Source organism: Argopecten irradians, chromosome 7 (genome assembly GCF_041381155.1).
Source record: "Argopecten irradians isolate NY chromosome 7, Ai_NY, whole genome shotgun sequence".
In the NCBI taxonomy this organism is placed as follows: Eukaryota; Metazoa; Mollusca; class Bivalvia; order Pectinida; family Pectinidae; genus Argopecten; species Argopecten irradians.
The window spans coordinates 17,647,129-17,935,486 of record NC_091140.1 but is presented as its reverse complement, the minus strand read 5'-3'; the positions used below and the strand labels follow the sequence as shown (position 1 = coordinate 17,935,486).

The 288,358-nt window shown below is 34.6% G+C and overlaps 7 protein-coding genes and 2 pseudogenes across 9 annotated transcripts in view; 1 reads left to right on the top strand and 8 right to left on the bottom strand.

Annotated features, from left to right (window-relative positions):
- The window catches only part of LOC138327744 (cytochrome P450 2B1-like), a 6,370-nt gene extending 4,953 nt beyond the window's left edge, over window positions 1–1,417 (bottom strand). Inside the window, exons 1-2 of the mRNA XM_069274083.1 lie at window positions 1,001–1,417; window positions 1–245 (exon numbers count right to left, since the gene is read on the bottom strand). The exon at window positions 1–245 is cut by the window's left edge and continues 268 nt beyond it. Of these exons, the coding sequence (XP_069130184.1) occupies window positions 1–245; window positions 1,001–1,349 (594 nt within the window). The 5' untranslated portion in view covers window positions 1,350–1,417. The remainder of the gene's footprint in view (window positions 246–1,000) is intronic.
- Window positions 1,418–2,614: 1,197 nt separating this feature from the next.
- LOC138327743 (cytochrome P450 2B19-like) lies at window positions 2,615–10,128 on the top strand. Its single transcript, XM_069274082.1, has 4 exons — window positions 2,615–3,373; window positions 3,616–4,137; window positions 7,341–7,784; window positions 9,108–10,128. The coding sequence occupies exons 1-4, from the start codon at window positions 3,016–3,018 to the stop codon at window positions 9,287–9,289; spliced, it is 1,506 nt and encodes a 501-aa protein (XP_069130183.1). The 5' UTR covers window positions 2,615–3,015; the 3' UTR covers window positions 9,290–10,128.
- Window positions 10,129–13,715: 3,587 nt separating this feature from the next.
- On the bottom strand, window positions 13,716–23,692 carry LOC138327056 (cytochrome P450 2B1-like; annotated as a pseudogene).
- A 3,841-nt stretch (window positions 23,693–27,533) lies between these two features.
- Window positions 27,534–30,939, bottom strand: LOC138327742 (cytochrome P450 2E1-like). Its single transcript, XM_069274081.1, has 4 exons — window positions 30,458–30,939; window positions 29,412–29,927; window positions 28,553–28,996; window positions 27,534–27,918 (listed from the first exon to the last, which is right to left on the bottom strand). Exons 1-4 carry the CDS (start codon window positions 30,807–30,809, stop codon window positions 27,740–27,742), a joined length of 1,491 nt encoding a protein of 496 aa, XP_069130182.1. The 5' UTR covers window positions 30,810–30,939; the 3' UTR covers window positions 27,534–27,739.
- A 5,434-nt stretch (window positions 30,940–36,373) lies between these two features.
- LOC138327741 (cytochrome P450 2J6-like) lies at window positions 36,374–43,961 on the bottom strand (annotated as a pseudogene).
- Window positions 43,962–46,021: 2,060 nt separating this feature from the next.
- LOC138327740 (cytochrome P450 2J6-like) lies at window positions 46,022–52,269 on the bottom strand. Its single transcript, XM_069274080.1, has 4 exons — window positions 51,276–52,269; window positions 49,480–49,995; window positions 48,798–49,241; window positions 46,022–47,285 (listed from the first exon to the last, which is right to left on the bottom strand). Exons 1-4 carry the CDS (start codon window positions 51,631–51,633, stop codon window positions 47,107–47,109), a joined length of 1,497 nt encoding a protein of 498 aa, XP_069130181.1. The 5' UTR covers window positions 51,634–52,269; the 3' UTR covers window positions 46,022–47,106.
- Window positions 52,270–96,258: 43,989 nt separating this feature from the next.
- Window positions 96,259–101,240, bottom strand: LOC138327739 (cytochrome P450 2J6-like). Of its 2 annotated transcripts, XM_069274079.1 has the most exons (5): window positions 100,500–100,706; window positions 99,759–99,807; window positions 98,711–99,226; window positions 98,031–98,474; window positions 96,259–96,521 (listed from the first exon to the last, which is right to left on the bottom strand). In XM_069274079.1, the coding sequence occupies exons 1-5, from the start codon at window positions 100,560–100,562 to the stop codon at window positions 96,343–96,345; spliced, it is 1,251 nt and encodes a 416-aa protein (XP_069130180.1). In that variant the 5' UTR covers window positions 100,563–100,706; the 3' UTR covers window positions 96,259–96,342. The 2 variants fall into 2 exon arrangements, with proteins under 2 accessions (XP_069130180.1, XP_069130179.1); XM_069274078.1 differs by lacking the exon at window positions 99,759–99,807 and having other exon boundaries at window positions 100,500–101,240.
- A 17,565-nt stretch (window positions 101,241–118,805) lies between these two features.
- LOC138327737 (serine/arginine repetitive matrix protein 2-like) lies at window positions 118,806–260,028 on the bottom strand. 2 transcript variants are annotated; one of them, XM_069274074.1, is made up of 11 exons: window positions 257,544–260,028; window positions 209,894–210,076; window positions 171,683–175,742; window positions 171,142–171,185; window positions 167,338–167,379; window positions 141,757–142,569; window positions 127,141–128,496; window positions 123,308–123,446; window positions 122,803–122,904; window positions 121,912–122,085; window positions 118,806–121,564 (listed from the first exon to the last, which is right to left on the bottom strand). In XM_069274074.1, the coding sequence occupies exons 1-11, from the start codon at window positions 259,979–259,981 to the stop codon at window positions 121,301–121,303; spliced, it is 9,615 nt and encodes a 3,204-aa protein (XP_069130175.1). In that variant the 5' UTR covers window positions 259,982–260,028; the 3' UTR covers window positions 118,806–121,300. The 2 variants fall into 2 exon arrangements, with proteins under 2 accessions (XP_069130175.1, XP_069130176.1); XM_069274075.1 differs by lacking the exon at window positions 167,338–167,379 and having other exon boundaries at window positions 257,544–260,027.
- Window positions 260,029–275,024: 14,996 nt separating this feature from the next.
- Window positions 275,025–288,358, bottom strand: part of LOC138327738 (PDZ and LIM domain protein 3-like) — a 23,545-nt gene continuing 10,211 nt past the window's right edge. The window contains exon 2 of the mRNA XM_069274076.1: window positions 275,025–275,177. Coding sequence (XP_069130177.1) covers window positions 275,025–275,177 — 153 coding nt within the window. The remainder of the gene's footprint in view (window positions 275,178–288,358) is intronic.

Below are 288,358 nucleotides of genomic sequence, written 5' to 3'. Positions count from 1 at the left end.
TTTTTCGTCGGTGTATTCGAATCTGTTGCCAAACATAATGTTACAAATGATATTTGATACCGCTACCACTGTCAACTCCTTCATGTTATAAGGCTCTCCATTTTGTTTCTCAAGGATTTCCAGATACGCCGTTATTTCCTCTTGAATCCTTGACTCCAAAGATCTTTTTCCGAATCCAAAACTCCGCAATGTTGACAATGCAAAACTCCTTGTGTGTTTCCAGTGTTCCTCGGAAGTACTTACACCTGAAATGTGTTCAATTCACAGATATGAGTCAATACGACTATCCAAGTCATTATAGAACAGGTGACAATATTTACATGACTATTTTTGTAATGTATTCAAAGATGCTCCACCGCCGACATAGCATAAACGATACCTATCATTTGAACAATAACGGATGTCTAATAGTGTTGATATGTGTCTATAACTAACACAAAAATGCATATTAAATAATCAATTTGCTGTTTGTGCATGCACAATCATTACTTAATTCCATTAATGATTTTAAATCTTGAATTAAAATAAGAAGCTCAGACTTTTCAATGGCGGTAATTTGGTAATTTAGTAAATAACTTTTGTAACTGACGATAAAACCCAAATTATCTGCTCCTGTTTTTTATATAGAACAAATACCATTCGTAGGTGAGGGAGCACCTTTAATCCTCATAAATATAGTTTTGTTAAATAAACAATTTTCCGAATACAGTGTGACCAAATCAAGCACCAATGACAAGCTATTTGGTTAGTTATACACTGCTATAAGCCCAAAAAATATCGATTTCCCATACTGTGAAACACAATTAAGTATCATTATTTATAATGTACGTAACATTTAAACATCTCTCTCTCTCTATCAAAACTCTATATGTGGTAAATTATCATATATATATTGCCCCCAACGCAACACTTATAAGACTAGACTATTTCTAAAACGATATTTTTGTGCATAATTTGTTTACGGTATCTACTTTTACGAAATACGGGTGCATGACCCTACCTTTCTTTTGAAATAAGACATCTTGTATATAGCCATCTGTTCGATCCGAAAAATCATCTGCCTGTTTGATAAAGGCTTCTTTTAATGCTTCCACTCCAGATATAACAACAGTGAGATTCGGTCCTATCCTAAAACTATATACGTCGCCATACCGTTGTCGAAGTTCTCTACACAACTCCAGGATGTTTTTGTTTCGTAATTGATGTAGACATCCAATGATCGGGTATCCAGTAGGACCAGGTGGGACATTGACTGGCCATTGTAGTGACCGACTGACCAACAGGATCAACAGTACCACAACAATGACCACTGTTACAAGCGTAAAGTTGAAAAGCGAGCAAACATCCATGGTGTTTACACCGAAATTCCCTTCCTGATACTATGTTACTATATATAGACACAGTTTTGTCCACACTGTTAGAATTACTTCTTTGCCCTAACGTTATATATAAAGACACAGTGATACACACAAAAATACACTGTATACACACATACAATTGATGTGTTGCACAAACACATCTTTTAAGGTCAGCTTACCATGCTATATCAAGACCTTTCGCTTCAGTTAGGCGTTAGATCTCGGTTTCGGTCGATAAACATAGATAGCACGCGAACCACGGTTTTCCTCTACCACACGCAACAACAGGCATCCATGTTCTTTTGTTTCCTTACCACGGGCAAGATCTCTGAATATCAGGCGGGTAATGTCATTAAAAGACATATCTACCGCATTTAAAGTAAATTCCACTGCATATAAGGATATATCTACAACATATTAATAACAATATAGCAACCGCAAGACTTAAGACCGAATTTAACAATGTAAGTACTTACTACCTATGAAGAAATATGCACCGAATATAATGGCAAAACCACCTAATATTAACGTTCATAATCCCCAAAGACAGTTCTGGCGTTCCATAACCTTTCATTCATTCATGTCTTTATTTTTTCAATATTTGAAGAGTTACAATAAATAAACGACAGAAACTTAAAGTTTTTTAGAAAATTGATACAGTGCAAGACGAACCAAGTAACCAAATAGGAAAAGTGAAATATAGCTATAAACTTTGACAAACATACAGTGTAGCAGGCATTTAAGCATACTGTTTCTAATTAAATATTTGACGTGAAGCTATTACTGAAAAATACACTTTTAGAAATGACACAAGGCCACTGTCCTCAGCAACAAAAATATCTTTCAAGGTGGTAGGTGGACTGCCGATGAACGTTGAAATCTAAACTTCCCTTGGGGAGTTGGTAAAAAGGGTGTAGACGTGTACTGGGTAGTCATTGAATATCTTCGTGAAAAAATGTTCACGAATAGATAGCAATGCATGACTACAACAGTCTAGCAAAGAATGCGCCACGAACTGCATCATACATATAATCATTATACTGGATAAAAGAGAGTTCGCTGTTAGGTGGAATACACAATAGCATAACAACATTTCTAAACGTTCTTTCAGGATGTTATTTGCTTAAGGTTATAATATCCAAATATATAAATTGCTAAATTCAATATAATATGATATAACAATTTTTTCAGGTATATCATGACACCAGATGAACTTTATTCTTGCAAATTGTCATTTTACAAAAAATGACACTAAGTTATATTTTCCAGTACGTTTTATTTTCAACATACGATTGCATTCTAATTCATGAAAACAGCAAAACTGGACAAAACAGAAAATTGGCTTCCCTGTGTCACTCCACATAACTGACAAGGGACTCCGACCTGGCCTTATTATAATTAGTCATACCAGATGTCCTAACCCCCGGGTATCTGTAAACAACAAAATAATGCTTATCGGTCATGGCCACCAGAGGACCCAATTGACAATCCTCCTTTGACCTCGAATAACTGTATCTGTGTAATAAATGGGTGACCTAGCTACATGTAAATTATAATATGTGAAACAGATAGCTGTCGTGATGGTGGCTTGGTGTGACGTATTCTTTGATAACAATATGTGTAAAGTATTTAAAACATAGTTACACCCGGAGATAAGATGAATATATTTGAGTTCACCTCGCTCGTCAACTTTAATACTGTGACAGTGACCATCGTTGTGGTACTGTTGATCCTGTTGGTCAGTCGGTCATTACAATGGCCGGCCAATATCCCGCCTGGTCCTACTGGGTACCCGATCATTGGATGTATAACACTGTTGAGGAATAGAAACATACTGGAAGTGTTTAGAGAACTCCGAGGGCAATATGGCGACGTGTTTAGTTTGAAGATCGGGCCTAATCTAAACGTGATCATCAATGGCAGGGAAGCGCTGAGGGAGGCCTTTATCAAACAAGGAGATGAGTTCGCCGACCGACCTGGTGGGTTTTTAGAAGAAAAAATGTTTCAAGAAAAAGGTAAGTGTATTTGCCACCAAATTAAGACTTGTTTTAATGCAATAGTATTTTTTTTAATTTTTGCATTATTTACCATCTTATAATCCTTTCAAATACAGGGATCATGATATCAAATCAAATGTATACCAATTTGATTACGTAACAACCGTTTAGAGTAATTAATCTCAAAAACTTGTAAGTCATCATTGCATCTATAGTTAGAAAGACATATATTAATGTGTAACATTATGTATTTCATTTAGGCATTGTTTTCTCCTCCGGCAATTATGTAAAGCAAATCCGGACTTTTACTTCGGCAACATTTCGAAATTTAGGATTCGAAAAAAGATCTTTGGAGTTAAGGATACAAGAGGAAGTCACAGCGTATCTAGAAATCATAGAGAAACAAAATGGAGAGCCTTACGACATGAAGGGAGTCGCTGTATTAGCAGTATCGAATGTCATATGTAGCATGACTTTCGGTAATAGATTCGATTACAATGACACAAAGTTTAAAAGGCTGACCACGCTTATCTCTGAGACACTTCGGTTACTTGTTGTGGGAGGTGTCATCAATACTTTCCCCTGGTTAAGATTTCTACCTGGAGATCGGTTCAGTATAAAGAAAATAGTAGATAACATCAAGGAAATAAAGGATTTTATTGGTGAACAAATACAAGAGCACAGACACAAAATGGACCGTGATAATCCCCGTGACTTCATTGAAGCGTTTCTCATTCAACAACAAAAGAAAAATAGCAGCGATGAAGATTTGAAATTTGATGGTAAGATGACGCTCACTTTGGAGAGTTGATTTTTGTATGTATCACTGACCAATCAACAGATGGTATGTAGCCATGCATTGTGCCTGCACACTCACGTTTACCTATTCATTATCGGAGCAGATATGTCGGAGCAGATTCAGTTACCGGGTGGTTTTATTGGTAGCTGGCGAAACAGTGATTGTTGTAAAAGTTTTAAACAACATATCCATAATGTAATATTTCTGGTTATCAGTTTTGTCTGATTTCATTTCATCATTGTATCTATTGTCACAACCATTGTAACGAAATGATTATTTTAAAGTTTGTCTAAATTTGTAAACAGATTAATCAATCAATTCCTTCATTTGAAAGCAAGCTAAATTACTATCAATAGAAAGATATTATCCTTAGTTATTTTGCAAGATACACAAACAACTTACATTTATCAATACGTGTTTATTATCAATGGGTTTGATTAAATGGAAATTGAATTAAAGAGGAAAAGGTCATTGGGAAATCATCATGGTGACTTTGTGTTACAGATATGACTTACATAAATCACTATGCTGACTCTGATTGACAGATATAGACTTACATAAATCATTATGTTGACTCAGATTGACAGATATGGACTTACATAAATCATAATGTTGACTCTGATTGACAGATATGGACTTACATAAATCACTATGGTGACTTTGTTTTACAGAAATAGACTTACATAAATCATTATGTTGACTCTGAATGACAGATATGGACTTACATAAATCATTATGCTGACTCTGATTGACAGATATGGACTTACATAAATCATTATGTTGACTCTGATTGACAGATATGGACTTACATAAATCATTATGTTGACTCAGATTGACAGATATGGACTTACATAAATCATTATGTTGACTCTGAATGACAGATATGGACTTACATAAATCATTATGTTGACTCTGAATGACAGATATGGACTTACATAAATCATTATGTTGACTCTGATTGACAGATATGGACTTACATAAATCATTATGTTGACTCTGAATGACAGATATGGACTTACATAAATCATTATGTTGACTCTGATTGACAGATATGGACTTACATAAATCATTATGTTGACTCTGATTGACAGATATGGACTTACATAAATCATTATGTTGACTCTGATTGACAGAAATGGACTTACATATATCACTATGGTGACTTTGTTTTACAGAAATGGACTTACATAAATCACTATGGTGACTTTGTTTTACAGAAATGGACTTACATAAATCACTATGTTGACTCTGATTGACAGAAATGGACTTACATAAATCACTATGGTGACTTTGTTTTACAGAAATGGACTTACATAAATCACTATGGTGACTCTGATTGACAGATATGGACTTACATAAATCACTATGGTGACTTTGTTTTACAGAAATGGACTTACATAAATCACTATGGTGATTTGTTTTACAGAAATGGACTTACATAAATCACTATGTGACTTTGTTTTACAGAAATGGACTTACATAAATCACTATGGTGACTTTGTTTTACAGAAATGGACTTACATAAATCACTATGGTGACTTTGTTTTACAGAAATGGACTTACATAAATCACTATGGTGACTTGTTTACAGAAATGGACTTACATAAATCACTATGGTGACTTTGTTTTACAGAAATGGACTTACATAAATCACTATGGTGACTTTGTTTTACAGAAATGGACTTACATAAATCACTATGGTGACTTTGTTTTACAGAAATGGACTTACATAAATCACTATGGTGACTTTGTTTTACAGAAATAGACTTACATAAATCACTATGGTGACTTTGTTTTACAGAAATGGACTTACATAAATCACTATGGTGACTTTGTTTTACAGAAATGGACTTACATAAATCACTATGGTGACTTTGTTTTACAGAAATGGACTTACATAAATCACTATGGTGACTTTGTTTTACAGAAATGGACTTACATAAATCACTATGGTGACTTTGTTTTAGAGAAATGGACTTACATAAATCACTATGGTGACTCTGATTGACAGAAATGGACTTACATAAATCACTATGGTGACTTTGTTTTACAGAAATGGACTTACATAAATCACTATGTTGACTCTGATTGACAGAAATGGACTTACATAAATCACTATGGTGACTTTGTTTTACAGAAATGGACTTACATAAATCACTATGGTGACTTTGTTTTACAGAAATGGACTTACATAAATCACTATGGTGACTTTGTTTTACAGAAATGGACTTACATAAATCACTATGGTGACTCTGATTGACAGAAATGGACTTACATAAATCACTATGGTGACTTTGTTTTACAGAAATGGACTTACATAAATCACTATGGTGACTTTGTTTTACAGAAATGGACTTACATAAATCACTATGGTGACTTTGTTTTACAGAAATGGACTTACATAAATCACTATATTGACTCTGATTGACAGAAATGGACTTACATAAATCACTATGGTGACTTTGTTTTACAGAAATGGACTTACATAAATCACTATGGTGACTTTGTTTTACAGAAATGGACTTACATAAATCACTATGGTGACTTTGTTTTACAGAAATGGACTTACATAAATCACTATGGTGACTTTGTTTTACAGAAATGGACTTACATAAATCACTATGGTGACTTTGTTTTACAGAAATGGACTTACATAAATCACTATGGTGACTTTGTTTTACAGAAATGGACTTACATAAATCACTATGGTGACTTTGTTTTACAGAAATGGACTTACATAAATCACTATGGTGACTTTGTTTTACAGAAATGGACTTACATAAATCAATATGGTGACTCTGATTGACAGAAATGGACTTACATAAATCACTATGGTGACTCTGATTGACAGAAATGGACTTACATAAATCACTATGGTGACTCTGATTAACAGATATGGACTTACATAAATCACTAAAGTGACTTTGTTTAACAGAAATGGACTTACATAAATCACCATGGTGACTTTGTTTTACAGAAATAGACTTACATAAATCACTATGGTGACTTTGTTTTACAGAAATAGACTTACATAAATCACTTTAGTGACTTTGTTTTACTGATATGACCTACTTTTTTAATAAATCACTGTGGTCACTTTTTCTTACAGACCTTATTAAATCACTATGGTGTCTCTGTTTTGCAGATATGACCTACTTAAATCACTATGGTGACTTTGTTTTACAGATATGGATTTAATGATCTCTGTCATGAATCTGTTTTTTGCTGGAACTGACACGACAGCTACCATAATCCACTGGGCTATGCTGTTTCTCATTCATAACAAACCCATCCAGGACAAACTTCGACAAGAAATAATGACAGTGGTCGGTTCGTCAAGACTTCCATCACTCGCCGACAAAACCGATATGCCGTACTACGAGGCATTCATGACAGAAGTTTTCCGAAAAGGCAACATTGTTCCACTTTCTTTGCCTCATGGGGCTAAGAAGGACATCTCCTTTCGGGGCATGGTCATTCCTAAAGGGTCAACCATCATGCCTAACTTTGACTCTGTGATGTCAAATCCTGACTTGTTCGAGGATCCCGATGAATTCCGACCCGAGAGATTTCTAGGACAGGATGGGAAAATGAATGGCAAAGAAAGGGATGTTATGGCATTCTCCTTAGGTAAGTAAAGAGTTTTTGAGCGTAAAATATAAGCTTTTGGTTTTATCAAGACATGGATTGATATTATTTTGATGACATAAAATATTTCATTTTGTTTAGTTTTACTATATTAAATAAAATCGCCACTTGATTTTATCTTCATAACGGTAGTCTTGCCTACAGTAGATATACTTCTTGAAATGTTTTAAACGTTAATATTTCTATATTATTCGTGACGATTGACAAACCCTGTTCAATATGGAGGTCTCGAGATACCAAAACCATGTGGCTTAACGACGATTCAATGTCGATTAGTCCCATCTTTCAGTGATAGCGACGTCAAAAAACTATGATGTCATATTAATCAACGAAAATTGTGACTAATCAATGATTCGAAATATGTTATCATCCCCGAAGTTTTTAAACATTTGTTCAGATAATATATAAGATGCTCCATCGCTGACGAATGACATTTTTTCTCTATCAAAAACAGCTGCAGACGAAATTTTGTTCATGTACAAAAATTACTTACTTTACACTATTACCATAATTAAAAAATGTGAGCTTCTTATTTCAATTCAAGATACAAATATTAGAAATAACTAATTGCATCCCGAAAAATGACATGACACTTTAACCTATATATAATGATGTACTGATTGAGCATGCAACAAAAGCAGAATCATTTTATATGAATTTTTGTGTTAGTTAGAAACATATGAATACGATTATACATCAGTTATTGATGGGTATCGTTTATGCTCTGTCGGCGATTGAGTATCATTAAATGAAATATTCGGATAACTCGAAGTGTTATTGTCTTGCTAACTTCGAGGTTGCAATGTTTGTCTCTATTTTGCTCGTTCTTGAAATATGACTGATGGTAGTAAACTTGGCAACATAAGCTGTTCAAAATGAAATCCTTCGTTATCCAAACGCAAACTAATAGAAAATCACAACTCCACAAATGTATACACCTACAGTTGTTTTAACACCTAAAGTGTAATTTTATTTTGCTTTTCCTTAGTCTTGATATATGTTTACCTGATATGAAAACATTTGGTGTAATAAAAAAACCGAAATACCATGAAAAAAATCGGCAACCAAAGGCTCAAATATTACAAATTGCCTTTCGATCTTTCACTCCATATGTTATAGAAAAGTTATAGAATGACAAACACTTTCACCGCTTCGCCATTGTGATGTATCAACTGTCAACCATTTCATTTGCATTTTCCAAAGATTTCACGTCTATATGTAGAATATAAACATTTCAACTAAAAAGTCAATTTAAAAAAAATTGAAATCCTAATATTTGTATATTTATACGTATTAATTTTACAGGTAGGCGAGTTTGTCTCGGAGAATCCCTGGCGAGGATGGAACTGTTTCTTTTTATGACGTCACTGCTCCAGAGGTTTGAGTTTTTGCCCGAGAGTCCAGACAAACTTCCAACATTTGACGCGACTTTGGGAATTACAAGAGCAGCAAAGGACTACAGCTGTCGTGCTATAAAAATTCAATGACACATCAATAAATCACTCATTGACAATATGTTTATGAAAGTAAATTTATCATTGAACTGCATTCAGTTGGCATTTATGGCAGTATGAATGCTAAGAGAACAGCAGCAATTTCATTGAAAGCGTCATGTTAAAATACCTGTATCCGCACAAAAATGTAATTTACACATTATTAAACAACGAAAAAAAATATTCTATATATATTTATTCGAACGGACCATTTCTTTTAAATTTAATGTTCCGATGAAATAAACATTTGTTATACGAGTGATGTAACAGCCAGGTTGTTGATTAACTCCCGGAACAGCTGACTTCAATTTGGCGGGAAATGTTGTCAAGTTCGGAGAGTAAACAAAATATAATTCCATAACAATTGTTTTCATTTATTTAATATTACACGGTCGTAGTTGACCTAGCCTTGACTCACTTTGGCGTGATCTTCTTACATTTGTTGTAAAAAGCGTGAAATCCTTTCCATGTCCCCAAAACCTGACTTTTTTTCCTTTGGCTAATTTGAAATCTAAGCTTGTCCAAGTATTGCCTCTATCCAATTTGAAGTATCACTCTTTTCGAGAGTGGAGAGAACCATCTATTACACTGAGTCATTTAGCCGTCGCTATTCGCTGCATAGCCTACATAAACCACTATATCCGTCGGGTTCTCATCACGTTACGGTGACCGTCCATTTTGAATGGAAGCTTGAGACAATCGTATCACACAGTCTAGACATTATCCATCCACAGCTTCGGTGGACGATTTTTGCAATATTTTGTTAATATATTGTAAATGTTTTATGTTTCATCTGGATGACATTGATAATATGATTGTTTCGAAATAAATGTATGACAAATTGTAATATTTACGCTATTTATTTTAATAAGTTGTCTTCTAATGACGCACTATTGTCTTACGTCTCTCGTTGTAGACTTGTAGAATCTCAGATATTCACAAAACTTTTTAATGAAAATTAACAAAAATTGTATACGATTGAATTGAAATATAAGGAATGGATCTTGCTTTGGTCGATTTCATGGGTTGAGGAATTGAGTTGCTCTTGAAACAAATTCAACATGAACTGCTTCGCAGTTCATTCAATTTGTTTTTAGACCAACTCAATTCATCACCCCATAAAATCGACCAAAGCAAGATTCAATTCTTATTTGTTTATTGAATGGATCGTAACTGTATTTGTTATTTAGATTTTGATTCGGCTAATTAATTACTTACAAACAATGCATATTTAATACTGCAAACATGGTTATGTTCGCGAGTACTTAAAGCCACACTATACGTAACTATCAACAAAAAGTCAAATTAGATTCGATCCCGATAGTGTTAGTAATTGTAGATGTAGTTGAAATTAAGTTATATCGAAGAATATTCATCAGGATTTCTTAATTAGTTTCGTACCGCAGTTTTGAAAGTCATTACTTGCCTTCATTTTAAACAGGTCGCCATAAAGGTTACGATTATTGTCGAAAGGAAGTCGGAAAGTTCATGACCCGTTCGGTTCTCGGAAGAGTTCGGACAGACGTTACCTAGTTACGGTAGTCACATTTCGCTCTTGGCAATGATGTTACAATGTCGGCTAACTTCGGTTTGATTGACTAAATGAGACCCACCTAGCGATATTCAACCTTTATTTCATTTTTATAAAAAAAATCCGAATTATTTCCGTTCATCTTGAGTTCAATTTAGCCCTGTCTCTGCATGATTTACATCAGGATTTGTTTTCAACATTCTTCTAAATCATGATAAAATAATACAAATACGGATATTGGTACTTTAATTTGCACGCATACAACTTTTATGGTGTTGTTATTTTGTTATTTGGTTGTTTGTTTGTTTGTTTTTTTTTTTTTTTGTTATTTTCGCGAAAGATACACTTTCAGACTTTTAACGTCAAAGTTCAAACATGTACAAAATATTCCGTGCGGGGGAAATTTTTGCGATCAAGCGACATTTACGAAGTAAGCGTTTCCCCCTCTCACGTACAGTACATTTCCACGTTAACAGCATGTAAGGTTTATGGGCTATTTCTTAACAGTGTGTGATAAATTGTAATTATGTCTTTCCCACTTACGAACAGTTAAAAAATGTGATCTTACCTTTTTTTGTAATAAAACATTTTGAATATATCCATCCGTTTGATCAGGGGGAAAATGCATAAACTATTCTGTGTGTTTGAAATATTCCTTCTACCTAACTGTTAAAGCATACAAAACCTCGTATTTCAATTAGAATAAGTATTTATTTCTGTACTGCATTTAATACGAAAAATGAGCCATGATTCTTAAAGGTAAAAATAAATGTTCTATCCGTCCAAAAAGTTACCAAACCATGTTATAATTTATATAAATTAACCAAACACCTATAAAATTTATCTTATAATAAGGTAACCAAGCTGCATTTATGCCAAATGAATAGTAAAGACCAGAACAAAATTGTCAAAGTAATTTTAAAAAATAAGTAAGCCACTGGTTATTAAATATGTATATTGGATTATGATAAAAAAGGAAATAACATTCCATTGTTTTTGACCTATAAGCAGTCAACAAAACATGTAGACATGTAGTTTATTTAGCAGTACCAATATCATTTTTAATGATCTGGTCAAGTTTAAGATTCAGGCATCGACAAGAAAACAACATTTTTTATAAAAAATATACATTATCCACGTTTATTCTCTATATTCTCTTTAAATATAATTTACCAGCAATGTATGTTAAACAAGCAAACAGTGAGTACATTCCAACTACCTATCTGAGACGTAGAGAGTTGGGAATTAATTCTCTGTGGGAGTATATTCCCCCTCTCGTGTATATATTGGTCAGAAAGACAAGATACAGCCGGTGGACTTAAAGGAAATATCGTCACCGTCATCTGCTTTACGCCATATTATCCTGAGACCGTATAAATTCTCAGCCTATGTAACACAATAACTACTCAAGGGTAAGTGTGGTATGTGGTAAATGTTTCATACTTTTGTAAGGAGTCACTGAATATGTTTTCTTTTGTTCTATCACTAGAATAAATGCATTTTAATGTATATAGCATTTTTACATATAGATCTATGTATATACATATATCTCATGTGTGTAGGTACATTCATGACAATATTGACTGATTTATTGGTGTGTCACTGAATTTTAACAGCACGACAGCTGTAGTCCTTTGCTGCTCTTGCCAGTCCCAAAGTCGCGTCAAATGATGGCAGTTTGTCTGGATTCTCGGGCAAAAACTCAAACCTTTGAATCAGTGACGTCATGAACAGAAATAATTCCATCTTCGCTAGGGATTCTCCGAGACAAATTCGCCGACCTGTAAAAATAATACTTGTTCATTTAGTCATTAAATTTTATAAGTAATTTTAATCCAACTACGTAGATAATTAAGTTTTCTGTTTCTTAAAGATGCTCCACCGCTGACAAATGGTATTTTTTCACTATCAAAAACAGGAGCAGATGATTTAGTTTTTTTCTTCAGTTACAAAAACTACTTACTTTACACCATAACCACTATTGAAAAGTTTGACCTTTAAAATTTACAAGTTAAGAATATAAAAAAAAATAATTAATTGCATCCCGAAAAAAATCCGTGGCACTACATCATATATGGAATGAAGTACTGATTGCGCATGCACCAAAGGCAAAACAAATTATTTTATATTATTTTTTTGCGCTAATTAGACATATATATACACACGATTAAACACCAATTATTGTTCAAATGATGAATATCATTTATGCTCTGTCGGCGGTGGAGCATCGTTAAATACTATAACGCAAAATTAGTTTCGTAACATACAGTTAAAGATGCTGAAAATTTGTTTCTTTGTCAAAACCTGAAACACGCTGATTAGTATTTTCTTTAATAGTTACAAAAGTTACTTACTTTACACTATTACCATCATTGCAAAGTGTGAGTTTTGTTTTTTTACTTCAATATAAAATATTAAAAATAATCAATTGCGGCCCGAACAAAAGTATATGGCAGAATGCCTTATACGTAATGAGGTACTGATTGATCATGCATCAAATGCAAAAAAAAATATTTTGGGTTTTCAAGACTCATAAATACACGATTAATCATCAGTTATTGATCATATGAAAATTACTGTGTATGCTCTGTCGTCGGAGGAGCATCTTGAAAAGGCTTTAATTGTTAATTGTTATTGTGGAAACTTATTTTCTAAGTGTGACCGCCAAATCTGAGAGATTTAATCGCACGGGAAACGAAATAGTTTACACTTAATGTCTATATATGGTGGAGAGCTTTAAAGTGTTTAAAATTCTATCGATTGCCCATAGCAACTGGAGTGCGAGTTTACAATGCAACGAATCTTCAAATTGTCTTGAAATCGGTCTTTATACAGAAGTTGTCGCAAGACAGGTTTGACTGAATTTTCTATTCGATAATCTGAATTTGTTTACTTCTTACCTTCATATAGCGGATAACCTTCTTCGTGTTTCTTTTGCTCTACCAGAAAGGCATCTATAAAATCACGTAAACTTTCGTCATCCATTGTTTTCCGATGTTCTTCTATTTGTTCTGCGACATATCCCGTAATATCTAAGAAGTTTTTTGATAACTTTTTCAAGTTGAACATATCTCCGGGCAGGTATCTCAAGGCCTGATGGGATCGAACAGCACTTGCTACTGTATTTAACCGGAAGTTGTCAGCAAAAAGGGAGGTTAGTCTCTGAAACTTTGCATCAGTGTGATCAAACCTATTGCCAAATGCAATCCTACAAATGACATTCGATACGGCTAACACTGTCATCTCCTTCATGTCGTACGGCTCTCCATTTTGTTTCTCAATTATTTCCAGATAAGCAGTTATTTCCTCTTCGATCCTCGACTCCAAAGATCTTTTTCCGAACCCGAAATTCCGTAGAGATGATAAAGTAAATGTCCTTGTATGCTTCTAATGCGCTCCAGAGGTACTAGCGATACCTATTAATATATGAATTTAACACTGTCATTGGTAAAGTTGAAAAACCTAGTTCTTGACATTTATATTTCTGTTTTTCTCGTTACTGCTACAGCAATACAGTGTAACTAATAGGTTTAAAGTTTATTGATAAGATGATATATATCCATGTATCATTGTTCAAACACGATACGCATAGATTTGCCATGTAAAACCAAATACTGATTTTGTTTCTACTTTTGTCCGGCATGCATTAAAAGGTTGATTACATGCTGCGCATAAATATCAAAATTACCAGAACAAGATATCTCAGAAGAGATATTTTTGTCCACCATCGAATGGCCTAGGTTTCGCTTCCTTTTGTTAGGTTCTATTATATACATGTAGCTGTATGACATAGCTGTCAAAATCAGATAGCCAACCGTTCTTAAATGCAATTTGCACACCTTGGAACTTACAGGTGGTTAATGAGAAAGACATTTTCAATTCTTTTTTTGACAAAAAGCTGTAAAAAAATCAAGCGTTGTAAAAGTTTCCACATTCGCCTGTCTGTAATATTGATTTCTGATCACTCCAAAAACTGCAATATATACAACTATTGTCAGCAGGTGCCACAAAATGGTATAGAGGAAAGACCCATTGAGCGATTTCTGTGAAATAGGGATCATATGAATTGTTCAATGGCAGACTAATAGATTTACTGCAGACGGACGACAGAATGACTGGCGGACGAACGATAGATAATGGCCAAACGACTATTTGGATAGACTACCACTTGATGTCGGGCTTATAGAGAATCTTTTAAATTTCATTTTCGATTCAAGAATGAAACCATATAACAAGTGTAAAAGTATCACTCTTTTTTTTCAATAATATCATTTTAAAAATCACTTTCGTCGTGATAACGCAAATTTATGATGATGATGATTAATCTATATTTACCTTATATTACAAATGCAATGTACTAGTGCCGCTTACATATAAGTGCACCCACCTAGACACAATTGGACAACTATAACAAAATCACATATAAAGGAATATATCATTTGACAATCAGGATTAGCCTAATACAGGTAAATAATAAAACATAAACTTATCCCTACATTATACTATCACGTCTGATATATAACTATAAGGTCTGTCAGAAAAGTCGTCTGCTTGTTTGATACATGCCTCTTTCAATGCTTCTATTCCACTTATAACCACTGTGAGATTCGGTCCGATCTTCAAGCTGTATACGTCACCATACCCCTGTCTGAGATTCCTAAACACGTCGAGAACATTTCCCTGACTTAACAGAGGTATACATCCAACGATAGGATACCCAGTAGGACCAGGAGGGACATTGGCCGGCCATTGTAGTGACAGACTGACCAACAGGATCAACAGTACCACAACAATGGTCACTGTCACAGTGTTAAAGTTCAATATACAGCAAAAATATATGGTGTATGCACGGAAAACCGTTGTTACTATAATTACATGTACATATATATAATAACTACGATTAGCAATCACGCAGCTCGATCCAACGCTAGCTAACGTTTTAGTAATAGTCTGACTATACATGAGGCGCCACCACCATAGCTGACAATGAAGAAGAGTTCAGCGACAGGTGAGCTGTTTCTTCACCGATATTGTGTATTGTTATGACGAAAAATGATATTGACTACGATCGATCGATTTTTTTTTTTTTTTTTTTTTAAGAAGGCTTTATGACACATTATGTGTAGGGAAATACCTGTATGTCAAAACAAGCACAAATGACTATGCAATTTACTTACAGTACTCTTATTCTATATATATTTACATTTATGGCTAGGTATTGACACCTCGCTTTCACTTATCATTTTGTCGAAATAATGCCACCAGATAAATGATTAACTTTGAAAAAATAATGTGTTGCGCCTATAAATTACGCATCATTTTACATAAAGTCATGTTTTTTCCTGATCTATCCACCAATTAAGTTTGGATAAAAAAGTTCAATTAAATCATTCATCTCGTTTGAAATAGTTTTTAAATGGTTTTGTTGTAATATCAATTATTTCATTTTATTTTTCATTATCCCGTGTTGAGAAGGATGGGATCGGAAACATAAAAAAAAAACATATTTGCATAAAAACCTCATGGTAATTGCCCAACGATAATTACGTCAATAACTCCAAAACAATATCGACAAACTTAATATTAACGTACTTCATCACGGTAGCTAGGGTGTTGGCATTGTATTCTTATTAACAATTAAACTATATTCGTATGGAATCTTTGGTCTATATAAATAGATGTCATAGTTTTGCTGACAAACTTCATATTACGCGCAAACAAAGCTACTTTTCCATTTAAATTACGCATTACTATAAAACTAAAAATTGTGTTAAATGTTAAATGTTGACCTATCTACCTATATTCACAGCAATTAATTGGACACGATCTAACATCAAAACACTAGGTATTCACCCTGGGCATGGAATAGGTAACGACGCAATATGGAGGGACGAAATAAATAGGATTAATAGTTGTATGCACGTTTGGAAAGCGAGAAACCTGTCTATCTTCGGTAAAATGTTATTATTAAATCACTTATTATATCTAAGATTGGCCACGAATTAGACGCTCGTGGAATACCTGATAAATACTTAAAGGAATTTGGAATTTTTGTGGAATGGGCAGGATATGTTCCTAGAAAGGTAATGCGTTCTCCAAAGTGTATTGGAGGCATGGATGTTATGGATGTTAGTTTTTTCAAATTGAGTAAACAAACAAAATTGTTACATAAAATCATTAAAACTTCCATTACTTCATGGAATGCAAATGGTCAGTACTGGCTGCAATCATTAGACAGTAAGTTTGGAAGCAATTTCTTTCTGTGTAAATGCTCGGACACTAATTCGCTAAACTATAGTCGTATTTTCTTAATTTTATAAAAACTTGTTATCAGCATGGTCCACACTTTTAAGATCTAATGATGCAAGAAGCATACAGGAACTTTTGAATCAAGAATTATTTGGCATCATATGGTTGTCTTTAACAGAAAATCACTTTTCTTTAACTCCTTTTCAAGCAGTGGGATACATACGATAGGTGATGTATGGGATTCCACAAAGAAACAGTTCAAAAGTGATCAAGGTGTTTATGGGAAACTAAGAGATAAAAGAAACTGCATTTCAGAGTTATCAAGATTGAAGTGTGCAATACCAATGAAATATAAACGAATATTACGCGCAAACAAAGCTACTTTTCCATTTAAATTACGCATTACTATAAAATTAAAAATTGTGCACCATACGTCATATTAATAATATATAAATTATAATACATTTCAGAGAAGTTTAACAGCACGGCACCAATAGTCTTTGGCGGCCCTAGATAGCCTTAAAGTCGCGTCAAATGATGGAAGTTTGGCTGAACTCTCGGGGACAATCTCAAACCTCTGGAGCAGTGACGTCATAAACAGAAACAGTTCCATCCTAGCCAGGGATTCTCCGAGACAAACTCGCCGACCTGAAAAATAATTTCCAGTAAATTGTGATTAATCGATATTTAGAACCATTATTCATTTCTCTTCTTTGACTTTCCATTAACAATATCATAGAAATGATTGCTTGTTTACGGAAAGTGTTTGAGGTCATTTGTATGCATCTTATCAAACAAAAAACTCTGTATCTCTCATAAGAAAGACAATGTGAACAAGACTATTTTATATGGAAAGTTGATATTAATTGATGCAACCTAATAATCAAAAACAATAATATACTTTAATGAACGTTAATACAATAAAAAACGATATGTTCAAAAATACATTACAAGACTTTGGGACTCAGAAAAGAACGAATATTATAATTTGAAAGACTAGTGGGACATATCAAAAATAAAGATGAAAGAAATAACAATTTCTGTTGCAAAGTGCCTGAATAAGACCGACAGGTATATTGATGAAATCGAAAAAGAATTGGATGTATAAACAAAGACTAGCCCAGACAATGAAAAAATCAACATGCTAACTAACATTCTGAGAGAGCATTATAGTAATATAGCAATAGGGCTAAGAGTAAGAGTTTGGTTTGGTTTGTTTATTTTACGTCCTATTAACAGCCAGGGTCATGTAAGGACGTGCCAGGTTTGTTGGTGGAGGAAAGCCGGAGTACCCGGAGAAAAACCACCGGCCAACGGTCAGTACCTGGCAACTGCCCCACGTGGGATTCGAACCCGCTTCCCAGAGGTGGAAGGTTTGTGGTAATATGTCGAGACATCTTAACCACTCGGCCACCGCGGCTCCAAGAGTAAGAGCGAGAGTGCAGGAGTTCGAAGAGCATGATAGATCAACAAAACATTTTTTTTTACCCAGAAAAACAGCGTGCTAAAGAAAAGCTTTGCCATAAAATTAAAACCGCAGAAGGAGATTATAAAAATGACATAAATCTTAACCAAAAAAGAAGAGAACAAATTTTATAAGCAACTCTTTATATCGGAAGGATGGGACAGAAATGTTGCGGATATTCATTTAGTTAATGTAGAGAAAAAAATTCAGATGATCAAAAAACATTAAAAAAAAGCGTATGGATAAAGAGATGAGAGAAGATGAAATATTTAAGAGTATCAGTGAAATGAAACAGAATAAATCCCTGGGTGAAGATGGGATTGTTTCAGAATTTTATCAGAGTTACTGGCACATAATTAAAAAAGAATTTATTGAACTAGTTTATGAAATATGTAATACTAATGAATTATCAATATTACAAACTAAAGGAATAATAACGTTATTGTACAAAAGGGCGAGCGCGAAGATATTTAAAATTGGCGACCACTAACGATGTTAAATGTTGACTATAAGATAATTGCAAAAACATTTGCCAATAGAATAAAGAAAGTTCTTCCAGATATCATACATCAGGATCAAAAGGTTTCATTCCTGGAAGAAACATTGCTGACGCGAATAGATTGATATGGGATGTATTTGAATATACTGATTTAAAGAATGAAGAGGGGTCTGTTATCTTTCTAGATCAACAAAAAGCTTTCGATAGGGTTGAATGGGGATGGATAGACAAATGTCTCGAGCGATTTAGTTTTGGAATAAATTTACGGGGTTGGGTACAAATGTTTTTAGTGAATGCGAAGACATGTATTAAGACAAATGATTTTATCTCGGAATATTTTGGCATTTCAAGATCTGTAAGACAGGGCTGTCCAATCGCACCAATTTTGTACAATATTCAAGCAGAACCTTTGGCATGTTCAATTCGCAAAAGCAATAGTATAATTGGCTTAAAACTTCCAGGTCTAATTGAAACAAAAATTAACATGTTTGCTGATGATACGCAATTGTTTCTTAGAGATGAAAAATCATTTACGGAATCGTTTAAAATTATAGGACAATGTTAAAATTCATCAGGCTCAAAAGTAAATCTACAAAAAACTACTGGAATATATCTTGGAAGATGGAAAAAATAATCTACCTATATTCACAGCAATTAATTGAACACGATCTAACATCAAAACACTAGGTATTCACCCTGGGCATGGAATAGGTAACGACGCAATATGAAGGGACGAAATAAATAGGATTAATAGTTGTATGCACGTTTGGAAAGCGAGAAACCTGTCTATTTTCGGTAAAAATGTTATTATCAAATCACTTATTATATCTAAGATTGGCCACGAATTAGACGCTCGTGGAATACCTGATAAATACTTAAAGGAATTTGGAATTTTTGTGGAATGGGAAGGATATGTTCCTAGAAAGGTAATGCGTTCTCCAAAGTGTATTGGAGGCATGGATGTTATGGATGTTAGTTTTTTCAAATTGAGTAAACAAATAAAATTGTTACATAAAATCATTAAAACTTCCATTACTTCATGGAATGCAAATGGTCAGTACTGGCTGCAATCATTAGACAGTAAGTTTGGAAGCAATTTATTTCTGTGTAAATGCTCAGACACTAATTCGCTAAACTTTAGTAGTATTTCTAAATTTTACAAAAACTCGTTATCAGCATGGTCCACACTTTTAAGATCTAATGATGCAAGAAGCATACAGGAACTTTTGAATCAAGAATTATTTGGCATCATATGGTTGTCTTTAACAGAAAATCACTTTTCTTTAACTCCTTTTCAAGCAGTGGAATACATACGATAGGTGATGTATGGGATTCCACACAGAAACAGTTCAAAAGTGATCAAGATGTTTAAGGGAAACTAAGAGATAAAAGAAACTGCATTTCAGAGGTATCAAGATTGAAGTGTGCAATACCAATGAAATATAAACGAATATTACGCGAGGAAGATATCTTAAATGAGGAAAAATCTAATATTTTTGTGGATTCTGAATTGAATATTATTGATAGAAATAATTAAGTAATCTAATACAAAAAACTAAAACTTAATCAGTAAGCATGAAACTTAACGGGAATACTAGACCCAATGTTGAAATAAAATGGGAGAATTTCTCAAATACAATTTCAATGGAAAGATATCAGGTTAAATTGTTTTAATATATTAACATGTCTTAAGATTAAAGAATTTCAATAGAAATGTATACACCAACTTTTATATACTGAAAAGAAGATAATGAAATTCGGTAACTCAGATGGAAAATGTCATTTCTGCAAAGTCGAAAACGAATATATATAACATTTATTCTTCAGGTGTGCTTATACAAAACTTATTTTGGATACCATAATGAAAAATACCTGAATATATTTCAGGAACACTAGATAAAGAAGAAATTGTTATTCTTGGTTATCCTGGTAAAAGTAGACTTGCTTTATTAATAAACACTTTTATTTGTATCATGAAGTGGACAATATGGAAATGCAGAAATGACATTAAACATAACAACAGACTTCCAAACACAGAGTTAACAAAAATACAATTGAGGAAGCAACTTAAAAATAAGCTCTTGCTTTTTTGCAATTCCAAACAGAAAACAGTAGAAACTATTGATATTGTTTCCCAAATATGTGACAATATACCCTAGTAATGAATATTTGAATAAGTATGTCACAAGTGTAGCCTGCTACATGCACTAAGTGCAGTGGACTTTTGTTAGCAGGCATGCGTGCTAAAGGAAATTGTGAAATAAACTTTGTATAATATGTCATATGTGTAGCCTGCTACATGCACTCTATGCAGTGGACTTTTGTTTTTAGCAGGCATGCATGCTAAAGGAAATTGTGAAATAAATTAACATATTTCAGTTTGACGTAACTCGTAAACACCTTATATTAAATATTTTACCATATAAGGTGAACTTTTGAATCATTTTGTCAGATGTTTGGCCTGTAACTATATATTTACATTCGATACGTACTTTATATAAACAGGCATGCTTCAAGCAGGATAATTTTAGAAAATGTGTAATACAACATTGTCATTGATATGTGATATATAGTATTAAAAATCAAAAGAAAAGTAATCACCGTGATGAGAAAATGAGAATGAAACACAGTATCAGCTATGCAAATTATATTGAAAAGTAATGTCTGTCTGTCTGTCTGTCTGTCTGTGCGTGCGTGCGTGCGTGCGTACGTTGCGTGCGTGCGTGCGTACGTATGTATGTATGTATGTATGTATGTATGTATGTATGTATGTATGTATGTATGTATGTATGTCGAACAGGACAGTGCTCGAACACCTATTTCATTTTTCGCTCCTCATTTTTAAAGAAAAATAACACTTGAAACAAGTTTTTGGCATGTATAACGAAAAATGTGATTTTATCAATTTTGGTTCCCTTCCCGCGCCGTAAAAACGCGTGTTAACCCATGATTTCCGGTGTATTACCCACGAAATAGATGACCTAGTTATTTGTCGAATATGAACAGGTTGTGGATTTAGAAAATATTTTTGTTGCTGTATTTAGAAATAGAGAACTATTGTTTACTATTTCAATTTTAACAGCCAAAAACTGTGTTTTTTGTTTGAGCACTGGTCAGGGGAGTCTATGTATGTACGTATGTTTGTATTAATGTATGTATGTAACATACGGAAACTTCCGTACGTTTTGTCACGATGTAAAGATAACGAAAGAAAATGTTGAAGTTGAACTTTGGAATTTAATGATGATAACTTTGACTTGACGGATGGCTATTCTGGAGTGTCCAGAATATAGCCGATGTGTTCCGTACAAAGTCGGAGACCTAACTGCTTTACAAATAAAATATTTCATGCTTAGATAATGTACATACAATAAAATTACAGAATTATGATTGACAGATATCGCTCATTGGCAGATTAATCAGCCGTGGTCAGTGTCCTTTAGGCAATTAGGATGGCCGTGACATTAATCCGGTTACGTTATAAAATGGAACTAAGTAAATTGCCAGAGGATATACACAGTTATCACACATATGGGGTTTTATCTTAAATGTCACAAACGTAAATATGATCAAGAATATAACCTTAGGAATGTCAAATTACACACAATAGTATTAACTGATAATTGATGTTAAAATTTAGCAACTATTAACGCAAGTTCAAAGCACTTTAAAATTTATCACAAAATTCTTTGTGATAACTTCCTTCCGCTCCGGGAAAGACGCGTCCCCGCGTCTTAATTAAACTGTCCTCTGTTTTGATGGAGTCTATTCGCTCGGTTTTCATAGGAAATGTGTGGTCGCTGGCGTCGTGAATTATTTTGTGGTTGGTTTGGTGGTCCGGGAAAAGTATTCGGTCTGGTAGTATTTGGAGCGCTGTAGTAACTAAGTTGTTTTTGGAGGCTTGTGATTTTGTTTTGTTTCTGTTTTAATTCCTCGTCCTTCTCCGAAATTTTGAACTTTAAATTCGCAATCTGTCGTTGTGTCTGTTCTTTTTGTTTTCGCGGTTGTTTGTAATGTACTGATTGTTTCGTCTTTGCTTTTCATAATTTTCTTTCTGTTGTCCAATGCTTTTTCTAGTTCCTTAATTTGAGACACATAATTGGTTATATTCACATTTTTGACGCGCGCACATTCCTCTTCTAGAATTTCGTTTGATCTTTGTAATTTTGCACACTTTTCTGATATTTTGGAGATGGTAATTTTGGTACGAACAAGTTTTGACTGTAATGAAATTATCTGGTTGCTGTAGTTAGAGTCTTTCTGGAAATCGTTTTGAAGTTCACTATTTTCAATGTTACTGAATGGAAAAATACACAATACCTTTTTGGTTTCTCGGAATTTCCTGAGACGTTCAGAATCTCGCCGCCGTTTAGATGTTGACTTGGCCTTTTTCTTTGGTGCAGTGCGAATAACGGACTTACTGTCCGAAGAGTTTTTCGGGACAGGAACAGGATGGATAGGCAGTTGTCGCTGACTAGTCCAGGGATAATATCCTGTTGTACCAACACTTGTAGTACAATGTCCGGTTCGATTAAAACACATTCTCGAAAAGTGGCCAATGTTTCCACATCGGAAACAGTAACATCCGTTTGCTGGACAACACATCGGATGGTTTGGGGCGAAGTGGCCTCCACATCTATAGCATAATGCCATCCTGAATGGTTACAGTCAAAACGTTACCCTGGTTAACTCCAAAGTATGGCGAACACAGTCTTGGTTAAAATCCAGTCCGTGTGATTCCGAATAGAGTTGGTCCTTCTTTGAGTCACTCGCGGGAAATACTTGCTTGGCAGTTGAGGTTTCGGGAAAGCGTACCCAGCGTAGAAGTGGGTACTACCAGGATTATCTCCACCAATTAACATACGGAAACTTCCGTACGTTTTGTCACGATGTAAAGATAACGAAAGAAAATGTTGAAGTTGAACTTTGGAATTTAATGATGATAACTTTGACTTGACGGATGGCTATTCTGGAGTGTCCAGAATATAACCGATGTGTTCCGTACAAAGTCGGAGACCTAACTGCTTTACAAATAAAATATTTCATGCTTAGATAATGTACATACAATAAAATTACAGAATTATGAGTGACAGATATCGCTCATTGGCAGATTAATCAGCCGTGGTCAGTGTCCTTTAGGCAATTAGGATGGCCGTGACATTAATCCGGTTACGTTATAGAATGGAACTAAGTAAATTGCCAGAGGATATACACAGTTATCACACATATGGGGTTTTATCTTAAATGTCACAAACGTAAATATGATCAAGAATATAACCTTAGGAATGTCAAATTACACACAATAGTATTAACTGATAATTGATGTTAAAATTTAGCAACTATTAACGCAAGTTCAAAGCACTTTAAAATTTATCACAAAATTCTTTGTGATATATGTATGAACTACATGTATGTATGTCTGTCTGTCTGTATGTATGTATGTATATATGTATATACAGTGTTTATTGCATGTTTGCTTGCATGTAAACGTATAATTGATAAGTGTGGACTGTATGCATTTGTTAAAAGTGTATATTGTATATTGTGTATGTGTATGTGTATAAGTAGAATAGATAAAATTTAGTTAAAGAATAATAATAAAAAAAAAGTTTGATACAAGAAAATATTGACTTCATTGAGTTCAACAATTAGGTAAAAGGAAAATTTCAAACACACAGAATAGTGTATGCACCCCCCCCCCCTCCTCCCGATCGAACGGATGGATGTATACAAAATGTTTCATTACAAAAGAAAAGGTAAGATCACATTTTTTAACTGTTCGTAAGTGGGAAAGACCTAATGACAATCTATCACACACTGTTAAGAAATAGCACATAAACCTTACATACTGTTAACATGGAAATGTACGCGAGCTTGGAAATTACGCTTGAAAGTGTCTGAAAGTGTATCTTTCGCGAAAATAACACCAAGGAAGTTGTATTCATGCAAATTAAAGTCCCATTATCCGTTTTTGTCTTATTTTTTTTTCTATAATTTAGAAGAATGTTGAAAACAAACCCTGTTGTAAATCATGCAGAGACAGGACCAAATCGAAGTCAAGATGAGTGATAATGATCTGGAATGTTTTGATAAAAATCAAATAAATATTGAATATCGCTAGATGGGTCCCATTTAGTCAAACAAACCGAAATTAGACGACATTGTAGCTTCATTGCCAAGAACGTCATGTGACTACCTTAACTACGTATCGTCTGTTTGAACCCTCAAAACGGGTCTTGAACTTTCCGACTTCCGTTCGTCAATACTCATAAATTTTATGGCGACCAGTTTAAAATGAAAGTATGTTTACAAGTATTGACTTTTAAAACTGCTGTGCCAAAGTTATTCAGAAATCCTGATGAATATTCTTCAATATAGCTTAATTTCAACTACATCTACTATTACTAACAATATCGGGGTCGAATCTAATTTGACTTTTTGTTGATAGTTACTTATAGTGTGACTTGAAGTAGCTTTATCCCTTTGGGTAGGTATCGATTGTTACGTCATTATTTTGTGAGCGCAATTCACGTCGTTTTCTCCGAAACATATGACCTTACGCTTGCAAACATATGACGTCAAAATCAATACCTACCAAAAATATAAAATACCAAATTCGGAATAGTTCAAGTGACAAACATGGCGTGTTCGCTCTAGCGCCGACATATTAACACACGATGATACAAACAGTTGATTGTAATTTATAAATTATCAAATACGCCGAGTCCGGGATACAAAGAACTCTTCTGGGAAGGAGATAGAAAATGTTGATTTGGTCATGCGACCGTGAAAATTTTAGGCCACATTTTTCCGTCATGGCGGTGATACTTATAGGCAGAGAATACCAATGTGCGAGTAACGGTCATTGTCGGTAATACTTGCTCGATAACGAAACTAAGATCAATTATTATGTTTTGTGTTTCTTATTTGTTACTGATTTTTGTAAGAAACTACCCAGGTAAGTTATGAAATTTTTGAGTTAGACGCCAGATACCGTTGATTTCCAACTGTTGGACGACAGCTCCATTTGATGCCGTAACTTACATGTCATTCATTTTTCATGCATATTTAGATTATATTTGATACAATATATTTTCAATCAATGTTAAGTGTTTTGTCGTAATGTGTAATTTTCCACTCGTGATAAATCATTCTATATGCCGCCATTTTGTTTCAAATGTGCCCTAAATAAAGTCACGTGGTGATGAAAGTCACATGACTAAAGTGACTGAATATTGTATTCCGGAAACGGCGTATTGCAAGTCATGGATGTCTTTTGTCGCATAATTCAGAAAGACAGCACTAAAATGGCTAGAGTTCCATTATAAAAGGAGACACAGCACGAATATACCGCAGCCTCCCAAAACATACAGACATTCACAGCACGTTTCTTTGAATTTGTTTTGGGGGATGAAAACTAACGGTACTATTGTGGGTAGGGACACATCACGCAATCCCGCGTCAAGTCACGCAGCTAATACGCAGACGATAAGGTCATTACAGGCCATGTACGATTTGATTGGATAAATTTGCATACATTCCGTGTCCTATTTGTTGACCATATCAGGATATCATTACAAAGAGTTTGAGAAAGTTTTTTCAAAAGACGAGACAATTACTAAATTCAAATGAATGTGATCAAAAGTAAACATAGACTAATACTAATATACTAATGTGAGTATATTTTGTGATAAACCGAGGATGTTGTAGTGATCATTGTAAAAGATATAAGACAAACTAATACAAATATGTGTTATCAATAAATTTGTTTAATTTATATTGAATTTATATTGTGTGTTTGCTATATATGGCACAGATACATTAACACTTGATGATCTCAAAACAACACTTGATTACAGTTTATAAATTGTTCATTTGCATGATAAATCATCGAATTTTAAACGCATGTAAACAATTTGTTTTTTATACATATTTGTACTTTTTCTATTTGTTGCATATAACATATTTACAAATACATGAAACATAAAAACAAATATGACAAGACATATATATATTACATTTTTATCACGCACACAAAAAACAACATCAAAACACATACCGTATTTTTGTGCGTATAGTGCGCGTGGTACATTTTTCAGTTTTGTTTTGAAAAAAAATAATTACAACAAAAAAACTCTGTTATCTTCATCTTCATTCAAAACGTTTTGCATAGCCTCCAAACACTCTCACAGAAAAAAATCAAATGATTCCTGTTTTTTTTTTTTTGGTGTTTTTTTTTAATTGGCGCCTAAAATAACCTTCTGGTCATTAAAATTAACCGGCGAGAGTACATATAAGTTTGACACGACGATTGATACAGCGCTAGCGGCAGGCCTAGTTACATATATGTAGCATGTAAATTGCCGATTACACTATAATGACGGAATTTTATGTTTATACAATCTAATAATTAACCATACCTTGTGTAACTCTAAGATGTATCATTCAAACATGTCCTCATGTTTCTGTTAAATGACAACTTTTCATTTTCATATATAAAAATCATTTTTATTAGTCAGCTTTAATAAAAATAATGTTTAATTTTAAAAACATCAATGATAAATTAAATGTATACATAAACATATGTATTTTTTTTCATTTGACATTAAAATTTGTTTTTTGGTGTTTTCATTTGTTAAATAATGAAACAACAATGGTTTATATACTCATAAAAATCACGATTAACTGATGGTTGTTTCATTAAAGTTTAACAGCTCGACAGATGTAGTCTTTTGGCGACCGGACAATTCCCAAAGTGGCGTCGAATGACGGAAGTTTGTCTGGACTCTCGGGGAGAAACTCGAACCTCTGGAGTAGTGCGGTCATAAACAGAAATAGTTCCATCCTCGCCAGGGATTCTCCGAGACAAGCTCGCCTACCTGCAAGTGAATCATGAAGTTTATATTTTTATAAAGAGAGTATAAAGACAGAAAGTATCTCACAGGATTTATTACATTATACCATTTTGGTACATGCAATACAATTAATTGTGAGTTACCAGAACTTTTCATATACAGGAACGTTAACGAAATACGTTTGTATAACTGAACGATCTGGATTGTTCTGCAATTTGTATTCATAAATTGACTGCAGTGTGCCTCCAATTGCCTTCCCATCTCCTTCAGTCCAACAGTAGATACTATTTTCTTAAATGGTTTCTGAAAATAATATCCATATTGCCTTATACGAGTAACTGATATCTGTGCTCCCAAATACATATGCCATTGAAATAGAATTGCCTTAAATATAGGATGTTTCAAACACTTGACTTGCTGCACATCTGTTTATTTCAGTGACACGTAAGATGGACAGTCTGAGAAATTGTTTTGTCTTCGTCATTGTGTGTGGTTCTTTTGGTTTTGTAATAATCCAAAATGTAAGTAACGTTTTAATCATTGAAATTAGTCTGTATATCAAAGCTGATATGGTATATTAACAACTAATGAGCGCATGAAAAAATTATATTACTAAAACATTTAAATAGGATTAAGAAACAAAATAAAAAGGCTTTACCCGAGGAAAACGCAATGACAGCCTTTTCTTTGCCATTAAGCTTTCCATTCTCTCCTAAAAACCGTTTAGGCTGAAACTCATAAGGATTTTCAAATAACTCGGGGTCTGACAATACAGAGTCGAGGTTAGGTATGATGATTGATCCTTTTGGAATGACCATGTTCCGGAAGTGAATGTCCTTCCTGGCCGCGTGAGGCACCGCAAGGGGAGCTATGTCACCCAGCCGGAGAACTTCTGTGATGAACGCTTCATAGTAGGGCATGTCGGGTTTGTCGGCGAGTGATGGAAGTCTGGATGTTCCGACCACTGTCATTATCTCATGTCGAAGTCTATCCTGGATGGGTTTATAACGAATGAGGTAAAGCAATGCCCATCGGATCGAGGTAGATGTGGTGTCAGTTCCAGCCACAAATAGGTTCATGACGGTAATAGCTATATTCTCATCTAAAAACAGGAAAACACAAATAGAAATTGCAATGTGTCTTCAGGAAGGATATCTGTAGCGATAATTGTTTTGGATTAAAATTAAAAATAAATTAAAAACATAATGAAAACAGAAGTTAAAAGAAAATGAATATGTCATAGATTCTCTTGCAGCCATAAATATGGAGAAAACCATGAAGTATATCGTGTCTATACTTGTGCCTAGTACATATACTTATCTTGTCTACGAAAGCTGATATTCGTTATTTCTTCGGATGGTCATTTAGTTATCTTTATTTCGATTGCAATAGAACAAAATATTACAAATACACCTTCTTGTATTTTCAGATGTTTACTAAAACATTATTTCTAATCTCTTACATGCAGGTTAGTCAGTGACCAATTAGTAAGATCATGAAAAGTAGTAAGAGCTTACCATCAAATATTGGATCCTCCTCACCATGTTTCATTTGCTCTACCAAAAAGGAATCCATGAAATCACGTACGTTAATTTCTTCTAGTGTGCTGCGATGTTCTTTTATTTGTTCCGCCACAAAACCTTTAATATCCTTGAAGTTTGCCATTACCTTTTTCAAACTGAAGAAGTCTCCGGGAAGGAACCTCAAAAACGGAAAAGATCGGATAGCTCCTCCGACCGAGTTTAACCGAAGGTTCTCAGCAAAGAGAGACGTGAGTCTCTTAAACTTTGCGTCATTGTACTCGAACCTATTACCAAACGTAATGCTACATATGATGTTCGATATAGCTAACGTTGTAATCGTTTTCATATCATACGGCTGTCCATTTTGTTTCTCAATGATTTCCAGATAAACAGTTATTTCTTCTTGTATCCTCGACTCCAAAGATCTTTTTCCGAATCCGAAATTCCGTAAAGATGACAATGAAAATGTTCTGGTATCTTTCCAAGAACTGCCAGAGGAAAAGACAATGCCTAAGAATGAAATTGATAAATGGATCATTGATAAAGACGAAAGAAGTTGATACAATATATCTCAAAGTCAACACGTATGCTATAATGCGTATATGGTCCCAGTGACTTATTTTCGCAACAATTGCAATCTTATAATAAGTCTTATTTATGTCAGAAGTATTCAGAAATACCTACAGAGTAACTCCCTAGTCTTTCTCTAAAGACACCCCCAATTGTGTAGGAAAGGTCCTAGCTGACATAACATAACGAGACATTCAAAGCAAATGTGTTAAGGAGTAACAAATTTTCATATTGCATACATCACATATTGATGAAATATAGTAGGGGCAATGTTACCAGTACCCATCAACCAGTGGCCTGCCTGTTCGAAGCCCACGTATGGACTGTTTTAAGTCATTAACGACCGGTGTTTTGCGGTTACTCTGGCTATTCTCAACTTACGGGGACCTTGATTGCCCTTGACTTTAGCTGTTAGTTTAATGATAAGCAAAAATGAACCCAAGCAAAATAATAATAAATTAGGCTCTTACCTTTATTTTGAAAGACATTATTTTGTATAAAGCTTTTGGGTCGGTCAGAGAAAACATCTGCATGTTTGACAAAGGCTTCTTTCAATGCTTCGCTTCCATTGATGACCACGTTGAGATTTGATCCCAACTTCAAACTAAATACGTCGCCATATTGCCCTCTGAGTTCTCTAAATACTTCCAGTATGTTTCTGTTTTTCAAAAAAGGTATACATCCGACGATAGGATACCCAGTAGGACCAGGAGGGACATTGGCCGGCCATTGTAGTGACAGACTGACCAACAGGACCAACAGTATCACAACAATGGCCACTGTCACAGGGTTAGCGCTGAGGAGCAAACTGAAATCCAACATATTCGTGCTACCTCTATCTGCGCAATACTTCTTCGTAAGTCTGTCAGTGGTTACGTCGTGTCAGGCAGACCCACTACATAATGAACCTATAACACGAGTCTACACAGGGCAGTTCCCGTGTTTGTACAATGTGTGTGTATTGGTCGTTCTAATTTTTACCCTTTGAGGGTGTTATCACATAAAGAGGGATGGAAAGTATCAAACCTGACGAATATGGCTAAATGTGATAGAATGTCTACAGATATGAGCTTATATGAATCTAATTATAATTTATTTTTTTATTTTTGTATAATGATTGTAATAATCGTTTACTATTTTTTTTATTTGCATGATCTGTATTATTTTTTAATAAGTAAACGTATCTCTGCCTTGCATGTGTGTAGATCTTGTAGGAAATATACACTGCAGGTTGTTTGCTCAAAGGTTGACTTACAAAACAATTTTGTAAATATGGTGTTATGACTATTACGCAAGCGCTTAAATAAACGTCAGAACTAGCTGTTAATTATACCTTCGATATACTACTAAAATGAACCAGTGGTGTCTGACATAAGATTAATAGCTGAAATCACAGTGAAAAGTGCAACTATGCACTGGATCTCTCTTCAACTCTCCTAAAAACATGATAACTGTTGTTTAAGTATACCATACGTACGACATCACACACATCTTATCAAGAGTGAACTAGCCAGTATAGCCATTGGTAATCTCATAATTGTCGTTAAAAGAATATGATTGACATATACAAAGTTGCCAATCGATAATCCAAACACTTGTGTCTCCAATCCAAACCGGCCGGATTGCAAATATTTAAGTCAACAACCAAATGGGTGTCCTGGTATTTATGTCCGGATTAGATATCCTGTTTCATATAGCAATTATTATAACTTTTCAAAACAAGGAAATATCATTAAAATACGTTTTATTTCTTTGAGATTCCTATTTTTTTTATAATGAAAGCAATTTCTAATTTTTGATATTAAAACAAAATAATACAATATTGGAAAACCTATTTAAATACTATTTTCACACTAGTTGACAACATCGGAAAAATTATCTGAAAATATTTCAGACCAAAAGTAAAGAGAAAAGAGTTGTGAATTCGCTATATCATTAATGAATTTAGCTCTCTAATACTATAAATGAATTCTTACAATTGAAGAATAGTTTTGTTATATATATCGTCATCTTATTTTGTAACATGAATGTATTTTAACTGTAATAATAAATTAACATGACTATTTTGTGACAAATGATGAGTTATTACGGTTTGTTTTACATAAGTTGTACTACACGACAGATGTAGGCTTTTGGCGCCCGGGTTATTCCGAAAGTTGCGGCAAATGACGAAAGTTTGTTTGGACTCTGTAACGCCGGATTTAATCGGCAGCTTCCGTTAATGGAAAAGGTTCGCGATTGCATTGGGATCAGTTAGACGAGAACGACTACGTGCCGAAGGATAACGAATGATAATATTCAGAGATTAAACAAATTATCAATATGTAACTCTTACGTTTTCTGTAAAACATCCATCCACTAAGAGGAATCATATATATGTTCTAAATCTTATATTGCAAAATATTATCTCAAAGATCATTAAACCCTTCATTTAGCAAATAGCTATATGGAAATTATTAGCCTTCTAAGCTTTATCTGAACCTAGAGCACTGAGCACTTTGACATAACTAAAATGTTTATTTATTCTATATGGTATATCCCTGCTCTCAAAAGCATTTAAGATTTTCAAAAAAGTATTGCAAAAGTTATTATCTGTCAATGACGGGATATGTGTTTTGGGACACCCTGTATGTTAATTTGTTCTATGAGGTACATGCCTGATATGGATACTTTAATAGTACGTGTAAAACTCATTTTTAATTTGTTAACATTAAACGCTTCCTAATCCTACGAGGCAGAACTGATTAAACGTGCACAAATAATACCGAACAAAGATGGCCGAATTCATCACCGAAAGTGGCGAGGACAAAGTGATGAATGAATTATAGGCAATGTTTGAAGGGATCCAGTACACTTGCTTTTTTTTAATCTTCAGCAATACGTTACATAAGGAAAAAGCTAATAAAGTCTTTTTCTTGCCGATAAGCTTTCCGTTCTCTCCTAAAAATCGTTCAGGCATGAATTTTTCAGGATCCATAAATAAGTCTGGATAGGTCGAAATGGAATCAAGATTAGGAATCAAAACAGAGCCTTTTGGGATGACCATGCCCCGGAAGTGAATGTCCTTTCTAGTTCCATGTGGAAGCGCAAGTGGAGCTATATTGGCCATCCGGAAGACCTATGTCGTGAACGTCTGTTAGTACGGCATGTCGGATTGGTCGGTAAGTGACGGAAGTTTAATAAAGGAATGAGGTAAAGTATGGCCCAGTGGATCATAGTAGCTGTTGTTTGGGTTCCAGCAACTTAAAGGTCGTCTACTATAACAACTGGATAAAGATAAAGAAAATAAAAAACAATAATTACACAAAAATATGTTTTAATCAATAATGACTACTATCATTTGTCCCATTTTACTGCTTTATTTCACGATTTTCATTTTCATTTCAGAATATCTTATTGTCAGAAAAACGGAATTGGGCAACAGGCAACATACCTATACACGCTCTGGTCTTAGATATCAACAGTACATACAAATCTATAAACTAATGTCGATTATTATTTTATCAATTGATGATATACTTTTCTCCTAGTTATCTATTATTACAAACAGAAAAATAACCCAGATTTTTCAAGAAATTCAATGGAATCTATTGGTATCCCTGCCAAAACACTGAACTTTATCAAATATAACTTTATTAATATCAATATCGTGTCTTTCAGAACCATATAAAACTGTTTGTGTTGTCAGTGGTATATCATTATCAAGTTCCAAAATATAATTAAAAGGAGCCATATCGGGTTGACGTATAAAGGACAGCATAAAAAGAAGTGTTTACAATCTCCGTTTTGAAATCCACAAACGCAGGATGAGACGAGAAATAAAGAGATCTGTATTAAGTTTACTAGCGAAATTTCTCAATTGTCTTAATAAACTATTTTACGATCACCATTATATTTGAAAATATTGGAGCAATGATTGATATTGTCAATTATACTATTCTATTTTATCTTTCCAGAGGGAACTGTTCTCCTATAGTGTTGTCTGACGAGATATAGTCCCCGAGCCGAAGATGAATGAGACAATATAGGTAAGAAGCCCAAATTAATGTTGATGGCTCGAGACTGAACTTCATGTTAGAGGGTGGACTATTGGCTTAAAATAAACCATTTTTGTCAACTAATGCCATAAATATTAAATGCATGTTTACTACTCTTTGAAAATAATATTTGAGCATTAATTTTTGCATTTTGGGGATATTTAGGGTAATTTTGAAAATTTGACAATTTCCTGTGTTTTTACTTGGTATTCTGTACGGAACTGCTGTATGTCAGACGAGCATGGATTTTGGAAGAAGTTTTATTGGTGAACACCCTTTTTCACTGACCTATTCGTGACTGAATTACCTTTCCAACAAGTATAAGTAAGTTATATTTGTGTGAACAGAATTTAAGATACACTTTTTAATGCTGGCATTGTCGTCTATGGGAAATCTATACGCTAGTCTTACCAATAGGAGAACTGTTCCCGAGGGAAAGGGCCATAATAAATTTAGTTACGTCACATGACATTCATTATGACGTCATATATTTGGTCGCGTGCTCATTCCCGGGGGACTATACTTTGGAATAGTTCCCGTAGTCAGGTATAGTCTCCCGTAGTCAAGAAGGACAGGGAACTGTCGCAAAATCGATCATGGCTGTTATCCAATCGCATTCCTAGTAATTATCATGTGATGTACTAAATGCATTTAGTGTAAAACTTAATATGGATCTAACAGGTGATATTGCAGGAAATGGACAGGACGGTTCATTACGGGCAGAAGCTGTAATTATATAATGAGTTCTAGCAGCGGGATATCATCTCCTTCATGTCATATGACTGTCCATTTTCAATCATTTCCAGATGAGCAGTTATCTCCTCCTGGATCCTCGACTCCAGGGACCTTTTACTAAATCCAAAACTCTTGAGAGCGGACATTGCAATCGTCCTTGTTTGCTTCCAATGATTTCCAGAAGAGAAGCAGAGGTCTCACATCAAATAAATTCCATAATTGGATTGATTACTACATTTTCTTTGCTTGTATGATAGTAAGTTCAGGAATCAGTGTATTCCATTTTATTTAGAGTTTGCTTAGATAAAAAATATTTAGCATATCAAATGCAAATCTTTCAAAAAGCATAAAAGAAATTTCATCAGCACAGAGATCCTGAATTATCACCTTGATGTATCTCACAATGTGTTATCTTAAAATAACACGGTCTAAAGGGAACTTTGTTGTTGGATTAAGAATTAGAATGACAGACCCTTAAATCGACTAACAGTAAAACCAACAACACTTGTGATAATCTCGATATCAAGATATTTAATTTTCCTATTTTTGGATAGCAAATAATCTGTACATTTACTAACTTGTCCTTGCTGATATGATAATCTAAGGCTTAGACTGTCGAAAAGATTTCAAATCGATGTTTATTCACATCAGGATATCGTATTTGTTCCATTATTGAAAACAATATGGGTTCATTTACGATGCCAAATGCTAGTTTGAAATGGTAACTTATTTTGATTTAACCAAATATAAATTGCGCTTAGTCGCACAAGTACATAACGTTTAGTTTCCCGGGACACATAGTTCTTATATTCTTGTCAAATGATAAAGTTCCACAGTAAATGCAAATCTTTTAATCTTGCCTATAGTTTACGTATGTGTTATAGAGTTAGAGTTTTGAATCTTGCCTATAACATCCAACGATTTACCAGTTCCTACATGTAACTATTTCAACAGCTCCAAAGGTTACACAATATTTAATTTTAGCTCTATTTCATCGTCTTTATGATCATTATAATTCATATCAATAACTTCACTTGTAATCATGACAATATTCTTTACTCATAGAAACATATCTAAAGGAACAACACAATAATCTACGTCTCAACAGTAATACCTTAGATGTACCTTAGGCTAGAAGTATAAACATTTTTTATCAGTTTAGTTTTGTACCTAAGAAACGATATTTAGCCATCAAAAGTATCACTATTTTAAACATGGTCTAAAGACCTAAAAGAATTAAACGATGTGATAATGCATAATATCAATGCGAACGCTGAGATGCACATATTTTACATATGCCCCTATATAGTTAATGGGAGGGGAGCTGCGTTCAAATTAGCGAAATATCAATGACGTACATGTATGAATACAAACCCAGAGCAGGAGCGGACTACTTCTAGTTCACGATTCGGTAAGATTTTACGTCATATGATAATCTAGATAAGTGTTGTTATTAGATCCAATTAAATATGTATTTGACATCAAAACAGAATATGTGTTCAAGCATTGTATCGGTAATAAACAACAAAATGAATCGCTGGTCGGGCTACAATCATGGAAAGGGGGGGGGCTTTCCTCAGATATGGTTGTCGAAGAACAATTCTGAGAGCGTCTAAGCGAACAAAAGGTTAACAGATCATGTACAGGTTTCCAGAAGAAAACAACATTATAGGTAGCTTATCCGAAACAGTCCATATTTGCATAATCAAAACAGGCCTATACACACACGTACATGCAAACATAAAAGTCATGACTATGAAAATTTTAGTCTGAATCGCGTTCGTAGACCGATACATACATGACAAACATTCAGCACCTTAACGGTCATACCATCAACACTTTCCTCGGTTGAAAATCAAATATGGCGGCTCGTTCCACTTCGGACCGCATCACTACCCTTACAGCCATACATACCGGTAGTCGTTCCGCCTCGGTTATCTCAATTTTTATTCGAAATAAACATTATTGATATATGATCGAATTGGGGAAAAAAACCGAAAAAAAATGTTTTGAAAATAGTGAAAGTTGTCATTGTTATATTTCAACTCAAATTGCAGCTTTAATGTTCAACAATCTGAACTATATCTTCGGCCATCCTGACTATCGTAGTGACTACCCAGTTTAGCAACCACCGTAGTTTTAAATTTGATCACGAGCATATAAAAAAGACTTATCTATCTAAATAAATAGCCTAGATTGAACGATGTTTTGATTGCGTTGAAGGTGGTATAAACTAGATAATATATTACAATTAACTCCATTGGTAAGGCAGAAATAGGTGTATGTTTAATGTTATATCAGAATCATAGATCTATATACATATATATGTTTCTGGTTATATATATACAGGATCTTACATGAGTGATCATTGCATATGAGATTTTAGGAAACGAGTCTAAGAAGTTTATATTTTTGCGCGCCTTGGCGAGCAAAAATTAACACTTCGAGACGAGTTTCATGAAATCTCATATGAAATGAACACAAATTAAAGATACTTTTTATCACATAACTACGAATACCTACATAACAAAGAATTTCACGTCAAAATGTATTCCGAAAATCCAGCACAGTTCGCTTTTTTGTCCCGCCGTCATCGTAACTCTGTCGTCATTTTATTGTTTCTGTCTGATGTCACAATGAATTTCCAGCCAATGAAAATCGCCTGAAATCATATAACACTAGTGACATACGCAAAAATGTTACACGGGCGAAATCACTGGATATCAGGTGGATAATGTGAAACATTTGGACACAAAAACCTATATTGGAAATGTACAGGAAGTTTGCAGTAACAGTGAAAAGTGATATAATTTAATAGTCTAGTATTGATAATACCTTAAGAATCGCTTTCTATTGTTCTATATTATCACTTTAATCTAACTCTAACGAGCAAGTAATGTCATTGATTAACAGCAATATTAAAGTATTTATGTAATCAATTCGAGAAAGTCATAATTGGTTTGTGTTTATTTTATTTTAACAGCCCGACACCTGTAATTCTTTGACGCTCGAGCTATTCCCAAAGTTGCGTCAAATGACGGAAGTTTGTCAGGGCTCTCGGGGAGGATCTCAAACCTCTGGAGCAGTGACGTCAGAAAGAGAAATAATTCCATCCTCGCAAGGGATTCTCCCAGGCAAATTCGTCGACCTATAAAGCAAAATATATTATCAGATTGCATTCAAAAGAAAGATAGATACAAAGCCAGAATCATCAATAAATGAAATAATACCGCAATTTAGAGTCATCGTCACTTTTTTAAGAGAACAAACTTAAACTGAAGTCATCAAAAGATCCCGGTTGGTGCCAGTGATAGATGTAAGAAAATCATTCATTAGCCTTTCTTTTTCTATAAAACAAGCAACTCGTAAAAAGCAACAAAAGACACTAACATTAACAAGCGTCATTCTTATTTAAGAAAACAAAATGCAATCTTTCAAGTGAGAATTAAACTCCATTTTAATCGATTAGGACGAATTTGTTTCTACTTTTTACACCACAATAACAGCATTTTTGGAAGATCAAACTAACTTCATCATTTTCCCATTTGTTTTTTTCAGTTGATGCGCAAAAAATAACATGGAGTAATGTATAGTAAAGGGACAAACATGAAATTTATAATAAATAGTGAATATGATATGATAATTATATATGTTTCTAAACACTTAAGTCTCAAATTGTATATCTTATTAGTACGCATAATGACATGTGCAGAAAGACATTCAGTATTATGTATTTTCAACATATCGTAATATATTATTTATTATTGTGTAAGACACTTGCCTACATTATAGCAGATGGGAAACAATAATATAACTAAATGTTTATGATAATTGTTTATTAGTTTTCATACTAAATCCAACTTGAAAAAAAAGTCCGAGAATAGAGAAGTCGATTTTGCGTATTTATTTAGATTTTTTTTTATTGAAAATCATTGGAATCTTACGTTTAAACGTATTTCATGTTATCAAGTTATATGAAAAAAAATTATAAGCATTGATCCGGACTATATCAAAAGTTTGCCAATAAATTTATTTCATAACCCGATGAAGTTACAAAAAATAGTGATCCAAATGCTTAAATGATTTGTAATTATATCGATCTATCATTGATGAAATTGATCATGGATTGTAACAAACAAAATAGGATCAAAGTACTTTTCGATGTCAAATAAAAAGGTAGTTAAATAAACAAAATGTATAGTAGTTAAGACGAAAAGATTCCTTCGTCGCAATGGCTGATTAGGGCAATAGGATTCAGCGCGTATATATAGTAACTAAATTAACAAACAAATAAAAAGCTTAACTGAAAATCCTTACCTAAGGAAAAAGCAGTTACATCCCTTTCTTTGCCATTGAGCTTTCCGTTTTTTTGAAGAAATCTTTTAGGTCGAAATTCATCAGGATTTTCAAACAAGTCCGGATCTGTCATAACTGAATCAAGATTAGGTATTATGAGAGACCCTTTTGGAATAACCATGCCTCGGAAATGAATATCCTTCCTGGCCCCGTGAGGCACCGAGAGGGGAGCTATATTGCCCATCCGGAATACCTCTGTTATAAACGCCTGGTAGTACGGCATGTCGGTTTTGTCGGCGAGTGACGGAAGTCTTGATGTTCCGACCACTGTCATTATCTCCTGTCGAAGTTTGTCCTGGATGGGTTTGTTATGAATGAGGTAAAGTAAGGCCCATCGGATTATGGTAGCTGTTGTATAAGTTCCAGCAAGAAATAAATTCATGACTGAAGTGATTAAATTCATATCTGTCAAAGAAAATTAATTTCAATGTCGGTTTCAATAAATTGTAACGACAAGACAATTTATGATATATATTATGATATATAAAGAGTCTATGCAATAGACGATTTTTTACACGATTCAAATTTACCGCCTCCTTGTAGTCGTTTCAAATTTACCGCCTCTGCGTATATATTTGATTACTTCTGATTGGCTTATCAGCTCACGTGACCACGCTTTGTTTATGAGTTTGCGCACTACTCATTTCAGCGGACAGAAAAAATTTTCACAGGCGCCATTAATCGATTCTATCAACATTTCATTATTTGCACTTTCAAGTACTCTTTTGACTTCATATCTGTCAACGACATGTAACCATTTGGCAGTGATCATCAATTTTCGTTTCCGGGTAAGTTTGTTTACTTTTCTTCGCTTGATTAAGCTCAAAACCAGGTCACAAGGCCAAGGCCACATCTGTCATGTCTGACCCAGCTCATGTTTTGGTACTCGGCCACAGTTTTATCGCTCGTTTGGAAAAGTTTATACAGGCATCCCCATCGCGTGATAATTTTGGCTTCTCAAACGATGTGGTTCATCTGGTTGGGATTCCGGGTGCTAATATCGCTCGTTTAGTTTCCCGTTTTCACCGTTACGCTTCCAGTTCTTATAAGCTTGTTTGTTTACAATGCGGCGGTAATGATCTCAGTAGGCCGAACTTTCAGCCCAACCAAGTCGTCGCTGCGATTATTGATTTCGTGCATAGTCTTCTTCGTTGTGGTGTTCAAAAAATTGCTGTGTGTCAGTTATTTCGCCGTGAACGGACGCGTCGGCATAAAGGGGATGTTCCTATTTCTGTTTACAATGCGCGGGTGGCCGAGACTAATGACTTGCTGGCTCGTAGTTTGGAGATACCTGGAGTAGTATTTTGGAAACATACACGTGAGATTTGGAATGAAAACAAACTAGGGATGTTAGTGCCTACTATTTGAAGAAGTGGAAAAATAAAGAGTCTATGCAATAGACGATTTTTTACACGATTCAAATTTACCGCCTCCTTGTAGTCGTTTCAAATTTACCGCCTCTGCGTATATATTTGATTACTTCTGATTGGCTTATCAGCTCACGTGACCACGCTTTGTTTATGAGTTTGCGCACTACTCATTTCAGCGGACAGAAAAAATTTTCACAGGCGCCATTAATCGATTCTATCAACATTTCATTACCCACCCAGACCACATCCCTGTTTGTTCTTATTATCCACATTTATTTTATACTCATTGCTTTCTTTGTAGTTCTATGTGTAACATTTATATGTATAATGTAGATTTACTATTGTTATTTTATCATTTATTGCATATTGTTCTCTCTCGTAATATTTTGTCACCGCTTTCTTTGTACTTGTATGTGTACCATTTATATGTATAATGTATGTTTGCTATTGTTAGCATATTGTTCTCTCTTGTAAAATTTCTGGATATTGTACTGTGTGGCGATTTTAAAGCCGCACCTTCACTCATAGTTTTTTGTAAAACCTTATTTTATTGAAAACTTTAATTGAAAGATCATATAATAAAACTTATCGGCCATCTTTTTTCATTAAGATGTGCCAAGTATTCGCCATATCCTTGTTGCGTTAATTCCTTGAGTGAACAGAGCTTGCTGCTTGTTAGTTTGTGGTAGGAAGCACAAACTAGGGATGTTAGTGCCTACTATTTGAAGAAGTGGAAAAAAGATGTTACATAATAAAGATTTCTGAAAGAAAAGATATCAGGAAAACAGCTCTAAATATTAATTTCCTAACTGAGTAAGAGACAGCTCTCAACACCCTTTCACATATCAATATAAACTCTTAAACTAAACATGTTTTCGCAAACATTCAGTCTATTAATTTGATAAAATTCAAATATTGAATCTTTATCTTCATGTTCCCTTTGCTGTTTCAGAAATGCGTCTATGAAGTCACGTGGTTCACCGTTTTCATTTGTGTTCCTGTGTTCGTTTATTCGGTCAATGACAAAACTTTTGATATTGTTTACATTTTTCACTACTTTCTTTAAGCTGAAAAGATCCCCTGGAAGATATCTCACCCACGGAAATGTTCGTATAGCCCCACCGACTGAAATTAACCGCAGGTTCTCGGAGAAAAGTGATTTTGAACTTTTCATCGGCGTAGTCATATCTATTACCAAACGTAATGCTGCATATGATATTCGATACGGCAAACGCAGTGATTTCCTTCATATCGTACGGCTGTCCGTTCTGTTTCTCAATTACTTCTAAATAGGCAGTTACTTCCTCAAGGGTTCTCGACTCTAAAGATCTTTTTCCGAATGCGAAATTCCGTAAAGCTGACAAAGAAAATGATCTGGTTTGTTTCCAGTAGTTGCCGGAGGCGAAACCAACACCTAAGAGTAAGATAAATGCATCGATTGAATGGCTTAATTAGTCATATTTCCACTCGTAGTAAAAACAAATAAACATCAATGTGACACTACCCAAATTGGTACACTTATTGAAGATAATTGTTAAAATTTTCTAACGTGTACTTCAATCCAGATTTTTCTTTTAAAATTCAACAATTAGATGCCTTTAGCTTTAATTTCATGATTTGCTTACTTGTCAGCTGTGCATATATTTATAGATATAGCTTTAAAGCATACCCGGTCCAGCCCTGTTTTTCTGCAAGTTCGAGTAGCCAATATCGTACACCTCCTAAATCTAATTTAATTGATAAATGTCTAGACATGATAAAAAATATTTGAGTTCACTAAAGGAAAGTTCAATCATTTGTTACTCTTTTTAAAACACATATCTTCAAATAACATCCCAATCAGCAATTGTTTTCCTTGTTGGAAAATAAATGGTGTTTTTAGGGTTGTCGCACGACGTCTTTTCTTGGATTTTTCCCAATTTCATAATTTTCATGTTAAGATAGGTACATGTATATGTGTAATATGCAACAGGAAAGAATATCATATATGAAAAAATGTCACATTTACTGTTAAACATTTTAATTTTTGTTAATGACAGTTATTGCCTGTTTAGATTGATTGCAAAATGAAAATTTTGCTTCATATATATCAAAAGCGTACCATTTTGGGTAGTGTATAAATTTCGATAGCGTCACTTAAGCAAAATTTTAAAAAAATTACAAGTTAATACATATCAAAGAAAAACAGCGAAATTTTATCTGTAGAGTTGATTTTTCGCCTGGTTAAAGCTTTAATTCTATCATTCTTTCTTTTGATTTTTAACTTTCCCTGAATCATATCAGTATAACTTTTAAGAGTTATTTCCCTTTGTAATAGCGAATTGAAAGCGCGAAATCTGCAAACTTTCAAAATGACATGGGATTAAACTTATTGTGATGGGGTTGCAGTTGTGAACAGGTTAGTGTTGATATATGTGAAGAATAACATCTTATTGTATCATCGGCGCGGTGACACATGCAGACAGAACAAATATTACAGAACTTTTACCGAAGGTGGTGTAAATTAAGCGATACATTTCATTCCTGGTGTTTTTATATATTATATATAGGGTTATTTTTTTACATATCTATACTGTATATTAATGACAGAACGTCAAGCTCCTGTGCTCTGATACCTTCGAGGTTCTTGGTAAATTTTCATATTTGCTTTTGTTTATTATATTTTGAATCTAAATTACGATTTGTTGCAAATGGTGGAAATACATGTATTTGTTATTTTCAATGAGGTCAAAGGGCAAAATTTATCAATTACCTTTGTTTTCATAAATGACATCTGTCAAAAAGCCACCAGGTTTATCAGAAAAATCATCTGCATGTTTAACAAGCGCCTCTCAGTGTTTCGGCTCCATTGATGACAACGGTGAAGTTTGGTCCTATCTTCATTCCAAATACGTCACCATATTTCCCACGGAGCTCACTAAACACTTCCAATGTATTTCCCTTCCTTAACAGAGGTATACATCCAATGATAGGATACCCAGTAGGACCAGGAGGGACATTGGCCGGCCATTGTAGTGACCGACTGACCAACAGGATCAACAGCACCACAGCAATGGCTACTGTTACAGTGTTAACACTAATAAGTGAGCTGAAATCTAAGCTATCCATGTTGCCTCGGAGTTCTTCAACGTTTCACATATAGCTAGCCCTACGTCCTACCGAAACACGTATCCTTTTGATTTATCAGCTGGTGTTCTCACCTGTGGGTGTTCTCACCTATGTTATGATTTGTGTTCCTTGTTACATGTACAACACCATGCATCAGCCCCACGATCCCCAAAAAACCATAGGCGGTCAACTTACCTTTGTCCTATCAACGCACGCATATATAATTTTGTCTGCAGTGTCTACAGATATGTTTGTATGGCATTTGAAAAATATGAAATAGACAACTATATTGAAAACAAACTGAATAATATTGTAAAATCAGCTACCAAAGTGTGGTTTTCGAAAAGCGGACAATTAATGGGATTAAAATCATGTATACCCCATGTATACATATACGTTTCATATTTTAAGATAAATCTATGTGTCTAGGTAGAACATTTATTTATTGCTTTGATTTCTCTTCAGAGCAAACACAATGTTTATACAGTAGCACTAAAACTCAAATAAAACCTGCATCCATCCTATATACATGTACAGAACAATTGCATCTAATTTTTTTGAAATTAATTATTATGTTTTTCACTCACCAATTTGAGTGCGGGTTGTCGTTAATGTGTGTGCTAATTCCATACGTAATTTTATCAAGTACAAGTTACTATAGTAGTATTAATTTGTACGAATCTTAGCGAAGCAACTTCATGAGATATAAAATAAACATTTTCATTGCCAATATATATAAATTATGTCCAAAGAAAGGATGTTTTCGCTTAGTGTTTTGTCTATTAGAGTTACTTCCCTTCGATCCACTCCGCACTAATGAAATAAACCAAGAAAATTAACTTTTCATATACCAAGTCTCCTGTGGTATGTTCACCTCCAAAAACCCCATTTGATCTTCTGCCACAGCAAGCATGACCAAACAATAAAAATATCAATAGATGATAAGCAGATCAGAAAGATTATAGTGTGTTTTAGAAATATGATTTAATAGAGGATACTGACGAATTCCTACCTTTTGAAACCTATGTACCAGATACTACCATTATATCATATTAAGGACTACTATTAGCTAAATTGTGTTCAAATTACCATTTGGTACCCTGAGAAATAGGTCTTTTTATAGAGGGGGTGATAAGCCATGTTTCTGTACGTAAGTCAGAATAGTAGACAACATAATAACATTCATTTCAAACTGATAACTTATAAATGCTTCACCGCTGACAAATGGTATTTTTTCACTATCAAAATCAGAAGCAGACGATTTAGTATTTTTCTTCAGTTACGAAAGTTACTTACTTTACACTGTTACCACCACTGAAATGATTGAGCTTCTAATTTTACTTTAATTTAGAAATATAAGAAATAATTAATTGCATCCCGAAATATATATCCCGCATTATACACTATATGGATTAAAGTACTGATGGCCAATGCACGAAAGGCGAAATGAATTATTTCATATTATTTTTTGTGTTAATTAGATATATATTCACATGATTAAACACCAATTATTGTTCAAATGATGAATATCATTTATGCTCTGTTGGCGATGGTGCATCTTTAGGGACCGCAGAATCAAACCAAAAATAGATTCCTGGAAATCCCCTTTTGGGCACAGATTTCATAGAGAGGTGAATGTTTCGGAGCCTGCTGATTGGGTATTCAGGCGCATCAGTTTCAAATGTTTAATTTGTGGGTTGGGCAATACATGTAGATGTAAAATATGTAAAGAAATTTTAAAATTCTGTCAAGTGTGTGTCTGACAGGGGGAGGTAATCAATATTGGAATTTCATGAATATTTTGGTCAATTTTTGGTGCGGAATTCAACATAAGATGGAACCCCCCACATAAAAGTTTAGCAAGATGGTAGATCTTTATTTCTTTTTATTCACAGGTATGCCATGGCCAGATGCCATTCTTCAAAATTAGTGACAGGTGACCTGACTTGAAAACTCCATTTAACCTGGACAGTGGCAAACGTTAATATATCGTATATAGCGAAATCATTTGGTTCTGTGGTCTCTTTAAGGAAGATAAGAAAACATTATAACATCTTAATTAAATACAATCGTTTATTCCTGAACAACTATAAACTTCTCTCGTCTCAGAAGACATGAAATTAATAAGTTACAGGTTTGGTTGAGTGATGATACAATTTCCTACAGAGATTTTTACAAATCACATGACTTCTTAAAATGAAATTTATGAAAGTAAACATTGTGCTTTCTACATGACTTTGTAGAGAAACTCTTCAGAAAAGATATATTTTAGCAATGTCCTGCCTATCGATTACTTTGGTAATTCTTGAGAGCTTGTGTCGAGACTAATTCGAATTTTATGTCAATACGGCTTGCTCTTTTCTTCTTTTAGATCGCAATACTGACCTTATTTGATATTTCTTATATATGAAAAAAAAATACATACATATTGTTGTGAAACAGTATCCCATCTATTGAGGAAGTTAAGTCAATGTCACTGTATTGTATATAAATAGATTGACAATCAGAGTAAAGACTTCGGTAACGCGACAAAGGCAGAGTGAATCGGAAAATAAATACATGTAGTTATAGCAACAACACCGGGACTGAGATAGTAAAAACCAGTTTATTATTGAATATTAGTGACACAATATTCATTTTCATTTATTACTCTTGATAAGGTAATAATCAGACATTGTAAATTGTAAGTTTTGTAAAACCAAAAAAAAAAAAAAAAAAAAAAAAAAAAAAACTTCGCTACACATATATCTTGCATACCTAATATGTTCATTCCACCATACTCATGCCATATTAAAAATACGTACATTATAATGTATTTTGTCATTGTATTCACATTGATAATATGAAGAACAAAGCATTATTAATAGCAAATTGATAATTTTATAGTTTTAAACTTATAAGATAGTGAGTGTACAGTACAACGTTTCCGTGAAGAATAGCGTAGTTCATCCATTTTTAATACATGAAACATCCTCAACTACACTTCATTTATGCTAGTTATCGTCAGTGAATTAACATAAAACATTGTTGTCTCTTTAAATGGTTCCTAATCTACATTATATAAATACAACAACTTACATACACAACGTTACTTATCAAGCCAATCGAGATTATTTACTAGTTACTGTCCATCATTTTCAACTATATTAAAACATGATTGTCGATTCCAAATTTATTTGCGTGAAGAACCTTAAACGAGTTAAAATTAGACGTTTTATTATGCATATTTATAAGTTACCGAATATGTAGAAATATAAGAGCATTTTGTAAATGAGTATCCACTGTTTAGGGATAGATTGTGACATTTTCAAAGCAAACTGTCCCTAAATCAAGAGGCACATACATATGTAAAACAAATACGATTAAATGATAAAAAATAAACAATAAAAAAGTAAAACAAATATCATAATAAGGAGTACGTTCCTACCCTTTTGATGAGCATTCTGCCGTTGTGTTCAAAAGAATGCATCAAAATCTTAGAGCATATTACGTGTATGACTGATTTCCCTTTGTTTAAAGTTTAACAATACGACAGCTGTAGTCCTTGGATGCTCTTGCAAGTCCTAATGTCGCGTCAAACGACGGAAGTTTGTCTGGACTCTCGGGCAGAAACTCGAACCTCTGGAGCAGTGACGTCAGAAATAGATATAGTTCCATCCTGGCCAGGGATTCTCCGAGACAAGCTCGCCGACCTGTATAACAAAACACCTGATTATGCTGAGGTAATAATTACATACTATGTTAATAGCACATCTAGTTATATCGTCAAACGTCAGCGAAGTACATTTTTGTAGTATAGGTTTGTGGATCACCACGTAAAAGCTTGCTTATCGTCTGCCTTGTGAATCTACATTCCATGTCATGTATATGTATATTGTAAATATCAGGTTTAAACCGTTATGCTAGGTTTACACTATGTTCCCGGCGACCACGGTAGCCCCGTTTGCCCGAAACGTGGTGCGCCGTGGAATTTTGGCTATTTTTGCAACTGTATTCAAGTTGAGCTAGGTCTTGTGAAGTTTTGCCACGGTCTTTTACGGATTACGTGGTGGACCGTGGATATAGGGGAAAGTGCTGTTCCCGGAGGTTAAAGGAACACTACGGCTTTAGCACGGTCTATCAAGGATACCACTACGTTCTCTCTAGGCCTGTTACGATCTGATGAGGTCTGCTACGTTTTACACGTTTTGATCGGACTCCAATACGTTTTTTCACGGTCCACCAAGGCTTACTAGGATGAAAGTCTGATGCCGGGCTTTTTGGAGCAACTGAAACAATATTTATTGCCGAAAATGTCATTTCAAACACGTTTTAATTACAAAATTTGTTAAAAGCATATTTTGTATAAATATATAATTATTATAGCCAAGTGTTTCTACGCAAATATTTTTTTCTGTACTAATTTAATCTGCCTTTTGCAATAATAGCTTTGGTATAATTCGAGGGTTTAAATGTGTTTGATAATGACTATTCCTATTTATTAATACAAATAATTCAATGAAGTATCAAATATGTATCAGGCCAGGCAATGATACCCTTATCATATTTTGCTTGCAACGTAAGACCGTAATAAGACGTAACAAGCCGTATCACGCCGGACTTTCAACCGCAACAAGCCGTAAGATGCCTTGAAAGAACGCATCAAAACGGTTTTCATCCACCTTGGCATGCCGTAAAAACCTTGACAAACCTGGACAAAACGGCACGAAACGTGCAGCCAATCTGCATCAACCGTGATCAAACGTGGAAAAAAAACGCAACAGAACGTCACAAAACTTGAAATCACCGTGAAATTCTGGGGAACGTGCTTGCTGCCCATTCACCACGGACCGTCTTGAAGTTCTGTTACGGCCTCGTACGCACTGTTACGTTTTGTAACGTCAATCCCGTTTTATTACGTCCTGTGGCGTTCACCATCTGTACCGTGACTGCCGTGGCAAATTTTTTGACAGTTTAAAAATCTGGCACGGCATCCACGGTAATCACGATCGCTCACGTTTATCTATCACGTCCTTCTGCGTTGTCTCACGTTGTCTTGCGGTCACCACGTTTTGTCCACGGTGGCCTGAAACGGGGCTGCCGTGGCCGCCGGGAACATAGTGTAAACCTAGCATTACAGGTCACAAATGAAATTTTCCCGTGAACCATTTTAACAGTAACCACGTTTGAAGGAAATCAAACACCGGTAAGATATTGTACTGTACCTAACGAGAAAGGCATTACAATCTTTTCTTTGCCATTTAGCTGTCCATTCTCTCCAAGAAATCGTTCGGGGTGAAACTCATCAGGATTTTCAAATACTTCTGGATCTGTCATAACGGAGTCAAGATTCGGGATTATGAATGACCCTTTTGGAATGACCATGCCCCGGAAGTGGATGTCCTTCTTCGCCCCATGAGGCACCGCGAGGGGGACTATATTACCCATCCGAAACACTTCTGTTATAAATGCCCCATAGTAGGGCATGTCGGGTTTGTCGGCGAGTGATGGAAGTCTGGATGTTCCGACCACCTTCAATATCTCCTGTCGGAGCTTATCCTGGACGGATTTGTAGTGCACGATATAAAGTATGGCCCATCGGATCATGGTAGCTGTTGTGTCAGTTCCAGCCACAAATAGGTTCATGACGGTTGTTGTTAAATTGAGATCTGCACAAAGTAAAGGGAAAAACATGTTTGATTCATGAAGACATATTGGATTAAAAATATCATATATAGGTTTCGACAAGTGATAGAATTTAGATTAACAGCGTTTATTGATTTGACGACCATTAGTTTATAAGTAAGTTGATATTACAAAACAATGAAAAGTATATGGTATAAAAGCCTTTACAATTTTTTTTTATTAAATGATATATCAATCAAGTGTTAAGCTACTTTATTTTACCATCAAACACCGGATTCTCTTCGCCATTTTTAGTTTGCTGTAACAGGAAAACATCAATGAAATCGCGTTGGTTGTCTTTATCCAACGTGTTGCGGTGTTCAATCACTTGTTCATTGATGAATTCCTTGATATCTTCGAAATTTTGAACCAATCTTTTAACGCTGAATAAATCTCCTGGAAGATGGCGAACAACCGGAAATGCTTGCGCGGCCCCAGCAACCGAACTTAATCGGAAGTTCTCAGCGAAGAGCGACGTCAGTTGCTTGAATTTGACATCATTGTAATCAAATCTACTCCCAAAAGTAATACTGCAAATGACATTTGATACGGCCATAACGGTCATGTCCTTCATGTTGTACGGTTTTCCGTTTTGTTTTTCGATAACGTCAAGGTATGCAGTAATTTCTTCTTGGATTCTGGATTCCAGCGACCTTCTTCCGAATCCGAAGCTCCGTAAAGTTGATAGAGAAAAGGTTCGGTTTTGTTTCCAGTTCTCACCCGACGAGAAGCCAATGCCTGTATTGAAATAACAAAAAAGGAAATAGTCAGGTAAATTTATATTTATCAAGATGTTACGAGATACAGTGTAGATAGATAGATTTAAAAACTAATTTACGTTTCGTGACTAGGTACTTTCATTGACGAATGAACTCCGACATAGCTGAGAAAACAGGAGAGGTAAAGTCTGGAGCAATGTTTTAAGTCTAAAATTTTATTTTGAAAACAAACTAACCAAATACGCGACTGCATTTTAATCAAGTAATAATTAGAGTTTTGATTTATTTATCTATCGTTACTAGCTTTTGTTAATTGGTATGATAGTTGACGAGTTGTACAATGATTATGTTATTGTGGTTATTTTGACAGGTAAATATACTTGGATGGCCTAGTGGGTGTCACTTAAATTCAAATGGCCAATATTTCATTTCCTCTGAAGTATTGTAGTGGCGTTTCGAAAATCACAGAATTATCAGTTGTCTAAATAGTATGAAAGAAAAATGAATTACATCTTTTATAATCCGAACGCCTTGGGGTAAAATATATTTACCAGTCGTTAGCAGGAACAAAGTGCTGCACAATGTCTTACAGAACATGTCCTTAAATTAAAGAAAGATCAGATGATCAATTGATTGATTGATTAGTAATATTATTATACAACTGTATATCAACTTTGGGTGAACAATCAAATTCCTTATGGCTGTAAATTAGTGGACTGTGGCAAGACCAACAAATAATAGCATCCATAAAATTAAATAATTAACTGATCTCCAGTCTCGTTTCAACCATGGCCTATGAGTTTTTTTGTGATTTTCCCAATAAAACTATGCAAGCAATTATAATTTAGCGTGTCATGTGTATGGTTTTAACAGTAAAATTAAAGATTCACGATATTTCACCATAAAGCACACTGCCATATGATATTTATTTCATTTTCAATTATCCTAACCCTGTCAAATATAAGCTTTGCTAAACAGGTTTTATCCTCAATAAACAAATAATAATAAAAGAATAATATTGATGTTTGTTACTAATACAGCTGGCCCCATAGTTCGCGTTGATTATCATGTGACCGACGGTAACAGCTATACATTATGACTTCCTACGAACGACGAATAAAGAAATAAAAAGAATAGACATATTAAAGGTACTTGTAAGTAAGTGCATCATCAGACTCACAGAACAGTTTACCATGAGTGAACAAGCCATATACCGCGTCAGTAAAATAAATTTAACGTGACAAGCGTATGTATATGTGTATATTATGTATATAATGTACAAAACAACTTTCATCCTACCTTTGTTTTTAAACACAACTTCAGCCAAAAATCCTCCAGGTCTGTCAGAGAAGTCATCTGCATGTTTGACAAAAGCCTCTTTCAGTGCTTCAACCCCATTGATGACCACGGTAAAGTTTGGTCCTATCTTCAAGCCAAATACTTCACCGTATTTCCCACGGAGTTCCCTGAATACTTCCAGTATGTTTCTGTTCCTCAAGAGATGTATGCATCCTACGTAAGGGTACCCAGTAGGACCAGGAGGGACATTGGCCGGCCTTTGTAGTGACCGACTGACCAACAGGATTAACAGTATCACAGCAATGGCCACTGTTACAGTGTTGAAGTTGAGGAAGGAGCTAAAATCCATGTTGTCCATAACATCAGTTCTTGTTTCTATGTGTGTAAATGTCCCTGAGGACGCTTTATAAACCTGTCCTGCTATTGCCGTTGGGGGAGTCGGTGCAGTAAGTTGTTTTCGTTATAACCATGACCAAAGGTCTAGTAGGAGGACGATCGTTCTATTTATAAAACTTTTTGTGAATGTTGTTACTCCGGTATAAAAGCGCTAGGTAAAATCATTGTGTACTCATTGTTCGTATATTTAATGATTCTCAGCGACAGAGACACCAGAGGGTCACTTTGGAGCCAGACAAGCTAAGGTTACTCGACGAAATAAAAATGGACAAAACCAATATGAAATGTTATGGAAATTATATAGACTTCTCAAGGAAGAATGCTTTCTTTCTGTACTGTACAAATATTTTGCACAGGTTTAATATTCATGAAAAGAAGTATTCGGTCATTATTCAGAACGTCAGTGTGCTGCTGTGTATATTATACACAGTCGGTCGGCAAACGTCATGTGATACCTACTGTATCGTACAAAAGTGGTACGCGGCTTCAATTTACAAAAGATGTATGTATTCATTTTATAGTGTAAAGGGCGATCTGTGTCTTTCTTCTGCCCTAGATATCTGGTTTGAAACTTATGTGTACGTTTACTTTTAAGATCGCGACTAAAGTCCTAAACACACATGATAAATCAACATTAAAGAGTAACGCGGTAAATTTAAATGCATTGAATTGAAAATGGTTGGATTGAGTAATATAATCAAGATATTTTTTAAGCTGTAATTGTAAATATGAGTCATTTTGATGAAATTTATGAAAAACGGGTTGTTTTTTATCCTTTACAAACACATCTGAACAATATTGACTTTGAAATATCAACTAACAGACTTTATTGCTCAGTTCCCTCCGGGTTTGAATGGTAAAGTTAAAAAGTTGAAAACTAATTGCAGCCATAGAGATAGTATAACCATGCATCTTTAGTCAGTCTAAAACCAAAACTAGGATTTAAATATAAGGACTGATCTTTAGTTTGCGAATACTGTGTGATTAACAACATTTACTGTTTTTAGTAAGACAATGTAAATTGACACTGTAAAAATACTTACATAAATAAATTAGATAATGACATGACTTAAGTGTTTAATGTACAAAAGTCTGTAAATCGGAACCTAGTATTGTATCAGTTTTGTATCACCCCACATGATCACCGGAAGACGTAGTACACATCATTGGCATTACAATCGATTAAAGTAGCAGTCTCACTCTACCACAACCTGCGTTAACGACCACCTGTTTATATGGGGTTCATGGAATGTTTTCAACACAATGTGACCCCTTCATAAAGTCCACTTGGCCGGCTAGGAAGATGTTTTTCTTTGTCCCTTGAGTGGCCTTCAAAAGACAGGTTTGACTCTAACTAGTTGTTAAATCAAGCGACAACGCATCCTATATCTAGCTAGGTAAAGCACTCCTTTTCATTTTCCTTGTTGGAATTCAAACTCGTAATTTTGAACAATGATTTTCTGTTCAAGACAAACAAGCTTTAATTAACTAAAAATTTACCAAGCTTGTACAATTCAAAAGCGAAAAGTGACTCATGAGTTCTTGACATAAATTGAACAAAAAAATCAAGTCAGATTTTCATCCCGAATTATTTGAGCTCCGAAATTGTAAAGTTAAGAAATTTAACTATATGCATTGATTATTTTGGATGTAACAAGATGATAAGCATTACTTCTCATATTTTATCTATATATGAATGGCTAACGACCTACTGAATCTGTCAACTTACTTTCAGGACAACCTGTATATATTTTGTTTTTCAGATGTGATTATATAAGCACTGTACATGTATATATATGTCGAAATCATTATCGTGTTAAAAAACAGAATCATTTGTTGCCACATGTATATATCCGCGGAGATTTAATGCTGACGACGCTTTGAAATTTAAAGTAATGTAATCGTTGCTTTTATATAAATGATAGTCGTCTGGCATTAGTTCAACCATTAATTCACGAAACAAATACTAAAACTAACCTCATTTTGTGGTTTCGTCCGTCTTGTTGAACTCGACACAATAATAAACCGTATACCCATCATTAGGCTATTGTTGTTCATATCCCCAACATTAAGTTCTACATAATCAACCTGCATACTAATTAAACTTTTTGTGGTCGTGGTAGAACTCATTTGCATATATGACATCACGAATCATCTGAAAGTAAAACTGCTTTGGTCCTAAGGTTTGGAGCGGAAAGTTCGGCTACCTGTCAAGCCATTGTGATATTCTGCGCCGTTCTATGTGAGTTTTATAAGTTTATATGTGAACTGATTAAAACTTGCTCGTTGTATCTTCGGAGTATCTAGTCCACTGAAGAATGTAACCATCTAACATTGTGTTTACGGTATGTGAATATCTGAATTCAGTATTCCAATTATGTATAGTAACACATGTGACCATCGACACGGAAGCTGATAATAAAATCAAGTCTCATTAATAGATATACATATCATTTCAATTCGTATCAGAATTAATACATATATCCATATTTTATATGTATATCCTTGGAAATGTTCAAGAATATGTCCATATCAGCCCTGATGTTATTGAAAGTTAAATTGAAAACTATTACATTTTAACTATGAAATCTTCTACACCAAATACGAAGACGAAATTCCGTAAAATGCATACGACAACTATTCATAGATTAGAAAATCATTTTCCTTGTGTGCACGTTCAGTTGCCAAGTAGGATATGTGAAACTTCAATAAGGCTTTGTTCTATCATTCTATAAATATCAGTGCAATTCAAAATTATTTCATGAATACAATTAAACAGTCATGTATAATAGACTTATCGACTGCATTTTCGTCAGGGATCGGTCAATCATTTGTTCTCTATGATGAATTTAAAGCTTTGAAATAAAAAAAATCTAATGAATAAATATTTCCAATTATAAGCTGGTTTTATAATTTAGATTATATTTTCAACATAAAAATTGCTTCCAAACCATAAACTAATTATAACAATATGCAATTGTATGGTTTTGCTTTCTAACAGTAATTTTATTGAAAAACAGTATTGATTATCAGTGAAAATATACATTCAGTTCATATTTTGCATTGAACTAATAGTTTTCCTCAATTAATTTGATGAAACATCAGAGTAAGCTGTTTATAAAACCATTATACTTGAAAAGAAATAATATTTGACATATACAGGTATAATGAAAACATTGGCCACAATGTACCATAGTGTGCAACAACCGTAGTAACCTACACGAGGTGTGATCGATGTAGAAGATCCTAATACAAATCCTTATTTTGTAATAAAGCATGTCGGCATAGGTTGAAGATAAGGAACTGTCCCACAATAGAAAAAGACGACAAGATCACAGCTAACTCCAATTTCCGAATCCAAGTTGATAAACAGACACAAGGTATCAAGGTCTAGTCAGATTAAGCGAAGACACGAAAACAATCACGTGTAGGGGGGGGAAAAAATTAATGGAGCATTTCTTGTCCAGTCACCTCCTGGACCAAACAAGAAACGTACGCTACTCATAAGGAGCGAGAAACGTCCAATAGAATCAGAACAATAAATCTATTCAAAAGCGTGTTGAAAGAGTTATAATATACACGTTCCCTCGCGGAAAGCAACGTTCCAGGACAGCCACTTGTCCGGAAATATACCAGGGGAACAATGCCTTCGGATAACCCTTTTCTTGACATAAAGTGGTTTGAAATGCGAAATTGTAAAAACCCAAGTTCCTATTGAAGATTTGAATCATGTGTCATCAAACTTTTGAGTAAGGAGTCATATCTAACTACATACGATATAAATCAGATATGGTGCGATCGTAATTCCACTTCGTACAATCACAACAAAGTTTCGGAGCATGGTGATTGCTTTGAGCTCCCGCTCATGACAACAGGATTTTACAAAAGCAATATATTGAGGAACCTTGAAGATTAGTGCAATATATAATTTCACGTGTTTCGCCGGTGAACTATAACCTGAACAAACTTGCATCTTATGTGTAACCAACAAAGTATAAACACTCATTCGCACGTGATTAAATGAAACTTGATCATGATTCCTTCCTGAACATATTAGTTAAGGAAATATAGACGCTGAAACGCGAACAGTCGTAGGTGGCGCCACCCGTTCCCGACCACTGTGACACTGAGAAAAGGGCTGTCTATCAGAATGGTTTATATCAGAACTACACGCTCGTGTTAGAGGAAGAAAGCTACGCCCATGTCTTTACGAGAATGCATTCGATGTGACTTCATAGAAAAGGTCCATTTTCTCGTATCGTACAGAAACCTTGAAACGAATGAAAATTTTATGAGCACACTCACTCAATCTGGGCTGTTGGAGGATTCTTGTCCTGAGGCTTATCAACAAGATATGTATTCTCCACTTTCGTATGTCCAGATGCTAATGTTTTATGTTGGAGGCAAATCTATTAAATTTTGATAGTAAACGTATTGGAAATTATTTTGCAAGAAAATGGAATCTGCGCCGCATATTAATACCAGGTCAAGAAATAAACATAGGCCTGTCCAATTGATTATAAATGTTTTATTTTGGAAAGGATTTGCTGTTTCGCCGTGTTGTTTGGAAGAGCTGGATGTCTTGGTAAAACTGATTATGTTGTCTTGTAGCAACAACGTCGGTGCACTATGTGAACTACAGGAGGGCACTCTGTTGGGGGCCGTGAAACTCAATAAAGTATATACCATGGGAACGAGATGCCGATATTACATTTCATATCTTCGAACTTTTCCGCAATATCATTTATGTCTAGTAGTATTTAAATAAAGGGATACGAAATGCATATTGAAGGAGAAGCCCCCCACAGGTACAGAAAGATGGTGTTCCTACTGGTGGCAGGATTGTAATATCCAGCAAACATTGGCACGTGGAAATGTATGGCCAACACGAACAATGGATTCCCCAGGTACGTTGCTAAGGAAACGAGAGAAAGCCCTACCAAAGTATTACTGAACGGTCTCAATGGGTGAATGCTACCGCGAAAATCCGAGGTTTGTAACGTGAAGGAACAGATACGGTCTACAGTAGTGTATGCAACATTCCAGAGCCATTGGATGGACACTGAACAGAAAAGTGGTTGGTCCGGAATACTCCTACCAGACACCATTCTATAGGCCATGCAGGTCAGCCCCTGGTTACCACAACTGCTTAGATAGATACAATGGACGACGTGAAATCCTGCCAATTCAATAACCCAGTACCGTAATCAGGTACGCACATATTGATTAAAATCGATACACTTAGTCAGGGTACAACTGTAAACTATGTCAAGATTCACTCAATGTATTCGTATCAGCAAAGGATCGTCCGGAAAGTGCATTTTAGACAGACTTGATCAGTTTTAACTTGTGGAAAGAGTTGTCAATCTGGATTCCGTCCTCAATAATTATGCTTTGACTAAATATTAATTCTAACAAATATTGCCTACAATAACACACAAATAATCTTTATTGGAACATATGTATTCTTGTTTTATATGTTGTGGAGTATACCGTAAATATTCATTTTGCAGATAAATGAATAATGTTGTAAGTGTGTCTGGACCCTCTTTGCATGAACCTTCTTGAAAAGGGGGATTTCCACAGTCTGCGTAAAATTTAGCTTGTTTCAGATGTTGTAAATAAGTGGATCTTGACACTGTATCATTAACTCACTTTCCCCTGAATTCCACAATGGACTGTTCTGGTCTTTTATCAAGGAAAATATGTCTTCAGGGTTGAATGATATCACGCAGTTGTGTATTGACTTTCTAAAACTTTGCTTCGACGTAACAATTCGGAATTTTGAATTCTTATACCGGTGATGTGTCTTGCATACACCTAGACTCCTAGTCTGGTTAGAAATATTTTTGTGGAGCCGGATTCACCGAGAATATAATTTCAGGATTTTCTCTCGTTCATACACTTACATAATTTTAATAACGCCTCTAAAGTGATAAGGCCATAACAGCTTAGCGATTTCCTTGTGAATCGCCTCCATCTTTATTAGTGGATATCCAAAGAGTTGATTAACTGTGTGTATAGAAACGTGTAGACATAACATGCAAGCTATACATGTACTTTATTTTATATGCAGCAACCACGTACTGCTTATAATATTGACCTCGAATGGCTTTTACGTCGTCCTTGAGTTGGTTTTTCATTTAATTTTCTTGGTATCGTGAATACTGGGCGTAATGTGATGATTGGCTGGTAATTCTGACGAATCCCCACCATAGGAATGATGTAGGAAATGTAATATTATGTACAATATTTTGTAATATTTTGTTTTTATCTTTATTGATCTCTTTTTGAAAAGAGAACAGGTATTGTAAACAAATGTTCATTGTAATGGTCAGTATTTAAAGTATCCCTACTAATATGTTGACATTGAATATGGAGTCCTAATTTTATAATGTGACCATTCAATTTTGTACATCAATCGGATGGACGTTTCATGTAGATGAATCGAACAAGCAACAAATGAGTGAAAGCATATTTATTTTATCACTGTCAATGGTTTATAGTCCTTACTTAATCAGAATCCATTAATTACGTAATGATGATGTACTTATATGTTCGTCCCATGTAAACTTTCAGTAGTTTATCAATAGTGATACGTAAGATTCTATAGGATTTTTACATGAGTGTTCATTTTGCATATGAGATTTGATGAAACGAGTTCTAAGAAGTTTTAATTTTCGAGTCTTGGCGAGCAAAAATTAAAACTTCGATACTTTTTTATCAAATAACTATAAAAACATACATAACAAACAATTTCACGTCAAAATGTATTCCGAAAATCCGGCGGAGGCCGCCATTTTGTCCTGTGTCCCCTCGTAATCCTGACGTTTAATGGCGTCGTTTTATAGTTTCTGTCTGACGTCACAATGAATTTCCAGCCAAATGAAAATCATCCCCAAGTCATATTACACTAGTGACGTATCGCCAAAAATATAACACGGGCGAAATCATTGGATATCAGGTGGATTGTTAAAACGAAAAACACATGGCATAGTAGAAATGGATTGTCTATTGGATATACTGGGTGTGATTAAATTCACTCGTCGTATTTGACTTGTATGCTTCGTACATAAATGTAAAAATATCATATCATTAATAATTCGAAACAGTCTCACGCCCTTTAGTGCAATGTCACGTTAAACTTGACAAAAATAAGCAAGAAATATTTTAGAAAGGTTAATGAACTAAACGAATCTATAATTTCTTGATTTGAATAAAAATTATTCAACTATAAAAATGAAGTGAATAAATATAACTGAAATGGCTTATCAAATTCCTCAATATGTCTGATACATGTCACTGTGTCTAAGTCATATACATATATATATTACTACCTAATCAGAAAATAAATTAGGCTTTCGTTTAATACGTTTAGATATAAAAGCATGCCTCAAAAATTAGAATGAATAGTAAATTAAACAATCCATTGCTCCTAACGAAAACTATCTTGCACTAGCATATACCATACTTATTGTTTTGCCAATATAAAAGATTGTTAGTTTTGAATGACAAGATTGATTATTATTGTTATAATAAATTGTTATAGTTTTTGTTAAGAGAGAGGGCCCGTATAGACAAGTTGCCTGTATGCCCAATTTCCATTTTCTTTAACATTCAGACCAATAAAATATTCTGAAATGAAAGAAATTATTTTGTCAACGACAAATTCCAGTATTTTACATTTTGGAGTTGGTTGTTATTTGTTATTTAATTCTAGGTTTTGTCAATCATTTGATTTTCAGTGTTCTTGTTGGGATACTTGTTATGATTCTAATATAAACTTTGATTAACTAACCGTTTTATTAAGACTACAGTAATCCGCCATGATTTAATCCGTGCAGATATTGGAGGGAAGATGCAGAAAACTTTTGTAAACGTCCGCCGGAATTCACTTGGTCTCATTATGGGTTGATTGCCTGCCTTCCTCCTTCTCCACAAAATTACAAAAATCAACAGAAAAACTGAAAGAAGTATGTATGAATGAATGTATATACTCACCGAACGAAGTTTGTTGGTCCTTGGAGACACCACACAAAAACAATATGTCAGGAATATCTGTCACGTCTGGAGGCTAACGTGCATGTTCGCTGAAATGAGGCAAAATGGGCCTATCATCACTTCATCAGGCCAGGAAATAAACATTGGTTTCTGATTCAAAAGTTGTTTTTTTGAAAATGATTCGCTGTTTCACCGTGCTGTTTGAAAGAGCTTTGGCAATTTGATAACCATAGACATGTCGGTGCGCTTTGTCAACTACAGGAAGATACTATTTTGGGGGCTGTTCAACTCCAAAAAGTGTTACCATGGGCACGATATATTGCATTCTTCTCTTCGAATTGTGGTAGTTGGTGCATTTTGAAAGAGTTTATGAAAATAAGAGGTTACATTATGAATAGTTATTAATCAGAATGGGCAGAAGATGGTTTGCTAGATGGTGGAAGGATAATATCCAGTAAATAATGGCAACTAGAAATGGATTCCAAGGTCTTACTTAGACACGGAGGAACCCTACCAAAGAACCAATGAATTGGCCGACGGGTGAATGCTTCATGAAACCCTGGTTTATATGTTCGAAATAGATATGGTTACCGAGTACATGTAAGAGATTTGACTGGACATTGAAGAAAAAAGTGGCTGGACAGAATATGCTACAGACAAATTCGTGTCATGAAGTCAACCGGGAAACCATGATTGATTGGAAAGGTACAACGGCGACGGAGACCTGAAATTTAATAATCCAGTACCGTCAAATATCACTGTAAGTTTGGGTGATATATGTGATTTAAAAAAAATGATTGCTCAAGAAATAGCTGCCGACAACAGATGATATTCTTATCAGTCATGAACGGTATTAACGTGAGAAGGTTTTATATTCAGCCAACTGACATTAACAAAACTTTATTAGAACCGTTATTGTATTTGCTCTTTTGTATCCAATGGTTCATTCGCCAATTTGAAAATTGAAACTAGACCTTTCGCAAAGCCCTGTTCTGTGTCGTGCCCTCAATATATGACATTTGATTTTGACACTTGATGATCAAGTGATTTGAATTTGTTAGATATGTGAAATATTGTATATTGTTATGACTAGTAAATTAATTGTTGTCGGCAGCAATGTATAGCCCATTGCTAAGCCGTGACCAATATAACGCCGATATAAAAAAAATAATGATAAAATTAAGAAGTGTAGCATTCTGTCTTACATTCATTATTAGCCAGGAGTGGGAAGAGCAGGATGCTGTGGATAGTCTGTGCAAGAATAAATGAGGAAGATCGGGAATTATTATGATTAATGGTTGTTCCTTTGACTAAGGTGGCAATAATCATTGTTTAAATAAACCTTGAATATGTCTGCCGTTTTCTATGAAATTTAATTAAAATGCCAATTTAATAGAAGAAGAAATATAAGATGAACTTTGAAAAAGATATCAATGCATATGAGAAAATTTTTTTTAAATGGTGCATAAATAATGGTGAGGACATTTTAAATAATCGATTTAAAATTTATGCTCAACGAGATTAGTAATCGCTGTGATATTACTCATTCTTGTTCTATCAGAAGTTTGACTACCCTTCGTTTCTACTGACGGGATGAGAATATATAGAACAGTAAATGAATTTTGCCTCTTTTGCGAAAACTAGATGTACGTGTTAAAGACTCTTTCATATGTGGTATTATGAAGGAAATGGCTAATTCAACCCGAGGGTCACAAAAGTAGTAAAACCAGAGGTCCAGAGGAATTGATGCAACTTTTTGTGATCCCGAGGTAGAAACTCCCTATCCTTCATATCCACTTATGAAGGAGTATATTTTCTTTTATACCTCAACGATTTATTGCATAAGTTTTTTTTTTTTTTTTTTTCTTTTTTTATTTCTTTTTTTTTTTTTTATAGCACTCAGGGACTATATGTTCATTCTCTATGCATATATGGTCCCAATGCGACAATGTGTATATAGCATATGTATATATATATATTTTTTTTTTTATTATCATTTCACAATAACAAGTCTCATTGTTTCTAACAGTAATTGTTTCTGACGTTGAGATAGAGAGTAAGAGAGGAGGAATCGAAGATAGAGAGGAGGGTAGTGAGAAGTAAGGAGAGGAATGAGTGGAGAGGAAAATACAGAAAGATAGAGAGAAATACAGAGAGAAGGTGAGAGAGAGAAAATATTACATAAAGCTGATAGGGGGAAACAGGGGATAGAAAAAAAAAATGACAGAACGGAGATGAGGGAGGTAAGAGAGAAAAAGACAGCGAGATCGTGAGCAGAAAAAATAAAAAAGAGAGAGAGTGCAGGGGAAAAGACAGGATGGGGGAGTTTGAGAATAGAGAGGATGTGGAGGCAGGCGAGACAGTCGTGGTGCGCGTGGCCGAGTAGTCCACTAAGCTGTAGATGAGCGACAGAATGTGTAGTTAGAGTAAAATAGAAAGCTCCGTAAGGGAGTACATAGTATCCGGTCAAGGGAGTGAGTTTATCCGGTAAAAGGGAGTGAGTAGGAGAAATGAGAGACAGGCTCAGAGCAACGTGTCTGCAAAGCTAACGTAAGCTATGCTACTGTGAGAGTCAAGAAGTCATCATCTTTATTACAAAGGATTCACATTACGCTAATATTCATTTATAAATACAATCAAAGTGGAAGAGAAGAAAATGTGACTATTTTATATATGTTTGAGTAATTTTTGTTTTTAATTGTTGTAAATATCCATTGTCTCACTTTTTCCATATTTGCTAAACGAATATTCTTCTTTCTCAGTGTCATCATAGTGCATTTTTTTTTATGTTTTATTATCTTTTTTCGCCATTGTTTCAAAATCTACACTGTATTATAATTTCTGAGCGAGTCATGAACCAAAAGAACATTACACATACCAATTATACTTAACAAAATTGATTTCGATGCGCTACACAATCTTCATTTGTAACAGGTATACATCAGTAAGTGTGCATTGCCCTATATTCCACCAAAACAGTCCATATAAAAGGGAAAAAGGCTATGACTCCTCAAATCTGTATACATAGGAAAGTGAAAAAAAAAAAAAAAATAAAAAAAATTATACTTTTTCAAGTATGAATACTAATTATGCCATATTTTGCATTGATATTATTACAAACCATGTACATGCAAATTAGAATAATTCAAAGAAATTATTTTACCAGGTATCATTACACGCATGTAAAAAGTTATTTATGCATGTGTTGCTTGGCAAATGCCTAATTTTCCTTACATCGCTATACATTTTCAATTCTCGTTTTTTATATACCCGTGTAAAAATGTCAAATTTCCTTCGGTTCTTTTTTCACTATACGTAGTATGTTTTATAAACAGAAAAAAATACTATAATCGATTACTAAGGACATTTAAATCTTCATATAGCTGGCACGATTCCGTTTATAGCCGGTAATAAAATATAGTTTGATATTTGCATAAGTTCCTTCCAATTTTAATTTTTCTTAAACGTTTCATTGACTTTTTCCGAGAATCTTTTACTACATGTTCACATTTAAAATAAAGAAAATGATCGTAATCGCTCCGTTACCTGAATGTAAGTACACACAAAGGATTGGATTCTATTTTTCCTCTCTCCCCTCACCTCACACATCTGTACAGTAATTTTTTCTACAGGGTAGTATACACGATGAAAAGTTTCCACCTAAAGACTTTTAAAATTTATTCTATATCCAAAGACGTCGAAAACTAAAGTTGAGTGACTTGTTTTTAATTGTAGTATCGCTTGACAATTCAAATTTATTTTTCCAAAAAATTAAGATGTATGTGCTTTAATTTTCTTATTCTTTACTATAAGTCATAAATTACCTTTATTGGTAAGCTTTTCAAGAGGAAATACACTGTCTCTACTCTTAGTCGTTATTTGCAATTTACAAAGCATCATGCGTGATTGTTGTATTAATAGAAGGAATTAGATTGGATGTTCCCTGTAACCACCAACTTTGGAATTGATTTTTTCAATCAAGCATAATAAGCTGTGACATCCAGTTCTGTTTCGATGGTCAGCTTGTTCAAAATATACTTCTCACAGATTTTTCCAGAATCATCGATTACATTGTCAATTCTGTTAAAATAGATTTATCTTTAACCCAACTTGGAAATAATAAGGAATATTTCCCGTTTTTAATATGTCTGTTGCCCCAATCATGATTTCTTTTCTTACTATCTATGAGTAATTTCGTGGATCATTGCATTTGTTATCCACCCCCCACAATTTTCCACGTCACTTTATTATATCGCTAAATAAAAAATCTGATTTCAAAGTTGACTACATGCGTCAGTTTATTGACTCTTATTGCTATAAGAAAATAAGGCCGCATCTATACCGTATTGATCAACTATAGAAAAATGGAATAGAGGTCCAGTTAGCACCAACATTATCAAAAAATCCATTTTAACCGCCATTGCCCCTATATTAACACATATAAATATGAGATTCCACATCGTGATTCATTTGTAGGCCCGCCGTGTCCTTTAGTGTTTTACACGATAGAGTGTCTTTCTCTTATACACTTTTTCTATTTTCGCCCATCCCTATTGTAGGTGAAAAGTATCTTTATTCCAATACACTAGATCTAGTGACTTTACTTATTTTTTTGAGTCGACGCTATATATGTAAATTTAGTAGATAAAAGTATGGCTTTTACGACAGTAATTCTACCATTAACATAGTTAATTTTCTTTTCTTCCAATTCTTAATGTCACGTTTCTATAGCCTCTAATTTTAACTCCCAGTTTCGATTCTGACAGGCAAATTTTATCTGGTCCAAAAAAATATCCTAACGATTTTACTTGCCCTCTACTCCAGGTTATATTCTCATATACATCATTTCTAAATTTGTTTCTTTCCCTAGCCAAATACCCGTCTGATTTGTCTTTGTTAATCTTTAACCCCAGAAAGTTCCCCAAACATTCCAATTTTCCTCTAAGGCCGTTACTAGTATCAGAATATTTTTCAAAAACAAAGTTGTGTCATCTGCTAATTGAGCTTATTTTATAAATTGTTTGATTTCTTACCGTTACATAAATGACATATTCCTTGTTGGAGCGTATCCTAATTGCCATAATAATCGGCCGCTATGATACAAAGTAGACAAGATAACGGACAACCTTGTCGAAATACCACGATGTAATATTAAATCTGTTCTGGAAATCCAGTTCATTATTAGAAACATACCCGGTAAACATTATTATACATAGATTTTACCCCGCCTATTTGGATAAAGGATTCCCCCAAGCCAAATGCTTCTAAAGAAGCGGAACATAAACTCCCATTCAATCGTGTCAAAGGTCCTAAGTAAAGTCTAAGAAATAAAACCGATGCATCAATGTTAAAATAATGTTCCCGAAAAATCTATAAACATCGCTGAATTTGTCTAATATTGAAACCAATAAACCTGACTATTTTTATATATACCCGTTTTGGTCTGTATTAATAATTTTTTTCGATTAAATTGTTTTAACCTGAACGATTAGAGGCTTGAGCAGCTATATTTTATAATCGACATTGAGCGAGTGTCACTGGCCTCCAATTTTTTAAAAGATCGATCCTCGTCACCCTTTTTTGTGTAGATTAAAGATAAAATTCCACATTTTTGCATATTTGAAAATTTCGCCCTCGGCGTTGCCTTCATTTTTAAAGAGTTTACAACTAAATCGCCCTACATGCGCTCCAAAATTTTCTGTAAAATTCTACTGTTTAAACCGTCCATCCCCGACTCTTTCCCAATTTCATTTTAAAGCACGGTTCTGTTTGCATTCATCAGACGGTTAACTGCCCCTCACATATTATTTTTTTTAGTCAGTTAGCTGATAAAGAATGTGGGATATTTGTTTCAATAATAGTAAGTTTTTATAGCGTTCGCATCCGGTTTGTTACTGGGTGTACAATTTTTTCGATAAAGAATTATGTTCGAACTGTAGAATTTCATTATTTCCGGGGGTAATAAGTTGATCCATCATCAGCTTTTTAACTTGTGTATAACCTTTTTTGAACTGTCTACTTTTTTCTAAATTTAAAAAATATTTTGTTGGTTTCTATCAACCATGTTCTTATCCATTTGGCTCTTGCTTCTGACTCTGTGCTCCTACTGCATACGTTTTTTTTCATCATAAATCCTCTAATTGTTTTATCTATCTCACTATCTTCACCCATTCTTTAATCTCTTTTCAAATTCTACAATGTCGTTTTTTCTGATTTTTTGCATATTTGATTTTGTACAAAAAGCTTATTGATGTTTCTTTTATATTGATTTTACACCATGGGGCGTCCCACAATTGTCATTTGTTTAGCGTTGTATTAGATTTGTTATTTATTGTGTTTTTTTTATAACATTTTTATTGCATGCACATATCTTTCATCGTTTATAAATAATGTTGTTTAAATTCAATTACCCCCTCCCGTCCCCCCTGTTTTTTTTTTAACTTCGTCCCAAATACTTTTAAACGGAAATCCGCCATATGATCGGTGAACGATCATAGCTGGTACTGATGTCACAAGATTTAATCATGTTCGACATATTTATTATCGAAAATGCCAATAATCCTATTCGGTCTTGCATCACCTGATTCCTTACGCTTCCAGGTAAATTGTAATACGATGTAGGTTTTATTTTTCACGGCCATATAGTCAATTTAATATGGCAGATTTTGATCAGTTTATATCAAACCATTTACTGGTATTTCTTTGTATATGTATTTTTATTTTTTGTACTTTCTGTCAATACTATTGAAGGAATCATTAAAATACACCTACCCAAGATTATGTGTCCTCCTTCTGAAAAAACGTTCAACATTTTGTTGATACCTTTTTGAAGAAAACATTTCTCGCGTGCACTTAATCATTCGGTGCGTATATGTTGACTAAAGTATATATGTTATTATTATACTTGATATTTATTAAAATAAAGCGTCCGTCGTCATCTTTGTGTTCACTAATAATGTTATAACTATTAATTTCCATAATTTTATACAAGCTCAAATCTGATTGGGGTTTCTGATTTCGGGGACAATTTTAATAAATGGGATTATTTTGTTGGAAAGGATCCTAGAGCAGAGCGTGATCAGATTACAAGAATATTTAAACCTTTCGTTGTTATATAATGATCTTACTTGGAAGACATTCATGTGATATCACGGTGGTATTACCCATGACTCCCTCCCCATATGTATACAAAAAAATGAGGCATACCAAACTGAAGCTGATATTGATAGTATGTAGGATTTATATTTCAAGATTGTTTTTTTTTTTTTCTTATATTTTCAAGTATGTGTTTGCCTTATAAGTGCTTTGCAATTCGTATAGAAATACCGAGAGTAGATCTGCTTCATTACAGAACCTGACGTGTATTAACCAAAGGCCAATGAGAATAGAGTATCCTGGAGAATCAGTTCATATCTTATATTTTTAATTTTTATCTTACAAGAATCCATACCCTTTTAATTAGCCTGTAATACTACGCTGTTCGTCAAAATGGCCATCTGTTTGATTAATTCTAGAATGTATATATTTTGTGTGCCTATACCGTTACACCTTTTGATAAAAACGTCGTCTATTTAACGTTGAATGTCCGTTATATACGTAGCTTCGTAGCAATGTAAACCACGTTATTTTTACGTATACAACGGTATTCTTTTTCATCCAATTCAAGGACGCCTACATCGTACATTCATATATTCCGTCTTTGCATATGATAGAGTTATCTCTCTTGTGGGTAGGTAAACTAGGTATTGATTGTGACGTCACTGATGTTACTCTAAAAAATTATATGACTTTCTATATTAATGTGAATAGATTAATTTTGACTGTTTTCACACACACAAAAATGCTTGAAAATCGGTACAACTATACAAATCCTCAGAAACTATTTACCGGTCAATCGTTCGACGTCATAAACACCGCCGCGCCGGATGAATCTTAACCAAGCTTCTGAATTCTGTCAAAAAGTGTTGGACTAGAATGTTTTCCTCCTGAGATTCTGCCTTCCCTCTACTATCGAGTGCATGACCTTTGATATCCATATCTAACAATAACAACTAATAAATCATTAACAATCCCTATATACAGATAGCCATTTGTGATCCGCCATGGGGAGAAAAGACATACGCGGACTCATGTTATGTTTAAACTGTTGTCAGCTCATAATTTTCTGATTTCAGAGATAAGTGTCATTATACTATAAATCTTAATAGCACAATTCACTCTTCAGTAACTATGGAAACACCTTCGATCTGTCGTGGCCGTGATACACAGTCGGTGCCATTTTCTGGTCTCATCGGAGGGATTCGTCGTATTAACTCCACAAACGTAATCTGTCTTCCCATAAACCTGTTAGATCAGAATAGAAAGAAGAAATCTTTAGTGCTTCAATTGTTTGCTTCCTGTTTATATAGTAGCGCCCCTCAAGCCAAGTATATTCTTAATGTTCTAGTAATATTACTCATCGCTTTACAGTACTTCTGGGAGAATTAATTACTAAATTACAATCGACAAGTTGTTCGGCCAATAGGTACATTTTCTAGTAGAACAGGGTCAATGTGACAATTTCTTGGTAAAACACTGGTGTTGGAGCGTCTACACTCACAAAATATAAGCCTGTCAGGCAGCATTTTTCTATTTAAAAGGGACACAGCATTTACTTAGCCTAATTTTTTAAACTCCATATCTATATATGAGGATCATATAAAAGGATACGTTCACAATAACGTTAGTGTTGGAAAATAAAACATATTTTCTACCCAATACTAAAAAAAACTTTTTGTGGAGTCAAAGATTTTTTTTAGCAGCACTTGTCACATCAAAAATATAATGCTGGGTGAAAATGTGAGCGAGAACCTCTTTTACTGCCGATCAAGAAAACATGTGGATAGATATATTACAATTGTGTACCCTTAATTCTCTAACAATATTATCTTATATCATGCAGTGGACCTCAGTTCCGGAATTTTTGCTACCAATACGTATGACTAACTGAACCATACACTTATCTTTGTATTATGTAGTAAATTGGTATATTTGTAATTATCCTTCTCATTTTTTTATATTGTGGGTTTAAAAAGCGGCTGGAGTGACCAATTCACTTTCATCTATTTTGGGGATAATGCTTCCTGAGAGTTCTTCAGAAAACTTTTTTTAGCTACTAATTTTTAGAAGTCTTTTAGCATAGTTCTGTTTATAACAGTTGCAACAAAATTTTAATTAAAGTAAACATATGCTTTTTCGGGTCACCCAAAAATACCCCTCTTCATTTACGGCCCATTTTAATCACTAGAACTACGATATATGTATAATTGTTCGTTCTTTATCAACTAACGATATTGTTAGATAAAGAAACAAGAGGTTTTACACTGGTTCTTTTAAATTGTGACGGCTTTTTTTTCTTCTAATAACTCTATAATTGTTAAACAAAAAAGGTAGATTGTATAGTAATGTATCAAAGATTATTATTTGCTTATAGAAAATAACGGGAGTTTTTTTTTCTTAAAATTACTATAGAGTTGAAAGACAAAATGGATATATAAAATTATAATATAATAAGTATAATAAAATAAAGCTAGTTTAGAACTTCTTCCTCCTTGTAACTGTACTCACAATCTTCTGACAGTGTTCCATGTATTTTGTACAATTATTCTTTCATTGATTTAAAAATTGAATGTTTAATATCTGTGTGTGGTCATACATTTCATTCATTTGTGTCAAATGCTCTGCCCTTTTGATCGCGGATCTATCGATTGTTTGTTAAGCAGTGAGATTTTTAATTCATATTTTTTATCATTTACTAAATATAAAGAAACAATCATTGTCCATATACAACTTCTTCCTGTCTCTACCTTTTTATTTTTTATTTTATATCTCTTCACTTTCCTATTTTTTGTACCTTATCTTTCTTTTATTTTTTACTTCATGATTTCGTTGGGTTTTATTCATAATTTTCATGTTTTAAGATATATCAATTGACATTTAATTCTTTTACTTCACAATCTTCTTCCTTTTTCTGTTCAATCTCCCATTTATCCCTTCTTTTCCCATTTCCGGACAGTTTTTTTTTGCTTTGTTTCTTCCTTTATTGTGTATTTTTTCTCTCTCAATCATCGCACCTCTCTATCAAGAAAAACCCAACCAATGAAAAAAATTACTACTGCTAAATTGAATGTAAAGAATGAACAGTTTGAAATAAATGTGCATGGAAGCCATTAACCTATATTTCATATTTCCATGTATTTTTTATCGAATTAATATAACAATTGATATACTTGTTTGACAAAAAAATTTTTTTTTCTAAATACTTTAAATATAAAAAAAATAAACTTATCGTTAGATTTCATACGGTTTGTTTTTATTAATATTGATCGTTCTAAGAATGTTATGTATTTTTCCGCGAAACACTTTGATGACTAAAATTTGAACTTTCTTCTTTGAGCTTGTTTTTTTTATTGGTTTTTTTTTTGTTTTTTTGTTGTTGGTTTTCGAGTTTTTCTTACAATCTTCATTGGAAGTGATCATAACCAATTGAACCGATGACCTTTGACCGCCATAACTTCAACAACCGATATTTCAAAGGCAATCTCGCAACAAACTACTATACATTGGTGATATACATTGCAACTCAAAAAAAGCAAGCCCACATTGGTTCATCGCTCTGTCTTTGGTAATCATGATACGTCAACCCGTCATTTTTTTTTTCCTGACCGGTCACTTGTTTTATTGTTTTTCTGTCAATAAAACGTCCCATGTTTCCAGTGTATTAAAAAAAATTCGCACGATAAGGTTTTTTTTTTCATTTATCACATAAGTTTAGATTAAATACTCCACCAAACTAATACATCGTTTTCATGGCGTTATATTCATGCTAAAGCAGTGATGATTTATTTCTCGAGGCTCTGTTTTTGCAGTTTGGGCGTTTTTGGCGCGTTGCTAGTCAGCCTAGTTTGGGGATTTGGTGGCTTGGGTTGATTGTGTTCGGTCGTTTTTCGTCGTAATGGTTCAATGGAAGGGAAGGCCTCCATTCGATAGTTTGCTTTGTGTGTTGCCGTGTACTAAAATTCATAGTGCGAGTGAGGTGCGTTGTGGTTGACACGAGAGAGGGCAGAAACTGCTTTTTCGGTATAGAAATCAATGTTAGTTGGTCTAATTTGATTTTTTTTTTAATAGTGGAATGGTTGTTTAACAATTTGGGTTTTATCTTCGTTGTGTTTAATATCAAAGATTAGCTTTAATGCTATCCGGATGACCATCCAATTACCAATACACGCTCAAACCTTATTTGGTCACGTTTTTCTTATAAAAGACTGGGCTACAGGCCGAACCCACGAGTGTCCCATTCTCCCTGTTATGTGAACTGGAGAGCTTATGATTAGAGCTGCCCCCAGATTTACATTATCTCACTAAGTTAGTAGTCTTTGGTGTGTATTGTAATCGACTCTGTGGTATAGAAACCCAGACGAGTCTTTTATCCCTGGGTGCGGAACGTTTTTTTTAAACAGGAACCGCTTTAAATTAAATTTTTTATTACTTTTTCTTATTTTATAAGGCCTAATAAGTTGATAATCTGAAGAAGTGAGGCACGCAGGTTTGCCCAAGGAGAGGATGATTAGATAGGAATGTTAAAGTTAGTAAGGAAGTATGAAGAAAGAAATAAATAAAGATCCTTAAATTAAATTCGTCGCCTTTTACTATCATGCTATTAGTAGGGTATATTATATTGTATATGTCAACTATACGCACGATTTAATTTTTAGGAACGGTTATCGTGCGTCTCCGTCTTCCGACGAAACTCAAAAGAAAACGATCCGCGTTCGTTATGAAAGTAAAGCAATGTGGATTTAATCTTACTTTTATACAGGTTTTTTCGGTTTTTGCTTATAGTCGTTTAGCAGCTTACTACATTTCAATTTTTAAAAAATGATGCCCCGTATTCTGGGGTTATTAATAGGGTATAGTATATCTTAGAATGTATTGAAATTTAATAAAGTCAAGAATTCAACTCCACTTTCTCATGCGCGGATCTAGTGTAATTCTTCTTAGATCAAAGTGTTACGCCCTGTAATTTATGATATGGAAAAATATTTCAATTCTATATGTATATGGCTACTTTCGACTCATCATGTTGCACTTCAATACTATATTTTTCAATTTCCAATTTACTAATATTTCGTGTTTGTGTGTCTCTCTTGACAATTTTAAGACAGACATGTGTTTCAATGATGATTAGGCTACCTGTTTAAGTTATTGATAACTAGTAGTACAGCTACTAACTATAGAGACTATAAAAGGTCATACTACTTAATCTTACCACAGTCTCCTCAAGATTTACTCATCCCTTATGAGCATTCAGGAAGAGAACTTCATTCGATGTGAGACGCATTATACTATAGTTTCATTTCTTCTAGTTACTACACAGAACGCCTAAAGATACTCTTGTTAACACCCTATCCTCGCCCCCCATTCAGTCCCAATTATTTTCGATGTTTTCCTTTTCGCCTCATCGTTTATTGTTTATGTTTGTTTGAAGTAGTATTTGTAGTATGGTAAGAAAGACTCCGTTTTATGTTCTGAGTTGTAAGATAACCATTCTGTATTGCACTTATCATAAAATTACACGTCTAATCTCTCATTCGCACTTCTTAAATTGATTCTTAAAACCATGGATGTGAATTGCTCTTAGTTTTTGTTGGTGAGGGTTTTTTTTTTTTTTAACATTTGGTTTTCTTTCTCCTCTGGCACATATGTTGCGGTTTAATACGCAGGCGTGATGTTTTTAAACCTTATTGCCCCCATGTGATAGTATAGCATTGGCCTGTGCCATTGTAAGGAATAATAAATATCAATTGACACAGTCTCGGCAGTCGCACTGAGTGCTTTAAAGATTTTACAACGAATCTTTGTCGCATCAAATGTGGTCAACGAACTTCATTGCCCCATGACTTTTTTGATTAACGTATCTTTCTGTAACTAAGTTTTTTTAACTAATGAGAAATGTTTTATTTCACTAAACAATAACGTAATATCAATTAGCGAAGTTTTAGGACTATTCACCCTACAAATTTTAATTGCTTCCATTATAATGCCAGTTATGGATTAAGACTTTGATCATCCCATGTATGCATTTCTATGTTTCTCATTTATACAATGTGGCAATTCAATGTGTTTATGGAAATTTCCTCCACACTTAGGGAATGAATATAGTTTACAACCTCTGTTAATACAACACTTCAGGATGACACATATTAAGGATTCTTATGCGTACATGCGACGGGGATGTACCCCAGGATAACATGTAAATGATTTTAAATGCAAGTTATATATATTTACATTATATTCGAGTTTAGCAAATGCCAGTTGTGATAAAATATTGAAAGATCGCACATTTTCCTAATTTACTGTTTTCAATTTTAAAAGAAATGTTAAAGTTACTTTCTGGTAGATAAATAAAACACTTACATACCAGTAGCTATCGGGATATGTTTTATGCAATGCTGCAATTAAATGTACTTTTTCGTCAGAATGTTTTATTTCAAAAAACAAACTGTACATAACTAGTTCGACATATTGCAATATATATGTTTTTTAAATGTCGTTATAATCTATTTTAGTTTATTTACTTCCTATTAACAGCCAGGGTCATGTAAGGACGGACTCCCATGTATGCGGTTTATAGCGTGTATATAGTGCGAGGTGTGTGTTTTGGGAGACTGCTGTAGTGGAACTCTTTTTTACTGTATTATTTCAAAAGAGCAAGATGACATCGCTCAGTTGGTTGTGGATTTGTTCTACATAAGGTGCATGCGTATTTTAATAAAGGATTGTGTATCTTGTATATTGATTACGTAAGTAGTATACCCATTCCCATACCTTTGATATAGAAATACATGTACAAACATCTTAAACCTCAGAGAAATATAGTGTTTTAGATTTATCTTATAGTGCGAAATCAAAGAAATAAAACGGGAGCAAGTCAATGCTGATTTGTTCATTAACGGAACCTCCGATACCGCTGATCTTACATAAATAAAACTTTTTGTAGATATCTGAATAGTGCCCTTGCTGTACCTTGTACGATCAGGGACACTATTTACGATAGTTTTTCTGTTACTATAGAAGCATATTAAATTTATCTAGGACAACGCAAATATGATATGAATAAAGGTAGGTAGTTATGAAACAAATAGGTAGACAACTGCAGGGCGCTGGGGACAATGCCTTGCTTTGAAACACCTTGTGTTATTTGTGTTTTCATTAACATGTATACAAAAACAAATTACCTAGAAAGTGGTTAACAGCATAAAAAATCGGAGTAATTTTTTCAATGAAATGGTGTCTGATATAACTTCTTTTATTTAAGAATAATGTCAGTATCATTTAATTTCATCGGGGTATGAAATATTTTTTGCAACTTGAATCCTACGTACTGTGTGGAATCCGCGTCTAGCGCATTCAAACAGGTTTGTTGCCCCCCCACCCCCCAAACCCAAATATTCGGTGAGATTTTCATAAACCGATGTAATTTTAACAAGGCTGAATAGACTTTCAATGCGCCCATCGGTTCTTTATATATCAATTTTCTAGGAACTAAGTGATGAATTAAATGCATTTACACGATTTGTAGGTTTCATTAGGATTATCCATGGGAATAATTGTTTTTTCTATTAAAAGTAGGAATTTGTCCCTTGGCAATGTGTCTTTGGGACCTCAGAAAATAATCGTCGGGTTATTCGCGGCATACGTCTGATATTTATATTTTTTTTTTTCAATAGTGTAGCCAATAAAAAGGGTTGGCCCATTCACAGAAATGCCAGCTTATTCTGGTATGAAAGAAAAAAAAAATCAGAAACTAAGAAAGAAAAGATATACCTGAGTTAGTTAAAGTTATATATAAATTTCAAAACCATTATTAACTAATGGTTTTTTGTTAACTCGGAAGATACCATAACTACCTATAGTTGTTCCATTATAATGTCAATATCAAAATCGGACGTGAGGTTTAGCCTCCTCCTTTAGAGCCAGGTTTTTTTTTTTTGTTGCCTCTTTTTCTGAATCCTAAATTCTAATGTGCTCCCCTATTATGAACACTGCCTGACCCTGTCTGGGTTTGTTAATCGACCGTTAAACTCTGAGTAAGATGAAACAAACAATAAAGATTAAAACTGTTAGTTGTTTTTTCTTTTAAATACCTGTATTCTAAGCTTTATTCTTTCAAAGATGGTGTTTTAAACATTATGGTGTCAAAAAAAAAAAAAAAAAACAATTCACACACTGTAATCTTAGGATCATCGCGGCAAAGAACGGAGTACCGTATTATTCTGCATCGCTCTTCTCACGTCACAGGTTAGTTAAATTTGTTATATTAGTGTCTAGTTTTGTGAGTTAAGTGTGTAAATTGATGATTAGGTCCGCCATCATTAAATAATGTTTAACACTCAGCCTCCCGTAAACTGTTGAAAAGGATTTCATCACAGCCATGAACTTAGCACTATCTCACGCTACACACAGGCCCGTAAACTTGTTTCCATTCAAAGGATTATGTTTTAATGTCCCTTGGATGTAGTGTTGAGAAGTGATTTCGAAACAGAGTAGAGAATCTACGATGGTAAAGTTATAAATCTATCAAACAGTGAGTTTATTCCAAAAATCGTTTATGAGACATCTTTTTTTTTTTCATAAGAGGGAGGCTAGCCACTTTTTAACTTGACACCAATATTAAAGAAAAGTGAAACGTCGGATGCCTAATGGGGTGATCGTTAAACGTATAAATAAAACTTAGGGGGGGGTTTATTCCGCATTATTATTTTGGAATCATGTTACCCCCCTTTATTTATACGTAAAAATATTTATGCTATTCATTGTTGCTGTTTGGAATTTTTTCCCTTGTTTTTCTTTTAAAGCTAAATTTATTACTCTCGTTGGTTACAATTTGTCAAACTCTAAATTTACTCGGGCTCGTATATACATAATATATTCGCATGCCAATCACAATTCAATTTATTTTTAGATTCGACGATCCATATTGAAAACCAAATTCGGCCATCTGTTATTTTGGACGATCCTAATTTAACCTTCCATTCGAGTCAATTAAAAAAAAAATCTTGAAATTTCATTATCAAAGATCAATAATAAATTAAGTGTTCACCTAAGCTCCCATTTGACCCGATGGATTGTGCCGATGAAAAGGTCGAGCAACCAAAACCAAGTCTAGCCTACGACTCTCATAATGTTATGCAAATAGCTAAGTTATCCCTTCTGATGCATAGCGACTCAATAGCCCATTCAGGATGTGATTTCATGTGCTCAGTTTCTGTAAAATTCGAGTATGGTCTCAAGTCCCCGCAAGGACAAGTTGAAATTTCTGACGGGGTGTGGGAGGATTTAATTTTTCACATCAACAACTAAGTCAGGGATATTAAACTTACCTTCACCCAGTTGGGTTTAACCTATATACTATACATTGGTAGACATACTATTTAGTATTGATTTACTTAACTTTGATATCCTGATTATCCTTCACTAATACATGTGTTACTCCAGTACTTGTTCCTTGTTGCCAAGGTAGATATAACTGTTATAAGATGATTAGGATTTTTAGACTTTGGAATTTTGGTAATAATATATAATTATCTACATTATTATCTTCTTGTTGTGGTATGTTACTGTGCTATAGGTCTAAGTCACATGTACTGTTTGTTTCTTATTTACATTGAGTTATATTTGTATCGAGCATGTAAAGTTCTTTTTGAAGAACCAACCTCTGTTAGGGTCTTGTATTGCTATGTATTGTATTTTTTTTGTTAAACAAAATACCCCCCTATAGATGTTATTAATTATTGAGTATCGTTACATGGATAAGTCTAGATGAGTTAAAGACATGTTTTCCCTATGTAATACAGCATCTAGATATAGTTCCAGGTAGTTGGATTTTTTATAGCTTCATATGGTGTATCCCCAGATGTACTGCTATGTATATTGTAAAACTCGCCAATAAATCTTTGTTTGTATTGAGGGAGCAACCAACTTTAAATGATCCCTGTCTATACACTTCTTACAGTGTCTTTGTTAAGTTCCATATGTACTGTATTATTTTTTTTTTTTTTTTATTTTTTTGTTTTTTTGTTTTTAAAACAGTATTATTTATGTGTTCTGCTAGGTTCAATGTATGTTTCCTTCTGCTCCATTACAAGCTTTATGTTAGGCGATAAAGCACAATCATTGTGTATTCTTTATCAAAATTTGATATTTTGAACCTAAATCTCCTATTCAATTTGCCAATTGAAATCAAATTTACCTGTCAGAAAACAATTGCACATTCATAATTTAGCCAGCTATCAGCGGGCTAGGTTAATCCACGGGGAGTGGTGTTTTTTTTAAAAATTCTACTCTGGGCTCTTCTTGTATTCACAGGGGCCATTTCGATAGCAAAAGCAGAAATTATCGATGGTAAGATTTCGACTAGTGTGTCAAATATTAATATGAAATTTTCACTCACTAAGGGACTGGGGCGTTCACCTTGTCACCAGATGGCGCGGGGGAAGTACCATAGGAGGCATACTCATGCTTTCTGAAACACCCATGACTGATAGCGTTTGAAACGTCATAATCAAATTTATGTATTAGACGTCGAATGTACAAATAAAAAAAAAATCATAAATGTATCAGAAAACAAAAAAAAAATAATAAATATAATGACGGAAACGTCACTTCGGTTCCCAGATATCCAGATTTCCAGATACTGTTTACCAGGATTTACTCCAGTAGCCTTTCTGTTTAAAATTAACAAATTAATACAAAGATCAAACCTGACACAATGTGTGCAAATGTAATGGATTGTCGTTGGCGTCCTGTGCTATTCTCCTTTTAATTTGCCCGGAGTTGGACCGCGTTATATTCCACCAGGTTATTTGTGTTTCATTATAACAACCAAATTTAAATATATATTCTAAAAATGGTATTTTTAAATCATAACAAAATAGGCATACTGTTAATGTGAAACTATTTAGCATATTAATATTTACATTTATTTCAGTAACAATTAGGGTAATCTTATAAAGTTGTATCTCCCCCTGCCAACATCCCCCCCCCCCCCCACCCCCCCTCCCCCACCCCCCCCCCACCACCCAATACACCACCTCCCCACACCCCCCCCCCCCCCCCCCCCCCCCCCCTCCCCCCCCCCCCCCCTCCCCTCCCCCTGGCACGTGTAGCCCCCCACCCAAAATGATTCCTGGCAGGTCTTTTAAAATTACCACCACCCTCCTAACTTAGGACTTATTTATTATGTATTATCAATGTAATTGTCTATCCCTTTAATGTTACCAATTTCAAATGTAAAAGCTGTACAGCTTATGTTTTGTATACATGCTTGTTATACCTTTATGGCTCTCGGCACTCCAATTATTGGCAGAGTATGGTACTGACCCCCCCCAATATTTTCTTGATTTGACCGCTATTTTCCTGGGTTCCCCATAAACTTATGTGTCGGGAGTTATGTTTTGGCGGAAGACATGACACATGACTGTTCTGTGAAACTAAATTCCGGACAACTGACGGAGGACATCTGCACGCGCACCCATGAGTCATCCGTACCCTATCTGATTGTTTCTATAAAAAGCACATGTCGACCCGTTTTACAGGCCGTGCTAATTACCTGAAATCTACGTTATAATGTACCATTTAACATACTGGCCTAATTCTAAATAAAACAGCATGATAGTCTCATTGTCACTTATTACTTTTGTCGTTAAAAACTTGGCGACTTTACCTTGTATCCATGGACTCACTGCGGCCTCCAGTGATGGACTCTTTATTATTACCGGTTGCGTTCGCTATCGGAGGAGCAACCCAACTAAAATGATGTTTTTACATAGACTACAGTGTTAAACTTTTGTTAAAGTTTTGTACTGTATTTATTTTTTTATTTTTATGTTTTTTGATTAAAACAAAGAAATATTAGTTAGGTAGTGGTTTCTATAAATTTTTAAAGATAAGTATTGGGTTCTCATATAACTATAGTATAGAAAAAAATGTTTGGGTCCTTCTGCTCAAACTCCAACCAGGGATGAGTAGCTTTATTGAAAATATTGGCAGTGCGTCAATTTTGCACTTAATATATTCCGGAAACCTTTTTTTATTTCTTTTGTCTAATGTTTGTCTGTTCCCTATTCATTATTCAAAATTGATATATTCTTGAAACCCTAAATCCTCAAATAGTCACCTTATGGAGAAGCTTTTGGAAATTGCTTCCAAATTTGAGAATATATATGGTTATTAGAAATCAATTTACTGTCAGAAAATTATTTTTTTTCTGCCTTTACTTTTTTGAAAGTTGACATAATTTGCCCAGGACCAATCAGCGAGGGTCTCGGGACGAAGAGCTGTGTTTTTTTAAAATTTCTTATCCTTAGGGCTCCAAGGCTCTTGTATACACAGGGGCCATGTTTCGAAGGTTCTTTTTTATTTAGTTGGTTGATCCCTATTGTACCGAGTCGTTCCTATAGAACTCCAAATATAAACGTATCGTACCATTCACTGAATCTGCCGTTTACTGGAGTAGCTTTATTACTATTACACACCTCAACAATTACAGAAAAACTACCAAAACGAAGTTTTTTAAAACATCCATTATTTTAGAATTTTTTATAATTTATTATATTCATAATTTTTATATATATTTGACTCTAGGAGGGATAGGATAATGTTTAGAACAACCAAGTTTTATTTCTGCTACAATGTTTGTTGTCCGTATAAGAATAGCACATGTATATTGGGTATATAAGCGGGTAATCAATTTCCGTATCCACATGCCCGTCCAGTCGATGTCTTGACTATGTGATATGAAATTTATCAAACTCGTTAAATAAGTTGATATGCCATTCGCCTAAAGTCTCGTGGCATGTCAAATTATTGAAGACGTTTGATTATTCCCATAACACTTAGCCACTCATGTAAGATCCTTGATATATTTCGAATCTAGATTTACAATATTTCTCCTTATTTAATTTTATTGATTTAAACTATCTGATAACTTGCAGCCTTTATTGTTTATAATGCAAATTCTTTGAGGTTAATCGTAAATTAACTTAACTATTTGGAAATTATTTGCATATTACAGAGTTATCTCTCCTTCGGGGAGTACTGATTGTGACGTCTTGTGTTTGCGAGCATAACATCATACTTTTCAGAGAATTTCTCTCACAAAATAATGACATCATAATGGATACCTACCAGCAAGGGAGATAACTTTGTAATATCCAAAGGCAGAATACTGCTAGTCAACTGTCATAATTGACAGCTTTAATCATGTTAAAATTTCGAGATCGACGTTAAAGTCGAAGGAATAATGGCGAGCATCCACTAGTTGTTTTCATCATTGCAACCCAAGAGTAGACGGCTAGCACTATGTTAGGATGCTAAGTTATATAGTAGTGTAAGATTTCAGAAGGTAATACAAAAAACTATAATGTTTAATATGTCTCTTTATTTTCTATCATCAGTTAGCTAGTATCTACCCTGTCAAGTTTTGAGACTGGGCTTTTATATCATGCTAAATGCGATGATGTAACAATGTGGAATTAAGTCATTGCAATATCAGCAATTTCAAAGGTAATGCTTTGAGGTGAATTACCTTCAGGGAAGGCCCCTCATTTTCTTTATTTTAATCAATCTTCAGTACGTACATACACAGTAAAAGTATATCTACTCTGTGACGTTTCAAGCTTACAACAAAAAAAGTAGAGGGCTAACGACAGAATGCTAAATGCCATAATGTTACAGTGTGAAATGTTAGTCATTTCGATATCATTAATTGCAAAAGATAATACAAAAGCAAATAGGAGAACTTTTACAGCGATGTTTCTTTTTTTTAGTTATAATCGTCAGTTCTGTGAAAGGTCACCATTATACAAACAGCGAAGGTGTATGGCCTATGATTACCAATTTAGACCCATGATGTTTATCTCTTCCTATAAATACATTTCATCTAAGAATCCAAATTCTACACGATATAATCCCACAGCCGATATAGTTTCAATACCATGATATAATGTAGAATGGGATATCCGTTATAATGAGAGAAGCGAGAGTAAAAAATGATGTAAGAATGTAATTTATTTGAAGCTAATCATCGTTAAAGAGAGTAATTTGTACGATATTGTATGATTCAAATATCAACAACATTGAGTATAATAAACGATGCGTTCGTGACATAATGGCGAAGATGGTTATATAATATTTGATACAATAAGGTATAAATTGAACAAGGCATGATAATTATGCGCATCGTGACATATGATACTGGATATGTGTGTGAAATGAGAAATGTTTAAGTAAGAGAAATCATGACTGTGTACATGTATAGTTGTTTCAAATCATTTTAGCTATAAGTGAGCGCATTTGCAACAGTTCTGTGTTCTTCAACTTATGTATTGCAAAAAATAAGGTTTGGTGGATTAAGCTGTGAAAATCATTCAAAATCATTGAGAGAGAGGTATTATGCCATATAAACTTTAAAACACAGAAAGACTGACAAAATGTGAAAATAAAATGTTTGCATTGTTAAATTTTTTAAGCTGTACTTCCAAAATGTTGTTTTTTCAGGGTTTTTTTTTGCACTTAGAGTAAAGCCTATGCATTGCTTGAGTGTGATTCTCTAAAATGTCATTTTTTTTTAAATTGTCGTGACGTTTATTTCTGGTTAATCTTTGGCCATCTTGGATTATCGGTATTGTAAATTTAACGATGAGTGAAATCAACTCTGTGAGCTTAAGTCGACAGAAGTAAAAGAAAACAAACTAATTACAAATATAATGAGTCTTTAAAATGAGTTTAAGCCACGTATACCAATCAAGTCTGGTATGGGTTAAAACAACGATAGCCCGTTCCATAATCATTCTTTAAAGATTGTTTTGAATTTGATGATTTGTGAATACAAAAACACATTGAACACAGTATTTGGCTTTAGATTACATAACGTCCTTTTTAGCGACGTGGATTTCGCGCGGTGGTAGAAGGCGCAGGTATGTTTGGCAAGGCGATTGGGTGCTGTAGATCGTTAGTTGGGGGGCCCGGATAGGGCACGAGTCAATAAACTACAGTATCATCCTTTGTTAAATTGTGTTTCTTTGATATGCTTTTGATTATTTAAGGATTAACTTGAATATATGTTTATGTTATGGAGATATAACACAAAAATCTGAATGTACTCTCATCATAAACCGATAACATTAAAAAAAATATATTCAAATTAATCCTTATAGTTCAATTTACTAAAGACAATCTCTTTTGTCTATGAAATCAGTACGCCGTTATCTCAGCCAATCAGAAGCAACGTTTTAAACGGCGACGACATTTTTCCTTTATTGGCTGATAAATTTTTAAACCAATGAAAATGCTCGTAACTGTTTCTGTCACCCTTAAATAATATATCGTACTCACAACTTTTTCATTCTTGTATCAATAGTAATTGTGGAAAATCTTATGAGGTAAGTGCGAATTAAGGTTAAATAATTGTTTTCAAACAGACGGATCTAAGTCGACACCTGTATTATACGTATGCTTATCGTATTATAGTTACACGAACATAAACTGCATTATAAGACGGCGTTGTGTAACATCATATTTTGAAAGAAAAATAGTACATTTTGAAAACATTTTTTTGCGAGCACTCAGTTTGGTGTTTGATGTGAGTTTTTTTTTCAAAATGGATGTTTCTTTTTTCAAAATGTAATTGTCATACTGGCGTTGGTGATATTCCTAATATAACACTTGTGGTGTAACTATAGAAATGTTTGTATTTTGCAGATAATGTAAAACAAGCATTAACATGAATACTAAATTTGTCGGTTGTGTACCAGGGGGTTCGAGTTTTATGTTCAAACAGATATGCTTATACAATAACCTTCACAGAATCAGACAATATCAGGAAAAATGCTAAAAAAAATCAAAATAAAGTCTCAAGTTGTAATATTTCTATGCCATCATTGCATAATAACAGAGTTACCTCCCTTGTGTTAGGTGTCCATTGTGACATTTCTTATTATTTTTGGGCAACAGTTGCGTCGTTATCTCTGAAACGTTCGTAAATGCATGACATGTCATCATAATCAATACCTTCTCGCAAAGACGGATAAATCTCTAATATAGAAATACAAACTAGGAGTAAGTGGTAAATTGAAATAGTTTCTGCATAACAAAATATTAGCAGTGTTTGTGTGTACCTGCAATCCAAATACTAAATGTTAGCTATAGAATACCGCAGCCTCCCAAAACATGCAGATAATATGTATTTTCAACCTCTGATGAGGCAAAACCAGCTTATCATCATTGAAAATAAGGATGAACGGGTCAAAACAAGGGTCCTGTGCGAAACAACATCTTAGCGTCATTTAAAAATTATTTTAAAACTTAAAAAAAAACAAAAGAACAAATGCATATAATTATTATTTCTATATTGTTATTTAGTATTTTTTTATAATATTGTTGTAATAATCTAATCAATATTTGATAATTAATAAACATCTAGTATAAAAAATATCTTAAAATAAGTATTGTGACATAATTATGATTTAGGATTTTTTATGATGTATTAGGTTTCACAAAAACCATGGACAAAAAAAATGGCGACCATTATCATTTGCCTGTTTGTGCTTCAGTAAAAAGGATACGTTTTCACTGACTATGATGTATTCATGTGAGTAAATATTTGTCAGAAATCACAAGTGTCTGTGCTTTTAAAGAGATTATTTCTGAATTTGAACAGTATCAATTGGCTATGTCTGATTTTGTTAGCCAGCTCTGGTTAAAAACTATCATGGACTTGGACACCGTGATGCATGACTGAATAGATTTATTGTTGCTATTTCACACCTTCATGAAAGTTTGTGCACTCATACCATATTCAATCAATGCAGCAAATTGCACAGAATGGAAACCGCCCTGAAATGACCCTTGTTATTCATGTTGATAACTTCTTTATCTAATTAACAAAGCAAAGTCAATAACAATTGTTTTCCTATATGATTCCACTTCTGTTGCCACCACATAGACGCTAGAACGTTTCACAAAATGCGCATACACTCTTCTATTGCAGACAATCATCGCATTTAGGAAAACTTTCAACAGGAATGTGAAAAAATATCGGAAATAAAGCTCCTTCACTATTGTTGATACCATCAGTAATATCCTAAAACAGGTATACCTTCAGTCTGATACAACAGATTACTAGCAGGAAAAATTATTTGTATAAAGACGCATTAGCTCTAAGATTTATATAAAGGAAATCATAAAATCAATCCGGTTTTACCAAAGACAGCTTCCTTTGTGAGGAAATTGGCTACTGTATTTATTCTACTCTTTTTGAAATCGTGGTTACACATTAAAAACCATATTATAGACAGTAAAATTTTTAAAAGCATTTTACTTTGTGACAATAACACCAACGACAGAACAAAATCCTGAAAGATTTTCTACTGTTTGCTGTCTGTCTGTTTTTGTGAGTGCATTTAGCAATCACTCCGGGGAAACCGTCTAGGATACTTCCCGACAATGTTGTCCAAATTGGTAATAAAACAAATAACAGCACATCATTATAGGCGATGATATATAGATAAAGACTGGGACTATCAATCGTCTTACTTTACTAAATATATCCGATTGACCACGTTGTGAACTTGTATTGTGATCAATAAATAGTTTAAACAACACTTTTCAAGTATAATTAGAAAACAACACATAGAAATAAATAGCTAAAACAACACTTTTCAAAAAATAATTAGAAAAAAAAACCCACATATAAATAAGTAGTTAAAAACAACACCCATAAATAAATAGTGAAAAACAGCAACAATCAATAAATATTTACAAGCAACATTTATTCAATTATTAATATCATTATAATTTAGTATGTTATTAAAAGGGTTTTTTTCCTTTTAAGTCACCAGGCGAAGTGGTTTGGTTTCTAAGATTAACGCCTTATAAACGGGTCACACTTAATAACGACAACAAACGACAAGAAACGACAACAAACGACAACAAACGACAAGAAACGACAACAAACGACAACACGTTAAATACAAGGAAAATTTAGTGACAACACAGGATATGTTATTCGGTACATTAAAATGAATATTTCTACCAAGTTTTATGAAGATTGGAGCAAAAATGAAGGAATTAGAGCGATTTGAATATTCTGAAATCGGCCGCTGGTCAACGATAGATCGAGTGACAAGATGTTTGCCGTGACGGTATACCGACAACACACTGTAACATCGAAAATGTTATGAAAACCTAACGACAACAGAAGATATGTTTTTTGTCATACTATAATGCATCTATGTACAAAATTTCATTAAAATTGGAATAAAAATGAAGACTTTATACCTGTTTTAATGTTACGAGATCGGCGACTGGTCAGGTTTATATCGTTAGTGTGTATGTTCAGTATTACCGACAACACATCATAGCATTAAAAATATTACAAAAACCTAACGACAACATATGATATGTTGTTTGTCCTACCATAATGCATATCTGTACAAAATTTTATTAAGATTGGAGTAAGTGTCATCATTTTAGGACATATATGCAATGCGAAGCGATGTGTGGATTTCTGTTTTTGGAGGTTGCGGTACACTCCTGTTGTTTCTTCATATAATAAAAGAACTCCTGTTTTTTTTTTTTTTTTTTTTTTTAGAGTTATCTCACTGAAGCATCCACCACATTGTACTGACAACAAACAAATCAGTCATCTCAGTATCGTTATGCTGAGCGCTAAGAAGATGTAAAAATAATCACTTATATATACTATGGCTTGTTTCGACCAGAGGACAGAACTCGGAGCCTATTTCACACGACATTCTGTATTTCTGGTCCTCCCAAATCAATTACTACGAAGAACACATCGGAAACAATGGAAGTCGTTCTTATAATGATCTTAATTAGATGTTGCCAAATCAACAAACCAACAATTTTGTAATATCTGAACATGTGAAATACTGCTTTTAACATTATAATTAGATTAAATGGTACCAAAACTGAGGAAGATATTATTCATTTTGTGAACTACATGAAAGTCATCAATTTATTTAAGATCCACAAGGGAAACTTTTTTTTCAAACATCTGCTTCATTAGAATATTTACTGACAATGAACCAAAGGAGAGATTGTAAAAGAATATATATCTGAAAATCGAGTGAATTAAGTGAATACAAATGGAATCTAAAAACCAAATATGAACATTACAAATTATTTTTGAAGGTAGACAGGTAAGATTATGAGATTATATCGTACAAACGTTTGCCGATTACGAAATTCATTTCACTAGACAATGTTATCATTTAAGAGTTTGACTTGCGTTCAAAAAGATGCTCTACGCTTTGCTGCTAACGAATGTAATTTTTTCTCAATTTTCTATCAAACACAGGAGCAGAGGTACTAGAAGTTGTCTACAATTACAACAGTTACTTCCTTTACATCATTACCACCATTGAAAAGTTTGAGCTCCTTATTTCACTGTATTGAAAAATATTTAACATAATTTATTTCGTCCCGAAAAAATCATGTCACTATGCCATACATGTATATTGAATGAAGTATTGATTGCGCATGAACCAAAAGCAAAATATATGATTTTATAAATTATGTATGTTTGTGCTAATTAGACACAGACACACGATGAAGCATCCGTAATTGTTTAAATGATGGGTATCGTTTCTGATCTGGTGGCGGTGTAGCTTCTTTAAAGCTACCTATAATATCAATGAGAAAAATAGATTGCATTCTTATTGCAGTGCGTTCCTGATTGATGTGTATGTACTTTCTTGTCTACATTTTATTCAAGCAGAAATTTAAAAAAGTGATGTTGCAATCTACGATAAATGAAGGCGGTTATCACATGAGACATTACGACACATGACCAAATGTATTGAAGCATCAGGCGAATTCAGTGATTTTTTGTTGATTGACTGCTGGAATGCAGCTGGGCGTTTTGCGCGTCAAATATCAAAGGGTCGGACGCAAATAACAGTGCACATGCAATGTCATTTGTGGAAAGTGGCGAAAATTCGTCATGATATGGGGCAGTTGAAATCCACATTTACAGCTTGACATCCTGATAGCGGTAATACTATATGCTGCCGTCAACAAGGATTTGAGAGTATGATGGCATTTTCGGAAGTATTTCACACGGCGTCGATCCTTGAACTTCTTCATTGATTAGACATTTTTGACAATTTAAACAAAGGATGTGTCTATTACTTTGTCGTCATTAAGTCATCTGACCTGTAGCCCTCTTCGGCGTCAGTACTGAACATTTGAAGAGAAGTGTTGTTGTTCTAGACCTCTAAAACACGTTGCGCTGTCTTTCCAAAATCCTTCTTGAAACACATTTTCATCTTTTCCTTAAATATTGATTTCAACATTCTTTTATAGGAACACAAATGCATTTTTGGAAGCTGTATCCATCCACGAATTTCTTTTTTTAGATTATTTGATCACATTAAGCACAGTTGTACGTACAATTCAACTGATTTTAAGGGAATGTATTCGTCCAAATTAATATGCAACGTCAACGTGTCTATTGTGACGTTACGAGAACGCCGGGTTTCCGCGCCATTCTTGGAATTTCATTTTCATAATGGTATGATTTTTTTTTACTAATTTACGTACAAAGTGATACCTGAAAACGTTTGTGCGGGACTGTCGTTTCTATTGGTGATGGAAATATGTTAAAATATGATATCTCCCGCGAACGTCATTTTAGCGGGAATGTCAAAAAACCTTACGTTCCATCCCCAATGGAGATAGTCCCAAAAAAACGGTATCGGGCATAGTCCCATTGGCGCTTATATCGCTAATGTCAAAACTATATATATATATATCAGACCAATGCAACCCAACATTTTGATAAGTAATGTTGTACAAAACGTCACCACAAAATTAAAAAAAACTTTCTTTGTTAATTATGATTTTGAGTAACCAATCTTGATGGATTGTTTTGCGTATAATATGTTTTTGTATCAAGTATTATTCTTTTGTCATCATTGGTATATTTTATCATTTACTGTGCCTTCTACACTAACCCCTGACACGTGGTTCTACGGCACTCTTTGTTTTCCGTATAGAATGTCTACATTGACACAAAACATGACAAATCACCAATCATATCTCCCTTTAGCTTTATTTGATTTCCAAAAATCTCATGAAACTGTATGATTGAGTCCATGATCAATCCTGATGTGATTCCACCAAGATCTGGCCATCGCTTATCTCTCTATATATCAAGTCTGAGTTATATGGTGTCGGTCAGGGTAGTGATATGTTAAAGTGATATGTTAAAGTGATATGTGCCGTAACTGAACGAAAATTTTGAAATGTTATTTTTGTCCTAGTTAGATATTGAAAACCATTAAGGATGATGAATTAAGCTATGAAAATCATTGAAATTAACAAACAAACATGTTTGATGCCTTATGAACATTAGTTACAACACAAAATTAATGCACTGTAACATTCTTGGTTTTTATACCTTATGTGTGTTTAGATGGAAACATATCTGAAGAAATCACTAAATAATAGCTAATAATAGTGTAAAAATGTGAATCGGAATTGTATTACTCAACTTAGCTTCCTTGTCTGACCGTATGTTTTCATTTTAATGTGGTGTATTTATGTATATATGTCGATTTTTTTTACTTAAAATCATTTTCAGTTCATATGTGTGCTTATAAAATTAAAACCTATGCATTGTAAGCATTGTAATTTTCAAAATGTTGTTAATTGGGGATAATGAATGAAATATCAAAAGCTCTTCTTGATCCATGGGCATGACAATTACGGCACATATAACTTTAACATTATATGGTTTACGCTCCAACGTTTAGCTTTTTTAGTTTCTATACAAATGGCAACATCCAATCCGCTACTGCAGAGTGCATCACTTTACAAATTTTAATTCCTTATACCGAAGCATTCAGCATGTTAAAGGAGCGGATTGGTGTAGTTTGTACTACTGGCATTCATTTAATGGAGCATGCTTCTTTAGCTCAGTTGTTGGAGACGTACATTTTTGCACCGGAGATTCGGGTTCAAATACTGGTTCGGCCACTTGACAGATATTTGTTCTACAATGGTCCATATTTTGGTCACGACATTAGATTTAATAGGAGCGGGGAAATGTATGGACAGATTCGAAACCAGGACCCTCCCAACACTAACCGGAGTGCTCTACCAATTAATCACCGGTGATCGACCTGATCAAGAATAGTTACAAGCATCTCTAACATTTGGTTATAAACAATTTGGTTATAAACAATATCTCTCTGAATATCATCATGTATCACATAACTGGCCAGTCCAGCCATGACACATCGCCATGTCTTAAATATTGTAAGGCAAATATGCAATAACACTATTATGACGTCACATATAGATTTGATGTCATAATCTCTATGTGACGTCACATGATTGTTTCAGTAGATGGAACCTTCACCTCAGAGCCTAAAGGTTCTTGAAATAAAATCGTTTGATAAATTTCATATCACATAGCCACTCATGTAAGATTCCCTGTTTCAAACATTTCTAATTACACATTTCTGCACTATTGAAATATGTTGGGCATTTATATATCGTGCTATATCAATATCGACGATTGTTGTGGCAGAATAATCTATCACCGATTAGTTTTGTGACCAATATTTTACCTCAGCTTCTAATAGTGATGACTGGATGTGAACTGGCATTTTCAACGACAGTTATCGATTGATTCTGTTGTTGTGTTTGCGATTTGTAAATGTGTTTCTGTAAATGCTGTTCTGAGTGTCATGATATCAGTTCGAAAATTAAAATGAGGCTTATTGACATTTCTCACAGGTCCTACTTCTAGAAAGTCATCGAAGAGACGTCAAAGAGTTTTCTGATTTTTGAGGATTTTTTTCCCACCTTCAAAATGCAATCGTTTTTGAACAAATTTCTATCCACAAAGACATCCTGCGGTAAAGATCAATCCCACCACTTCTGAGAATGGTTGTCACAATTGACACTGCATTACGAACACGTTCGTTGGTATCAGGTCAACGGTCCAATCGACAAAGTTCTAAATAATAAAACAACTATATACATTATATTATTTATATCACCATTGAGTATAATAGCGAAGGTCGTTTTATATAACCACTCAACACTTCCCCTGCGGCAAAATAAAAGCACAGGTTGCTGTAAATGTTAGAGTACGTTTTGAAGCATGAACACGGTGATTATATTTCTTGTTGAATCTTTAATGTTCATTGTGAAGCTTCTATATGCGACAAAAGGAAGTGTTCAAGAAAATGTCAAAAGTGTAATGCAAAACGTAACGAAACAATTGGACATTTATCGGAGCTATTTAGAAATTTTTAATGAGATATCGTGATCATTTGATGACTTACATTCACATCTAAACGGAAACCCACTCCTAATATACCACAGCCTCAAAATTAAAACCTCCATGGCAATATGGCCTATATCGTATGAAGTACTTATTGTATACGTAAAAATAGCAAAGAAATTATTATATCTGAATTTTGTGTGAATTTAACTTATATTTATATATACGATTAAAATTCAGTTATTGTTCAAATGAATGACATTATTTATGCCCTGTCGGCGGCGGAGCATCTTTAAGTAAATTTTTCTTTGTTTCCTTTCTACAAATATTGTATATTTTATATGTGTTAGTTACATCTAAACAATCTACTGTTAATCAACTTCATCCGCGTGGGATTAGTACTTAAGTAATTTTACAAATTGAGAAATGAAACTGTCACGAATATGTTTAAGAAGACGTATTGCGCCATTGTATATTAGAGAGTTATCTGCCAATTCGGGTAAGAATTGTTTGCCATCCTGCAAAATTACAGAAATTGCTTTTCCAATCATCATGTGCCATCCCTCTTACAAAATGTCTGTATAAAACATGACAAATATTATAATTTTAGTCGACCTCACTCGATCATATACATATATGTTACGTTTAAACTGGTTGCAATCGTAAAAACTCTCCATGCTGTGAAGCTCTGTTTGCATATAAAATACTCGGATTGGTATACCATAGAACAACAAACAGTGAATTGAGTGGCGATCATTGGCTCACTTCTTTATTAAAGTGGCCGCATTTATTAAAATTTTCTTTTAAAAACATAAACATCCAAATTATCATTTAACTATCTTACATCAGATATAAAAAAAAATTACATAAAAGTAAATATGCAAAGGTGAGCGGAATATCCGCCAAAAAATGACAATAAATATTATGACATTGTCATCCGCCACCTAAACGCCAATGCGGATAAGAATTAAACGTGACTTTATTTTTATTTACGAGCGTTACATCATATTATTTTAAGGAGAACGACGTAAGTTTCTATTAAAAAAAAACTCACAATTGATAACTTCATGCAAGGGATGCGATTCTATGATATACGCAGACTTAACAGCAGAATTATCTTTTATCTATATCCCAAAAAAAATGCTGCGAAAAAAAATTATAAAAATATTTGTCAACGCGAAAATTAACTAACTTACAGTATTGTTGATAGACAAGAGTTTGAATTTATAGCAAATCTAAAATTAAGATAAATCGTGCATATAACGCAGGGCTATATCTTATTGAGTCGCTTATTGATACTGTTATTTTATACAAAATGTATTGCTTTTAAGCTGCTGAACATTATCAGATAATAAAATAGTGACACAATCAGAAGCAATATAGAAAAACAAAACAATTACCACATTGTTCCACGAGACATCATCAACTTGAAAGGTTAAGTGCAATGCTACTTTTTATTTGAAAATAAAAAGATGAAAATATCTGAGTGCATTACAACTGCCTGTTTCTCCATAATATCCAATTATCAGAAAATCGATATCAAGACGCAGAATTTACAATACAATAAAAGAAAAATAAATCTTTACCTTCTTTTGATCGTGCAATAGAAAGAAAATAAATATCACACATTTAAAGTAAAATTTGATATGTGTTTTCGAATGCATTATAGGACGAACATTAAAGAAAACATTTGATGAGAGCACGAATCCCTATGGGCAGACAGAGGCTTGGATGGAAAGGGAAATGTGCTAAAAGGCCAAGGAACCGTAAAACGTGATTCCCGCGTGGACCTGTTGCAATGTCATTATTATTTTATGTGGACACGACACGAGAAGATATGCCCACGTGGCTGTGTCTCCGTTCATTAGCACAGACAAAAGAAATAGTGTTTTTCTATTTTCATTTTATGTCCGTGTCAAAATCCAGAAATGACCTTTTTATGTTTTCGTTGTATGTATTTCATATGATTATCTTTCTGAATAGAACAAATACATGATGTTCAAATAACGAAAATAAAGAACTCTTCGGAAACTTCATTCAAAATGCCTAACTAAGTCTTGAGTGAAATATTAAAATGAAGAATTGAATGTTATTAGAGAAATGTTATTCTGAATAGTACAAATTTATAAAGTTTTCTAGAAAGAGAATATTTCTAGAGAAATTAAATAAAAAGGACTTATTAAGCGGGTTTATATATCATTCAAGAGATATATTGATATTACAATGTATCTAACTATTAGAAAGTCAAACAAAAGGCGATAGAACTGGATAATTCGTTTTAGTTTTTGCAGATGTAATAATTACACTGAATCTTTCACAAACGGGTTGTCTTCCCTGGTATTCTCTTCTTATTTAAGGATTAACTTGAATAGATTTTTTATGTTATGGAGATATAACACAAAAATCTGAGTGTACTCTAAATAAACCGCGAAGCGGTTTATGATGAGAGTACACTCAGATTTTTGTGTTATATCTCCATAACATAAAAAATCTATTCAAATTAATCCTTATAGTTCAATTTACTAAAGATAATCTCTTTGCACATTTAAAATTCATTTTGGGACTCTTTTGTCTATGAAATTATTACGCCGTCATCTCAGCCAATCAGAAGCGACGTTACAAACGGCGACGCCATTTTTTCCTTTATGGGCTGATAAAGTAAATTTTTAAGCCAATGAAAATGCTCGTAACAAGCAAAAATGAATTATTAAAAAAATAAAATGTAAAATACTGAACATTAATTATATTAAGTAAATTAACTGTAATATTATTTATTTCATTAATCACAAAATTGAATAGATGTTGATGGATGAGTTTTAATGAAGATAAAGTACTGTAGACGTAAGTTTGTCTACAAATGAAATAATGAAATATTAAAACGGTGTGAGGGCTCTACTGAGAAAGTAAAATATATTGCTATTTGCATGTTATATTGAATATATTTGGTCTTTTTTTTTTTTTTTTTTTTTTTTTTAAAACAATACTCTAAATCAATCGTATTGCTTTCTTTTTAATGCAGTTTCAACACAGATTGAAAACAAACTGAATAATATTGTAAAATCAGCTACCAAAGTGTGGTTTTCGAAAAGCGGACAATTAATGGGATTAAAATCATGTATACCCCATGTATACATATACGTTTCATATTTTAAGATAAATCTATGTGTCTAGGTAGAACATTTATTTATTGCTTTGATTTCTCTTCAGAGCAAACACAATGTTTATACAGTAGCACTAAAACTCAAATAAAACCTGCATCCATCCTATATACATGTACAGAACAATTGCATCTAATTTTTTTGAAATTAATTATTATGTTTTTCACTCACCAATTTGAGTGCGGGTTGTCGTTAATGTGTGTGCTAATTCCATACGTAATTTTATCAAGTACAAGTTACTATAGTAGTATTAATTTGTACGAATCTTAGCGAAGCAACTTCATGAGATATAAAATAAACATTTTCATTGCCAATATATATAAATTATGTCCAAAGAAAGGATGTTTTTTCGCTTAGTGTTTTGTCTATTAGAGTTACTTCCCTTCGATCCACTCCGCACTAATGAAATAAACCAAGAAAAATTAACTTTTCATATACCAAGTCTCCTGTGGTATGTTCACCTCCAAAAACCCCATTTGATCTTCTGCCACAGCAAGCATGACCAAACAATAAAAATATCAATAGATGATAAGACACGATCCAGAAAGATTATAGTGTAGTTTAGAAATATAATTTACATAGCAGGATTACTGACGAATTCCTACCATTTTGAAACCTTATGTACCAGATACTACCATTATATCATATTAAAGTGACTAAATGTAGCTAAATTGTGTTCAAATTAACCATTTTGGTACCAGCGAGAAATAGGTCTTTTTTAAGAGGGGGTGATAAGCCATGTTTTCTGTACGTAAGTCAGAATAGTTAGACAACATAATAACATTCATTTCAAACTGATAACTTATAAATGCTTCACCGCTGACAAATGGTATTTTTTCACTATCAAAATCAGAAGCAGACGATTTAGTATTTTTCCCCCCCTTCAGTTACGAAAGTTACTTACTTTACACTGTTACCACCACTGAAATGATTGAGCTTCTAATTTTACTTTAATTTAGAAATATAAGAAATAATTAATTGCATCCCGAAAATATATATCCCGCATTATACACTATATGGATTAAAGTACTGATGGCCAATGCACGAAAGGCGAAATGAATTATTTCATATTATTTTTTGTGTTAAATTAGATATATATTCACATGATAAAACACCAATTATTGTTCAAATGATGAATATCATTTATGCTCTGTTGGCGATGGTGCATCTTTAGGGGACCGCAGAATCAAACCAAAAAATAGATTCCTGGAAATCCCCCTTTTGGGCACAGATTTCATAGAGAGGTGAATGTTTCGGAGCCTGCTGATTGGGTATTCAGGCGCATCAGTTTTCAAATGTTTAATTTGTGTGGGTTGGGCAATACATGTAGATGTAAAATATGTAAAGAAATTTTAAAATTCTGTCAAGTGTGTGTCTGACAGGGGGAGGTAATCAATATTGGAATTTCATGAATATTTTTGGTCAATTTTTGGTGCGGAATTCAACATAAGATGGAACCCCCCACATAAAAGTTTAGCAAGATGGTAGATCTTTATTTCTTTTTTATTCACAGGTATGCCATGGCCAGATGCCATTCTTCAAAATTAGTGACAGGTGACCTGACTTGAAAACTCCATTTAACCTGGACAGTGGCAAACGTTAATATATCGTATATAGCGAAATCATTTGGTTCTGTGGTCTCTTTAAGGAAGATAAGAAAACATTATAACATCTTAATTAAATACAATCGTTTATTCCTGAACAACTATAAACTTCTCTCGTCTCAGAAGACATGAAATTAATAAGTTACAGGTTTGGTTGAGTGATGATACAATTTCCTACAGAGATTTTTACAAATCACATGACTTCTTAAAATGAAATTTATGAAAGTAAACATTGTGCTTTCTACATGACTTTGTAGAGAAACTCTTCAGAAAAGATATATTTTAGCAATGTCCTGCCTATCGATTACTTTGGTAATTCTTGAGAGCTTGTGTCGAGACTAATTCGAATTTTATGTCAATACGGCTTGCTCTTTTCTTCTTTTAGATCGCAATACTGACCTTATTTGATATTTCTTATATATGAAAAAAATACATACATATTGTTGTGAAACATTATCCCATCTATTGAGGAAGTCAAGTCAATGTCACTGTTTTGTATATAAATAGATTGACAATCAGAGTATAGACTTTGGTAACGCGACAAAGGCAGAGTGAATCGGAAAATAAATACATGTAGTTATAAAAACAACACCGGGACTGAGATAGTAAAACCAGTTTATTATTGAATATTAGTAACACAATATTCTTTTTCATTTATTACTCTTGATAAGGTAATAATCAGACATTGTAAATTGTAAGTTTTGTAAAACCAAAAAAAAAAAAAAAAAAAAAAAAAAAAAAAAAAACTTCGCTACACATATATCTTGCATACCTAATATGTTCATTCCACCATACTCATGCCATATTAAAAATACGTACATTATAATGTATTTTGTCATTGTATTCACATTGATAATATGAAGAACAAAGCATTATTAATAGCAAATTGATAATTTTATAGTTTTTTAAACTTATAAGATAGTGAGTGTACAGTACAACGTTTCCGTGAAGAATAGCGTAGTTCATCCATTTTTAATACATGAAACATCCTCAACTACACTTCATTTATGCTAGTTATCGTCAGTGAATTAACATAAAACATTGTTGTCTCTTTAAATGGTTCCTAATCTACATTATATAAATACAACAACTTACATACACCAACGTGTACTTAATCAAGCCAATCGAGATTATTTACTAGTTACTGTCGCCATCATTTTCAACTATATTAAAACATGATTGTCGATCCAAATTTATTTGGCGTGAAGAACCTTAAACGAGTTAAAATTAGACGTTTTTTATAATGCATATTTATAAGTTACCGAAATTTATGTAGAAAATATAAGAGCATTTTGTAAATGAGTATCCACTGTTTAGGGATAGATTGTGACATTTTCAAAAGCTAAACTGTCCCTAAATCAAGAGGCACATACATATGGTAAAGACAAAATACGATTAAATGATAAAAAAAATAAACAATAAAAAAAGTAAACAAATTATCATAATAAGGAGTACGTTCCCTACCCTTTTGATGAGCATTCTGCCGTTGTGTTCAAAAGAATGCATCAAAATCTTAGAGCATATTACGTGTATGACTGATTTCCCTTTGTTTAAAGTTTAACAATACGACAGCTGTAGTCCTTGGATGCTCTTGCAAGTCCTAATGTCGCGTCAAACGACGGAAGTTTGTCTGGACTCTCGGGCAGAAACTCGAACCTCTGGAGCAGTGACGTCAGAAATAGATATAGTTCCATCCTGGCCAGGGATTCTCCGAGACAAGCTCGCCGACCTGTATAACAAAACACCTGATTATGCTGAGGTAATAATTACATACTATGTTAATAGCACATCTAGTTATATCGTCAAACGTCAGCGAAGTACATTTTTGTAGTATAGGTTTGTGGATCACCACGTAAAAGCTTGCTTATCGTCTGCCTTGTGAATCTACATTCCATGTCATGTATATGTATATTGTAAATATCAGGTTTAAACCGTTATGCTAGGTTTACACTATGTTCCCGGCGACCACGGTAGCCCCGTTTGCCCGAAACGTGGTGCGCCGTGGAATTTTGGCTATTTTTGCAACTGTATTCAAGTTGAGCTAGGTCTTGTGAAGTTTTGCCACGGTCTTTTACGGATTACGTGGTGGACCGTGGATATAGGGGAAAGTGCTGTTCCCGGAGGTTAAAGGAACACTACGGCTTTAGCACGGTCTATCAAGGATACCACTACGTTCTCTCTAGGCCTGTTACGATCTGATGAGGTCTGCTACGTTTTACACGTTTTGATCGGACTCCAATACGTTTTTCACGGTCCACCAAGGCTTACTAGGATGAAAGTCTGATGCCGGGCTTTTTGGAGCAACTGAAACAATATTTATTGCCGAAAATGTCATTTCAAACACGTTTTAATTACAAAATTTGTTAAAAGCATATTTTGTATAAATATATAATTATTATAGCCAAGTGTTTCTACGCAAATATTTTTTTCTGTACTAATTTAATCTGCCTTTTGCAATAATAGCTTTGGTATAATTCGAGGGTTTAAATGTGTTTGATAATGACTATTCCTATTTATTAATACAAATAATTCAATGAAGTATCAAATATGTATCAGGCCAGGCAATGATACCCTTATCATATTTTGCTTGCAACGTAAGACCGTAATAAGACGTAACAAGCCGTATCACGCCGGACTTTCAACCGCAACAAGCCGTAAGATGCCTTGAAAGAACGCATCAAAACGTTTTTCATCCACCTTGGCATGCCGTAAAAACCTTGACAAACCTGGACAAAACGGCACGAAACGTGCAGCCAATCTGCATCAACCGTGATCAAACGTGGAAAAAACGCAACAGAACGTCACAAAACTTGAAATCACCGTGAAATTCTGGGGAACGTGCTTGCTGCCCATTCACCACGGACCGTCTTGAAGTTCTGTTACGGCCTCGTACGCACTGTTACGTTTTGTAACGTCAATCCCGTTTTATTACGTCCTGTGGCGTTCACCATCTGTACCGTGACTGCCGTGGCAAATTTTTTGACAGTTTAAAAATCTGGCACGGCATCCACGGTAATCACGATCGCTCACGTTTATCTATCACGTCCTTCTGCGTTGTCTCACGTTGTCTTGCGGTCACCACGTTTTGTCCACGGTGGCCTGAAACGGGGCTGCCGTGGCCGCCGGGAACATAGTGTAAACCTAGCATTACAGGTCACAAATGAAATTTTCCCGTGAACCATTTTAACAGTAACCACGTTTGAAGGAAATCAAACACCGGTAAGATATTGTACTGTACCTAACGAGAAAGGCATTACAATCTTTTCTTTGCCATTTAGCTGTCCATTCTCTCCAAGAAATCGTTCGGGGTGAAACTCATCAGGATTTTCAAATACTTCTGGATCTGTCATAACGGAGTCAAGATTCGGGATTATGAATGACCCTTTTGGAATGACCATGCCCCGGAAGTGGATGTCCTTCTTCGCCCCATGAGGCACCGCGAGGGGGACTATATTACCCATCCGAAACACTTCTGTTATAAATGCCCCATAGTAGGGCATGTCGGGTTTGTCGGCGAGTGATGGAAGTCTGGATGTTCCGACCACCTTCAATATCTCCTGTCGGAGCTTATCCTGGACGGATTTGTAGTGCACGATATAAAGTATGGCCCATCGGATCATGGTAGCTGTTGTGTCAGTTCCAGCCACAAATAGGTTCATGACGGTTGTTGTTAAATTGAGATCTGCACAAAGTAAAGGGAAAACATGTTTGATTCATGAAGACATATTGGATTAAAAATATCATATATAGGTTTCGACAAGTGATAGAATTTAGATTAACAGCGTTTATTGATTTGACGACCATTAGTTTATAAGTAAGTTGATATTACAAAACAATGAAAAGTATATGGTATAAAAGCCTTTACAATTTTTTTTATTAAATGATATATCAATCAAGTGTTAAGCTACTTTATTTTACCATCAAACACCGGATTCTCTTCGCCATTTTTAGTTTGCTGTAACAGGAAAACATCAATGAAATCGCGTTGGTTGTCTTTATCCAACGTGTTGCGGTGTTCAATCACTTGTTCATTGATGAATTCCTTGATATCTTCGAAATTTTGAACCAATCTTTTAACGCTGAATAAATCTCCTGGAAGGTGGCGAACAACCGGAAATGCTTGCGCGGCCCCAGCAACCGAACTTAATCGGAAGTTCTCAGCGAAGAGCGACGTCAGTTGCTTGAATTTGACATCATTGTAATCAAATCTACTCCCAAAAGTAATACTGCAAATGACATTTGATACGGCCATAACGGTCATGTCCTTCATGTTGTACGGTTTTCCGTTTTGTTTTTCGATAACGTCAAGGTATGCAGTAATTTCTTCTTGGATTCTGGATTCCAGCGACCTTCTTCCGAATCCGAAGCTCCGTAAAGTTGATAGAGAAAAGGTTCGGTTTTGTTTCCAGTTCTCACCCGACGAGAAGCCAATACCTGTATTGAAATAACAAAAAAGGAAATAGTCAAGTAAATTTAGATTTATCAAGATGTTACGAGATACAGTGTAGATAGATAGATTTAAAAACTAATTTACGTTTCGTGACTAGGTACTTTCATTGACGAATGAACTCCGACATAGCTGAGAAAACAGGAGAGGTAAAGTCTGGAGCAATGGTTTAAGTCTAAAATTTTATTTTGAAAACAAACTAACCAAATACGCGACTGCATTTTAATCAAGTAATAATTAGAGTTTTGATTTATTTATCTATCGTTACTAGCTTTTGTTAATTGGTATGATAGTTGACGAGTTGTACAATGATTATGTTATTGTGGTTATTTTGACAGGTAAATATACTTGGATGGCCTAGTGGGTGTCACTTAAATTCAAATGGCCAATATTTCATTTCCTCTGAAGTATTGTAGTGGCGTTTCGAAAATCACAGAATTATCAGTTGTCTAAATAGTATGAAAGAAAAATGAATTACATCTTTTATAATCCGAACGCCTTGGGGTAAAATATATTTACCAGTCGTTAGCAGGAACAAAGTGCTGCACAATGTCTTACAGAACATGTCCTTAAATTAAAGAAAGATCAGATGATCAATTGATTGATTGATTAGTAATATTATTATACAACTGTATATCAACTTTGGGTGAACAATCAAATTCCTTATGGCTGTAAATTAGTGGACTGTGGCAAGACCAACAAATAATAGCATCCATAAAATTAAATAATTAACTGATCTCCAGTCTCGTTTCAACCATGGCCTATGAGTTTTTTTGTGATTTTCCCAATAAAACTATGCAAGCAATTATAATTTAGCGTGTCATGTGTATGGTTTTAACAGTAAAATTAAAGATTCACGATATTTCACCATAAAGCACACTAAAGCACACTGCCATATGATATTTATTTCATTTTCAATTCTCCTAACCCTGTCAAATATAAGCTTTGCTAAACAGGTTTTATCCTCAATAAACAAATAATAATAAAAGAATAATATTGATGTTTGTTACTAATACAGCTAGCCCCATAGTGATTATCACCGACGGTAACAGCTAACATTATGACTTCCTACGAACGACGAATAAAGAAATAAAAAGAATAGACATATTAAGGTACTTGTAAGTAAGTGCATCAGACTCACAGAACAGTTTACCATGAGTGAACAAGCCATATACCGCGTCAGTAAAATAAATTTAACGTGACAAGCGTATGTATATGTGTATATTATGTATATAATGTACAAAACAACTTTCATCCTACCTTTGTTTTTAAACACAACTTCAGCCAAAAATCCTCCAGGTCTGTCAGAGAAGTCATCTGCATGTTTGACAAAAGCCTCTTTCAGTGCTTCAACCCCATTGATGACCACGGTAAAGTTTGGTCCTATCTTCAAGCCAAATACTTCACCATATTTCCCACGGAGTTCCCTGAATACTTCCAGTATGTTTCTGTTCCTCAAGAGATGTATGCATCCTACGTAAGGGTACCCAGTAGGACCAGGAGGGACATTGGCCGGCCTTTGTAGTGACCGACTGACCAACAGGATTAACAGTATCACAGCAATGGCCACTGTTACAGTGTTGAAGTTGAGGAAGGAGCTAAAATCCATGTTGTCCATAACATCAGTTCTTGTTTCTATGTGTGTAAATGTCCCTGAGGACGCTTTATAAACCTGTCCTGCTATTGCCGTTGGGGGAGTCGGTGCAGTAAGTTGTTTTCGTTATAACCATGACCAAAGGTCTAGTAGGAGGACGATCGTTCTATTTATAAAACTTTTTGTGAATGTTGTTACTCCGGTATAAAAGCGCTAGGTAAAATCATTGTGTACTCATTGTTCGTATATTTAATGATTCTCAGCGACAGAGACACCAGAGGGTCACTTTGGAGCCAGACAAGCTAAGGTTACTCGACGAAATAAAAATGGACAAAACCAATATGAAATGTTATGGAAATTATATAGACTTCTCAAGGAAGAATGCTTTCTTTCTGTACTGTACAAATATTTTGCACAGGTTTAATATTCATGAAAATAAGTATTCGGTCATTATTCAGAACGTCAGTGTGCTGCTGTGTATATTATACACAGTCGGTCGGCAAACGTCATGTGATACCTACTGTATCGTGCAAAAGTGGTACGCGGCTTCAATTTACAAAAGATGTATACATTCATTTTATAGTGTAAAGGGCGATCTGTGTCTTTCTTCTGCCCTAGATATCTGGTTTGAAACTTATGTGTACGTTTACTTTTAAGATCGCGACTAAAGTCCTAAACACACATGATAAATCAACATTAAAGAGTAACGCGGTAAATTTAAATGCATTGAATTGAAAATGGTTGGATTGAGTAATATAATCAAGATATTTTTTAAGCTGTAATTGTAAATATGAATCATTTTGATGAAATTTATATACAAAACGGGTTGTTTTTTATCCTTTACTAACACATCTGAACAATATTGACTTTGAAATATCAACTAACAGGCTTTATTGCTCAGTTCCCTCCGGGTTTGAATGGTAAAGTTAAAAAGTTGAAAACTAATTGCAGCCATAGAGATAGTATAACCATGCATCTTTAGTCAGTCTAAAACCAAAACTAGGATTTAATTATAAGGACTGATCTTTAGTTTGCAATCGATAACGCACTAACACTTGTCTGAAATCTATCAGGAAACTTCCTTCGGAAATCCTTGTTTCGTAAAGAATTTGAATGGAAATTACAAAAGACATGTTTCTTTTGAGGTTTTTGATCAGTGTTTATCTGTAAGTCATACCGAGCATCAATATTCAAATTGATTAGTGAATTCACTTCATAACACATGGATACTGTTTTATTTCTCACAACTGTTTTTAGTAAGACTTTGCGGAAATATCTTCGATGTAAAACAATGTGACACTGTAAAAATACTTACATAAATAAATTAGATAATGACATGACTTAAGTGTTTAATGTACAAAAGTCGGCAAATCGGAACCTGGTATTGTATCAGTTTTGTATCACCCCACATGATCACCGGAAGACGTAGTACACATCATTACAATCGACTAAAGTAGTAGTCTCACTCTACCACAACCTGCGTTAACGACTACCTCTGTTAGTATGGGGTTCATGGAATGGTTTCAACACAATGTGACCCCTTCATAAAGTCCACTTGGCCGGCTAGGAAGATATTTTTCTTTGTCCCTTGAGTGGCCTTCAAAGACAGGTTTGACTCTAACTAGTTGTTTAATCAAGCGACAACGCATCGTATATCTAGGTAAAGCACTTCTTTTCATTTTCCTTGTTGGAATTCAAACTCGTAATTTTGAACAATGATTTTCTGTTCAAGACAAACAAGCTTTAATTAACTAAAATTTACCAAGCTTGTACAATTCAAAAGCGAAAAGTGACTCATGAGTTCTTGACATAAATTGAACAAAAAAAATAAAGAAAGATTTTCATCCCGAATTATTTGAGCCCCGAAATTGTAAAGTTAGGAAATTTAACTATATGCATTAATTATTTTGGATGTAACAATATGATAATTAAGCTTTTTAATGCATTACTTCTCATACTTTATCTATATTTGAATAGCTAACGACCTACTGAAACTGTCAACTTACTTATAGGACAACCTGTATACAAAAAGTATATTTTGTTTTTCCAGATGTGATTATATAAGCACTGTACATGTATGTCGAAATCATTATCGTGTTAAAAAAACAGGATCATTTGTTGCCACATGGATAAATCCGCGGAGATTTAATGCTGACGACGCTTTGAAATTTAAAGTAATGTAATCGTTGCTTTTATATAAATGATAGCCGTCTGGCATTTTGTTTAAAGTTCAACCATTAATTCACGAAACAAATACTAAAACTAACCTCATTTTGTGGTTTCAGCCTTGTTGAACTCACACAATAATAAACCGTATACCCATCATTAGGCTATTGTTGTTCATTCCCTAACATTAAGTTCTACATAATCAACCTGCATACTAATTAAACTTTTTGTGGTCGTGGTAGAACTCATTTGCATATATGACATCACGAATCAGTCTGAAGTAAAACTGATTTGGTCCTAAGGTTACGAGCGGAAAATTCGGCTACCTGTCAAGCCATTGTGATATTCTGCGCCGTTCTATGTGAGTTTTATAAGTTTATATGTGAACTGTTTAAAACTGGCTCGGTGTATCTGTCACTGACGCTGTATCATCTTCTTGTGTTTACGGTATGAATATCTGAATCAGTATTCCATTTATGTTTATACACATGTGACCTTGGACACGGAAGATGATAATAAATCATGTCTCTTTAATATTTACTGTCATTTCGTATAAGATATTACAGATTTCCATATTTATATGTTTATACTTGAAATGTTCCAGAATATATCATATCAGCCATGATGTAAGTGAAAGTTAAATTGAAACTAGTAAATTTATCTTGAATATTATACACCAGAAGACGAGACGAATTCCGTAAAATGCATACGACTTTTCAGAGATAATAAATCATTTCCTTGTGTCTCGTCATGTGCAAGTAGAATTTGTGAACTTCAATAAGGCTTTGTTCAATCATTCTATAAATATCAGTGCAATTCAAAATTATTTCATGAATACAATTAAACAGTCATGTATAATAGACTTATCGACTGCATTTTCGTCAGGGAACGGTCAATCATTTGTTCTCTATGATGAATTTAAAGCTTTGAAATAAAAAAAATATCTAATGAATAATTATTTCCAATTATAAGCTGATTTTATAATTTAAATCATATTTTCAACATTAAATTGCTTCCAAACCATAAACTAATTATTACAATATACAATTGTATGGTTTGCTTTCTAACAGTATTTTAATTGAAAAACAGTATTGATTATCAGTGAAAATATACTTCAGTTCATATTTTGCATTGAACTAATAGTTTTCCTCATGTAATTTGATGAATCTTTAGAGTAACTATTTATATACCATTACTGTATGAAATATTTTTAATTACAGGTATTTGGTAAACTTGCATAATGACCTTAGTGCACATCCGTAGAAACCTACTTGGTGTGATCGTTGGTAGCTCGATTACAATCCTTATTTTGTATAAACTTGTCGACATAGGTGAAGATAAGGAACGTCACAATATGAACAGACTGACTAGATCACAGCAACTCAAATTTCCGAATCCGAGTGATAAACAGACACATGGTATCAAGTCTAGCAGTTATGCGAAGACAAGAAAACAACACGTGAGGAAATTGATGGAGCTTTCTTTCCAGTCACTCCTGGAGACTAATATGTACATACGCTCTAGTAAAGCGAGAACGCCAATGATCAGAACAATAAATCTATTCAAAAGCGTGTTGAAAGAGTTTGATATACACGTTCCCTCCCGGAAGCAACGTTCCAACAGCACTTGTCCGGAAATATACCATGGAACTTCCTTCGGATACCCTTTCTTTCATAAAGGGTTTGAAATGCGAAATTGTAAAAACCAAGTTCCTATTGAAGATTTGATCAGTGTCATCATACTTTGTAAGGAGTCATATCTAACTACATACGATATAAACAGATTGGTGCGATCTATTCACGCGTACAATCACAAAGTTTCGGCGGTAATTGCTTTGAGCTCCGCTCTGGCAACAGGTTTTACAAAGCAATTTGGGAACTTGAAGATTGTGCAATTTAATTTCACGATTTCGCCGGGAGCTATACTGAACAAACTTGCATCTTGTGTAACCACAAAGTATACACTCATCGCACGTGATTTACAGAAACTTGATCATGATTCCTTCATGAACAGATTAGTTATGGAAATAGAGACGCTGAACGCGACAGTCGTAGGTGGCGCCACCCGTGCCGACACTGGACACTGGAGAAAGGGCTGCTATCAGATGGTTTATCAGAACTACACGCTCGTGTTAGAAGAAGGCTACGCCATGTCTTTACGGGAATGCATTCGATGTGACTTCATAGAAGGTCCATTTCTCGTTCGTACAGAAACCTTGAAACGAATGAAATTTGATGAGCACATCACTCAATCTGGGCTGTTGGAGGATTTCTTCCTGAGGCTTCAACAAGATCTGTATCCCCCATCTTTCGTATGTCCAGATGCTATGTTTTATGTTGGAGGCAAATCTATTAATTTTGATAGTAACGATTGGAAATTATTTGCAAGAAAATGGAATCTGCGCCGCATATTAATACCAGGTCAAAAAATAAACATAGGCTGTCCTATTGATTATAAATGTTTATTTTGGAAAGGATTTGCTGTTTCGTCGTGTTGTTTGGAAGAGCTGGATGTCTTGGTAAAACTGATTATGTTGTCTTGTAGCAACATCGGTGCACTATGTGAACTACAGGAGGGTACTCTGTTGGGGGCCGTGAAACTCAGTAAAGTATTACCATGGGAACGAGATGCCGACATTACATTTCTATCTTCGAACTTTTCCGCAATATCATTTATGTCTAGTATATTTAAAATAAAGGGATACGAAATGCATATTGAAGAGAAGCCCACAGGTACAGAAGATGGTGTTCCTACTGGTGGCAGGATTGTAATATCCAGCAAACATTGGCACGTGGAAATGTATGGTCAACACGACATGGATTCCAGGACGTTGCTAAGAAACGGAGAAAGCCCTACCAAAGTATTACTGAACGGTCAATGGGTGAATGCTCCGCGAAATCCGGGTTTGTACGTGAGGAATAGATACGGCTACAGAGTGTATGCCCATTCAGAGCATTGGATGGACACGGAACAGAAAAGTGGTTGGTCGGAATACGCTACAGACACATTCTTGGCATGCAGTCAGCCTGGTTACCACAACTGCTTAGATAGATACAATGGCGACGGAAATCTGCAATTCAATAACCCAGTACCGTAACAGGTACGACATATTGATTAAAATCGATAACTTAGTCAGGTACAACTGTAACATGTCAAGATTCACTCAAGATTCGTTCAGCTAAGATCGTCGGAAGTGCATTTTAGACAGACTTGATCAGTTTTAACTTGTGGAAAGAGTTGTCAATCTGGATTCCGTCCTCAATAATTATGCTTTGACTAAATATTAATTCTAAAAAATATTGCCTACAATAACACACAAATAATCTTTATTGGAACATATGTATTCTTGTTTTATATGTTGTGGAGTATACCGAAATATTCATTTTGCAGATAAATGAATAATGTTGTAAGTGTGTCTGGACCCTCTTGCATGAACCTTCTTGAAAAGGGGGATTTCCACAGTCTGCGTAAAATTTAGCTTGTTTCAGATGTTGTAAATAAGTGGATCTTGACACTGTATCATTAACTCACTTTCCCCTGAATTCCACAATGGACTGTTCTGGTCTTTTATCAAGGAAAATATGTCTTCAGGGTTGAATGATATCACGCAGTTGTGTTTGACTTTCTAAAACTTGCTTCGACGTAACAATCGGAATTTTGAATTCTTATACCGGTGATGTGTCTTGCATACTCCTAGACTCCTAGTCTGGTTAGAAATATTTTGTGGTGCCTGATTCACCGGAAAGATAATTTCAGGATTTTCTCGTTCATAAACTACTAATTTTATACTCTCTAAAGTGATAAGCCATACAGCTTATTTCCCTTGTGATTCGCCCCACTTTATTAGTGGATATCAAAGATGGATTGACTGTGGGTATAGAAAAGTATAGCATAATATACAAGCTATACATGTAGCTTTATTTTATGCAACAACACGTACTCTTATTATTTACCCCGATGGCTTTACGTCGTCTTGAGTTGGTTTTTCATTTTATTTTCTTGTATCGAATATTGGCGTAATGTGATGATTGGCGTAATTCTGACGAATCCCCACCATAGGAATATTATGTAATGTAATATTATGTACAATATTTTGTAATGTTTTGTTTTTATCTTTATTGATCTCTTTTTGAAAAGAGAACAGGTATTGTAACAATGTTCATTGTAATGGTCATGTTTAAAGTATCCACTAATATGTTGATTGAATATGGAGTCCTAATTATTATAATGTGACCATTCAATTTTGTACATCATCGGATGACGTTCATGTAGATGAATCGGACAAGCAACAATGAGTGAAAGCATATTTATTTTATCACTGTCAATGGTTTATAGTCCTTACTTATCAGAATCCTTTAATTACGTAATAATGATGTACTATTGTCGTCCATGTAAACTTTAAGTAGTTTATCATAGTGATACGTAAGATATATAGGATTTTACATGAGTGTTCATTTCATATGAGATTTGATGAAACGAGTCTAAGAAGTTTTAATTTTCGAGCCTTGACAAGCAAAAATTAAAACTTCGATACTTTTTATCAAATAACTATAAAAAACATACATAACAAAAAATTTCACGTCAAAATGTATTCCGAAAATCCGGCGGAGGGCGCCATTTTGTCCCGCTGTCCTCGTAATCCTGACGTTTATGGCGTCGTTTTATAGTTTCTGTCTGACGTCACAATGAATTTCCAGCCAATGAAAATCATCCCAAGTCATATTACACTAGTGACGTGTCGCAAAAATATAACACGGGCGAAATTATTGGATATCAGGTGGATTGTTAAAACGAAATAACACATGGCAGAGTAGAAATGGAGTATATATTGGATATACTGGGTGATTAATTCACTCGTCGTATTTGACTTGTATGCTTCGTACATGTGTAAAATATCATATCATTAATAATTCGAAACAGTCTCGGTTTGTGCAATGCACGTTAAACTTGACAAAAATAAGCAAAAAATATTTTAGAAAGGTTAATAAACTAAACGAATCTATAATTTCTTGACTTGAATAAATTATTTAACTATAAAAATGAAGTGAATAAATATAACTGAATGGCTTATCAAATTCCTCAATATGTCTGATACATGTCATTGTTATTATGTCATATACATATATATATTACTACCTAATCAGAAAATAAATTTGGCTTTCGTTTAATACGTTAGATATAAAAGCATGATTCAAAATTGGAATGAATAGTAATTAAACAATCCATTGCTCTTAACGAATACTATCTTGCATAGCATATACCATACTTATTGTTTTGCAACGATAAAAGATTGTTAGTTTTGAATGACAATTTCATTATTTTGTTATAATAAATTGTTTTAGAACGATCATTCAGAGGGCCCGTATAGGCATGTTGCCTGTTGCCCAATTCCGATTGTCTTTAACATCAGACAATAAAATATTCTGAAATGAAATGAAATTATTTTGTCAATGACAAATTCCAGTATTTACATTTTGAGTTGGTGTTATTTGTTATTTATTCTAGGTTTTGTCAATCATTTGATTTTCAGTGTTCTTGTTGGGATACTGTTATGATTCTAATATAAACTTTGATTAACTAACCTTTTGATTAAGACTACAGTAATCGCTTGTTGTATTTTGATAAGGTTGTACATGATTTATCCGTGCAGATATTGGAGGGAAGATGCAGAAAACTTTTGTAAACGTCCGCCGGAATTCACTTGGTCTCATTATGGGTTGATTGCCTGCCTTCCTCCTTCTCCACAAAATTACAAAAATCAACAGAAAAACTGAAAGAAGTATGTATGAATGAATGTATATACTCACCGAACGAAGTTTGTTGGTCCTTGGAGACACCACACAAAAACAATATGTCAGGAATATCTGTCACGTCTGGAGGCTAACGTGCATGTTCGCTGAAATGAGGCAAAAATGGGCCTATCATCACTTCATCAGGCCAGGAAATAAACATTGGTTTTTGATTCAAAAGTTGTTTTTTTTGAAAATGATTCGCTGTTTCACCGTGCTGTTTGAAAGAGCTTTGGCAATTTGATAACCATAGACATGTCGGTGCGCTTTGTCAACTACAGGAAGGTACTATTTTGGGGGCTGTTCAACTCCAAAAAGTGTTACCATGGGCACGATATATTGCATTCTTCTCTTCGAATTGTGGTAGTTGGTGCATTTTGAAAGAGTTTATGAAAATAAGAGGTTACATTATGAATAGTTATTAATCAGAATGGGCAGAAGATGGTTTGCTAGATGGTGGAAGGATAATATCCAGTAAATAATGGTAACTAGAAATAGATTCCAAGGTCTTACTTAGACACGGAGGAACCCTACCAAAGAACCAATGAATTGGCCGACGGGTGAATGCTTCATGAAACCCTGGTTTATATGTTCGAAATAGATATGGTTACCGAGTACATGTAAGAGATTTGACTGGACATTGAAGAAAAAAGTGGCTGGACAGAATATGCTACAGACAAATTCGTGTCATGAAGTCAACCGGGAAACCATGATTGATTGGAAAGGTACAACGGCGACGGAGACCTGAAATTTAATAATCCAGTACCGTCAAATATCACTGTAAGTTTGGGTGATATATGTGATTTAAAAAAATGATTGCTCAAGAAATAGCTGCCGACAACAGATGATATTCTTATCAGTCATGAACGGTATTAACGTGAGAAGGTTTTATATTCAGCCAACTGACATTAACAAAACTTTATTAGCACCGTTATTGTATTTGCTCTTTTGTATCCAATGGTTCATTCGCCAATTCGGAAATTGAAACTAGACCTTTCGCAAAGCCATGTTCTGTGTCGTGCCCTCAATATATGACATTTGATTTTGACACTTGATGATCAAGTGATTTGAATTTGTTAGATATTGTGAAATATTGTATATTGTTATGACTAGTAAATTAATTGTTGTCGGCAGCAATGTATAGCCCATTGCTAAGCCGTGACCAATATAACGCCGATATAAAAAAAAAATAATGATAAAATTAAGAAGTGTAGCATTCTGTCTTACATTCATTATTAGCCAGGAGTGGGAAGAGCAGGATGCTGTGGATAGTCTGTGCAAGAATAAATGAGGAAGATCGGGAATTATTATGATTAATGGTTGTTCCTTTGACTAAGGTGGCAATAATCATTGTTTAAATAAACCTTGAATATGTCTGCCGTTTTCTATGAAAATTTAAAATGCAATTTGAAGAAGGAAATAAAAGATGAATGTGAAAAGATATCAATGCAATATGATTAAATGGTGGCATTAATATGGAGGACATTTTAAATAAGTAGTTTTATATTTTATGCCAACGAGATTAGTAATGCTTGATATTACTCATTCTTGTCTATCAGAGTTACTTCCCTTCGTTTCATACTGACGGATGGTATCTAGAACAGAATGAATTTTGCTCTTTTGCGTAAAACTAGATGTACGTGTTAAGAATCTTTCATATGTGGATATGAAGGATATGGCTATTCTACCCGGGGGTCACAAAATGTAGTAAAACCAGAGGCTTGCCGAGGGTTTTGCAACTTTTTGTGATCCCGAGGGTAGAATATCCCTATCCTTCATATCCACTTATGAAAGAGTATTTTTCTTTCATACCTCGACGTTTTATTGCAATTTTTTTTTTTTTTTTTTTTTTATTGCAATTTTTTTTTTTTTTATAGCACTCAGGACTATAAGGTCATTCTCTATGCATATATGGTCCCAATGCGACAATGGTATATAGCATATGTATATATATATATATATTTTTTTTCTTATCTTTCACAATAACAAGTCTCATTGTTTCTAACAGTAATTATTTCTGACGGAGATAGAGAGAAAGAGAGGAGAATCGAGATAGAGAGGAGGGTAGTGAGAGTAAGGAGCAACGTGGAGATCAAATACAGAAAGATAGAGAGAAATACAGAGAGAAGGTGAGAGAGAGAAAATACATAAAGCGATAGGGGGAAGGGGAGGAAAAAAAACAGAACGAGAGAGGGTAAGAGAAAAAAAGACAGCGAGAGTGAGCAGAAAAAAAAAAGCAGGGGGAAAAGACAGGAAGGGGGAGTTTGAGAATAGAGAGGATGTGGAGGCAGGCGAGACAGTCGTGGGCGCGTGGCAAGTAGAACTAATGTAGATGAGCGAGAAAGCTTAGAGAAAAATAGAATATCCGGTAAAGGGAGTGAGTATATCCGGTAAAGGGAGTGAGTATATCCGGTAAAGGGAGTGAGTAGAGAAATGAGAGACAGGCTAGATCAAGTGCGAAAGCTAAAGTAAGCTATGTGAGAGTCATGAAGTCATCATCTTTCTTACAAGGACTCACATTACGCTAATATTCAAGTATAATACAATCATGCGGAGAGAAGAAATGTGAATATTTATATATTGTTTGAGTAATTTTTTTTTAATTGTTGTAAATATCCATTGTCTCACTTTTTCCATATTTGCTAAAGATATTCTTCTTTCAGTGTCATCATAGTGCATTTTTTTTTATTATTATTATCTTTTTTCGCCATTGTTTCAAATACACTGTATTTAATTTCTGAGCGAGTCATGAACCAAAAACATTACATACAATTATACTTAACAAAATTGATTTCATGCGCACACAATCTTCATTTGTACAGGTATACATCAAGTGTCATTGCCCTATATTCCACCAAAACAGTCCATATAAAAGGAAAAAGGCTACGACACTCAAATCTTATACATAGAAAGTAAAAAAAAAAACCTTTTTCAAGTATGAATACTAATTGCCATATTTTGCATGATATTATTACAAACATGTACATGCAAATTAGATAATTCAAAGAAATTAATTTACCAGGTATCATTACACGCATGTAAAAAGTTATTTATGCATGTGTTGCTTGGCAAATGCCTAATTTTCCTTACATCGCTATACATTTTCAATTCGTTTTTTAATACCCTAAAAATGTCAATTTCCTTCGTTCTTTTTTCACTAACGTAGTATGTTTTATAAACAGAAAAATATATAATCGATACTAGGACATTTAAATCTTCATATACTGGCGATTCCGTTTTATAGCCGGTAATAATATATTTGATATTTGCAAAGTTCCTTCCAATTTTAATTTTTTCTTAAACGTTTCATTGACTTTTTCCCAGAATCTTTTAACATGTTCACATAAAATAAAGAAATGATCGTAATCCTCCGTTACCTGACATGTAGTACACAAAGGATTGGATTCTATTTTCCATTTGTACAGTAATTTTTTACAGGGTAGTATACACATAAAAGTTTCCACCTAAAGACTTTTAATTTATTCTCATCCAAAGAGTGAAAACTAAAATTGAGGCTTGTTTTTAATTGAGTATCGCTTGACAATTCAAATTTATTTTTCCAAAAATTAAATGTATGTGCTTTAATTTTCTTATTCTTTACTAATAAGTCATAAATTACTTTATTGGTAAGCTTTTCAAGAGGAATACACTGTCTACTCTTAGTCGTTATTTGCAATTTCAAAGCATCATGCGTGATTGTTGTATTAATAGAAGAATTAGATTGGAGTTCCTGTAACCACCATTTTGGAATTGATTTTTTCAACATAATAAGCTGTGACATCCAGTTCTGTTTCGAGGTCAGCTTGTTCAAAATATACTTCTCACAGATTTTTCCAGAATCATCGATTACATTGTCAATTGTTAATAGATTATCTTTAACCCAACTTGGAAACAATAAGGAATATTTCCCGTTTTTAATATGTCTGTTGCCCCAAATGATTTCTTTTCTTATATCTAGGTAATTTCGTGGATTGCATTTGTATCCACCCCCCACAATTTTCCACGCATTTATTATATCTAAATAAAAATCTGATTTAAAGTTGACTACATGGTCAGTTTGACTCTTATTGCATAAGAAAATAAGGCCATCTATACCGTATTGATCAAAATAGAAAAATGGAATAGAGGTCCAGTTAGCACCAACATTATCAAAAAATCTTTTAACCCATGCCACTTTTAACATATATATATGAGATTCCACATCGATCATTTGTAGCCCGCCGTCCTCGTGTTTACCGATAAGTGTCTTTCTCTTAACTTTTTTCTATTTTCCCATCCCAAATGTAGGTGAAAAGTATCTTTTCCAATACACTAATCTGTACTTTACTTATGTTTTGAGTCGACGCTATATATGTAATTTTAGATAAAAGTATGGCTTTTACGACAGTAATTCTACCTAGCATAGTTAATTTTCTTTTCTTCCAATTCTTAATGTCACGTTCTATAGCCTCTAATTTTAACTCCCAGTTTCGATTCTGACAGGCAAATTTATCTGGTCCAAAAAAATATCCTAACGATTTTACTTGCCCTCTACTCCAGGTTATATTCTCATATACATCATTTCTAAATTTGTTTCTCCCTAGCCAAATACCCTCTGATTTGTCTTTGTTAATCTTTAACCCAGAAAGTTCCCCAAACATTCCAATTTCCTCTAAGGCCGTTACTATATCAGAATATTTCAAAAACAAAGTTGTGTCATCTGCTAATTGACTTATTTTTAAATGTTTGTTTCTTACCGTTACACCACATATATCCTTGTTGGAGCTTGTCGAATACCACGATGTATATTAAATCTGTCTGAAATCCAGTTATTATTAGAAACATACCCGTAAACATTATTATACATAGATTTTACCCATTTGATAAAGGATTCCCCCAAGCCAAATGCTTCTAAAGAAGCGAACATAAACTCCCATTCAATCGTGTCAAAGGCCTTAGTAAAGTCTAAAAATAAAACCGATGCATCAATGTTAAAATGTTCCGAAAAATCTATAACATCCTGAATTTGTCTAATATTGAAACCAATAAACCTATTTTTTATATACCCGTTTTGGTCTGTATTAATAATTTTTTCGATAACTTGTTTTAACCTGAACGATAGAGCTTGAGCAGCTATTTTATAATCGACATTGAGGAGTGTCACTGGCCTCCAATTTTTTAAAAGATCCTCGTCACCCTTTTTGTGTATTAAAGATAAAATTCCACATTTTTGCATATTTTGAAAATTCGCCCTCGGCGTAGCCTTCATTTAAAGAGTTTACAACTAAATCGCCTACATCGCTCCAAAATTTTCTGTAAAATTCTACTGTTAAACCGTCCATCCCCGGACTCTTTCCCAATTTCATTTTAAGCACGGTTTGTTTGCATTCATCAACGGTTAACTGCCCCTCACATAGGTTTTTGTCAGTAGCTGATAAAGAATGTGGGATATTTGTTTCATTAATATAAGTTTTTATAGCGTTCGCATCCGGTTTGTTACTGGTGTACAATTTTTGATAAAAATTATGTTCGAACTGTAGAATTTCATTATTTCCGGTAATAATTGATCCATCATCAGCTTTTAACTTGTGTATAACCTTTTTTGACTGTCTACTTTTTTCTAAATTTAAAAAATATTTTGTTGGTTTCTCACCATGTTCTATCCATTTGGCTCTTGCTCTGACCTGTGCTCCTACTGCACGTTTTTCATATAAATCCTCTAATTGTTTTTCTATCTCACCATCTTCTCCATTCTTTAATCTCTTTTCTAATTCTACAATTTCGTTTTTCTGGTTTTTGCATTTGTTTGTACAAAAAGCTATTGTTGTTTCTTTTATATTGATTTTACACACGTCCCACAATTGTCTTTTGTTTAGCGTTGTATTAGATTTGTTATTTATTGTGTTTTTTATAACATTTTTTATTGCATGCACATATCTTTCATCGTTTATAATACTGTTGTTTAATTTCCAATACCCCCTCCCCCTGTTTTTTTTTTACTTCGTCAAATACTTTTAACGAAATCGCCATATGATCGGTGGAACGAATCATAGCTGGTCTGATGTCACAAGATTTAATCAGTGTTGACATATTTTTATCGATAAGCCAATAATCTATTCGGCTTGCATCACCTGTTGCCTTACGCTTCCAGGTAAATTGTAAACATGTAGGGTTTTTTTCACGCCATATGTCAATTAATTGGCATGATTTTGTCAGTTTTATCAAACCATTTACTGGTTTCTTTGTATATGTAAATTTATTTTTTGTCTTTCTGTCAATACTTTGGAAGGAATCATTAAAATCACCACCCAAGATTATGTGTCCTTCTGAAAAACGTTCAACATTTTGTTGTACATTTTTGAAGAAAACATTTCTCGCGTGCACTTCATTCGGTGCGTATATGTTGACTAAAGTATATATGTTATTATTATACTTGATATTTATTAAAATAAAGCGTCCGTCGTCATCTGTGTGTTCACTAATAATGTTATAACCATTTTTTCTACAATCCTTTATAAAAATAGCTACACCTCTGCTATTACTAGTACCATTACTACAAAGAAATAAATCACCAGGAAATTCATATTGAAGTAAGTTGATTATTTCTGTTGTAAAATGAGTTTCTTGTAAAAACAATATATTACCTTTTTGTTGTTTTAACCATTGTTTAAGACGTTCTCGTTTACCTTTATCTCGTATCCCTTGAGTATTAAGGGACAAAATATGTAGAAGGGAGTCCATTACCAAAAAAGCCTAATATATAGTATATCCCTTTAAATATTTTTGTCCTTGTCCTTGTGTTTTTTTGACCTGTCATTTACATTTGGCGGTGAACGCGGGGATCGTTCCACAACTGGTACTTTGCCTCCTGCCTTTGTGTTACTATTTTTTGCAGCATTGATGAACCTGTCAAGAGTTTGAGATCCTGAACCCTTGGACGACGCGCTACGGGCCCGGGCAATTTGACGTCCCGTCGGACCTCTCTCTTCGCGTTTTTTGGTACGTCTTGGTGTTACCCCCGGAGCGTCCGCTGGGCAAGTGCCATTCTCTGCTGGTGTCTCATTGGAGTCAGTCGTCTGTTTGTTTTCAGGCTCGGGTGACGGATCGACGTCATCGTCAGAAGTGCCATCAGAAGTGACGTCGTTGTCTGGGCAATCAGCACGTTTGTGACCGGGCAGCTTGCAAAAACTGCAGACCCACTCGTTTTCACAGTCTCTTGCCACGTGACCAGATTGAAAGCAACGTCTACATTTAGACTGTTCTTCATCCGATTTTTGACCGTAATGGTAGATCTTTGCTGTATACGATCCTATTTTCAAAAATTTTGGGAGCGGGTTGTCTAATTTGTGTACGATCACAAATCTGTCACCCGTATGGCAGTTTGTGAGTTTGTTGTCCACACGTAACTTCTCCTTGTATAGTGATAAGACTCATTCTTGTCTATCAGAGTTACTTCCCTTCGTTTCATACTGACGGATGGTATCTAGAACAGAATGAATTTTGCTCTTTTGCGTAAAACTAGATGTACGTGTTAAGAATCTTTCATATGTGGATATGAAGGATATGGCTATTCTACCCGGGGGTCACAAAATGTAGTAAAACCAGAGGCTTGCCGAGGGTTTTGCAACTTTTTGTGATCCCGAGGGTAGAATATCCCTATCCTTCATATCCACTTATGAAAGAGTATTTTTCTTTTATACCTCAACGTTTTATTGCAATTTTACAATTATAATATCCCGCCATTTTGAAATAAATTCGAAGAAATCCACGACTGAGAGTCAATTTTCCATACATGAAAAATTACATGATATTTTCAACAAAAAATGCGTTGTTTGCATCATTTATCGTAAAACCAGTCAAGTTTGGGGAAAAAATGTTAAAATTTTACCGGGGAAATAGAAATTTTGTTGATGCCGTGACGTCACAATGTTTTATTGCATGGGTAGCTATGCAATACAGCCTCAGGCGACATGAGTGTATTTCCCTCGACCAGCCAGTATTACACCTGTAGTTATGAAAGAATAAATTGCATAGCATATGTGTGGCCAGTTTGAAGATTGTCAGCATCCTACAGACACGATTTTGAAAATGCAATCTGTAGAAAATCATTAAATATAAAATGAATCTGTAGCAGCTCCTTGTGTTGACTATTTTTTTTATTATCTGATCCATATTTCGGTTTTGGCCCTCTCAAATCAGGGGTGTTTTTTCACCATAGATATCCTCAAAGCGGGAAAGCTGTGTATCTCCAATGACCTTGCAATTGGGTCTTCATTGGCAGAGTAAAGCAAAGGGGAGTATATACTAGTGTGGTTTTGTCTGGAATTCTGACAATTTCCAATCCCAGTGAACATTCTGCTCTAAATCTTTTCCTTGTCTTTTATTTTACAGAAGATATTAATCACATCTATATATATTGTGTTGTGTTTCAGATGCGTTATGTACTGGCTGTTGCTGTTATTCTCAGCACCTGGTTGCTGACCAGAAATGAAAAAGGGTTTGCTTTTTTGTTTCCTATTTAATGTCCTATTAATACCCAGGGTCATTTAAGGAAGTGCTAGGTTTAAATAAGAGGTGGAGAAAAGCAGAAGTACTCTGAGAAAGCATTCGATCTTCGGTCAGTACCTGGCATATTAGTTCCTTCATGACCAACAAGATTAAAATTTCAAAACCCAAATATTTACATTTTCACTTCGCCCCGCCTCAATGAAACTAGTAAACTCCGATCACTTCATTTCCCAATGAAGATGCTTGGTCACGCGCTGACCTCTGACCGGCGTGAGAATACATTTTGACATTGTTTACATTTTGACCTAGTTTTACGCCGCTTCAGTTTTGAATGAACTTTCTGCCTGTCTTTGTACATTCAGAAATGCTTGAGAAAGTGATATTAGAAATTGTCAGTAATATAATATTATACAGATATTTTACACGTATTTTGGTGAAACGCTGACTTAGGCTCAAGCCCCGGAAAAATGCTGAACATAGGCTACCGAACGCATGAGGTTCACCACTCATCGCAAATAGGCATAATCGAACGCAAATGGTTATGATAATGTGCACAATATATGTGATGCGGTGATATACATGCAAGCTTAGAAACGATAGATTCCATTAAATAGCAAACAGGCTGATTTCAGTGAAATTAAGCCTAACAAAACGATTCTGTGAGTGTCGAAACCCACAGCATTGGAGGGTCGTTGGAAACCGCCAATATTTCAAATCAATGTTTCTCTACTTACTTTATACAGCATTTTAATCCCAAAACTCCAGTTGACAGAGAAGTTATCACATTTCAAGAATAACACAGAAGTCTTCCAGTGATCTGCGACTAAATCCCACATTTTAACACGTTTTATTGAGCCCCGGAAGCACCATGTTATTGGACTGCATCACATACCATAGACACAGGGGTTGGATTTCACAACATGTTTAGTTAATAAACATTTAAATGTCAGCTACAAATAATTACCAGACGGAAATACAACATTCAGTTACATTCCACAACAATTACAATTGAGTTTTAAAAGGTTTGATTATGTTTAGATACCAACTATTCAGCATTTTCACCACAATCGTCATTTTCTTCAAAACCGGACCCCTGCTAAATCGAGCAACCGGATTACACATTGACTGCACTGCTAGTACTGCGCAGCAATTTTTGTATTTGAAGCTACATAATGTTTTTATGATAAAATTTAAGTCATTAATTCTGTACATAGAAACAGTATTTAGAAATCGCCGTTTTTTATAATCTTAACAACGCACAAAGAATGAAGTTATTTTCGGAACTACATTTTGTGTTGCCTTGGTGACGAGAAGAACTGACTGGCGGCTGTTCCGTAGCTGTACATACATGTACGATAACTGGTACAATGTTGCAAATTTGTATAATAACATCTCGTGCAAATGTTACATGAACTGCTTCGCAGTTCACTTAAATGGTGGAGAGTTTAGGTTGTAATATGTCTCCATACCTCAAGTGCTCTGCCATCATGGCCTCACTTGAAATATCAAAAGTAAAATAAAACAAACTCATTATTCTCAAGTTCACACACCTTTTAATGATCTTCCCTTGGAAGTTTTTCATGTGTATATATTTATAATATTACTGATGTAAAATCCATGTTTTAATGTATTTGTTAAATGGACATCTAAGCTACATGTCACATGACTTGTCATACAGGGTCATGTGACTTGACACAGTAGATCACAGATCACATGACCTTCGAAACACACAAACAAACAAAATGTGTGGTATATTTGATGAATTTCCTTTGGAAACTTTGTAGGGAGGATGGAATGCAATCTACCTTTATAAACTATCAACTCCACAAATATTGCAGGACATTTTTGAAGAAGAAGGCTGCATAGTTTGATAAGAATTAATTCTATTAATTAGTTTCTTTACTAATGAACTGATGATATAGTTAAAACATTTGGCAATGAATGAATGTATGATCAAAATGTTGTGATATAATTTTCACTTTCATTGGACGAAACATATGCAAAAAAATATCTTGCCTTTTCAAAGCTGAATATAAGTTTCTCAAAATATAATTCAAGAAATTTCATATGAATTCAGTAATTTATATTGTGAAAAATTTGGATCATTCAATGAATTTATGTCAACAATATACACACAGTCCCGAATCAGTACTGTTAAAAGGTTAACAATGAAAAGGTAAAACAATTATGTTATAATTACCAGTGATAACAAGTTTAAAAATAACTCTTACTTTCCTGAAGATTATTCAACAAAAGAAAAAAAACTCACCAAAACTTAACTTCTTCAGTAGATATGATATAGATATTCAAACAATTTGACAAAAAAGAAAATTCTTAGTAACTTAATTTGTATCCCGTTAAATTGCTCAATTACATGTATTTTTAGCACATTTTAAATTTCATAAAAATAATTTGCATGCTATCTATCCCTATAAATTAAAGTGTGTTAGTCCAATATACTAGTACAGGCCATTCTAAATAAGAAATAAAGGGGTGTAATCATACCATCCCATTTATTTTGGCAGTAAAAATTTTGAATAGCCTGCATTAGAGAGAGGTTTGAAACTCTGACTATGATATAATCATCTTTCAGACATAAAACATAAAATATAACGAATGCAGCTTAATTAATTAGCTTTATATATCTCCCAGAATCAGGCATTCTGATCCTGACCACACTACACTATACAACTTAGATTAAATTAAATACTTTTCCTGCTCAACAATAAATGTAACAAAATCTGATATTTATACAGACATGGAAAATTATACACAAACAAATTGCAAGGCTGCAAATAAATTATCAAGATAATATAAAATAGGACATTCAAATCTACGGATAATAAACTGTTAACTAAAATGGAAATTTTTATGACTTTTGCACCGTTTTTTTTTTTTAATATTCACAGTATCAACAAAAGACTCTATTCGGGAGAATTAAAATGTACAACACCTTACAGTCAGGGGAACAAAGTTATCTCCCTTCCCCCATGATAGGATAAATGTATGATTTCAGATATATTTTTACACGCGTTTTCTTGTCTGGAATATATTTATGTGATAAAATTCCTCGACCAATATACACACATCTTGACACAATGGGTTTGTTCGTTTTGATACATTTTGTTTTTGGGGGAGTCATTTACACACATGCCAACAAAATCAACAATAATAGCAAGGATTTCAGGCACTTTTAGCCTGTGTAACAAAAAAAAAAAAAAACAATACTTCAACAGGTTAACACATTAAAAAGCATTGAGACACATGTAATTAAAACTGAAACAACGTTAGGTCTATAGCAGTTAAGCTTTTCACCAAATCTGGCATACTGGTAACTAGAGAATTGGAACAAAATTTACAGAATAAATAAAGAGCAATAAGCTTGTTTCTTAATAATTTTGTCAACATGAGATCCATTCTTCCATTTTTAAATAAATTAAGCTGTCATAAATGATAATTGCAAAAGAAATGAAATGAAGTAGAATGATTAAAAATACTGAAAACAAAAATGGCAAAGAATTTGAAAATTTACAAATGCTATTGATATTGCAAATGGAAGATGGAAAGGACATTTAAATTTGTTACCATGGCTATAGGAGAATAAAATATACAATCTCCAGTATCTGGCCAAAAATATATTTGTTGAATGATCAGCAAAAATAAAACATGGAACACGTAAGCTGTGAGGACTGAAAAATACTAATAACATTCCTCAATATGTCTCCCCCTCTCGCACTCGAAAAATATCACGTGTGTACAATATCATACCGGCAGCACAATCTCGGACTCACAAATGCTTACAAAAAATGTGTTGACAAATACGATTCCATGAATTCGAAAATAAAATAATCTGAACACATTATTTATCACATTATCCTTGCGTTACCACCAAGTCATTAAAATACTCTGATACAACACGAACAAACCAAGTCATTTGTCAGATTGACTCAGCGTCGTTTGTCGGTAGACTTTCATATTTCTTAGACTTAGTGTCATTTGGCAGCCATACTTTTCCATGTGAAGTTTCAGTGTCGTTTGTCAGGGATACTCCGACGTAATGCCTGGATTTGTTCCTGTCCAAGAGTGATTTTGTCCTCCAGATTCTGGTGTTCCACTGTTAGTCTTGATTTCATTTTGATGTAGTACTGATAGTCCTCCAACTCCTGATCACTCAGTGATTCGCGAAGTATCCCCAGAATTTGCGTACTTCGTTGGTCAATGTCTTGTTTAAGTTTTTGGGCCTCTTCGTGCTGGGCTTTGTAGCGGTCTCTCTTCTGTGTGGCTATGTCCTGGAAGTAAAAAGCAAAAATCAAATTTTATAAAGATTATCAACAAAAGTACAAAAAAGTTTAATTTTCTGTATGTAATACAAAAAACATAGCAAACAAAGGGCCATAACTCTAGTAAATAGGGTAAAATCAGACTGTTCTTTAGGAATTTAAGTCTATAATGTCTCAAAGAAAATGGATGAAATCTGAAGGAGATATATCAAGGCGATACAAAGCCATACTATAATCAACATTTCACATGAATTTTCAAAAAAAAACTGAGGGCTCCCTTTTCAAACAAATCTAGGACAGAATGGAGAGGATACAAGTAACATATGGTGTGCATTCTACACAGAAAATGTTCCTACCTTTTGATGGACGTCACAGTCTTCTGGTAAACTCTGTAACGCATTCTCAGCACGTGCCAGGAGCCCTGACATTTTAAGGAGCAGGCGTATGATGTGGTCCATCTCTCTCAGGAACGACTGGAACTTGTCTTTCTCTTTCTGACTCTTACATTTCTTCTCCACTGTCTCCGATACCTAAACAGGTAATCATGTCAGGTCAGAAATCGTACATAAAACAGGAAGTAATTTTACGTAGTAAATCATGAACATCTATAGCAAATAAGTTTTTAATATTTTACAATATTTCAGTGGCCAGAAATCTACATGATTTTTCTGAGTTGAGTTGAATGACTTTGGTTTCATAGCCCGAAAAGAAAAGTTTAAAATGGTATATTTTTATAATGCTTATTAATGAAAACCATAAGAGAAAATTTGTTTGATTAAATGATTAATGTATATGTATTCTTAAAGATGCTCCACCGCCGACAGAGCATAAATGATATTCTTCATTTGAACAATAATTGGTGTTTAATTGTGTATATATATGCCTAATTCAAACAAAAAATAATATGAAAATAACTTATTTTGTCTTTGGTGCATGCACAATCAGTATTTCATTCCATATAGGATATAGTGCCACGGATTTTTTTCGGGATGCAATTAATTATTTTTCATATTTTTAACTTGAATTAAAAATTAGAAGCTCAAACTTTTTAACGGTGGTAATGGTGTAAAGTAAGTAACTTTTGTAACTGAAGAAAAATACTAAATCATCTCCTCCTGTTTTTTATAGTGAAAAAATACCATTTGTCAACGGTGGAGCATCTTTAAATATCTATCAAAATATTCATTTAATGCTCTGAGGTACAATTTAATTATAATCGCTCAAAATTGATTGCTACACAATCTCACCATTTTGCCCACAGTATCAACTTCTTTGATTTCCACTTGTAGATCTGATTTCTCATCCTTCAGCTTATCCATCTTTTTCACTATACTAGACACCAGTTCTTCCTGTATACAAAATAACACAGGTATGTAATACAGATCCTAGTAGCAACAGAAATAGAGGGGGGATCTTTTAAATATACTATTTGTACCACTTTGAGGAAAAAGAAATGAATGTGAATCTGTATGGAATGGGATAAAACAGATGGGTAACACCAATTCTGCACTCTATATAAGAGGCATAAAATGGAAGATATTGCAAATATTCATTATGAATGGTAATTAGACCATGAATTTGCATGGAAAATTCACTTTGAATTTGCTTGGAAATTTCACCTTGAATTTGTTTGGAAATTTCACTTTGAATCTGCTTGGAAATTTCACCTTGAATTTGTTTGGAAATTTCACCTTGAATTTGTTTGGAAATTTCCCCTTGAATCTGCTTGATATGATAATGATTTATCTTTACCTTAGTTCTAAGAAGGCTTTCTGGATCTACAATATCTTCCGTCATCTTCTTTCCGAGCTCTTCACTGTTTCGGATGTCAATTTCGATCTGGGCTTTGGACGGGGACACCCAATAGGTAGATGGAGGTGAACCCTTTTCCCTGCAAACCAAACATTTATCGTTAGACGTGTGATACCAAACGCATTTCACAGGTTTTCTTCATTTCCTTATATCAACCAGAACACAATATAAATACTTCTTTTTTGATAATTACAAGGAACATCTTTCATTTTACAAATCTACCAGGTAATGGATGATTTTCAAATTCATCTCTTTTTATGCCTCATTGGTTTTTCTGTTCTAAATGATACAGCTAGTTTATCCCACCTGCTAGCTTCCATTGCAGTGACCGTTGCAGATTGATATAGGAGGGTTCAGTTTGCTATGAAATTCACCAACACAGAAATCTGATCAAATTTCATGTCACTTTTCAATTTACATCACTCCATTTTATATATTGTACAATCACTATTGGACACATCCATCTTAAATGTACTGTAGCACTGTATAGATATAGCCTTCAAAGAATCCTTCACAAGATTTTGTTTTGTTTTTCTCTTTAAAAAAATATTTTTCACAAAAACTTGATGCTGATGGAAATCTGGATCCTAACTGCTATCCACAGATCTGTAACATTTCACTCCGCACCAAAGAATAAATTCTAAATTTCCGTATCAAACTTTGCTTCCGTAATCACTTTATAAACTACAACCAATCTCCTAAACTGGATCCAGCACATCTGTATGAAATACAAATTTGTATTTCACAACTATCAACACACGTAAAAATCTCCCACGGAAGCCAATGCTTTGGGTTAAAAGCTAATGAAATAATGATGTGGATGTTTCGTAAGTCTAACGTATGTACACGCACAAATGTGCACGTAGTTTACAATATATAGGCACCGAGATGCTTTTTGAGTTACGGAGATTTACGAGATGTATTTGTCTAGCTGTAATCTTGTGCTCCCAAAGGATGTTTTTTTTTTAGCTGAAAACATCTAATCTCATATATCATCTTGCCAAAAACTGCCAAAATAAACTCAACATGGTACGATAAGAACTCTTGGAGTTAGGTCCCCACTCCATCTTTTTAAGGATTTGGAGTAAAAGGTGAGAAAATCTGTAGCTGACCTAGCTATTTTGTAAACAATCTTGAGCACTATTTGGGTGGATTCTTGGATATATCTGGAGCCCTTCACATTATGTCAAAATATCTACCCCGTCATCATTGCTGATATCTGTGTAAAACTTAAGATTCCCTCCAGCTCCTCACCCCTAATATCACAACATGGCCTACCTCAAAAATCAACCCTTATATAATTTGTTCTTTAATAGATCAATAAAAATTAGACTAATTAAAAGTAAATGATTGAATTACTGAGACTAGAAATTTTTTTCTACAATAGTAATCAAAGGAAAAATAGAAACAAAATAAGTTTCATGTTGATGGTGTAAGTATTGAGGTAAAAACATCACATGGACTTGATAATACACCAGCACTAATTCCCTACAATGATGAAGTGTTTGTATAAATGTTGCCAGTTTGATCCCCCGCGTTATTGTGTAGTAAAAATATTTGTCCTGGCATCAGTGAGATGGAGGATATCCAGATCACCAGCAACAAAATCCTCCTACACATACTAGGAACGATTTGGTATGGAACTCGTTAGTGAGTCTACACAGTAACTACCCTAATTACGACCACTCTGATAGCACCAGCCTCAAAATTTACACCTTCATGAACCCAACAAATTGGGAAAGTAAGGCATTCATATTTTGTTGAAGAAAAACATATTGCAAGCAAAAAATATCAAAACTGTCCACACTGTAGAAAGTGAAGTAGTACTAAATATCATATAATATTTTAAATAGAATCAGGAGTATTAAATCATATTTATTGCATATAAACAGTAAGCAACACAAAATTCCCAAAATTTATCTGTCCCAAAGTATGTGGAAGGACTTAAAATTCCTTCAGTGTTAACAATTTAAAATGAAGCTATAAATTAAAACAGCTATATATCTAGACAACAAGAATTAAAGATGGAATCAAATGACAGGTGGACAAAAACAACATGTGGGTGGACAGACTCTAAGGACAGATGGACAAAAATAATAATTTAGCTGCTGGAGGAGGCAGAAAGGTTACTATTTCCTACATGTTCGGGTCTGACCTCTGTAATTTAGTACTAAAAGTACAGAATCGTTCTTCCCTGTCTGACAATAATTGTTGCCTTTAATACTCTTAATTACATCAGGCAGTAAAGCCTTCACCTTGGAATCAATCCAAAACCACCTGTGGACCCCACCAGGTTGATATTGGTATAACCCAACTGTATGCTTCTTACCTATACCATTATCGTTATAGGGGAGTGCAGTTATTGAGGCATCAAAGTTTTGTTTTGACAAACTTTTTTTATTTCCATCAGAAGCAATCGTAGTAACTCTTTATAGATCATTAGTATAATTTACTCTAATGAACCTTCCAGAGATATTATTTATCATTTGAAAATGTTCCCCTGTTAATGAAACCCTATTTACTTCAATTGGAAATATATACAAGATTCATCCCGAGTCTAATTTACAACCATTTCTGTTATTCCCTCAATCACGGCGGATTTCCGTCAAAGAGGAATTATCATTACCGTAACCATTTTGTTTCTTTATCTGAGAATTGCTGTACTTTCATTCAAAGGACTTCATTAAAACATGAATGTACAATTTATCCTGTACTCTAAGTGGCTGGAAAACATCTCCCAAGTTACAGGCTCTGTAATTATATAGCTGTAGATTTTGATGGTAGATTTGTCCAACATATGCTTTACTTATTACGAGGACCTTACCTTTCATCCTAATGGCTTTCCAATTAATTCACCTGATTTTATGATACAATTTCCCAAAAGTGGTTGTTTATTTGTTTTATTTTGTTTGTTTGATGATCAAATCATCATTAAATTAATTCAGAAACTATAATGTATGCTAATTTTGTTCATTAGAAAAAACTTGATAAATTGAGTCTCCCAAATGATAATGAAGTGAGAAACATTTTTAATTCACTATCGTTTTTCTCATGAGGCATTTATTAAATGCACTCAAAACACCAGATTTTGATTAGCAGCACTGCTTCTTTAGAGATTCCAATGAAATATTTATCCAATGCAGTGAACTCGATCACCCCCCCCCCCATCTCCACATCCCTACCCCAGTAACTCAATAGGTCTTTGAGAGCAGAAATAACTTCCTTTCATTATCACTGCTCTCTACCATCTGTTTATACATATGTAATAATTATAGGTTTATGGGGTGTTTTTGGTTGAAAAGGTCATCAGAGGGCACATTATCTCCTCGTCTGCATCTGGGCAATATCACATGTATTTTCTGCTTCAAATGATTGAGGACCACCATGGGTAACATTTATATGTCTTTTTTTATTTCATCACCTGACATAAGAAATGAAATTAATTACTCTTATCAAAATGATTAATGATTTATTGAAGGAAGATTTAAAAGCATCAACAACTTCGTCCCCATGCACCCCTCAAAAAAAAAATTTCATATATGAATACTTTCGCTTTCTGTATGTGAAGTGGAAATGAAGTCATTTCCCCTGTAGTTATCTTCTCTTTCTGCAGGAATAGTGGCAGTAAAGTTACCTAACTTTTCTACTAGGCAATAAAGTTATGTATGAAATTTGTACCATAACAGAGAAAATTTATCTAAATACCCATGTTCATGAGGTTCAAACTGTTCAAAAGTGGGTTTTTAAACTTATAATTTTAGAAAATAACTTACTTTGGCCTGCCATAGGAATCTTGATCTACTGAGTTGTCTTGGACACCGTTGGGCGTGGAAACTTTTGCGTCCTCGTTGGACCCTGTAGACAGTTTGGATGTCTGTGGAGAATGTCCAGTACTATGTTTTCTGGGTGTTTCCGCCGGCGGAACAATACCCGACATGAACTTCATCCGTCCCAGATCGTCCTGGTTCAGCATCTCTGATAATTTCTTGTCCTTGTCCTTCACTTGGCGAGCAAACTCCTGCACTTTTTCATTACACTCTAGTTCTTCCTGCGATGGCTGACGGCCGTGGTTTATGGAAAGAGGTGTATTGCGACCTTCACTGAGGTCAGAGGATGAAGAACTACTGTGATGATGGCTGTAGGATCGTGATCGTTCAACAGGTGATGGCGCTTCAGGTTGTGGAACAGGTCTGTGAGATATAGGGACCCTTTCTGGAACTTTAGGAGGTGTCGGGTCACTGTTATAACGATCATGAGGTGAACTCTTCAGTCTCAAATTCGGAGAAATGTCAGGCCGTTCTGGCCGGCTATAACTGACGCGGTCAGACATATTTTGATTGTAAGAATTCACATCCTGTCTATGCACGTTTTCACTACTATCACTATTCCTTTGAAGAGCACCAACAGAGTCGTCTCCCCTTTCAGCACTTCCCTTCCGATGTGGCAGTTCATTTGGATGTGAGAAACCATTGCTACCCTGAAGACCGTACTGTCCGATATAATTCATACGTTTCTTTTCCACTGTGAACGACTGCTCTGATTTGTCACCTTGATGGTCTCTGGAAGACCGCCTGTACCTGTTAGAACTATATTGGTTACTCTGCCTAGGAGAGTCCACACCAATATCTGATGGCTTAGTCCGATCTTCGAAAGACTTTTTCAAATTATTTACACCAGAGGGCGATCTTCGAGCCTTATTATCACCAGTACTATTGGATGGTTTCTTTTCAAATCGGAAAATACGATCTTTGACAGATGGACTATCCGCATCTTCTTTTTCAGAAGGTGCCACCTCTGGTTGACGGGAATTATCTGACGACATATACGCACGAGGTGCCATGACTGAACTAGAACTCTGGGAATTTCCGAGAGGCCTCGAGTAAATTGTGGGTGTAACAGTCTGCTCAAACTCTGATTCAGATGTGTTATTTTCAAGGTCCAGAGGAGGGATGTTGATTGCGTTTTCACTCCTCCAGCCTTGGTCGTTTAGATTCCTTCGCGGAGGCTTCTGAATCTGTTGTTTATAGTTGTTGTTTTCTGTGAGCAGCGTTGTTGATTTAGAGCGACTGTACACACCAACTTGTCGTACATATTTGTTCTTGTGGGAACCATATGAATCGTCTGCACATCTGTAAAGACAATAGGAACACCAATTAAAAATACAGAAAATTTGATGTCTGCTTAATACCGACCACTTTCAACAATCGTAAGGATGACAAGTGAAAACCTGTTTATATATATAATTACTGTAATGTAATTTGTGTTGAATGGGACATAAGATTTGGTCAACTAACAATGCCATATTGCTCTTGTATTGCAATATCATGTATTATATAGAATGCATATCATGTGTATATAGTCATTTGCATTGCTATATTATTGTAATGTTGCACATATGTGTATTGCTGTATGAAATTGCACTTTTGTTCTCAGTATTTAGTGTTTACATGTTTTGATACACATCAGTTGACCATCCTCCCTATAACTGATAACCAGAGATCCAAAGATGTGGACATCAGCTGACCTGAGTACCCCTCCCTATAATGTATGTCTATGATAACTAGAGATCTGGAGATATTTGTGTCTGGACATCAGATGACCAGTAACCCTCCCTCCAGTGTAACGACCATCTTAAAATAAGCCATGTCTACTGGCCATGTTGCTACTCCATTTAATATTTATCTGCCTACAACATAAATCTGTCTGTCCCAATACAGATTCACGCCACCTTCCCCTCCTCTGGTTATGGACCATCAGTCACTACACAGGGCCAATTTACCCCGGATTGGTGGCAGTTCAGACAAGTCAGGAGACATTCACTAGATAAGTAGGCCTGTAAATCAAATTTAACAATTTTTTTTTAACTGACAGGGGACCAAATAGCTGGATCAGTCACTATAGTATCAATGTATATAGGCATCCTATCTGTTACCATGGTAACTTCCATTGGAGATTCAGTACCTTGGTTACAACTGTCTAGTCACAGTATCGAAACAGTACCTATACCATGAAAACCATGGTTACTATATAGAAATAAAAAATCATACCATTTTTATAGTTAGAGCCAACATATCTATTACAGAATCCATCTTTCTATTGGTATCCGAGATAGGACTTTGGAAACCATTGACACTGTGACACCCATAGAGATTAAGGCAATGATCTCTAGGAGGCCAATCACCAATTTGGATTCCTTCCCTTTCCATCCAGTACCTTGACCATAACTAAGGAAATCTGTTTGGCTCAAGATGACCATTACTGATTAATGCTAATTTGTTTGTTGGCCTTGACCATCAAGTAAAGAAGCACTGACCATAAGTTTGGAATGCTTACAATGTCCAGTGGTAGTGTCTGTATACACACATACACCCCAAACCAGTTGACCTCATTATCAAGGCCATAAAGAATCCCAACCTTTATATCAGTCAGAGGTCAAGGTCATGGTCAAGGTCATTAACGACTTTAATTATAAAAATAAATATTTAAGTTTTTGTTTCAATAAGATGAAAAACGAATTTCTCAACTAGAACTTCATAACTGGAATCCCTTTTACATCACCACATGTATATATATACCCTACAGGATGAACAGTGAATTTATAAATGAGTTGGAAAACACATGCATGTTTCCAGCCATTAAGCAGTAAGTAGTTTGACGATTTTTTTCCTCATTTTCCCTCAATGGAAACTCTGTATACTAGACCTTAAATTGCATAATTCAGTGGTATGCTGCAGGAATGTTCCTTATCGGGAATTTTAGGCGCAAATGTTCACTTGAAACAAAACATGTGCCAATTATGCCAGCGGACTTTCAACTGCTCGACTTGTAAGTAGTAGGAGATATGATAAAGTGTGCCTATACTCTACAATCAGCAGTTGATGAGAGGGACAACCCTTTGGTCTGGGGGCATGTTACCACATTAGAAGCAATTGATGGTTTACAAAATACTTCCTCATTTGTTTGTGACCGAAATCAACATTTTCATTCTTGGGTTGATTTAACCAATTTTTCAAGAGGAAATAAAATATAAGAAAAGGATTCTTGAATAGGATGTTGTAATAAATTGCAATATCCTTTAATAAAGACTATTTCCAAATATATGCCACCTTGTGTTATTTAATTGTAATTATAGTTAGTACAGAGATTAATTAAATATTTCTTTTGAATGAATCTATGTTTCTACCAATTGAAAATGGAATTTCATGCGCCTCATAAAGTACATTACAAATATTTATTATAATAATACAGAATATGTCTTCAAGTGATTGGCAACATTACAGAAGATATTCTTCAAGTTATTCCAAAAGTTTTCACACAAATTATAATGTGAATCATACATTATTGGTCACTACCCAAAATTGTGTTATCAGCATTTACCTGGCTATAGCCGTACAGGTAAAGGTCAGGTGTTAATGTGGTCATTTCTCCTTAATTTGACATCATGTTCCTAGTCACCTCTGAATGACCATTAGTCATACCCAATGTCCTTGCCTCAAGTGACCAACATTGTAAACAAACTGGACATCACCTGCGTCACAAACGATCTAAAGATGTCTCGGGGACATGGCTTTTTACCTGTTATCAGATCTATATACCTTCATTGATAACGAGTTTTTATTTCAATTGTTGATATAGATATGTAATTAACCTGCTATATACGCTCTCTAGATTTCAGTCTTGATAAGATTACACAAGAGATGTGATTCATCATCAAGGACCTATAGAGTGGTTCTATATTGGTTCATATCAAAGTAGATCGTCAGAAAATAAATAAAGTAATGGGTAGACATCTTAAAATGAATTTCCTTCATCCTGTACACAGCTATACTAACATTTGACATTTTTTTAATAGATTTTGAAATTTTGCATGAAATGTTTGAAGAGGTATCTTTTTTTTCTAACTAGTTTTTGGAGTTGTAATCATTGAATAATTAGTGATCACTTAAATAAAACTAAGTTTCGTTGCTGAAAGTACCCCAAAACATGAGGATATTCAGTATTTAGTGTTCACAGAGTATATTCAGTATACAATGAATATTTCATAAAAAAAAGAAGAGTTTCTAATAGCATTAATTCAATTTCTCCCAAGTCTGAAAGTGGGAGTCTAAGATCAAAGGGTTTTAAGGCCCATGACCATAGTCACTTTCCACTCACCCCAAGGGGATATTTAGACATCCTTATTGACCCTGAACATCCCAACCCCATCATGACACTTCAAAAGTGTGAGAAGTAAAACATCTGTATACATTAATCCTGGCAGTAGTTTATTCCCCATAAAACCTTAGAAATAAGTTATAATGACTGATCAACCATGACCTGTTTTTATAGACAATGCACCAAAGAATGTCCTTGACCTTCAATCATTACCTTGACCTTCACTGCACAGATGACATGACCTTGACCTTCGTGCATTCAAAACAAAAATATGCTTTCAACTACCTCTAGTCTATCTTAATCTAGATAGATGAAATAGCACACTTATTTCAAATATTTTGCCACAGCTAGCCTTCGTCATAAACAGGGGTTGTTTATGTGGTATGTAATCGTATGAAAATTGTGTACAAATTACTCCACATCCGGCGCTATGTAACATTATGTAAAAGGTTATTGTCTGATAGGTGAAAGCTGTGCCCAACAAAATCCTACTGTTACAAGTACAGTAGAATCTTGTTCAATAGTTATATAGTAATATTTCATTTCAACAAATGAAATAATTAAGTGTTGAAATTTAAGATAAGAGTGTTTATTGACAAGTGGGGACAGAAATGGGGACAAAAAATGGACAGATATTCAAAATGGGTCTGGGCAGGTGGTGAAGTAGAGAAGGCAAGGGACAACAATTAGGACACAATGTTCACTTAATGGGGACAGAACTGGGTCTGGAAAAGGGACAAGGAGCAAAAGTTAGAAAACTTTTGAACACAAAAAATGAATCATGGGCAAAGTACACAGCCAAAGGCAGTCAAATGGCTAAATCTATAAAGACAACAGGCTTTGAGAGTTATAAATACTGACAAAAATGCCTTGGTTTGGGGCTAATATGGGGTCAAAGACATAGATAGAAGTGCCAAAATAAAGGGTTTCTGTGGGGTTAGTTAGATGTACTTACTTGATTCCCCATCGCTGATATGAATACATCACCATCAGTTGAGGGTGGATTTCTGTCCCACTTGTATAAATAATTCAAGCATTGAGACACTGGTGAATCACATCCTGGCTAAGATATCCCCAACACAATCACCGCCAAATCAACAGGTCAGTGCAGTTTAATAGCATCCCAATCACAATATATGTCCAGTTTTGGCCACAACGAAATGATCCTTTGGAGGTATATAGAAATATACATGTGCTATTACTACACAAACATCATTGAGACCCTATAATTCACAGCTTAATGTTAGCCAATATAAACTTTCCTCCATAAAACTGAACATCCCAGTGGGTAAACAGTGTACGCTTTAATCAGGCCAATTTAACAGATGGTTTGTAGGCCTGAATTAATCCACTACAACCCTGTGTTAATTGCTAGTGCAGCCAACTGCTCTATACTCCAACACACAAAATACTATCCTCTGTTACTACTGCAACACAATGTATCCAAATCACACTTGATGAACATGTCCATGTATCTAAAAACTTCTAACCCCACAACAGTCTGTTGTTGTACACACACAGCTAGTACTAGTAGAGTCCCCTAAATCCTTTCTAGTTCCGAGTGAACCCCACATGCACATCCAACATGGCCGCTGCCTTAGTAACCACAGAGATCACAACAGTCACACAGATGACAAGAAACATATTTTTGGCATGTAGTTGCCACCTCATGACTATTCCTAATCAATCGTGTTGACCCTTGACCCCGGAGCTATGTTAAACGTCACTTCCAGTATAATTTGTCCCCTGGGAAGACGTCTAAGTGCTCACAGGACCTCTGGGTGTATACCCCAACCTTTATCTCACTGGCAGAGGTGAAAGTGCTGGTAGATGTTTTCAGGAGATAACGTTTAGGCCATTAGAGTACAGACAAGCTTGCTGCTCTCCATGAGGACTCTTGATATATGTATTGTACAGCGTACAGAATCAGAATAAAATCAGATGATAAAACCCTCCAAAAAACATGCAGAAAGCTTGTCGTTAGTGACGAGTCACATATGTTGTTTGTAACGCCTGTGTTAATTCCTGATAAAAAAATGTGGAAAACTTTCCAAGAACTTTGCATCTATTTCATTACAATTCTGAACCAGATTTTTCCAGCATTTTTCTCCTCCATTAACAATCCCAGTAAGACACCCAACACTATGGAATCACATGTGTTATATGGTACAGCATACAGATAATGTTGCCATTAGGCTCCCTTATTATTTTATAGTTATGACATTATACTGCAATCACAACAAGACATTCAAAACATATGAAGGCAGGGGAGGTCTTTGATGCAGGAATAGTCTACACAGAAATATCACCATGGTAACCACCTATATTCAAAACCAAGAGGACAAAGTCTTTGGAGTATGACTATATCACTTCAGGAAGTTAACCCTTCATAATTTCTAGACACGTTCTCCATAAAATATATTTTTCATTTGTTTAAAATGTTGTATGATATATTGTATATATGCTATGACAACTTACTTTTGATGAAATAAAACTGATTCCAATGTCAAAAGATTCTGTTATATCCAATGATAAATGTATAGGAAAACAAGAAATCTTCAAATGTGTGGCATGAAGAACCTTATAATGAATAAGTGTGTTCAAGTCAAGATTGGAGTATCTTTTGAGAATCTTGAAATTATCAAATTCCATGCAACACACGTACACGAAACATGCCAGAGGGACATTACAATCCTTCACGATAGCTGCACTTCATTAAATCCACTCATCTGGAAAAACCACAGCCACAGCACACAAGTGCAGCATATAAAACAGGTAATCGTTACGCTGCTTTATGAAATCTTTCATCTGATGCACGTTTCAGGAAGGAAAAAAATCATCAGATTCAAAGCCAGACAGATTAATCCTGCGGTAGATACATAGCCTGATTTATGTAGGGTCTGGATGAAAATGAATCGCTTGTGCACAAAAGGAAGTTTTTGAAGATAAAAAAATCCACAGATAATAAAATCCTAATTAAAATAAGAAAATAAGCCGAGTCACAACAGATAGCAGTGAATCTGATCTGAAAACATTTGCCACACAGTGACTTATCCACAGATAACAGCACAAACAAGTAACTTGCTCCAGAACCACATCTGATTTCGTTAATCACCCTGTTACGTTACAACCGAGGTCAGATTGTGCTTGAAACTCCACATACGCTATATTCACCCATTGATTGGTTACAAGAGCTTTCACCTGGTCAATATCCAGGTTTAACAACCGGAAGAAAATCTCGACCATAATGAAAAGCCATTTCCAGCCTTAAGCACTTAACTCTTCATGACTTTTGTGTAATTACTTTCTAATTTGATAATCATTAACAAGGAAGGTTAAGAGCAACCACTTCAGATTTTTACTTGGATATTTGTAAAAGTAAACAAATAAAGATGCCAGGTAACTCAATTCCATACACACATTTTCTAGTGATGATGAAGCTGGCAGTTGCTTTGAAATCTGCACCAATTGAGGGTGCATGCATCTCCGATGGATTCCCTTCCTGCACTGGATTAAAGTCTACCAGATCAAGACTCCAGGGCTTTATTACTAAATGCACCCCTAAATACCTCCAATTAGCATATCCCTAATATAATATAGAAGATTCCACTAACACATGAAGGGGATAGTAGATGTCATGTACAGTTTTAACGCCAGACTTATGATGTCAAAACAGGTTTCGGGAGAGTTCTATCTTTGGTGGTGTGAGAAACGGACTTCAGCTGTTATAACTTCAACTTGTGAAACATTTTGATTGATGTGTTGTCTAAAACCTTCAGAAAAGTGGACTTGAACGGTCAAAACAGATGATAAGGAAAATGAACAACATAGGGTCAGTTACTCATGTTGGAGACTCATAATTGGTTTTCATTGGTACTTTCTCAGTAGTTAAAAAGATTTATTAATAATTTTGGAAATTGATATGCAATACATGAAAAGTCAATTAAACTTCACGCTAACTCTTTATGAAATTATTCACACTAACTTTTTATGAAATTACCCCAAATACCTCAGAGATCTCAAATAATCCTGACTGACCTTGATCTTCTTTAAACCTGACCTTGACCTGTCCACAATGTTAATGAAAAGTCAATAATTCATAACTTTTTAGACTATATGAGCCTTCATTACATTATTTGTTGAGTTGTCCAGCCAAGTTAAATACACTAAGCCTGCATGATAGTAACCCACTGGTCAGACTATGGTCAGTAAGTGGTCACCTCCAGAACACCTGATGACCAAGCTAAATAAGACCACAGGGGAGTATAAACAACTTTCAATTAGACACCACAGAGATTGCCATAACACATCACCAGGATATCAGTAACTCAATTATCTGGTGTGTACAGTCAGACTGACCTGCTGGAATACTGACCTGGATTGGTGTAGTGTTTGGGGTAGGGGGATGGGTATAAGGTGTGTCAGGAGGGATATATCGGGGCAAAGGTTTGGCAGGGCAGGGCAGGGCAGGGCAGGGTAGGCGGTGGGGCTAGAAGCTGACCAACTGTGATAATGGCCTGGATCAGGGGGTAAAGTGATTGGGGTTAGGGGAGGGGTAGAGGTATAGGAGTATGTGGAAGGGCTAGATGCTGACTAGGATCAGTGTAGAGATGATGGAGTGGAGAGGTGTTCATAAAGGAAGGGAGAATAAGGCATAATTGGGAACTAAGGCAATGAATATGGAAGAAGAAGTTTTCATTATACATAAGTTTATATGCACCAGAAAAGAACCTCTTTAGACAGACCAGTATTTACACAAACACCATATCTCCTCCACAATCCTCATCAGAGCCAACTTTCAATCAGCAGTCATACCTGACCACCAGGACCCTGAGGAATGTCAGGGACCAGAATATATCTCTGCCATCTACCTAGACTTACAGCACATGAGCCAATATTCTCTTAGCACTAGCTAGGGGATACCATGTATCTATATCCTTCCATGTGTCTGTCAGCATCTTGTCAAGTCTAGAGGAATCAGTACTGCTGTCTAGCCCTGTCTGTACAGATGGGGAGTGAGTGGGACTGATGCTGGCTGTATTATAACAATGACCTTGATTGACCTTATAGGCTTTATTAATAGAAACAGTACAGATATATCACTGCAATGTTTAGACCAGATGGTTATAAATATACTTAATTTCAGCCAAAATGATTGAGCTTAATTCTAACACAAGATTATCTCCCCCTTAGTTTGAACTGATTTTAAATTTCAACAATTTAGCAATGTCGGTCAATCAGATATATTTCTATGTTCCATGAAGTGGTACATTGATATCTCAACATTTGTCATGTGGACAACTCCATATTGATTCAACAATATATATAAAAAGACTTAATATAAGCCAATCCCAAACACAACACTTTACCTAGATTATACCTGCTGAATGATCTCCCAAACACAACACTTCACCTAGGTTATACCTGCTGAATGATCTCCCCTGATACCTTTTGAAAAGATTTAAACCATATTTCTGCTACTAAACAGCCTACCACTGTTCACTCACAGCTGTCTATCATTCCCCATCAAGGAATATCTGTCTATAATAGCTCCTCAATCTCTACCTCATCAAAAGCCACTTACAGGGGATCCAAAAGACGTGGGAGAATCCCAGCGGCCTGTATTATACCAGTGGGAGAATCCCAGCGGCCTGTATTATACCAGTGGGAGAATCCCAGCGGCCTGTATTATACCAGTGGGAGAATCCCAGCGGCCTGTATTATACCAATCACAGCTACACCTCCATCACAATGGGAATATAACACTTCAGAGAGACAGCATGTCACCCATATATCACATCATAACTCCAAGAAAATCCTTCCTTTATCTGTGATTTTATGGTAAATTCCCATAAAACTCCAAGGAAAATCATCCTCATTCTCAGTGTGTATAAGAAAATTCCTCACAAAAATCTCCAATGAAACTCCATAAACTGAATACATTTATCCCTCCATGAATTCCGTGTAATTCTAAATCCAGTATCCTCATGTGAACACTATAAAATCACAGAGGTTATAAAGGTCATGGGTCACAGAGTGCATGTCTGGCTGGAATGAATGATGTCCAAAAATGAATTTCAAATAAATATTTCCTAACAAGGTTTTTATGTATCATATCACATGATATCAATCTACAATATTAGAAATTAGTCCTATATTAGTTTTTTATTTTTTTGTAGAAATAAGTCGTAAATTTTTAGGGTGTGGTATAGCGAAGTCACGTTAGCCCTGAGTAATAGTGCAGCAGTTTACCTGGTTTTAAGTTCATCAATATACCCATTGTATAAATCAATCTTAATTCACCTGGTGAAATGTCAGGTAATATAACATATAATACCTTCAATTGACTTTAATCTCAGTGACAAAATAACATTGCTTTACCAGAGTGTAAATCTTAATTCAGAATAATTTGTGATTGTAGTCACTGAACCTTGCCAGTTAATCTATCTATTCCAGTAAAACACAAAGCTGATTCAAATGGCATACAAAACTTCATCTCCAGCAAACTCTGAAGGCTAAATTCTTACAAATGTGTCTAAAAATGAACAAACTACTTCAAGCATACCTTCTAAAACCATTCAAACTATCCCGAAAGTTGTCGAAACCATAACATCACAAAGAAACGTGGCCAAAACTGGATCGAAACATTTCCCCTCGAAAAACGTTAGCGTTCTGCACTTACTGCTTGCGTAGGTACGTAATTTGACATGCCGCTGTCACAATACATAATGTTTGTGTAGGGGACTTCTATATACCAAACACAAGTCTAGCTGTATGTACCGTACACATGTGGCAGAACTATCACACATATGTTGGATATATATGATCAACTTCTGTTCCTGTCAGATACAGATCAACCATTGTCTAGTATTATCTGAGAAACAACTAACAAACAGACAGTATATACCACAAAACAATACATGGTACATCTAATTGTGCAGTAATGCATTGTTTTACAAAATATAAACCAATTGTCACACCAAATTTTTCACAAAATTTTCCAGATTTTTCAATGAACCGCAGGCACCAAATAGATTCTTAAGACATTTTGAAAACATTGCAAGTATTTGCAGTACATTCCTCTGCATGCTGCCAAAACCAGTATTTGATATTCACAGTTTTCGGGTGAGTGAATGACACATAAGAAGCTTAAGAACATAAGAAGACCCAATTTTTAACAATAATATAAAATCACAATGATACAATGCAAGACAGTCCTCTATATTTTCCCAGTACATTAGCATTTAAAAGATTAATTAATATTATTACTCAATTTCTTATATTAGTAAGTTTTGACTTTCATCAGATTTTCAAAGCAAATTAAATGAGCAAGCTAAGAGACCATAAAATCACAAAAAACCAGACTAAATTCTCCTTTCACTTAACCATCCCAGATTGTGTATGTGGAAAAAGACATCTGATGTAACGGTATTCTGACACCAAATTCTCCAGAGACCAAAATGTAGGAGACAAACCCAATAAACTTCCTTAAAGAGATCCATCAAATGTCAATTTGGTTCCTAAACTCCTCAATTTACAACACCTAGCTTCCACACCCTAATATGTGGTGACAAGAATTACTTTCTTAAGCTTGAAATCGATACACTAGAGACTGGTAATTTGTACAGATGAACATGAGTGGGAGACTCTGAAGTAATATATATATAGATTCTGGGATCAAAACAAGCAGAGAGGTTGACAAATCTGTTGCTACCATTTCAAAATTAACTTCTGAACGAGCTGACTTATAAATTACAATGAACCCTGCCTTAGCATCCACTGGGTATACTGACCACCTGCTTATTAAGTCCAATCTAATTTGACCTGTGTATAATGACCACTGGGCTATTATAATGGTCATTATAGGCAGGTTTGACCTTATACTCTACAATTATGGAAAACACTGTCATTCTAATCAACTTCTGTGAATCCCATGCACTGTCATAAAGATTATAGATTATTCCAGATGAAATTCAAACTTGTTCACCAATTTCAATCGAAATCCTATGAAAATCTTGTAATTAGCATCTACAATGAAGAATCCAACATAACGTCCAGGATGCACATTTCCAATGAATCTTTGTCACAAAATAAACCAAACATTTCCAACACCCCAGCGTCACTACTTAGAATGTTCCCCTTGGAATGAGTCCTGTTATATTTCACAGGAATGTATGTAATCAGCTTTGAAGCCCTTGTTACAAATAGAAATCAGTTATCTTGCTTATCTATAGCCAACAGAAACCTGTTCACAGGACATCCAAACAATGGCCCTCATTACACAATACTTTAGTTCACATCCAATACACAGTGTCTCTAATGGGCAGACTACAACAGAAGACCTTTAAAATCTGTCCAATCCTGAATGGAGTACCATCCACTGGTTGTCAGAGAGAGACTCAGGCTCTATAAATAATGGACAGTATCAGAACATTTATCTGTGAAGTGCTATCTAAATGAGTGTGCCATTTCGTAATTGAAGGTGATTTGTAAACAAATGATGGGGGTTAATATTTATGTATGTAAGCATTATCTTACATACAGCTCTCTTACACTGATAGACACCAGGCCGTTTTTACACAACGCAGAAAGGAATCCTATGACTGCTTTAGTCTTGTAATTTTTCTCTGTTGACCTTATTCCTGAAAAATATATCTACTGAGTTATCTCCCCCTTGATTGCTTCCATATTTTCAGCAAATGAGTTCTATCTAATTCTGGTTATCATGCTGATGTAGACATGAAATATGAGTACAGATTATCTCCCTTTGAATTTATACCATTGTGACATACATTATCTCCCCTTACACAACCTCCAACTCCACATGAAATAACAGAAATCCCTTGGTGTATCAAATGCGGTACTTTGTATTACTGTGAATAACTCAATGTAAATAAAAGTTTTTCTTTGCTTTCTGAGATTTTGTTACTATTTCTTTCTTTTTTTTTGGCTTGTTTGTTTTTGTTGCGGTTTCTTTTATTGAATTATCAAATTGTCAATCAATATTTATTGTTTTTATTCTGTTTAACAATAAATTTATGCCAATATCTAAGTAAGTCTGGCACCTTAATACAATTTATAACAAGATATTTATGCTTTATTTAGATAAAACAGGAGAGATTCTTACAATGGAATTAATCCTAAACATTTCTATCTTCATTCTTAAAGCTGAACGTGGTATATATATTAAGACACAGTCTGCAAAGATTTTTAAGATATTTGAATAAAAAATCGAGCAACAGTTGTTATATATCAGTGTTTATATCTGGTGTATGCTGTAGAGGAATTAACACACTATTGTTGCTATGGATATAAGATATCTCCATGACAACGAGATCGTTACCACAGATACACTGACTCTCATCATAACACAACAATCTCCAATAAAACATAATTACAATATCAAACAAATATTCGCAAAATCCACATGGCTGATCATTTCAAAGTTTTCACTCGTGCATGAAACTCTTCAATTTCAAGACAAAGCTATTTTAGGTCCAGTATTATTTAATTTATACTTCCATTAAAGTTATACAGTGCATTGAGTTGAAGTGGATGATAGGAATATAGAACTAAGACACGTGCTGCAGCACTGCACACACGCCCAGACAGCGTTAACATAAGACAATTATCAGATACTGCCAGCCATGCAGGCAAACGTTTGTTTGAAGTAGTTTATCTAGGGAAAAAATTCATAATAGAATTTCTGCAGGTTTATAAACACAATAAAAGTCTGGCTTTCTAGCAATTTATATAATGTTTTGATGATAGGCTGTGGTTTGTAAGTGCACAAAGGTCAGGCGTCTAAAGCGGTAATATATACTACATACAATAGAAGTAGGCAGTTCTTCAACTTTAAAACAGATACTTGAAAATAACTGGTGAGGAATTTATATGTACTCAGAGTCAATTGTTTCGTAATATTTTTCTAATGAGGTTTAATGTTTAACATGAATTTCGTAAAGTGTTGTGTCAAGTTTGTAAATGTAGTGATGTGTATGGTATGATTGGATACTGTGTGATTCTGATAATCATAATAATGATGAAGGCCAGAAAATAGACATCAATACAGGCAAAGTCTTTTAAAATAATAAGATAATAGATAAATTGGTTTAATTCATAACCTTATAGTTTTTTATAGACCAAGAATAGTATCTATAATATTGTCAAGTTAAGACTTGAATATTCAGTTAAGTAAACTGTCTGGCCTTATTCTGTAATAACCATCGACTTACCTGTCATCTTCATTCAGTGACGATTCCCCAGATAGCACTTCGGGTGGTGGCGCTGGAAGGTCAAGGTTGTGAATGGCTGCCAAGTCCTCAGGATTTTTAATAGGTGTAGGAGGAGGAGGTAATTCCGGACTACACAGTTGCATTGGTGGAGAATAATTTTGACTAGAAGCTGTTTGGGGGATAATGTTAGGATTGTCTTTAGGAGGGGTCACATGCAGGGGCAAGGACACAGGGGTCGAAATGTGGGACACAGACGACCTTGGTGACGATTGTGACACGGGGCTCACATGACTGCTTGTCATCAGTTGATTGGGGGAGGAGGCCTGTGACATGAGCACATGATTGCTGGTAGCAGCGTAAGTTGTTTGATGAGGTGGAATGCCACTGACTAAAGATGACATTGATGTACCCGTTGTCGGGGGCGTGGCCTCCTGTGGCTCCAACGACGAGCGTTTCTGTGACTGTGAACAGTGCGTAATCGGCTTTGAGGAAACAACACTCATAGCCGTGGGTTTTAAGTTCTGTTGTTCGGAAAACCGCCTGTACTGTTTACGAAGTTGCTCGGCATAGTTATCCGGGGATGGCTCCCTGGGTTTCCGTGCCTGTAATTCAGGAGCACCTCGTTGCAATGGTTCCATATAACCAGTTGTCCGTGACAAGTGTTTACTTGTCTCCAGCTGACCAACGGAGTTGTGGCGGTAATTCCTGGGGGGTAGGGCTGGGGGCTTGTCATCCTCTGGGGGTGGGGGCGGAGGACGTCTGTACCCCATATTTGCATAATCCACGTTGTTACTGGACAGGGACCCTCCAGAACTGTAAATACACAACAAAAAAACTGGTAAACAAACAGGTAAACATACATTGTTTTCTGTAATAAATATTTCATGTAATACATATCAATGTAATAAATATACAATGTACCTGTTAATTCAAGCCTTCTTTGTTGACATATTAAAAATATACATGATCATAATGAATATTTGTGATAAAATCCCCAAATCAGAAAGTTTGTAACTACATAAGGATAGACATCTCACAAGGATAATGGGAAGGCAGAAAGAGTTACCTCCCTTCTATCAAGTATAAAACCTCTCACTACTACAGCCGTAAATCTGATGTGGCACATTCCAATCCATAAGGCCTATCATTTGTTAATACGGAAAAAAATCGGCAAAGTCAGTCATGCTTTCTATTACTTTAATCAGAAAGTAAAAATCTCATTTACTTCCAAAAATAAATCTATGACAACGGTTTCATCATGATAACACAGTGGATTAGATTTCAGATCATTTATACCCTGGAGACGGGGATCTGTAATAGGAAGAAGACCGCACATTAATTCTTCCGTAAATGTAAATTCCGGAAGATAGTTTTTATTTCTTTGCAATCTCATCAGTCAAAATATTTGATAGAGATCCCGACATGGTCGCTCGCCTCCCCTTAATCACCAATTTGTAACACCTCCGGCAATTGGAAGAGAAACACAATTTGGTGACAATTCCACGCGGATTGTCCTTTAATGACTTGCCATGAGTCAGTGTTTAGTTGGACGGCCAACACTGTTGCTCATTTTGGAGGGAATTTTCACCCCTGATGAGGTTATAGACTAATAGATTTCATACTCCGTAACTGATTAGAAATGGCTGATGATGATAGCACAGACAGCTTAGAAGGAGAAACTTGAGTCATACATCTTTATATATCACTGTGTCAATATTTAATCACATCATCAACTAAGTTGGAAAACTACCGAATCCCAAGCTTTAATATGTTTCAATAAGATATGTTATATCACCATTAAAATCAATTATTGTCAGAATCATGCTATACATTTCTAGTACTTATTTACCTTAAAAAAAATAATGATATCAATAACACAGAAAACATCACAAAATTTTATGTGAAAATTAATTAACATTGTCATGGATTGTTAAGCAAAAATCCATGAGAGGAACTTTCTCCCCCATTCATACTCAATAATTGAACAGTTCCATTAAATTGTTTACCATGCTAACATTGTATTTAACAATGATATGTCCAATTAGTGTATATGTATATATGTATACAAACATATAAATTAATAATAATCAATATTCCAGCCCAATAGCCATTTTACCTGATTAGTATTCCGATCATACCGCTGACCAATGGCCGGTATCCTGTACAACTATTCACACAATAATTTCTCTAACAGTACCACTGTTACCACACATCTAGATATTTACATAACCATGAGCTTAAATGTAAACATTGTCAAGTACATACTGTTACATAGGATAACTGTTACAGTGTGGCTATATCAAACAAAAAAGGAAATCTTCAGACAGTCTAAAAATACCATCCTACCTAAACTTGCTGATGTCATTAGCGTAGACAGATCTACGTAGGTAAGTGTTATATAACGCTGGTCAGTTCTACAGGTAAGGAAAGCTAGCGGTCACTCAGGCATTGTTCTGTGACAGTGAATGACATCAGTATACCTATAAGTAAGAGATGACAGGACTACGTCATTCAGTCCCCCGTAAAAAAATCTTCACGACTGATGAATTATGATACACCTGAAACTGTTTTACTCTGTGTCCTATGATCTCATCCCTAGTCAGAGTTTTGTTTATGTACGTTTAAGAAAATGTTGTCTTTCCACATCAGAATTTAACAGTCTAAGGGATTTGTACTTTTACATATGTAAGTTTTATCTTCATCATTAAGTTATTATTAGTTCTCTACAAAAATAAACCTCCATCTTTTCAATTAAGTAGGTAATTAGTTGCTTCTTATGAATTTTTTACTTCAACTAGTTAAGGAAAACATAGATGAGCCAGAAGAAAGGAACTTCTTAAATAATGAATGATGATCATCTCTAGGAAAGCCTTATTGAACATTCTCAGAGAGCTGATTGAACAATCGCACAAGTGTGTATATTTATATACAGACATATATTGTCACGCAAATGATTCCTTAACAAAATGTCAAGAATTCAGTCTTCAAGACTAATTCATCTATCTTACTCACGTCTGCTAACATTTGGGCCTCGTTTACAATATATAAAGCTTTAAAATATTGACAGAATTGATTAAGTAATCAGCGAATTCCAAAGGCGTTACAATATACTATAAGTGTATTCCCAGGCTTGTAACAAAACAGTCAGGTATAGACAGATTTATCTTTAAAGTCAACATGGTAAGCCATGTATTCAGCCAATGTTTTATAAACAAATCTCAACATATCTTCAGATTGCTGGGAAAAAGTAAAACTAGAAATTTGACCCACATTAGCATTAAAAGCTAACTGAAGTATGTATTCACCTAAAGAAATTAGGTCAGTGAAATAGGTAAACTGAACATACCTGTCCTGCAGCAAATTCTAAAGTCTGTCTAGCACAAAGTACTCATAAATTTACTATACCTTTGACAAACATATAGGTATTATTTGTATGTGGTATACCTGGGATCTCCTATCTGTCTGTAAGTCCCAACGCTGTTGAACAACAGGAACACATTTATACCCCAAAAACTGCTATAACTTCCTATTTAAAGAAACTAATTATATCGTTAATCACTCTAAAATTAACTCTAGCAATAAATCTGTTCTCTTTAGATATTTTCCAGCTGAAAATGTCAAAGCCATCTTTTGTGTGTTGGAACCAAACCAATTATTTACCTTTCTTTATCTGTGAAATACACTAGAGAAAATTACCGCCATACCTCCGTGTAGGAAACCAGAGTCTCCCATTACAAGACCACCAGCCAAAACCATCAAAATAGCAACACTTGGCGTTGGTTTCAATCGCCCCTGTCACTTCAGAGCCAACACCTATACATTTACTTTTAATATTGCTAGGTGTGGTATTCCTATTTAGAAATCAAGAACGCAACTTCCTCATTCACAATCTGGATGAATTCGGAATAGTTCTGGTTTTGTTCACATGGTCATGATTTTCACTCTTTCGATATTTTCAGGAACCAAATTTGGAATTCAATTATCATTTGACCAAAATCAAGCATTACAGTTGAACAATTCAGGGAGCCAAAATATGTTAACTTCATCAGTGCTTTAAGCAATATATTACAAATCAAAAGTACAGAAAAACCAGTGTGAATATATATATATTTAAAGATTTCTGAAAACTTACTTATTCAGACGGTTATCTTAGACAAATGATCCATTAGATAAACTCATTCTCTCCTAAATTCAGCATGATTAACCCAGAAACACTAAATACTCTATCACACATTTACTGAGTCGTCTAACAAATTAATCCAAAAGATAAATACTTTCTCTCTGAGTTCAGCCCCGATTTACCAAAGAAACATCTCTGTTGTAAACGGAGGTCATGAACACTACTTAGTGGCGTCGTTATCATCTCAGCTCAATCATTGTACATCACATCAACACTATCACATTTTATACCCCACTTATCCTGAGTACTTCCGATGGCCTATATTTCAACCGTGAGATCCAGCTCATTCACGATTTTCCTGAAAAGTCTTAATAATCCTATAGTATTTTCATAAAGGGAGTTATCTACCCTTAGGTATAAATTAATAATGATTGCATTGTCAGTAAACATGTGTATTTTGTATTACAAATTACTACTGGTTCTCACACCTAAATGACAAAACAATCATTTCAAGGGCAGATAACTCTGTAATATCATAATAACTAAAATGTTGAAAATCTATTCCAGGAAGAAATAGGCTTCCTAGAAGGTATCATATATTACACTATATATGGCATCATTACACAAAGATAAAGGAGAAAAGTACAAAACATTACTCATTCTTCATTGTCTCCTAAATGTCACAAAGACTTGGTGTAAAAACATTACATTTGTCTTCCCTGTGATGTTAGTCCTGTCAAATTCTTCCTGTTTCATTTGAAGTTTTAAGCATTATTACAGGTAAACAAGACCCAGTCTCCAGCATTCCTCTGGAGGTTTATAGAATCATGACCGCCTTATACGATATTCAATTTATTCTCCAACATTACTACTATAACAACTTTCCTGATCATTCTACACTCAAACCTGTTTTGATCATGTCTACTGAAATAACCTCCATGGGTCACCCTCAAAAACTGCAGTTTTCAGATTTTTTTCTCAAAAAAACCTTTTGAAATAAAGCCTGTATGAGCTCTTTGTAACACTAGCTGACATGAACAGAGAATACATGTTTGTTTATAGCATGAAGTATATGTTTATTCCTTTAACAAAATAAAATAAATAACAGTGGACACATTGTTACTCCTTAGCCCACGCCCATGAGAAATATCAAAATCAATATGCATCTTTGACATACTCTCTGCCTATCTGAGCTTTGAATACTAGACACAATGGACATACTGTGACAATGAAAACCTCATCAAGTAACAATTTGATAAAATCAGATTCGTCTCTATGGCATTGTGTGGATGATTCCCTGTGAAAAATAATCTGAATTTTGTTCAACCAGGCATAATAGGACCACTTCATTGTCTACAGAACTTCAGCAGGTGCTGACAAAAATTATCATTTTCAATAGTTCATCCACAAAGCAACAGTATTCATAAATTCTCAGAGAAAGATTTTGTTATCAAAAGAATCTCATTAATATTTGAGACAGATACGATAAAACTCATTAATCTCAAATTATCTCAACACATTTCAAGAAACTAGCAGAAAAGTTTTCATGAAAGATTCGATTGGTCAAGGTGTATGAGAATTGAATGATAGGTCAAAGATTTTATTTCCATTAGTCTAACAAACAGGACATAACTTTGGCAAGGAAACGCTGACCTCATGCGACCTTATCATCCACAGGAAGGTGAGACCAAGATATGTTTCTGACCATAAATATAGCCTGGAGCTTATCCAATCTGTAGGAAAGTTCATAAACCTGATTACTCATCTTGTCCTGTTTATGAATATGTGTATACACATACATAAGTTTTTACTTTGCATTGCTAATGGAGTCTAAAATTTCCATTTAAGTTCATTCTAGACTGCAGGGACAATTATCAAACAATGTTGAAGGAAAACTTTTGACTCCATTCTTGAAGGTTATACATATGAATCTAACATTGATAGATCTACAATTATCGTTAATACTCACCAGAAATCAACCATCATCTGAACACACCTGTACTATCCATGTCAAATTTTAAAACATTCGCATAAGGCAGAATTTGTACATTCCATCAGTGAATGAATTATACACCATATCATGTGACTGTAATACTTCACAGGTAAAAACGGTCACACTTCCATAAAAGTCCATTGAACAAAACAACACAAGAGTCACCGTTGAACGCTATTTAAAGACTACGTCTTAACATTTCTAATCCTTCAATGACGAAAACCAGCTTATAAGAATTCCCACTTTATCAATAATGCAATAGTTCTTTGTACAAAATACAATAGAATTTTGAACGACCGCCAAATTTGGTTGTGATGATCTAACTGATGTCTGTTCAACACGGCTAGTGCTGGGTCGTGTTTACAATGGCACAACACGCGACAAATATTTGACATCATTTCCTTTTTTTATAGAAACTTTAAATTCGTCACATATACTGTTAAAATTAGGCCCCTGGAGACAAACTGTGCCGATGTGTATGAAAGTAATTTAGGCCTACGCATTATAATGGATCAATTTGGCCTCAAATATTTACAAGTGGTTTTGGAAAATCCTCGATTGAAAGATTCCTTTCAACCCCTGTAATATATTTAAGAACTAGAAAAATACTTATTTAATGAAGTCATGCCTTACACATTTGATTGATCAGCATATAATTGTGTCAAATCAGAATTTGACATACTTAATAAGAAATTATATACACCACATCAACAATTATTTTTTAAAGGAAATATTTTGGCTGATAAGATCAATTTTATATACCTAAGTTGTTGATAAGCTGTGGAATTTAAATTAGAGGAAACAAGACACCGCATGGCTAATTCAGTGTATATTACAACAGGTAGGGGGATAGATAACGATTAATTGAATTCAGCCGATATACCTATAGTATATAGGTCAAACTATTCATGTTACAGTTTAGTACATCACAGACCGTTAAAGGTAACAGAGGAATATTAAATGTGTCTTACAAGATGAAAGCTAATTTTTATAGGTATCACCCAAAAGTTAATTTTTTCATTTCATCTTTTTTTCCGAATTAATTTTTTGCTTTCCTAAGAATACACATTACTGTCACTCCTTCCTCCCCTCACCCTTATTTTAATGGTAATAATAATGGCACAGTTCCCCTATGTGGCCTCAAGATTGTTTTGCTTCCCATTGATGTATACTTTGAGTAAAACATGTTTATAAAAAATACGCTTACAACAATTGTATGGTTTGAACACAATTTTATTTTTATCTTTTATTTTTCATCAAGCTTCTTATGTGGTTTTTAGATGCTTATAATAAAGTAACTTTATTAGATGTTCCCCTGATGTATGTTATAACTGTGTACCCCTTTTTGGCCTCCTTCGGAATACTTTCTCCCTATTTTCCCTAATTCTAACCCTGTTGGTGCAGGATGTATCATTTTTCCAGAGAAATAGATGTTTTAACTGTCAATGGTTTGTGTCTTACAGTGCTGTATATTTCAAGGGTGAATGTGTGAAGACCTTCAATAACCTGCACTTGCTCACAATGCATGTAAACCTACAACATATCTGATTCATCTGGCAGTTTTGTCTCCCTCACATAAAGTTTGACTCAAATGATTCATATTTTTATTTATGACTGATGTATTGCTACATTTCAAATTTAATTGGTTATTAGTTTCATCAGAATTTAAGCAAAAACTAGAAATTTCTGTAAGACAAATATGGCGCACTTCAGAAATTGGGCTGGGGCACAGAATGAATAAACACAAGACAATGGTTGAGTAAGTGGACAAAAGACAATGACAGCATGAGTAAATGAGAGGCAATAGGATAAGACTGAATATCATTATACTCTCTAAAATTCATGGTAAGGACTCAAAACAATGAAGTTTTGATTGAACATCAACTCAAAAACACCACACAAACCAGATAGCTTGTGTACATGCAATTCTTGAAGAGTTATAGAGGATAAATTGAAAGGAACATCATCTGCTTATGGCAGAAAATGATTCTGTTTCCTGCCAGGCACAGGTGTAGCTTTTAACTCAAAAAACAAACTGACATCTCTCCATCAGGAAGCCCAGCAAGACACTTTGGGCATTCCCTGCTCCTAAGTGAAATCACAGATATCGCAAAAAAAAAATTCTGAAGATGATATTTTTGGGGTAATAAGAGTTCACTTTTGTCTAGTGACTTAACATGAAAATGTTTTTAGGTCAGATGAAGCATATGTTACATACTTCTGTAGAAAAAACCCAGAGAAAGAATGAGATTCTCATTGTCTAAGTGAGACAAAACAGTCTGACATTTCCATGGGGATCTGCAATTGCATTATACAATACCTCTGGGTTTTTTTATCTCGATAGCCTTACGGTTTCTAGACTAAACATTTCAAGGGTGGGACAAAAACACTTGAGTTTTATTATCAGTTATAATTAAACTCTAAAGGGCGGAACAGCATGTTTGTTTGCAATCGTATCTTGCGCATTCCGAATCCAAACTGGTTGCTTGATCATACTTAAATTTTTTTGTAATTTTGTCATATTTTTGGTTCCTAAAACCATTTACCTTATTCTAAAATAACTTGTGATCTTAAAGAAGCACTGCATGCACTTATTACATCTTTTAACATCACAGTTATCTGTCCTTAACCAGTTATTGGTTCTTATGTCATCACTTTTTGTGTGAAAATTGTGCTGCTTTTTCAACAGCATATAGTCACCAATACAAAGAAACAATATGTAGCCTACAGCAAATAACTCTTAATTAAATGTGCAAATAAGTACAACTTTATTGCTGAACAGGCATTTTTTCAGATTTCTTAGATAATATTTGAATTAAATAAGATGAGGCTAGTTGAGGCTGCATCATTTCTGTAGCTTCATCACAGAGCTAACGTAATTCAATTTAATTTGCTTCTGACACTTTATCAGATATGATAATTCTGCACTTCCTGTGCAAGGCTGGGCATTATCACAAATTAGAAATAGACAGCCTATCGAATACCTGTTTTATCATATAAGTTCCAACCCAGTTCAGGAAAATACTAAAAATTTGCCCTCTTGCTTCTAGTAAAGAGCTCTCGTTTTCCTCTTGTGCAGTGTATGAATTATCTTAAGTACTAGTCTATCTTTGTAAATTACCTGACAAAGTTTTAAAGCGTAATCTTGATCCCTTCAGGCGAGAATGTGAGAGATAGATGAGTGAGAGACAAGCAGAAAATGAAGAAATAACAGAGATAATATTTGAACACGATCCACATTCCCCGACATTTATGTGGTAAGTAATAGGAAAAAATTCTAGATTGGATTCATAGAACTGGACCAACCGGATTGTGGGTCAAGAAATTCTAAGGACCGGGGCCATTTTATTTTTCTCAATTAAAACCTTTTCAGACTTAATAATATAACACCAACACAAACAAAGCCTATACACTTTCTTACATTAAAATCCTGTTTATACACGACCAGTACATTACTCACCAAGAGATTCCATCTTAAGAATAATAGATTTTTATTTTCCTTTGGTATCAGGTTTATTTATCATTAATGTTCATCTAAACAACTGCTCATACCCTGTGCATCATACATAGAACTTATACCATGATAATTCAATTTTATCTAAAGCAATGCTCTTACATTTCCTTAGATAGCAATCAGACACTGTGAAAACGTCTGAAAATTCACTCAAGTCATGTTGTGCTACATGTTAAACATGTGGTTTCTGAAACAGACATGATTTCACTATCGTATATCCATTAGATTTTGCGCAATCATTACGAATTTATTCATTTTGAGTCACACATACCTTAGCATGTAGAACTATGGTCCGGAACAAGAATTTTTTTTAAAGAAAGTCGTTCATCTATATGAAGCGTGTAATTTAGTTGTCCCCTTTCATTAAATTGAATGATATTGTATGATAAAGATTTATCACAACTTTCGCCACAATTAATGGCCAATATCGTAACTAGATAAGGCAGCAAGTCTTATCTTGTCTCAGTACTAAAATTATTTTCTTTGGTGATAAAAATTGACAGGGAGTTTCAGGATAGCTAGAGGTATAGATTTTCACTGGAGTCTTTGGGTTGAAGGTTAGCTGACTTCACTGAAACTAAATACCAGTCTGTCCCTTTCTCATTACCCTGTCTGTAAATGAGTTGAACATTTCTCGAGATATTTTATACGAGTGAAAAAATCAATGTCCTCCTAATGACAGCATTGAAGATATTTTGTAATTCTATATAAATTTGTTTTTCCGAGAAGATAATCTTTCAGAGAGGAATTTGTTTAGTAGACCACACAAAATGTGTATAGAATTTCAATACCTCTCATTAGCATATTTATAAGATCAATGATATTTTTAAAGTTTCAATGATCGACTGACATGCCAGATTAATGAGCTTAGCTGACAGATCTATATCATTGACTGTGATAATGACATTGGCAGCAGGTCACTCAAGGTCATGACCCTGTGTTCATAACGACATTTCTGATAATGAATTATTTCGATCGAATCTAATCAATAAATATTTCATACCAGAGAAACTTATCAAATATTTAATGATATCAAATTCATATGAAACACAAATAATAACCTAAATATGTAAAACAACATCTATTATTGAAAACAATTGAAAATGAACAACACTCAGTAAATATAAACTTTTAGATGTTATACCGTAAAACCTGTCTATAAAGGTCACCCAGGAGACAATTAAACTAAAATGGTCTTAATAGCCAAGTGGTCTATATACACAGGTCAAATAATGTTGAAATTTGTCATTTGGGATACCGATTAAGCAAGTGGTCATTATACAGAGGTGCATGGTCAATGTATTCTGTAAAATCCATCTATGTAAGTCCGTCTCTGGCAATAAGCCCAGTCAAATCTATTATTACAACTTTCAGAGAGATATGCACATATATCATGCTATTCCTCTTATGCAGGCTTACCAATTGTATAATCACACAAATATGAATTATGGATGTCCATGAAAAGTTATTCTTTTAGAAAGACAGAATTTGTATACATACTTGATTGTTGCCCTTAATAAAACAGGTTTTGTACCAAAAGATTTTAAAAGACATCATAATAACAATAAACAAGGAACTTGATGCCAAATTTCTTTGTTATCAACTACAAAACCTATTCAGATCTCAGCACTTTGTATACGAAGTCACTGTATTATAGATATAGAACTGTAGCCAAAGTAGGTGAGATTTAATACGCAGACAATAACTTACCTATGATGGTGTACCATCACGATCTGTAAACATTAGGAAACAATAATAATTCCCTTTACACCTGTGTCTACCTCGTTACAGGTGAGATGTTACTCCTACATGGTGTGCAGCGTCCAGTTCGACGATCCATCAGCATTAAAAGTATATAGAACACTGTTAGTGTACACCGTCAATAGAGCTATAAATATTGATGATGTGAATAAATTAGTGGAGAATCAAAACCCATGATGTCATACAGTGTATCAGATTCTATTTATATGTATATCAAGTGTAATGACTGGTGCATCAGTGAATATCATCCAGAAATGACACTAATTATATCATCAGAAGAGGTCCACGTTAAACTGAAAACATTTCTCAAAGCACTGATTCACGTACATATCCAAACTAGGCACTGCTGGGATAGATCAGAGAATATCTGCTTGCTTCCTATACATGTCGGTGACTTCAATAAAAGGTCACTAATTGTCCTTAACCACAAACACCCAACCTCTTGACCATCGACCATAACACGCCAATATCTATCAGTGATTCACTGGACACAATACTAATCCAGTTCACTTTATCAGGCGTAAAATCATCAGTCCATCTACCTGTACATTTCCTGTGGTCATTTTCGCTTGGTGAAGTCCAAAACACCAGTTCAGTAGGAACGTCCCTCGGGGAATGTGAGGCCTCTGTGTGTACAAGTGTTAGATCTTGTTTGTATCCGAGTCGGTGAAGCGTGACTGGTTCGTCCCAGCCATTATCTTCCATGAAAGGTGTTTCATCTGTTGTTTATATCTAGGATATATTGATCGTAACTGCATACCTGGCATATTTGTATTATTGAACGGCAGCTGCAGTGGCTGATTTTCACCTGGACGTAGCTTGGTCACATGACTGCTTTGAACAACATGACAACACCAGTGCCACCACCTGGGGCTTTATGGAGGGAAACTGTATATATCCTTAAATTCCTCACATAAATGTGGGTTTTGTTTCATAAGGGTGTGTAAATAATTAATACTGTGATGAGTTAGCAACCCAAATCTCATTAATTATAAAATGATTTGTATCCAAACATAATGGGGATAATATTACCTACAGTAACGATTACTCCTATACATACCCAATGTAGTCATATTGTACAATACTGATCAATAGTAAAACTCAAATTAAAAAAACGTCTTCTCTATGGTAATTTGTTGCAATATTACTCTAATACATTATAAGCTTGCCTCCAAGGATTTCCTGAATATCAAATGATCATGACTGTGTAATACATCAATCTATGATTCAATTTGAATTTGAGATCTATTTTGATCATTACCGACAACCTCATCTATAACATGAGTTCCTGGCTGAATGTTGACTAGCATACCTCTGAACAATATTACATACTGTCTATATCAGACCTGTACAATATTGCATACTGTGTAATGTGATCCTCTTAACAAAATGGCATACTGTCTAAAGCAACCCTCTGTACAATACAACATACTGTCTAAAGTGACCCTCTGTACAATACAACATACAGTCTAAAGCAAACCTCTGTACAATACAACATACTGTCTGAAACAACATACTGTCTGAAGCAACCCTCTGTACAATACAACATACTGTCTAAAGCAACCCTCTGTACAATACAACATACTGTCTAAAGCAACCCTCTGTACAATACAACATACTGTCTAAAGCAACTATCTATATAATATGACATACTGTCTAAAGCAACCCTCTGTACAATACAACATACTGTCTAAAGCAACCCTCTGTACAATACAACATACTGTCTAAAGCAACCCTCTGTACAATACAACATACTGTCTAAAGCAACCATCTATATAATATGACATACTGTCTAAAGCAACCCTCTGTACAATACAACATACTGTCTAAAGCAATCACGACCGGACATAACGGTGCATTTATCTGCAAGAAAACTAGCTCCCTCATCAGAATACAAGAGATCCCAGAGGGATCTTGGCGCCCACCAAAGATTGATCTATGTCTGACAAATGAAAGAGGGATCTTTTCTCTGCTTTTCAAACTTACAATTCTTTTTTCTGCTTTTCAAACTTTAAACTATCAAAATCCAAGATGGTGGTCGCAAAATGCAATAGGCAGAACTAGGGTCCTAGAGGAACATACATATGATATTTGAGAACAATCCCTTCAATACTTTCTGAGAAATAGCGGTAACAAACTTTAACTATCAAAATCCAAGATGGCCACCGGTCGGCCATCTTGTTGACCGATCAGTCCCAAAATGCAATATGCACAACTGGGGTCCTAGGGGAACCTACATATGAAATTTGAGAAAGATCCCTTCAGTGCTTTCTGAGAAATAGCGGTAACAAACTTTAACTATCAAAATCCAAGATGGCTACCTGGTGGCCATCTTGTTGACCGATCAGTCCCAAAATGCAATATGCACAACTGGGGTCCTAGGGGAACCTACATATGAAATTTGAGAAAGATCCCTTTAGTGCTTTTTGAGAAATAGCGGTAACAAACTTTAACTATCAAAATCCAAGATGGCTACCTGGCGGCCATCTTGTTGACTGATCAGTCCCAAAATGCAATATGCACTACTAGGGTCCTAGGGGAACCTACATATGAAATTTGAGAACAATCCCTTCAATACTTTCTGAGAAATAGCCGTAACAAACTTTAACTATCAAAATCCAAGATGGCTGCTTGTCGGCCATCTTGTTGACCGATCAGTCCCAAAATGTAATATGCAGAACTAGGGTCCAAGAGGAACCTACATATGAAATTTGAGAACAATCCCTTCAATACTTTCTGAGAAATAGCGGTAACAAACTTTAACTATCAAAATCCAAGATGGCGGCTGGTCGGCCATCTTGTTGACCGATCAGTCCCAAAATGCAATATGCACAACTAGGGTCCTACGGGAACCTACATATGAAATTTGAGAAAGATCCCTTCAATACTTTATGAGAAATAGCGGTAACAAACTTTAACTATCAAAATCCAAGATGGCTGCCTGGTGGCCATCTTGTTGACCGATCAGTCCCAAAATACAATATGCACAACTAGGGTCCTAGGGGAACCTACATATGAAATTTGAGAAAGATCCCTTCAGTGCTTTCTGAGAAATAGCGGTAACAAACTTTAACTATCAAAATCCAAGATGGCTACCTGGCGGCCATCTTGTTGACCGATCAGTCCCAAAATGCAATATGCACTACTAGGGTCCTAGGGGAACCTACATATGAAATTTGAGAAAGATCCCTTCAGTACTTTCTGAGATTTAGCCGTAACAAACTTTAACTATCAAAATCCAAGATGGCGGCTGGTCGGCCATCTTGTTGACCGATCAGTCCCAAAATGCAATATGCACAACTAGGGTCCTAGGGGAACCTACATATGAAATTTGAGAAAGATCCCTTCAATACTTTCTGAGAAATAGCGGTAACAAACTTTAACTATCAAAATCCAAGATGGCTGCCTGGTGGCCATCTTGTTGACCGATCAGTCCCAAAATACAATATGCACAACTAGGGTCCTAGGGGAACCTACATATGAAATTTGAGAAAGATCCCTTCAATGCTTTCTGAGAAATAGAGGTAACAAACTTTAACTATCAAAATCCAAGATGGCCACCGGTCGGCCATCTTGTTGACCGATCAGTCCCAAAATGCAATATGCACAACTGGGGTCCTAGGGGAACCTACATATGAAATTTGAGAAAGATCCCTTCAGTACTTTCTGAGAAATAGCGGTAACAAACTTTAACTATCAAAATCCAAGATGGCTACCTGGCGGCCATCTTGTTGACCGATCAGTCCCAAAATGCAATATGCACAACTGGGGTCCTAGGGGAACCTACATATGAAATTTGAGAAAGATCCCTTTAGTGCTTTTTGAGAAATAGCGGTAACAAACTTTAACTATCAAAATCCAAGATGGCTACCTGGCGGCCATCTTGTTGACTGATCAGTCCCAAAATGCAATATGCACTACTAGGGTCCTAGGGGAACCTACATATGTAATTTGAGAACAATCCCTTCAATACTTTCTGAGAAATAGCCGTAACAAACTTTAACTATCAAAATCCAAGATGGCTGCTTGTCGGCCATCTTGTTGACCGATCAGTCCCAAAATGTAATATGCAGAACTAGGGTCCAAGAGGAACCTACATATGAAATTTGAGAACAATCCCTTCAATACTTTCTGAGAAATAGCGGTAACAAACTTTAACTATCAAAATCCAAGATGGCGGCTGGTCGGCCATCTTGTTGACCGATCAGTCCCAAAATGCAATATGCACAACTAGGGTCCTACGGGAACCTACATATGAAATTTGAGAAAGATCCCTTCAATACTTTATGAGAAATAGCGGTAACAAACTTTAACTATCAAAATCCAAGATGGCTGCCTGGTGGCCATCTTGTTGACCGATCAGTCCCAAAATACAATATGCACAACTAGGGTCCTAGGGGAACCTACATATGAAATTTGAGAAAGATCCCTTCAGTGCTTTCTGAGAAATAGCGGTAACAAACTTTAACTATCAAAATCCAAGATGGCTACCTGGCGGCCATCTTGTTGACCGATCAGTCCCAAAAAGCAATATGCACTACTAGGGTCCTAGGGGAACCTACATATGAAATTTGAGAAAGATCCCTTCAGTACTTTCTGAGATTTAGCCGTAACAAACTTTAACTATCAAAATCCAAGATGGCGGCTGGTCGGCCATCTTGTTGACCGATCAGTCCCAAAATGCAATATGCACAACTAGGGTCCTAGGGGAACCTACATATGAAATTTGAGAAAGATCCCTTCAGTGCTTTCTGAGAAATAGCGGTAACAAACTTTAACTATCAAAATCCAAGATGGCTACCTGGCGGCCATCTTGTTGACCGATCAGTCCCAAAATGCAATATGCACTTCTAGGGTCCTAGGGGAACCTACATATGAAATTTGAGAAAGATCCCTTCAGTACTTTCTGAGAATTAGCCGTAACAAACTTTAACTATCAAAATCCAAGATGGCGGCTGGTCGGCCATCTTGTTGACCGATCAGTCCCAAAATGCAATATGCACAACTAGGGTTCTAGGGGAACCTACATATGAAATTTGAGAAAGATCCCTTCAGTACTTTATGAGAAATAGCGGTAACAAACTTTAACTATCAAAATCCAAGATGGCTGCCTGGCGGCCATCTTGTTGACCGATCAGTCCCAAAATACAATATGCACAACTAGGGTCCTAGGGGAACCTACATATGAAATTTGAGAAAGATCCCTTCAGTACTTTTAGAGAAATAGCGGTAACAAGAATTGTTAACGGACGGACGGACGGACGGAAGGACGGACGGACGACGGACCACGGACGAAAGGCGATTTGAATAGCCCACCATCTGATGATGGTGGGCTAAAAACTAGAGCAATAATATTTAGAGAGAAAAAAATGTCAAATGATGGCCATTCATACATTAGATAATGGCCTGTTACATATGTCAATCATTAGATGTAGCTTTATAAAACATTACCCTGCTTTACATAATCGTTATAATGGCCTAATCCAAGAGATTTTCTCTCCACAAGATACCTATATTATATATAACAAATCCTGTTTACTTTCACTTGTTTACACTCACACATCAAATTAAGCCTGTATGACAAAGCTTCCGCTCACACTGTCACAACCCTGTGGTTTTTGGGGGTCAGTACGACTAATCTCGCCTAATCCCACCGCCCTGTCATTGTGGCTATACACTTTTATCCAGATCGGACCAGATATCAGATGTTCAGGACAAACTCGGTGTGTTTGTACACGAGGACAGGAGATAAAAACTTCCTTATGAATGTGAAAATGATGTGCCACGATGACATAACACACATTCCGTGGCTTGAAACCCTCAGCAAGAACAACGGACAGGATATTGTCAAATTTATGGAAATTCATCTAATGTTCAGATCTCTCAAACAGGAAATTTCTATTATGTTAGCATGTACCAGTACACAGTTTTCATGTTTTTTTCTTTCCTGTAAATGAATCATTCTGTTGCTGGACTTAACATGTGCCAAATCTTTCTGAATAGGATAAAAATTAATATAAAGAAAATATATACCTTGCATCCTAAAAGGTCGTAACAATGCATTGGCCACCTGCCAGAGGTATCATCTCTTGCTGATAAATATCAAATGTCAACACATTATTTAGCCATTGCATTAAGTGTCTGTCAAAGTCTCTACTAAACTTGATATCCCTTAAACAATATCAAGGCGGGTCATTGCTTCAGCAAATGAAGATCTTTTCCACAAATATAACATCATATATTACAGAAGGTATGGCTATCTCATCCTTATGATCAACCGGTTCCCAGTGGTTATAAGGTAAATGACCAGTAGATGAGGACTGTCCATGGTACCAATACAGAAGAGATGACCATTCATATGGTCAACCCTATAATTCTGGGCATTGTCTACCTTTCATTAGGTATGGTCATCTGTGGTCAGACCTGTCTGGAGTGACCATGGAGTGACCACAGGGGTTTATTAGAGGGTGTGTCCACTACTTAGTGGGTGTGAACCCGCCAGACAGTTAGAGAGAGGTGAGAAATATATCAATGACATTTTTAGGTCATGCAAGGATTTCACAGCAGTCAGCCAAAAAGTCACAATGGCCATCAACATTACTGAAGACATTTTAGTGTAGTAAATGTTCTGAAATTTTGTTTGGAAACAAAAATCTTCCAATCCAGAACAATCAAGTCCTTTGCTCACTCAGAGATTTGCCACAACAGCCCAGACCAATCTGCTTCTCTCTGTTCTCAGCTTCCAATGAAACAGCCAACCATGTAGCAAAACAGCAAAGGTTGATATAGAAATATACTTAATCCAAGCAAGCATACAAACTAAATTACCAATATTGGCATGCATTTTGTATACCTTTCATGGGAAGATTCAACAAGGTTCCCACTTATGCCTTTTGGGTTTTCTATCATGATAAACCACTTGTGGTTAAGCTTAAGAAACAAAGTGCAAATGTAACTTCATGATAAGAGATCATATATTTTGTCAAGAGCCCTTTATGTATAAGATGTACAGCTTGCTGAGGACTGACCAATTCTAATAGGCTCATTTTATTTCAAATGAAAGAATTCATTGTAGTCGAAAATAGAGAAAACGCCAGATCTCCAGACGTGTGATATCAAGAAAGGAAAATCATCCATATAGAACATTCTATTATAATGAATTGTTTTTTAATTTGTGACCATAAATTATGCTGTTAAATGAAGTTTTGTACCTGTGGTGACCTAGGTGTGAAAAATTACTTAATTATAACATTTTGTGTGAAACATCTGGCTGGACAGGTATTAATTACCAATTATAGGTACATTGTATATACTTATAACTTAGAGTTAAAGTTCAAACATTGGGTCAAAGTTCAAATACTGTGGGTGAAAACAGCTGGCAAGTTGAACACAAAAAGAGAAAATACCGACACTAATAGAGGGCCGGAAATGGGGGTCTGCAGAAACAATTAACATTATCCTTAAGGCTGTGTCTCTCCATTTAGTTTGGTGCGTCTTCTCTCGCTGGCAAATGAAGTGCACATTTTCCCTAATTTTAGAGTGATATCCTTTCACCTTCTGTCAAGGGGGTGAAAAAGGGATCTTTATTTTTCTTTCTGTTTTTTCTTTTGGCATATTTTACCTTAAATTTCTAATTCCAAGAATTTTACATTTCACTGTAATACATGTATACATTTTTATTTGGAACAGTTCTTTTCAACTTATTATACTAGCAATTAAATATCGACTGAATTTAATATTGCTTTGCACATTATATAATTATGAAAAGAAAATATACAAAAATCAAAATGTAATTGCTTTTTCTGTCATTATGAATTCATCTGAATAATTTCTCATGCGAGCTCATAATTGCTGGATTTTAATTTGGTTTGACGAATTTAAAATTTACATGAATTCGTATATTAAAACCTGTCAAAGCATGTTTGTTTACTATACACAAACATGTCTGTATAGTATCGTATCAAAATCTATATTTAACATATAAATGTGTCAATTTACCCTTGAACCCTAATATCAGTATCTTAGGCTGAGCAAGGCGGTACTTATTTTATATCTCTGACCAATGTCCAGTTTTACAACACCCTCTGGTCACTCACTGACCTAATCAGGATAAACTTCAGATAAAATGTCCAGTAATTGTGGACATTTAAACTGTTTCATAACAAATGTGGCTGCTCGACTTTCTATAAACACAATGGAATTTAACAGTGACTAGAATCTAAGATAGTGTTTTCTTTTTAAATGTCGACAGTCAATTTATAAGACATTTCAGATCGGCTGTGAAAGTCAGGATTAGTAGTTTATATTCGTTTTAATCCTTGTACTACCAACTTATCCACAGCCGACCTCTAGAAATCTAATGAATCATTATGTATACAGCTCCATAGTAAACATTTCTCTGAAATCTCCCGTGTCTTGTGTAAACAGCCAGCTAACACACCTGTCGTAGAATTAAAATCAGACCTGGTAAAATATGTTACCTGTATGTAAATACCTGGCTTAATGACTTAATTATCTCATATCCAACTAAGCCTACTTAACAAATACAGGTATGTTTGTTTCTATCAAGTTCTTTTATGTCGGTAATCAAGAAAATATGTATACAATGTACATATATAGTACCTGAATAACAAGGGCAGATAATTATATGGCAATAAAATTGAGAATTGAATTCTGACATGATTACAGAAAATATTTCCAGGACTCAAAAACAATCCCATCAAAATCTGAGAATTCCAATCAAATTCAGAGATTAATTGAGTCATTGTTAAATTAAAACAGCAAGATCTTCAATATCTACTATTTCCACTTAGAGTGTACTGGCTTCGAGAACTTGAGGATATTTACCGTACCATTCTCCTGAAATAACTGATGTTCCCTTTAATTGTTATAATTGCTCTAGAACTTACAGAATAAGTCTGTACAGACACAAGATTGAGTGAAGATTACAACACAAAAATGTGCTACCTCCATTAACATTTAAGACTTAGGAGGGGCAAAAAAATCACATAACTGTAGCGAGAAAACACTTTAATAGGGGATCGAATATCGACGGGATATACCCCAGGTAGATTGACTATAGATGGGTAGAACCTAGCGCATTTAAAGATAAACACATTCTTTCACTAAAGGTTTTCATAATGTAGTAGAAAGGATATACATTTCACAGATATTTATGGGTCAAAAGATAATGTGATCATGTTTTAAAGAAAAGAACGGTGGCTTTATGTCATGATATGGTCTCTGTGGTTACATCACGATACAAATATTAATTCCAACCCCACCACGGAGCGTTTAGCCTCCGTCTGACCTCAAAACTAATTACGTCCTTGATTAAGAAAAGAAGATTCACTGTCACAGAATTGTCTTGTCTCAATGGAAAATGAAAGGTGTTAAGATTTCCAGACAAGGAACCCTTGTCGAGTATTTTCAACGACTAATCCAGTCGTGGTTTTAAAAGGTAAACAACTTGAACAGACAGAGTTAAGATTAAAATTGATAGGCAGCTTACTTAAGACCATAGAAACTCGAAGGAGTTTATAAGTTCAAGAAACTGAAAAAAAATTCATGGTGGCAGGGGTAGGGGGATGGAGGGTGTATTAAAACTATAATGCCCCAAATAAGTATCTACTGATTGGCAGGTATACTTTATATATATCAAGTTTTAAAGCTGATATTTCTATCGCCCTCATTTCAAGAGACTTATATTCAGATACAAGTAGTAACCCACGGTCATTTAATGTACATGTAGTGGTCAAAGATATGTAAATTGACCAGTGAAATGACGGCCACTTACCTCCAAGGTCCTCGGGTCACATTGCTGGCCCTGCCACCCACATAATGTACAGGGTAATCCATAATTCAGGACATTGTAACCCTCCACAACAAACTCCAACGAAAAATGCACCTCAAAACCCACAAAAGTTCACATCATAACATTTTGACAGTTCAGGTAATGTAAATTCCGATCTGTCAATGATAAAGAGAAATCTGATCCTTTACGAAATTTTCACGAAAAACTTTCCAACGAAAAACATATCACACCCGTTTTCTGTTGGGACACAGGACAACTAACGAAACATATCTTAACGAAACTGGTCCTGCACTGCCCCGTATAGTGTCTGGTGCATCCGGACTGTTTTTCTGAAACCAGCCCTTGTTTTGACAAATAGTCAGTGATACACATTAGGTCCTGGACTGTCTTGACAAGCCAGAGTCACATTCCTTAGGACTTCCCTACAGGAAACAGGCTATGATTGACAGTCCACTCAGCAAGTAGATAAACTTTACCTACATTATATATATACCAGCATGGATAGATATCTATGTATACTGTTTGGAGAAAATTCACATGTGACCTGGTGTTTCATTGTTTAGCACAAGGCTGAGTAGCTCGGGGCCAGACTGCTCCACATTATAAATACACACCAGCCTACTGTATATACCTGTTATACCTACATACTACACATATCTCAACTTTAACAAATTACACCCTTAATGGGCCTCAAAAACTAACAGATGAGTGTTGAATGTAGGTTACTAAAGACTGGTCCTCAATCAATATAACTCAACACATGAGGCTCCAATAGGGGTCATTATTTAATTAACAGCTCATTATCACAGTAATGTATTTATAATCCCAGTATGAGAAGAGGTTCCATATGGGGCTATTGTTCAATTAATCACCCACATCTTGTCTAACTGGGTTATTTAATATGATTGACCAATAATCAGGCCACTTAACACAGACTTGAGATATTCTGCTTGTTTAGATTTATTTACTGAAGTAAAGAAGGTGACCAAGCTCATGCACAGCTAAAACAATCAGGCACATTACTGGCTTGCTGGCAACATTGATTTTGATATCAGATTCATGTTGATACTGGTTGTTTAATTACCTCAAAAGATAATCAATTATGAGTGTAAGATTATCGTAATTTTTCCTTCAGTAAATTATCTCCCCTTACATTTTCACTTTGGTGGCATTGGATTGGTGTATTGTGTGTAAAACTCATTCATTCATGATCAAATTTCCATATCCTGATTAATAATGTATAGAACATATTATTACGTTATTAACAGAACAACATGTTATATTTATTTTACATATCAATTATCAACAGTCCAGCAAATTATCTCCTCTTTGATTTTTCTCTTCGGGTGCATTTAGAATAGTGATCTTGTGTAAAACTCATTCATTAATGAATTTCATCCTGATTCCTGGAGCTGGATATTTATAATACACATATTATAGTATTAAAAAACAATTATTCATTTTTTGCTGCCTAACATATCCCTAAATTATCATTAGTCCAGCAAATTATCTCCCCTTACATTGTTCTCTAAATTCGGAATTGGGATAGTGTACAGGTATAAAAATGACCGTTGATGAATTCAATCCTGATTCCTGATAATGGACTTGTATCACAGAAATACCAGTACTACATTATTATTATCAGAAAAAAATGTACAGTATCTCTATAAGCTATTTCTTACAAATAGTCCTTCAAACCCCTTTAGGAAACGAACATAAATTAAAAATGGAAGTGATAGATGAACTGAAAATCCTGCATGATATATCACACAAAATATGTGACAGACTTCATATTTCACAGGCGTACCTTACAGTGAACCTTGGCAACACACCAACAGTGATCTCATCTTGTCTATAAGGTATATATATCCCCTACCCCAGTACTATCACCTATCGCAAGAAAATCTGTAGCAAGGTATGTACTGCATAGGAAAAACAGAGATTCTCAGAGATTGCTTATTATAGAATTTTAACGCTCATACCAGCTTTGGCAAAAGGTTAAAATTGTTGTACAAATTTTGAAATAAAAAAAAATGTGGAAAATGTATGTGAAATGACAGATGGCAGTTGATGACTCTGCTTGGCTAAAACCTGAACATCTGTCTGTGACATCACCATGTATCCCTTATAGTGAAAATCTATAGATAGTATCGATTAAAGGTTCATGTAGAAAATTAACGACTTTTTAAAAACATTGTCACCTAGCTTTCACAAGAAGTAAGAAGGAGGAGGAGAAATTGTGTTTATAAACATATATATATCATTGATTGAAGCAATCAAATATTATCCAATTAAATTAAATTAAATTAAATGCCACCTCTAATTTAAGGAGTATACTTTAAAAATCTGGCAAACACAAAAAAAGAGATATTAGGAAAAACCCCAGAGTATATGACGTTAACATTAATAATGATGACTATATCAGGACTTAGATGGTCGAGTTCATTTCTACCATGTGTTACAATAATGTGGCCTTTATATGACTTTAGTACTTTAACAAAACCTCGGCCAGACGTCGCTTTAAGGTATAAACATAAGTCAATATTCACCAAGAAACCACAGATCTGATGAAGGGTGACGATAATTCTGATGTTGGACGATGAAACTTAAAGATTGGCCATTAGTATACCACATCAGCTGATGAGACTGTCGATATAGATGTGGACAGCCAGGAGATATGACTGTACACACGGGAAGTGACTCACAATAATTGACCAACAATCCAATCAACATTTATTGAACGTAATATTTCAGCATTTAAACAGGACTTCCTTATAAACAGTTAACAGAAACTTTGAGCAGTTTACAGACAAACTACAATAATTTAAATCCCTGCACCAGACGGTTATAATTTCTAGGTTGAATTGAACAAGAAAAATAATTAAAATTAAATTAAAATAAATAAATTCCAAGAACATCTCATTCAGCAGGTCTTTAAGTTTAAAATATATCAATATTATTTATTATTGCAAAAGGTTATATTGAACAAGATTTACTTTGAAATGCACATTTACATTCATTTTATATAGACTGCATCAACCACTTAGTTTTAATACCAGATTATCTCCCCCTGCAATGAAACTAAATAACATGCAACACTGGTTTAATGCTAGAACACCCAATGTATGTTACACACGAATGTATGTCAAAAATATGACAACAAATTCTTAAATAATACACATTGACCTACAAAAATTCTGCTACACATTTTTATAAACATATCAAAAATATAATGTTGTCAATCTTAATTGTTTTTATTATATTAATTATAATATGTAATATGAATCAGCTCATAATCTGACAATTATCTCTTTAGTATATCGTTCTTATCAAACATTTCAGTATTCTACAGAACCTTCAGAGAACAGTATCTGTAACCTAGCACCAGAGATTGTAAACTAGAAGGGGAGACAACTCTTACACACTACAGACATACAATGTAAGTCACTGCCCTATCATATGTAGAATGTGAATGTCGGACATTCAAGTCCTGGGGCAATGATCAACCGGATAGTTAATCCTGAAGAGACAAATTAAAATAAATGGGGTCATAAATAGTCTATCTAACAAATGAACTATACAACCACAAATTAGCCTGAACAACCTTTGGATGTACCAGTTAATTTAAGTGGCTGAAACAAACACTCTATTGTCATGGAGTTTGCATGGTGGCTGATGTCCAGAGGCTGCCTGCTAGGACAATGTGACACATCAGACAAAAATAACACTCCTCCCTTCCTCCAGCACAAAATAGGTGAACTTTGAGTGCATGAATATATTAAAACTGATGTTTTAGTGCATAAAGGTGATGACCTTTTGGTATAAAGGTCAAATTTGGATTATACAAACAATATTATATATCATGCAGACTAAGTGATTATGATTTTATTAATGTCTACTATTCTAACTATAATTTAGTAGAATTACATTAACTGTCCTAGATTTTAACACAATAAGCTTCTAAGACATGCAGTAGTGTTTCAAATAATTTTAACGTTTTTATGAAAATTTGAAAAGAGCTGGCTTTTTTCATACCCAATTGAACATCAACTTTAAAACATCAGCAAACTTAATTGTATTAAGACATGAAGTGATTAAATTTTGACCATATAAGGACAGTGAGATGTGGTAATTAAGACTTAAAAGGGATTGATGCGACAATAAAAGTGATATTTTAGTGACCTAGGTAGAGGTCGGGGTATACATTTACACCTTTTGACTACATTTATATCTAAATTACTAATAATTTTGAACTTCTTATAAGTAGTTTAACTATATCTTCGCTAAAGCCATCTACATGGGAATTCACAAAATTGTAAACAAAACAAAAAACAAACCTCAAGGTCACACAAGAGCTGACAAGGTCACACGTGACTTACCGATAGTGTGAGGGGGGAGGAGCACGGGTCTGTCTGTATCGCCTGTAGTGTAAATCAACTGACATATGTAAATCTAGGACGGACATGATCACTTCATAATCAGACATAACTCACATCAATCATACATGACGTCGTAAAGGACATCTCTATTGTCTTACCTGTGTTACAACATTTTTTCTTTGTCGTACAGATGGAGGAACATTAATAACATACTATCAATTTTTTGTTTTACATGTGTCCTATACATGAAAACGTCATAATTTTTTTCTATGTTTTTCAATATCTAGATTGTTACACATGTTTGGTGGCAAAACATTCCAAAAATGTCATCAGTTTAATAGAAGTTTTATATAAAAATAACAAAACAATGAGATTTTATCAATCTTATGTAATTAGATAAATGGTCCAGAAATCCTTAGTATGGGTGATTGGTATAGCTAAATCCTGGTTTTTGTCCTGTTGATTGTTTGATATGGCCTTTGATACCAATCTGGACCGGATGTGGATATATGTGTATAAAGTGCACTAGACCTGTACTACAATAGGCCCAACCCAGGACAGGAATTACAGTTTATCATAATAAATATTTGGTGTACTATAAACTCAATGATTAGATCTCTCTTACTACATGCAATGATCAAATATATCTTACATCTATTTATTAAGGATATTGTGATGGAAATACAATAAAACAACCTCTGTATCGAGACCACCTGTTTAAAAGGACCACTCTACTAGGGTCACGATTGGCTAACTTTAACAGAATTTGACCTATGTATAAAGACCACATGGTTATAACGACCATATTTTGGTTTTTTTCCTGCAGCTGGTCTGACGGGTCTGACTAAACAGAAGAAGATTGGAAGGGGATGAACAAAAAAAGTCTAACAAAAAACTTAAATTGATGTCATTGTTGTTTTCTATGTGAATATTTTCACGATTCCATACCACAGCCTCCCAAAACATACAGACATTCACCCAAACAGCACATTGCGTACTAAGGAATCTATCCTTAAATATCCCTTGTTGTTAATAGGATGTTAAACTTGAATACCCAAACCAAACCATATATGGTTAATAATATCAATCTGATAATGGGAAGTATAAATGTTTCCTCCTACCAATAATACTCATTTTTTATTACAAGTACTTCTTAAAATTCCTTTTCAATTAATTTGCAACTATTGTGCCAGGATTTAAAAACATCCAAAGAAATTTAATAGGTGTAGACCGAAGATCGCAGAAAATAGATGCAGATGATGTTAATTTAAAGTTAACTGATATGGGCAGAGAGTCACCCAATTATAATTATGTATATTACTTGTACATTTCAAACAAGAAAAAAAAAGAGAAAAATCGGATCCTTTCCATATTTGACCTATTTATCATACTATTATCACCTTCAGGATTCCTCTTCAAAGTGTGACTGTTATTTTACCTACTTAGATATGCATCACTGACTTTCGATCAAAGGTAGGCAATAGGTCATCTGTTCTTATCTAGGTAAACCATCCAGGTGTATAAATATACCTGTGAAATTGTCGTTCCGGCGAGAATGTGTCAGCCTTAACGAAAACAGCTGGGGATTTCTCATCAGAAAAACTTCAACAGTATGACTAATTTTTCTAAATGCCAAAATCTAATTAGTAAATTTTTAATGTAATTAATCACATATATACACAACATTTCACATTAATAGTTTGGTTTAGATAACTAATTAATGTTCTTCATTGTGAATCATAAGTGTTTTTTAATTAAATATTTATTAAGATTTATTTGACTGAAACTTAAATCTGACATTCTACAAGCCTTGAAGACTATCATATCAAATATCTTAATTATATTACTATACCACAGCAATTTAAAATAAGATTTTCGTGGGTTTTCTTATTCAAGAAAGTAATCCATATGAAGATCTTCAAATTACAATTAATTGGTAAAACAATGATAACACTGAACAATTTTTGATTCTATATAAAATTGTGAAGGACTTCAGCATATAGCATTAACACCGTGTCCAACCGTACTTTGGAGATTGCGGTTGAAGTAACGCAGAGTTTGCGGTTATGAGCCGGAAAACGGAGGTAAGTCGGAAGAGAAAATGTCATATTTCTCATCAGGAAACTTTTTTCAGAAATCTGAAGTGTGCACGGAGAACAGAGATCATATATCCAAAATCGAGAAGCGGTAACCTGTTTCTGTATGGCCCCAGTATTTCAAACACCTACGTACAGTGCATAATTTTTGCCACTTTTCGCCAATTGTCAAGTTCATGATCTCATGCTGCTTTACAAATCGAGTCTAGACCAATATCAACTGATTATATTATAATTTCGAACCCTTGTAAACAGCCTCTCAAAAGATTTTCTAAATCTAATACCGGATGATTGAGAGATACGATTTTGAAAATGTGTCGGTAAAAGTAACGTCATTATTGCGGTTGACATAAAGTAGTTTTTCGTGGTTGCGGAAAATGTAAAGTAAAATAGTAACGTCATTGATTGTTGCGGTTGGGATAAAGTAGGTTTTATGAGTGCGGATTGTCAGATGAGTCCTAAATGGACGAAATGATACCATCTGGTGCAGCTTATCCCCCTTTTCGACTTCGATTACTAAATTATTTACAATTAGGTGCCAGTCAACTGTGTATCTTTTTTACATCGTTTTTAGCAATGATTCAAGTGTTGTTAAGGTATGTTGACGTTGATTCAAATGGATTTTTTTTAATTTTTATATTTATTTCATTGCAGAGACTATGGCGGATACATCTAAAGAGACTCTTAAGACTATGAGACTATAAGAATCATTCGATTATCAAAGGTCAATTCAATCTTTATTTATTTTTTTATTTACTTTTATTTATTTACTGCGTTATCAATCGCCAGTAGAAGTAGGCGTCTCTGTAGCGGCTACTAGGGCCTACTCTTATTAGGAAGACTACAGAGTAACACAATACACATCATGTATTTTTATAACGGGTACGGGTGTGTTTCGTGGGGTGAAAAATGCTTCATGATCTTCATGATAATTTTATATAATTTTCCTGTTTGTTGCTACACAGTTTTATAATAACAAATGAAGAGTTAAAGCTGACATACCATTCTTACATATACATACCATTGCTAATATTAAAACTGATCAATACGGAACGGAAACTTAATTGATTGTCTTAGTGATAATAACATTAAACGCAAACATCTCAGAAACACTCTGAGGTCATGGAAAATGGCAAATACCATCCGCCCATTATAGCTATTGAATGACCAAAAACCGCAACCCCCATTTTTTACTTTATGCAACCGCAACCTCATCCTTCAAAAATTCAATTCAGTATTTCATGGAAATTTCTTGACATAAACAAATGTCATTCAGTCCGGGTGTTTTTTGAACATCAACACACAAATGGAAAGTGTTTATATAAAATAATATGGCTTAAAACATTATGAAATTTTGATTTGTTTACAAAAAAATCCGATTTCAATTTTTGTCGTGGAGTGTTTGAACTCCACAAAAAACATCGACAATATGCGAAACAGGCCTTGAATTCTTCAATGTGTGCTACAATCCGTGAGCGACTCAGTTTTTTGATAGATTCTCTAGAATTTCGTTATTTGACAATTTCGTGGACCTACCCTCTCAATTTTCCATCACCTTCCGGTGATAACCGCAAACTCTGCGTTACTTCAACCGCAATCTCCAAAGTACGGTTGGACACGGTGATTAACAAACAAATGGTGAACTTGGAGAATGTCATATAAGTTTGTGGGAGTTATCTCCCTTAGTCTATCTAAAGTAAGGCCTTACCTTGAAGTGGGTACATTAGCACTGTCCTCATGGCCTTGCTGAGACTGAAAACAATAAAAACAATCATAAATATTGATAAGAAATCAATGTAAAACTCAAGGCATAAAACTAAGCTATTGATCTGTTGAATCCTGGCAACTCATTAAGGTTAGCATTCAGGGAAAAAACCGACTGATATCATGTATATGAATTGAACCCACTAAGTACTGTATTATCTCATCATTTTTATGAAAATATCACTATCATGATCACTAATGGACAAAAAACAAACTCTATATCATATAATGCCATAAAACCTATAAAAATCATAATACTAAAAACACCAAAATTATATCATCACAGTTACATGATTAATCTTTCTGAATTCAGCACCAATACCCTAGCAGTCTTATCTCCTTTACTTTATATTCTCATAGGAAAGCAAAATGAAACCTTTAACGTAACAACAGTTAAGAAACTCCTCAAAGTTAAGGGATGTTGATGAAATTGAGCCGTGTTAAAAATTTAAGCATTAATTCCAACATTAAGGCCAGTAACCTACCAGATCTTGTGATGTACCAACGTCTGTAGAATCGGATTTGCTACGTTTGTGGGCCTCCATGTCCTGTTGTTTAGAAGCCTCCGTTATCGGTGTCACCGCATACGGATCCACCAGACTGATATCTGAGCTAATAGAATGGGGTCGTTTAGAACCGTCCTGTGCCTGGGATCTTATCTTACTCCATTCTGTTTGTGGATGTGGCTGCGAAGGACGACTCATGTGCACATAATCACATGAATCACGAGACGTAATCGACCTTGACCGTCGTAAACTTTCCTGCCGTTTCGCGTACCTTTCTTTGAAGGACTGAGTTGGGGTAAGCTTTGGAGAAGACCTGTCTTGCGAAGAAGAATTATTTGGTTTCAACTCTTCAGGTGTTGTCGCCGAGGTGTCATCACTATCTGACAACCTCTTTCCGATTTTACGATCCATGAAGTCTTGAAGGGCGTTGCGTTGTTTTTGTTTATCATTGACGTAACTATCCTTCCTTCTGTCAAGGTCGAGCTGCGACTGTGACACTGTAGCACTACTTGTGTGGGGATCCACAACCTTTTTTACTTCCGTATCAGACTCACGATTTAAATCCTTCTGCGATGACGATGGCGATTGAAAGTTATTAAGGTCACTTTGAGACTGGGTTGGGGATTGCACCGGTTTTTGCCATGTATCCGATTTGGAATGTTTCATAGCACTGTTATTATTGGACCGTGAATCGCGATTGGGCAATGGTGGTCTGATTTCATCGAGACCGTGGCTAGAAAGAGGACGGATTTGTTCTGAAGAAGTCCTTCGTAAGTTGGTTCTTTCAATCAATTCAGGATTAATGTTTTTCTCCATTTTTAATGGATCAATATTTGCATAATTAGATTCCTCCGACACTGAACTTGTTGTGTTATGGTGGTGTGACCGTGACATATTAACAATACTGGTCCAGTGATCCTCCGAGGAATCCTCGCGGATTTGACCTAAAGATGCTCGGTTTTGGTTGTTGCTCATTTGCATATAATCACCAGAGTACGAACGCGACTTACCATGCACTATTTGTCTTCCTGTCACTTTCTGTCCAGCGGCATCATCAAATTTGCTGGATGCCTCATCATAAGTCCCATACGCAATTTTCATTGATTCGTTTCGCCCAATGCTGCGACGCGATGGAGTACTACCACTGTCTGATGCTTGTGACACATTTGGTGAACTAACATCACCTTGTTTTACGTTTGAAGATGATGATGCATCTGGATCAACAAACACAGAATCTGAGTCTACACGATGCATTCCAGTGGCAATCGGTGAATTTAGAGACCCATGATACGAGCTTGTGGATGATCTGGTATCTGAACCATGTCGAGATGAGGACGAGGAATTTGAACTTCTATACGTGGGGCGTAAATACTGCCCTTCAGATATAGAGTCTGCTTTACTATGTCTTGGCGCCAACGATGACATGCTCATGCTGTGCATTCGCTGATTTGCATATGTCGCCTGCAAGTTTGATTCAGAACTATATCGCGTATCCTGAATGCTCTTTTTGTTTGGCAAAATCTTTTGAGAAAGAGACTGATCCATACTGTACCTTCCTTTGGAACCACGAACTCTGGAGTCCGGAGAACTAAACACACGTCGGTCTAACTCCATTTTCGATGAGTCTTTACGACCTTGACTTTCATGTTCTTGTTCATGATAGTCTTTACCAAATGGATGCGAAGTTTCATTTGGATGGATCACAATACTGTTGTAAGATTCAGCCTCCCTCATTCCAGGAAATTGTCCAAAGGAATGTGGAGGCATATCGGATCCTGGACTTGTAGCACTCACAGTAGAAACACCTGAATCACCCGACAAACGCTTGTCACTTACTTGCATTCGACCACTCATATATTCTTGTGAAAGTTTACGAATCATCGGAGCATAGTTTTGGGGATCATCCTCAGAATAATTATCCTTACTTTCACTGGAACTTCGACTTTCCTTTGAATTTTCATTTAATCCTTGCACATATTTAGTTCCAAAATTAGAAGTTGACACATTCCTTGCACTTTCGATCCTCGTATCCTTATCAGGTGCACGAGCCTGGATAGATTTCTCCTGAAGGATAGAATCCTTCTCCTGGGAAGACACATGTACACCTGTCTGACTCCCTTGGGAGTTTGTATCGGTTTGTGTTCCTGTGTTATAATAAAGCATGTGCTTCACAATGACACCTCGTGGAGTTGACATTTGTTGGAGGTTTTCCGACGGCCTGTCCTTGCTCTCGCTCACAGAGGGAGAGGCACCAAACATTGATTGTTTTGATTCCATCGGACTTTGTAATGGGCTTGTACTCGAGTCCACCCTTGTTTGCAAAGTAATAGCACTTTGTGAATTGGAAGTTGGATTTCCGCTGGTAGAGGGATAAAATCCTTTCCCTTTAGTGTCCTTATTATCCTGCATAGAATCACTGACCCGTGAAGGGTCAAAGGTCAAATATGGCCCACTTCGTGAATTGGGCGCCATCATTGACGCTAGTTTTTCCTGTAATAATTTTGTGTCTGGAGTGGGCCCAGAAACATCCCTTTCTGGTGGTGAGGGGATCATATATTTAGCATCACCAATTCTGTTGCCATCCTGATCCAGAAGAGGCTTGGGGTATCCAGGTGAATTATTAAGGAAAAAGTTATCCACAGATTTATTATTTTGTTTCGTATTTTTCTGATTTTGACTCCAGCTCTGTTGTATTTCTTGCGGAGTCGGTCGTTTCACACTTAATCCTTTAAAACTGTTCGGTTTATTAAATCCCGGATCACTCTGATTTCTCTTATTTTCTTCACCATTTTTCCTGTCAGAATCATTTGAGCCCTCATTGACAGGCTTAAGTTGGGGTTTATAGGAATCCCCTGTGGAGGCCTCCCCTCCCTGGGGTACATCCCTAACAGGCCACGCCCCTACTTGTGAAGTAATCGCCTCCCCAGCTTCCATGTCCATATTTGGATGTGTCACAGGCCATGAAGGATACTTTTCATGGTTTTTCGTTGATGCTTGCACATATTTTAAACTTGACATATCTCTTCGCGGAGGAGGTGGTGGAGAAGAGGGAGAATGACTGTCAATTTGTTTAGAATGTGAATTTTCTCCCTCCTCCTCTTCCTTGGGGGGTAACATTCCATAGGACTGTGGATTTGACCGTAAATCCTTCAGATTTTGATAATCGTTCAGTTGTGGAGGCAGAGATCTCCGTTCATATTTCCTTGATGTTGAGGACTCGGGTGTTTTAATAACAGAAGAGTCATCATTTACATACATATTTGACCCATGTTGATGTGGGGAAGGTCTAGAATTGTTATAAGAGTAACTTCCCTTGTTATAATGATCGCCATAACTACCACCACTTGTTTTAGTATAGTTCAGGTTTGTGGGACGATTTGGAAATTTTGGCAAATAGTTGGTTGAATTTGTAGGACTGCGCGGTGTACTTGTTGTAGCGTAACCCTCGTGAATGTCCATAACCTGTTTTGTGATTGCTGGGGAAGATGTAGGCACCATTGGATTGTTGCCAGACGGAGAACCATGTCCGTACACATTTTTCCAGTGGTCGGACATGTTTAGACTTGGTGAGGACATGGCAGGAGACAGATGTCCAGAAGGATATTGACTGTGACCTTGAACTTGGTTCAAGGTCACATTGTTGCTAGGGGCGACAGAGGTTGCGACATGTTGACTTTGAAGCTGTTGCTGTTGTTGCAGTAAGAGTTGTCGTTGATGTTTTTGGGTGAGGTCTCCCACCGTCGCCCATCCCTTTAATTTTGCTGCTGTTGCTGACTCCATATCCTGTTCTGAGTTATCTCCCTTGACATCATGGCTGACGTGATTTGCAGGTTGGCTCTGTTGTTGATTGTCCGACGGACTTTGGTTAGCGACGGGACTCTGTTGGTGGGGACTGGAATACTGAGGACTCGGCTGTCGTTGTTGGGGACTCTGTAACTGGGGACTTTGTCGTTTGTTGTTGATGTCTTGCACTGATGAATGGGCTGAATTGGATGATAAACTTGATGTGGAGGAATTATTCTTCACTCTTCTGGTCCCACTGTAACAAACAAACAGAGAAATCATTAGAATTATCTACATAATTTTACACATTCTCATTTCCTCTGGACATTACACAATCAGTTATATACAGTAAAACCTGCCATAATTGTGATTAGGTCAAAAATGAATATAACTCATTTAGACCTGTGTAAAAAGACAACTTGACTTAAAAGTCCATTTCATCTCTGTCCCTTAAGAGAGGTTTTCAAAGACATGTTTGACTGTATTTCTATACAAAAATATAATAATCTACATAACTTAACACAATCTATTTCCTTTGGACATGCACCAAACAATAAATTACATGTTGTTTTTGATTTGACAGAAATGGTGTCAAACGTTTGAGATGGTGTTCTAGGGCATTTTGATATGGTGTCAGGAATGGTGAGCCAATGTCCTGGGGTATTATCAGTCGTATTAACATTCAAGATTACAACATATCTGCATAAAGCTACACTTAACCCTGTAGCAATATAACATTATATGTTATCAGAATATTCAATAAACAAGTAACAAAAAATATAAAACCATGTGAAAAAGCAAGCAACGTCTTAACAAAGCTAATGGAATATTCTATTTCATGCATTGATTATATTCAAAATTTTCCTTTTTTACAATGATGCAAGCATATGATCACCTAGTAGGTATGGTATGTTACATAATTCTTCTTTACATTTTATTACCACCTTAAAACATATATATCCGTAGATCAACAGTCCAATTCCATCTTCAGACATGCATTCATCAGAATATAATGTGCACCAGTTCTAAACACCACAGTAAAGGCAATTGTCACTCAACCCAATTCTAGGGAACAATCTAATGCAACATTTGTTAGAGGTCCTTTATTTATATACATTCCTCCCACCATGAAATATCACACAGAACATATATTTACCTGTTTTCCGGGAAACATGCCACATAAATGAAATACATCAGTAGAGACTATAGACCTGTTTGATCCTAGAGGTACAACCACAAGTGGGACCCAAACCCAGGTTTGTTGCCCACCACATACACGACCACACGATCATTAAGGACTAATATATCCCTCAACAGTTGATTGTCACGACGTATAGAGACACATATATATCCACAAATACAGAGTTATCCACCCTTGGTCTATACCGAAGTCAGGAAGTCCTGTATTAAGGCTAGATGTCAGTAGTTCACATACGGTAATATACATGAAGGAAATAATCATGGCCAATAACTCCAGTGTCGGTGGTTTGATCCAAAACAGTATATTACAGAGTTATGTAACCGCAGGCCAAGACCCCTATAAAAAACCTGACGAGCGTCACAGGTACCAGGTAGGCCTTGGGCACTACCAGGTATCAGCCAATGGGAGAACAGGACAGTAGTAGGGAGACGGCCTGTCACCAGAAGTACCTATATAGCGGTATGTCAAATGATCCTCGATCATTAATAATGATCAGACCAAACGTAGAGCTGTGAAGTATATATCATATATATGGAGAGGGAGACTCGCTGTCACCAGATATATATATATCTAATTTTATATTCAATATAACAAAATGTACTTTTATTATTGGTAATAAACAGTAGAGACCTGAGTATACCGACCATTTCAGAGTTGAGTTTATTACATCACCAGTTCTGACTAAGATTTAACAAGTTAACTACCAAAACATATTGTTTTATCATCTGCTTTATGAATGATTTGTTTTACTATGATGACTAATTCAATATGCAATCCTTGATTGGATTCCAAAACATTAATGATCATACAAAAAATAATTTGTTAAGTTTTGAGAAATTTCTTTAAACCAGGTTTTCTAACTTAAATAATCAAATTTCTGCTTCAAATCTCAAATATTGAACATTTTTCCGGGAAAAACTGATGGGACGTACAACATAGATAAATTATTTCCAGCTATTATTTATGATGTCAAAGTTTGTATTCTCAACCGCTCCCCCCCCCTCTCTCCATCCCTTCCAATTAAGTTCCTTAGAGCTAAAGGGACCCTTATATCAATATTTTAGTCCCATAATTTTGTTAAACACAAGATAAATTTTGTTTTTACAGAAAATTTGTTGATCATATGAATTTAATACTACAATCAATTATGTCAAATTAGATAGAGTGGGGGATTTAGTCGGATCATTATGTTTGTAAATGAAAACTTTGAACTTCCCGACATTCCTGGATCAGCTGACAAATATCATTAAATACAAAATAAACAATCAGTGTTCGGTTCCCCACCGGTTTCGTTCATAAAATCGTGACTGTCCAGCTTTAAATTTCTCCGATATATAAGTACAACAATATCATTATTATGCAATCTGATACCAGGGAACAGAAGCGTCAAAACGCTGACAATTTATCTAGCGGTAAATATCAGGTGGTTTGTGGAATGTGGGTATATCCCTGGTGGCCCATTATCAGTTTGATTGGTGGTGTGAAACCTTCAAAGGTATGCTGGCCAATCACTGATAAGATGGAAAATATTACTCAACACAAGCAAACGTGGTAACACAGCTTTTCAGGTGAACCATAGCCACCTGACTTGAATAATTTTCATTAAAGATAGAATAATATTTCAACAGATGTTGTTAAACACAACATGATAATCACATTTGTGTATTGCGTAAGTTCTCATACTACATTAACTGTTGATATCTGATTACGTCTGAATGCCTATAATACAGCTATACACAATATCAATAAGCATGTCCTTCATTAAATCCTGACTTTTGTATAAAGACCATCTCTGTATAAAGACCACCTCTGTATAAAGACCACCTCTGTATAAAGACCACCTCTGTATAAAGACCACTTCTGTATAAAGATCACCTCTGTATGAAGACCACACCAGTGTAAAGACCACCTCTGTATTAAAACCATCACCTTTGGGTGCCAAATGGCCACCTTTATAGACAAGTTTGACTGAAATTCGTTTAATAGGTAATTTAACCAGATTTATCAATATGATATATATTCGTGGATATGAATATGAAAATGAAAATGTTATTACAATATTTTCTTTATAGTCATTATAGATACCTACCAACCCATTTGTTTTAGAGCTTCTTTGATAATGAAATATTGTTCACCATTGTTGGAAGATGTGCATGGACGACACTGGCCAGGTGTGTTATGTCTCAGAGTGACCCCAATGAACTTCATGAATAATTGATATGACCTCATTACCCAATATATTAACAAAGTAAAATAGGTGCTAAATTAGGGTCATTTCTGTATACATAGGACAGCCATGTGTGTTCATATGTCACATGGTTCATTAACGTAAACAAAACCAGGAGCCGTGTTCCTGGTGTGAGCTCATTAATTATCAATTAACACTATCACTCCAGAAGGTTCCTGTTAACGAAATGAAAGCCTCTGACAGGTTTTATTCTAAGAAAATATGCTGGAATTTGTTTTATTCTCAATGTGAGAAATCATATATCATATTCATAATTACCTGTATGTCTATATAGGTTTTAAATTAGCTAAATTATTGAGATTCGATCTAGTCACAATGTATTTCATCTAAATCATTTTCATGATGGCCTTTCAATTTTCCTAAATTTCCTAATTTTCAAAAAATTGAGCTAATTTAGATAATGTGATATGTCAAACACTTTCACTTACCTGGTGGTTGCTGATCAAACATAGTGTAAATTCTGTATTGAACTCAACAGGTGAGTTTTTATCACATGTGGTTGTCCTAAACCTTACCCCATTGTGGCTGACCACAAGTGACCAATCCTGAACCATAAACACTAACTCCAGTGGTTTTTGAGGTTAAGATATTGCACCAACATATACCTACATATTACAGGTAACTAGTGACCACAAGTGTGTGCCTCCACGTGTCTTTGTGAACAAATGGCGACAGATTACTTTTAGTAAGCTCATTAAACACAACAATACAAACTGTCTACATAAGCGGGGAAGTCAGTGGGTCCTCTAGTGTGTGAAGATTAAGTCATTTCGGCCTACATGTTGGCACCATGCTACCCAGTGCATATAAGATTTCCCTTTTTTTTGTCAACAGAGAAACGAACCGAATGACCCCATTAATACAACTTCTTCTTGTAATTAAATATTATCCCCCTGAATGAGTCGCGCTTCTTCTTACAACACTAAGATCAACAAAACACACCTCCAAACCTGAGTCCGTAACATTTATTTTAACAACTAGGTTTTCCACTACCAACACTACTTGGCCAGATAATATGATTTGCAGTGAATCGTCATGCTGATAAATGGCCATATGTAAACATATGGGTGAACAAGTTTATTAAGTGTTTGTAAATAAATAATAAGGACCAATCATTTAGTGGTCATTGTGTTTTGAAAACCATTTTTTATTTCGGAGTTTATATAAAAGAAATGTCAGTGTCAAGTCTGAAAGGTTCTCCAGCACATATCATTACTGATGATGAATTGATAAAATGTCTGAATAGTTTCTTTAGAACTCTGAATGATTGGTGTTCAATTCTCCTCACTTGTCCAGCACATTTCAAGGGTCAAATAGAACAAGTAGTCAATTCTTTATTATGCTTCATTAAAAGGTTTTTTCCGTTATTATCAGGTTGTATGACAATATCAATCATAGATTATCTAATTTTTCCAAATAAGAATTTTGAAGTTGCAATGTTGTCAATTTGCAGATGACATTTAATTTTTATTTTCACTCAGATTTGAAAAGGATTTCATTTAAGTAACTGTTAATCTCTGAAAATCAATTTAATTCCTAAGATACAGGTCTTTCCTTGTTTAAAAAAAAAAGCAATCTTTATTAAAAATAAATTTACTTACTTGCAGTTGCGTCAATATGCATGGACCAAATCCTGATCAACAGCAGAAATTAAGCCACAATTGTTTTTATATGTCTAATTCAAACTTGATCTGTCCATCCATTTTATCAATCTAAGTTGATTGAAGCACTAGAACCATTTGCCATCTGTACTACATTGATGGATCAATACAACACTTAGAAATGTAGGTAAGGTTCTGATTTCACACCCTGGTCAGCCATGTGTCCAGTGCTGGTTGCCATGACAATGACAAGGTCACACATCGACAACAATGAACCTACATATCACACCCCATAAACCATAATTCGCCACTTAAGTTTGCTCAAATACAAGTCCAATAAAAATGACATTAATGTTTTGGTCATTCTGGGGCTTTATCAGTCCATTAATGTTTCACTGTGACCTCTAACCCTTCATTGATGAAAATCAAATCTAGCGTGAACTTGATGAACCTAGGTGGTAGTTTTATGTCAGCCATTAAATGACCTCAATACTGAAATATATTTATCATTGGAATCAAATCAGAAACATACATAGAACGTGTTATATGTATCTTAATAAAATCCATTGGCGAAATAAACCGAAATAAACATGTTTTGTGTATTAAATTGCTTCTCCAAGTAACTGCCTTGCAAAGAAATCCTATGTTGCTATTTTGGTTCAAATTGATTTTACAGCCTGAGAAATACTGATTGCATTAATTCAATATAATTTTATGATTTAAGACCGTTTATATCTAGGATACATCACAATTTACTAAGATGTTTTTTCTTCTGATGAGATTTCAATTGCATTGGCCTACAATTTCCTGTTTTTATGCATATTTCATACCCTACATGATATTCCATCTGACATTAACCACTGCAAAGGTTTCTGCTGATCATTAAAAGCTTCCCTAATAATAATTTGAGGCCTATTTTTAGATATTTACATGTTTTCTCCTCAATACAAAATGCTCTAACATTTTTATGATGTTTAGATATATAATAAACTCTATGGAAGCAAAATTTGACAAAGTTATCAAAATACAGTCAAACCTGCCTTTATGGACCACCACAGAGACCTGGAAAATGGTCCTTGTAGCCAAGTGATTGATTGACCATTAGGGACCCGGAGAAAGTGGTCTTATTAAGCAGGTGGTTTTTATACTGAGGTGGTAATTACATAGGACCTGGTTTTTAGTATATGTCAATTCAATAAATTTACAGGAAATGATTTTTGAAAATAGAGTTTCAAATCAAATGTTTTTAACAATCTAATCTTCAAGCAAATATGACTTTCATTCTATATTTCAGGCAGACAATGATAAAATCTATTTCAAATTATAAACAGCTCTATATTTTTTCAACATTTGTAAATACCTTCTTTAAACATATGGAATATCATTCTACGGCCCATATGATACTTTTTAAGGTGGCGAAATTCCTTTTTGATTTAATTTTTATTTTTATTCGTCCCATACATGACGGGCTGATCCCAAGATAGATAGCTAATATGCGACATTCTTTTCACATTTCCGCTGATATAACTATACATTGCACCAAATCACATTATTTATAGTATAATGATGAAGGTATCTTACGAAACTATGACCTTCATGATTTGTTAAAACTCCAGTTATACATCAAATTTTGTCTGTAATTTCCGAACATCTTTAAAGAGATTATTATGCATTAACAGCTATCATTAACCTATATTCATACAACACAGTACCCTTTGAATATCATGTCTAATTATTGTCAGCCATTCAATGATTTCCGTCGTAATGAAGGACACATTTAAAGTTAGTATGATTTGCACAACGCTAAGGTCACCAAGGTTTTAATGTTCACAATGACTTTATGACGGAGCAGTTTTGTAAATTCCTTCTGTGGGGTTTGAATGAATAATCAGTAAAATCTCGATTTCTCACAAAAGCGAGGATTTTAATACATTCCAGCCAAATGGACATCTACAGGGTCTTATTGTCATCTTTGGTATTAAATCACACGTTAAGGTGAGAATTCCTATGCTTCAAACATTCATAGCCAATGGCTAAGTACTTTAATTATCCCCATCATTTTGTACTCGAATTGTACAAATACAGGCATATACATACATCATTGGAAAAATGGTTTCATTTTATGAGGTTTATGGCCAATTTCAATAACAATCTTTTAAGTTCTAATTAATGAAGAAATAATTGTTATACAATGTACCAGAAAATAATTAAGATTCAGTTTCTTGTGTCCATCATAATAACTATGATATCACATATCATACAGGAATGATTTTGTCGCAAACGAAGTATAAGTGTTACTATATACAGAGTTATTGCCCTTTACTAAATCTTATAAACAAAAATAGCTATCGGGGTGTAGAATTATGGATCACTTGTATTACTATTTCTATCTGAAAACAGATTATACAACTAAAATTAATTTACCATGGAAAAAATGACATGACTTTGCTATATTTCATCCTTGACAACCAGTTTGATCATATCATCTGTTCTAATGCTCAACATAATTACCAGTGGCAGAAAATATATCACATCTTACGATATCGGTCAACCTTTTGACCTTATTTGCCATCCATCATGGTGCCCTACAGGGGCTACCTTACATAACCAGACAATACAGCCAGATGATCCGCCCACCTGATAGATAGCTAATCATCGCTCAGGTAAAATCCAGGTAAATATTAACATTCCTCAGGTGAACTTTTACATAACACTTTTACCTTTGTAACGTCCATTTCCATATTTGAATTAAAAAAATTTGTCAACGGTATTTGGTAGTTGATAATTTTAAATTAATGAAATATTTCTAAAACATGTATATATAATTTTACTACCCACAGGTGTTTTGTATCCCTCAAGGCGAATCTCCCGAGAAGTAGATGAAACGAATGTCAGTGTAGATGTTGAGATGATCCGTCACATGATGTGTGGGTTGTGTCAGTAAAGGATGTGGTTAATTCAGACGATGTGGTTCGATCTGAACAGTCTTTTGATATCAGGGCGGTACAACACGATCTTTCCTATAATGTCTATAGATATAGATATAATCTGTATCAATATGGTAACCTATTTGTTCATGTTAGCCAATTTTCCTATATTGTTAAACAGTAAAACCTTCTTTTTAGCAACTACAATTGTATTATGACCAGCTGCTTAATAAGACTGCTTACTTGGGGTCTAAAATGGCCAATTCCAACACATTTTCACCCGTGTATTAAGACAACTTGGGCTACCCTGATTTCTTTGTCCTTAGGCTGGTCTTTATAGACAGGTTATATACTGTTATCGTATCAGTGGTCTTTATAGACAGGTTATATACTGTTATCGTATCAGTGGTCTTTATAGACAGGTTATATACTGTTATCGTATCAGTGGTCTTTATAGACAGGTTATATACTGTTATCGTATCAGTGGTCTTTATAGACAGGTTATATATTGTTATCGTATCAGTGGTCTTTATAGACAGGTTATATATTGTTATCGTATCAGTGGTCTTTATAGACAGGTTATATATTGTTATCGTACCAGTGGTCTTTATAGACAGGTTATATACTGTTATCGTATCAGTGGTCTTTATAGACAGGTTATATACTGTTATCATATCAGTGGTCTTTATAGACAGGTTATATGTTGTTATTGTATCAGTGGTCTTTAAAGACAGGTTTTATATTGTTATTGTATCAGTGGTCTTTATAGACAGGTTTTATATTGTTATCGTATCTGTGGTCTTTATAGACAGGTTATATATTGTTATCGTATCAGTGGTCTTTATAGACAGGTTATATATTGTTATCGTATCAGTGGTCTTTATAGACAGGTTATATACTGTTATCGTATCAGTGGTCTTTATAGACAGGTTATATATTGTTATCGTATCAGTGGTCTTTATAGACAGGTTATATATTGTTATCGTATCAGTGGTCTTTATAGACAGGTTATATATTGTTATCAGAACAGTGGTCTTTATAGACAGGTTATATATTGTTATCGTATCAGTGGTCTTTATAGACAGGTTATATATTGTTATCGTACCTGTGGTCTTTATAGACAGGTTATATATTGTTATCGTACCAGTGGTCTTTATAGACAGGTTATATATTGTTATCATACCAGTGGTCTTTATAGACAGGTTATATATTGTTATCATACCAGTGGTCTTATAGACAGTATATTGTTATCGTACAGTGGTCTTTATAGACAGGTTATATACTTGTATCGTATAGTCAGGTTATATATTGTTATCGTATCAGGTCTTTATAGACAGGTTATATATGTTATCGTATCAGTGGTCTTTATAGACAGTTATATATTGTTATCATACCAGTGGTCTTTATAGACAGGTTATATATTGTTATCGTATCAGTGGTCTTTATAGACAGGTTATATATTGTTATCGTATCAGTGGTCTTTATAGACAGTTATATATTGTTATTGTATCTGTGGTCTTTATAGACAGGTAATATACTGTTATTGTATCAGTGGTCTTTATAGACAGGTTATATATTGTTATCGTATCAGAGGTCTTTATAGACAGGTTATATATTGTTATCGTATCAGTGGTCTTTATAGACAGGTTATATATTGTTATCATATCAGTGGTCTTTATAGACAGGTTATATACTGTTATCGTATCTGTGGTCTTTATAGACAGGTTATATATTGTTATCATACCAGTGGTCTTTATAGACAGGTTATATATTGTTATCATAACAGTGGTCTTTATAGACAGGTTATATACTGTTATTGTATCAGTGGTCTTTATAGACAGGTTATATATACTGTTATCATATCAGTGGTCTTTATAGACAGGTTATATATTGTTATCATATCAATGGTCTTTATAGACAGGTTTTATATATTGTTATCATACCAGTGGTCTTTATAGACAGGTTATATATTGTTATCGTATCAGTGGTCTTTATAGACAGGTTATATATTGTTATCGTATCAGTGGTCTTTATAGACAGGTTATATATTGTTATCAGATCTGTGGTCTTTATAGACAGGTTATATATTGTTATCGTATCAGTGGTCTTTATAGACAGGTTATATACTGTTATCGTATCTGTGGTCTTTATAGACAGGTTATATGTTATCATACAGTTATAGACAGTATATACTGTTATCGTATCAGTGGTCTTTATAGACAGGTTATATACTGTTATTGTACCTGTGGTCTTTATAGACAGGTTATATATTGTTATCGTAACAGCGGTCTTTATAGACAGGTTATATATTGTTATCGTATCTGTGGTCTTTATAGACAGGTTTTATGTTGTTATCGTATCAGTTAACTTCTCTGTTATCCCTTCTGAAGTTTCATGACTTCTAGTTACTGATGTACCATCTACATGACCCAAACAATTTCTAGATTTTATTTCAGTGACAACGTTAGTGATCTGTTCTATGTTACCATCATAATTTCAACATTCTATTACCAGTCAAGGTAATTCAAGGAAGTGCCAGGTTAACAAGGCCGATAAAGCCAGAGTACCTGGAGAAAAATCATGGACCTGCAGTTATTATCTGCTAAATGCCCCAACATGGGTTTCAAACTCTCGACCCAGATATGGAGGAGCTTGTGGCGATGTACGTGTCAGGACATCTTAACCATTTGCTGTATGTCTATAATGAGCAGTATAATGAAGTATAATTAGTACAGAGGAAGTCAGACTCTGGTCCATGAGGTACAAAATCACCATTAATTAGTTTACATCAGCTGTTTACTGAGATAATTGAATTAACACCTATAATGAGGCTCCTACATAGCAACAGATATCAAAATGAAGGAAGCATGCATGCATGTATGTAACGATTTTCATAAATATAACTGACTTTGACCATGAACTTGAGACTGATTAACCTGCTCATACAACTCCACATCATCGATACAAAAATAGGAAGTTTTTGAGTGCAGCGCCTACAGCATAATGGCTAGTCTCCCAACGAGAATCTCATATTTGTTCATTGAAAAATAATCTAAATATTGAGATGTATCTGTTTATGTCATCCAATCATCTTATATCAGAATAGATAATGAATGATAAAACAATACTCATCACCAATGGCAATCACACAATAGTGTCAACATACTCTAAAGGTGCAAAATCCCCCAGGACAATAACAAATCAACTGTTTTTAATCAGCTAAGTAAATTCTATGTCCACGGATCTGAACTCCAATAAAAAAAAAAATGGCTGAAGTATCAATGGACTTTTCTTTCGCTGATCCTGGAAGGAATTTGTGATTTTATTAAAAAGATAATTTTAGGATCGAGTCTTCATTTTAGTAAATTTGACTAAAACATGATATGTTATTTCAGTAAGAAATATGGCCGATTTTAAAGGGCTAAAAATCAGGTCATGTTTCTTATTTTCACTTATCATTGTCTGATAACAAACTACCAACATCAGCGAAACTTTACAAATTTTCACGTAAGAAAGTAATTATGTAAACGACGATAAACATCTCGCCACTTCGACAGAGATCTTGTATCCTGATTATGATATTGGACCACCGAATGTGATTCGACCCCGATAACACAACCTAACTTAGACCACAAAAACCTCTCCATTATCTAACCAAAAGTCGACTCTATATGAAACTTTAGACATGGAAAAATAAGACTAAAGATTCTGGTATAGATATCAAGATGATATATCATTAATGAGTTGTCTCCCTTTTCAGTCTTTGTAGTTGATAAGCACTCCTGTCATACGAAAATGAATGCTATATATCAAAATATACAACCCCTCCCAAAAACAGGTCACCTATTTTTCATGTTTTTTACTTGTTATTTTTAGCTATAATTAGTAGAAAATAAACTTTTTTCATATCACTTCGAAAGAATTTCAAAAAATGAATTTTCATTAAATTTGTCTAAAACCGGAAGAAATTCATGATGCTTTCTTTATATGGTAAATTTTAAATATGATACTCAAAATATTTTCAATGTAAATGATACAGGTAAATATAGCACATTGTCCCACTTTTATCAAAAAGAAACTTGATGATCTGTATAAGATGACAGAGATTTGGTGACTGAAAACGATTAACAGTTCAGGGACGTCTATTACAATGTTGTAATAGCTATATACATATATAAATATACATCTCGCTGTCAACTCTTATATTACTCCAAACAAAGGATTGCGATAATTAAAATATCATGTTTGACTCGTCTAGAAACAATATTTGTTAAAATGTATTTTCCAATGCAACAGAGAAAAACATTACAGAAGACATCTTTAGACAAGAGACAATGAGACAGAAATCCACCCTGTCTGACTGTATATAGCTGTAACATATCCTGCTGTCTTATCCCACAACAAATCTTTGATCGTAACAAACCTTGAAAGAATCAAATTATTTTTCCTTTTGCAAATCTTCATCAGGTTGAAAACCAACACCAGGTATTTTTTCAAATCCAGCCAAGTTCAAACACAATGTTGTGTAAGTCAATCTGTTACCTAGTCCACTGTCACTCCCTCCGACACCTAGGACTAATGAAGGGGTCAAAAACACAGCAGTAGAATCCAATTTATTTCTCCCTCTAACAGTCAGGAGTTTACAGCATTCAGACCTCGAACAATGAACAGATGACATACTTAGCCTAGATTTTTTCTTGTCAAGGTCAAATGTCCGTGTCACTTTGTCAGAAACTACAACAGTGTTACGGACATTTTTCAGCTCCATTTAAGATGGCATGCAACGCAAAAGAATTAAATATCCGGCGTTCTGTTGTTTTATTGTTAAAGGTTTCACAGGTCAGAGCCCAATTTTTTATATATCTGTCAAAATTTATATACTTCCTTCATAATAATAAATCTATTTTTCATTTCTTTTTTAGTTAAAATGTCTTAACAAATTGTTTTATGTTATTTCAAAGCCATAACATGTCAACAGTTTTGTTAAAAGTACATGTGAGATTCTACGTGTATATATGATGCATGTAGACAAAGAGTTAGAGAAAGGGGAAAAGACAAAATGATTTAGGGTGAACTTTCAGCACCGTGAGTTTATCAATATTCAACAAGAATTCATTAAAATTGAATTTTTCATCAAATTTAAAAGGAGCAATTTCTATCCTTTTGTTGAAAATCATACAAAAATTGCCAAGCATTGAGTAGGCTAGAAATATAATTGAATTCACTTTTGTGTTTTTTCTAAAAAGCAATTTGTGCTCGATATGAGTCCCGTCATGCTTTTAAAAGCATTCCGGAATAATTAAATAGATTTCACAGATAAAACGTTCCTGTTGAACAGCTGAAAGTGAAAGGCTATGTCTATGATTAGTGACAAAGGCACGATTTACATAATGTTACATAATAACACACAGCCGTAGTAGTCATACAATCAATATTACCCAGGTATGCTGTCACACACATGTACCAGATCACACAGAAGCCTATATAACATCATCTCAGTCAACAGGTTGTTATAATCGTGAGGATTCTCATTATCAATCATATCGGCCCACACAGCTATTATTATTATTATTATTATTCAATGTTAGAGGGTGTTGTTTTCTTCAAGGATCAAAATTGTTTTTTTAATAACTTATTTTTTTTCAAATAGTCCCACCTAGAAACAAACAAACAGAAACATACTTTCAGGACATGAAACATGATTGTAAGATAAAGTACCGCCCCCTACTCCTGTCACTTCCATATCGAATCTGTGACCCTACCCCTACCCCCATATCAACTTTGGCCCTACCCCCAAATAAAAGTGATATGTGATGGGACCAGATAAACACAGGTCATGTTTATTATCTATATAAACAAACATTTAGTTAACATATTTCAAAATTTTAATTAAGTGTTTTAATTAATATTTTAATCACTTCCATTACTCCTTCTGCATGCATGCAGTGCTCATTTACATATGTAACAACATAGTAAGAAATAACTCTGAATTAGATGTTGGAGATTTGTTGGTTTTTTTTTAATCATACCATCTTTCATGTTTTTAACATAAAATGTATGTTTATATATAATTTAATTCATTAATGTACCTTATCTAGAAAGGGTGGTCACTGGGTTCAACCCAATTAACCGAATGGTGCGTTTTACAACAGGATATGTCCCACGAACGAACGTAAATATTAACTTCATTTACCTTACTAAAGACAAATTCCATAACTGTGAATAAATTATAAAAATTATTAAATCATTTAATTTCATTTCTTCACAATGTGCAATTTACTAGGCTAATTTCATAACTGTGCATTAATATCAAGGCTAATTTCATTTCTTTACAACCTCCTAACAAGGAGATTATATATCTGTTTAAAACTTCAAATCAAACTGACAGGTTTTAAGGCCATGTTCAGAGAAACAATTATCAAACAGTTTATAACACTGAATACAAACCGAAGTAACAATATAATATTCCAAATTGGCCTTTGATCAAACACTCGATGTGTATTGCCTTTTTGAACTCCTAACCCAAATAGGACACGAACAGGGTGTAAATAGCTACCGACATCAACAAATAAAATCTAATTAAAATAGTTCATAGGTCCATGTCAATGGTTCAAAGACCTTGAATGTTTTATCATAAAAACAGGCCATTTTACACCTTGATACAGGTGTAGAGACATAAAAGTGTAAGTAAAACTGTTTACGTGTAAAATTCCTCCATCCTACCTTTATTGTGGCCATGGTTTATAGGACTCGTCCAAACACTTGCTCGCTTATCTAAATAATCCGTCATCATTTCTGGTTGTAATCACATATTATCATTAACGCCAATGTTTGAAATTTCACAGTTTTGCGAGAAGTTTTCCAAAAGAAAAGTAAACAAATCTAGCACACCTTAGCGATAAACAAATACGTCTCCTCTGAGTTGGACACACTCCTGAAATGCCTTTCTTTCTCATTTCCCCTAACACTAGGTATTCTTACCTGCCAGGAGTGAAATCGACCTTGTCATATCAACTGTTCTACGATATCACCATCAGCACTAACCAGCACATTTCCATATGAAACATTTCCGTTGACTTCCCTTCCGACATATGTCCACATTACCGTATTATGAATCATATATAAATCCTTAGTGTGTTAAGCACTAGAGTGACCAAGACTCATGTACCTGTATCCGTGTACAAGTGAATTCTACCGGTAAACACATTTGATATCACATTCAATCTGTCATGATAATGTGTCGTCATTAGAATTATAATGTCACACCAAATTTTAAAGGCGTAGAAAACTGCCAGGAATTTCTACCGCAAACTTCCATACCACATAGAAGACATAAAACATATTTCCACAGTGTAGGTCTATACTTATGTATAGGTAAACATCTCGCCTCCTATAGCAGTCTACCTTATACACACCTGATACTTACATTACGCCAGGTATATAATTCAACCGCATGCAATGAAGAGTTTGGCTGATCTCAGTCAGGGGAGCGTTTTGTTTATACTGTACAGCACTATGTGTAGCAAATACAGATACATATATTCAACCCCCAGTGCTCTTAAACAAGAAGACATTCTGGTGACATTTCAAAATTTACAACAATTTGAATTGATGACGGTTTTATTAGATTTGAGGTTAATTATACATTTCTACACCTGGTCTTCAGCAATGTCCTTATTACAATTCAAAGGTTATAAAAATATTACATTTGAATACATTATGTTTTCATATGTCCTCAAATAAAAAAAATAAAAAAAAATATGAATAATCTAAACCTCTATAGAGGTGATTTATTTATTTTTTTTTCACAAACAAAACCCCTTAAGACGATTAATGTTCAAATGTAGATGTTGACTTCCGGCACCTGTCTTCTTAATAAAACTATAGTCGAGATATTCGTAAAGTGTATAGAATATATAACAGTTGCAGATTTAGCCGAAATAAGCATTTACATTGAAAGTCATGACATCATTAACATATATATACATATGTATGATTCTGTACAACCCAATGGAATCTGATCTACTCTACATAGATAGTGGAGGCTACTAATTAGTACCACTGTGCGAAGATGAGAACCAATGATTATTACGAATAATTTGAAGAATTACGACGGAATATACCCCCATACCATGATACACAATGGGGATATATGCATTCTTATCACATTCTGGGTAATTCAGGGTAATTCTGCGTTATAATGATATCCCGAGGACAACTGTATTGATTGGTATCGCCCAAGGAGTTTCATGTGACAATAAATATAAGCTGTTTTTATCCAGGAAGATTAGGGCCTATTGTATCTGATTAATATCCCCTTTATCGTGGGATTTTAATTTATACTATGAATAGTTTACGATGCAAGTTTGATAATCTGTTTATCATGTAAACAATGGCATTTGTGTCAATATTGTTGAATTTTGTTCATGAGTAGTCTAAAGCACTTTTCTTCCCAGCATCTATATTTACACATAAAGTAATAATCCTTTTTAACAAAATATTTTTTAATCCTTATATAGATCCGTTATATATCTATATCTAAAACAATATGCTGAAAATTACAAGTTCATAGTATGCTTTTTAATGTAACATATGAAAACATAATCTATGGAATGTGCAAAAAGTAAAAGAAGAATTTGGTGCAATAACACTGTACCAAGCAGAGCACCTTGCAAACAACCTTCACAAATTAAAAATTCCAATAATATGCAATTCTCTAATGCCAGAATAGAAATTATCAAAACATGGATATTTTCTTTGGTATATGTTTAATTGAAATTCCTCATGAAAATTCCTTCAAAGATATATCAAAGAAAGCAATTTCAACTCATTAAAATGTTCTTAAATTTCAATTTGTTCAAAAAGTTGGAGCACTGCCGAAAGCCTTCTTATTATCGTTTGACTTGTTTGCTTTGAGAAATAACATGTTGAAAGATTCTTTGTAACTGGTTTAGCAGGGCTGGTAAAGTGACCGATTTCCAAAACACAGGGCCATTGTTAAAATCCTGCATTTTATAAATCTGCATGATTGATATGGACGAAAAAATGCCAGGTGTGCTGAATTCGGTGGTACTCAAGTACATAGCAATATTTACATATAAATACCTAAGTCTAGGTTTAAGCATATCAAATACACAGTTTCCAAAAAATATTTTCTTTTCGATTTTTGTGCACCATATTTAACATCTTGTGTTCCTAATACAGATTACATATTTTTGTTTGATACCTCAATATGAGAAAAAGCTTTTAATATTGTTTAATCATCTGAATACAATTTCAATTTATGGCTATAAATCTCGATACTGATAGAGGTAGAGTAACATAATTCTGTAACTCGACACTAAATACAAACCTGTCAATCAATTTAACTACAGTCAAGGTCAAATATGCAGCAAACAAATTCAGAACTCGATTTTTATAACTTGTAATAAATCTTTCGCTGACACCTGAATGGGTATACAGTCAAATCAGATTTGTTATACATTATAGATTGTTTTTTACTTTTATTCTAATATCCATCTTTCATGACATTGACAAATTAAACACTATTGGCTGGTTATTTAATTAAATTGGATGTCTGGGATGGTTTTATTTTAGGAGTTTAAATGTCTAGAACATTTTTTGTCCATAAGTGAAATGTTTACAAGCTAGGATCCTAATTGAGAAGATGACCCAGACTAATATATATATAATCAAAACTTTTTCTTCTTACGAAACTTATATGATGTTTTTTCACTAAAGTAAATTTTCTGTTTGTTTCAAGAAATCAGGGCCAGATATTTTTAAATTTTATGATTTGTTAAAAAGGTGTTAGGAATAGACAACAAGTACAAATCCTACCAATGGGTTCAGAAGTACTAAGACTTTTTATCCTTGTCATATTGTTGACCATCCACTTCACCGAGTCTAAGTATCCATAAACAAGGTGAGAAAAGGAAATCGCGCCTGAAATACACACGTCCACGTAAATAAACACCTTTGAAACGATCCTTAAAGGTAAAACTGCTTTACCATTTCATCACAGTCATGGAATTTTTACATCAAAACAAACCGAACAAACTTCCTAATTGTGGACTGATAGGCTAGGTACCAACCCAAATTAAACAAAACATTTAGAAATAGCAATCATAATACTAAAATCAAAGATGGCATTTATGGTTTAATTTTCATTTCATTTTTGTGAAAAAAACATTTATAACAACATAATACCCTGAATTATATAGAAAAGTTTTCAGTAGTCAAACCTGCTGTAAAGCATACCTCTGTATAAAGGACACCTGTCTATAAAGGACACCTGTCTATAAAGGACACCTGTCTATAAAGGACACCTGCCTATAAAGGACAGATTCATCAACTTCATTTGATTAATTAACTATATAATTGACCTCTGTATATGGTAAAATTTACTTTATAATTGACTGCTATAAAAAGAACACCTGTCTACAAAGGATATTTTGCTATGTCCTTTCATGTCCTTTATAGACAGGTTTGATTATATTTATCTATCATGTCCCCAAATGCCCATGGATATTCAAATATGATCTCAAAAATATTCAAGTTGTGAACATGATAAATCTTTTAAATCAACAAAATTGATGGTAAAGGCAAGAAAAATGGAACGAATGTAGTGGTCCCTTTTAGCTGATCAAATTAAGCTGTGTAAAGTTTGCTCAGATTTGTTTTTGCTAGAGTCGTGACAAAATTGATTTCACAATGTAAGTACAAGTCAATATTTTTCTTGTCTGAAATGGTACGTTTTATCAGAAGCATAATGATCTGTTTGTTTTTCTCATTGAAGATTTAAAAATGTTCAAGGTATCAGTTTCATTTTAATGTCACATAATTGAAATGTTGGTCAGGCAGTTCAAAATGAAAATTGTATAAAAAGGTCTTAAAATTTTATTTGTAAAAGGCCAAATTGATCACACTTACATTGAAACATTAATACATTTAAGTACCAATTACAACAGTCACCAGTTAAAAGTTGTGGGGCCATGATAAGTACCAATAGATATTTTGTACAAACTCGAACAATATGGAAAGTCAATGTTGTAATGTTTCTGCTTTCAATGCATGCAGAACATTTCAAAACCCCCCAGGCATCCTATAAAATTTGATCAAATTTTAACGTTGAATATTTGAGTAATTGGCTCTGAATGGCCTATGACACACGATAGTCCTGAATTTAAAAATCCCCATTTTAAAATTGAAAAGATACAATCGGTCATTTAAATCTGTAGACAACATGATGAGATACGAACTTCTCACCTGACTAGTTCAACTGGATAATTATATTACATTTACAGGAGCAGAACTCTTCTTTATACGGTGAGCAGTTAATGTCCAAAGCCTAATGAGTTACCCCATGACATTACCACATCCATAACATGGTGACGTGAAAAGTCTTGTCAGAGCCTCACAATGAGCTTTCAGACATGTTGTAACCATGCCGATTCACGTCTCAACATTGGAAACAATACTTCAGTTCAAAGTTTAGAAGCAAATCACCATAGAGGGATCTGAAATTTAACTGAATAGAAACTTTCACTTGTTGAATTAATACTAACGATGTATATTTTTGAAAGTTTGGGAGTAGTAGACTCTTTAAGCTTTGAACATTATCTGTAATTACATCTGTCAGGTTGTTTTGAAAGTTCTTCAACACTTATGAAATCAAAAACTTGAAACTAACATCCAGGTTGAAAGGTCAAGGTTACCCTGACAGTGACATTCGCTGATTAAATAGAGTCAGTGCTATATATATTAGGAGGCTTCATACAAAATGTATAAAGTAGTGTCTAGCTGGGTACACAAGAACAGATCTCCATTCCCATATGTCCTCTCAATCTAATGCTGCCCTAAGTGGTCAGCCATACCAACCAGATCCACACATCCAACACTCCTCATTTCCAACTACCTATGTATCCACATAACCTCTCAATTCAAGACTGGCCACTTAAGTTTCTATAATACTGAGAAAATAAATCACTAAAATTTGGCTTGATTAATTTTGTCTCTAGTACATGTCTGCATGATGTTTCAAACTAGGGGGGAGGGGGAAATCTAGAGAAGAACTCTGTTGAGAAAACCTTATCAACAAATTAGGGTCTGATGGTAAGTCTACATTGCAAATTGCTCAACAAATTTTAGGTCTGACATATTACCCCTTAACCACACTCACATAACCCCTTAATCCCATATTTAGAACAATGCCTTTTGCTTTCAACTCCTCAACAAGATCCAACCCCACAACCCCTTCACATCCTCTAGGGGGGGGGGGGGGGGGGGGGGGGGAAGGGGCCCGGGGGGCCCCCCAACCAATTTATCCTTACTACTTGCATGGTCAGTCATGTTTCACCTCACCCAGCAGTTCGAAGGATTTCCAGATTTCACCTTTCCAGGCTTATTGTTATCATAATTAAACATGAAACCAATCTGTCAATATTTTCCTTCAGAATCACCTGATTACCCCCTGAAATTTCAGATCAGCCATTCCGATATGAAAACGGCAGTGTATGCTTTTATAGAATTAGGGACTGCCCCCATGTACCTACCCAGTAACTGAGTGGTCAGTCTGAAATGAACAGTATGTGGAAAGTAGATAAAACCTCCCCTATTGTTTAAACAGGCATGAAAGTTAACCCTGAAAACAACACTAACAACGAGGGGTCCATATCTACCGGCAGATTAACACAGGTTTGGAATTGTTTTCTTCAGTATGCCTTATCTGTTTAAACAAAGAGTTTGGCGGAGGAAAGCTCCCTACAAACACATGATAATACTGTCCACTCATTCATATACCCTCAAGGACAACTTACTTATACAATGTCCTTTTTCTGGGTCAAATTCTCTATATCACATTTTTCAAAGAAGGGGAGTTAACTCTGCAATATTACATAATTTACCAGTCAAAGCTGTTCTTCATTGGGTATTTTCTAAATCCATGCAACTCATTGGGGTAAACCCAAGACGTGGATATTAAAGGAATCTGGTCCAGGTGCTCTAATCAAGGGGAGACAACTGAAAATTCTTTTGCAATTTGGCAATCAGATAAAAACAAATATACTATTAAATAAAACAAAAGAAAAGAAAATGACAAATTCATCATACATCTGATTTATTGCAACAAGGATAGAAGTATTCTGATACTTCTGGCATTGCCACATTTGTTTAATAGATAAGGCCTGGTGTTTTCAAGTTCAATCAGTGAGTACAGCAAACCCTCATTTAATATGTTAGGGACTACCTCTATATAATGACCACCTGCTTAATAGGACCCCTGATAGTATTCATTATAATTGTTTGCTAATATAAACACAATCTGACATGTACATAGAGACAACTTAGCTATAAAGACATTTTTCTCTGTCCATTGGGTGATTTCTATCAACATGCTTGACTGCATGTACATGGGAAAGTGAGTAGTCAAGCACTGTGAAGGAACAATGACTAATTGCAATCCTTAAAAGATTATCTTTATTCATAGACAGTAATTATATATTTCTTCTTTTTTATTTTTTATCAAAATTCAATTTTGCAAAGATATCACTGCATGGACAAAATTCTGCATAATCCTGATAAAGGAATTGGAGATGTTCTTAAAGAGGTTATGCAGCCAAAAAACTATGGGATATAGGAGAAAACGCTCAGTATCATAATAAAGTTATACAGATTTGCATAACCATGTTATATGTTCGTGTTACCTACATAAACAATCTCAGATAAACTATACAAACATGCAATGTAGGTAATATGGTCTATCTTGAAAGCATAATTCATTCATATATAGCATATGTAAATCAGATAAGCTTAAAAAAATACTGTCACAATACACATAAACGTTCCTTTTCATGGAAATTCTTTATCATATACCTCTATAATTGTAATCTGACAATATCAATTTTGACTATCTTCCAATTATGACGGGTAGTGTGGGAAAGTCTACGCTGCGAGAAACGCACCACAGTCTAAAAGTATAAACAACAATTTTTCACATACAGCTTAAAACATACATATAGAAGAGATACTGAAATTTAAATCTTAACTGTACTGAATCTCCAACTATAATCTCTTAAAGAATTCCGTTTTAATGTCATAAATTGTAGACATTTTTCCGGTAAGTTATTTAACAAACAATATGCTTGTCTGGTCCGATTTGTCGTATCAGACATTGTACCCAGAGGGCAGACTTATCCCTGATTTATATTTTTGGCTTTCAGAATGACAAGTACATGAGTCTGTTCTGCCAAGAAAACAATGAAAACTATTTTGAAAATGCATAACATCCAAGTTCTAGAAGGTCAATAAACAAAACAACTATCAAAAAAAAATTTGATCATCATCGCAGATGTCACCCATAAAAGATTTTCAAAACCACCATAAATACATTTCTGCATATTAACAAAAGTTCAGATTACTCATTCTTCGCTTGTTTTAAAATATAGTTATGAAGGAGTGGGAACAGATCTAAATACCTTAACCACACAAACTCCATTTATTTGAAACTTTTAGAAAGCTGGAATGAATTATTTCATTTTCGAGACACAAATGTGTAAAGCTCTTTCGATGGATGGTTACTATGGAATTTGTATTTCACTTATGGCTCCAAGCAATCACCATAAGTAATATGGACATCATATAAATATGACCTCATTATGAATTCAAATTATAAAATTTATAAGGTGTCAGAAATGACATTACCCAGTTGGAGGTTATTTACAAAACCAATTACTTCTAGGCCAACTTTTTATACTACTTCGATATCATAACAAACTGTGATTGGCTCAATTTCCTCATTACGCCTTCACATACACTTTATAGGGGAATGAAACTGAATACATTTACTAGATTTATATCTAACCACAAGGAAATATAACATTACTTTGATAGATATATAAATTATACATTCAACCTTTATTTGTACCCCAAATGACCAGGCAACTTGACTAATTTTGTTGTTTGGTTTGGTATTCAAGTTTATCACCAGCTATGGCCATATTAGGACTTCACTAAATCCAGAAGTGTGCACAGACAGAAAAACAAGAGAGAATACTTACGAGATCCATCCTTTGATGTTAAAATGTTAAATCCAGTAGGTACACAATGTTAAAATCACACAGAAAATCACTTTTTGTTCCAGTAGTGAAAACTACACAGGATTTGGTCTGGTCAAGAAAAGCGAGTTTGGATTTGGCCGACTTTCGAATCATGGAGATTAGCTAAATCTGACAGTGAAACACAAACTCAACTCCAAAGCCTTGTCCGTTTAGTCCAAGTTCCCTGGTAATACGACACAATCTTGCGTAACGTTGTGCTTCTAGTAGGGTTATTAAAAACCAACTTGCATTAATCTAGCCAGAGGCTTTCCTACTACCATAGACTTCAGTCTACCTGTACTGCTTAAATATCACTACCTGTGGAAATGTTTAAAGCTTGACAGCTAAACATATCCTCGGGATCTTTAAACTAGACTGACAACTTGAAAACATTACATAGACGGATAGTTAGACTGAGCTCCATATATAAGCTACAATCTGCATGGCATGATGTTGAGTAAAAAAGTCTACTATCAGTAGGTGAGGTAAAACTCCAGTCCTATACCTATAAGGACATTCTGTTGGAGTTTCGTGGCTAAATGGAATATCGTATCAACCCGAGATGGCCATTGTGGATTTTTCTATTATAAGATGAAGTGGGTCTCACCCCACGTAAGGGCTGTCGGCTGTCTCGGCTTATTTGAGACAATTTTTATACACTGTTGACACAGTCATTGCTGTATAAAAGTTGAAGACCTCTGCACGGAGGGAAATGTAGCGGAGAGCGCGAGGCTGGCTATACGATAATTGTCATGGTTCAACGAACACCGACAACTAACTGAACACTCGTGGCTCAGCCCCTAAGCGTGATTCGTTCAGCCGATGACAACAGGTGGGGGAACTAAAAATACCTGAACGGGAATTACATCAGGCTAAAATGGTACGGATGGTTGTTATAACGAGTATAAGCTAAACCAGCAGTCAACAAATTTTAAGGCTTGCACAATAAAATCATCTTGATAACATTTAAACTTTTTTCAAAAATCTTCACATGTTAATGGAATGCATAGGGCCATCTATAATCATGGGGTATCGTTGGCATGACAATGCACAAGAGAGAGCACGAAAAAATGTGTGTACCTGGGACAGCCAGACATTTGGGGAATTCTCTCGGCTACCTATAACAGGAGAACAGGAAATTGATGAAGCCGCGACACAAAAGACTCGACCCATGCCACTGTCTGTGTTATTAGGGGGTTGGGCTGGCAATGAGAAATTTACAACCCCGAACCACTCATTACACTCATGGAACACTTGTATATTGACAATTAAAATCGACTCCCAATTTTTCTCCTTAAATTTGTCCAATCGTAAATGGTTAATCTGAAAATTCCGTGATTTTGTAATCAGATTCCTTGAATAAATTTACAAGTTAATTTAACCTTACCTGGCACAGTTACCCTCAACAGGGAAATAAACTTTATTTTGCTTGCATCATCATCATAAACAGCCATTATAACTTTTGTACATTCCTGGCTTCAGTGATTATTATGTCACAAGATAGAGTCACATTTCCAGTTGTTTATTTGAAAGAACTGGGGAAAGTGCTATCAAATCTATATATTTTCATTCAACAAATTGAATTTACTCATTTATCAATGCCTAGAGTACAGATCACAAAACAATGATGTACTTCAGTCACACTGACCCCTTGAATTGTTACAGTTCTGCAGTTTGAAGTACGGTTACACTTTCAAGAGTTTTCCAACACAAACTATTTTAAACAACATAAGGAAATATTTAAGCATTTTTCAAAAAGCTATTGGCAATAAAAGGGCCCATAATGAAAGGTTGGTGTGCATGCGAGTGCAATTCAAGCTACGTACTTGTCAACTGCTTTTGTAATGATTACCTGGTAATGCTACCAAAATCCAATAGAAATTGCTTACCTCAGACGGCTCAATAATTGTCTGTACTTATAGTAGCTGTGCCCCTCTTTAATGAAAAGTTTGAGCAATCTGAATCTATATCTGATGGTTGAAGCAACCTTGACCACTTGTGATCAAGCTTTAAGTGACGATGCCCAAGAGATGTTTTATGCACAATCCTAAAGCCACTATCCAGAGAGGTATCCACGACAATCAGTCACCGTTATAGCACTATGTGGTCCAGATTCTCTCAGACAAAATGCAAGTCTAAGATTCCAATCTGAGGATCAGGTGTATAAACAAATGTATATCCAATTACAGCTGTTATTTGACCCTAGGTTTTTTGGATCGGTCAGTTTTGTCCTTGGCCACTGGACACAGACCTGGCCTTCTCAAAAAAAAGAACTGGTGATCACCTTAGCATAGATAACCACTGTCAATCATGTTACCTGAATGACCGACCCGACTGTCCAGCGCTCAATCATGCGAAGCGACTGACCCCCAGGGCGTCCCTACCTACGTAAACTGGTATGTGCAGTATCACACAGTGGAATACAACACAAACAAAAATACATTTGGAAGAGCACATCAGGAGACTGTCACTCTAGAGAGACCTTTACCAACACAGAGTATTTTGAGGATTAAACCTTGCTAAAATTTAAATTGGCCAGGATCGAGGCACTTATGTAAGACAATGGTCAATGTATTTGACCACTTCGGAAGACAGCATTAGTCTAAGAGAGATAGTTGAAAACTTTCAACGTAGTCCAAGCATTTCAAGTAATAAGTTGTTTTTTTCACAAAGAGTAGAAAAGGTCAGACAAGAACCATCTACTTTGATATAAAAACTATTTAACTGATTAACTTTGCAACAAGATTATGTTATTAATGGCATTTTCCATAAGCAATATATCATATATATTTTTAAATTACATTGCTCTAAGTATTTGCTGGGTATGGTGTGGCAGAGTCGATGGCCTGTATACATGTAGCAGCTGGTGGCTACATGTTATTCTGAATGGATGCAATTGCCTCAATTTCTTTCCTGAAAACACAGATAAACATATCTCTTACAACAAGTTCTAAGTTTATACAAACTCTATATGTAAAATTATCTATTTCAAATCTAGCATTACCGAAAATGCAAAATTTCTTTTAGTTATGAAAGATGTCATTGCTATAGGGATTAATTTCTTCCATAACACCTGGGGAGTGACCAAGCATCAAAGCAAACTTAACTGACAATCCCTATAGCACAACCAAGGACATCGGGCAATAACACAAAACAGGGGATGTCATGGAATTTCCAGAAATCACCGAGTGACGTCCATCTGATCTAGAATGTCCCTTTTGGGTATTACTAGGTATCAAGAACCTATATCTGTTCATCAAGTCCCTTATCAGGGCCCAAAGATCCTATCATTTAACGTTACATGAGTACGAGTAATTTGACACCTGGCCGTTACACAGGGGCCGAACACGGCCCCACACAAACAAACAATGTTGTGGTGGACGTATAGCCACAGGTCGGAACTACTGGTACATCTTACCTGTAATTAGAAAGTCTCAGGTGAATTTGTAAACAGCATGGACAATTGGAGTAAAAATATACGTAATTCTGTATTCTACATAGTTAAGCAAATGCTAGCTGCAAGTCATTACCCAGATTAATAGTAAACTATAGTTTAAACATATCCTGTTGTTTTGTAAAGTACAGTGGCAGGTCAATAGGTAGAATTATCGTATTACAGATCTGTTTGCCTGCAGGGTAATACTTTAAGGTCTTCATCCTCAAATCTGTTTACAGTTATTAATGTATTAATATATCAAGGACAAAAGCACCAATGTTTTTGTATATAAAAATTCTTATCTGTCTAGATAAAGATACGTTTGAACTCTTCCCATTCCAACACAGGATATAGCTTCATTATGGATTCTCAGGGGTGATTTATTTAACTGTTTTGTATAATTCAGAGTGTTTTCCTTTGTTCTGACCAATTTCTTAAATACAAATTTCCTTTCTCAAGTAAAATGAATATATATAGGAACGATCAGATACAGGATAATTGTATATGATTATCTCCCCCTAATTTGAAAAACTCAAGAACTGAATCTTTAGAAAACCTCAGTTTTAAATGTGATATAGTTCAATATCTGATTCACATTATTATGGAGCCAGCAAAAAGCATATATTCTGGATACTTAGAAAGAATATTTTACACTTCTGAAATAGCTATAAAAGAGGGTATAGTGAGCTGTGAGGGCTCAAACTTGCAACCTTTTGGTCACAAGAGAAATTATTACACCACAAGACTGCATGGAAATTCCCAATAAAATTCCCTCCAAATTCCCACTAAAGCTGCAGTACTCAGTGAACTGCACATTCCTGGACTCATTTTTCATTACCATTTTTTTCACAAATTTTGGCTGATTATTGACTGTCGATTAATTTTTCTGAATTCGTCAACAAATGACTTCATCAGAATGAATCAATTAAATGGAACATTAATAGGGTCTGGGGTTTCCGTCAATAGTGAATTCAAGCTTTCCGTCAATAGCGAATTCAACAGAAGTAGAATAGTTCAACTGGACAACTGACCACTACTCATTATACAAGTTCTAATCAAGGCCAAATCACAATGGTCATCCACTGATCAGCCACTGGTCAGCCACTGGTAAACAGATTTTTGGACAGTAATCCTTTTAACTGTACAAATTCCCTCTGAAATTCAACACTACAGCGTCCCCTTGAACGTAACAAAGGTCATACTTGTGAAGGGACTCAATGACCATAATGTGGCCTAATGTCCACTCAGTATGAATGACCACTGGTCAAAAGGGATCCAGCTAGCCCAGTGTTCCAAAACAAATCAGGAAAGTTTCAAATAATCATGTGTTATTTCTGACACCTTCCTATACCACAAATTGTTTAATTACAAGTTTGGTTAGCTTTGTAATGCAACTTTTGAAGAAATTAAAAAATAATCATATCATCAAAACAAAACAAAATCTCTCCTCTTCATAGGTAAATGTTTCAAGAAAATGTTAAAAAATGATGAAAAGCAAAAATATCAACTTCTTTTAAAAATGTTCAGGTAATACGTTAGAAATAACACTTCATGTTAAGCTAACTAGTTTTTATAGCAAGGTCAGCAAATTAATGATTAACAAGTATTAGACCTCAAAGTTCGACTCAAACCTTAACCACAACCACACCCTGAAAAGATGACCACTCTCCAGTAGCTGACCACAATTACACAGGAACTGGCTGAAATTCTCTCAAACAAAACAAGAGACACCAAAGTCAAAGACCAAGGGTCAAGGGTCAACATCAGCAGATTTCATGTTTCAGACATAACAAATTTGAGGAGCCACAGTCTGAACTCCAGAAGCATGTTATGGTATGAGGATCCAGAAAGTGGGAGTCTTTAATTGTACTTTAATAACATCAATTTAAAACCCTTTGTGACATTAATACAATGTGGGATCCACCTCTTCAACAGGAAGGTCTGTAATTCTCCAGACTCTTAAAGTCATACTTAGGAAGTCAGACTTAAATGTCTGTCGATTAAAGGCCATTAATTAATGACTGCTCGGAACTTTCAAGACCAGGATCAGTCTTGTCCTGAGAACTAGAGATTAAACGTCCCTATTTGATGTTGTCCATGATACCTGTTATTGGACCTGTAAACATCCTTTATAAGCTTTCAAAACGACTATCAATTATTAGGAAATTTACGGTTACTGTCGACAATAAAGAAAAAATGCCAAGCATCCTTGAAATAATTTAAAGAATTTCATGAAATGTGATGTCGTTATGATTTCTGTCACAATTAAGTGAAGAATAATCTTATAGATACAAACTAATACAAACAGGTGGATGATATTGAAATCAATAGATTTTTAATGATAAGGTATGATATATGTGTTATTATGTATAATATAGCCACCACCATTGGCTGTATGGGATCTAAACAGGGCCCTTTTGACAAAGATGCAAAACTTCAATATAATCAACATTTCAAAATATATATCTTTAATTTGGATTTATAATGAAGCCTTTTTGCAATTTTTATGAAAAATATTGAACATTTGAAAATGAAGACAAAAAAATTCCTAAAATAATTTCCAAACAAGTAAATGTCACACGGAAGCTATGCAGATATATAAACGCGGGTTCATAAATGTCAGTTTAAGGGCACGGTTTGTTTGAAGATAGAGGCTACCAATTAATTTGTCATAGATAAATATATAAATATCTCTGTATATCTGGCCTTCCGACATTCACAGGAAATTAACTGCAGTCAAATCGGTGTCCAATAACAAAACTACCTCGAGGTATTGGTATAATGCAACCTTTTCCAAGGTCATGAATGAATAAAGTATTTTTTAGAGCTAAAGCCATGGATGATTTGATAGGCTCCCTTTTGAAATGGTCCTATAGATTTATCATGATGCTAAGTTAGACCCATTGTTATAGATATTGAAAATTTCAATTTAGCTACCTGCAGGTATATGTTCCAGCTTGTTCAAAAACACCAAACAAATGATATTGTCGAATAAAACTGAAAGTGAAAAGTTTAAGTATGTCTCAAATTTCAAATAGTTACCTGTTTGTTGTAATTTGAGAATGTCTGCCCAGAAGACAACATTTCTTAAGTAACTCCATTTGACAAAACTAGTTGTATAGCCACTTAGTTTAAAAACCATCTGCTTTCTCCTCAAGAGCATTGTTTGGCTGTTTTGTAATCTCCAAAAGTTTTAATGAAGACAAGATATGAAAATTGAAGTAGTTGTTGTCAATGAGCTGTCATCTTCTCAAGTTTTTAACAAGACAAGATACGAAAATTGGCATTCTTGGTATCAATGGACTTTGGACACAATACATGAAAGTGATATTCCTTTTCAAAGAACAAGAATAACAACCGTGTTTGTAGAATTCAATTTTAAATCCTGTTACAAAGGTATGCATTCATGTTGTTTTCAATTATTACTCTAAACTCCTAAAATGTCAATTTTTATAATTCGGAAGATTTTTCAATTACCTTTATTTGTTATGTTTCAAGTGTTTCATAGATACTTCGTCTATCAAGCAAAGTTTTTAAACAATACTTTTCCAAAGCTCTGTCTCCAAAATAATTACAAAACCAGTTATACGTCTTTTAACAATTTCAAAGTTACTTTTTTTGTTGAATAAACATACTTTCAGAATCATACAAAACAGACATAAATTAAAAAAAAAGTTATGAATTATCTTGTCATGTCGATGGGCGCGCCACGCGACCTCCACTGCTAACTATCAAAGATTTGAAATCATTCGTTAATAATTGGTGACTAATCATCCTTATTTGTGAAATTATGATGAGCTGTGATGATCCGCACGGACAGGACCAAAGTTCTGAACTAATGTCTCATGCAATGAAAATAATAATGTAGTTACCACAGACGTCTTTCAGAATGATAGTTTCCTACCGTAGATCATCATTATAATAATTTCCTATACATATAACAGCTAGGGCCAATCAAATTTATTAATGAGTAAAAATGTATGAAATCTCCTAGGTAAGTGGCCTTAACAGAAATATGAGAAATAAATGATATAGCATTGCCACAATTTTAAAGAAAATTCAAATTTAATTATCTTATCAACACTCATTCACCCCTGAAGACTCATTTGGCACCTTCTAAATCAAAGACTAGACCAGTCCATTATGAGATTTCAGGGATCAATGAGTTAATAAAGCCCTGATTAACCTTTGCCAAAACCAATACATCAATCAGTAAACTTTAATAATTGCATTAAAATCATTTTGTTGTCAGATTTTTAAAACCAGCACATAAATACTTACACATTTACATTCAATCAAGGCGAGAAGTGATTCCTCTCATGACCTCGAGGTTAAGACAGACCATAGTAGGCTGTTTGATAAAAACAATTTATAAATCAAGATTTTTTTTCCCACCCAATTAAACAAATAACACTGCCCATCAAAGACACAGATGGTGTTACTAAAGATAATTCCTCATGTTTTTAGCAAGTCTATGGCCTAACTTCAAACCCAACGCAAAAACTTAACTGCAGAATTTAAAGCAAAACAGATGCCATAATGCATTATTAAACACAGAGAAATGCAATTAAGCATGGATCCTAAAATATATTTTATTAAGTTACAAAACCCAACCCTGAAATCAAGCCCACAAAAACTAGTCTTGTAGATGGTGTTTCCATGTGCTCTAGCTAGCCTTTTTAAACTTTCATTTTGACTGAATGTCATCAATATTTGTTTTAACTTTATCAAAATTTTCAAGTCATGAGGTAAAAGGTTGCTGTATTTCATCACACAACAAAAGTGTCCAATACATGTATATCCCATAGGTGTCTTAAAAAATACACATCTGCATTCCGTTTGTAAATAATGAACCATATCCTATTTAACTTAATGTATTTGACCCCAGGCGATAAATCTAAATATAGACATTATGCAATTGTATGGAATAATTGGATTAATTAAACAAAAGATAGAAATAAAGCGTATCAGATCATAACAAAATCTGTTGAGACATTTGGGAAAATATAACCATGAATCCAGATGTAAAGATAATTGTATTATGCACAAAAGAATATCTCAGTACATGTTGTAGATATTTATCAACGAGGTACCATGAATAGGAATTAAGACACCAACCACCAACCGTTATCTCTCAAACACTTAACAATACACCATTGTTTTAACCCATGCCTTAGCTGTTAGCAAAGAAAACGGTCTTCCACAGACAAAAATTCCATCCGTAATCTCATTTGAATTTCGCAATAATAACTTTGTGTGAGAACGCCACAGCAGAAAAAAAATTCTGTCAATTTTCCAAAACAAGACTTAGATATTTTGACAAGACCCCTTACGATTCCTTTGGTGATTTTCCATCCGTGAAAATATGTGTATAATTGCGATTCCTTTTTGTATCTACCTTGGCTTTCAAGATAGGTGTGAATCGGGCTGTAATTGTCAATGGTAAAACCGTGCACATTATTGTTGAAGTCCAATTCTCCAGACGAAGGCTTCACCTTTGATCACCTTGGCTGTGCTAAGTGCTGTCTTAGAAATGCATTTACGTATGTGTCGAAACAATAGAGGAAGCGGACCGTAGAACATTAGATTGCATGCTTTTTTGCAATTCCTATCAGTATGAATTACCTATGCATACCAGCACACCAACTTTTTGTTCTCATTCAAATAAAAAGATTTTTTAATTCTCATGAAACAAAAACAGTCTACCCTTGAAAATCTAAATGTATTTCATTCACAGAAAGTTTACAAACACAAAAAGTCATATGACACACCAAACTCAAAATTTTTAGACCTAGTTTAAAATTTCAAATTTGTTGAAAATGGAACATTAGTAAAGGGATCAATCATGGTGTATGTTTCTGTAAATGTACATTTGTGTTATAATTATGACTGAATTTGGTAATTCGTCATCGATCACTGAAGCCTGACGACCTTCTATCTCTAGGGTTTCAAATAGAATTTTAACGGATGTTACACAACAAAAGAAGAAATGCCATTTCGTCTTTTTTATGTCCAACAAAAATTTTAAACCAATTATTCATATAGAAACCTATGAATAAAAAATTGTTCAGTTTTGTATATGAAATGTTTCTCCTTCGTCAAATTTCTGTTATGCTACCCAATCATTCTGTACTGTAGAGTTACTTAAGGTTGATTTATTACAAGGTTTATTTTTGTGATTTCAAATGTATGCATGAACTTGTTGAGTCAAATTTGAAAAACAAAAGGACAATTTTTAGGGGCATATAATGCAACTTGCAGAATATTTCTAGCATCTTTCATTTCCCATCTTTGCATATCACAGAGTTATCTGCCCTTGCACGTAGGTTTTGATTCTGATGTTATTATTGCTTTAGAAAAGCCTACATTGAGGTCTATGCAAAATATGTTGCACTCACAAGCTAATAGTCTTTCCACAATTGAAGATGACTATTTAATACATGCAAAGATGGAATGAAGAATTCAATGAACAATTCATTTACAACAAAGCTTTGCTCATTTTGTCACTGCAATCTCTTAAGTATGGTTAGGTTTATCATGAATAAATAAAAAGTTTAAATGCAACAAAAATATATTGTAAAGAAAACCAAATCAAATAAATTAGTCTCATCACAAAAAATCAATACTAACCCAGGTCTGTAGACGAAAAAAAATAGAAGTTAAAAATATTAAGTTAAATATTTTAATTCAATACATCTTCAAGCTATATTACTATAATCCTAAAAACTCGTAACAATAAAATCGTAAGTCAATCTTGAAATTTTAAAATTTGCATGAAGAAGTACGTTAATTTAATGCATATATGGATATCACCTAATCCAAAATAACTTAGGTCTGCAAACTTCATAAATTTTAAAACCACAAACATTTTTCTCTTAGTAAACAATGCCCCAGGGAAAACTCTTTTAAAATCTGGTTTATTTCGTGCAAAGAAATCTAATACAATTCAAATATTGATATCAATTAGTCAGAGGGCAGAATAATGATAAATCAACATAGACACTTTCCATTTCCTTATCCTGACCTTCAACCTTTACAACACAATGGACAGACCCTACAACCAATTAAGTCCAATCAACAAAGTCAACAGTCTGTGACTTTAGAAACTGAAACCTGTGACCTTGAACAGGACATGGCTCAATCAATTCTATCTGGAAGGTCATCAATTTCATCAATGCAATCAATTCTATAAGAGAGGAGATCAATTTCATCAAGCTATGAAAAAAAAATGTCAGTTTCAACAATTTGCATCCAATGAACCTTGTGGAATAAATGGACTTGCTTTGATCGTGAAATCTATGGACTTGTTAAGTGTACTATTTTGGCAACTGTTTATCAATTCTGACCCTATATGTGACAATTTATTAGGCTAGACATTTCAATCAGTCTGCATTGAGTATATCTATAGATCATGAGTATTCAAAGACACAAAAACTAGGGTCTGAAATCTTCACAAGATACAAGAACAGTCTGAAGTCTTCAAAGACATCTAGGCCAATTCCTCAGAACTAACATCTTCAGACAACTTCAAGTCTAGTTTTGAAAAATAATTCTGTACTTGAACTTTGTAATTTAAATTAACCTTTTTTATGCTTGCATTATTCAGATGGAGTCAGTTACAACCATTGCTGATCTTTGCATTTTTGGAATACTTCTTTTATTTGCTATAAGCCTATCTTAAGGTAAATAAGAAATGCCCCTGTTTCTCTATAACATCGGGACAGGCCATGTCATTACAGGATACTACAGATATGGGCAACAAATGCCTTGCATTTCATGATGTGAGCATAAAAGGGTATTGCTCAAAATGAAATGTCTCAACATAAGTTTTGTTCCCTGGTGAAAATTTCCGGCGTAGGTTTCTAAGCTATATAACTATAATTTATAATTCAAACTTACTGAAAACTTTCTATCCTTCGTTGACGCGATCTCACTGTGGCACTATTGGATGTATCTTTTGGTAAAATTGTATCATCCTGTGATCCCAATCTGTTTCTCTCAAGCTCTTGTAATTCACGAGCTCTTTGTAGAAATGATGATGTTCGTAGGATGCTCACATTTGGTTCCAACTTTGGAGATCCCCTGAAAATATACAAAATATTTCCGAACTGTATTAAGAATATTTGTCATACATCCTTACTAAAATTCTATAAAAAAGTTTTGCATACACATAAAAGCAATTTTGCTGATTAACAGCAAACAATATTGGGATTACTAAAATAGCAATAATTACCACATTTAACTCAAAAAGCACCCCTAAACATGAATGAGTTTTTCACTAATTAGGTTTTTTCTGAAAAGTTTTGTGCTAGAAAAATAAAATATGTAATCAAAGAAAACAAGAAATGGCAGCAAGACTTAAATGCTGTGCATGAAATTAAGACACAACACAAAGGGATGTCACGGAACTCTGGACATGGCAACACTACATGCCCCCTTAGACCCCCCTCCCCCTCCCCAACCCCCCCACAAAACCCCCTTCCCAGATGGTCAACAAATAACAACAGCTGATATTTCATAATAATCTTTTCTAGACACTTACGGATAAAAAACATGTTTATATTGACATCCTGATGTCAAATTAACATCTAACCACCAGGCCAAGATTTCTTTGGCATTACAGCTATATGCAACATGTGGTCGTCTAAACACAGACAGTTGATATAACCCAGACACTATCTGTCTAAATAACAAACACTTGCTCACAGTCCATATCATATTGTTTGATCTGCTTTCAAAATGATCTATTGAATAGTTTGAATAACCTTCATATCAGAATATCTAAAAGCAGAAATACATATATTATACATAGTTTGTGAAGCTTGCAAATAATCTAAACTCTAGATTTAAAATAATTAGAGATTAACTTCATTCTCTAATCTCATTAAAAACCCATGTTACAGTGGTCTACATTGTCTATACTCAAGTCAGGTAGCAGTTATGGTCATCAGAGGAGTCACACAGATGACTTTTTCACATCAGACCATTTCTCCCACCATGCAAGAGCATGTAATGCTCAACCCTGTGGGGTATTTAGGCCATGGATGGTTTTGACCACCCCATCAAAATCTAGATATTGTGTCTCTTGAGCTCAAGTCTTGTGCAGTAAGAGGACACCCATGCCAAGACACACCACAGCTATTCTGTATTTCTGTATTATCTGCCCTTGCTGGTAGGTAGAGAAGAAACTGTAATATGTATTCAAAGCAGAAATACTTTATAAAATCCTAGTTAAAAGCCAGTTTTGTATGGCAGATACATCATTTTCTATTCAAGCAGTCTAACCTCTGCTTTAAGACCTGACCAAAGAGGCCAATAGACTATATTAGCTAAAGTGGTCATTATATAGAGGTCAAATGGTGTTTAAATTGGTCATGTAATTGGGACCTTCAGAAATTATTCTTATAAAGCAGGTGGTCTTTATACAGAGCTTTTTAACTGTATATTATTATCTATTCATTTTGTTAGATTAATATATTTCCATTTGATAAAATGACTTAATAAATAATAGTCATGTTTCAATGTTGTGATAATGCTATCATGCTATCGCCTCCTATACCTAAATATTTACCAGACTTGACACGATTGTAGAGTACATACCTACTCAGATATATCTAAGGCATATAAAAAAATCTTTTTTTTTACTCGTGTTTGACAGCCCTATGGGGAGTGCACGCACTGCAGGCTCTTTTGAGGGAGGGAACAAAGCATGTCATATGTGGTATTTTAAACGATTCCATTAGTTAATTCATCTGCACAAAGTCAGAATAAGGTGACATGTACCATATATCACAAACAGCTACATTTGTTGACAAGTTCAAATTCGTATCAGATTTTTGTGGCCGATTTTTTCTAACTGATCAAACCCCCTTGCATGGCACCTGGGTATGGCAAGCCGCATGTAAGGAAAGGTAATCCTGAATCGCTATTGTTTTGACAACCGGAACTGAATGTCACACAATGGAGTATTTCTATAGTCCAGTGTCGTCTTCAGCATGGTACACTGTCAGAAATGACAGTATCTATGAAAGCCTGACAACAAAAAGAGTGCACGTTTATTTTTTTAAGGTTAAAACAAACAAGATATTTACCCATACCTTACATTACAATGCCAAAAACCTTTGATGTTTAGGTAAATGTACTTTTAATTACAAAACAACAAATCATCATATAATCTTCATTTTGATGATGTCTAAATGTCATAATCTTAAGTCATGCTTGATGAATTCTGAAATATCATGAGTTTTATACAAGTGAGGTTTTTTTTTTTTTTTTCTTTTTTTTTTTTTTTTTAATGGGGGGTGGGGCAGGTTGCTGGATCTCAGTTTGTAAATAGCTAGGGTCATTCCAAGGTCTTAATATAGCAGCTAATGTGGCTAACTCACCGACAAATTACTGAAAAGCTGTGCAGGACATGAATTGCTCAAAGAAATAACCAAGAGGTTCAATTCACAGATCAAATCAAGTAATGATACATGAAAGGCATGATATACATTCCACAAAACTATTAATAATTCTCATTTAAAGGATTATTATCCAACATTTCACTGAAATCAAAGCCATCGATTCAATTTTCAAATAAAACATTGATACCACAATAAATCTGAAGCACCAACCGACAGTTAATTGTGTTCACCCAAACTTTTTATGATGTGTCAATCAAATCATATTTTTTCAGGAGGTTCGAACCATTTACAGGTGGCAAAATGCAGGTGGCCGTGTATATGAAGTTTTAAACAGGCGATAAAACGTAGCTTAGTCATGTTTGATATACCACGGAAAAGAAAAGTCGAATTAGCATAACTTTGAAGTATCATTGACACAATATGAAATCAGCATTACCAACAAAGCTATGTAAAATAGAGAATTACTCGTGTTTGTGATAGAAGATCTTATCCAAAGTTCAGATCAAACCTAACAAAACCAGTACTGTATAAAATTAATGAAGAAATTTCCCTTAAAGATTAAGATGCCTGATAACAGAAATTCGGCCAGAACACAAAGCGACCTACCAGAGCGTAAAAACTATATGGGGCATGTTGACCTTTTAAAACCACACCGATTTCACTATACCACTTAAATTTCTACTACAACTAAATCAATATTTCTTTTGACTTAATACAAAGATCATGTACGAACATTCCAAGCAGAAATATTTCTATTCATATCTCACTTTGTGAACCGTTACAATGAAAAACAACATGTGTCCTAAACGTGTTTGACTATACATGTTTCCTTATTATCATAAAGATATTGGATTGATTGAATTATCTCACTTTATGATTAACACAATTTTTATGACAATGAAATCAGATCAAAGCATAGCTGCGATATGTAATATCTGCATGATAAATTTCTTTTCCATTCAAAATAATTTTTTTACATTTTATTGTCATTTCTTTGAAGTTTCCGCATAAAAATTTACAGTGATCAGATCAGATTCAATAAAAGTTGCTAAATCAAATTCACACATTATGTTCTTATCGATGGTTATTGTAAATCTTTTCCAATTATTTGCATTTGTATTCAAATTCGGAACATGTGTTTGATATGTGAATTGTTACCATGACAACCAACTTTTATCCAATAAGGTTGAGCTTGCATGGAGAGATATAATCCATATTGAACATTATTCTGAGTTAAATATTCTGTAGTACAATAGAAAAGCCTTCCACATGATGGCATTTAAAAGTTAGTATATTTTTACAAAAAATCAATAACAATTATTTTCATAAAACTTAATTTGGAATGTTTGTCACAAAATTGTTACAACTTGATCAGTATCATTACAAAATTACACTGGCATTTATTGATTATAAACAGGAAAGAGGATTTGTATAACATCACATTCCATGAAAAATTTATGAAAAAATGTATATGCATCAATAACATTATCATAGACATCCTTAAATGATGCTTATAATACAAATTTCATCTGATTCAACAACAAATTGAAGTTGGAGCATTGCCGTTACATTTCATTCTGATCTTCACATTGAGGCTGCCTAAGTGTAAGTCGGGTTAACCTGGGTGCAATATTTATGCCGACATAGCATTAAAAACTGATCAAAGCTATGTCAAATTAAAATTTCATGAAATTCTGTAAAATCAATAAAATGTGAAAACCCTAAACAAAGAAGAACAATTTTATAATAATTTGATGGCACTAACAGAAAATATGCATAGACACTGGGAGGTGGTCCTATACACTTAACTCACCTGACTCGGAAAACATAATCCGCATAATTAAAACTTGAACTTCCGCGACGCATTGTGGTACTTAGCAGAGTAATTCACCTAAGGATCAAAAACTATTTTGTAGTGTCAGACCAGAAACCACAACAGCCATATCACCTTGTGGAGATGGCAATCAGCGATATAACAATTTGACACAATCATCACATCAAACAACAGACAAAACACACGCAAGCCATTTCCAACCACCAGTCCGGTCCAAGTTTATTGTTTTTAAATCCGCCCGACATGTACTTTAAAGTGACTCTAATCATTTAATCATGGTTTTATCCAAAACAGGTGCTTCCCTCACAGGAAGCTAGGAGTACACTGCTGAACACTTATAGACACAGTCTGGTCATAGTAGTAAAACAGAATCTTGTTATCCCGCAATAACGTAACCGATGTACCTAATAAAATGTATCTTATATGACTATCCTCAAACACGACAGTGAAAGACTCCAAATTTTCGGGGGAAAATTTGAATTTCACAAACACCTTCGGAAAAACGGGTCAGATTCACAAACACCTTGGAAAAACAGGTCGGGTCAGGGGTTAGCGATGTACTCATAAAGCCGACTCTCTTTGACAATAGACAGGATGTTCAGGTATCGCAAAATCAACGGCATCCGATACACAACTGCATTGTCATTGTCGTCACAACTGTTTTAATTTAGAATTCAAATCTTGGACTTAAAATAGACATCAAAGCCGTCCACGTCCACACATCACACCTATGAACCGTTTCTTCCTATTGTCGTTTATTGCTATGGGAAAAGTAGCCCTGTGTCGCTGGAATGCCATCCAGAAATTAATCCTTCCAAGTGTCGGGTTTCCAGGTAGGTTAACAGGTAATGCAAGTGGCCGCCAGTTTCAACGGAGGAAAAAATACAACCGGAGATGTCAATCTCAATTCTATTGCACCCAGCACACTTTACAAGTGCTCATGGCCCGAACATTGGACAAAAGAACACGACCCACAAAACTTTTCATTATTCAGGAGCAGAGAGCCGACCGTCCACCCATCGGAGGGGGAACAAGACCTTTTAAACTCGAGCTATTGTTGTCTGTACCCTTCATCCAATAGCTCGTGTCTATGGTCATTCAAATCTCATATCTTAATAATACAACTGCCTGTCCAACCGGTCACTTTTACTGAAATCTTCTCGACATTCAAGTCAAAGCCAATTTAATGGTCGAGCATAAATAGTGACGACAATTTTCTGTGATAAGACTCTTGTGCTCTGATAAACCTAGACCACTAACTCTGATCAACAACACAAGCTAGATCTAACTCTAATAGTAAATATTTAACTCCCATTTCAAAATCAATTCCAACTGATTCTTTTAAAGATTTTCACAGGTGTATCAAAATCATATCCACCATAGGTATAGCCCAACAAAACAGCCAAACCACAACAAGAGATGGTTATTTTGCAATCCCTGTAATCTCGTACTTCTGCTCGCATAGTAGTTATCTCATCTTCACCCTGCCTAGCCGCGACAGTTTAAATCGTCCGGAAATCTTTTGTTTTACCTTAGTGGAGCGCTCATACATCAAACGAAGATCATTACGCCTCACAAAGAAATGTGGACATTATCACTAGAAATGTTGAAATATCACACATGAGCATCTTGTCCTAATACATAACACATTTAGCCTCATGGTTAGAGACCATTCAAGGCGAAGAACTATCCAGCCATTTCACAATTATGCAAAACAGTCTCTTTACAATCTCTGTCAGTCATCAAATATATATATATGTAATCGCTTGTGTCAGTAGATTCAGTTACGCTTATTCTGGGTTCTCCCAATTATTTGCATATCTAACCCCAATTATCTGCCTTTATCCACAAATGTATTCCTATCTAAAAGTTAATCCAGGGGAAGATGAACTCCGCTACCTGAACTTCCTCACGTGTCTATTGTTTATTTATAAGTTCATCTTTAATCTATGGAATGTTGATTTCAGGGTGGACATGGATAGGACCATGACCAAATATGGTAAAGATGAGGAAGTCCTTAATAGCATTTTTTTATGGTCAAGCTGACCATGGTAAATGTATCATATTAACCCAATTAACTTAAAATTGAACCATGCTTATGTTTTCTGCAACAAGTAGAGGGTTTATTACTCTACCCTCAATTAAATAAGTTACCTTCGTTATCACGAAGTGTAATTACATGCATAATAAGATTTACAAAATTATTATTATACTATGATTATAACATCCAATATTTTTTGGTTATAAAATTTCTAAAAAACTAATTCATCAACACTATTTCTTATAGATAAATAACATCATCAATACTCTCCTGTCTTTCACATTTACCAATTATATATTGAGAATGCATGACCGTCGATCATTGTCGATCATTATCTCATCAAGCGGTTGGACCAAATGATTTATGTACAGATATTTAGATAAATGTTTTCTTAAGTTTCTAACAACAAAATGTATAGCTTGAAGCACAACACATATGTAGAGTATATATACCGTATATAGATGCAGGTGTTTCCGATATTGTGATAAACATCGAGACAGGTAAATAAACTGATAATTCTTTGATAAAACATACCTGCCTAAATAGTACACAACCACAGGTGCGACCCTTTGTTCTCATTTGTTTTTAAAGAAAACTTGAAATTTAAAGTTACCATTTCTTTATGCTAAATAATCACGAGAGTAATATGGCCAAGATTTATGAATCTCGTCCAAAGTATCGTCAAACTGAGTCACGGATTAAAATCATCAATGAATGGCATATCACTAAATACTGAACTTTGTACTCTTTTTGAATTTATACTTATATTGGAAAAAATCGTAACAAAATCTTAAATAATCAAACCATAGTACAACCTTAATTTCAAAATAATTAATCCTTTAAATTTCTCAGTTCAACAAAGTAATGTTTTGATAATTGAAGTCTAATACCGCTACTTTAATCAATCAGAAGATTTAATTTAGCTTATCATTGAAAATGAATATTGTTCCAATACAAGTGTATGGTTGATCTCTCCCAAACAAGATAAAAGCGAAATGTTAAGATGAACAAATATTCTGTTATCTAGTTAAGTTCTTTTGATTTGATTACAGATGCTACAACATGATATCATAGATTCTAAAGAAAAACAAAGTGCAAACATTGCTTTGATTTAATTAACAAGTCCTTAATTGAATTAGCTTACTAAAATGTTATGATTATGGTAAAACATGATTTTTAATGGAATTGGTCTGAAAAACTTTGAAGTCATACACGACATCTATCACACACAATCTATATGTATAAAAGAGAAAGCTGCATCGGAAATAGCCAGTAACGGCAGAGTAGGAGGGAATCACCTTCCTTTGAAACCATCTCCAGTTCCTAGACAAACAAGTGGTTGTGAGACCTTACTAACAACTTGACACATTTAGCCTGACCCTTTAATTAAACACTTAAATATTTGTTTCACCAGAAGGGAGCCGAAAATGGAGGTCCCTGTTAAACCCCATCTTCTACAAATTGACATTAAAGAACCTCCACAAAGGGGTCACCTACTGCCCCGACCCTAAAACCAAACAGACCCTCGGGGATAAAACCACTTAGCTACCAAATAAGTGGTAAATCGTTCTTAATCAAATTGATTCATTTTCTAGATGAGTGAAATCTCCTCATAAGGTGAACTTTGGATCAAACCTTGTTCCAACGATACCGTTTTTGAAGTATTGGTTTAAAGGTTGTGTACTCTGTTTATTTGGCCTTGATACGTCTCCACCAATCTGTTTAACAGGTGGGTAACAGAGTCTGCATTGTTTCCTAAAGGAATCTAATTCTTTTGCACTACGTTAGAACTTAAAACAATTTACATATAAATTATACATCCCATTTGTGGCAATTTCAAGCTTCAAAAAAATCTGTAAGGTTAAAATCTCTAACTTAGTTCAGACAGCTCTCATAACATTTTGCAATAAATTATTGTCAGGTGCTTAAAATGTTTAATTAGCTTAGCAGAGTTTAAACAATTTTTTTATTTTTTTATTTCCGAAGAATTTTTTTTTTTTATAGCTTTTGATAAGATGAATTGGTCTGATTTGTTTGCTTTTGAGTTCTATTAACAGCCAAGGACACTTAGGATGTGCCAGGTTTATAATATTGAAGAAAAGCTGGAAAGTCCACTAGGAGAAAAAAAAACACCTAGATGTGGTCAGTACCTGGCATGACTGTCCAATGTGGGTTTTGAACTAACAAGCAAGAGGGCTAGTGGTAAATAAATTTGAAAACACCCAAATCATTCGGCCACCAAGACCTCCATTCCTAACCATTCAGCCACAATGATGGCCCCTGATACGCACATCCTAAGATACACACATCCTAACCACTCAGCCACAATGACGGACCCTGATACACATATCCTAACCACTCAGCCACAATGACGGACCCTGATACATACATCCTAAGATACACATATCCGAACCACTCAGCCACAATGACAGGCCCTGATACAAATATCCTAACCACTCAGCCACAATGATGGCCCCTGATACACACATCCTAAGATACACATATCCTAACCACTCAGCCACAATGACGGCCCCTGATACATATATCCTAACCACTCAGCAACAATGACGGACCCTGATACATACATCCTAAGATACACATATCCGAACCACTCAGCCACAATGACAGCCCCTGATACACATATCCTAACCACTCAGCCACAATGACAGCCTCTGATACACATATCCTAACCAGTCAGCCACAATGACGGACCCTGATACATACATCCTAAGATACACATATCCGAACCACTCAGCCACAATGACAACCCCTGATACACATATCCTAACCATTCAGCCACAATAACGGCACCTGATACACATATCCTAACCACTCAGCCACTATGACAGCCCCTTATACATACATCCTAAAATACACATATCTCAACCACTCAGCCACTATGACGGCCCCTGATACATACATCCTAAAATACAAATATCCTAACCACTCAGCCACAATGACGGCCCCTGATACACACATCCTAAGATACACATATCCTAACCACTCAGCCACTATGACGGCCCCTGATACATACATCCTAAAAAACACATATCCTAACCACTCAGCCACAATGACGGCCCATGAAACACATATCCTAACCACTCAGCCAAAATGACGGCCCCGTAAAACACAGATCCTAACCACTCAGCAACAATGACGGCCCCTGATACACACATCCGAAGATAAACATATCCTAACCACTCAGCCACAATGACAGCCCCTGATACAAATATCCTTACCACTCGGCCACAACGACAGGCCCTGATACAAATATCCTGACCACTCAGCCATAATGACGGCCCCTGAAACACACATCCTAAGATACACAAATCCTAACCACTCAGCCACAATGACAGCCCCTGATACAAATATCCTAACCACTCAGCCACAATGATGGCCCCTGATACACACATCCTATGATACACATATCCTAACCACTCAGCCACAATGACAGCCCCTGATACACACATCCTAAGATACACATATCCTAACCACTCATGACAGCCCCTGATACACACATCCTAAGATACACATATCCTAACCACTCAGCCACAATGACAGCCCCTGATACACACATCCTAAGATACACATATCCTAACCACTCAGCCACAATGACAGCCCCTGATACACACATACTGAGATACACATATCCTAACCACTCAGCCACAATGACAGCCCCTGATACACATATCACATATCCTAACCACTCAGCCACAATGACAACCCCTGATACACACATTCTAAGATACACATATCCTAACCACTCAGCCACAATGATAACCCCTGATACACATATCCTAAGATACACACATCCTAACCACTCAGCCACAATGACAACCCCTGATACACACATCCTCACCACTCAGCCACAATGACAACCCCTGATACACATATCCTAACCACTCAGCCACAATGATAACCCCTGATACACATATCCTAAGATACACATATCCTAACCACTCAGCCACAATGATAACCCCTGATACACATATCCTAAGATACACATATCCTTACCACTCAGCCACAATGACAACCCCTGATACACACATCCTCACCACTCAGCAACAATGACGGACCCTGATACATACATCCTAAGATACACATATCCTAACCACTCAGCCACAATGACAGCCCCTGATACAAATATCCTAACCACTAAGCCACAACGACAGGCCCTGATACAAATACCCTAACCACTCAGCCACAATGACGGCCCCTGAAACATACATCCTAAGATACACATATCCTAACCACTCAGCCACAATGATGGCCCCTGATACACACATCCTATGATACACATATCCTAACTACTCAGCCACAATAACCGCCCCTGATACATACACCCTAACCACTCAGCCACAATAACCACCCCTGATACACATATCCTAACCACTCAGCCACAATAACCACCCCTGATACACATATCCTAACCACTCAGCCACAATGACAGCCCCTTATACACATATCCTAAGATACACATATCCTAACCGCTCAGCCACAATGACGGCCCCTGATACACATATCCTAACCACTCAGCCACAATGACAACCCCTGATACACATATCCTTACCACTCAGCCACAATGACAGCCCCTGATACACATAATCCTAACCACTCAGCCACAATGACACCCCTGATACACATATCCTAACCGCTCAGCCACAATGACGGCCCCTGATACACATATCCTAACCACTCAGCCACAATGACAACCCCTGATACACATATCCTTACCACTCAGCCACAATGACAGCCCCTGATACACACATCCTAACCACTCAGCCACAATGACAGCCCCTGATCCACACATCCTTACCACTCAGCCACAATGACAGCCCCTGATACACATATCCTAACCACGCAGCCACATGACAGCCCCTGATACACACATCCTAACCACTCAGCCACAATGACAGCCCCTGATACACATATCCTAACCACTCAGCCACAATGACAACCCCTGATACACACATCCTAACCACTCAGCCACAATGACAACCCCTGATACACATATCCTTACCACTCAGCCACAATGACAGCCCCTGATACACATATCCTTACCACTCAGCCACAATGACAGACCCTGATACACACATCCTAACCACTCAGCCACAATGACAGCCCCTGATACACATATCCTAACCACTCAGCCACAATGACAGCCCCTGATACACACATCCTAACCACTCAGCCACAATGACAGCCCCTGATACACACATCCTAACCACTCAGCCACAATGACAGCCCCTGATACACATATCCTTACCACTCAGCCACAATGACAACCCCTGATACACATATCCTAACCACTCAGCCACAATGACGGACCCTGATACATACATCCTAAGATACACATATCCTAACCACTCAGCCACAATCACAGCCCCTGATACACACACCCTAACCACTCAGCCACAATCACAGCCCCTGATAAGCTAATCAAGTTAACATTAGATGCATGACTGTTCATGTTATTTTTTTTTTCTAGTCATGACATAAAGATAAATTGAAAATTTCCACAACTAATGTACTCAGTCAGCAATCACAATTAGATGAGTGTATGAATTATCTTAGAGAGATACACTACACACGATTACCCTACGTAACAAATCATTGTCCACACGCCATTCCTGCGTCTTGTCAGATAGATCAGACATTGTCATAGTAAACCTGTTCAACAAGACGGAGACAAATGTATATTATTTGTTTAACAGTAAAAACACCTGCCACTTAAATGTCGATGACCTTTGAAACCAACTCTGAATTTCTGCACCTGACTGAGACTCGCAGACTCGTGACGGTCATCGATAATGCTTTGCTCTAATTGATTTATCCACGCCAAGTCAGTGGGCAATATACCATCAAATCAGGCGAAAATGTTTTCATGTGAAAAACAAAATATCCCCCCTTACCCAATTTTGTTTCACGTGGGGTTTGAATAAACAAACAAATGTACAGCTGACAAGCATAACAAAATACAATGACAAAAATATAAATAAATAAACAATAAAATAATTGTTATAATGCCACTTTACAAACATGCTGGGAAATTAACACTTAATACAACTTATATACATTTACAACCAATACCATAGATCTATAATCTCATGTCAGATTGAGATCTTGTGAAAACCACAAACATGAGCTTGCAAATTTTACACTGGGTTTTGGGTTTAGAGGCTTGTTTTGTTGTTTATCTTATTGACAGTCATGGTCACATGAAGTTTAAGAGTGAGAGGAAAGCTATGGTAGCAAAAAGAGACCTCTATCTTTTGCCTTATATCTGCGACCCTGGAAAGATAGCAAGAGCTGGTTGTAATATATGGTAGACACCTTATTCTCCCATACTAGACAGGGTTACCCCGCGGTTGCTAGGGAAAAGATAACTCTGTGTTTTACCGGGATAGCAAAAAGACAGCTCACACACGCTAGACAATGATGTGAGGTCATCATTACATGCGATGTCTATTGTCGATGACGTCATTGATTTTGATGCATTGCGACATACCTATGATGGCGGCGCTTTGGAAATGTTTCTATATAACTGTATTTTCATCATGTTTCGTTTCAGTATGGGAGAAAAAGAATCAAACATGGATCTGTCAGATGGAGAAGGATATCTCATCCCTGGTGAAATAAACATTTTTTAACTCGGGTTGAGATATCCCTGTCCATCTGTCGTCAGACCCATGTAAGATTCTGTAATTCAACATTCACTCCAATACTGCAGCCAAATAAAATAAATCAAATTCTCAATTCTATCATATGCATATAATCACTATCGGTAACACAATATGCATCAAAATGTCCTACTCCCTTAGCTCCCCCTCCCCCCAACCCCCACCCCACCCCACCCAGTACCTCGGAACTCAAGACATGGATATAGCAACAAAACTACATGTATTGTCATCAGAACTGGAAAAAAAGACCATATCAATACAGACACCTAAATGCCTTCTCTAATGGGTATCAAGGACACATAATCAGATATTTAATTGTGGATGAATTCAGATTTATATCTCCATGAACTTCAGGCAAAACAGAAATTTCAACCTGTTTTGTGCCCTGAATGCTGTCAAATGTCTAAAAGTTCAAATCTATCCCATCATCTGGGGTAAAGTATACTTCTAACATGGCTGTTCTCAAAGAACTTGGGTGTACCTCAAAGTGATTAAATGTTTCATTACAAAACAATGGACTCTACTTTGTTACAAGTTAAGTATCAGATATTTAGACAATCACAGAATCTCTCGCGCTTGACTGCACACATCTCGTTAACAGCATTCCGTGACTTCAAGTTACACCATTCCGAGACAGCTTATAATCTTTGGTGGTTGTTCACACGAAGACATGGCCAATTGTTTTGTTTAGAGCAATTCAATACCCCAACAAAACAATAAATAGAAAAAAATAAATAGTTATGTAATATGTAGGAAAGCCTCCTGCCAAAACCATTCAACAATATTTCTTACTAAGACCAAAGGAAAGAATTCTTCAATGGCATAAGAATCTATTGAAAACTGTAATTGTCATGCCAATCCTATTTAGTGAAATCTAGATAAGAAGTAATTACTCCAATTTTACTTGTGACAGGACCAAATCTGAACTAAGCATGAAATCTTGTAAATTTGAAAGAAAAAAGCATAAAGTTCTTTCCCCAATAGCATATCACTTCAATCTCTTTCTGAATGTTTAACCAGAGTTGAGATGGGCACCTAATCGATGAATAACGGTAAAAAGAATTAGGGTAAAATATTTAACAAGACGTCATGCCGTCTATATCTAATCAAGATATATAATGAAGTATAAGGTATTTAGCCAAATCAGCAAGTCTCCTTTGGTTAACTGCACTATGTTAGTCTGTAGGAATGCCAACAGAGAAACAATGGTCAGGATTACTGCACTGCCAAAGGTAAAATAATGGTTCTTATCCAACATGGCCTGAATTCTGCACAAGATACACAAGGCAGCTTCTGTCAATACCTTGTAATTGTCCACCTTAAAATGTCTTGTTCAATATTGCATTATATCTCTGCCAGTTCCTGTGTAAATAAAAATGCACCTGGCACAGATGGGAAAGCTAAGCTATGAATGTTACCACCAGCCAGTCTACAAAAACGACTGTTAGATTTAAGGCCTGGATTGGCTATATTGCAACACCTCTGATGTACAAATTCAAATAGAAGAACTTGGCTTCAAATATAAGTTTGAGTTCAAAAGAATATTAGCATGACCTGCCTATATATAACAGAGTTCACTACGATCTATAGCTGAATGTTCTTTGGTCCATATTTTTCAGTAGCTTTTTAATATGGCATATGTGATGTTTTCCTGATAAAAGTGATATTATAGGGCTGCCTTACCGAAACGTCATTAAAAGTTACTTTCCTTTCATATAAGATTGTAGTGCTAATCAGACCATCAAGTCACTATAGTACTTCATGCTTAACTGTAATTTTCTTAAAGAGTTATTTCCCCTTTTTTAAATTTGCTTTAAATTTCAAGTTCCAGTAAACCTGCATTAACAAATATGAGACATTTTCGGTTTTCTGTTCAATAAACATGTTTTACAAAGATGATGTACTATTTTCAGACAAAACCAAATGGCATTGTTTGTTGATGCCTTCTCTAAGCTGATGAAGGTATTTGTTTGTGTATCAAAGCTGATGAAGGTATTTGTTTGTGTATCAAAGCTGATGAAAGTATTTGTTTGTGTATCAAAGCTGATGAAGGTATTTGTTTGTGTATCACCTGAGTTACCCAAGGTCAAACATGGAATGTTGATTCCTCTTTTACCCTGATCCACAGTGAAATCACCTGTAAATCTTTGACCAAAAGTCGATGGGCCTCCGCCATCCATCAACCTTGACAGGGTAAGTCTGTTATAAGGAATGTACCAACATGTGTTGAGTGCCACGCGTAACTTATATGCTGTAGAGTAACAGGCATCACTTTATCTGTGAAACACTTGAATTTTTTCTCTTAGCTTCTAAGATCTTTTATCTTATCATAGTATCATTACTTAAGGTTTTTTTAACATAACAAGATATTAAAAATTTAATTGCATGTCTTAAGCATAAAGGAGCATTCATTTCTTGCTCTGAGCTAGACAACTGGTAGTGCAGCATTCTATACCTGGAATTTATTGATCATCTTCTCAGGTAAAAATGTACCTAATCACCAGTTGTTTATAACAATAGAAACATATCATCCCTATTGTTCTGGCCACACACACATAAAGTCATTTGTAATACTTGAGTTCACAAACAGACAGAATTCATAATGAGTACAAACACATTTAAATATTTTGGTATAACTTTTAGCATCATAACTCATTGCAGGACAAAATCTGAGGTCATGGTGGCCAACAGTGTTAACAGGACTTCAACAAAATAAATCAAACTGATCATGACAAATCTAATATTTATTTTGATGTTTAGATTGAAGCTTCTAGACAACACTTAGATCGAGCCATGAAAACATATTGGTTGATGTTGAAAACATAAATGAATCATGACATCACACATTGACAAACGACCCGAGATCCACATCAAATATTTTGAGATATTGACAGTAAAACACTTAAAAATAAACATTTAAGTCTGCCTTTAGGTCATATAGGAGACTAGGATACTATTTTAGGATTTATTCAATGAACCGATGACATCTTTTCAAAGTCTACTTCCCCCTACTACAGTATATTTACTTATACGAAAAATAACCTTATTTAATCCACAACAAAACTCTGAATCACTCTAATTGTATGGCCCAAATAGAAGTGTCTGCAGGGTCTTATTGAGAGAGGAAACCAGAGTCCCCCAGGGAAAAACCACATAATTGGGCAGGTAACCCCACACTTTGTATCTTTCCTAATCCAGCTGTGGATTGAACATTAGGCATTTTGGTGAAAAGTGTGCTAAACACTCTATTCCACCAACTACTGAAGTTTATACATATCCTTCTATATTTCCAGCAAAACTTATAATATTGAATTGCATTCATATTAGAGACATTTTAAGATGCAACAAATAATTACATAAAATATTGCTATATTACGTACTCAATAATTAGAACAGATCACTCATATAGACATATATATATATCCCAGCAGGATGTACACGAGTATCATGAATTTCCAATACCAGAGATAATATAGCTAATGTATCAATATATCCCTATATGGTCAGCAGGGAGTTCATGAATTTCAAATTTCAAGGTAAATTCCTTACACCGCAATATATTAGGCAAATTAAATGCATACATGCAGGTAAATTGTCTTTTATCAACTTTATACATTAAAATGTTCCTAATTTAACAACAAATTAAAATTTTTGAAGACATTGAAAGCATAAATCACTGAAATTGCAAAAAAAAATTATTTTTTTTTTTAAAGAATGTTTTACAAACAACTAAAAGAAGTTCTGACTTGCAGGGTAACTCTAATGAATAAAACAGATTGAATTTCTATACTAAACCAAGTCAATAACTGAAATAATCTACAAGTGGCTTTGGTGTCATGCAGAATGTAAAAGAAATCATTTAAATCTACTTAAGCCAAGCGGTCTTCGTAACACATGGATTTGAATCTAATTTGTCATTAGAGGTGTCACATCAATAATGCTGTGACAACAAACAGTAACACAGGGCATTGCTCAGGGCTGCGTCTTTAGCCTACTGTAATTCTATAATCACCAAAATCAATACTCAAGATTTAAATTAAATCTCCGAAATCAAATTAGACATTATAGTGTTAAGGGTTTATTTTGTTTACTTTTGAGGATAACTTTACCTCGATTCTGCAGAAAAAAATTGAGATCGGTATCATTCACAATAAAGACCAACCACAGACTAAAAATGTGTTGAGATTTTTTGTCACCATCGCCCACGAAGAACTGCAGCACGGCAAAGAAATAACAACGATAAAGTAACATCTGCATGTGGCATATTGAACATTTGCACAATCTTTGTTTGTTTTTGTTTTGTTCAAGAAATGACACATTTGTGCACCTTTAAAACCCAGAGTTGATAACATCTGGATCTGTAAGTTGAATGACAGTTAGTTTGTAACATTTCAAGGTTAATTTCCTATAAATGAGAGACATATACTTTAGGTCTGGTGCAAGGTGTTTAACCTCGTCCTGATAAATATACGGAATGGAGGGAGAGCACTTCGATACCAGAAATTTAACAACTATGCAGAGTAAAGCCCCCTTGTTTTATCAAAATCAAAACAAGAACTATAAGTTCAAGTTGACATTTTCTGTAAGATCATCATTGAAATATGATTTTCTATACTCTGGATCATTCAATTGTTGCATATTTGTTGACCTCAATCTGTTGAAGAAATTGGGAAAAAAAATCATTAATTGGAAATGGGAGATAACTCTAACAAAGTCTTGTAATCGGCAAGGCATATATCCTTAATTGATCACATTTCTACCACAATGTGCAATGTAATTCCACACAACAAAAAACCTATTATATTTCTCAAATATCCAAATATCTATATCATTAAAACTGACAGGAATGACCACATGCATATAAATCAATAAGTACCACACTGAAAATCAGATGAACAGTGCACACACATAACTTTATCAAGCTAGCAGTGACTGAAATCCAAATGGCATAGACTTGTTTCTTCACCTTAAAATTAACTTTATTATGTACCTTATCTCCAGCGGATACTGATGGCCCCAACATTCGAATCCTGTTCTATTTTCAGAGGTCTCTAAGACATCCCGACTCCATCAATATCACTCTCCAATACATATGAGGCATTCCATGCCAATAAGCTTAACCAAGCAGAAAACACTTTCTACATCTCTTATACAACAAGTGTAGTCATCCTTAATATCAACACATTTTACAATACATGTATTGAAAGTAGAATTACATTTTTTTCAGACTTCTGACATTTTAATTCCGTTCTCAAGTTTTGTTTTTTTAAATCAAGGAAGATATTTTTTAAATTGATCATTAACTCATTTTATTGAATGCCTATATTTTATCACATTAAACCTGTCCTTACCTTTACTGCGTGTATTTGAAATCAGCCACAATCTCCTAATTAAGCTAGAGACTTCCACAAATTACTTTTTTCCCGTTCAAACACTCACTGATGTCAATAATCAGCTAATTATCCTTGTGATTCGATCAGCTCAGCAAACATGTATATTTCTAACGTTTATACGAGCTTTCTCAGGTAAGAAATCCAGGTAGACCTGTTGATAATGTACAACTGTCACAATCCTTCTTTACCGGTCTAGGTATATTTCACGAGGACGCCAGAAAAACGGACCTACCTCACAAAGCAAGCCGGTGATCAATATTGAATCAAGATATCGATTGTACAGGTAATACAGGTAAATACACCTGGTGTAACTCGTCAGACCTATCTCCTACCTATCATTTATATATAATGCATGTGTATAGGGGTCAAATATCGACACATACAGCAAAGGTCAAGTCAGCTGTAATTAAGTAGTGGCTCGTTACTTATGTCTTTTTATTTATTTATTTTCATTTTTCAAATTAGATTTTTAGTAGTTGCCATATGAATTTCATTTGAATTAATGAAATATTGATGTATATATGTAATTTATATAACACAAAATCTTAAAAATTGCTTCAGAAAAAATAAAAAATCTTAAAAATTGCTTCAGAAAAAATAAATCCTAGAACTAAAAGGCCTACCTTCTGATGCGATCTGGACATGGTGCGACAGGGTAGGACAGATTAAGACAGATATCACATAAACAATATATGACCCCTCCATTTAATGGAGGCTGCATCAGAAATTTAGGGTGCAAAATGGAAGGGCAACAAATTTTATTCTTTATTTCCCACTTGCTCCAAACACAAGTAAGTCTTAATTAATTCTTTTATCAACATGATCATACTTAACATAGAATCCTGATCAGAGGGAGGTCAATTTCATTGGATAACCGATTATAGCAGATGTCAGGTGATAATGACCATGTAGGTTTGGTGTTGTCACACCTATAAATATACTTCCTCAACTCCTCCACAAATCTATCATATCTATCACACTAGATCAACACATGTCCATGATCTGTGGTACGATTCGGTGAACCGTGCCATGTGGTCAGACATGGAACATCGCCTCGGGATTCCTAAAGGTGTGATTCAGATCATTCCACAATGTATATCATTATAACTTGCTTCTCTTTCTGTCCATACAGCACACTATGTAGGTTCAAGTCAACAGAATGGTGTGAGGGTGCTCAAAGAGTGACTAAAACAGCTGCATGGAAGCCATATTTCTGGTTTGCAGATTGCTCATGTTTTAAAAAATATAAATGCGAAAAAAATTTAATGTCGGAAAGAAATCAAACACCTGATAAATGTGTGAACCTGCAATAAATACTCTAACCTTTGTCTGCATAAATACAGAACTTTATACCACTCATCACCTGAAAACTGAGAAACGTATGAATGCTTTCAACTTTCTTAACCAGCTGCAAAAGCAAAACAAAATCAAAGACAAACTTAAAAGGTAAATTGATACAAAAACTCAAAAGAAAAACCCAATACCACTTCACATTGAAAAATCCCATTAGTGAGTTTCTAAACTACAGGAATATGTTACAGGAACCCAAGGGGAGGTGAGATTGAATTGACGAAGATTTACACTGGCACTGACAAATTGTCTATTCACAATGAAACTGTGGGCTGCGCACCATCTTGACAACGATAAAAGTCCAGGTTGTCGGGGGCCATAAAAACATTGTTGCACTTCAGACATGCAACTGTTGCACGGTATACACATAAAATCTCTCGACGGCCATGGCCGATGATGTTTATGATTCATGGACCAAAATTCCTGAACGGTGATCATTATCTGTTTGTTGGCCAATCGTCTGGCTTCTGACAGAAATCATTAGCCATTTTAACACTGCAACAAGAAAACTTACAACACAGAGGCCAAGTGCTTTTCTTTATTCTTTTGACATTTCTCCTCTTACGCTATAACGACATTGTTTAATTTGCGTCAGTAAACTCTACCTACATAGCATTAGCTATATATAAGATGACATTATCTATGTTGCGTCAATAACCTCTACACCTGTGTCACTCTGGACTTTGGTCTTATGAGTCAACCAAATGTTCCAAACTCTCTTAACAGCTTTTATAAGGTCACATCCTTGAGGAAATGTTGCTTTGTTCATAGAAAATACAGTGAATTTGTAGTAATATGACATCATACACTTTGACATAGGTAAATTCATTCCAGGTTACATCCAATGATCTGTTCAATATCATCATTAGCTGTTCATGTTAAATGTCTCTAAAAAAGGCCACCAAAAATTAAAAAGAAAACTTTTTAGGTATTTTGGAAAAAAATTCAAACATATGACCAAATTGTCACCATGACATTGCAGCTTCTAATACAGAACTTAATGTCATCAAACAGCTAGAAGTAAAGCATTCTCTGAATCATGAGACTGAATAGTTCAGATTAGTTAAAGTAGCTCCTAACGGATCACAATGAGGGTTATATGAAGGTAACTAGGTGGTTACTAAAAGCTACCTACGAGTAGATTTCTTGTTAATAGACTATCATTAAAATATTGTTATATAATTTTTTTACAATTGAATTACAAATCCATTAAGATTATAACGTGACATGAATAATTTTAACTATACATTTCATTTCTTTATGAAACATGAACAGAATGGCAACAATATTTTGATTATCATTATTTGCTTTTCACCAATTAAATGTCATTAATAATACAAACTTAACAAAAAATGTATGAAAAACTTGTGTACTTATGTTTAAGATATTCAATTTCCATCTAAAACAAAACCTATTTCTTGAAATGAGAAAAATTTGTTGTGGATTTTATTTGCTTGGGTGCATAAATCTGAAATAAATTTCCATGTAATGAGCTAAAGTTCACAGCTAGATTCCTTTATGTCTGACAAAATCTTGACATCTGGAGTTTGCACCATTGCATACAAATTTTGTTTTTTCTTCTAGAATATGCAGTGTCAATAAACAAACATGAGATCGTACCAAGCTCCACATAATTAAATTCTCCCATTAATGTTACGTAATGCCGCAAAAAAAAGCCCATCATTCTGTTTACAAGGCACGGCTATAAAGACCATCTGATCACCTTGATTGAGATTTGAGCTGCAGGTAGAAACTGCAGCACAGTCGTCATGACAACAGCAAAACAAACAGCAGCGGGCATAACACGTTTCCAATTTAAGGTATCATCTAGTTCTGTGTCAGTCATTTTTATTACATCTCTTTATATTGGATGAGAAAACATATAATCATCTTTTTTCTATCCTTTGATAACAACCCACGAATATTACTTGATCATAAGACTAATGACAAAGCTCTTTTAATACTGTACAACCAATACAATTCCTTTGCTTGACCTCCGCCTCCACCAATTCTTACACCACCATCGCCTAGAAGATTCTATAATCTACTACAAAACCAGAACTATGTCATCATTTAGCAGAAGCACAACAAGGTCAATTAACCTGAAGAACTATTAAAACCTCCCTTAATTCTCACCTGCATTTTTGTCCGATTATGCTGGAAGGATTTTACTTTGATATTTTACCATTTCTGTAGACATCACAAATCTTACATGCCATATGGTAAATGATCAATTACAACCAAACTAAGATAAGGAAATTTCAATATTAAGTAGTTTTATGGCTGTTTACAACACCTATGAGCAGGTCTACCAGACAATCATTCTATTCTGGGTGGAGCTACCCCTGTATCCACGAATTCCTTTATACACAGGGGTATAACATTCCTGTACATTTTGTAAATTATTTACAAAGCTCCAAGGCCTACAGGTAATTTACATTCCAGGAAGGCAATTAACAAGTGACTAGTTCAGCATCTGAATCGTAATTTGAATTCTGTGTTTGTAATTCTGTGCTTGTAACTCAGTGCTTGTAACAAGTCTGAGTTGATTCAATGAGCTACTCAGCTCTAAAGAAATATTTCTTTGATAAGATTGATTTTGATATGAATTACCGAACAAGAAAAAACAAATGTAGAAATTTATGTTCTCAAAAACCAGTTGAATATTATTTTTTTGCTGAATTGAAATAAAGAAATTGATCCAGAATGTTCCATTATAGCTGCTAGATTCAACCTCTCACCTGAATTTTCTTTGAGTAGGCATCATATTTTGGCTCCGCCACCATCACAGTGACACAGAAATATACAACAGAAATATACTAGAACGAGACTCTCTTACTTGGTGACATATCAACTTTATAAACATTATTGATGTATATATAGTTTTATCAGTGACCATACTCAACAAGCAGTCATTCAACAGAAGCTTATTTTCTCAGCAAGCTGTTACATCCATCCCCGAGATGCTACAGATGTACCCATTGACCCATGACTTTGTCCTACTTGAAGGCTATGGTTGACGTCATTTATTTTGTCCACAAACATAAAGGAAAAAAGTTTTTATGAATATATAATTATATACTAGCTTATACATGGTCTATGCTTACTATATACAGGTATCTATGCTTACTATATACAGGTATACAATATCTTTTCTTTTATTTTCTCTGTGCAAGTAAGATGTGAATCCTCAGGATTTTACCATATTCAAACAAGAACTAGCCTCTGTCTGGTAATAACCCCCCCCCCCTTGCTATCAAGTCTTTGGTATATATGGCCCATGTTTCTGGTAATATTCAATATTAAGTCTTTTGGCACCAAGGCATAATGTATTATAAACTTTACCATATTTTGGATATATCTTTACCATATTTTGGATATTATTCGCAACAGAACATGTTTGTATAGTGTGCATTATAAAAGTCAGTATGGGTGTTTATGAAGTAAAGCACAGAACAATGGTACTGTGTATACTATAAATCATCATTAAGTAGCAGGAAAACATTAGTACTTATTTAGTGTGCAGGACGGTCAGGCCATTCTGGATGACATCGTGCTGGTCAGAGGGGCATTATAGCCCTTACAGGTGACACAGTCCTACAGTAAAATATATCTAGTATCATGATCATAAAAACTCTCCAGGTGAAAAAATACCATAAATAACTCGCCCCAAAACACAGGTGAATTAGCTAGACCGACAGGTCAACTATGTACTAGAATTAGGATATTTGGGACATTGTAAACCCATCAAATGTCAAATATTACAGGGAAATTTATTAGAAAAATGAATGTTTATTGGAATGATGGGTGTCAAAGTTGGGCTTTGCTAAAAATAGCGCGAATTGAGTTAACTGAAGATATGACATAATTGTGACAAGTTTCCACTCAGCTTAAGTATAATTTTCTGACATTACTACTCTTGACATGACAGTAATATGAAACTTTATGATATAATTTTTATTTCATAAACCCAAAAGTACATTTTACTTGAACTAATATATAACTGATGTATAGTAGCTTTTAGTAAAAGACATAAAATGTTGAAGCATGGAAATTTTGTTTGAAAATGTACTGTTGTATTGGTCTACAGTACAAACTTAATGTAGCTTAAAATCTTGTAAAATCTAGCATGAACAATTGCAGGCAATCCCTAACCCCTTATTTGCCATACAAACCCACTCTTACAATCATAGGGACTAGCAACAAAGGGCAATAACTCTACATATAAATTCAGCCTAAGACACAATTTTACCATGCAGCAATTGATCTCATTCCAATTGGTACCTATGGTTCATTAAATTTGACACATGTGTAGAACAAAGAACATTAAAAATGCACCAGTGACTGCTCTTTGACAAAATGCAAACTGGACATGGATGAACAGCACAGCGGGAAATGTACGTTCAAGTCCAGCTGCAGTCTCAGCTGACAATGAATCAACAAAACGTTGTATTTAATTATTAGGGTTTGGATTACTAAATGACGGATTTATTTTCATTTGTCAATTCCTAAGTACTTTAAGCTATCATATCGATATTTTTGCTCAACTCGATTAGTTCAAACAAGATCCCAGTAATGAAAGTCCTTATTTATGTTTAGCGACCACTATACCTAAATAATTCTGCTTGTTTGACAACACATTTCACTGATTATGGTTTATGTTTTATGTCTCCGTCAATGTCAAGGTCGTAGGACAACAAACGCACTGAATGAATGTTATCCCACAGTAACACACACACGTATATACACTGGGGTGTCGTAAAACAGACTAGATCTATCAATACTTTATAATATCTGTAATTCTGCTGGGTTAGCAAGTCTTCATCTGTCTGACTCACACCTGTCGACGATAATAGCCTCATACAGAATATGTCAACACTAAGGTAGAAATCTATCTTCAATTACCGAAAAAATACTAATTTTGGCAGTACTTTTACTTTAGCGATTTTCGCACCAGCAATTTTTGCACTAGCTATTAATTAAGGTTGTTGAACCTAATCAACCAAACAATCATTTGACTAAACAAAATTACCTTTATTGCATTTGCTAATTAATTACAAATTCTGCAAAAATTACCTTTTTCTTAGCTTGTTTAAAATAAAGTTTACACATCAATTGATTTAGCTTTCAAAATTTGTTCTCAATCATTTCAACCAAATGCTATTCTTCTGAATGTGATTTTTAGAAATTTTCATTTTTAAATTCTTTATCTTTTTTTTTTTTTTTTAATTTCCAATCCTATGATATAATTATGGTACAAAATGCCTGATTTTCTTATTATCAATTTCGTTTGTCAGCGTAGTTGGAATTCCAGTCTTTCTAACAAGGTTTTTTGTCATTAAGGTCAACTGTAGTTCAGTGTTACAATTATTCAATAAGTTAAATTCCTCACTCAAATTAAATAGCCTACTTTTCAGAACAATAGATTATGATACATTTAAAAGACAAATAAAGATTACGGCCACTATATGTCTTGGTATAATACTCAAACCTATCTAGAACAAAAGACCTTAAATCAACAATTAAACTCTAGTTATCATAGGCATCAAAATAATAAGACTAATATATAACTGTATATCTTGATCATGTTCTGATATTGTATCTAGATTCGAACAAGACTATAGCCTATCAGAGGTTGGATTGTAATTAAATGGTACAATTTGATCGTCCAGCATTATAACAATATCAAACTATGAATCATGAAGGACAAATAGACAGCGACAACCATAGCCCATCATAATTGATTAACGAGAGTGAAATGTACTTTAAATTCTAGGTACACGAACAATAAATGGTATGATCTATTTATCAAGTCCTACAGCTATGCTGTAACCTCTGTGTCACTTGGCATTTCCAATTAAACCTGAGTACATTGTCTGGAGATTCTAGCCCACGCCAGGAAGGACACAACTTGTTTTATCTTAGAACGAGATGTCTTAGAGCTGTATAATAATGATAGTATACGGAGTTGTCTGTAGTATCGAGACCAATATCAATTAGACTGACCTAAAGGTAACCTTGGAGTCACAGAGTCACGGTTTCCATGGCAGTGACATTTGTCCTCAAGACACGAAACAAGGTTACAAGTCCTAGTACATTTATAGTGATCATCAAGTAGAAAATGGAATCACAAGTATTTCTAGACAGATATGGGTACTTGTGTAAGTCTATAGCGAGAAGATAGTTTTCGTTGTCATCCTTCAAGTTTTAAACCCATGTTGTACAGTTGTTAGGTACTGACCGCAGATTGCTGGTTTTTCTCTGAGTATTCCAGTTTACCACCAACTCCTGAACCTAGCTGGCATATCCTTAGATGACCCTGATAGATTTAGGATATAAAACAAGACAAACTTTCTATGAATTGACTTAGGGGTTATTCATATACGGTCTCTTTGGTAGGTTTTAAGAACTCTTTTAACAGCTATACGTGACTTGAAGCAGAAATTATATACATTAAATACCAAAATACAGCCTCCAAATTGTCCGTTCTGACAAGATCTAAATCTTTTAATTGGACATCACTACAGTATAAAGTCTTATGTCCATTATTTCTCAGATTCAATATTTCGTTCTCAAAATACAAAATGGTGTCCTGTAACAATGACATAGAAGAAACCGAGAATATCGGGGTTAAATGTTTCTTGATAACAATGGGTGATTTTTAACCCAATAATCTACATCCATCACCATTAATTGAAGTACAGGTGGGACTTCTATTGTAACTCACCTGACAGGTGACACAGTTCTATAAAAACGTTACAGTAACATATGTAGGTCAAACTGGACTTAATTGACATCATATTCAACTAAAAATATCATTTAGATCACTAATAGACCTTTAAATGTTCAATGTGACCCTAATTTGAGAACATCATTAGAGTTGTTTGGTCTATTCAGGGGAAATCAGTAATTGTTGTCGGCCATAAAGCGTTATTTGCACCTTGACATGAGGTAAATGTCTGAAATTAGCATCACTGTGGAGAGTGGTAATTAAATAAATACTCTTATTAAACTTCTGTTTGAAATTGTACTTTTAGGGTGACAATTAAGGTCATTTTGGAGTGACCTTTTGGAGTGACTAGTTTACAGGCACATTGTGAACAAATGAGACCAATTCTGATCCTTCTGCAGCACTTAATTAATGCATCAAAGATATAGACCATAGATTTAATGAAAATGAAGTCTAAATGATGCTATTTTGAAAATTTCGATAGGGATTCAAGGTGCCCATTCAGTCCCATGTATAAGTTGTTGTCAATGAGTTCTTAAGATTCAGATACTTTAGATTTTTTGTTGCATATTGTTTTCAATAGAAAATGTCATTGAAATTATCGCCTGACCTTGTCTATTTGCTGCTGGCCTCAGTTTTGTAGATATCTAATGCAGACATTAATGACAAAAACAGGTGATATATATAAAAATACATTGAAAACAGATTTTCCAGTTGAAATGTGATTCTAAGAATTAAAGACATTTCAACACCTGCTTCAGGTAATGTGCGTTATAAGGTATACAACACCTTCCTAATGTTAATCTAGCAAAACAAAATTTTAATTCTTTTTATATCAATATGTTATGACTACCCTATCCCACTCCTCCCCCCCCCTCCCTCATTTCCATCCAAATTCTTTCTTGAGACCTACTCGCTGTCCACATTGGTTCTTTAACGATTTCTTCTCAAAACTTCAAAACATAAAAAACTTAAAAAGACATTTTTCATCAATCGTAAGCACAACATTTTAACCTTACATTTCAAAATTCCTTATAAGGTTCAATGTTTTGTCGATCTTTTATACATGTAATATGTAAAACTACCATACCAGGTTTATGTGTATTTCTAGACAAAGTGTCATCGCTTCCGAATATCTATGCTAAATCTCCGTCAATTTTATGTTTATGATAGTTTTTACCTTCAATTGACCTGACGTATACATGTTTGCAACCCCTAATCGAAGAAACCACTCTTTTTGTCGAAAACCGAATATGATCCAATTATGCTAATTCAAAATCTCATCTTATATTTTAATCATATATTTACGATGGCTGAAAGTCGCTAACTCCGAGCTTTCCTCAACAAAGGGCAGGAATGTGGCACTTCCATAGGTCCACACGATGTATCTATTCAACCGATTCATATTACGACTCAACTCCTATATAATTTAAAATTTTCATTCATGATGAGATGTCCATTTAACTGCCATTAACATAAGTAAAATGTTTATAACTGATGCTTAGACAAGATTAGAATATCGCTGGAAGCTGTCGGGATTCATACAATGGCGGACGCGTGGCTACAGATTTACCTGGTAAACAAAACAGGAAAGTGTATTCCGTACATTGTCAACGAAAATGCCTACTTCACAATACATTCATACATGTGAATTATAAAATATTCAAAATGTCATTAAAAAATCTAAACAGTTAGGTTTTTTCCACTTTGGTGGTAAAAGTGTTGGGACAAAAGAGTGACACGCATTGTGATTCTAAAGTGTTCAAAGGAGACAACACACTATCAACCTCGTGTTTACATTAATAATTAATTTACAATTTACGAAAAAGTACAACAACTCCAATACTATTTATCAAGTTGTCATTTCTCACACACTTTCTCATCACCTTTTATCTTTTATGTGGGAATACAACTAAATACTATGGATTCCAGTAACACTGTCATAATTATACCATTGTTATAGATTCTTTGTTCATATATTCATGACTAACATTAATACACACTTTCTCAAAACCTGACAAAAGACACAGATATATGCATGTATTTTACATGCAGCCACATGAGCAGGCCTTTCTATGGGCAACAACTCTGTAATTTTTAACACTACAGAGGGCAGAAACATGAACAGTAACCACCTGAATAGGCAACTACCACCATAAAGGGCATGCAAGCACATGTTATTTACCAAGGGCAACAACTCTGTTGTTTTGTGGACAATGAAAGCCACCAGAGTATATAAGGTCTGAACTTAATTACAAAGGGCAACAACTCTGTAACTAATGAACACCACAACTAGCAAGCACAGCCACCAACTTGTACTTACTTCCACTTATAATACAAAGGATTGGCATTAGTCACCATAATAGATATTAACTTACTTACAAAAGGCAACAGCTCTGTAATAATGTAGTAAAGAACAAGAGCCTATAGATATTACATAGTACCTTAAACATCATCCCTTTCTTACATCAGAAGATCTAAGGTTAAAAGATCTTAATTTTTAACTATATTTTCACATTTTTCAGATGTCTTTGTGAATTATCAAATATTGACTCTTTATAGTATGGCTTAATAAAATTAAAAGACATGAAGGAAGTGAAAGCTATGTCATCCTAAACAATACAATATCAAACACAACCAAGAATTTATACCAATGGCAAGTCAAATATCTGTCCAATGAAAACATCTTTAAATTCCATTCAATTCAGCTGAACACGTATATAAGAATGATATCAATTTCTTCTTAAAATTTCTTTTACACAAGCATAAAACCAATATAGAAGAAAAGCTATTCAGCTTATGTATAAAAATGTATTGATCTAAAAAATACTATTGTCATACATTTTGGAAGGATATAAAAATAAAGCCAGGATCATGAAGAACAAATATTGACACATCTTTAAATGGACGTTGTATAATCCTATACAATCCATCAGATACAAAGGGGAAACACCCATCTGATTCATAGGAACCAACAGGATTTTTATAACGAGGTGTCTTTCATTCACCCCTGAAGACACATTTGAACTCTTCAAATTCAAACACTGGAAAAGTCCATTATGTAATTTTAGGGGTGAATAAATTAGGTCTGTGGAAATCTAATAATTTTTTAAATCTTGATATGACAACTTACAGTTCAAAATTGTTGTACATCAGAGGAATGTTAGTAACACTAAATTACTCAATATTGTAAAAGAACCTTGGTATCTTATTAAAATACGTTTTCTTTTCATAAGAAGAGAAATGGGTACTTGATACCTTGGTTTAAATGTGGGACAAGGGAGAGTGACTTCCCCCTAATTACACTAGACTGCATGAAACCACTTGATAAAAAGTTTTACTTTGTTGACTTTAAAATTAACAGGTTAATCAATTCTATTGCATACAATAAAATATATAATTTATTTACATCATTTGTACTTTTAAAAGCAAAATATTCATGCTTAAATCCTTCCCCGATAAAATTTATCATAAGAATTGGCAAACGTTGATTTGACGAGGCATGTCTGCTTTGATAAAAGCAGGCTATACATACAAATAGCTAATTAAATAAATTTACCCCTATCAAAAATTGTTCACAGGATTTAAATGCTTCAAAGATGATAAATCTGTACACCATGTTAATGACCATTTAATTATAAATTGCAAAGACACATCCTACAACATGTGAGCAATTCATTGCCAAATGTCTGATAGGATAACCACCCACACACTTAGATAAAAAATCATGATGACTACAAATTATCCTCATTGACCGGACTGTTAGTTTTAAGAATAAAAACTTTCGAGTAGCCCTTATATAGCTGCAGGATATCCCTTTTGACAAATATTCCATAGATTACCCTCAACTGTATCAAAAGAAATCTGATAAATCATCTTGTTTTATCACACCTGATATTAATAATCTCCCTTGTGAAGCATTCAATAAATGATCTATGTTGTGAAACATTCAATAAATTATCTCCCTTTTCGTATCATAGTCTGATAAATTATCTCCCTTGTGAAACTTTCAATAAATTATCTCTCTTACGAAACATACAACAAATTATCTCTCTTGTGAAACATTCAATGAATTATCTCCCTTTTTAAACATTCAATTATTTGTCTCCCTTGTGAAACAATCAATTATTTGTCTCCCTTTTTACATCATAGTCTGTGAATAAAATGATCTCCCTTGTTGCTACAATTGCAGTCTGACGAATTATCTCCCTTGTTGCCACAATAGCATTCTGATAAATTATCTCCCTTGTTGTTACCAATGTTATGAGTCCAATAAATTATCTCCATTGCTACAACATCAAGTCGATAAATTCATGACCAACAGAAACAGAATTGATATGCATTTATTATACAACTGGGTGTTCTACAATGTCAAGCCTTACCTAATTTTACTGAGTCTGAATTCCAACCTTTCCATCATTTCTGTTCTCACAAATAAGTACTTAAAAACCAGGGGGTAAACAGTAGGATATATTGACATACCCTGGTCAAACCTCATCAGGAAACATCTACATCACGATTCTATATCACAGCTTTGTCGTTTCATAACCTAAACCCACTGTGGATCACGAATAACACCATGAATATTCCGTAAACACCTTCAGTAACCGAGTAATCAACCATCTAAATAAAAATCTACCAACAAATATCCGTAAGGACAGATAAGAAACTAATTTAGCTCAGCTATGTTCTACCTGAATTGTGTATGAACTTTTCCTCACCGGTCACTATTTCTGATAACGACTTGAGGTTTTACTAATGATCCAATGAACTTCTTTACAATAAGAAATAAATACCTTTAGAATAACGCCAGGCATTTTAATTTACAATTAAGACAAAATAAATCACATGATATGGAATTCAGAAAATTATTCTTCACATAAATTACTGTCAGCAAAGAGATAAGAAATTACAGTTTTACACAAGATATCTCACTAAAGGTTTCCACATAATTCCGCCTGGTGTTGACTTTTAGACAGATCATGAGGTCTACTGACCCTTTATTACATATCAGCCACATTCTACTCTAAAAGCCAGGCTTTTGTTAACAGGTTTTAGGGAGCTTACATCTGTAATGTGTTTTTAGAAAAAGGAATAATGGCCTAAGATCACTTGACAGCTAATTTATAAATGACTCCTGATATATTCTCTCCATATGTTCTCTCGAGTCTACAATTCCCAAATTCTCACCTTAGAATGGACTGGTCCCAATAAAGGCATATTTTATTGGGTAAATTCTAGTTAACAATGAACAAAAGGTGAATTCATTTTTAATTTGCAGAGAAAAATCAACTAAATCGCTTTTTTCAATCTCATATTGCTCAGTTCCTACTTATAGACTTAACTCTTATTGCTAAATTTAGTGCTTTAGAGATGGTTCATAACAAGTACTCAAATTGTATTGTAGTCGGTATACTTGCATGATTGCACCCCAGGTTGCACCTCAAACATATATATCTTTTTGTGGTTAAATTGTTGAAGAAGGTAAGGCAACATTATGACCCATCGCCTGGTCAGGCAAGTAACTATCAAGGTCACCTTGATTTGACTGACAGTCACCAGTACTTACAACACAAAAATGGTTATTAGTGTCCATGAATCAATCAAACATTCTACAATACAATATTACATGTCATACAAAACCATGAGATTCCACTTCACTTTAACAACTATAGGTCATGAGAAAATTGTCATTGAAACATCTTTTAGATCATGGTTATGAAAAAGTTTGTCACCAAAAAGTCTATTTGATCATGGTTATGAAAAAGTTTGTCACGAAAAAGGGTTTTAAGATCCTGCAGATGGTCATGAAAAGATTGTCACCTTGAAGTCTTTTTGATCATTACATAAAAATTCATAAAAGATTACATCAAATATGCACATTCATATATTATTGATCAAACAGTTATATTGAACTATTTACAAAATCTGCCATTAGAAGTTAAGGATTAAGAGAAATTTAAAATTAAAATTAAAATAACAGAAGTAACAGAATTATATAATAGAATTAAGATAGTTCAATTCCATTTCAGCAATGTATCTATGCAAGCTATGAAATGTCTGCTTGCTTTGATAAAAACATTCTTTCCGCCTTTTTACATCACACTGGAAAAGGGCGTTTTCATTAATGGCGTCGCTGGATCGAACACATGAAGGAATGTTTCCTGTACATGCAAGGCTTATTGATGTTGATAAATGTCAAGTGTGCATTTTCCTGTTGTACCTGCTTTTAATAGACACAAATAAATGTTTTCTTTCCATCCTCTACCAATAAGAAATATTGTCATTCTGTAGAAATGTATGAACAACATTTATAAACCGCAGACATCAAAACACATCAGCCCATGCACCGGTTATAGATCAGGAACGTGTGTATCCGAGTTTGGATTGTCGTCTGGCGTTACCTGTACGGCTGATGAAACATCAATTACAGGTAAAACCTATAATGCTCACTTACGGGAGACTGACGTTAACAGATGACAAATTACAGCCCTGACCGATCATTAAGTGCCATCATACTTGATACAACATAGCTTCCGAAGTTTAATGTTGTGTAGTGATGAGCCAGTGGTAAAGAAAACATGGAAACCTGTCACTGAAGGAGCTATAAAATTTCCAATAAAATCATTAATTTAATAAGTACGTTAGACAGGGTGATCCTTTAGCCCTACACTTATTTTAATAGCTCCCACTTTTCTTAATCATGATAATTTGTCTATGGTTCAGATAGTCAACTAATGAAACAAAGGCTTGATTAATAATCAATATATTAAAAGGAAAATTAACATACAGCAGAATAAAATATTTATATTTTAGAATTTTCTCAATTACATTAAACACAAAGTATAACTGTAGACATTTAACAATAAATGCCTTGAGAGCTGATAGGAACTGACAGCGAGAGACAAGAAACTTGAAGAAAATTTTAAAAAATGGTAAAACGTGTGTGACAGCAAACAAAAGAGAAATGCTAAACAATAATAATCTCATTAATTCTACTTAGCTGTGTGCTAATAAAGCTATAAATACACACTATATTCATCAGCTAACCCTTGATCTTTTCGACAGACTTCCAAAGACGTATGTCTGCCATCCTGTCTACTCGCCTGATAAGAGGTATAAAAACATAAGAGCTTCGTTAATGGCTAATTAATTAACCAAGTGTAAGTTACACCTGTAGATTCCTGATAAATTCCAGAAGTACAGGTATTTCCGGGTGATGTCAGGCACTTCTTCAGGTAAACATATCTATAATTAACACACAAGTATGGCCCTCTACTTCCTAAACGCCGACATGGCAAACAACATTATCAAGAATGACGTAGAAACTCTTGACAGCTTTGCTTTTCTACATGTTTTCTCTATACAGTCAAAAACCTGCTTAGTAATCATCACCTCTGTATAAAAACTACCTGCTTAGTAAGACCACTTCTTAGTGTCCAACACAATTTTGATTTTCTTTTCAGAATAACTAAAGTTTCTTTTTTAGGAAAATTTAGTGATTAAAAAAAAAATATTTCGATTACAGAATATACACTTCCATGATTACAGTTTCCAAATTTTTTGCTTTGGACATGTAACCTTGGAATTTTTTTGTAAACCAAATCTGGTTACCGAACATACTAATTATCTTGTCAAACGTTGAGAAGCAGGTCAATAAAGCAATAGGTTACTACAAAATCTAGAAGAGGTGAATATCTTTCAGATCAGTCTGTTCTGATGTACTACTTCTACAGTGGGTCATGTGTCCATTCAATCTCTTCACTGAAATGATAAATCTAAACCTGAAAAGATCTGACCAAAGGTTTATGATCCCTTCGAACAGTGACATTTTGGTTAGCTAAGACATGCATTCCCCAATTTGATTACTTAGACTCTCCCTCCAATGATGAAGTCTGGGCCACTTCACCTATATAGGGGTGAGAAGGAAATGAATTTGGCAAGTTTCCCTGAATACTGGAATGTGATATCTTCTCATACTAGGTCATCAAATGTCAACAGTGATGATAAAAATGCAAATGTCATCAGAATTTCTATAAATGTGGGTATCAAATTTAAATAACCTACAATAAACTTACAGTTATTTGAAATGAAGCGGCAAATTAGGGCCTCTATCTCATTGACCTTAAAGCCATATTAACATTCTGGGGAAACATCAACCTGCCAAAGGTACAGATATCAAAATCAAAAGTCATCCTCCCTTTTTTTCACAAATTGCAATATGAAAAGCTATTTAAATAATGCTAAGGTTTCAAACTGATATAAACCTGCATTATTCTAGTTCCTAAGCCATAAAATTAAAGTTAATGTCAGAAAGGAAAAAAAATGATTTTATTATTACTGTTATTTTTGAAACACTTCGTGATCTTACATGATCCCTGGACATTTTGGAGCCAGTCAATTTGCTACCTGATTTCATATAGAAATGAAACCTACTTTTATGACTGTTATTTTTCAGACGATTCATGATCCACTATGCCTGGACATTTTGGAGCCAGAGAATTTGCTACCTGAATTCAAATGTATCCTAATTCATATATCAGAAAATATCTGCCGAAAAGGTATGTACTTTATGACGAGGATAATAGCTGTCCATCAATTTTCTAGTAATGGATCATTTCAGCAATCAAATCTGAATCCGATCTCTGAACCATGTATAAGTGGGTGGAGCCCACATACACAATTGTCATCTGGCCCGGCCAATATAATATCCTATATGAAATATTGATATAGAAAAAACATTTCTTAATATACTTAACATGTCAGTTTTTTATCAGGCAAGGAAAAAGTGATAAATTACATCGTAAATGAACCTTGTAAAAATGTTTTTTTTTGCCATCTACAAAAAAATCAAGGGACATAAATCTATTACGGTACATAAGCTATGCTGTTTAAATGATTGAAATTACTCAAATTGATTTTTCGGGACCTGGCTATTACGTGACTGACGCATATTTGTCGGAACACCTGCAGTTATAAATTCAATATGTCAATAAAATGTCATTTTTTAAACAGATGTTTATTAGGCTACTCCCAGAAGAGGCATTCTTTACTTCTCTGACAAGTTTCTAAGTGGATGGGCTGTAATTAAAAATTAATACAAATAGCCTGCTACTGTCAGACTTGAAATCATATTTCATCAGTAGAGGAAAACAAAACTAAAGTAATCTTTAGGACATGATAACTACCCCATATGATTATAGAAAAACATTTCTGACACATCCAACTAAATGTTGAGATAAAATCCTCATAAAAAATATCTAAAGGGTGACAAAAACTATCACTTAATGAAACCATCCTTTTATTGTTACTTGTTATCAAAATCTACCTAGTTGACATGAGATGCAGACAACAATCAAAATGAGGTCTTCAGATGTACTTATCTAGGACTTTGATACTGTTTCTCTTTAAAAAGCAATAAAACTCCAACTGAGCAGAAATAATTATTACATTAAAGGCGAATTTCATTGCAAGTTCATTCATTTTTGTTGTTGTTTGTTTTTAACACAAACCCAACTAATTTATCAAGCTTGATCTAGACCTAGTGTTACCTACATTACTTCTGGAATATTCCGAAAAATTTGCTTGACAAATTGTGGCGCGGTATATCATACGATTTTATTACATTGTTCGTATATTGTCTGATTTCGCCGACAACAAAGGATTGATTTGCTAAGTCAAGTAGGTGTGTATCTTTCATCTGTAACTTACGTGAATTAGCTCGGTGTTTACATTATTAATCGGATACCTGATAACATTTTTGTTTCTATTTATAGCGAAACAATGTGTACTCACCACCCTTGTTGACTTAGCACAACAACAAAGGTCCATTTGACACGACGAGAATATATACCTGTATCAAATATACCTGTGTGTCTAAGTAATTGTAGGCCTTTAATTGCTTCCTAAAATGAACAGCCATACAAGTTATATCGGCATTCATACAGATTTCAATATATCTACCATAGAACTTTTCTCATGTGCTACTAATACATCATAATGTTTGATTGAAATATCTGGCCAGGCGACATTCACGGCTGTATAGACGCACAATGGTGTATTGTATTAGTACATCGAGTGGGTTTTCAATTTGTCCAGTTTCCCATTAGCTACCCGGAGTATCTGATATATTCATATTTGGTTGATAATTAATTTGATACACAGTAGTTCGTATAAACGACAAGTTAATACCAGCTCCCGTTGTAAAGCTACCATGTATTGTTCTGTCGAAGAAATATCAGTTATGACAGGGACTCAGAGACTAGAGATACAAATACCAGAAACGGGCCGACCCATGCCGTGAAACAGAGGCTGAGAATAATCTGATATTAGTAAAGTATTTATCAGCCTACCTGCCAGGTATCTAACAAATCCGAATAGATAAATCAATATCCATGGTGAAATTTCTACGACAGATAAAAATGCCAAAGGGGAAATATGAAAATTTGTCGTAGCTACATGTCTGAGAATAAAAATTGACGTTTGCGATTTGCTCTTCTTCTCAATTATCACATGTGCAGCAATTTAGTAAAATATATAAGAACCAGTGTTATGCCAGGTAAATTGAAATTTGCCATTAATATATTACAAAAAACGATACACAAAATACATGGCATCTTCAATAACAAAAATACATGTAGATATTATGTACTAAGTATGGCTATTAGAGGAGGGGGGAAAACCACCTTTTTTCAATATAACAATCTGTTCCATGAAGAAGGAAATAAATATTACCAACTTCTTTAGCAAATTCCTAATTATCTCCCTTGGCTACATTTCTAAAAGTAACATCCTGATTATCTCCCCTTGCCATATTTTTTTCAATAATGAGCCTGATCATCTTATTTTGCTACAAATTCTTCAAATAAGGAACTCAGTATTCCTCCTTGCTACAAATTCTTCAAATAAGGATTTCAGTATTCCTCCCTAGTTACAATCAATTAAATTCTTGATTATCTCCCTTTGTTACAAGTTGTACATGAAATATTTGTGGACAGAAAAAATAATCAATGAATTCCTTACAATTGAACTGACGGCCACGTGTGACAGGATGTGGATGCTATGATAAACGTTAGACTTAAAGACGTATAACATCTGTTGCTTCACATTCCTCATCGCAATGGCATACAGCTGTCGCATACAAGACTGCTTCTTAAATTTTTCACAATATAGCAAAATATTCTAATTCTTTCTGACTGACTAAAGAGCAATCTAAAAATTTCATCAGTTTCAGCACTGAACACATGAATAATTTCCCACTTATCTTTAACCTGTGATTTAAGCCAAAAAAACTGCATCAATATATTTGCAAGTATCCCTGCACTGAAAATGTTTATAAAGATATAATTAAATAAAAGACTAAAATCTGATGTCTCATTACGAGAGCCGCTGTCTCATGAATATTCAACTGATAACAAATCCAGGCCGCCAGACAAATCAGTTTATTATATTGATTAAATATACCTAAACAGTTCATTTTTATCTATTTGTATAGACTTTATGCATGAGGAATCAGGTTTTTAAAAGTGTGTTAATTTGATGGAATTTTATGAAATGGGAATAAATAGTGTACATGGTATATAAGTAATAATTACGATAGATTTGGATCAGGGGTGGGAGGGGAGAGACACATTAGTAACAGCAGTTTTATTAGGGGGGACAAATTCAATAGATAAATCAGCTAAAATGAAGGGAGTAAAAGAAGAAATTGGATCTGTTAAAGTCACTGACAGATGTGTTTATTTCCATATCTTCTTTTTCTTAAATTTGAACTTGCTCGCAGATCTATATATATGCAGAGTGAAAATTTTACATCATTTGTAAAATCAATTAATTATAGTACATCATCCTCATATCTTAGCAAGTAGAAGGAATATGTTGGAACATAGATTGATAAAACAGAACTGCATATCAATGACATGTTGATACAATATATACCCCTGACCTATGGAAGTTATTGTATGAAATGACAGTATCTCTATGGCAACTGTTCACACATGCTACAAATATCATAATAACATGTATATGTAAAGCTGATAGCAAGACATCTTTGGAAAATCTTCATTTCCCTACAAGACATTATAGCCATTTATTGGCCATATAGAATAGTCATGCATTGCCTTATATGGAATGGCCATGCATTGCCTTATATGAAATGGTCATTCATTGTCCCATATAGAATATAGTCATGCATTGCCTTTATATGGAATGGCCATGCAGCTCATTATATGGAACAGCCATGCATTGCCTTAAATGGAATGGCCATATACTGCCTCATACGGAATAGCTATACATAGCCTTATATTGAATAGCTATACATTGCCTTATATGGACTAGCAACCCATTGCCACATATGGATTAAACATGCATTGCCCCATACATAATAGTCACATACATTGCCTCATATAGCCATGCGTTTTCCCAAATGAAATAGTGTATGCAATACATTGCCTCATATAGCCATATATTTTCCCATACGGAATAGTGTGTGCCATACATTGCCTCATATAACAATTCATTTTCCCACATGGAATAGTGTGTGCCATACATTTCCTTGGTGCCATACATGCCTCATATAGGCATAGATTTTCCAATATGGAATAGTGATTGCAATACATTGCTTCAGCCACCCTGTCAGTAGGGCAATAGAATTGTACCTGCTGCCCCTATGTCATGATCGTATAAGGCAACTAAATTTAGGATCTTATCTTTTCTCTTCTTCCTAACTGACTTCATCTTTCCTAATGCCTCGTTTGGCACCGCCTCACTTTTGGCCCCTGTGAGGAAGGCTCTGAGTTCTGTCCCCTGGCAGAGACACACCAAAGTCTATAATAGTAGAAGTTTCTTTCCCCTACTACATTGCCTCATATAGCCATGAAATTTCACATATGGAAGAGTTAGTGCCATACATTGACTCATATAGCCATGAAATTTCACATATGGAATAGTTAGTGCCATACATTGCCTCATATAGCCATGAAATTTCACATATGGAAGAGTTAGTGCCATACATTGACTCATATAGCCATGAAATTTCACATATAGAATAGTTAGTGCCATACATTGCCTCATATAGCCATGAAATTTCACATACAAACACATTGCTTCAGTGCCATACATTGCCTCATATAGCCATGAAATTTCCCATATGGAATAGTTAGTGCCATACATTGCCTCATATAGCCATGAAATTTCCCATATGGAATAGTTAGTGCCATACATTGCCTCATATAGCCATGAAATTTCCCATATGGAATAGTTAGTGCCATACATTGCCTCATATAGCCATGAAATTTCCCATATGGAATAGTTAGTGCCATACATTGCCTCATATAGCCATGAAATTTCCCATATGGAATAGTTAGTGCCATACATTGCCTCATATAGCCATGAAATTTCCCATATGGAATAGTTAGTGCCATACATTGCCTCATATAGCCATGAAATTTCACATATGGAATAGTTAGTGCCATACATTGCCTCATATAGCCATGAAATTTCCCTTATGGTAAAGTGGACATCATATAATTGCCTCATATGGAATAACCATACATTGTCCATATGGATAGCTTTCCAACGCTTCATAAGGAATAACATATCCATATTGCCTGCAATAATAAAATTGTTAAAATATCCTTGTATCACAACTTTATAGCCTGATAAGGAAGAATAAGATATGGAATAATGGGATCAATGGACAGTGTAAATATGAACCAATATTGGGTGGGAGGGGTGTACGTTGATCACAGTCATATACACACCATCAATGACATAATACTGAATATAAGCATTTCATCTGTACATATACAATTGCTATGTATTTGTTTAGAGCTTATTGCCATGTACATATAAAACACAACTTACCTATATATTATCTAAAAGCAGGTAGTAAGTAAGGAATGTCGCCTTTCGTCAAATGTGAAAGTACACAGTATGTATATCAGTCACGCTACAGAGAATCACATGTTACTATATGTACACAAAGCGACACACATATATAGGTATAAACTCGTTCATGTAGATCAGCACCAGGTATGTAGTCTGCCTGTACAGTTAGCAGAACCGCTGTTTCACTGTCATATCAGAAGTGAGAGGGAAATTTGAAGAACAGTTTATCATTTCTCACCTGTTTGAATGACCAGGTATGACACAGGTAACATAGACTCGTTAGTACACTGACAACACTGTTATGCATCCAGGTAAAGATAGCCACTGAGCATGCCTGGAAATGATAGTGTTGTCTATGACATCATAGAAAGGTGAACTCAAAAACAAACTTGGACTGCTGGCACCACTTCCTATATATCAGCATTACTATCACCTGAGAAAGCCTTATAGTCTATATCCTATTAAAGTCAGATCAATAAACTATAGTCTGTTTCAAATAAATCACTTCTAGAGGCATTCAAAGTTCAGCATCCCTAAATCTGCTCCTGATTATTGATGTATTGACAGACGACTTTATGTGATTTAGGGGCACGTATCTAGACCATCAATGAAAACAACAGGAAGTCATGGAAATCATTAAGGATTGAACGTTACAATAAGTTTGGATTGATTTTTTTATTCATGAACATATGAACAATAGTAGAATGATTTTCGAGGTAATAGCCTTTTATTACTTCCTATGAATACTGTAACATTAAATAGTATTGTTGGTATTGATCCATTCATTTCAGTTGTTATGGAAGCCTCCTCGTGTGTTATAAACCTTTTGTAATGAGCTAGCTGTTCACTTGGGCTTATCATGAAATGGTCAATGCGAGCAAATTGTTTACATAAATCATTGAATGGTGCATATATTGAAAAGTTGTTTCAGAGTATTTCTTTGTGCATCTGATCACCTTCTTAAGCACAGTAGACAAGACAACGTTGGAACACATTGTATGTCAGATTATCAATCAAACTAAGGGGAGATAACCTAATGTTAGATTAAATGTCATTCACTATCCAGACATAACAAGTATTCAATACATATTGTATGTCATATTCTCTAATTCAAACTAAGGGGAGATAATCTAGTGTTAGAACTAAAGGGAAAACATAGCTAGAGTTAGAGCTATGGGATAACCTAGTGGTAGAATAAGGGGAGGTAACCTAGTGTTAGAACTAAGGAGAGATAACCTAGTGTTAGAACCAAGGTCTGTTTAGAACCACCTTCCAGACGAAAAAAAAAAGGGGGGTTCACCTTCCAGACGAAAAAAAATGTTGGATACATTTCAGAACACAATACAAATATTTCCTCATTGAGTTTCACTTTTACTGTATTTCACATCGAGTCAAATGCCAAATAAACATCAGAACTTTGGGTGGATGAAATCAAGTCAGGACAATATCGTTTATAAATACTATCTATCAAATACAGAGGTTATCATCAAAACTATATATCTTATCTGTAGAACAAAGTTATGTGCCTATATAAGGAATACTGACATGTGACAGTTAGATATATGGATTAGTTTGTTACCTCATCTCTCATAAATTTTACATGCTTGACTAGCGCATCCTGTTACAATAAGTCAAATTAGTAACAGGGAGAAACGTAACAGGGTAAAACAGGACACTTGTATATCATATCTAAAGGATAACCTACTCTATACTGTAACAATATCAGTCAGGTCAACATAAAAATTAGCTGTAAAGATCTAGATCATAGAAGTGAGTGTTGAATTTGAACCGAGATATATATATATTTTTGTTTGGTTTAATTTATCGACTGCTGTTAAAATGTAAGAATATTAATGTGTTTATTTTGTTTTACATCTTAATAATATTCCTTTAAGGACATGTTAAGCTTAGGAAAAGGAAAAAGGTACCTGAAGAAAACCATCAACCTACAGTCAGTCCATGGCAACGGCCCAGACAATGTTTTTGGACCTTCAAACTCAGAGTTGGAGGGCTAGCTAGTAGTAATAAATTTTCGAAACACCTTGATCTTAACCATTTTAGTGGTGGGGAATATATCTTATAAGGTCAAGGAATAATATATATATAAACATCTCAGCCACTTCATATAGTCATTTTTTCGTTTCCCCCCCCCCCCTCCATTTTTATTGAACACTGAAGAAACATTCAGATCCATTGTTCATGTTTTCAATAAATGATTGAAAAGTCAAGCAAAATGATTTACAATAATTTTTTCAAATAGTGAATTTAATGACAGACTGAAATATTTACACAAACCAATATGTTAAATGATATACATCCACAGAGGGCATACTAGGCATAGTACTGACAGAGACTGTGGTAATTTAGAAAAATAAATAATTTTGAAAAAATTGTTTTTAACAAACACTCAGAAATTGAACAAAAGCACAAATTTGACAAAATAACATGCATGTATAGTTTTGAACAAGCTGCAGTTGATGAACCATGGTGCTGATTGGAAGATATCCTTGTATTTCTGTCGACAGTAGACTTATCCGTGTCAAGTATTTATCCAATTCAGAAGCATTTGAGTGTAAAATTCTTAACAGCTTCAATGATGCCAATACAAGTAATTTTATTATGAATTTTGACACAAAATACTCTGTTGATGAAATTTCAACGATTATGCCTGACAGCTTGTTTTTAATGGTTTCAGTAAGATTGACACCGATTCCTTACATAAGCGATAAATTTTGACAGCATTTTTTAATGTTTTCAATAAATGACAATATTTGACAACGGGTAAAATGATTTATGATGACGTGAAAGTTGTAATTCCTGACATAGCAATCAAAGGTACGCACTTTACAATAAAATATCATCAATCATCTATAACTTACTCTGTTGATTTTTTAATTACATTTTTCGTTAAATTTGGATTCAAAATGTCAACAACTTCCTGCTGATATAATATACAATCCAAATTAATTTAAGTTATTAACACAATTATAGAAAGGAAGGTAAACATATATTTAGATTCAACATAAAATTCATCAGGTGTTAATATAACTTAAAATCTAGATTAATCAACATTAAACCTGCCACCATACAGCGTACAGCGACACACTTAATACATATCTCAATTCTCATTGGCTACAAATGGTCATGTGAAGGTCAGTATTTTGAACCAAGAATTCCACACGTGACACAATCCTCAGTCATAATTATACTCATTCAACTTTATATACAATAGTAATTAAAGGTTTATAGTTATAAATTATAATGAAATAGCAATTCATGATCTCAAAAGAGCAAATATCTGAATGAAACAAAAAGTGACCTTTCGTCCCTTATTTGACTGTTCACCAACATACTATCAATCAAATAACTTGTGACTTTTCATTTTGCATTACATATGCAACGTCATTCGCTGCGAAATTGAATATGTACACATGTAAGTGCGAGCATGAGGCATGGCTACATACCGCCTGGTAAATTACAGATGCTTGCTTGTAAGTTCAGACCAGACTATTTCTCACTATCAAAAAGAACCATAACAACTGGCACCATTTGCAAGCACCAACAAAAGTCTCATACCCCAAATATTCACCTAAGTTTAAATAAATCCATGCATTTATAAAATGTTGATGTTCAGATAATTAAAATTGATGATTAATGAAAAAATATTTCACTTTTGAACCATTGTCTGATAAATAAACTGCTTTATCTGTCAATTCTCTTTTAGTGTCATCAAAACCATTAATGGCAAAGAATTTGAAAGGAATATAGGATAAAACTTCTACCTCGGGTAAAGGAATACTCCCAGGCCTTGGTTTAGATTATATGACATATCGATTACACTAGTTACCATATGTAAATTTTGAAGGCTAACAGGTACATGTAGTTAATCAATGGAAGTAACTTAACCAAACTCCTCAGAGTTCTGAGGTCGACAATGTCAGTATACACCTTACTTACAGGTAATGCATTGACTTAAGGATGGAAGGTACCTTATTAATCAAGGAAGGTGAGTGATACAGGCCCTCTGGACCTATCAGACTCAATACATGTACCGTATAAACCTGAACCAGATATTTTTGTGGGGATGATATGTTACTGGACAACTGTTGTGATCACAAAATTATTCCAGAAATTTAAATAGCGAAAATTGAATACCTCTCTAACTTTATTTTCTTGTTATAACTGGGTATAGTGTATATGACAATTAGAACATATATTTAGTGTTTTCCAAAAGAGTGTCAAAGCCTTTAAAAACATATGACCTTGATAAATAAAGAAAAGGTGAAGTACGACCTTTAAACTTTCCACTTTGACCTGTATTAGAACCCAAATATGATTTGATGATAGCACCATGAGTAGCGAATAGAATCAGTTATGGAATACACAACATATCCACAAATGACTGAATATCAACAGTTATGCTGAAGGCTAATTAATACTGATATTGACGGCTATGTAAACGTATAAATCACCTGTACTGATCAAAGCCTTTTATTGCGGAACCAATACATGTATATTTTAACATGACCTTAATTGGAAACTTCAAACAATGGAGAGGTGAAAAAATTGTCTAAAAGAAATCAATTTCCTCTGTGGTGGCCCTGTGGTGGCGTGTAATACGACACCCCGGAGATCGACTTCTGGCCACCATCAAAGACCTGACTCCTCAACAGTATACAACCTTCTCCTCACATAAAAGCAGACCAATGCATGGTCCTGCTTTTCATGTTTGATTGGTGTAAGAAACCAACAATTGACAGGTATTTATAGATTCTCCTGTAATTACATAACAACAAACGACACCAGGATCCTTAACAAAAACTCTCATTTTCACTTGGTAATAACGTATTACTAAAGATCACAGGGTCATAAAGACCATTCCAGTCAGGTACTTCTCACATTGAGGTATTCTATTAAGCGATCAATTTTGAAGTTTGATTACATTCTGTTTAGAAATCAATCCCTACAGCAAAGAAAAAAGATAAATACCTGGTACAAAAATGGTACAAACCCTTAGCTGGGGTAGCACTGGCCGAGTTGATCCGGGTTGGCTGGGTGGTGAAAATGTCCAATGATAATACATTATACCATAAGCCCTCCACCTCTGGCATGGGTTCCGTGTTTCAAACCTATGCGGTAAGTGTTTTTTCTCCAGGTACTCTGGCTTTCCTATATTTCCAAACCTAGTATATCCTTAAATGATCTTGGCTGTTAATATCAACATACCTCCCCCCAACTCATTAAGCTAGGAATAACAATACAATGTCCCATTGTGCATGATATATTAATCTAAAACCTTATGAAAATCAAATACAGCATTATATTGTACTTAAACCTTTTGAAAAAGAGACACAATAACTTCAAAATACAGCTAAAACTTACTTTAAAACTTGGTATTCTCAAGAGAAGAGTTGACACTATTTCATTTTTTCTCTCTTTTTTTCCCGTTTCATCAGATACCAATCTTACATAGATAAGAATCTGTCAAGAAGCATACAAGTGTAGAATAGGCCCAGTTCAGCCTTGTGGGATTTATTAGCTGTAATTAGGGGTCATCCCATTGTCAAGGTTACAGGCCCTTAATGTATATAGTAACCTTGTCTCCCTAATCGTTACTAAGTTTTTTATCCAGGTATACAATAGACAATTTTTTTATCATGATAATGGCACTTCATTTACATGTCTGACCAAGGAAATGACGGTCATTATCCATATCTGGCCAACGCTGTATGACCAGACTTTTAATTTGGTGTCTGGTCACCTGTATATTAGAGCGTACCTGTAATCAATTACTGTGGAAACACCTGCCCTTTCCCTCATTATCTCCAGGTGAGATGATTCTACAGACATTAAGTGGTCAGTGGTTCTACGAGGTGAATACACTGTCAGGACATACACAAGTCATCACCGCCAATGTTTCATTATCTACTGCTCTTTTTTACCCTGATGTTGGCAATACAGTAAAACCTTGTAAATTCAAATTAGGTGGAATCAGGCTAAATCTTCAAGTTAAAAGTACATGAATGTATAGTGAAAATTTTGGTTGGAAAAACAAGTACATTATAGTCTGTTTATACTGACTCTTGTCTCATCCAGATCCCAGCTGTCTATTGCAGCTTAATTGTAGGACATTTTCCTTTTTAATTTATAGTAATTAATCAATTAAAAAAAAGACATACAGAGAAATCTACATGGTTTTTTATAAAGTTTTAGAATGTATTCATGTCAATGGAAATCAAATTTAGACCTAAAAAAAGAGGGAGTGGTGCTTATAGGGACAGGGCACTCAATTATTGGGTCGAATATGTAAAGAACAAATTTTTAATTATCCTAAATAATTCTATAATAAGAATCATAAAAAAACAACAAGATCAAGACAGACAAATAATCACTGTGACAATATCAACATTCAGGAAGAACATATTTCTGTTGATGAGTAAAGCCAACAATGAGTTACAACCTGCTTAGAGAAACAATAATGTAGACTGTGACAGTTTAAATCTGGTAAAAACCCATCAAATGGTCCACCTTTTTAAGTCAGGCACTTCTATTTCAGTTTTTTGTGTGTGATTTATTTACATTTATGGGGTTGGAGATAAGAATTTGTCTATAACTCAATAATCTGTTGAAGCCTAGGCAGCCTGGAGTGCTGTACATTTGAGCAGAAATCCATACTAACGATAATACTATAAGCCCTGGCTAATTGCTACACTATCTCACCCCTTTTCTACTTATACTTCCCTGCATCCTCAGTCAATATCTCGATAATCCATCAGCAGATCTTGGATAACTTTTATTTATATGAAATTTAAAATTCTACTTAGCCTTTTACATTCTTTATGTGTTAGCTCACTATTTCAAATCAATTTTAAGTTGGTTTTATTTTGTATGCCTTATAAACTAAGCAAGTGTCATTTAAGGACATGCCAGATGAAGGAGTCTGTATCAAGCCAGTGTACTTGAAGAAATTCTCAACCTTCAGTTTTTACATGCAAAATGTTTCACATGGGTTTCAAACTCACAATGCTGAGGCAAAATCTTAAAAATGAAGACTAAGTATATTGTTAAACCAATACGGCTTCACATCAAACTGTATTTGACACAAAAAGTAGGTCATAAGCATACAATGGCCTCCCACTGCATCTTCACACCAACAAAGATTAACCTCCTCATACATCTTCAAACTGATATAGAGTTACCTCCCTTCACATTTTCACACCAAACTTACCAAGCAAACTGAGGTATCCCTGACCAGCTAGATCGACTCCTACTCTCCGAGGACAGCTGCCGTGACATGATCACTGGTTTTTGTACGACAGAGTCATGCTCTGCCTTCGGAGATCCAGGGCAAGACTTTGAAGAGTCATAATGAGGCTCTAATTCAGTTTTTGGTAAACTTTTTACCTCAGGTGATGTCTCTTGTTCAGTTTTGGCTTGATCAATAGATCTAGGAACCTGAGATGTCGAACTTTGAATCTGAGATGTTGGACTTTGAATCTGAGATCTCGGACTTTGAATGCGAGATCTCGGACTTTGTATCTGAAATCTATTTTGAACACTTCTTGACCTTGGTGTGTATTGTCCATTTTCCTCTGATCTATTCCTAGGAACATCCTTGCCGCTTGCAATAACAGATCTGGGACTATTTTGACCACTTCTGGACCTTGGAGTATGTCGACCACTCGAGTCCATTCCAGTTCTGTTACCTTCCTTACTGCTAGCCGTAACAGTTCTGGGACTTTCCCGACCATTCCTAGACCTAGAGCGAGTAGACACATCCTCAGCATCTTTAGACATATTTTGACCATTACCACTCACTGATTGCGGAATTCTGGATCTAGAAATATGCTGATCCGATATAGAACCAAGGGGTTCTACTGTCATTTGAGAACCATTCTGTCCAGCGCCAGTTTCATCCACTTCCATTTTATCTTGACTATTGTCAGTTTCAGATCTAGGTACGTTATAACCACCATGGTGTAACTGTGGACCAGTTTTGTGAGAAATATTGTGATCCTGGTTTTGATGAGGTGATGCTAACCTTTTATGAGCCGACATATCTAAGGAACTTCTAAGAGGAGATTCAGACTTAACATTTGGTGACAAATTCTTTCGACCTCTGTCATTATTCTCAATAGCAGTAGATGGAGACTCCCGTCCAGTTCTTTGCCTGTTAGATGTGATTATAATTCTTCTTTTATTTCCAGTGTCTTGTAATTTAGATACACCAGGTGATTCTGGTCTTTTTTTACCTTTGACCTCATGATCTCCTAATAATTGTGCATCAGCTTTCATAGGACCATTTTCGTGTGCTCTAAAAGGGGACGCAGTCTTCTTCCTCTGCATTTCCAGCTGAAACATTGTCCCTGATGGAGAATGACCCCGCCAAGGAGATGATGGACGACTATGATTGACCTCTTGACCTTTGTGACCTTCTTGAATCGAGCTTGAAGGAGAGTGACCTATCATTGGTGACAACGGTCTACTATGAACTTTTCTAGTCTCCATGCCATGTGAGGGAGACTGACCTCTCCAAGGCGACGATGCATGACCATCTGGTATTGAGCTAGAAGGGGAATGGCCCCTCATAGGTGATGAAGATCGACTCCCTAAAGAAGAAAAGTCCAGTAAAAGTGAGGAAGGTCTAGCTGCACCTTTCTGATCTGAATGACTAGATTGTTCACTGCTGCCCCTCGATGGAGAGGAAAGACTACCATGTATTTTCTGCTCAGTTTGCATCAAACTGCCTTGACTACCTCTCCATGGAGATGATGAACGACTTGGACCTTGACTAGCTGACTTCTCGGCAATAACTGGGACATGATCTTGACCTTGGTGTTCTGTTTGATGAGTTGGAGACTGACCCCTCCATGATGATGGTTGACCTTGACCTTTCTGACTGACAAGAATCGAGTGAGCACGCCATGGAGCAACAGTAGCATGCCCCCTGGTGGAAGCATCTGGCCAGCTTGTTCGGACAACTTCCTGATCTTTCGATGGAGAATGAACTTTCTGTTCCTTTGACCCTGAGTCTTGTCCTGGCTTTGACACAGTATCCCTCTCACTTGGAGCAATATCCTTATTCACCTCTGGTCCATCTGAACCCACCTGTCCCTTAACTGGGCCTTCAAATCTACTCCTATGACTACTAACAGTCCCTGGCCTTGGCAAACTACGATCCTTCCAGGAGGGGGCCGCTCCATTCCCCTGTCCCCTAAATGGGGATCGGCCCCGGTGGGTGATCATAAATTCACTTCTAGGGGTGGAAGTATGGGGCCTAAACAAGGATTCTCTACTACCCCTCAAACTTCTACTGTCGGTCACTGACTCACGACTTCCTCTCAATGATTTACTGTCCAATAACATCCCAGTCCCTTCTGGGCTTCGAACAGGACTCCCAGACTCTCGCCATGGAGACGACCTTCCAGACCTTGGAAGTCCTTGACCACTATCACTAAGTGACCTTGAACTTGCCCACCGAGCAGACAATGAATCCTGAGGTGATGCATCCATACTTGTACTTCTTATTGGTCCTCTAGGGGTGGGGGTTGAGACACGCCCCCAGGGTGATTCCCGGCCGCCCATGGCGGTCCTGGGGGCGTCTGGAGACAGTGGACTCCACGGGGAACCAGTTCTGGACCAGCTATTACTAGTCATTGTGGTCATACACTTTCAAAACACATTTTGAAACAAAGTTTCAGTTATCATTTCAAATGGAAACATCACAATTTGAATTATCTTCTTATAGAAATACTCCTTGTAGTTGAATATCCAGAAATTTTCTTGGGGAAGTTCTTTCTTTATCAAACTCTATTAAATTGTCTAGATAGCACATCCATACACCACCGTTTTTCTGATTACTGATCCTTGGGATACATTATGAAGTATGGACAATCTTTCAATATTCTCTCAAAATTATAGGTTTGTGAACTCTAATGCTATCCTTATACAGACAAAATGGTGAATGATTCTTTCCTTAAACGACTCACATTGTCACTAAACAAGCAAGCATTGTTAAATCTTGTCCCGTAAGTCTATCATATCTCCTCCAAATTATACCGCTGAAATATCCCACTTTTTGTGTAACAGAATTCTGAAGATTAATTTACTCCGGTTCAGACTTTAATTTTGAGTCATAAAGAGCTAAATCATCCTATATAACACACACAATTTGTCATGGATTAAACTTTCTTTGACGTATTGTGATCGAAGATTACCACTTTAAACAACGGTGTTTGGTGTCCAAGCTCCGCTATAGCAGCACACCGTTAAATAATTCTGCACAACAAATCACTTATTCCGTAAACCAGGTAATATCTCATTCCATATATCAAAAGGCCATTCATTTCCAAACATTAAAACATGGAATTCTATCGTATCCAAAGCCTATTTTTAGTAACATCCGAGGGAATATATACCTCAGAACAAAAGCTAATGTCTTCAATCACATTTAAATCTGTAAGAATGCAGATAAGTTGTTTTTCTTCACGTATATAAATCCGGATGAATCTCCAACCTCTGTGTTGACAATGAAGGTTTTTTTCCCAAAACCCACATGTGGAGGTTTAGCATAGTGCACCCATATACACATAGTATGTACATGTAAAAATTAATTTGAATACACAATATGAATGAGTCAGTACACCTATCATATAATTAAGCTCTTTACAATATGGACACAATATAAAGTTTTAAATCCACCACTAAAGCCATGACCAAAACAAAACGCTGCTCCACAACCCAAAGTTAAGGTGTATCATTAAACAAAACACATGACAGAATTGTTCTTTGGACTGTCGACTCAACTACCAAAGTGTATTACGGTTTGGACAAATTTCAGAGAGCGTAACGTACAAAGCCTCTTACGAAGAGTTCAATTCATTTAGCCAGAGTTGATGTCAACGTAACTTGGACAAAGGTCATAAAAATTATATCCACAAACAAAAGGACTGTTTCTGATCAAACGACGAGGAGTCGCTCAACCAGAACCGTTCAGTAAGCAGTATTTATAGATATATCTATTGTTTTAGTCTCAGACCTAATCGTCACATGTCTCTCTATCAAACATTTCAATGTTTATTAAGTGTAAACTAAGAACAATACAGAGGCAGTCTTTATACATGTCATATCCAATAAAGATACCCCTATATCAGTCATCATTTTCAGGCCAAACAAGCCTATAATATTAATAAAACCAAGTGGGTTTTTTCCAAACATGTTTTTCAAAAGAAGGTGAAATCTAATAGTTATCTCGAAATCAACAAAGCCAAAAAGAAACATTTTACAAATAATTAAGTTTAGTTAACAATAAAAGTTCATTATAAGGTCTTTTTAGAAAGTGGAGGCAAGTATAAAGCTTTGTCTTCACTACACCTATCTTTATTTTCAACTAGAAACTAAAGAAAATCATAATGTATAAAATACAGGGGCGACAACTCTAATGGTCAGATATTCTACAGCAATGATTAAACTGGTGCTTTGTACCTGGGTCCAGTCTCTTCTAAAGTCCTTTATTCAAAGAACTCCTTGGCTTGATCTTTTGCCTACATGTATATAAGCTTCTAAAATACATTCCTAATGAAAATTTTAAAATAAAGAATTCTTTAAAGTTAATGAGTATTGATGAAAATGGGCCTGGATATGCAAAAGCACCATTTTATTTCTAGAATGCATAGAAAAGAACATTTTAGTTGTGTCTCATCATGTTATCATTGTTTTTTCAATGGATTAGTGAAGTGCATAGAAATGTACAAGAATGGCCATGTGAAAAATCTTAATCTGGACATTTAGATAGCCTCCACAAAGAGTTTGACAAAATAAATATCAAATATATATCATCTTAAAAAGTATAATGGCAAATAAAAAATTCAACCATTTCAAATATTTCTTTTTATGATTACCAAGTCATACCTATGTTCATATTTAATCCAATTTAGGTAATCAATATTTTCCCTGAAGGAGAGGTATTAAAGCCACGTGCATGACACATTTGCATTAAAACTAATATCAAAATCTTTTCCCATCGGCTATGATCCAAAATCATTATATTCTATAAACAAGTTTATTTTTATCCCTTTCTAGACAATGTAAAGCTGATTTGAATTTATTTGTATGAATTAAAGCGGGAAAGTTTGAAATAGTTTTACCGAATTAAACACTTTCCTAGGGCAGTGCATTGGTTAAGTGTATAATCCAATAAGGCTATGTACTTGGTCACATGCTAATCTTGATACCTGTCCAGTTCCTTATTTCCATGATAAAGGTGAGAATGCAATTTCAACAGACTTTATTTTTCATTCAAATACTCATTCATATGATGTTTGCTGTTGTAACATCATCTTTTTAATGAAATGTCACGTTTTAAATTGTCAACTATTGAGAAAACTGAACACAGATGATCTTAGGAAGGGAGACAACTTTACTCTGTTTAAAGGTTTTGATGAAACTAAATATGAATTTTATCTGATATATATTATAATCTGCATGCCAAAATGGATATAATTTTAACAAGGATTTGAAATTAAATGAAATTGTATGTTAAATAAGAGGTTACCACTTATCATGGTCATCATAATTTCTATAGAAGAAAAAACAAAAGAATATTTTTCATCATAGTCATGAATATCAAGTGGTTCCCATGAACCCAGCAGGTAAGTAAATTATTGTTACTGTCCATCTCGTACCTACACGGAACTCGTACATAAATAATAAACCCTGTCTTCACACACCTAAGAATTTACCTGTAGGAATTTTGCAATCAATAGGTAAACAAGTTTATGTTTCTCTAACTCCGTGTCACAATGACTAGGAGGTCGATGGACATTGTACAAGGTGTGAAAACTGACCCCCTACCACAAATTAATGCCTAAATTAACTTCCATCTCTTTAGTAGGGAGGGGGTGTCAAACAAGACATTCCAATCTTTCCCTGTATTAGTACAGCTATACATACCTCCCCCAAGGAGGCCAATACCTGGTCAATCTGATTGACTGATATCAAATTTATTTACCTGTAACGTACCTGAGAGAAAACAGCTGAGATCTATATCAATCTAGTTGAAGTATTGGTGTTAAGATAGTTAAAGAGACGGACCACACTGAAACTTAAGGTCATGGAATAACATTACATTATGGCAGAGTAAATAATGAAGCCAGGTGTTTTGTCTACCAGGACACAATTATTAATTTTTGATATTTTCATTTTGAAGTTTAAAATTGTGGTAATGGTGTAAAGTAAATAACTTTTGTAACTGAAGAAAATTACCAATTTGACAGCTCCTGTTTTCGATAAGAGAAAAAAATACTTTCTTCAGTGGTGTAACATCTTTAACAGCTACCTTATTTTTTGTTTTTTGTTGTTGTTTTTTTTTAAAGAGAAAGAGAGAGAGCATGGATTAGCTCCCCTTGTTATTACTATCACTCAAAACTGCCCCATTATACTTTCCTGTCAACGGTGTAACATCTTTAACAGCTACCTTATTTTTTGTTTTTTGTTGTTGTTGTTTTTTAAAGAGAAAGAGAGAGAGCACTGATTAGCTCCCCTTGTTATTACTATCACTCAAAAACTGCCCCATTATACTTTCCTGTCAATGAACTGAAAAATATATATATATAAGTTGATATTATATTATTACATTTATTTATGTTTTTTAAATATGTTTATCAACTAAACTTATGCATATAATTATCAACATAGCTATACATGCTTCAAATAAATTTACAAAAAACAAATAGTATGCTTATTGGGAGTAAGAGGAAAATAGCAGGAAATGGATATCCATCTAGCAGTAAATGATACACATATCAATCATTCAAATTGTCATAAAGTCTTAGGTATTTACATAGATACATTTTTAAACTGGTCAAAACAAGTAAAAAAGGTAGCATCTAAGCTCTCAATAGCAATTGCTTTACTTCGAAAAATGAAAAACTATCTACAAAGAGAAGCTAGGAAAAGTTACTACAATTCCTACATTTTACCAATTTTAGATTATGCCGCTATAGTCTGGGGTAATGGTTTGACAAAACAACAAATAAATCATATTACAAAACTACAAAAGAAAGCTCTTAGAATAATGCTAGATAAACCAATACTATCTGACAGTTTATCCCTTTTTAAAGAAGCTAAAGTACTCCCTTTTGAACTCAGAATAAAATATCATAGTGAAATTTTGGTTTATAAAGCACTGCATAATATGACACCGGATTATATATGTACTTTAATTGAAACTTGTCAAAATTCTTGCTTGTACAAACTCCGATCAGCTACGAAAAATAAACTCCTTTTACCAAAGTTACAATCAGAGACAATGAGAAAGTCATTCAGCTACTCTGGAGTTGTATCTTGGAATAATCGACCACTTGATATAACAGACTCCACATCCCTTGTAACTTTTAAGCAAAAGTTCAGAAATTATTTACTTTCAAACTTGATAATCTAAATGCATTATTAACTTACATTGTGCTTAATATGTGTTACCTATATCAAAACAGTTCCTATTATTTGGTTTAAGGAATGTTCTATACAGTATATATGAAACAGTAATGTATGTTTTTTGTTATTATTATTATAAGCTTGAGCTACAATAATAGGTTTTGTGTAGATTTCTAATGTATATAGCACATTCAAGTTTACAATGGAATGAAAAACTTTTAAAATTTATTGAGTAATGAAAATGTCATTGAATACAAATTTAAATAAATTTCATAAGATCACTATGAAGATTAAACTAATATAGTGACATGTATTACATTGGAGTGACAGAAATTTTAATGTGCAGTAAAATTTCAGAATATATGACTGTATCATCATGACTTAGGAGATCTATAGATGTAATGCACATCCCTCAAGGTCATTATCAAAGGTCACTGCATATAGGATATTGGTATTTGAGTGTCTGATAATCTACATAAATAAATAAGTCATCCATACAAACATTATCATTCTTATATAAACAGTAGTAGCTACGTCAAATACCAGTGATATACACAATGTGTAGACAGCTAATCTAGCATTCAAATGATAAGTCATTCAGGTAATGCAAATGTTTAGGTTATAACTATGTATTATGTTATTCAGCCATGAATCAAAAAAGAAGAAATAAAAAATGATTTTAGGTTTTTAATGAAAAATATATATAATTACCTGGAAGGTGTTTTTAGTGTTTTAATGTAGTTTCAATTTTTTAAATAAAATCGTAATAGAGCATTAATTATTTTCTGCTCAGAAGGTGAAGTATTTACAAGAGTACCAGGAGAGAAAACAGCAACCTACAGTTAATACCCGCCAACTATATAAGCTCTCCCAGGTGAAATTCTAACTCGTGACCAAGAGGTAGCAGGTTAATGGTAAAATATCAGAACAGTGTATCTACTCGGATATTGCAGACCCCATGATCCTTATAAAAAAACTTTACGGATTCAGTTTTAATAGGAAATATCAGGAGTAAAAACTTTCCCCAATTATTAAAGCCAGAAGCCAAAAGAGCATTATTGTAAATGATTTCAACCCTAAGTAGACAGATTTTTTCAGATGATAATACAATGGTCAAAAACAGCCAATTTAAAAACACACAAAGGTTACTGGTACAAACAGACTCAAATGTGGAGTAAAATAGCCCCAGAAACTATGTCATTGGCGTTAATAGCTCAAATATTATTTTAGGAAATTAAGATGGCCTCCTAGGTGATAAAGCAATTAAATATAGAAATAACTATAATAAAAATTGTCTCTCCCGTGGCTGGGGGTGACACAGAATCACCAACTATTACAATGTTGTGTATACTCTTACTGGACAACAGGTAATTGTAGGTCAACTTTTATTCAGATTTGTAAACAAGGATTCACAAGATCTCTGTATGAATGTTTACACAAGAAATATCAGGTAATTTTAGTGTCAGTTTTCTGAAGTTCTTTTCTAGAGTTTCTATTCAGTCTTAAGTGAGAAAAGCTGACTTTATTATGAAAGTGGCCTGTGCTCCTTTTCACGGGGTTCTTGAACTTTTAACGAGTGACCAACTGAAATCTATGAACTTGTACAAAGTACACAATAAAATCATTCTTCTCAATCATGTATATAATGTATCTCAGATACTTATGTACCACATACATGTGAAGTTTTCAGCTTCACCTCATCACCTAGCTTACAATATTCAACCCAATAAGCATCCAAGGTGCTTAGAAAATAACAGGGGCTATTAACAGGACCAAATACAGATTTACCTTTAACAAAATCACTGCACATTGACTTACAAAGAAATCAAATAGAGAAACTACCCAGTTTGTAAAGTATGAGGCTGTATTTTATTTTTGTTAAGTGAAATTGTGGCTTCGAAAATGAGGAGAGGCATGGGGGTGGGGGTGGGGGGGGTGGGGGGGGGGGGTGGGGGGTTGGCGGCTTATTTGATCGAATACTGTACCTTGTTAACTAACGTGAATAAAAAATAAGATGTCAGTCAATATTAAAAACATCAAAGTCTCAGCCATATATCCCTATGAATCCTATGACTAAAAGTAAACTAGGCTGACAACAAGATATTAGTCAATGTTCCACAAATCAAATTCTCAGTAGTTTTACTACAAATCTGAAAACTTTTAACAAAATTTAGCACAATGATCTGAAATAACCTGTAAATACCTTTCCCTCTACTCTCAATCTTCAAATAACAAACCTTCAAATAACAATCACTCTCTGGAGTTTTGTTAAAATTTCGTCCCTGTTCTATTGTACCAGTGAAACTTGACTCATCTCAGGTATGTAAATAAATAATAAAGAACGCTTATCAAAATAAATTTTATAAATTAGTCACACCTAAAGTGCTGATGTGTCTGTAGTAACTGGTTTTGTTGCACAAGCACTCATAACTCCATAACATACTGAGACATCCTAGCATGATCTATCAAATTTGTCATAAGAGATGCTGTAAATAAACAAGACATTTGATGGGCTAAATTGATCAGATTTATTTAATACGTACTGATAAATATCACAATTAAAATTGTGAAGTAGACCATGATAATTTAAAAATTACTTGACAATGAAATTGATAAATCTTAAACTTTTTTATTAACTAGATCAAAGTCGCATTCTGCACTTTTCTAATTTAAGCAGTTAACTTGATCTAAGAATTGCATATTTAATCTATAATCAAAATTGAAACATAAAGTAAATGTCAAAATTAATTTTGTTCAGCGATCGGTAGGCATCTAAGCTATCATGTACTAAATTATACCAAAACATGTGTGTGTCTCTAATTTTACAAAATTATATGACTATTCAAACAAACAAACAAATATTTCCATCACTTTGCTCCTTGATGAGAAATCCCCAATGGGAGTTATCTCCCTTATACTCTAGTTGCCATGGCCACAGTGCCATGCAGTCACAGCGAAATCTTACTATGTATTAGAGGGAGATAACTATTACAAAATCTACAATTTTGGCCCAACCATTCATAAAAGATTTAATTCTATAGTTACATCACATATCACTCTCAAAGGTTTAATCCGCATTAACATTGGGCATTCAAATATATTTTCTCCAATACATGTATACATACAGGTATTGTATCCTTAAAGATATCTTAAATCAACAATACACCTTCATGTTCTTTAATATTGCATTTTACAGAGCTATCTGCTGTCATGCTGACGTTTTTAATGGAAACCCTAACCCACAAGGGAGGTAACTCTGGAACACACAAAAGACGAATGCCTTTCAGTACAAGTTTGCTTAGATCAGGTTAAAAGTTACTTTATGCAAAAAACAAAAATCAGTTCATCCAGATTCCATCTCAGTAGACCACTTATGATATTACACAGTTTCACACATCAAATCTTATGTGTCATTTACCACATGCCTACCAATATCATGTATTCTAACTTTGTAGATCAAATGACATTGTGCTTTACTACAGACTTGGCCAAGTTTTGTGACATGTAAGACAAACACTCAAGCAGAGTTCCAGCTGAGCTGTACAGATTAACAGAGAATACCTGCCTAGATTTAATGATTAACACCAGGTAGATGAGAGCCACACTAAGTGTCTTGTCATTCTCTATAAAAATCAAAATTAATTTCCTGTAGGAATTTTATCATTCAGAATCAATGACAAACATGTCAAACTAAGAGCTTACACACTGTACAACAAATCCAAGACGTCAACTTCAAATGATTTGGAATGAAATTTGAAAATCCTTTATAAATCTATCTTTGGAAATTAAAGAGTAAATATTTGATAAAAATAATTTGTCATTAATACAGATCCATTTATAGAAGTCCTATGTTTGTACAGATGTACATACAAACCTAAACTCAAAACTAGCGAATCAATGCCAAGTCAAACACCGAGAGTGCTTTAAATTCAATAAGACAAATTCAATTTTAAAGATATCTTTATTTGAAACATTGTATATGTTGAATGACATTTAACATATCTCAAAGCTGTAGATATATTAGTTTATGAACTAAAGCTCTTTCCATCTGTTGTGGACAAGTCTGATTTAGGATAGAAACATGATCCCAATGTGTGACATATAGAAGGAGCAGTACCAGTGGATACAGTAGTACACCATTTCCTTGTCTGTTAACTTCTATCTATTCAAATTTCTTATCGTCACAAGAACTTCAACTTTTCAAAGCCAATGTTGTAAAAGCCTCTGTCAGATAAAATTAATAAAGGAACCATCCAGGAACAATGGCAATAAAATCTAAACTGAAGAAAATGTCACAGAAATTAGCTCAAGTCATCTAGGTACATAACTGCAATAGGAAACTTGACCAATTAAGGTCAGCATTTTAGTTACTTTGCCCAGTCAATGATGAAAGATCCTCAACCATTCAAGGTCAACAGATTCTCATTCATTCAAGGTCAAAAATAACAAGATCCTCAACCATTCAAGGTCAAAATATTCTCATCCATTCAAGGCCAAAGTCACAAGATCACCAACCATCCAAGGCCAAACTCACAAGATCATCAAACATTCAAGGTCAAAGTTACAAGATCCTAAAACATTTAAGGTCAAAGTCACAAGATCATCAACTATTCAATGTCAATGTTGCAATATCTTCAACCATTCAATGTCAAAAGATTCTCATCCATTCAAGGCCACAGTCAGAAGATCACCAACCATTAAAGGCCAAAGTCACAAGATCACCAACCATTCAAGGTCAAAGTCACAAGATCATCAAACATTCAAGGTCAAAGTTACAAGATCCTAAAACATTTAAGGTCAAAGTCACAAGATCATCAACTATTCAATGTCAATGTTGCAATATCTTCAACCATTCACAGTCAGAAGATCACCAACCATTAAAGGCCAAAGTCACAAGATCACCAACCATTCAAGGTCAAAGTCACAAGATAATCAAACATCCAAGGTCAAAGTCATAAGATTCTAAAACATTTAAGGTCAAAGTCACAAGATCATAAAACATTAAAGGTCAAAGTCACAAGATCCTAAAACATTCAAGGTCAGAGTCACACGATCCTAAAACATTTAAGGTCAAAGTCACAAGATCATCAACTATTCAATGTCAATGTTGCAATATTCTCAACCATTCAAGGTCAAAAGATTCTCATCCATTCAAGGCCATAGTCAGACGATCACCAACCATTCAAGGTCAAATCACAAGATCCACAACCATTTGGCCAAGTCACAAGATCCAAAATTATTTAAGGCCAAAGTCACAAGATCCATAACTATTTAAGGTCAAAGTCACAGGATCCTCAAACATTCAAGGTCAATTTGATGGATTTCTCAACCTTTTAGGTTGCATTATGTAACAGGATCCTCCATCACTCAAGGTCAACTCTGAAGGACATTTCAAACAAACTTTCTTCAAGATCACCATACATCTACCTGAATGCCAGCTGTGATCTTCTATCAAAGATCACAAAAGATATTTGAGTAAACTATTAATGAGATATGATATAGAGTTTTGATATTGCTAAAGATTAGCTACCTCGTCAATGGTCTCCCAGTTTTCAAACCAAGCTGTAGTTATTCGTTGTATCTATCCGGTACTGATCTGCTAAATTGTAATATACCATACTTTCCAGAGTATAAGCCATGACTTTTTTACGTGAAAATCAGGTGTGCAGCTTATACACCAGTGTGGCTTATCTGTGGACGAAAACCAAAATCTGACAATGTCTTTGCATTATTACGTCGTGATTCGCATGTGAAAATCGTAAGTTTTACTTGCCAGTTTTTGTCAGGTTATACATCGAACAAATCACTGTAAAAGTGTTAAAAAGATAAAATACGCAATGAAAATATATTAAAGATGAAAATAATTACATATCACATGCATGTTCATTCGTAAAATTGTTTAATTCAAAGAAAATCCGTCGACTGAAAAGTGTTTGTTTACAATCAAAACACAATGGCGGTTTAGCAAAGTTATACATCGAAAAAATCACTGTAAAAGTGAATATGTGATGAAAATATATTAAAGATAAAATTAATAATTACGTACCAGATACATTTTCAATCCTATAATTGTGTAATTTACGGAAAAACAGTTGACTGAAGCGTGGTTGTTTACAGTCACACACAATGGCGGACTGATTTTAACTATCGATTTGCTGCAGGATTGTTATCAAGAAAATAATATCTAAAACGTCAAAAATCATCAAATATCAAACAATAAGTTATACATATTATTTAACTATTATGTGTGTGCAAGCAAAGTCCGCAGACAGCAAGAAAACGATCTTCTGAATGACTGCTACACACGGTCAACATGTGTATTTTTTCTCTGAATCCTGTCGCTGTTATTTCAATAAAATTATCAGCAATCAAGTTTATACGCGTGAATTACATGTAATGTAGAACATTCTAGCGATGTGTATTTTTTCTCTGAATCCTGTCGCTGTTATTTCAATAAAATTATCAGCAATCAAGTTTATACGCGTGAATTACATGTAATGTAGAACATTCTAGCGATGTCGTATAAAACATCATTTAATCGATCTCTGCAGCGGCAAACAGCACGAAATCATATGCGAAAGTTTACAAAAATAGGGCTTCGGTGAATTGCATCATGTCATATGCATACTCAAGAAAGTATTTTAACCTGCATGCTGAAATATGAGAGAGAGTTAGCATGAATCTGTATGGTCGCCATGTTTGTTTACACACAAGGTGGCTTATGTAATGGCAGAACAAACAACGAACACAAACATGACCAAGTCCATTTTGCTAAAGATATTTACATCATTGTGAGTTTTATTTGTTATATATTTACAGTACAAGTTTAAAGACAGTTTTTGTGATTCTAATCGATAGATAAGCAATACCATACTTCATTAGAGATCGATCATATACACAGATTGCTATGTGGGTACATGGGCCTAACTTTTTGGGTGCAGCTTATATAACGATGCGTCTTATACGTGTACAAAACCTGAAAAAATCATAAAAAAGACCTTTGCCGCTTATACACAGGTGCGGCTTATTGTCCGGAAAATAGGTATACAACATTCCATTGTACGAAATTATCTACAAAAATGCCATAATTAAAAAATTTCAATATGAAAATTATAAAACTGATACTTCATCAGACCCGATGGGACGATAAAGCTTTATTGCTTTTTGTAATTTGAAAAATTACAATCCAAATAAAAATATTTGCTTATTAAAATTCAAATGTAAACAGAGATAGAAATCTACTTTAATATTTTACAATACATTTTTGTGTATTAGATGATAAGTTTTAAAAGAGGAAACAGGAATAAAAACAAGACTCGACAAAATTCTGTTGTATATTTGGCACTTTTATCATATACGGGAAATAATTACATTATGAATAATATATAGACTTGAAATGTACATTTACATATAAGAGGATTAACCGCACTGTTTGTATGTAAGCTTTAGAACAAGGGCAGGCAGCGGTCAAGACTCTAATCCCGACTAGACATCGACAGACCACGTCTCAGGACATGTGTGTTTAGACTTCAATGTTGATATACTTGACCCGGGGTGCTTTATCAAACAAAGTACCGCTTGACAATTTCTTTGGGATTTGCTCATTTTAACTTTTTTTTTTTATTCTTTATTTGATGTTATTCCTTAAAACATTCCTTATAATTACTGCATAAATTCTAAAGAATACCCCAACACCTAGCCCATTCATTCCAATTAGCTTAATGTTCTTTCCAAGACTACTGTCTGTATAATTTTTGAAAAATATTTCATCTGTATGAGCTTAATTTCATATTAAATGAACTCCATTCCATCCTACAAGTTCACAAATTGCCTTCTGCAGAAAGCAAAGGAAAATTTCATTAAGATACTTGAAATAAAATGATGTATATGATTCTTGTCTCTTTTATGATTTAACCATTTCCAAAGGCCGCATTGCTTTGAAGATATCATTATATAATTGACCACAAATCCTCAAATGCACTAATCACACAAAAAGACACACTATCTATAAATAGTAACATTAAAGATGACCTTGATGTTACTTACCATAGTAACCAGAATTTAATAATTCATCAATATTACAACAAAATTAAATTTGTAAATCATCCAACTGGACAGAGTAGGTGATTCTAAAATACGGTGACCTTATAACCTTGACACCAACATACCAAGGTCAAAGTAAGGACTGACATTGGAATCAAAACATTTTTATTTACTTTAGAATTTTTTTGAAACAGAGATTAAATCTGAGAAGACAACTGTGAAAATCTGTCAAATATGATTTACAAGAAAATACTTAATTACAACATCAATATTGTTGTGATAATCTTACCGAGACTAATAAATTTTATCAACTTTTACTGACTGCAACCTTGCTGAAACATAATTCACCCAAAAGGTTCCTCAAAATTTTAACCAGTGTCAAACCTGTCTATAAGACCACCCAAGGGACCAAGACAACATGGTCTTTATATACAGTAAATTGTGTAAAAATTAACCATTCATAACCCTAAGAAAGTGGTCTTATTAAGCAGGTGGTCTTTATACAGAGGTGGTCACTAAGGCAGGATTTACTGTACAATAAATCTGCACTAGTGGTATAAAAGTACACTGTACCCCACCCTTTTAAATAGTGTATAATTTAGATGCACAGACACAAACCAGACAATAAGTAAAATGCACACATGGTAACGATAAATAATGATATAAATTCTCCGTGTCCAACTCCTGAGGTAATCATTACATAATAATGACTCACCTATAGCTGTGCGGACACCTGGGTGGTTTCCCCGTCGCGCGTTTCACTGTAAATCTCTCCGACATGATTGGGGTATCCAACACTCAGGGTATTTAGTCAAACATTTTATGGACGTAACTGTTTACTTTCAAACACTTTGAGGTATTATGTACTTCACAAATCCAGATTCACAATGATATATGATCAACAAACATTTCACTCCATGCAGAATTTAAGATTAACATACAGAAATGCCTTAATTCATAAATCTTTTCATGCTTCCATAAATTCTTTGCATTAATTCAAGAATTTGTTTTCAAATACCTTCTTTCTTTTTTTTTGCACAAAAATATCAAAGAATTATTTTAAAGTTTAAAACCTGAATCCTTTTAAAATTCGAAATTCTACCAGAAAATTGTTAATCATTAGACTGTTCAGCCAACAAGTCGTTACACAACCCAGTCTAACAACTTCTCTAAACTTTATTAAATTAATTTCAGCTTAAAATGGAGATAAAGTCTAGCTACTTAGAACACCTTAATACACAGACTGCTTACAGGCTTAAATTTCTACAGGGGTCGCAAAGTCCGTCAGTGTTCTGACCACTCCAGGACAAATTTTAAAATTTTGTAAGCTGGATTAAACAGTCCCTGTTATTGTATAAATATACCACTACATTCACTTAAAAGATATTCTGAACATAATATCTTTATGTTTTTAATCCTTATTTACCAGTATATAAGGAAATTTGGATTTTGATGGTTTTTTTGCAAATTTGAATTAATATAAACCCTGCTTGGATTGATATTTTCAACACTGATGATATCTGATTTGAAACCATTTTTGAAAATATATATATATTACTTTTATCCTGAAGTTATTTATTACATGCATATTGCACAAGGGTGACAGGGTTATTTCCCTTTACTCTTGATTGCAAAGTATTCAACTAAAATACTCAGGGTACCAAATGGCCAATTTTGGTCTGTAATAAACAACCACTTGGCTACAAAGCCCATGCTTTCTTTGTTCTTCAGGTGGTCTTTATAGACAAATTTGACTGAAAATCCAGTTCATTAATATTTCCCGAAACCCATTATTTTCTTTTTTTTGTACAAAGATTTATTTCAGATGTTACCAATCACACTTGTGTAGATCTCCATCAACATACTGCCTAATCAGACCAAAACAATTTCACAACAGTTAAGGAAAAGGTCTGGTCAGACTTTAACTTCTTTCAGTAACTGTTTCCATAGTAAAAAAGTTTTCCTTTTCTAAAATGGTATAAGTTTGTTGTTGTGAAGAAATGACATCTTACAACAACAATATTTATAAGACATGTATCATTATGTTATTGAATATTGATCACACTAAATGATCATTTGACCTTAACCATTTCACCAAGGACATGATGAGTTCTGAAAATTTCTGTCAAGGCAAATTTACAATTCTACATGTATCACTGAAAATGATTGCAGGAAAATACAAACATTCCACCTTTCTTACAGAACCTGGCTAAGACAATAAGAGTTATTCCCCTTACCTCCAGACCAGCAGTGTGAGTGTCCTGAATGCGCTCTGTATCAGCTGTACTGCCTCCGTCAGTGACACACATTTCACATCATTCACACCAAGTACGTAATCCCCGAGTTTCAAGGTGTCACTGACATCGGCCTTTCCATCAGGCTTAATCTGAAACACACAGAGGAGAAAATTCACAGAAATGTTCCCAACAAGAGGTGGTCATTAACTATTTGAGAATAACAATCTATCAAACATTAGTTTAATCATTTCAGAATCCTTTACTTGGCAGTATAGATACAGTATGTGTGAATCCTTTACTTGGCAGTATAGATACAGTATGTGAATCCTTTACTTGGCAGTATAGATACAGTATGTGAATCCTTTACTTGGCAGTATAGATACAGTATGTCTGTATGTATACTTTTTGGAGACACCATGATTTCAAAGTATCATTTAAATCATTTCTTTAGTCTCATAATCAAAGCCCACTAAACTTGTTTTGACTGTGTGAATTAAACAATAGATTCTCCAAACCATTGTTTTGTTCAGTTCATAGTGTCCTCTATTGTCCTATCAGTCTTGAGAGAGTTATCGATGACCCTAACTTGTATGTGTGTGAAAACTAGTGAAAACTTTATAGTCTGATCTTACTGAAACGTATTGTGGAAGATACCTCCTCTTTAGTTAGTCATACTGCATTGACAATATAATAATGAGCCATGTCACCCTGCTCCAAAAATACAGGGTACCCGAAAGAACATAGCTAACAACTTCTGTTTTTATTATCTGGTACGATTTCTCCCACAAAAATTTACACAGCCACAAAATATCAGAAAGTGTTTAGTTGATTGAAGACCAAGCAGTGTAGTTGGTGAAGAGACATCAGAAAGGAGATGTTCAGTATTGCAAGACATATTTCTTAAGAGAGGTATGATGGATATACATATTCTCTCATATCACATCCATCATTTATAAGAACTTATTTGCTTAAAATATATCTTCTACTCCCAAGTCATATAATTTTGACATCACAATAAGAATTTAACGAATAACACAAGTTTATTTCCCTGGACAGGCCAATCTGTTACAGAAAGATATGAGAGGAAAAAATGCCACTCATATTCACTTATGGACTTGTAAGAAAATGTTTTCTTTCATTTCAATAAAATTTGAAGAGTAGCTTCATGATTTATTAATTACAAGATATACCTGTGTTAATTATAATCTAAATTTCAAGACTAAAATAGCACAAACATTTGTATTTCAAATTTTATTGCCATCCTGTACACTGAACTTCAATATTTCCCAGATACTAGACATCAGTTAAAAAATATTTCCCTCCAACACATTTTATTCCAACAATGACCCCACAGTTCTACTTAGTGTCCTCTACTCATCCACACAAGCTTCTGGAAAACGACTCCTTGCTGTTTCCGGTTTGTTCAAGATTAATGTGTGTATACCCCACCCAACGTAGTTTACTTTTAAAACATATTGTTTACATAGGGATATAAATTAAATATCTGTGGTATTACTCTGTTTGTTATTGACTTGGATCCATTTAAATCAAACCCAATACCATAACTAACCAACTAAGCATCAGCACGCTTAAAAAATAGAAAATTGGTGTGGTTATATTGATATCATTTCCAGATAATACTTATTTTAGAATTAGGCTGTCCCCACGAAACAAGAAGAAGAGTAACCTGCATCTTTTTTTAAAGGTTTAGAAGGACAAGAAAAGCCAAAGTACTTAGAGAAAATTCACAGACCCCTATAAGTACCTTAATCAGTTTCTATAACGATATTTTCTAACATCTTTGACACTTCTAATTAATAGTATCAAATATATACCACCTGTCTAATTTAAAATCTTAATCATTACCATACTTTGGTGTATTTAATGTCCTTTTATAATTAACAGCAATAGTCATTTAAGGACATGTCAAGTTTGATGGTGGAGGAAAGCTGGAGTACTCAAGAGAATAACCACCGACCAGTGTTCAGTACTGGCAACTGTCCCACATGATATTAGGAATCAAACTCGTAGCCTAGAGGTGGAGGGCTTATGGGTAATATGTACAGACATCTTAACTACTCTCCCACCACAACACTTTGTACTTTACAAAGGTTTTCATTGGAGTGCTTCCATCAGAAATGTCAACTTATAATTATGTGACAGAATTTCTTACAAACATGTGTAATGTATATATACATCCTATTAAATCTCTTATAATCAACACACATTCCTTCCTTTTATCATCCAAGTGACTAATGGAAGTGGATGATACACAAAAAAACAATTGTTAACAGTTATAAATACATCTTAATAACAGTATTATTCCTGCAACATCACCTCTTTGTGTCAAGAATTCAAGAAATAAGCTACAGAAAATAAAGTCATATGAAATCTACCCCACAAAAGAATTTTTAATTTAAAATCTAATAAACTCTAACAATGTAAACATCAAAAGTGAGAATGTTGTTATTTACATTTTACAATAGTACAGCGAAATGTCACCAACTTTATTTCATTGTGTAGCTGCTCAGATAAATTACGTTTTTATGATAATTCCGAACCCTTATAAAAGGTGTTATAAACAGGCCAATAAATCCTAATAAAGAGTCAACTGACTCATACAGTCGCAAAACACAATATAACCAATCAAAAAGCTGTAACGGTCACAAAACCCGTGTACCACTATAAAGTGACGATTAAACCACTTCCTCTCTGAATGATGTATCAAAGAAATGCTTACATTGGGTGACAAAGGGCTTACGATAGGACATGTCTCTTTAGAATGTATAAATGTAACTTCCCCATGTTATGTTGGTTGCCCAGCAACACAATTGCATCATCAATGTGCAGGTAATAAGAGGTCCATACAGGTAAATTCACAAATAAGAAAAGTGAAAATATCAAGATTCAAACCATGTCAGATGACACCAGCTGCCAGTTGACAATTAAAAGAAATACTAATATGTACTGGTACTTCCATATAAACAAGCAATTTTCTGGAAAACCTAGCTCTTACATTAAACAGATATCATCTGTGTATTGATTTTCCTTATTAGCAGCCAAGATAGAAATCTTAGCAAATAGACATAATTCACTTCCAAAGAAGCCAGCATGTGAATTGACAGTTAATTATCACCAAGTAAGGTAGACATCAGCTACTACATAGTGACCTAGCTGCTGCCAACACACAGAAACCAAAGGTAGCCACAAAATCTTTACAAAAGTAAAAACACATACCGTATCTGACTCAATAAGCACCAAGGATGCTTAAAAATTGAGAAAAAAATAAGAGAGTGCTTAATAATAGAAGCAATTTTGGACTAGTCTTATAAGATTTCATATATATACTCATTCCGAATTTGCATATTACAGAGTTATCTGCACTTGTGGGTAGGTCTTGATTGTGACGTTATGTGTTTGCGAGCGTAATGTCATACTTTTCAGAGAAAACGACGTGAATTGCGCTCTCATAACAATGACGTAACAACCGATACCTACCCGCAAGGGAGCTAACTCTGTAATATGCAAAGACGGAATTGCACTAAGTCAGTCATAAATCACCAATTAACAATAGAAACACACTTGTTTTTCATATTTTCAGTCTGCATTTAATTTGAGGTTAAATTGAAATTGAGGCTTCAAAAGGGGGAAGGGCGCTTATTGCAGGGATGAAGGTGTGTATTGGTTTGAATATGGTACATATAATACCATGAAATTAGTCTTAATTTTGTTTTCATCTGATAATCTAAAGCAGATTTGTAAAACTAAGAATCTTTCGTTCGACTCCTTTTTCATCAATGTCAAATTATTTTTATTCCAACAAACCTCAAGTGACATTTAAATCTACTGAATATGATGGTATACACATATTGACTTGCATGTGTAGCTTCCCAGGGTTCATCAAGTGCACAGGTAGTCAATCAGCACTGGTAGGTTTCAATGTTTACTTTGTATGGAATAGCCTTCCGTAACTAAATATAGCCCTTCCTATCCTCGGTTACCATGCTCCAGCGGTTACGTATGGACATCAAACACTATCATTACCAGATCAAAATCGGTATTAAACTTACAAAATTCTTCAAAATCACTGAATTCTACATTACCCAACATGCCTCACTGGAGTCTCTGATGTTCATGGGTTTATAATTGCATTAAACATGAAATCTGCTTTTGTTATATTAGGTCATATACAGGAAAATCCCTTTTTTTGACAATATTTACTCTAGCAGTTTTCAGTATTCAATAAAATAGGTTTTAAAGAAAATGAAAAATTCAAAGCTTTAAAGAATTTGAAATGTCTTAAAAAGAATTGAGAAACATGAATTATATATCAGTAAATAGGTTCATTGGTATTTCTCTCCATTGACTTTAGTTACCTTAAATCAGACCAAGGCATGATATGATAACTACTGTATTCAACCCAATCAGCACCCAGGGCGCTTAAAAAATTGAAGAAATTCAGGGGGGCGCTTAATAGAAACAAATTTGGACTAGCCTTTCATAATACTATTATTCAAAGTAAGCCATAAACCAATTTACAAAAGAAAATCAACAAATTTTCAGTCTGCACTTAATTCAAAGTAAGTGAAATTGAAGCATAAAAAGGGGGAGGGGTGCTTCTAGGTATAGGGGCACTTATTGATTGGTATACGGTATATGGGTATACGGTATATGTAAAGCGAAACTCCAATAACATTCACTGTATTCATTAATACACATTTAAAAGTCAAGGTCATGACACAATAAATATCTGTACATTTGAATGCATTGAATCAGAATTATAAGCTGATGTACATATTATGTTTTATTTCAGTTTTGAAAACTGTCCATTGATAATAAATATTTATGATATTTTGAGTCATATGCATAACTCTAAATAATAAATAAAACATGAGACAGGGAACTAGGACTTTTGAGGTAGCATGTTATGGAAGTTAGTTTCAATCAATGCATATGTGTAATATCATCAGAAGACGTATATGTCATCATTATATATATCAATGTAGCCCTTAAAAATGTCTCTTTTGAAAAATTGATTGATAGCATGATTGATTTGATGAATGAATTGATCAAGTAAACACATTGTTGATTCATTTAGTCTTTCAACTCAATTCCATTCATTGATTCATTCATTCAATTAATTCCTTCGTTCATTTATTAATTCATGTATTTCTTATTGTGCCATGTATTAATTCACTGCATTTGATCATTTCATTTCACAGACAATTAACATATCTGACTTTGGATTTCACTAGATATTTTACTTTTAGCTCTATGCTTGTGTTTTGCTGGGAAAAAATAGAAACATCTTAAAAGTGTTTTTGTAAACTTTGATCCTATCAATTCACCACTGTGACAAAAGATACCAAAACTTTAGGATTACTCTGTCTGAAACGCTCCATGTTTATATATCATCATCTCCTTGTCAGCTCAGTTCTGGCATTCTGATCGGTGTTACCAAGTAAAGATGGAACTACCTTGGTCAGCTATATCTCCTGTCTCCATACATTCCTCTATATGTTTTTGAGTGTGTTTGCTTTCACAGTTTGACAGCCAGTATATATAAACGTCATCAAAGATAGTTACAGGTAATTTACCTTTTCAACAGATATCACCAAGAAAGTTATATATACACAGTATATTTTTTAAAAACTTGTCTTATTTACTTGATTTTTTTATTCTTTTTACAATTCATCAAATGTATGGTATAGAGTTAGCCAATTGATTTTGTAGGGCAACTTAATTTTACTTTTACGTACAAAACAACTTTTTCAAGGTGATTTTGTAAGTAATATGCAACTTAGAGTTACTGGGCCTGTCAGTAAAATATTTTGTAGTAATCTCATTTCTGTGACTTCTAGTCACCTACACAACAAACAAAATTTATAATAGCTTACTAAAATAAATTGGGCTTTTCTGTCTTTTTATATTAGTTATCTGCATGCCCTTATGGGAATGTAGCCATCAATGTGACATCATTAATTAGTGAGCAATATAACGCTATGCTCATAAATACGTGATATCACAATTAATACCTAACTGTAAGGGTAGATAACTTTGTAATACAGGATAGCAGTGCCACAGATTTCTGGTTAGGATGGTATAATGTCAGCTTTCCTTTCCAACCCACTGACTGTATAGCTAGAGTAGCTTGTAAAATTATATACAAGGTTGTGACTGCAATAATCATGTCTTATATGTTAAAGACTGTACAGTACAGTAAATATGGTTACAAGAATGCTCCTGATTACAGAAACCTGAAAGAAACTCATCACAATACTGCAGGGCCTCTAACTACAGAACCAATTACAGAAACCTGAAAGAAACTCATCACAATACTGCAGGGCCTCTACCTTACAACCATGATTACAGAAACCTGAAAGAAACTCATCAAAATACTGCAGGGCCTCTACCTTACAACCATGATTACAGAAACCTGAAAGAAACTCATCAAAATACTGCAGGGCCTCTAACTACAGAACCACGATTACAGAAACCTGAAAGAAACTCATCACAATACTGCAGGGCCTCTAACTACAAAACCACAATTACAGAAACCTGAAAGAAACTCATCACAATACTTCAGGGCCACCAACTACAGAACCGGCCATGCATTCATAAGACTCATCTGCACTCTATATTCAAAGTTTAAAAGTTTTGTTTGTAATACAAGAATTTAAACTTCCAATGAGTTGGTATAAGTCATGCTGACCTTTTGCCCCTAATTACCTCCCTTTTATATCTTTTCTACCACTAGATTACCTCCCTTTGGTGTTCTGTCAAGGTTATTTAAGGATTAACTGACACATCACAAATAGTTAAACTTTTGAAGAGCATAATTTAACACAAGATTGAATCCAATTTGTACAAATAGAAGAAAATGTATGCTCATTTTAAACTTGGCATACTGACATTTATTATATTTGGAAGTTGTTAAAATTGGAACCAATTACGTAAGTCTTACTTTTTTAAACGGTTTACGTCTGTTAGACAGAATTTTTTGTACGATAAATAGCATTTTAAGACTTCTTCTAAAATCATGACATCAACAGATTAATCTTTCACAGATCATATAAATCAACCCAGACTACATCATCAGAACCTAAATGTCAAGATAAACATTGTAAAACTAGACACTGGCTGTGTGTCTGTTGGTTGTAATCACTGTATTATGATCCTCATCATGTATATTTATCACTTCAGTTTTATTTTTTATTTTTATATATTTTTTTTCTTATATTTTTTTGGTTACCAGGTAATTTATTTTTCTCATTTACTTTTCAGGTGTTAGACGAGAAATCTAGAAGCTAGCTCCATGTTGAAATTCCAATGACAAAAGTTCACTTTAAATATCAAGATGTTTTAAAGTACTATGTTAGCTATATATGAAGTATTAAAAAAAGCTCTGCATGTATACAAATGTTCCATATTGAATTTAGATAAAATACAAAATAAACTTTCCTAAAGCTTTTATACAAAGATCAACAATAGATACACACCATATATATACAGACCCAAAGTTTATTTTTATACATCAAATTTACACAGTCTCCCCCCCCCCCCCCACTCAGCTATTCTAGCTGTAAACATGTGTCATTTAACATGGTCCAAACCTCCAAACTTACCTGTGACATGCAAAAAAAGTTCAAATAGTCGTCACTCTGAACTCTATTATTTGTTTTCAACTCTTAGCTTCTTTGTAATGTCAACACAAGTCTAATGCAATGCTATATAGAGCACCTCCGTAGTACATTTTAAATTTTCAGGAATCAATTATTATAATTCGGTAATTTACCTGTATCTAGTAATAGTGCCACAGGTAGCTCTAACATACTGTATATAGAATTTGTAATAGAATCCATTAAATGTTTTTGTTCTACAAATGAAAACTTGTGTCTAATGTTTTTAAAATTGGACCTAGATAGCTTAAACACACGTCATACAGTTTGTTTAAAGTGTAATTTATATACAGTTGGTTTAAATAAAACATGACATGTCATTTATCTATTCTTATTAAAGAGATTCAGGCATGTATCCTTCTCAAAATCATCACACATACATTTGGTGTGGTTTGTTTAGTTTTACATCCTTATAACAGGATCATGTAAGGATGTGCCAGGTTCTTTGGTGGACGAAAGTCGGAGTACCTGGATAACACAAGTGACCCAGATGGGGAGGGCTTGTGGTTATATGTCAAGACATCTTAACCACTAGGCCACCACTGTCCCAATACAACATACAACAAGTGACTATCTTTCAACATACAATCATTTAGGATAGTTTGAATATCAAAATTATTAAGCTAATAAAACATTGAATTGTTATATAAGGCCCGACAGGTAAAAATCAGCATCCTAGCATTCCCTGACTGGAGTACAGATGTCCAACGACATTTTCACACAATGATTTAATTTACCAATTCACAGGTGAAATGCTCTACTCTACCAGGTAGTTGAACCTTTTTCTCAGTAATTTGATTTTGCAGAATCTAATAGCCTATGAAATATACAAAAATATATTGCACTTAAAATAAGTTGAATTGCAGTATTCATATGTGTGAAAGGCTCAGAAGCAGCAATATCTTGTGTGTGTTTTATTTCCAAGAGACTATAGAAATGTCTGTCAATCCTTAATAACCCTAACTTCACATGAATTCATGATTAAACGGGACAGCCTTCGGTAACATAGCCAACCCCAATTTCATGACAGCGGCATAAAAAGGTTTGTTATTATTATCAATATTTTTATTTCTCTCATTATATAATTTATGTTAATGCACCTAGTTCACACTTAACTATTTATCATCAGACGAGCGTTTCATCACATACAACATGGGGACAGGTTAGCCAGGAATTAGTCACCAGGTAAAATCCTAGTTCTTAAAATAAAGATGGCATCACCTGACAATGTGGTAAGGACGATACAACCACAAGTTGTCTGAGGAGGGGACATGTACTTAACTCTCAATGTCGACAACTATAACGAAATCTATCACACCTGTGTACCTGACATTGTGGTTGACTTTACAACAGACCCTCCATTCAAAGTTGTTTTCTACTTTACATGTCAACAAAATGGTGTGAAATCTTGAAATCATATTTTATTAACATAAATGACATTTTCAGACACATTTTAAGAACTTGATGAATTTTTTGTTGAAGCAAATTGAATGTATATAAAGTACATTTATACATGATTTTTAAATCTAAACTTGTCAGAGTGTGAAGAAAGAAAGTAAAGTGCACCCATATCCAAATCTTTATAAGGTCCAAAAAAAAATGTCTGTTTAGGGTTGCCGACTGACCCTAATATTTTACCCCCAGCCCTAATTTCTTTTCCCACTATTCTATGAAAAAAAAAATTATTAAAAAGTCGAGATTTCAATCTCAGACTCCAGTTCCGGCCATCATTTTAGAGTGAAAGACACTAAAAAAAATTCTTTTTTTAAATCCTCCCAACCGGCCGACCCTATTTTTTTTTTTTTGCCAATGTAACCCTAAACAGATATTTGAGGTTTTTTTGGCCTCATATAATGACTTTAAGTCTATATGAACTGTCAGAAGTACTTAAGGAGTCACATGTGGATTCCCTTTAAAAATTTCCCACAGTCCTACTTTTGAGTGTCAGACAAAGGGACATGACTCTATCAACTGTGAAGACATTTGGACAACATATCAGTACAGACATCATCAGGTCTGAGAATGACCGTATTGGGGTCAGTGTAAAGGTTATTCTGATCAACAAATTATTATACACATAAATATTTTTTCTATTCTAAAATAAATCTTCCAAATAGCAATATTTTTTTTTGCGTCCTTGATTTTCTACCACATAAAAATAAGTACTAAAAGCATTAACATTTGAATACATTAAGCAGAATTATATATATATACCTACAGATTATGTGTATCATTTAAGTATCAAAGGTGTTGACGTGATGGTCACACCTGATAGTCACCTGTAACTAACTAGCACACGTTACCTGTCAAACATTGAATCAGTACCCTGTTAATCACTTCCATCTAAAGTTGTAACCTCGGAGCCGCAGGATCAAACCCTTTACGGCCCTAATGTAGGCCACATAAGTCTGAATAGGTACTCTGTTTTAGTACCTTTAACAAGCTACATGCTAATTACTTTACCTGTGGTATCGTTCATTTACAACACTGATGTTCTTTAACACTAAGAAACATTCTGTTGGATACATCACAGGTCTAACACTTAAAACCTAACACTACATTCATGTAATGATGTGTTTAACATGTGTTTTCAGTCTTTACATCCCCATAATCATGAAGTAATTAAAACTTCTATCTGTTATTGACTTGTGTCATCATCATTATGTCTAACTACTTCTTTAGCACATAAAAAATGCTTCAACATAATGATTAGCCTTCCACATCCGGGTTGCGAGTTTGGGGCAGTTGCTAGATTGACTTTAGATCAGTTGTTTTTCTCCAGGTACTCCGGCTTTCCTCCACCACCTAAATGTGGTGTGTCCTTAAACAACCCTGTCTGTTTATGGCACATACAAAATGTTCTGTATCCTAAACCTCCTTTAAAGATGTAGTCATTTCAAAGGGAGACAATTCTAAACGGTACACTATATCTAGTCTGACTATGAAGTACTCAGATAAACCCCAGCATATCACTACCTCTTTAAAGAGTGCAATACATAAGGCATCTTCAACACCAACTCATGGACAAAGGCGAGACCTTGACCCATATTGTCCTCATCTAAAAAGAATTGGTCAATTTGGATAAGCCACACCAGCGACATTTGTATACCAGAAGACAAGCGCAGCAGATGGGACAGAAGCAGAGGAAACAAGGTTACCCAAAACATAAGATAATTCTAAAATACAGCTTAATGTTGTAACAGAAGAGAAGAAAATCTAGCAGTCAGACCAAGGTTCTAACCTGGGACTAGACAGATGCTCTACCGATTCAGCTACCTGGTCATCGATGACCAACCCCTTCCGATTCCGCTACATTCCTCCTTCCTTTCTCCATGATTTCACCCCATAAGATACAAAAACTCACAAGATTGCATATCCCTTGCTAAGTGTGCTCCCAATGATTGAAACAGGGGTTGGCAGTCTCCCTAATTTTGTACCAAGAGAAGAGACAATGTAGCGGCCAGACCATTGTTTGAATTCAGGACCTCGGAACACTAGCTGGATGCTCTACAGATTAAGCTATCTGGTCACAGATGATTGACACTGTCCAATTCCTCTACACTGTTTTCATAGTTATGGTAACGTATTACTGAAATGAAAGTAAGGTTTTTCAATAGAATAGATAGGTAACAACAGAAGGAGCTACCCTTCACCATAAGAAATGAGTAGTCAACTCTCAAAAGAAAGGAAACAAGAATTAGAAGCAAAACAAACTGGCAAGGTACTTTTAATCTAAAATGGAAAGCAGGACAAAATAGAAATGAAACAGGTTCTTAGTTAGTTTGTCTTTGTTTCAATTACCTCCAGTTAACAGTCAGGGCCATCCAATCAAGGATGTGCCAGGTTGAGGAGGTGGAGGAAAGTACCCCGAGTACCCAGAGAAAAACAACCAGCCCTAATTAGGCTGTTAGCTCTATCAGAAGTGAAGAAGACTGAATACTAACACAGCTATTTATAATCCTCTATGTCATTGGGTATTAAAGGTCTCTATAATCACAGTCCCCGAGTCCCCAACTACCACTCAGCAATCCCACATATAATCTCTTCTAAAATAACTAGGATTTATGGATTTTTATAACAGTTTTTTATCTTAAACCAAATTGTTTTTCAAGAAATGATCTATGAAGTATCAATAGTAATCCCCTCTTGTCCCTTTTCAAGTGAATTTTTCTAACAGTTACATATCTGTTTGACATGCTTTAAATCCTTAGTTATATACATGCTATTATGTAACACATGGATTAGGCCATGTCTGACGACATGTCATCTTGAGGGATTAATATAAAAGATCCTGCCAACATGTTATGGCAAGATAAACCGCTTAAAGTTTCATTTTAGAATTTCCAAACACCTGAACCAATCTCCATGCTACTGAAGTCACAAATATCTTCAGCTTTCTCCAGGTTCTTTAACTGTCAAAGATATTCAATCTTCAGAATCAATGTGACACTTTAGATAGATAGCAGATTAAGCGCAGATTTTTTGTTTTTAATTTCTTCAGTTCATGTACATTCTTGGGTCAACTTTGTTATTTCTTACCAGAAGACATCATATATACCCTTGTGCCTAAAACATATATGGTGGCATAGTGGTGATGTCCCGACATATTACAACATGCCCTCCACCTCTGGGTCACGAGTTTAAATCCCATGTGGGGCAGTTACCAGGTACTGACTGCTGGACAGTGATTTTTCTCAGGGTTTTCCGGTTTTTCTTCATCATCAACCCTGGCACATCCTCACATGACCCTCACTGTTTATAGGACACAACACTAAACAAACAAACAAAAATATATGTGTAACATTTTTAGGGGCTGTGGTAAGCTGACATTTACCACAAGCCTCCACCTATCAAGAATTCCCATATTGTCAGTACACCACTGGGGCTTTCTCTGGGTACTCAGCTTTCCTCAACCATTTAACCTGGCACATTTCAATCAAAGTACAACATTCTAAATTCTGCCATATTACCACAAGTTAATCCATATGGGCAGTTGCCAGTTACTGACCACTGATCGGTGGTTTTTTACCCGTGTACTCCGGCCTTCCTCAAACAACAATATCTGGCCCATCCTTACATGACACTGGCAGTTAATAGAATGTTAAACCAATAAGACTCAAACCCACAAACTCTGTGTTAGGTCTACTTATAAGATGTACAAGATTTCAATATTCAAACTGTTTCTCATAATCACATATTCTGATTTGCAATTTTCTCCCTGTCTGGTCCACTGGAGCATGGTAACATAGTTAGTATTTATCTCTAGATTCTGACTGGATTACATTGATATGCCACAAGTTCTTGTATTTCACTTCCGATTTATCTTGTTGTATAACCAGGCTACATGCATTTTAGATCACTATCATTTAAATTTGCACACCAAATCTGTATATATATATTCTGTATATATATATATATATATATACTTAGTAAATATATATACACAATTTAGCTTTCAAAATTTAATTTTCAAATTAGGTACTGTATATACCACAGCACAAACATAATATCAATGTTCCATTAACACTTCTAACTAATTCCATAAACAATAGACATTTATACAGAAAAGCATTTGTTCTGTATGTTTGCAATAGAAAGAAACCCTAGCCATTTTACCATTAGTGGGCCACACTATTTTAAATACAATATCA

Bases quoted from the DNA above. Each gene is read 5' to 3' on its own strand.
- LOC138327743 (XM_069274082.1), top strand. From the start codon at position 3,016: ATGAATATATTTGAGTTCACCTCGCTCGTCAACTTTAATACTGTGACA. The intron at 3,374-3,615 runs GTAAGTGTATTT...TATTTCATTTAG, and splicing joins AAAAATGTTTCAAGAAAAAG to GCATTGTTTTCTCCTCCGGC. The intron at 7,785-9,107 runs GTAAGTAAAGAG...TTAATTTTACAG, and splicing joins TGTTATGGCATTCTCCTTAG to GTAGGCGAGTTTGTCTCGGA.
- LOC138327742 (XM_069274081.1), bottom strand. From the start codon at position 30,809: ATGTTGGATTTCAGTTTGCTCCTCAGCGCTAACCCTGTGACAGTGGCC. The intron at 28,997-29,411 runs GTAAGCTCTTAC...TCCTGTTTTTAG, and splicing joins GGAGGATCCAATATTTGATG to ATGAGAATATAGCTATTACC. The intron at 27,919-28,552 runs GTAAAGCCTTTT...ATTCACTTGCAG, and splicing joins TGTCATTGCGTTTTCCTCGG to GTAGGCGAGCTTGTCTCGGA.
- LOC138327740 (XM_069274080.1), bottom strand. From the start codon at position 51,633: ATGGACAACATGGATTTTAGCTCCTTCCTCAACTTCAACACTGTAACA. The intron at 49,996-51,275 runs GTAGGATGAAAG...ATTTCAATACAG, and splicing joins AGTTGTGTTTAAAAACAAAG to GCATTGGCTTCTCGTCGGGT. The intron at 47,286-48,797 runs GTACAGTACAAT...TTTGTTATACAG, and splicing joins TGTAATGCCTTTCTCGTTAG to GTCGGCGAGCTTGTCTCGGA.
- LOC138327739 (XM_069274078.1), bottom strand. From the start codon at position 100,857: ATGGACAACATGGATTTTAGCTCCTTCCTCAACTTCAACACTGTAACA. The intron at 99,227-100,499 runs GTAGGATGAAAG...ATTTCAATACAG, and splicing joins AGTTGTGTTTAAAAACAAAG to GTATTGGCTTCTCGTCGGGT. The intron at 96,522-98,030 runs GTACAGTACAAT...TTTGTTATACAG, and splicing joins TGTAATGCCTTTCTCGTTAG to GTCGGCGAGCTTGTCTCGGA.
- LOC138327737 (XM_069274074.1), bottom strand. From the start codon at position 259,981: ATGACCACAATGACTAGTAATAGCTGGTCCAGAACTGGTTCCCCGTGG. The intron at 167,380-171,141 runs GTAAGGCCTTAC...TTTACACTACAG, and splicing joins GCTAATGTACCCACTTCAAG to GCGATACAGACAGACCCGTG. The intron at 128,497-141,756 runs GTAAGTCGATGG...TTGTCTTTACAG, and splicing joins TCACTGAATGAAGATGACAG to ATGTGCAGACGATTCATATG.